Source organism: Clarias gariepinus, chromosome 12 (assembly GCF_024256425.1).
Source record: "Clarias gariepinus isolate MV-2021 ecotype Netherlands chromosome 12, CGAR_prim_01v2, whole genome shotgun sequence".
NCBI classification, from domain to species: Eukaryota; Metazoa; Chordata; class Actinopteri; order Siluriformes; family Clariidae; genus Clarias; species Clarias gariepinus.
Genome location: NC_071111.1, coordinates 20,457,126 through 20,745,483, shown reverse-complemented (window position 1 = coordinate 20,745,483; position 288,358 = coordinate 20,457,126). Strand labels below are relative to the sequence as shown.

At 38.9% G+C, this 288,358-nt stretch overlaps 12 protein-coding genes across 22 annotated transcripts in view; 6 read left to right on the top strand and 6 right to left on the bottom strand.

Moving 5' to 3' along the window:
* Window positions 1-19,657: 19,657 nt before the first annotated feature.
* On the top strand, window positions 19,658-37,156 carry LOC128534180 (protein mono-ADP-ribosyltransferase PARP12-like). 6 transcript variants are annotated; one of them, XM_053508496.1, is made up of 13 exons: window positions 30,780-30,969; window positions 32,595-32,614; window positions 32,756-32,801; window positions 34,131-34,254; window positions 34,347-34,497; window positions 34,598-34,703; window positions 34,829-34,916; window positions 35,027-35,159; window positions 35,307-35,412; window positions 35,497-35,581; window positions 35,734-35,797; window positions 36,425-36,545; window positions 36,724-37,156. In XM_053508496.1, the coding sequence occupies exons 3-13, from the start codon at window positions 32,759-32,761 to the stop codon at window positions 36,777-36,779; spliced, it is 1,077 nt and encodes a 358-aa protein (XP_053364471.1). In that variant the 5' UTR covers window positions 30,780-30,969; window positions 32,595-32,614; window positions 32,756-32,758; the 3' UTR covers window positions 36,780-37,156. The 6 variants fall into 6 exon arrangements, with proteins under 6 accessions (XP_053364474.1, XP_053364470.1, XP_053364475.1 ...); XM_053508497.1 differs by having other exon boundaries at window positions 30,786-30,969; window positions 34,347-34,491; XM_053508498.1 differs by having other exon boundaries at window positions 30,786-30,969; window positions 35,506-35,581.
* A 6,388-nt stretch (window positions 37,157-43,544) lies between these two features.
* Window positions 43,545-67,835, bottom strand: scyl2 (SCY1 like pseudokinase 2). The gene is made up of 18 exons (XM_053508699.1): window positions 67,678-67,835; window positions 63,561-63,756; window positions 60,815-60,972; window positions 59,784-59,928; window positions 59,170-59,319; window positions 58,165-58,386; window positions 57,564-57,680; window positions 57,173-57,298; window positions 56,745-56,921; window positions 54,635-54,757; window positions 53,420-53,533; window positions 53,175-53,307; window positions 52,835-52,953; window positions 52,505-52,605; window positions 49,778-49,853; window positions 49,606-49,695; window positions 48,473-48,598; window positions 43,545-48,017 (listed from the first exon to the last, which is right to left on the bottom strand). Exons 2-18 carry the CDS (start codon window positions 63,735-63,737, stop codon window positions 47,382-47,384), a joined length of 2,790 nt encoding a protein of 929 aa, XP_053364674.1. The 5' UTR covers window positions 63,738-63,756; window positions 67,678-67,835; the 3' UTR covers window positions 43,545-47,381.
* Window positions 67,836-69,388: 1,553 nt separating this feature from the next.
* Window positions 69,389-76,080, bottom strand: depdc4 (DEP domain containing 4). Its single transcript, XM_053508666.1, has 9 exons — window positions 75,999-76,080; window positions 74,061-74,469; window positions 73,832-73,983; window positions 72,921-73,113; window positions 72,412-72,647; window positions 71,776-71,918; window positions 71,233-71,358; window positions 71,012-71,090; window positions 69,389-70,906 (listed from the first exon to the last, which is right to left on the bottom strand). The coding sequence occupies exons 1-9, from the start codon at window positions 76,078-76,080 to the stop codon at window positions 70,707-70,709; spliced, it is 1,620 nt and encodes a 539-aa protein (XP_053364641.1). The 3' UTR covers window positions 69,389-70,706.
* Window positions 76,081-77,094: 1,014 nt separating this feature from the next.
* Window positions 77,095-86,318, top strand: usp44 (ubiquitin specific peptidase 44). The gene is made up of 8 exons (XM_053508665.1): window positions 77,095-77,420; window positions 80,955-81,212; window positions 81,362-82,339; window positions 83,795-84,052; window positions 84,147-84,342; window positions 84,526-84,634; window positions 84,748-84,959; window positions 85,147-86,318. The coding sequence occupies exons 2-8, from the start codon at window positions 81,036-81,038 to the stop codon at window positions 85,275-85,277; spliced, it is 2,061 nt and encodes a 686-aa protein (XP_053364640.1). The 5' UTR covers window positions 77,095-77,420; window positions 80,955-81,035; the 3' UTR covers window positions 85,278-86,318.
* A 6,023-nt stretch (window positions 86,319-92,341) lies between these two features.
* On the bottom strand, window positions 92,342-106,494 carry metap2a (methionyl aminopeptidase 2a). Its single transcript, XM_053508881.1, has 11 exons — window positions 106,356-106,494; window positions 103,605-103,709; window positions 103,366-103,431; window positions 101,128-101,230; window positions 100,582-100,743; window positions 99,338-99,519; window positions 99,115-99,209; window positions 94,936-95,032; window positions 94,739-94,842; window positions 93,280-93,395; window positions 92,342-92,594 (listed from the first exon to the last, which is right to left on the bottom strand). The coding sequence occupies exons 1-11, from the start codon at window positions 106,492-106,494 to the stop codon at window positions 92,342-92,344; spliced, it is 1,422 nt and encodes a 473-aa protein (XP_053364856.1).
* A 9,514-nt stretch (window positions 106,495-116,008) lies between these two features.
* Window positions 116,009-144,213, bottom strand: vezt (vezatin, adherens junctions transmembrane protein). The gene is made up of 12 exons (XM_053508870.1): window positions 144,104-144,213; window positions 134,294-134,419; window positions 128,272-128,361; window positions 126,858-127,042; window positions 126,483-126,767; window positions 122,798-122,935; window positions 122,408-122,555; window positions 122,002-122,330; window positions 121,716-121,909; window positions 118,689-118,786; window positions 117,545-117,749; window positions 116,009-116,880 (listed from the first exon to the last, which is right to left on the bottom strand). Exons 1-12 carry the CDS (start codon window positions 144,137-144,139, stop codon window positions 116,333-116,335), a joined length of 2,382 nt encoding a protein of 793 aa, XP_053364845.1. The 5' UTR covers window positions 144,140-144,213; the 3' UTR covers window positions 116,009-116,332.
* Window positions 139,162-180,123, top strand: fgd6 (FYVE, RhoGEF and PH domain containing 6). Of its 3 annotated transcripts, none has more exons than XM_053508867.1 (21): window positions 139,162-139,406; window positions 151,721-153,617; window positions 160,674-160,788; window positions 163,617-163,684; window positions 163,929-163,959; window positions 166,595-166,746; window positions 167,169-167,325; window positions 169,031-169,118; window positions 170,414-170,464; window positions 172,186-172,244; window positions 172,749-172,820; window positions 172,946-173,014; window positions 173,203-173,286; window positions 173,380-173,459; window positions 173,583-173,682; window positions 176,392-176,535; window positions 176,633-176,741; window positions 176,829-176,923; window positions 177,891-178,019; window positions 178,114-178,262; window positions 178,373-180,123. In XM_053508867.1, exons 2-21 carry the CDS (start codon window positions 151,723-151,725, stop codon window positions 178,407-178,409), a joined length of 3,684 nt encoding a protein of 1,227 aa, XP_053364842.1. In that variant the 5' UTR covers window positions 139,162-139,406; window positions 151,721-151,722; the 3' UTR covers window positions 178,410-180,123. The 3 variants fall into 3 exon arrangements, with proteins under 3 accessions (XP_053364842.1, XP_053364841.1, XP_053364840.1); XM_053508866.1 differs by lacking the exon at window positions 139,162-139,406 and adding an exon at window positions 144,434-144,682; XM_053508865.1 differs by lacking the exon at window positions 139,162-139,406 and adding an exon at window positions 151,521-151,564.
* A 188-nt stretch (window positions 180,124-180,311) lies between these two features.
* Window positions 180,312-193,613, top strand: nr2c1 (nuclear receptor subfamily 2, group C, member 1). 2 transcript variants are annotated; one of them, XM_053508869.1, is made up of 14 exons: window positions 180,312-180,450; window positions 183,010-183,107; window positions 183,200-183,430; window positions 183,647-183,725; window positions 185,181-185,360; window positions 185,588-185,735; window positions 188,517-188,613; window positions 189,306-189,490; window positions 189,600-189,741; window positions 190,041-190,162; window positions 190,735-190,874; window positions 190,973-191,110; window positions 191,610-191,715; window positions 193,035-193,613. In XM_053508869.1, the coding sequence occupies exons 2-14, from the start codon at window positions 183,054-183,056 to the stop codon at window positions 193,225-193,227; spliced, it is 1,815 nt and encodes a 604-aa protein (XP_053364844.1). In that variant the 5' UTR covers window positions 180,312-180,450; window positions 183,010-183,053; the 3' UTR covers window positions 193,228-193,613. The 2 variants fall into 2 exon arrangements, with proteins under 2 accessions (XP_053364844.1, XP_053364843.1); XM_053508868.1 differs by having other exon boundaries at window positions 180,327-180,450; window positions 182,958-183,107.
* Window positions 193,614-194,553: 940 nt separating this feature from the next.
* Window positions 194,554-198,583, top strand: ndufa12 (NADH:ubiquinone oxidoreductase subunit A12). Its single transcript, XM_053508262.1, has 4 exons — window positions 194,554-194,658; window positions 196,509-196,594; window positions 197,860-197,947; window positions 198,305-198,583. The coding sequence occupies exons 1-4, from the start codon at window positions 194,570-194,572 to the stop codon at window positions 198,483-198,485; spliced, it is 444 nt and encodes a 147-aa protein (XP_053364237.1). The 5' UTR covers window positions 194,554-194,569; the 3' UTR covers window positions 198,486-198,583.
* Window positions 198,584-217,598: 19,015 nt separating this feature from the next.
* On the top strand, window positions 217,599-242,569 carry tmcc3 (transmembrane and coiled-coil domain family 3). Of its 3 annotated transcripts, XM_053509093.1 has the most exons (5): window positions 217,599-217,893; window positions 236,748-237,691; window positions 237,951-238,086; window positions 238,635-238,679; window positions 241,050-242,569. In XM_053509093.1, the coding sequence occupies exons 1-5, from the start codon at window positions 217,891-217,893 to the stop codon at window positions 241,350-241,352; spliced, it is 1,431 nt and encodes a 476-aa protein (XP_053365068.1). In that variant the 5' UTR covers window positions 217,599-217,890; the 3' UTR covers window positions 241,353-242,569. The 3 variants fall into 3 exon arrangements, with proteins under 3 accessions (XP_053365068.1, XP_053365069.1, XP_053365070.1); XM_053509094.1 differs by lacking the exon at window positions 238,635-238,679; XM_053509095.1 differs by lacking the exon at window positions 241,050-242,569 and having other exon boundaries at window positions 238,635-238,811.
* Window positions 242,570-246,658: 4,089 nt separating this feature from the next.
* Window positions 246,659-283,889, bottom strand: lamb1b (laminin, beta 1b). Its single transcript, XM_053508460.1, is given in 33 exon segments — window positions 246,659-247,214; window positions 248,531-248,690; window positions 248,900-249,076; window positions 249,977-250,118; window positions 250,211-250,415; window positions 251,904-252,048; window positions 252,147-252,347; window positions 252,467-252,708; window positions 253,900-254,084; window positions 256,499-256,868; window positions 259,219-259,315; window positions 260,077-260,291; window positions 260,463-260,687; window positions 261,790-261,953; window positions 263,762-263,993; window positions 265,420-265,563; window positions 265,810-265,999; window positions 266,894-267,014; window positions 267,472-267,593; window positions 268,033-268,191; window positions 271,458-271,593; window positions 271,727-271,806; window positions 271,888-272,000; window positions 272,149-272,325; window positions 274,183-274,371; window positions 274,481-274,601; window positions 274,697-274,899; window positions 275,289-275,352; window positions 276,996-277,184; window positions 277,354-277,427; window positions 279,240-279,372; window positions 282,174-282,349; window positions 283,765-283,889. Coding segments are annotated over 33 exon segments (5,319 nt in total). The 5' UTR covers window positions 283,796-283,889; the 3' UTR covers window positions 246,659-247,077.
* A 4,028-nt stretch (window positions 283,890-287,917) lies between these two features.
* Window positions 287,918-288,358, bottom strand: part of LOC128534068 (acyl-coenzyme A amino acid N-acyltransferase 1-like) — a 15,095-nt gene continuing 14,654 nt past the window's right edge. Inside the window, exon 11 of the mRNA XM_053508355.1 lies at window positions 287,918-288,358. This exon is cut by the window's right edge and continues 69 nt beyond it. Coding sequence (XP_053364330.1) covers window positions 288,306-288,358 — 53 coding nt within the window. The 3' untranslated portion in view covers window positions 287,918-288,305.

Sequence of the window (288,358 nt, the reverse complement as noted above, 5' to 3'; positions counted from 1 at the left end):
ACAGTAAAAAATAACTTAAACGTCATTCTATTTCTGACAGCCTGGAGGACGGAAAATGCAACACTTTCAAATAAATTCTTTAAGAAATCGAATATAATTTATATATTGGGTCATCCTCGACCAGACATATGTTTGCTGTTGTACAAACATCATCTGGTGGGAATTTTGGATAAAATTCTGACGTCCCTCAGGCATATTGCATATGCTCGTCAGCAGTTAGGAACAGGAGCCAGACATGCAGCACTAAGGATAACATCAGCATGAACTAGAGTGCTGTTAGAAAGTCTTAGGCACATGCAAATAGCTGCTTCCTTGTACAACAAGAAAGTCTTGAAAACTTTATGCATTCAAAAAATACTATAAAAAGCAGTAAACAGTAATTAACATAACAAATTTAATAAATGCGCTGCAAGGTATGTATGCTGTGTGAGAACAATCTTCCCGGATCTGGGTGCTCAGCCAAAATGCGTAACTGAGAACGAAGTGCCTTGGGCAGACAGAAAACCAAGAGCCCAAGTGTCACTATAAATAATGCTTTATCAAAAGACAACCATCACTGAAGACGTTCCTCAATAGCCATATGATAGGCAGCAGGGAGTTTTCCAACAAGTCCCCTTTGTTTAGATGACACAAGGCCTGGACTATTTGGAATTATGAAATCAGGCACTGCTCATCATCCAAGTAAAACCATCCCTACAGTCAAACACAGTGGGCACAGGATCATGCTGTGGAGATGTTTTATTTTCAACTAGGACTAGAGAACTAGTTAGTATAAAGGGGACAATCAATGCAGACAAAATAAAAACCTTTCCTAAGTGAAAACCTTCTCCAAAATGCTCGGGATCTCAGGCTGGGCTGACGGTTTACAGTTCAACAAAACAACAACCCAAAGTATCTCAACAAGAAGAGACAGGAGAGGTTTTAGAACAACTCTATGAAAGTCCTGGCATGCCAGAGTCTGGGCCTGAACACAATAGACCGTGTCTGGAGAGACCTGATAATGACTGTGCACCGTCGCCGCCCATCTAACATGGAAAAGCTTGAGCACTTCTGCCAAGAAAAATGGAATAAACTTTTAAAGAAAAAGCTTGCCTAGTTTGCAGTATCATTCAAAAACAGATTTAAGGCTGTCATTGATGCACAGCAGGTAGTTATGTAAAAACAAAAAGCGAAAGAAGCGATGCGATTGGCTGGTTATAATGTGTATAAATGCGGCTGCCCTGTGCACATGGTTTGTTCAAAATGAAAAGTTTAAATCTTCTCAAATAAGGTTAAATAGTGTTTTTTTTATTAATTAATTGGTAGATAGATTGATTGATTAATTGATTAATTAACTGATTAATTGGTTAATTAATCAGCCTAAATAATATATTAAATGGCAAAATAAGTATATCATATATTATTATTTTATATTATATGTTATATATATATTTTTGCCAAAAAGTATATCATCCCTATATTTTGTTTACTACTGGAAAACAAACCTAAAATGCAAGCCATTGTCTTGTTTTAGTTTTAATTATATTTAATTTAATAATTATTATTAATTATTAAAAGAGATGTACTTTTTTGGCAAAAAAATACAATATAGTATAATGTATTATATATTATTTTGGCATTTAATATATATTTAAATAAAGCATCCAATAACATTAATTATTATATTAAAGCCCTTATTCTCTTAAAGTTTTCTACACTATTTTATTTTGCATTAGAGTATCTATTGTGAAAGCATGGCACCACTGTGTGTAGCATTGGCATCTCACAGCTCCATGACTTCCTGGTCGATCCTGAGCTCGGGTTACTGTCTGTGTTGTGTTTCGGGGCATGTCTCCAAGAATTCGTGTGGGTTTCCTGTTAACATTTTATTTATTCCAAATTAAAAATATGTGGATGCGTTTGGATTCCGGATTTTGAAATGACTCATAAAATCTGGTAAAATTGAGCAGTGGTACATATATTGGTGCATCCCCCCATTTTCCCATGAGACAGCACCGGATATGTGGGAAGGCACCAGTGGGTCACAGAGTGGTCACATTCCTGAAAACCTAACTAGGGTGCTGTACTTAGTGTAAATAAGCTAAAATAAATCAGATAAATCTAATACTTATAATGTGTATTAATTTTAAGGACAAACAAAACATAGTTAAACTACTAAAGTTAAAGTACTACATAAAAATGCATAAGTAAAACATTAACATGAAGGCCACAGTTATGGACTAATGTAAAGTACCATTATAAACTGTATATATGGTTAATGTAAATGGAAGTAAGTAAGGAATGTGCTAGGAATCTTGAAATACCGTTAACCAAATTGTAGTTCAGTTTAAAAAATAGGGGTAAAACGTCAACAGAGTCATAATCTGGTCGACCCAAAGACAATACTGCATTGAGAACAACCATGTCATTCTATATGAAGGCGAGTTATTTCTCTTAAAGCCCCTAAAAAAATCAAGTGTGTTTTAGTAATGAATTACTATCTAATCTTTACTCAAAATTGTGCATATATATATATATATATATATATATATAAAACTGAGTGTTTATTTACTTCTTGGATGTCTATCTATGAGGTTGATTCAAGTCAAACTGGGACGTTTTAGACGGAACACAGTAATAAGGGTAAAAACTGCTTTTGTTTCCACAGACAAATGCATCTCCTGATGATTTTCAAGGATCGGCATTTTACTTTTTGGAAAATCTTAAGGGCTCTCAAAATCACTAAGCAAAGTTTGAGTAAAGAAAACACAAAACAAGTTTACTGAACTGCAGTAGAAAAATGAATCTGAATCAGCAGATATCTGTCTCAAAGAAAGAGGAAGAGCCCCAGTTCCCTTTTCCAGCATCGGTTTATATATCTGAAACCCACTGTGTTGCTCCTCCTCGTTTCTTTGTCTGTCAATCTACTTGTTATTTATTAATTATTATTTATATTACAATTTATCCAGCTATAATATTTGTTATATATAAGTACGCTTTATTTCCCACCCCTCTTCTATTAATTCTATAATTATTTACATGTGGCAAGTTTTGGCACTTTGATTAAGTTTCCATCTTTCCTTACATAGTCAAACCGCATAGGTGAGATAGGGGTATAACAGCAGGAATAACAGAGGGGGGCGGGTTATCGGAGGCGGGGCTTGTAGGACAACTTTCACACACACACACTAACAGATTGGGAATGACTGCTGTCTGGCTCACAGATTACATAAATTGCCTGAATAACGGATTATATTTTTTTAAAAAGTAACTAAATACCGTATGACTAAATAACTGAGTACTAAAATGGCGGACCTAACGCGTTAGATTACTCGTTACATCAAAAACGTAATCTGAGTAGTCTAACGCGTTACACCCAACACTGCTTATTTCTAACAGTAATAGTCCTACTTATTTCTACAGATCCTGATCAGTCCTATCAGACTTAATCGGACCTCATCTGTCATTAAAATAATAATTATGGTGAGTGATTGATTAATTATCTATTGGGGGGGGGGGGGGGGGCATTGGATTTTAGTCCATCTGTGAACCTTTTTCCTGCTTTGCGCTCAGATCAGTTTTTACGACTTTATTCATGAGAAAATTCCTGGTTTGACTTGAACGCTCCTCAGGCAAAAGGTTAAGGTCAGTGAGATCCCGGACAAATAGGCTAAGAAAAAGCTTTTTTCATAAAACTGTGGCCTCCATCTCACCTATCTACAAACAGAACTGACCAACAAACTCATTTAATATGTAAAATTGTTAAGTCAATTGCACATTCTTTAAAAAACACACACAAAAGTCACATTCCTCCTTGTCCATCAGCCTCTGGACAGTATATATGCAAATGCTGCTGTTTATATAATTTCTTTATTTTCTTGTGCAGCTCTTTATTCATGGCCTTGCTTGTACATATATTTGACTCATTTTCTTTTTTTCTTTCTTTTCCTCATTTTTCTCTGAATAAAAGAGAGGCCATGCAAACTTTAACATATCCCAACATATCTGTAAAATGTCTTGTTAATCAATGTGTTTAATATGGGTCTGTCCTCGTTCCAGTATAGATGTATCTGGCTTTTTTATGAATTGTATAACCTTGATTTAGGTGAAAGCACAGCCAAAATGACTAGAGTTTACTAGCAAGACTTCAGAGCTGAGATATGCAGCCACTTCCACATTTCCATGTTGAAAATTTAAAAAGGTGCCATCCACTTATCCGTAACAGAAGCGTAAAATCCCCCCTAATTTGTCAATGTGCTCATTCCAACATAGGAAGAAAGCATGAGGCATAATTTAAACATGGATAAAATACAGAATTTAAGACTGTGTTCTTAACTGCACAATACAAAATAAAGAGTATGCCAATGCATTGTAAGCGCGCTATTAGCTTCCGCTCTTATTTGCCAGTGAAGCCAGATGAGAGACACCAGTTTAATAAAGTTGTGAAACGTGTGAAGGACATTTGATACTGAATCCTTATTAACTTCCAACTTAATGACAAGACATATGCAGACACATGCAGCTAGTAGTGAGCTTTCTGATTACACAGTAACCATGGGTGGCTCTTCTGTTTCATCACATACAGCAGTAAAAGACCTTGGTAAAGACCTTGGGGTGATTATTGATTTCAGTCTTTCATTTGAAACTCATGTAGATAGTATTACTAGGATATCATTCTTTCAGCTTAGAAATATTCCCAAGATAAGAAATATATTGCCACCATATGATGCGGAAAAAACAATTCCTGCTTTTGTCACCTCTAGGTTGAATAACTGTAACACCTTATTAGAACCAGATGATATGAGCACATCACATCTATCTTATCCACACTGCTTCCAGTGAAAATTCACATTGACCTAAATTGACACTAAATGATCTCGCCCCATGATATCTAAGTAAACTGCTACGGATGATTTGACACACTTACTTTGATCAAAGGATGCAGGCTGCTTGTTGGTACCTCGTATTTTAAGAACCACAGCAGGGGGCCGAGCTTTTTTTTACAAAGCTTTTAAAGTTATAGAATAGGCTTCCAATTAATGTTCAGGACATAGTCTTATTTAGTTAGTCATGCACTCTGTTAATAGGATTGTTAAACATGCAGATTACGGATGTAGAGTTCTATGATGAATTGACTAACGGCTTTATTTCCCAGGCAGCCCTCAGGTCTGTGTTTCCTTCTGGCTCTCCCTTTAATTCATGCTGTGTCACAGTTAGTCCTGCCGGAGCCCTTGCTTGCAATCTGCACTAAATATACATTGACCTTATCCTTTATGCGACTGTGAGTATATCTAAGTGCTCTCTCTCTCCCCCCCTTTCTCTTGCTCACTCTCTCCCTCTCTTTCTCATGAGTTGCCAGCGATGCCTGTCTGCTGAGGACGGCCCTGCGTGGTCTGCTTGTGGTCTGGGATGCATGTGGTGACTGTAGATGGATTCACCCAACCATAAAATTGTTGTGGAGTCCATATTAACTGAACCACCTCTCCCGTTATACTGAACTTCCAGCGTCCTAACACACCGTATGACTCCAAATCAATCCCTGCTATTTAATATCACCCAAATGAGTCAGGAAGTTTTTCTTTGCCACTTTCACCTTCAACTTCTTCACCAGGGACATATTGATAATTATAATTTACATATATATTTCCTCACACGTTTCCAACCTAGAGTATTTCCATATTTTTTTAAATCTGGAACATTGCATTGCAACAATAACCATTGTTAAAGATACTATAATTGAGTCAAATTTAATTAAATTGAAATAGGGATGTAGGCCATACTGTCCAGTACAATATATCTACAGTATGATTGCTAGTTGCAAACGCTCGGTATTAGAGGGGTGCCAGAATTACTTTTATTGTGCACATCAGGGTAATTGTTATATTTACTTACTTACAGTAGTACCAGATAAAGAAGTAAAGCCTCTCAGCAAAAGCTTGAAATTTTGCTGCTGTCAGCTGATTAGGTCGTACTGTGACCACCTGGTCAAGCCGCAGTGACCATGCATCTCATCTATTCCACAATGTAAGTTAGTACAAAATGAATTAGTCATGTAGCACCAGCAAGTATAAAATAAAAGTTCTGGAAAGAGATAGCCAGAAATACAACCAGTTGGTTAAAGAACCCTGCAGTTTGGGTTGTCTTTACATCTCAGAGTCATCACCAAAGTGCAGAGATTTCATAAATCTGTACTTTATTTAAGTACTTTTATCACTAGGTTCTTTTTTTTTTACTTTTATTGCTTTTTTGCTTTTACTGTAATATATCCTACAGAGAGGAGAATCTCTTACTTTAAGGTTAAGAGCTACTACAAGCTACTACAAGCTAGTACAAGCTCAGTACACTTCATAATTAAGTAAATTTAAAGGTAAGTACTTTAGGACTTACACTCAAGTACAAATGTAAATGGAGAACTTTTACTTGAATAATATTTTACGTAGTTAATCGCTAAGGCCTTGTTCACACGGGCGTTAAAATCGAGCGTTTTTCTTGCGTTCGTAGCGTCCGCCGATCGCGGCGAGTGTTTTCTACACATAGGAGTCAATGAGAGTGTTCACACGGGCTTTTTTTTGACGTGCGTTTGTCCGGCTGTGCGTTTATACGGCATCAAAAAAATGTTGCATGCAGCTTTTTCTTGGCATTCAAAACCCAACGAACCGCAAGGAAACCGATCCTAGTACGTTTTCTTCACGTTCATTTTACGCTTCGGAGGACCGGATATATCCCATGATCCTACATGCTATACATAGGAAAATGCAGAAAAAGGCTAAATAAAATAAAATAAATTGTTGAAAAACATACGCGGAAATTTTCGCATTTCTTCAAAAACCACCAAAAACCATCCTTTAATCTGACGTTGTGCAGTCAGAGAGAGAACCCAGTAGCAGCGGGCTTTCATATCCAGTTCCCGACACACTGCCCCCACAGGTTAACACAGAAACTCACAAACTAAAATTTGGGCTGCAAGTTGACGTTAGACAGAGACAAATGAACGCCGGTGTAGAAGTCAATCGATCGCCACTACAAAACGCAGCATAAACGTCTAGGACGTTTAGAGCACGTTCGTTTATCCAAAAATTTAACGCCCGTGTGAACAAGGCCTAAAGGTGACATGGTGGCTGTGTCGTTAGCGCTGTCGCCTTGCACCTCCAGGGTCTGGTTTCAATTCCTGCCTCTGTGTGCACGAAGTTTGCATGATCTAAAGTTAAGTTGATTAGGCTTATTGGCGTTACCAAATTGCCTGGAGTGTGTGACTGTTCGTGTGCAATGGATTGGCATCTTGTCCAGGATGTATCCTCCCTCATGCCCAAAGTCTCCTGGGAAAGGCTCCAGGCCCCCTGTGACCTTGTATACAGGATTAAGCAGCATAGACAATAATGACAGATTTTTCATGTCCTAAGTATAGATACAGAACCCTAGCTAACTCAAATACAATGTAGAGAATATCATAATTGCAGCTTATTTCTGATGGTTTACTGATCAGTGTCCTCTGTGCATTTTGTTATCTAAACTTCGTCAACTCAAAAGTTATTGTTATTATTCAGATAGTCTTAGCTTTTTAACTGAAAGACAGATCAGAGAAGTAGATGGCTCAAGTTGCCAGAGAGAGAACTGACAGCCACTGTGAGAACAGAGGGAGGAGCCATGTACACCACAAAGCGAGGTTTAGTAGCAACCTTTTTAGCAGAACAAGGAGGCATGGGAACATACTCAGTGGAGTGGAAAGACAGAGTAAAATTCAAAGAAGAAACAATGTCCTCTATGAAGCAGAGGGACAAAGGGATGCCTTCAGTGCAGCAACAAGGCAGAGTGGCAGGGAGGGGGGTAGATGGGTTCAGCTGATGAGAAGGTCCCCCTGATCCGTCATCCAAAAATTCCACAGGGAGCCATTCCAGTGGGTATAATCTCTCTTTCCCATTCACGCTATTCTTGTTGGCTCTTAAAAACATATCTACTGCATCCATGGTTAGCTTTGGTTTTCCGTCAGATTTAGGTAGAACAAACAGTTACAGGTGATTAATACAGCAACTGCGACTTGGCCATGTGATGTGCTGTGGCTGACATGCTTAGTTTGCAGTCTAAGTGAAGTCAACATCCGTTATCAACATCCAGAATTAATCTTCATGGAAGTCATGTGGCCAAAAAGCTATACCTCCACTGTGGAAACATATAAAAACATAGGAACTGGGGGCAGAAAAATGACACCAGGTGCTCTGGCCAAAACATGAATGATTTGGCTATAGCAAGAGTCAGGTTTGTTTGCCGAAGGGCAAAAATGAGTGTCTGCAGACGACAGTGAAGCATGGTGGAGCTCCCTCTTATGGTTGGTGCAGCATTCCAGCAAATGAAATTGGAGATTTGGTCTGGATTAATAGTGTCCTTAGTGCTGAGAAATACAGGCAGGTACTTGCCGTATGCATTATGCAGTTCCCTTTGGGAGGTGTCTGATTGACCCCGAAGTTATTCTGCGGCAGGACAAAGACCCCAAACATACATGACTATTTTCAGCATAAATAAGCACAAGGAGTCTGTGTGCATGTGTGTATATATGTGTCTGTGTGTGTGTGTGTTTGCATGAGTGTTTTATATACAGCTATAGCAATCTCTCTTCCCCTGCTTATCCAGGAATGAGCAGTAAAAGTTGTCTGAGTTCCTTTTCATCAGGTACTGAATGTACTCTCTCTCTCTCTCTCTCTCTCTCTCTCTCTCTCTCTCTCTCTCTCTGCTGCTGTACCAGAAGAGAAGAAAAACAGTTTGTCCCAGCTTCTATCAGTTACAACCCTTTCTCAAAAAGCCACTGGCCAGCTCAGCCGCAAGTGGCCCCGAGCCAAACTGTGCTGTGTTCACCAAGGGCAGCAGTGAGCCTAAATGCATTCAGCTGTGACCTTCCAAGTGCCGCACTTTGCAGAAATCAATCCACTTTAGTCCATCAGCAAATGGGAGGCTGATATGGCAGTGCTCCAGTGCAAACATAAATCAACCAATTCGTTCTTCTGAATTAACATGAGCTGGGTGAGGGTGAGGAGATGCCAGGTATCTTTAAGAAATATTAAAGCTAAAAAAACTCATCACCTAAAATCTGCAGTCATCGCTTTTGGCAACAAAACGTTGGTTATGGGATATGTCCATTTTTTAAAATAAGAATCCAGACCCATTTCTCCTTTATGGGAAATTATGGGGATATAACACAGACCAAGTAGACCACATGGAACACATCTTGGAAGACGTCACATGGCATTTTCCTTAACAATTTTAGGGTTCATATATACCACAGTGATGTTTTCAAATTTTTTATTTCATATTTCTATTTTTTTATCAATTTGTTCAAGAAACATAGTCTGAGCAGTGTCAGATGTTTTTTTCATTGCCTCCTTCCCAGTGTTTTTCATGGGAAACCTGATACACTGTGGCAGCTGTACATGTGCGCATACACCGATCAGCCATAACATTAAGACCACATAACATTAACACGTTAATATTGATTATCAGTTATGCAATCGCAAAAAAGATTATCAATTATGCAATCACAAAAAAGCACAGAAATGCTAGAACAAATTAACCCACAGAGGTGAAGTATGGTTATTGCTCAGCTATTTCCTTTGAAAGTGCATATAATTAAATAACTACTATTAATTATTTAATTACCACAGTAATATTAATACTATAATACTGTATGTAGGACATGTAATGAATGGTTTGATTGACTCATTGCATAATAGAAATGTAACCGAATATGAATAAATTATTTGTATTGAGCAGATAATGTGTAGAGAGTAGAGTAGAGTAGAGTAGAGTAGAGTAGAGAGAAACTAATAGAGGAAGCACTCTATAGTTATATTTATATACAATCTATATTGAAAAGCTGCCAAGATGCTTTAGACCTCTTGTGATGAGAGGTTTGGACATGAGGACTGGGATATTTTCAAGATATTTGAGGTTTTTCCTTTTATGCAGATATTTCGAGGCATGACGCTTACCAAGCCATTTGCCAGGGCCAACCTCAAACCACACCTCAAAATTGCACAACAATCCTAGCAGAAAAAAATGTGGTCTTTGGATAAAGAAGGCAAGTTTTCTTATTTTTTTGTCATCTTCTTCACAGTCTTTGTCCTTGATGAAGCTCATCCTGACTGTCTGCTCTGCACAGGGCAGCACATCACTGTTGCGATGTTTAAAATATTTATCATTTAAATTATTTTAAAAAAATACTAATGTAATGCATTCAAAATTTTAAACTGGATGTTATTTATGGTTGTTAAAAAGAATTCAGCCATAATAAAAACAATTGCTTTATGATAAGCAGCTCCACTGCATCCCGGCTTTATACTGTAGTACACCCAGACAGTGTGTCTAGCATGTGTCTAGGAATGTATCAAACCCATAATCTGAAACGAACCTGATCCAATATTATTATGGTTGAAGCTTTGTTCTCATATCTTCACCCAACTGTAAAGTGCAATTCAAAATATTTATTCAGGGGATGTTATACAAGCAATTTCTCCATTCACTGTACGCCCTGATGAATAACCCATGCTCTATTAAACTCAAAACATATCATTTACCTGCCTGTGCAACTCTAATAGGCTACAATCCTGCATTAGTGAACATTGTAAATTGAGCAGTTTTACAACCCTTTACTATCTTGGAATGAAAACTTCTGATTTTATTGGTTTTTAATATATATTACCAGTCAAAAACACATTTTTAACCACTGAAAACTGCATGCTGCATCAGTAGCTACTAATAAGCCTTGAATTGCGTATACTGTTATGTACACTACCGTTCAAAAGTTTGGGGCCTCTTGCAAATTTCTTTGTTTTGGTTTTGTTTTGACCAAAACCTACCTCTCCCGGAGACGAGAAGTTCATTTAGAGTTATCAGCCTGAAAAATGACCAATAAACAGCACCTCAGATTAGAGATGTTATGAAGTCTTTACAGAGCAGAAGTAGCAGACACATCTTAGCATTAACTGTTCAAAGGAGATCAATGCATTTTTGGACACCTTCAGCATTCCTTCACAATGTAGAAAGAAATAAAAATCAGGAATGATCATGATCATGAGTTAGAAAGTGACCCCAAACTTTTGAACGGTAGTGTATTTTGACACCATTTTCATACTTATGATTATGAAAATGGTGGTGATGTTGCTTTGCATCTAAAATAAGACAACCAAGACATGATTGGAATATAGACATTTAGATGAAGCTGTTTAACAACAATATTACATTTACTGTGTAGGAATTAAAGCCCTATTTCTCTCCTTTTGGAGTGGGGGGGGGGGGGGGCTTTTCCCCTTTTCTGATAATTTTGGATCATTGGATTTTCAAGTTATAGGCACAGATGTTATGCTGGATATCCTTCCTCCCACAACCCACCCATTTCTCTACTCAGGCTTGGGACTACTACAGTGGCCATGGTTATCTTGCCATATGAAGGGCCTTTCCCAAAATCCCAACAGTGGCAAGACAGCCATGGTGGGGCTCTCAGCCCTGACCCTCCCATTAACAATCCAGAGCCTTAACTGCCTGAACCACAACTGCCACCTTTTCGCGTTTTTCATTATTTAATGACAATCTGTGTAAATAAAAGGTCTGGAGTGTTAAATTCATTTAGAGACAGAGCAGAAAATTAGAAGTAGCCAAACCAACAATTTGGTACATTCTTAAAAGGCCTGGACGACCTGCTTGGTAAAGAAAAACACTATCTAAACATCTGGGAGTTAAGAACATTCTTGAGAAGATAAGTATATTATTTGTAGTCTACACTCAAGAGGAATATTAATGAATGTAAATACAGGTCTACATCAACATGCAAACCACAGATAACACACAAGTGCAGAAAGGCCAGATTAGACCAAAAAAAAGCCTGTCTAGTTCTGGGGAAAAAAAAACTCTTTGGACAAATTGAACCAAGATTAAGTTATACCAAAATGATTAGAAGAGAAAAGTATGGAGAACAAAACGGCTCAAATTTCAAAGCAATGCCATGGCAGTGCTATAGCATGAGCATGTGTGGCGGCCAAAAGAACTGGGTCACCAGTATTTTTCGATGATATGACTTTGGCGGATAGAAGTCGCAGGGTGAATTCTCATGCCTATAGAGTGGTACTTTCTGCTCAGATTCAGTGAAAAGCTGGGAAACAGATAGGACAGCTCTTTACAAATGGCTCAAAAACATGACACAAAAGCAACCCAAGAGTTTCTAAAGGCAAATAAATGGAATAGCCAAGTCAATCACCTGACCTCAACCCCAGTCGAGCTTCTTTTCACGTACTGAAGACAAAAAATGAAGCCAGAATGACCCACAAAGCAGCACAGTGGAGGAGACACAGAGGCATGTGGATGATGTCCATGGGTTCCAGACATCCAAGTATTTCAAAAAATCTTTATATCTATATTTGTGTTAAATTGTTTTCGAACCTGTGAAAATGGAAAATGAAGAGAATTTGTAAAAAATGGTTGTAATTCCTAAACAGTTAATGTAAGAAAATTAAAGGCAAAAGTCTGCACTTCAGTCAGGCCCAGATTAATGCATTTTAAATTCATTGTGGTGGTTCAAAGTGGTGAGAAAAAAAATGGTGTCACTCTCCGGTTTCTATGGACTCCACAGTAATGGTGTGTTAATTAATACAGTGTGTCCGCACGCACGCATGCACACACACACACACAGAAAAACCATCCATACTCATCTCTCCCCCTCTCTCTCTCTCTCTCTTGTGCTCTCTCCCCCTCTTTCTCTTTTCTGTTCTGTCTCCCTCCCTCTGCTCCCCTCCCCCACCATTCCTTTTCTCTCAGGTTCTTGTTCTCTTTTGGCCACAGCTGCTGTGTGGGTGTTCTGTATATAAGGCAGAACATAGCATCTAATAGCATATTTCATTGCACCTGCTACAAAAATATCCAGGCAGCTGACTCTGGGTTGTACAAGATCGAATTGTACTGTACAAACTAGGAGCACAATGACCATTTATTTGCTGCTTAGTTCAGCTGGGGTTTGGGACAGGAAAAGAAGTAATGGTACATATATTTATAGCATAAGGAAACTCGTATTTTAAAACCTGGCGTGTGTTTCCCGGGCAATGTAGAAGAATTCAGCTGCATGTAATAGATAACCAACACAGCGATTATAAGTACAGGATGAGCTGCTGACTGGCAAATCATGTCCGTCATGGTGAGGTTTTACTGATCATTCTGGTTTAAAAGACACGCAATAAAGCCTCGGTATTGACCAGCCAGTGAAGCGGCTTAGTGAATTAAACAAGTCAATTATAGAGATACTTAAAGTGATGGCTGTGTGTTATAGCTGCTACTGACAGACTAACTTAATAAGACATCTCCAGTTGGATCGTTAACTCATTGGGTTCATTCATTTTCAGTAGCAGCTTCCTTTTGCTGTGATTTTTTTCCCTTTTTTTTTTACTTTTTCCTACATTTTTTTTCTTCTACCGAACCTTTGATAACAAAAATGCACTTTCATTAACTCCATGATACACCCAAAGTTTCTGTGGCTGCTTTACCATGTCACATCATGGTGTATTCAGTTTAATTGGATTAAATTAGATTTAGAATGCTGCAGTTCACTTACACAGATTCACTTTATTTAATGCTGTGTCGCTATGCTTGTCGACACAATTTCATATGGATAAAAGAGAAGTCCTAGCTGTATGGGGGGTGGGCGGAGGTTGGGACGGATGGACTGTCATGGTTGGCATGACAACAAGGGTTTCACATATGAAGTGTAAGCAGTGTTGTTTGACTCTGAAAAAGCGACCGTCATCCTGTGTTCTCTATTAAAGCAATATTTCAGAAAAATCATATATATAAAGAATTTAAAGTTTGCAACATTACAGAATAACTGAATGAGGATTGCCCTGCAGCAAGGGCAAAAGCCACTGGTAATTATAGCAATCTATACACTCGACAGATAATCCATAAAGTCAGCTTTTTTGTTCAAATCTAATGTTCTTGTCAGCTACATGAATAATTGAATCCTTTTTTTTGGTCTTTTTGTTTTTGTCAAAGTATAACGCACAGTAAAGCATGAAACATAATACACCATAGGAAGGATATCATAAATGCTGCTGTAAAGCTTGTTTTGCAAAAGATCATCTGTCACCTTGTGTTCTAGCTTTTATGCAGATCCACACATGGAAGGATGTAAGGAAGTCGAATTTATTTTATAAGATGAGCAATTTTAATGGCAATAGACAGAAGGAGTAAGACATCTGATGCATATAATGTTTCAGATTATCCTTATTTGTTTATTTGTTTGAGCACTCATGCAAGCAAGAAAGGATGGTGCATATCATGCACGAAAAACATCTGTCTGAAATTGAGCTGTGGAGTAATACACTTATCACAAATTCAAAGCTTATTGTTTTATGCTAATCACAACGATATTTGCTGAATTTATTTGAAATTACAGGAAATTTCAGGACTTTCTTTCAGTTCTTTCTCAGGAATATTATTAACTGTACTTATGTGTTACTATAAGCTCTGTGATTTAAAATAATTAGAGGAAGAACAACAAAAAACTGAAAACTAAAAACAGACTGCCTGGATTTCAATCAGACACCAATGGTACTTATTCTGTCTATTGCCATTAAATTGTTGACCATCACACCCTTACTTGCATCCAAATCTGTTCTTTTTTTCCTTAGGGCACTGTACAAGCCTATCTATTTCTTCTTCTTCAATCTTGGCAAATGAATGTCACTTTGTGCACAGACACATTGTCATGCTGGAACAGATTTGGACCTCAGCAAAATCCCCAGTGTTTAATTAATACCCAGAGTGTTAGGCTAAGACTCAACTGTACTGTATAGGCCAACTATAGGACACCCTATATAGGTCCAGTTGGAAGATTTTACTATGTGCAGCATTCAGTACAAAGACATTCTATACAAGTGCATGGCAACAGTTTAGAAAAGACCCATACGGATGGTGTCCATGCTGGTAGAGCTGTGGCCAAATACTATATATTGATTTAAGTAAATTGCTGCAAATTTCAATAATTTTCACGGCGAAGTGTATTGATTTCATTACTAAGAGGCTGTACGTATGTGCATCCTGTATGTCATGGAAAATGTAAGTAAACACTTAATAAGAAGCCAAGCAATCACTACCATACTGTAGTTTAAATCCTGTTTCAGGATGCGGCCTGGAAATGGAGCTCCACAGGAAGTAACTTATGGGTCAGACTGCCCTCCAAGGTTACAAACACAAAAACAGGGGCAACACTTTGTATGCAATATTAGGCCAACATAGGTTATAAAAACACACACATATCTACAGAAAGGTCACACACTTATAGATTTCGATAAGCTTTAGCGATGATTGCACACAGTGTGGTGACCAGTTTATATTCTCATACTTCCAGAACCACTCTTTCACTATTTAAGTCTTGGAATAAGCCTGTGCTAGCATTGAAGAAAAATTCCACGAATTTGATGACCTGGTCATTTAGTACATTCAGGTCATCAGCTGACTTCATTTTAATGCCAGTGTCTGAACTCATCAGATCATATGCCTTTTCTCCATTCCTCTAAAATGCTTTGTGCTCTCTAGCAAATTCCAGTCTTATTAATCTCAATAACAAGTGGTTTTCTTATGGTCACACAGCTTTTTAGTCCCAGTGCTGTGAGTTCAAATCACATTGTGTGTGTATGGAAATTGTAATTGTTCATATAATCTATGAACACACACATAAGCAGTGCATGGCTGGGTGTTTATAATGGCCAGTTTGACAAATGCTTTGAATGTTTACGATTTTATTTGTATCTTAATTATTGCCCACATCGTGTCTAAACTTTGGTAACTGAAGGGTTCAGTGGAAAATTCCCCACACTGAATAATTCGCTGGCCTTTGGAAAGCTAATGGTGCTTATGTAAGACTTGTACAGAGCATATCCTGTGTAAACACAACTCACCTCTGTGGCAAAGCGAGCATGGGGGTTGGGGTGGTGGCGGTAGATTCAGAATGGATTTTAGGTTTGCCATCGTCCAAAGCAAATGTGGAGAGCGCTTTAGCTGCTTGTCAGTATTTTCTTCTCCCGGATAATTCAGAAAGTAGAGGAAATTAATTAAATCATGGCCTACACAGACACATCATTTCATTTATTACGTGATTAAACACTAAATTAAATCAAGCCAGAGGCTCAGAGTCAAGGGTTATCTCTAAAACTGCATTGTCAGCAAACATCCACCATATGGAAACATACTTAATACAAAAAGGTGGTCAAATATGTAGAATAGACTAGAATAGAATAGAATAGAATAGAATAGAATAGAATTTGGAAAAGTTCTCGTGTAATTTCAGCTAAAAAGTAACTCAGTGTAAAGACAATCTCTGCCTTTGCGGCTCCCCAGACTCTGTAAACAGAAGAAGAAAGACATGATGTGAACCGTAAATATTGGAACCAGTAAAGACAAGTGGATGCCTTGACCCTCCTTCTAATTAAAAAAAATTCACATTTTTACAACATATTTTTGGAAATTCTTAAAAAAGTTGCATCTGATTGTTTCCTGTAATATGATAACCCGCCAAAACAAAGAAAGCAAAAGCAACTGAGATTTTAAAAATAACCAGAAGACAGAAGTCACAGTTCTAACCAGAGGAGAAAAATATATGGATTTTTTTATTAAATTTTTATTTCATTTGAGAATTTTCAACACAAGATAATATTTCTCTATTACACCTTAAACCTCAAAATTTTCCTATTTATAAGTTTGATACTGAAAAAAATACACCGATGCACACCTACGTTTCCTGACCCTGGCTCTTTATTACTTTAACTGAATGTTACTGCATGTGGGATTTATCCTCAGTTTGAAATGACCGTGTTATTATTCTGCTGAGTTATATCTCAGGTATAAAAAACAATAGACAATAGAGAAGAAAAATCAATTAGAATGATGGTTAAAAGGTGACAGACAGAAACCTTGGAGGAACACTAACAAGGAATGTATCCTTTTTTTGAAATACCCTAATGCTGTTTTGGGGTTAAAAGTTATAATGCATTATATGGCTGAGATTATCATATGTGAGAAATTTGTAGTACCATTTTAGGTCAGGTAAGTAATTTACCCAGGAGTGAGTGGCATAGGTGGAAGTAAGTGCATGAGTGAAAAGTACATATACACATAAACACTAAATGTATAGTGCATAGTCTATATCATAGATAATCACTTGATGTTGATGCCTCATAAAATACCAGATTATTACTCTTCGATTCTTATTAAAGCTTATTATTCAGTAGTTTCCGATGAAACTAATGCGTGTTGGAATGGTCTCATTATGTTTTTGTAGTAAAAGCATCCTTAAAGATATAGAGTGTAAAGTTGGATGCTGGAATTGTCTTTATAATTCTGACTGACAAAGTCTTACTAAAACCTATTCATAAGATAGCAGTCACAACCTCCAAGCAAATTCCTTATTCTCCCTGTAGACGCAGCCCTCTTTATTTTAGACCACATTATTCAACTTAATTTTCGCTGCCATGACTGCTGCATCCCCATTTTCCATGTTCTAAATTTCACTGTTGCTGTAGCTCATAGTATTTGGCCCTGGAAATGCATACAGTACTGTGCAAAAGTCTTTGATCTTTTCATTTCATTATATTAAGGGAAAAAGAGTCCTTTTTGAGGTCTTCTAGCATGCTTTACTTAATTCACACATAATTCTTGATTCAACAAGTCCGGCAGTTATCAGGCCCGGTTGTTACAAGTAAATTTAAACTCGGATTTTTAAAAAATGTTGTTAATCACAATTCATTCTTTTTATTCCTTTTTTTACTATTTACTTTGCTCATTTGCATTATATAAAGGGATAGGTGCATTTGAATTCGAATTTCAATTCATTTGAATTTGTACAGACTGATACCCCAAAAAATAATAATTAAATTCATAAAAATTAAATGTTTGCAAATACTGTCATGTAGAGGTAATAAAGGAAAGAAGTCTGGTGTATTTCTCATCTTTGCTTATGCAAGAGCTTCTCAGTAGTGAAGTGTTGATCTGTTACCCTGGCACACACTCTTATAAACAGAACAGACTCAAGAAACCAAAAGCTCCCAGTAAAATCCCTCCTTCTCCATCTGTTAGTAAGAATCTATGCTGCATCATACCTATCTCTTCTTTATACATCCATAAATATCTTTCCATCTTGCAAAAAACTATCACAAGCTTCTGTGCCACCTTTAAGTGAACTTAAGTGAATCTTCCCTGCTGTGTGTTTGTCATTAGTGTCAGTGTAGACCACAGATGGATGATGATGGGAATTTATTGTCCATAAGGCAAAGCATGACAAATTGCACTTCTAAAAGAATGGTTAATTAAAACAGCACACAGCATGTGTATCGCTCTCTGCTTCATGCAGGCTACAGCAGTTCACACTGCAAGTGCATGTGCTTGGACCATTTATCATTTTAAAATAAAATATTTATAACATCATATTCTTCTGTATAGATTACCTCTGAAATTCTCACCGTACTGATCAGCTATTCAGATTTTATGAAACAATTAATGCTAACTTCTGACTATACATCACCATGGAATTAGTAGCATAGCTCATGGCTAACTAACTGCTAGCACAAAACAACATTGCATCAATTATAAATATAATCTGTAATGCTACTAAATCCCAAACATGTCATGACTACAACAGAAATCATATATCAAGGTATGTTCAAAATAAACTGGGACTTTTGGTTGTTCAGAATTATAGAAAACAGTTATGAGAGTAAAAACTCTATATAATACCCTGCTACACTTATTTTTCCAGCATTTCACTAGTGCTTGGATACCATCAAGGTAAAAGTTTTTTTCCAGAGTCGTGAACGGACTGCCTGCTTCACGTCTAAAACGCTGGCCTCTAAAGAACTCCTTTAATGGCCAAAACATGTGTAAATGGCTTAAAGTGAGGTCAGTGACTTCCAGTCATAGAGTTCCTGTAATGTGCAAGTGGTGTTGGGCATTCGGGATCGTCGTTCACAGATGTACAGCCTTCTTTAAAACATTTGCCCATTTTAGATGTTTTAATGTGACTAAGAGTCTCATCATCATACTTTATAACTAACAATTGGTTTTACGCCCTCATTCGCAAGAAATTTCATCACAAGTCCTGGTTTGACTTGAATGCTCCTCGTATGAACATGTGATTTTTTTTTTATTTTTTATTTTTTGCCTATATGGGAAGAAAACACTACAAAAGGAAATCATTCCAAAAGGGAAAAAGGGGAGTGGTTTGAACCTGGGACCTTGCAACCCATAGTCCAATGACCACTGACCATCTGTAACTTTATGAGAGAAAAAAAATATCCTGGTAGAATTGTATGTTTATGTAGTGAACATTAACAAATGGAGTGATATAACAGCTTCCCACTAATGTGCCACTCAGCTGTTTTGCTAAATATGTAACAGGGCAGTAAAAAAAGAAAAAAAAAAGGATTAATTTTCTTTCTGTAGTTGCATTCCTTGCCCTCAAGATGGCAGCACAGTGTAAGAATTCACAGCATGATACTTTCGCGCCGCACAGTGGCCTGGTTCATGTTACGACGAATAAAACTAATATCCTATTTATTAAAGTTTTATAAATATTTCATATTATATATTATATGTTTTTGTGGAACCTATTATAGTTTTATATTATGCTTGATTTAAAAAAAAAAATGACCTGTAATTATTCCAGACTGGCACTCAGGCTGAGTCACGGTGTTGCTCAACATTTTTTGGGCGAAATGAAATTGAAAGTATTTCTGTTGAGTTATAATTATGGCTTCGAACTACGAGGACGAGTCAGGTACGTTTCGCTAAAAAGAAATATTTCTTAATAATAGTTTTAACGGCATAAGTTGTTGTAATGTTTATGTTAGTTTGCCGCTTCAGTGAGAGTTGTAGTAAATGTTGACACTGTTGCCTTTAATCCGGTTAGAAGCTGAATGTGACTTTATTCACACGAGAGTCAGAGTGCTGGTGTGAACACTGCCTTTCACTGCCTTTCACTGCATTTCGCTTTCTGTAGACAGGAGTGGGTCGGATTTCAGCGACAGTGACACAGATGCAGAGCCTAAATCGGATTCAGGATCGGATTCAGACTCTGCAAGTCCACAGGTGACTTTCACATTCAACCTTTGTTTCACATCACTTCTGTTCACACTTCGCTTTCTGGATCTGTTATTATGATCTCAGATACAGTAACTAAGAAGATTTTTCACTGTTTTAAAAGTTGATGCATATGGCAAGTCCAAATCGACACCGATACAATGTCTCAAATCTGCTCCAAACATTTTCATGACTCAGCATTTTATTCAAGAGTCACTATAAATAAATAAATAAATATGTCCTAACATTAAACACGGCGGCATGGTGGCATAGTGGCTAGCACTGTGGCCTCGCACCCCGCCTCAGGTCTGTGTGCCTTGTTCTTCCCGTGCTTGGTGGGTTTCCTCTGTGTACTCCGGTGTCCTCCCACAGTTCAAAGACATGCAGATTAGCAGCACTAATAGTGCTGTGAATGAGTGTGTGTGTGTGTGCATTGTGATGGACTGGATTGGCTAACATTACACACATACAGTATACACAGCCATGTCTCCTTCATCTTCTATACCGCTTATCCTGTACAGGGTCGCGGGGACAATCCATCACAAGGCGCACGCACGCACACACACACACAGACACACACACACTATGGGCAATGTGCTAAACTGCCTGTCATCTAACACACAGTATAAATGCAGATCAATTTCTACTTTCTGTTTCACCCAAATGAGGACGGGTTCCCTGCTGAGTCTGGTTCCTCTCAAGGTTTCTCCCTTTGACCATTTCAGGGAGTTTTCCTTGCCATTGTCGCCCGCGGCTTGTTCATCTTGATTCATGCACACTTACATTCCATACAGACTTAAATAATTCTTTTGATTGTGTAAAGCTGCTTTGCGACAATGACAATTGTTAAAGCCGCTATACAAATAAAATTAAATTGAATTGAATTGAATTGAATTTGGGAACCTAATCTGCAGTCTTTGGACTGAGGGAGAAAACCAGAGTACAGAGAGAAAACCCACCCTGGAGGTGCAAAGCCACAGTGCTAGCTACTACACCACCGTACCGCCGCCATGTTACATTTGTTGTTCAACGCTGTTGATCTAATCTCATCAGCTTAATAGTTGATTCAGCATTAGGATTGTGCTTTGTAGCTTTTTAACTAATGTACTAATTTGTAATTACTTATGCTGGTAAATAGATCACACATAGAAAGACACCTGAACAGTGTCGCCTCAATCATATCCTGGAGTCTGGACCCAGCATGCAAAGGTCCCAAGGCCTTGAAAGTCCCCAAATCTCCAGTGGCACATGGGGAACCTACACAATATTGGGCTTACTGTTTTGAACTGTAATGTTATGGCTGATCAGTGTATGTTACAGATAATGCATATAAATGGTTTGTAATTGTACATATACTGTACAGTATATTGTACTGTACTATAATATATGATTTGAAATAACTGATATTCTAATAAGAACACTAACTAATCATATATATATTTTGAGCAGGTCTGCACATACTACAACAAAGGCCACTGTCGCAATGGCACTAAATGTCCAGACCTGCACATATGCAAGTACTTTTTGAAAGGCAAGTGTCGCTATGGTGCCAGCTGTCGCCTCAAACATATCCCTGAGTCTAACCCCCCATCTGACCAGAGGAGCCATGGCAGGAAGAATCAAGGTCGCAGAGAACGTCGTCGCAGCTCCTCATCTGGTATGTGTGGTCATGTGTCTTATATTAATCATTTAAAGGTTTTAAGTTGGAACCTTATATTTTCCATTCAATAATATTGTTGTGGTACTCAAACACTCTTAAAAGCTAATTATGTAGTACACCAACATCCAACAAATAAAGTGTCTCTCATCACCTGTCAATACACAAAGCCTTATCTCTTTTCGCTTTCCAGTCTAGCCATGGCATGCATTTTTGCAGATACTGTAGGCACTGAAAAGACTGTTGATAAAAGCGTCTGGGCTTGTTTGCATTGTGAGCTTTAAAGCATTTTCAGCTGGCTTCTACAAAAAATTTATATATTTTATTATTTTTTTTCTAGACAGTGACATAGACAGCAGCAAACCTTTTAAATGGCAGTTGGATTTGGGCAATGGCTGGGAGGACGTGGCGAATGATTATATCCTGGAAGCTCAGTTCTCACGACCTAATACTAAAGGCATTAGGATCTACAACACTCCCTGTGGGTATGTATGCAAATATTTGTTCCTGATCGACATTCCTAGTATAGGAAAAGTATATGAAGAGAAGGGGTGGGGTAGTATTCCAGTGTAAAATTGCATGACAACACTTATTTTGTTATTATAACACTTTTAATAATATCTGTTATGTGGTGAAAGGATGACTATATGTTAACAGAAGCCTTTATTTGCCACATATACATTACTGCACTGTGAAATTATTTCTTCACATATCCCAGTGTAACTGGGGTTATATAGAGCACAGGGGCAGCCATGATACAGTGGCCCTGGAGCAGATAGCATTAAAGGCCTTGCTCAAGAGCCCAATGATGGCAACTTGGTGAAGCTGGGGCTCAAACCGCCAACCTTCCGATCAGTTACTCCGTGCCTTAGCCATCTGAGCTACTATTGCCCTGGGTAATAGTGCTGGGCATTGGTGGCTCACTGCTAGGTTTCTTACTTACATATTTCTATTTCTTCCTCTGTAGAATATTGGCTCAGTTAACTTCTGTTTTCCGGGGTCAAATCCCAAATACTGTTAATTGGAACGCTATTGCACTAGAGTGTATAATCACTTGCTTCACACACAAAGTAGTGCCCTTGTTTAGGGGTTACAGGGGTATTTGAGAATCAGTCTTGTGTTAGTTAGCTTTCTAGCTTGGCTTATGCTTAAATTAAACAATTAAATGACGTTATCAGATGTTTTTCTAGTTTTCAATACGTGCATTTTGTCTGGTAGCTGCTCTCTCCTCAGTATGACAGACCATACAGACCTTCTCGTCCAATCATATTGCTCATTCAAAACTAACTGTTGTTGAATAGTAGCTGTACTTTGGCAGTTTTGTGACTCACTTTATTTAGTTTTAGATCCATATTAGAACAAAAAGCATGGCTTAACTGTTAATCACTGAAGAATAGGCCAAGAGTCTGTTTGAGATACAGAAGCTTTGTTATTTAATATAAATTTTATTAATAATTTACATTTTAAGAAAACACTCTGATGAACCACCACAATTGTTTCATGTGCACATGCAGTGTTCTGTCCATCGACTTTACACGTATGCGCATCTTAAAGAAGAAGAACCTGCGGGTCAGACGCAAAGGCTCCCGACAAAGTAATTGGCTGTGGTATTACCGAGGAAATCACGGATGGCATGTATATGGAAAGAAGGTAAATAATAGAAAATTCAGCTCCACCCGAGTCATAACTTTCTCACCCCTATCCTTTTGTGTGCATATACAGCATACTGTACGTTCTAAAGGTGAAAGACAAATATAGTAAGAATAGGATATGTAAATATTCAGTAGCAAAAGAGCATTTTTTTTTAGCATGGATTCATGGAAAGTACAAAACAATATATACTGCACTTAAATTCAATGATAGCTTGTTTCAAAAGACTTGATCTAAATGAACATGTTGTAAACTAAAAACATTTTATATTCTTTAAAAATTAAGAAATAAACTGGATAAAATAATAAAGCTATTAATTAATTTATTTATTTATTTTTATAAAAAATTTTATGTTTACATCCGTCATTTTAATTTCTGTAAAGCTGCTTTGTGACAACATTGTTAATAGGTTCCCTTTTTAAAATTGTGAATTTCTATCAAATTACATTATATCATAGATAGTTATAGGGTTATATTTGTTGTGTGTGTGTGTGTGTGTGTGTGTGTGTGTGTGTGTGTGTGTGTGTGGAACAGGAATGCTTTTTAAACAGGTTTTGAATTTATTTGCAGGACCCACAGGGAAAAGTTAATCCAGTCGATAACTCCAAGCTGGAAAGCGAGTTCCAGAAGGACCCACATGGCACTGTTCCCTTCACCATGAATGGTACCAACTACGAGATAAAATTTAAAGGTGTGTGGAACAGAAACGAAAGCAAAACAGTAAAAGATGTAGAAGCTGTCCTGTTTTTCAAATGCATTATATCTAGTACACTTTGAGGTGTAATTGGACATAATTTGTGTGTGTGTGTGTGTGTGTGTGTGTGTTTTGTCAGGCATGCGTCAGGAAAACATGTCCACAGGTCACAAGAGGAAGATCAGAAGGCGTCCGAAGTATGTTTCTCCTCAGACTGGCGGGTAAAGTTTGCTGACACAGTCTTGAATACACGGTCTTTCTGTATGTAGCGTCATTGCTTATCATTTCATCTTGAAGTTTTTTAATGGTTTATATCCTGTCACATGTACTGTACTTTACAGCACAGTGAAATTATTTTAACACAAATCCCAGTTAGGAAGCTGAGGTCAGAGAGCAGGATCAGCCAGGATACAGAACCCCTAGAGCAGATAGGGTTAAGGGCCTAGCTGAGGGGCTCAACGGTGGAAACTTGGCCGTCTTGGGGCTTAAACCACCAACCTTCCAATCAGTAACCCGGAGCCCTAACCAGTTGTGTCACCTTTGCCTTAACATATTCTCATGAGAATCATATTAAAAATAAATTTTAACATATTTTTAGTTTGAGTTTATAAGTCTCTCAAATTGTTTTGTTAAAATTTCAGCCCGCTGTTCTTTATAGCATTGCTCCAGTTTATTGATGCATGAGGGCATTTGTTTAGACACAGCTCTCTTAAGATGCTGCCACAGAATTCCATGGAAAATAAGGTCTGGACTTTGACTTGGCCCATTCCAGCACAATTATTTTGTCACCTCTATCTATTCAAATGTTAATTCTCTGGTGTATTTGGGATCATCGTCCTGGTAAATCACCAGGTTTCAGCACGGATGGCCTCATATTTGTCCCAACTTAATTGTGACATTTTTCATCAATGTCCTAATGGATTCCCAGTCCTGTGGCTGCAAACCAAGTCCAAATCATCAGCCTTCCACCACCATGCTTGACAGCTGGTATAAAGTGTTTCCGATGATACATTGTACATGGATTTTATCAAAGAAAATGCATAAATAGTTAATCAGAATAGATTTATGTTTAAGATGTATAAAATGTGGCAGGGCAGCTTTGCTATCAGATCATCTAAGAAGCCTGAGTGTGAAGACGGTGCCTGAGCAACATTGCTCCACATGTGCCGTGATGCTTTGCAATGACAAGATTTTGTCTAAGGATACAGGAAGAGAAAGAAGAATAAACCCAGAGGATCTTCCTATTTAGAGCTATTCTCTGATATAGCTAGGTAGTACGTGATATTCTTAGACCAAACATGTTTGCTAATTTAGATCAATAAGATAAGATATTCCTGCAATAACTCAAACCAATCTCCCTAATCATCTGCCCTCTTTTCACAATAGAGTGAAAACACTGACAAATATGTTGCGGTCCATGAACACATCTATATCTAAGAAGACTACTGTGTGGCAGTTCAGTGGGAGAGGAGGAAACTGGCATAACTTCAAATCTCGAGTAAGCCGTCTATTTACAGAAAATTTGCAGAAATATGCAAAGACTCTAAAAACTCACAGAGTTTTTTTAATGATGTCAACTTTTTAAAACTGCACACAACAACTGTTAAACAGAATCATGAAGGCCATATTTATGAAAAATACAATTAAGCCCTAATACCTCACACAAAGTAGTGTGCAAGTTTTTATTCACACTTTGTGATCCTAAACTTTACTTTTCTCTTAAGTGAAATTATGATTTAAGTGTGCATTTGAGAAATGTGGAAGGCTAGAACTACAGAAAGTACAACTTCTGCTTAAATGCAGACGCTTCCTTTTAGGTTTCTGGTTATAGATAAAAGAAGTATGTTGCGTCCTTTAAAATCCAGTCATATGCACGTAAAATCTTACATGCTTTCAGTGTCTCTCTCTCTCCCTCTTTGATAGATCTGTGAAATCTCTCTCACTCTCTCTCTCTCTCTCTTTTAGGATTCTTGTTCATTATCAAGTGCAAACATTGAGGCAGAGTTTCAGCGTAATCCTCAGGGCACCATGACCTTCACTGTTAAGGAAGATCAGTACAAGCTGGACTTCTCACGTATGACAGCAAACTTATATTTATACTCTTGTCATACAGTACAATACTCTTGTTCTAATCAGTTATTTATAATGAGGCGTTTGATGGAGCAGGAACAAGAGATTCCTAGTTATCTTTAACATTCCTGCTAATTACACTTTTTTGTTCGAAGGTTCGAATTTTTTTTTAACATTAACAGTATACACCAGATTCCTTTCTATTTTTTTCAGTTTTTTTTGCTATTATTATTATTATTATTATTATTATTATTTTATAATAAATGCTAATATTATAATTTCTTAATGAAGAGAGACTTTTAAAAATACAGTAATGTTCACAAAAGTAAGTTTTTTTAACATTAACAGAATGTTACCAGACTTCTCTCTAGAACTTTCTTTTGTTTCTTTATTAATATTATTATTATTATTATTATTATTATCATCATTATTATTATTATATAACATCATTTTTATTTAAAAAAAACTAAAATTTTCAGATTTCTTAATGAAAATAGAGACAATATATTTCAAAATACCAGTGTGGTCAAAAAATTATTATTATTATATTAATTATAAAATAACACTTACCATCAAACAGAAAATGATTAGTTTGTTTTTATTAGTTATCATTTAGGCCTAAATAAACAGTTTAACAGCTTTTAGTGCTGATAGAAAAAGTGATTTAATGATTAGCAGTCATAGTGGCATGCAAACGTTTGGGCACCCCTGGTAAAAGATGGTGGAAGATGAAATATCAGTGAATTGTTTATTTTTTTCTACAATTTTTTAGTAAAAAAGGGTAAGCAGCACCAAGTAAAAAAAAAAAAAAAGGGAACCCCAGGGCCCGTATTCACAAAGCTTTTTAGAATTCTCCCAGAGAGCTCATACAGTATACAGTATTAGCTTAAAAAGTCCTAGCTGGGCGTTCTAGAATAAAAGTGAATTAGGAAACTTCTCAGAGCAACACTGAATAAGGAAAGTACAAAAACCTTTATCTTAGTGAGGAGGTGTGGTTGACCCCATTGCTAGGGATAATGCATGAATCCTTGACCTCTGTAAAGGTCTTAAAAAGCACTCTTTGTAAAAATAGGATATATAATAATAGAATAGACAGTGAAATAATGTTTGTATATGAAGAAATTGTATAATCGTGACATAGACTACTTTATGCAAAGTTTCTGTTGTTGACTAAATATCTCAAAGATAATTCAACAGCCAAATGATGAAAATGTTGAAATACGTTTGAAGAAACCAAATTTCCACACAGTAGTTACTATATTTAAGTTTTTACATTTATTTACCATACTGATTTTTATTACTTGTAATGCATTTTAGATTGATGGGAGCAAAATGGCTCAGCTTTTACTAGTTTACATGATTTCATGACAGTATATTTAGGTTGCACTATTAGATGGTATGTAGCCAACAATCCAAGAGAGATGGAAGGAAGTTAAAGAATAAGTAAACCAAGTTGGACAGAGGAGCAGTGTTTACTTTTACATTTAGTGTTTGGAGAATATTTCTCCTTTCTGCCATTTTGTCTTTTGCTATAGAACCTCTTGAGCCTTTTAAAAGTCCTCTCTCTGCTCTTAACAATGTTTACCTTAGGAGCTGTTTTTAGGGCTAAGATGTTTTGTAAATCATTTTTATCTTTACTAAGATTCAGTCCTAAATTTAAGGTGAAACTATAAGAAAATGTCATAATTCTAAGAACTTTCTATGTTGCAGTTAAACCCCTGTTTGACTGCAGAAGACATTTGGCAGATTCTGAAGTTGTGGTACATAGTTCAGCTGTTTACATGCATTTTTACATTTTCCCAGTGTAGAAACTAGTTCTGCCCACAGATAGGATGGATTAGCAGCTAAAACAAAGAAATGCTTGTCACAATTTCATTGTAGTTGTATAATATTAATGAATCATAATAATGAAGTCATTTAATTACTTTTTTAAGGTTTGTGTTGGATGTTTGCTAACTTGGACTATTTCTGTTTTCTTTTGAACAGAGATGATCCAAACCAACCTGACAACTCAAGCTGTTCGCAAAATCAGACGTGTGAAGCAGTGATGCCTTTCTCAGCAAAGCTCAGACTTTTTCACAAGATAAGGATAGAGAAATTATATTTAAAGCATGTGTGAATAGGTTGTGATGATAAGCATTTATTAGAATTTACACAATTCTTTTATGCTGCCATTTAAAGAGACTTCATATTGTGTAAATGTATGTGAGTATAATACACAAACAAAGCTGTTTACAGGCAAACAGAAAAAAAATATTTTACAAGTGATTATGGTGATTGGTATTACAGATTGAAGTTATTTATAATGCCCAAGATTTTTTGGACAAAAACATTACAAGCCATAAGTCCTCAAGACTTTGAAAGTACTATATTTTAGAGTATTCTTTCTTTTATTGTATCTTCATTTATTTTTAAATATAAAAATGCCATTTGCCAGGAGTGTATAATTAAATAAAGCCAAATAAAATTTGCAATACAGTGCTGTACTATACGTTTTTTTACGCATTTAAGAATTGTTGTAATGGATAAGGAAATAATTTTTTTCAATATTCTGTGTTAATCATATTATGAGTGTAAGGTTTTCTTACAGATTTTGTGCATCTTTCCTGTGTCCATAAAGCAACACCCTCACTGTCGACATTATTATTCCAGCAAAAATTGTTATCTAATCTTACAGGAAGGATCTGTAGGCCAGAAAAGAAAGCAGCATATTACAGTAAATGCGCCTGGGTTTTGCATGCATGAAAAAATAAACAAAAAATAAGCAGATGTCCTTAAAAGGACTGTGGCTGGTTCTGTAGGATGCTTAGCATTTTCTCATAAAACTGCAAAAATTATACCTGAGACTATATTTTTTAACATGGTCGTCACAGATTTTTAGGTTCTTTAATTAATAAACAAAACAAAAGTATTCAGTTATTTTTTATTATTATTTAATAAATATAATTTATAAATTAATAAATTTTTAAAACATGAATTATAGTATTTTTTGAAGGTAGAAACATTTTTCAGAGAAATCTTTTCTCTAAAGCAGTTATTTGCATGTGCCTAAGATTTTTGCACAGTATTGTATATGCAAATACCTGGTGTTCATTGAAACCCTTTGGTCTAACCAGAAATTGCTAATGTGTTTCCTATCGTCCGTCTGTATCTCGGCTCTCCCTATGATGTCAATGATTTTTGTTCTTTTGGTGTGTGGGACAGGGCACCTGGCAAAAGCTTAAATATGTTCTCTTTACTGATAATAAACAGAGAACGTCACACACATCATGCATGTGCGTCTCTCTCTGGGTTCAGGGCCGGCCAGTAAGTGTATTAAGGTGTGGCGGGGCACACACACACATATATACACTGTATATATATATATATATATATATATATATATATGTATGGGCGGCACGGTGGTGTAGTGGTTAGCACTGTCGCCTTGCACCTCCAGGGTCTGGGTTCGATTTCTGTCTCTGTTTGCTTGATCTCCCTGTGCTTGGCGGATTTCCTCCGGGTACTCCGGTTTCCTTTCACAGTCCAAAGGTTAGGCTAATTGGCATTCCCAAATTGCCCGTAGTGTGTGAGTATGGTATAGGCCCCAGGTCCCCGCGACCCTGAATACAGACTAAAGTGGTGTAGAAGATGAGTGGGATATACACTCACCTAAAGGATTATTAGGAACACCTGTTCAATTTCTCGTTAATGCAATTATCTAATCAACCAATCACATGGCAGTTGCTTTAGTGTATTTAGGGGTGTGGTCCTGGTCAAGACAATCTCCTGAACTCTGGTGAAATGGCCACCACTTTGAGCACTTTTTGTAATTGTAGAGGCCAAAAGTATTTGTATTAATCGTATAATGTCTCAATAAATTCAGTATTCAAATATTTATATAAGTTTATTTTTTCCTGAAGTGTGTGTAAATTTTTTGGAGTACTCTATATATAAAACTTTGTTTCAGCTTCTCCCGTCAAGGGGTCACCACAGCGGACCCTCCGAGCCGCACACAACTTGGCACAGGTTTTACGTCGTATGTCCCTTCTTGGCGCAAGCCTCCCATTTTACATTTACGTGGCTGAACCTGTATCTGCAAATAACCTACAACATGCAAATACAGTATGCGCAGGTGTAGGCATAGTTACAATACTTTATACAGGAGGAATGTTGGGTATGTGACTAATGTTCAAGGTATGTGTTTACATGTGTGTATGTATGTGTGTTGCCTTTATTGAGGGCCTTAGCCTGTGGGAGGAAGATGTTCCTCATTCTCTCTGTGCTGATCCTCAGGAGGTGGTGCAGCTTTAATGACAGTAACAGAGAGAAGACTGCATTGCTCACGTCAATGACTGTCAGAGAACTTTCTAGAACTGGTCCAGGAATGCTTGGTATTTACAGTATGTATACAGTATAGAGAGAGTGTGGGTCAGGAAGCTTAGTTTGTATGGTACACTCAAGCACATCACACCACTTATACACACACACATGGTCTGTGCTGGATTTATAATAGTTTTTGGGTTCAAATTATATAAAAATATAAAAGCCAAAGCTCTCTCTCTCTCTCTCTTAGTGCTAATCACGCTAGCTAGTGTCAGACGCAGCACAACGCGCTAGCTTGTCATATTAAAATTACTGAAACAGAAAGGAAACCGAAAGCAAACAAGAAGAGGAAAAAAAACAAGCTCTTCCACGTCTATCTACTGCCTCTTCTTCACCCAGTGTGTTTAGACCTGCACTGCCGCTAAATAATGGTGTTTATGAAGGGTTAAACGTTTTTCTCTTAGTCATCGGTTTCGTTTCTGTTCTTCATCTTTCGTTTCTCAGCGACTCACACGGGGTAAGGTGTCGATGATTTGTCATGAATTTATCCTAAATATCTCTTTATTTTTTAACAAATTGACATTTCAGTCGCTGTTTTCTACTTTTCTGTGGATATGAGTTTTAACTTTTATAATCGGGGAGAGCGGGGCTGGTTATCTCACTCTGTTGTATACAGTAGGATGCATAGTGTTCTTGTTACTGTGTAACTTCCATCTATATAACAACATTAGCAATTTGAGTAGCTCTCCTACTGTCCCCTTATCTGTATAACAGTATGTGGTCTCTTCCTCTGAGTGTATTTTTATGGCTGTCACGTGACATCAAATAGAATTTACATGAAAACAATTTACTTAGAGAGGAATAGAAAAAGTATTTATACTGTGTATGTATATATATTGATTGGTTGATTGATTGATTGATACACAGATCAACCATAACATTATGATCACTTAACTAATATTGCCACCAAAAGACTGATGCGTTATGTGTTCTGCTTCACTTCTACTTAACATTTTAATTTCATTCATGGCACTGGTTTAACGTCAGAAAAATACCTATATACTGCCCAAGTATTATTAAATTCTGTTCAGCCAATTTTGTGTGATGCTGTGACAAAATCTGGCTGGACAGACATATAGAAAGACAAACAGACAAGGCAAGGCAAGTTTATTTGTATAGCACATTTCATACACAATGGTAATTCAAAGTGCTGTACATAAAAGAGAAGAAACTCATAAAATTAAATTTTTTGAAACTTTTTAAATTATTTTAAATTATTAATTTGATTTAAAATAAAAACAGTTTGCAAAATTTAAAATCAAAATGAAATAGGTAAAAATATAAGATAAACATAAAATACAGTGCAGTCCATTCAGACGTAGCAACATGCTAAAGCTAAACAGATAAGTTTTAAGTCTAGATTTAAATGTGAATAATGTTTTAGCACAAAGAGACGAAATGTAAAAATATCTTCGACAGAGCAAGTTCTGACCAATGTACAGACAAACATTTTTTTATTTATATAGATAATATGTTAGATTATTTATTGTTAATATATTAGGTTCAATATTCTAATATGTTAGATTCTTTTTCTAACACAAAATAATGATCTTCACAAAATAGATTCATGTTGGTTAAGATGAGAATGACTTCAGTCAAATCTAATAGTCCAGATATCACAGTACCAAGCAGACCTCTTCTCCTCTACTGTGTTTAATTAAAAAGGAACCAGACTCCCGCCTAAATCATTAAATTATAGAAAACATTTATTTTTATGGATATATTACACCTATTCACCATATATACATGATGTCGTATCCAGGGTGTATTTCCATTTCACACCGTGTCCACATTTACATACAGTATATGACGTTCGTTAGATTTCCATTTCCAAAAGCGAGTTAAATTCTCTTTCAACAATACAATCCTGATACTGGTTTACTCAATCTTCAGATAGTGGACTAAGAATAACTTTTTAAATGTACTTTTCTGTACTTGTTTTGTGCTATTGGGACTTGTTTGTACGATTTTAAGAATGTTTAAGTTAGGCTATTTAATTGTTTAACTCATCTGAAAACTGCAAAGTGGTCTAACCAGTTGTTTGAGATTCATTTCTCTTCTTGTTGGGTGTTTTATTCTCAGACCGTAGTAAGATAGATTTGGTAAGTGAAACTTTATTTATTAGCCTAGAAATAAGTAAAAATATAGCTTTAATACAACTTTAATATAACTTTGAAATAAAAAGTAGAGGCTTCAAAATTTAAACATGTGCCAGATCAATATATCCTCTTTTATTTATACAGGACATGTTTCATGTCCCAGCACTTCCTCAGGAAGCAAATGCTCCAGGTGAGATCACTAAAACACACTATTTATTTTATGCATTGTATATGTTATGCTTATAAAAACAGATATTGTGCTCAGTGTTTTAACTAAAAAAAATAGGTTTGGCAAAATATTATATCTAATGATCAGAGAGCTTCAAAAGTGACAATTTTGTTTTGAGGTCAGCTTTTAGTTTAAAGTGACTGTGAACTTGTACCTTCAGGGTCAAGGGTTTGATTTCTGCCTCCGGTCTTTGTATGTGGATTTTGCCTGTTCTCCCTCTTCTGTGTACTATGTGTATGTTTCCTCTGGGTACTTAGTTTATTTTCCCACAGTTCAAGATTAACATTTTTAAATTGCTCCTAGCGTGTGAGTGTGTATGTTCATGTGCCATGCGTTTTTAAGTTGCCAGTTCATCATGCCAAACACACGACCCAAACCCAACTGCAGAGATTATAAAAATTATGATTTTTGTAGGTTGTGTATTACACAATGCAATTAATGATCAAGACAATACATTTTGAAGAGCACGGTATGTACAGTAAAATGTCTGCAAACCTAAAATCAATTACGGAAGCATTCCACTTATTTATAACAATTGTCAGAAGCGGGTGGCGAGGAAACTCATCAATTAAAAGTTATATTTACCCATAACGTTATTCATATTCACAGGCATGGCCAATTTGAGTGACAGCTATATGAGTGATGCATACAGTGATGCAATAGACAGCTAATGACAGCTAGCTGTCTGTTATGCATTACTCTCAATTACCAGCTAACAGTAATCATTGTAGTTTAACTTAACACAAGAAATGTAGAAGTTGACACAAGATGACATACAGTATATGGTTTGATGATGCTTGAATGAGGGTTTGAAGTTTACTTAAATGCATTCGCATATGAATAAATGTTTAGCTAAGCTAAAGCCAAGATTGGTAAGATAAAGCAAGATTGCTAGTGGTAACTGAGTTACGTACTGTAGGTGGGAACCCATTTGCACATTTATGGAATATCCAAGGTTAAGATGAGTCTAAGTCAACTCAAGGTTTAGAGTCAGCCCCAGCTAAGATGTTGACGACTATAGGTCCAACGTTTGAGCTTCAAAACCATTCATCAAAAAACCTATAGGGGACGTCACGGTGGGTTTGTCCAGTTCTTTATATATAGTCCATTGGTTTTACTCGAAGCCCATCAGTGGCCCTACAGCACACCTCAGATTTGAACTTCACAGAACGCCAACAGCTAAGATGCCACTTAGCGTAGGAAATGATTTGAAAGAAGAGGATACTTACATATATAGCAGGATATTACTAAATGTTGTGGATCAGACTAAATGTATTTACTTTTTTACAGGAAAACACTACGAGTGGCAGCTGTCTGATGGACAGCAATGGCTTATGATAAACAATGATCATATAATTGAGTGTAACTACTGCCAGCCAGGAGCAAAAGGGATCACCATTGATACAGACCATGGGTGATTTTCTATTACTTTTCTATCTGCATCCTTTTGCTGCGCGCATTTAATTAGGTTCTGATAAACATGCTCATTTTAACATTTTTTGACAGGTCTCTTCGTATTGACTTTGACGACATGACAATAAGTGGGCCTTTTGCTAACCTCGCTGTACGGAGACTATCGTTTATGCCTGAAAACCAAACAGAAGATATTGGCTGGTACTACAGAGACAACAGTCACTGGTGTGAATATGGGGTACGGGTGAGAGCAGAGGAATATTTTATGCTCATAGTCTCATAACACTGTCAGTTAAGAACTCATGAAAGTATGCATCACGTTTCGTGGTTGTCATTCCTCACAGGGATCATCGTTAAGCAGTCAGGACATAGAGCAGAGGTATAATGGCAATCCCACAGGATTTTTCCAGTTTACTTTTGGAAGCTATACATACAAACTGGACTTCTCCGGTAATCCTTTAATAAGAGTTTTGTGGTTGTTTACACATACTGTATAAAAAACACATACTGTATAAAAAACACATACTGTATAAAAATGACACTAAAATTTGTTTAAACTTTTTTTTTTTTTACAGGTATGACGCAAACAAACCTATCCACTTACAAACAAAGGAAAATGAGGAGGAGGCCAAAGTTTAACTCCATAGTCTATGTAAACCACAGGTGCTGAGAAGAAGAAGACAAACTGAATATTCCTTAAAGTGAATGTAGAAAGAAAAAACTCATTCTTTTCTTTGTATTTTTTGTGTGTGTGTGTGTGTGTGTGTGTCCAGTCTTAACACTTCTCAACAGTCGACATCTACCATAAATCAGTTTCCATCAGCTACAGCTTCTGCAAATCCATCCACTAGGGTTACCTGGGAGTTTATGGGTGATGAAGGCGTGTGGACAGAGTATCAGAAACCAGTAAGTGATACACCTTCTAGACAGAGACACAGTCTTCACATGCGCTTGTCTTTAGAGAGTAATGTATCTTTAATAAAGGATGTATCAGAGTTGTTTATAGAACTGTATGTGTGTGTGTGTGTGTGTGTGTGTGTGTGTGTTTTTAAGGATTCCTCTCTGGACAGTATAGATATAGAAAGGCAGTATCTGAGAAATCCTCAGGGCCAGCTTGCTTTCAGAGCTGGACGGTACAGCTACTGTCTTTATTTTAATGGTAAGTCTTACTGTATATCAGCTTTAACCAATAACTCACTCGCAGTTTATTGGTGTTTAACATGGCACATTTCCCCTCCCACAGCGGGAGCAGATATGTACCAGATCAATAACACTTATAAGACTAAAAGAGCAATCCGGAGAATCGAGGCAAATGAAAGCAATAGCAGGTAGGGCTCCACAATGATGTCTAAAACACTGTTTAAAGTCACAGATTTGTAGATATGTGACATTAAAAATGATCCAAACTTAATTATTTAGTCTGAATTCATAAATTTGTGTGCTGTTTGTTGCCAATCTCACTGCGCTGTTCCCTCCACAGTTCGCTGTGCCAAGCTTGCTGGCAGTTTAAAGATATGGACGGCCACTGGAAAGACTTTGTTAAAGTAAGAGAAATTCTAATTCATAACTCCACAGGATGAAAAAATGCAACAAAAAATGTTTGTTGCAAGATCAAAGTTAAAACACTGGACTGGACCTAAGGCAATAATTACTTTCTCACTCCTCTGTCAATCAAAACACCACTATCTGTGATCTAGCTCATGCATGCAACTGTGATAGCCTGATTGGTGACTGATGCATGATGGGAGAGGTGACTCCTGGGTGGGAATTGGCAGGTGACCAAATTGAGGAGAAATGAGATGAGAGAAAACACTCTCACGAAAAATGATTCTTCAAAAAATGTAATTATAACAAAGAAACTCTCACACTTTACAATTCGTCCTGTGTAAGTATGCGTTGTGGAAATGCCCTCATTACTGTAAACTGATATGTTACATGCATTTTTACAATGGAACTTTAGCCTCTCTTATCTTTTATGACACAGTAAAAGTAACTGCCTGCTACGACTACAAATCATTTGACTAGGTTGTGTATTTAAAATTAATTCCCCTAAAACTAGTTCAAAATATATTAAAGAACAAAAATTTTGGTTACAAGTTAAAGAAGGGATAAAAACAGAACAATTGAATAATGTTACCGTAAAATTGGTGTGTGTTTGTGTGTGTGTGTAGGGCAGTGGGAGAGGGAGATGTACCATCTCAAGTCAGGAAATTGAGGCGCTATACCAGCAGAACACATCAGGGGTTGTGCCTTACAGCTCAGGGAGGTTTAACTATCAACTTGACCTTACAGGTACACACATATAAACAGACACACACACACACACACAAACACAGTATTCAGAAAACACTAATTAAATAAATAATAAAACACTAAATACAATTTATTGTTTTTTTTAATTTTCATTTATTTATTTGTTATTTATAGTATTATTATTAATAAATTGATTAATTCTTTTTTATTGTTGCAGCAATGACTCAGACAAACTTGTCTACTGGCACAAAGCGGCAGGTTCGTCGTGTCTAGCATTTCTCAGGATATTCTTTTATATAAGAAACTTTTATTTTTATATGTGCAATCCCAACTGTTTTTTCTGTCTATCTATCTATATATATATATATATATATATATATCAGCAATTCTGGTAATATAACTTCCTGAAAAAACCTCTCTAGATTACAAAAAGGTTTAACTGGTATGCAAAAGTAGGGAAGCCAGAATTGTGCATTTCTGATCTAAAGGTACAAGGTTTATTACTCCTTGATAGTTTAGTCTTCTTACATTCCCATTAAGAAGAAGATCACTGCCGTTTTATTGGTTATGAACCAATTTTTGATTAAAACTGTCTTTAATAGCCAAATGCCAATGTTTATCATGCACTCGAATAAAGCTTGAAATAAACAGGAAAGCTAAAAGCTTGGGACTCTGTTCTGATTTTTTTGTGTATGTTTTATTTTCACCTTGTTTAAAACATGGACAATGACACAGAAAATAAAGTAAAATTTATGATAAATAGGGAGGTTTGATGCTTAACTTTTAATAGTTCTCTGGTTCTATAGAAATGCTTTTTACATCTCACAAGAAGAATGTCATATAATTAACTGTACTGTATATAACCAACGACTAATATGGACATTGTAGGTCCCAAAGAAGCCACATTAACTCAACTAACAGCCACCTAGCTCACATTGATATGTACTATGTGTACAGTTTAACCTTACATTGTGAGCAACTGTTGCATTTTGCAAGATTTTTTTTTATTTATTCTAACTTGATAAACGCATGTGTGTGAAAGTCATCCTACACAGTAGCCTTCTTTCTCTACTCCTCTTTCGTCTTACTCCACGCACGATTCTTTTCAAAAGTTATATTAGAAAAACAATACATAAAATAGATGCTTAGGAAAAATTCTAGAAATACCTTTCAGTTTTATTTTTCCCGGACACAGAACACAGATGACCAGACTTCCCTTTTTTAAAGATAAGAATCATAGGGATCAATAATCAATAATTAAATTCGTTATTGAAACTATTTACCACCTTTTTCAGTTGGCGAATATGAGCAGCCAATTCTCTAATCAGATGAAAATTGTACCGATTTGGATGGGGTAGGGTGTGGGCACCAGCTCTTAGGAGAATCCTCGGGCTAAATAAGCTAAGAACATTTAATACTAACTTAATATTGATATTAAAATGAGCCTTTACTACTACAGCTAACACCATTACTCTATATTACACTAGTTAATTAATAATGGTTGTGTTTATAAATACTGATTATATACTAATATATAGTATATAAAGTATATACTATATATTGTCAAATGTCAGTGGTTAAATTTAAATCATAGAGATTAATAATTAAATTTAAGATTTAAGATAGAATTATATTATCAATCAAAAGTTTAATGATCAGTCTTTTAAATAAATTAATGAAGAAAAAAAAAAGATAATAATCATTCAAATTATGTAATCTAATGTAAACAAGGTTTGACAAAATTAATCATATTAATCATAACCGTATTTAAGTTCAATTATTAATCATTATATGCCATGTAATCTTGAGATTATAAAAGTAAAAAAACTATAATTAAAATAAAAATGAATAAATAAATTATTTCAATAACTTTATGCATACTAAGGACAGTTGAGGCATGACAAAAGCAAGTATCATTAGAGGGGTTCCTTGTTAAAGTAGTTTGCTGACAGAGCAGTGATTACATTAGGGTGTGTGTTTTACACACGCATGTGTGTGAAAGTCATCCTACACAGTAGCCTTCTTTCTCTACTCCTCTCTCGTCTTACTCCACGCACGATTCTTTTCAAAAGTTATATTAGAAAAACAATATACAAAATAGATGCTTAGGAAAAACTATAGAAATAACTGTCAGTTCCATTTTTCCCAGACACAGAACACAGATGACCAGACTTCCCTTTTTTAAAGCTAAGAATCATAGGGATCAATAATCAATAATTAAATTCATTATTGAAACTATGTACCATCTTTTTCAGTTGGCGAATATGAGCAGCCAATTCTCTAACTAGATGAAAATTGTACCGATTTGGATGGGATAGGGTGTGGGCACCAGCTCTTGAGCGCTCTTGGGCTAAACGAGTGCAGCCCATAACCTAGATTAAACAAGAGGAAAAGTGCTTTAAGATATAATAAAGGATCCAGCCTAAGACAAAATTACTAGACCAATTCAAGCTCAAAATTAAGCAACGGCAAGAACCTATTCTTCAGTATATTAAATTAGGGAAAATACAAGAGCGCTTAAACAAAAAAAGTAAGAAAATTGAATACTAACTTAATATTAATATTAAAATGAGCCCTTAATACTACAGTACAGCTAACACCATTACTCTATATTACACTATATGACCAAAGTTCATCAATAATGGTTGTGTTCATAAATACTAATTATATACTAACCAATATTTAGTATATATACAATATATATTGTTAAATGTCAATTATATAGATTCATGATTAAATTAGGATTTAAAATAGAATTATTTTATGAATCAAAATATTGAATTAAAAATAAAATTTTATGATCAGTCTTTTAAAATATAATTAATAAATAATAATAATAATAATTATTATTATTATAATTATAATAATAATAAAATCTAATGTAATCAAGGTTTGACCACATTAATCTTATTGATCCTAACCATAATTAAGTTCAATAATTAATCATTTCATGAAATGTAATCTAGAGATCATAAAATTAAAAAAAGGATAATTAAAATTAAAATAAATAAATAAATTATTTCAATAACTTTAACTATACTAAGGACAGTTGAGACATGACTATTAGGATAATAATAATATAATAGGAAAATAAGTAATGTGAAAATAAGAATAAGATTATTACGTGTCTTGAAAAAATCAAAAAAAAAATTCTGATGGAAAAAAAATCGAAAGGAGAGTTAAATTTTTGAAGGGCCAATAAAACCAACCAGACGTGACTTAATAATAAATAAAAGATGAGATAAGGGGGAAAAGTACGGAATTGGGAGTCACCACAACACCAGACCGAACAAAAACATATACTGTATCTATTGAATATTAAATAAAAATGTCTGTCTGACCGATTCAGAGTTGCCTGTCTACGTTTGTATTTAATGAACTTGATTTGCTTTTTCTTTACTCACAGTTGTCGGGTTTTTGTTTGGTGGAATCCTCAATCCTTTCCCACAGCTACACCAGGCCCAACCCTGATACTGTCAAACCACATCCCGCCACGCTCCTTTGCTGAATCAGATGTGACGTCTGTATTCAGTTCCCTTTGCTTTTATTACCTTTATTGCCTTAAAGTAACTAAAAATAACATCACTCATACTGTAGATTCAGCTTGTAGTTGAATCATCAGCTTTAAAATTGCCCATGATAAAGAAAGCGGTCCAGCGTGAAATGTTACATTGAGCTCTTCAGGTTACTGTACGAACATTTTCACTATAATGAAAACTATTCGCTTCACTTAATATTAAAAAACAGCCACCAACAGAGCTTGTTTTTCTATTTCATACTGTATATGTCTACATGCACAATATGTCTACTAAATATGATGACTCCTGGAGGGAGCGCTAGGCCCTGAGCTGGAGAAGGGTCTTTAACAAATGACCACTTTGTTTTTGCCTGACAATGTCATGAACCCCCTTGTGTAACCAAAGCATTTTTAAAAAGCAGGAAAATGCAGATATTTAAATAAGGAGAAAATTAAGGGCACGAGTTTTTCTTAGATTTTTTTGCTTGTGTCCATCATACAAGAATAGAAACCCATGAAAGGTGGCACAGTGGCTTAGTGTTTAACACTCTCGCCTTGTACCTCCAGAGCCCGGGTTCGATTCCCAGCCAGATTCGAGTCCCGCCTCTGTGTTGCATGAAGTTTGCATGTTCTCCCCGTGATTGGTGGGTTTCCTCCGGGTACTCTGGTTTCCTCCCACTGTCCAAAGACTTGGTGTTCCCGAAATTGCCCATAGTCTGTTAGCCCAGCTACAGATTGGCAGCCCACCCAGGGTATACCCTGCCTCATGCCCTAAGTTGCTTGGGATAGGCTTCAAGCCCTCCGTGACACTGTATATAGGAAAAAGTGGTATAGACGATGAGAGAGAAACTTATGATTTAATAGTGAATTCTGCATAATCTAGAAGCTTGAAATTACTTTATAGATTTATACAGTTTATACATTCGTTGCATGGTTGAAAATCAACACTAAAATCACTAAACGCTTCTATATCTCGTTATATCTGGAATAATCAAAATCTTGGTCTCTCTAAACTCTGTAAACCAAGAGATTTAGGGGGTCTCTCGCTGCCCAATTTTCAGCTTTACTATTGGGCTGCTCAACTCAAAATTATAACAAGCTGGATTATGAATAGGCAGGACGCTTTATGGATTGACTTTGAATCCTTGTTTTGTTATTTCAGAAGATTAGAATCCCTTTGGTTTATTAATAATATCGATCAGATAAAACGTCTCACTGATAATATAATTATTTATAATACATTACTGGTTTGGAAAGATGTGAAAAAATATTTGGGCATTCCTCACATTATTTCTGTCCGTTCTTCCTTGGCATTTAATCCTGATTATCCAATTCAGATTAGGAGTATTGGGCTGTCGGAATGGGGTTCTAAGGGCGTGTCGGATTTTTCAGACCTTTTGGCTTGTGATACCCTGAAGTCATTTGAAAAAATTAGAGCAGAGTTTAATATCCTCTCTGTAGATTTCTTTACAGGTCCGGCATTTCTTTGAATCCCTATTAAGGCAGAACAAATTTCATACTATTTTATCAGAAATGAAAGAAACCATCATTTCAACTAAAGCTCTTAAAGGTCCACCTCTAAGTACTATGCTTTATTAGCCTATGACTCTCTAAAATCACTGTGGGAACAGGATCTGGGGGTATCATTTAATCCAGCAGTTTGGACCACAATTTGTGAAGGCATTTTCCCAAAAAGCACTTCAGTATCTTTACACAAACAAACAAACAGTATCTTTTCACATTTTCTTATAGAATTTACTTTACACCTGTCCGTCTTCACAAAATGTATCCAGGCAGTTCCAATCTTTGCTTTAAATGTAAAGCACATAGGGGTACATATTTTCATGTATTCTGGTCCTGTGACAATATCCAATCATTCTGGAAGGGGGTTCACCCTGTAACTCAAGAGATAACTGGAAAACATTTTATTCTGTCTCCTGCACTGTATTTGTTAAATCATATTCCTGAAGGCCTTTTTGACTTGCACTCCAAGCTCTTGTTTACAACCCTTTCATTTTTAACAAAAAAATGCATTTTGCTGAAGTGGTCCACTCCCCAGGTTCCTACTAATACTATGTGGATATCCCAGCTGTCATCTTTTCTTCCCTCGAAGAAACTAACTCATGATCTTAATCATAGGTCGGACAAATTTTGGAAACCTCTCCACTGTTTTTTGCAAAAAATTTTAATGTTTATTTTAATAGAGGTTTCTATTTTCCCATCATGTTTTGTTTTGCTTTGCTTAACTTCAGCAGGCAGAGATTTATATTTTCTTGTACATTGCATATTGTTATTTTTTCAGCGCTGTGGGTGGGTGGGTGGGGGTGTTTGATTGTGTCTGTATTATTTGAAAATCCTTAATAATAATAAAAAAAAAAATCAACACTAAAAAAAATACCTATGTTTGATAGTGAAAGTGAGATCATTGCCGTACACACACACACACACACAGAATGTGATGAGACCTCCTGAGAAAACCTGCTGGCTTGCAGTCAGCACTGCTAGTATTGAAAACAAGCCAAGACCTTTTAACCAAAGGATTTAGGATGATCCAAAAATATAACACCTCCACCACCTAGTGGCAGACTGATAAAAATAGCAGCTCGAGTCAGTTTCTTGCTCAGAACATGATTTGGTGTCTGCATATAGAAAGGGGTGTTCAGGTCAAACCGGGACTTTTTATCGCACAGTATGATAGAATACCGTATAACTAGCTTTATATACTGTATAATACTGTATAGTGCTTGGATACCATTGGATACCTGAGTCACATTTGAAACGCCGGCCTCCCAGGAACTCCTTTAGCATGTGGAAATGGCTTGGAGATAGGTCAAGACTGTATGAGGTGTTAATAATTAATTGTGTGCACAGTTCTCACAGACAGATGCGTCTCTTCTGCCCCATTCGAATGTTTAACTGTGGGTAAGAGTCTCATCACCGTAATGTGCTTAAAGTCATCTGGAAATGTCGATCACTTTTATACTTTTTTTTTTCCCATCACAAGTCCCGGTTTGACATGAACGCTAAGTGTTATCACAATGCCAACAGAGTTAGATTTTTTTTTTTTTTTAGATAAGGAGTCATTCTGATATTTATATTTTTAATGACACATCATGAAACAATATTTAAAAGAAAGCTAAACTAATAGCGGTGGGTCGAGGGTTCAATTCCTACCTCGGGTCTGTGTACATAGAGTTTGCATGTTCTTCCCTTGAATGGTGGGTTTCCACAGGTTACTCCGGTGTCCTCCGACAGTCATGCAGATTAGGTTAACTGCCGTTCCCAAATTGCCCATTGTGTGTGTGCATTGCAATGGATTGCCACCCTGCCCTGGGTGTACCCTGCCTTTTGCTATAAGTTTCCTGAGATCCCCAACGACCCTGCACTAAGGATAAAGCAGTATAGAAGATGAATGAATGCTTAATTTCTGGTTTATTTTAACCTTTGTGAGAGTAGGATTTCTGAGAAGCTACTGTACATATCAGGAGCACGCTTTAGCTTGAACACAAAATCACTTCACCATTTCTCTTTGTTTGAAGATCTTTATTTTTAACCTTCTGATTATTCTTCAAATCTATTTTCTGTCCAAAACTATACACTGCAATTAAGAATCTACACGATCAAATCTGTTCGACAAAATGACCGAAAAAGCTTAGAAGAGAACACCGGCGTGTGCATTTTAAGAAATATTTACATGACTTTCATGAAATTGTCAACTTCAGACAGTACAATCTGGTAACACGATACAAAGTTCACAAAAGTGCCACACTGTACACATATTACACTGGTATAATATAAAGACAGAAGAATAGGCTTTGTTTATTTCTTTTTTAAATATATTTAGAGGTCGAATTAATTATTGGCAACTGAAACCAGATCACATAAATAAAAAGGAAAAGTTCAAAAGGAAATGGATAAAATGAAATATCGTCTCAAATTCTGTCCTCAAGACTTATTTCTAGCCTAAATCTAAAATGACAGGAAATGCTGCTTTAAGAAAATATAAGTGTAATCATTGATTTGGTGCTGTCCGTATATGAAAACCGCACGCGATAAAACACACTGATTTCAAGACATTTTCACAAAACCCTTCCAAGACCTATTATTGCACACCTCTCATCATAAGGCTTCTATCTTTTGTACATTTGTACTCAGAGGTCCCCTTTATGAAAGTGATCCCAAGGTAATATATATATATATATATATATATATATATATAAAAAAAAAAAACTCATTGTGAAATAAATCTCTATACTATACATTTCATTCATATGATATGTAAATATAATACACAGTTATGATATCTATTTGGTCATGGTTAAAAAAAATAAAAGGTTAGGTTGGTATATATATATATATATATATATCTTTTTTTTATTCATTTGAATCAGTTCAGTGTCAATGCTACGGTCACATTGGCTCCGGTGAGAACAATCAGTAACGAGAAATGCCAACATATTAAACAGAATCACTCATCAGCTGGACAAACACTAAGCCAGACACAAACTGAACCTACACATACGCTACATTTCACTGAAGGCTTACACAGCTTTGTACGTGGTCAGATTCCCATTTTATACCCATAGAGAAGTCTTTCCTGATCTTCAGGCCTAAGACTTTCTCTAACTACTACATGGACATGGACTGCTCCTGTTACAATCAAAAAAGCTTAAAGCTCGAACCATAGCCCACTGTTCGTTCATAATAACTCCAGCATATGTGAAAAAAACAATCGCAAACATTTTCACTCATTCACATATAAACACATTCATATAAATCCTCCTTATCCTTTTCTCAGGACCCAATTTACAGTACACAGCATGGTACAAGCAGCCCATCAGCACCAGCGTATGTATGTGCACGTGGGTGTGAATGTGGACATTTCCTGAAATACTACATGATTCAAATCACGCTGGTCTGTGTGGGTAAATAAATCAACCAGACTTGATTTATTTACTTCTCTAAATGTTGCGGTGAAAGTGTGGTGGGAAGTGATGCACTGAGCTCACATTGAACATCAGATCTCGCATCTCGCTCTGATGCTAACCCGAAACTGTAGCTTGGTATTAGTCGAAACCGAAAGCTAGAGCTTGTTTGTTTTATAGAGATTCTGCAACTGGGAAAAGTCAATTTTAAATCTGTGTTAAGTAGACATCGATGCATTTTACGAGGGGCGTTCAAGTCTAACCGGGACAGGTGGCTCGGAGGCCACAGAAATTTGTTCTCATGAACTCCAGCTCCTTTAAAATCAAAGCATTTGTACAAAATGTATGGAAAAATCGATGGAACTTGTCACCAATCTGCATAAGAGATGTCACTTGCAAATTACAGGAACAGGGCTAGGAACCATTTCCACATCCCTGTACCCATTTCCAGGGAGGGCATTAAAGTTGTTCCTGGGAGGCCATGGCTCTAGAGGACTGAAAAAACTTTTTTACTTTGATGGTACCCAAGCACTAGTGAAATGCTGGGATAAGTGTATTAGTGGAGCATGGGATTATATAAAGAAATAAAGTTTTTACTCTCATAATGTATCAAAAATTTTGTCATCAAAAGTCCTGGTTTTACTTAAACACACCTCATGTACGCAGATTTAATGTCAATATTGTATTGAACATCTAGATCAATTAAAGGAACCTCCTTAATGCACTAATTAGTATTGGTCCAGATGCAGCAACATCCATATTAAAAAAAAGAAATAAAAACAGAATAGAATCAAATGCATCGGTTAAAATTTAAACGGAACAAATCAAGTAATTTGGGATTGATTATATAATACCCATCAGTAACAGTAATATGACAGGTATGCCATGGGAGATAATTTTTTATTCATAATCCTCCTGCTAATCCACTTGCTGCTTAGAGCACTCAATTTAATTGAATTCACTTTAATTGCTCTTACACAAAATGACTTGAAAGGCAATGAATCGTCAATTCAGACAGACGTTTAGGCATCAGATGCTGATTAATTCATCCTGTCAGAGTCAGGCAGCTCAGTGAGTGTTACTAAGGACCATTAAGATAGGTGCAATATTGGAGGAATGTATGATCCTAAACCTTGCAATAAAAAAATCCATCTTGAGGGAACTAGATATTCTATTTTTAGCAGAATTTACAGCAGTGATTTTCTTTGCATTGTCCTTTACCACAATAGATCTGCACTGCCTGACCAAAAATAAAAAAATAAGAATGAATTTTAAAAAACTATAAAAAAAGAAAAGAAAAAAAGTCACATTTGAGAAGGGTCAAATTCATATTTGCCTAAATCGTGGAAAGAAAACAGGGACATTTTAACACATCAACATTAGTGCATTATTAAGAAGAAAATACAAATCTGTGATAGAGATCACTTAAACACTGGGGAAAGTTGCATGTTAAAAAAATCTACAGTAGAAAACAGCGCGATGTTTAGTAGGGAAAGTCGCACACTAACACACTGTGATGAGAGACTAAAGAGCTGTAAGGCCATAAGAAAACCACTTGTTCGTAAGATTAATAAACAAAAAGCTTCAATTTGCTAGAGAGCATAAAGATTGGACTCTGTAGGAATGTAAAAAGGTCACATGGTCTGATGAGTCCAGACTGACTCTATTCCAGAGCGATCTGGGTGAGAAGCGATGCACTCATCATGCATCAATGACCTGAATGTACTAATTAGTTCTGTGGAATCATTTTCACACATGGACTGGCCATCACAGTGTGTGCTGTAATCAAGGCTAAAGATGAGTGAATGAAATCATAAGAGTCTGGAGACTTTTTTTTGGCCAGGCAGAGTCTATTTAGATCATTCAAAAAGTCCTGATGTGGTGTTACTTTCTAAGGAACAAACTATGAACAGTGACTAGCAAGCAACTGTGAGCAGCATCATGAAAGTAATGAAAGGCTACAAAATAATTAAAAGGCCCTTTACGTAAAGTAAAAAGAGACCATAGTCCACTTATTTTTTTTCTCCATTTACTTACTCTTCTGGTATAAAGTTAGTAAAAAGCAAATTTCTGCACATTTCTGCGTTCAAGTAAATTGGATTCTTTACCAGCTGAAGCGCCACCGTTGCTTCATTCATGACTTACCCTTGTTTAGGAAAGAATTCTGCCTTCATGTGAGAAAGTATGTGTGAGATTTGAAGGACAAACCAAAAGGAACACATTTGAGCCTAGTGGGCAGGATTCAGACAGGGATAACAGTAAAACAAGTGTAACTTATAAGACTAGTGTGACACGTGACCCTGCGTTGTTAAGGCTGGTGGTCATCCTCCGATTGACTGCAAGGTCCAGCACAATAAAAAATAAAACAATCGTCCATTTCGACTCATCTCCTTTAACCTTTCCATCACTGGGCAGATAGAAACAAGCGGCCTTTTAACCGAAGAGGTCTTTCAGATCGTTATTGACTGACATACTCTGTTTTAGCATGCCTGTATTCATGGTGGGAGCGGCAGCAGCAGCAGGCTGGGAGAAGTTCTGGGGGTTGAAGAAGGGGTTAGCCTGCATTCCAAACCCTCCTTGCACTCCTGCCATTCCCATCGGTACTGCCTGCATGGGTGCAGTCTGAGGTGCCTGGCCTGCACCAAACTGGTTGATCCAGGGGGACGGTGCGGTGCCTGCAGCTGGTTTGGGAGCCATTTGGTTGAGGCTGACTTTGGGCTTGTTAGCGGAGAACAGCGAGTCCAGGGAGGACATGTCAGGCGGCTTGCCGGACTGGTTCTGATTCTGTGAGAGCGCACTGAAGTTTGGTGTACTGCTGGTGCCAGCCATGCCCCCGTAGAGGCTGGGCGTGGTGGGGCGCATGCCCATGCCTCCTGATTGAAAGCCCATAGGAGAGTTAAACCCATTGCTGATGGGGGCCATGGTGCCCATTCCAGCCATAGTGGGTGTAGAGGAGAAGCCAGATGAGAGTGCGCCTGTCTGCATTGGAGCTGTTCGAGAGCCAGAGCTCAACGAGAGACTGTTTAGCGATGTCATGTTGCTCATGAGACTGCTGGTCAGGTCTTTTGCCTGGAAAATAGAAGAAAAAAAGCATTGTTTACACAGTGTATACTTTGGATGATATATGACCTAAGGTTTTCCAGCAATATACAGTAAGTCCCCTGCATTCAAACAGTCGAGTTAAGGCATTGGACTACGGTTCGGAAGATCCCAGGGTTAAATCACCAACCACCAAGTTGCCACTGTTGGGTCCTTGAGCAAGGCCCTCAACTGCTCAGATGTAGAATGAGATTTAAAAAAAAATAAAAATAAGAAAATGTAAGTCGACGTGATAAGAGCGTCTGCCAAATGCCTAAATGTAAATGTTCGTATGTAGGGGACTTACTGTATACCTTTGTAGTCAGAGGGCTACAAATTATGTTGTATATATAGCTTAAGTGAAAATGTCCCTGCGTAATCTATAATGCACTATAATTTGGACTACTTTCTTAAAGCACAACAGTTCTACAAACTAATTGTTTGACCTGTGCAGTTGTGGATGTTGTAACAGGTTTGATGCTCTTTGGGGCCAGAGGCTGCTGGTTCCTCAGTTTGGCTGCTTGCTCTTGCTCCTTAGCCAAGCGCTGCTTTTCCTCCAGAGTCAGAGACACCTAACACACCAAAGAGTAGGAAATAAAACATGACATGAATAAAACTATCATCAACAGTGCTACAGTGTCTGATACAACCTGACAAGGAAGCAACAAGGAACACTGTGGAACATTCACAAAAAATACAAGCTCCTTTATCACTTACGCTACAGCAATGAACGGTCACTACCACTTTTTAATTAGTCACAAATAAATTAACTTGAGTGAAAGTCATGGCTGGTGGTGTTACATAGGAACCAGAAAACACAAAGTCGCCTCTCCTGAAAATCCACTCCCCTAATGAAAGGAAGGGTTGACATCCAGAACAATTTTTTTAGAAATTCATCAGAATGAATTTAATTTGCTTTACATCTTGCACTTCTGCCCGTTATAGAACAGCTTCGGACCAATCACTATCAGGAATTAGGAGCTGTTGTACGAAAGCATTTATAAGCTGAAACTATTGCAAAATCACAAAACCAGGATTACACTTTTCAACTTAAGCTTGTTTTCATACATTTTTATTTCTATATAATTTTTTTAATTAATTTTAGTTAGTTCAGTGCAGATTTATTAGCCACAAATAACAGTATCTGATTTATCCTGGCCATATCAACAGTACCACTACAAACCTCTACTTTTTTTTAATATTGCTGTGTATTTACTGTCCTGCTCTTATCTCACACTTAATGCAGTCTTGTGTTCTCTGTTATGTCTTTCACCAATGTCCTGGAGAAAGAAGTATAGAGAGGAACGACAATAAAACCGACCTGACATGATCTGGGCTTTATTCCATTGACACCTGTTTTAAATCTTCTTCACACACTTTCTCACATTTAGCTATTTCCTCTGATGTGTCTCATCTGCTGCCATGCAGCACAGCTTATCGCTTTCTCTACTTACTGCATTTACTGCACAGTTTGAAACACTGCCATCTATGCTACTTAGACACTATTAGACATATTCTCAGAATATTTAACAGTTCTCATATCCATTTCCGTTCGGTGTCTGTGGTGTATCGGACTCACTCTCGAGGGCTGAGAAGGGGCGGTGGAGGAGCCGTTCTCTTTGCCGTTAATGCCTGTGTTCGCAGAGTTTCCGCCGAAGATGTCATCAATCTGAGAGAAACAAATTGGCAAATTTGAGTGAACAGGGCAACAATTCAGCTATATAACTAAGAAAAGCTAGAACAGCACTCACATCTCGAACTTGGCTGGGTGGACTGGGGTTGCTCTTTGTCTCTTCTGATGGATTGATTTGGTTGAGGTTAAGGCTCCTATAAATAAAATGGTTACAGTAATACATATTAAAACAGGATCTGATTTATTATTATTAGAAACTCCCATAGTACATGTTTCTGTATATAAGTGCATTTGTGCTATTTCTGACTAAGAGATGAGTCAGCATGGCGTCTGCCTCGTTCTCTCTCTCTCTCTCTCTCTCTCTCTCTCAAGAGGCATGTATAAATGCTGACTTGGCACTGATGGATGCCAAGAAAGACCTAAATATCTCTTCATGACTCACTTCCTGGTATAGATCCAGAAATTCATTTCATTAATTGAATCCCTTTGGACTCATACTGTCTACTCGACATCGACCTTGTAAGAGTACACCCATCATTTTTCTAGTTTTCAAATCAGTTACACACAGACCTGCACAAATTAACAACGATGTGACACCACATAACTTGCAGAATTTCCATATTGTTTTTAAAAACATTGACAATGTGCAGACACAAGAAGACCAGTTTGCAAAGCAACGTATAAATCTCTCCCCTACAAACATTCTCTCTCGTCTCCCTGTAACTTCACTCGCAGCTCTGGGAGCACTAATCTTAGCCTCAAACCACTCATACAGTACATACAAGTCATACAGAATATATGTCACTATAAGATGTCACTTAAGAAAGCGCAATGAAATTTTTCCCACAGATTTTTCCCAGCTTATCCCAGTTAGGAAGCTGGGGTCAGAGCGCAGGCTCAGTCAGGATACCTTGACTGGGCAACTTGGCCCCGCCTTCCGATCAGAAACCCAGTAACCTTAAATTTAAAAGCCTTAACCGCTTGAGCCACCACTGCCCTTTTCAATTACAAAATATAAGTAGGTATTTGGGTCCGCCAATGAGTGAATTTCTTCTGCAAGTTACTTAAATTTTTTAAATACATTTGTAAAGAGATAAATACATTTGGATTCAGAGAAAAACATAATTTTACAAAAGTTTAATCTGGATTATTAAGTCATTTTATTTCATAAGCAAATCAACCTGTTAATTTCAAATTTCATTTACTCTTTTATCAAGTTTTTTTTTAATGAGGCAGTTTTTGAGAAAACCTGTGAAGCATTTGAACTTTATTCAAAAGCACTAATGTTTAATGTCTGATTTGTCTCAAGCAGCCTAATTTAATATATAATATATTTTTTTAAATGTACTATATGGGAGAAAAAAAAATCATAATATGCATTGAAATGTTGTGTAACTTGCCTTGATTTTTTTTAATGTCAAAGCATTTTTTTTCCCTGCCAACCTTCTGTACCACTCCAAGTCCAGTAGGTGACAGTATTGCACCAAATACACAAACTTAAAAGTGTAAGAAGAATCAATACTCTTGCAAACTGTGTAAACTAGAAGCAGTTTAAATTCTTTGCAGATATTTTAACATTAATATCTAACATTTTACATTAAAATATTTACCTGAATAGTTTAAAAAGTGTAAATTATTCTGAATCAAAAACTGACTCACTGTTTCAATTAATTTAATCGAACCAAAGCGCAATTAAATAGCATAACTGATTAAACTGCACAGCTCTAATAGAATCAGTAGGGAAAAAAAACACGAGGGCCGTTCAAAGTCAAATCTGGACTTTCGATTGTGCGGAATAACAGGACACAGTAATGAAAGTAAAAACTTTTTAAATTTCCCTACACAATCTCCTGCTACATTGACCCTCTTATCCCAGCATTTCACTATTGCTTAGATAAAACCAGACATTATTTATATAATAAGGTCAAATTAAATAAAAAAATATCCACAATGGCTAACATAGCAGTGAAATCATAGCACGAGCAATATGCATTGTTGCGTGTGTACACATCCTTCTCAACAAGACAAAGTAATCTATTGAGCAGCTTCTGTCTTGAAATGAAAAATTTCTTTGAGAGCATCCTGAGCGGCTGCGTCACTGTCTGGTTTTGGGAATTGTGCCATATCGGACCACAAGACCCTACAGCGGATAGTGAGGACAGCAGAGAAGATCATCGGGGTTTCTCTCCCCTCTATTAAAGACATCTACACAACACGCTGCATCCGCAAAGCCACCAGCAAAACATTGAGACTGGACTGACTAATCAACACAAGCGCAAACACACTGACCTACACCACCAAACTATCGTACACACCAACCTGTAAATGCTCTTTTGCACATCATTATTACTGGATTACTTTTTGCACTAACTTCTTAATTCTTGCTGCTACGTTAAGGAACGTGTACTGTTTTTCCACTACCTCAACTCATCACCTCAACACCACAGGGTATTATGTTATGTCGTGTTTGTCGCACTGTCACTTTGTTGCTTTTGTTTGCACATTTGCACGTGCACTTTATGTTGTCTGTAAAAATGTTTTTTAAAAAACGTAGATAGTCTTCCTCTCTGAGTAAGCCTAGTTAGTTTTTGTTAATTTATGTTGTCAGGTCAATCTGTCTTGTCTCCGCTAGCCTGCTAACTAGGCCTCTTAGTTAGCTAGTTTAGTTTTTCTGTTAATTTATGTTGTAAATTTATGTTGCATGTAGCACCTTGGTCCTGGAGGAACGTTCTTTCGTTCTGTGTACCAACTGTATAGGGTTGAAGTGACAAAGCCTACTTGAACTTAAACTTTGTTTTAATCAAAGCCAACAGAGCTGACTTTTAAAATGTTCTCTAGGTGGCACCTTTGCTGTTCCTGCATGCTGTGGAGCTGCTCCAGCTTGGTCTTGTGTTCCGTCTCCATCCGAGTCAGCATATCTCTGATCACGGCCATGAAAGAGTTAAACTGAAACACACAGTGAACTGAATAGATCAAAGGGCTTAAACCAGGTGTGCTGTAAGTGTGTGTGTGTGTGTGTCTGTGTGTGTACAGAACGCAGTACGCAGGCATGTTATCGTATTGTACACCAACTAATATTTACCTTTCCATAATCTCAGCACTAGCCTACAGAGTTTATTTATGTATAGAGTATTTGTTTGTTTGTGTGTGTGTGTGTGTGTGTGTGTGTGTTTACCTGGTTGAGATTAAGGTTGTTGTCAATACTAAGGGAGACCAGATGGGGCAGACTCTTTGATGCGAGGTGCTCTTTTGGGATGCCAAGCTTCTTATGAGTAAATGTGCACTTATAGATGCCTGTAGTTTAAAAAAAAAAGAAGAAAAAAAACACAAACTTGTTCTCACAACTTGCAAATAGATAGAACTATAAATAATTTCTTCAAGCAGTCATGGAAGAGAAACTCTTCAGTATTTGTATTTTTTTTTTTGGCCTTTATTAACATCTGCCCTCAAAGCAGTTAAATAGTCACACAAACACATTGTGATATTTAATAAACCATTATGGTAAGACCGATTACCCAGAATGCCCATGAGAACAGCCGGCTCACGGGAGGGTATCTGCTGTAAGAATGGCAGGATCTCGTCGATGACGAACCACTTATCTAGATACTCCAGGATCTTGCCGAGGCACACCAGAGAGTTCACCCTCACCTGCGACGAGACATTCGTTAGCAAGTAAGAAAGAAAGAAGGAGGGATAAAAATGCTCCAAAAGTTCCAGACCAGGCGAAACGACTTTAACAGATATTAGGATCAGAACTCACAGCCAGAGAGGAAGTCTGTAAACAAGCCATCCTGATACGAGGGATGAGCGAGTTCTTCATGGACGGATAGTCAATCAGGTTAGCAAAAGTGGGAATAATATTCAGGCACAACTCCTGTGGAGATAAAATCACTTTAAAGCATGGTTTTCTGAACGTATCGCAAATAATGACAAGATTATTTAGAGCATGTATGGAGTTTGGACACGCCTTCTCAATCAGTGTTTTTGTTTCTCTTGTGTGGTTTAGTAATTTATTTTCTACATTCTAGAACAATACTGAAGATTTCAAAACTTGTTATTTTATGGCTGGTAGTTTAAGTCATGAAGCTGAGCTGTTCTGAAATAGTTCTTGCAAGTGCATTTGCAAAACTGATAAAACTGGCATTGGCTCGGATTAGAGCCGTTATGATCTTAAGATCTTAAGCAGGAGACACATCTCAATATCAACTGTTCAGAGAGTGCAAATAACTTGGATTGTGAGTAACGTTTACAAGCAAAATTTTACCTTAATAAACAAGCAAGGTCTTGATTTACGAGTGGTACGTATGCGCTTCGTCTGTTGAGCGTCATGTGATCACAACTAAGCCAATGGTTCGTCTCTCTCTTTTTTTTCTTAAAAGATTCAGTTTTTCTCTCTTTCGGTCAGAAAGCAAAGATTTCATTAGTCTGTTCGCGCGAATGTCATTAGAGAGTTTCCACTATGACTCTCTGTTTTACCATGGCACACACACACACCTTTGATAAGAATCATGACAGAGAAGTGTTTCCATTAGTGTGCGTGTGTTTAAAAGTCGTCCTACACGGTAGCACCCTCCCTCCTCTTCTACTCCTGCCTTCACACTCTGTCTGTCTGTCTGTCTGTCTGTCTGTGTGTGTGTGCGCGTGTGTGTTGTCCCACCCAGTAGCCCACTATTTATATGCATATTTTTGGGTTCTGTAACAGAGAATCGGAGTTTTCATTATTTCTTATGGGGGATAATTTACTCTGATATACGAGTGTTCTAATATACAATCACACCTCAGAAATGAATTATGCTTGCAGTCCAAGGTTCCACTGTATTTTGGATGCTTTCAGTATTGTTTTACGTAGAAAAGAAATAACAATCAGGAAACACCATGGAGTTAGAAGGTGTGTCTTTTGACTGGTACTGTAGGTATAATAAAGTCAATAGAATGTTATTTTATTTTCTAGTACGGGTGTACAATGCATGGGTACCTGGATTTGAATAGAGGGAGCCTCTAGCGCTCTGTACACCATGGGGAGCACACTGTTTTTGATGTCCTCAGGCGGAGTCTTGGTCAGAAGCAGGTCCATCTTTTGTAAGAATATTAGCAGAATCTGAGAAAATAAAAGAGGGCAAGAACAAAGAGGGAATGAGCGATAGCTTCTATAACGCTTTATCCTGTACTCAGGGTCGCTGGGACCAGAAGCCTATCAGGCGGGGTAGACCCTGGACAGGGTGCCAATCCATCACAGGGCACACACACACTCAATCCCACACTACGGAAAATTTGAAAACGCCAATTTGTCTAACCTGCATATCTATGGACTGTCAGAGGAAACCCACCAAGCACGGGGAGAACATGAAAACTTCATGCACACAGAGACGGGAATCGAGTTCTTTAGCGATCATGGTATAAAATAAAAATAACCAGCTATAAAGTCATCAAAAAGAGAGTATTGCTACAACATATTTATCAAAGTGCTAACGTCTTAAAAAATAAATGTATTCTACATTCTATTGAAAGATGTAACTACTGGAAACTATCGGACAAAACTCGGATGATGATGGGACTAATGTATGAACAATCACAACACGCTGAACGGCAGGTTGTAAAGACCACTCACCATGTTGCTGGCCTGAGAGCATGAAGGAAAAACAGAACAAATAATGAGTAGACATTAATTAATGACGGGATAGTCCAGCTCCGAGGATGTGTGTAAATGTGTGTGCGCACATGCCAGTGAATACCCAAGGATCCATCACTAATCTGGAAGCAAGACATTACCTCCACAAATTAGCACACGTGCGTGCGTGCGTGTGTGTGTGTAAACTCACTGACAGTTATTTAATTTTCAAGTGCTATGAAATCAATGTTGCTAAAATACTAAATAAATATTGTTTAAAGGTGTGTATAATGATTTTTATTTAATCCTCGTGATATAAAGTGGGAGATATTTTTATTGTTAAAATTTTTTGAAGCTTCTTCTGATGTTGCAAACTTTGAGACTGGGACAGACATTAAAAAAAAGTTTACACACCATCCTGAACATTCTCAGATAAGAGTCTTTTGAGCATTAACAGATTTCTACATTGATTTTTCTTGTATTTTTGATCAAACGGCTGATTTTGGCAAGATTAATCATAAGTGTTTAAAATTTACATTATAATGAATGAGGAAAAAAAGTACAAGTTTACAATTCCATTAAATTTTTAAGAATTCTGTTAAAGTTGCGGGCTGGGGCCTCCCTGAATCGAACTTGCTCGTCCGTCACGCCCCAAGCGATGCTGAATTGGATTGAGATCTGGGGAATTTGGAGGCTGGAGCAACACCCTCAACCTCTTTGCCTGCTAAACCCTACACGTAGCAGCCTGGTATTCTGGTGCCCTTCTGTAATGACCAACAATGACTGTTTTTTGGTGATTTCTGCTACATTGGCTTTTCTGTGGAGTTTTCATACGTGCTGGTCTTTTATCCTTGTGGGCACTGGGTGAGCCTTGGGTGTCCAGTTTACTGATGTATAGTTGGTGGTCAGTGTTATTTACATATTTACATTTACATTTGGGCATTTAGCAGACGCTCTTATCCAGAGCGACTTACATTTTTATCTCATTACACATCTGAGCAGTTGAGGGTTAAGGGCCTTGCTCAAGCGCCCAACAGTGGCAACTTGGTGGTTGTGGGGTTTGAACCTGGGATCTTCCGAACCGTAGTCCAATGCCTTAAACACTGAGCTACCCCTGGCCCTGTGTTATTCACGTCACCTGACAGTGGTTATAAAGTTATGGCTGATCAATCTATGGTAAGTCATTCATTGCTTTAATATGGCTTGATAAAAAAGTAATTAATAATAAAAGAAAAAAAATAACTTAAACTTATTTCTCTCCACCATCAACCTTTTTTGCCCTTAACATATCCAACACACACACTCGACTGGTCCTTTTTAAAACCTGGAAAGCCTTTTTCAAACGACGTAGAATATGGGAACAGATTGTGCTCATAAACACCCTCCTGAATGCTGAACTGAGAAGTTGAGACAGAAGCTCTAAGGAGGGAAAACCATAGAAACTTAATTACTGTGTGTTCTTGGATACACTGTGTACCTGAATGGGTTCCTGCTGTTTGAACACTGGGGTGAGGTCAGGTAGGATCAGACGCACATACTCTTCCTTAGTGCATTCTTCCGCTATGAGGAGCACGTTGGGCAACACGAACGGTACCATGTCTGGATTCACGAACTCAGAGGTGAGGGCTGGAAGGATCCGGTACACGATCACTCTCTGTAGAAGAGAACAACGACACTCAAACACAAACTGCTGCATAAAAATTGTAATGTAGGAGACATGCACTGGTCACATGGCTCAAATACATTCCTTTGTATAATGAGCTTGTGTAATCCTGTATGCCTTAAAACTATCAGGTAAGTGTATAAAATCAAAAGCTATACTCAAGTTGTGAGTAATCAGGGTTGCGATCTTCCGAGTCATATGGAAAATTCAGATAGACAGACCACATGGTCACTATTACTTGCCTTGGGCAGCTTGGGAAGGATTTTGGGAAGGCCTTTGTAAAACTGCGACTTCTGTAAATTGTCTCTCTGGAACAATGTGTCGAAATACTGCAGCGTCACCGCTCCCACATCGTCAAAGAACGGGATCTAAAAAAAAAATAAAGAGAAAAGCAAACACAGCCCAATTACATCTGACTGGCGGTATTATGACACCATACTTTAAAACTGTATTGCGTAACTCATGACTAAATTAAGCGAGGGGTGTGTCGGATTTCAGCTGTAATGGAGATTTTTTTTTCCTTCGCACAATACACCTGGGTCGACTGCGAGCTTCATCGAGCTGATAATGAGCCGGGTTAGACACGCTGCGGCGGAGCAAACGGGTTTGACGGCTCCGAAAACAGGATCTCACCTTCGTCATCTGGTCTGCGTCTGGTCTCACGTTGGCGGTGACGCTTAGCAGCATCTTCACGTGCTCTCGCACTTCCTCTGGGATCTTATTTAGCACTCCTGGACTGAGACGACTCAGCTGAACAGGAGAGGAAGAAGAGAGCTTGGATTCAGTCCAAAGTAAAAAAAATAATTATTATATATATATATATATATATATATATATACACACATATACATATATATATATATCTCTCAAGATATTCGACATGTTTTTTACTAAACTGTGGAGAACAATTTTGGAAATCAGGGCAAGGCAAGCAGGAATTAAAAGAAAGGAACAAAAATGCACAGACAGACACAAATTTGTCTGCGTAGACACTCGTGATACTGAGCGAGTTTGACTTGTCTTCTCAGTAGTGCTTTATTAGCTCTCGGTTTGTCTATTTTTTTTTTTAGAGGACAGTGCATTACGAGGAGACGAGTGCGAGGATCTAACCATAGTGTGCAAAACATAAGGCTTGAGAAATAACATATCTTGACTAAATATATTTATGAAAGAGGGACAAAAAAAAAAAAAAATAAAAACATGCCTTGTTTTGCACCAAACACTTTAGTCTCACCTGGTCTAGTTGTCTGCTGAAACTCTTGAAAATATCCTGCTTATTGACCTGGAACACAGGTTTCCCCTCATTGAAGACTGCGTGCATGACCACACCCAGTGAGTACATGTCAGAGGCGGAGTCACAGCTGACGGACAGGATGTACTCCGGAGCCAGGTATTCAGGATTAGGCAGGCAGAGAGAGGGCAGGTTAGGATCCCACTCTTTGGATACGTACTTGGGCTATGGCACAAAGACACATACAAACACCAACACTTAAGATCCACATTATTTAACATTGAAGGGCGTTCAAGTCAAACCGGGACATTAATACCTAACTCCAAAGACTCCATAAAACCTATAGATAATTTTTTTATTTCTTATTTGCAGTGAAACTTTTGGATGGTGCAACATTTTAAAGAAGACCGTATGTCTGTGGATATTGAACACCTTATCCTTGAAAAACGACAGATAACTTGTCGTCAACTTGTTGAAACGACCAACTAGTGTGAACTGTACACACAATCGTCCTGACCTCGCTCCAAGCCATTTCCACATGTTTGGGCCCTTAAAGGTGTTCCTGGGAGGCCAGAGTTTCAGACATGAAGCAAGCAGTCTGATCATGGCTCCATCATGGCATACTAAGAAAACAATCTACCTTTATGGTATCCAAGCGCTAGTCAAACACTGGAATAAGTGCAATAGTGCGGCAGTGGATTATATGGAGAAATAAGGGGAGTTTTTTTTTTCTCTCATCGCAGTGTTTTGTCATTCTACGCAATCAAAAGTCCCGGGTTGACCTTTTATATAGCACGACAGATACAAGATGGCAGTGGCAACCTTCAAATGTAAAAGTCTGTTGTAAAATGGGTTGGTCTGTGATTTGTAATGCATTTTATTTGTATAGCGCTTTTAACGATTGGAATTTCCCCAAAGCAGGATTTTAAAATCATTTGACCGCACACACGTTTTTATCACCACTCAGGTTGTGAATGATCCACCAATATAACATGCTGTGTTTCTGACCTCTGCGTCTGACGGGTTGCTGGAGGAGATGCTGAAGTCAAAGCCCATTATTTTCCAAGCTCCACTCTTATTCAGGATGATGTTCTCTGGACACAGGTTACCATGTACCATCTTTACCCCACTGTGCAGGAACGACAAGCCTTCGGATATCTGGGGAGAAGAGAGATACAAGACAGTGAGGGATTGAAGGCTGAGGACACTGAAAAGACATCCAAGGACAAAGTATGTCTACAAAATGCAGTATATACTGTATATCACACCTTGTTACAAGAAATGACACAGAGCCTTGTTATACACAGCAAGACGTTAATGTAATTCATGCATCCAGTATAATAAAGTAGGTCTAATATGTATATTTTTAATTAAGTTACAGTGATGAAAATCACAACTTGAATTCTTTTTATTTGGGTTATAATAGTTACACTTATAATAGTTATAATAGTTACACTTATAATAGTTAGACAGTTTGACTGGCAACTTGAATTAAACATGGTTTAATCCGTGGTATGGTTTAATACAAATGTGTAAAAGTGAAGAGAGATAACTTCAACCATTGAGCCTTTAAATACATAAGGAATTAAAAAGCATGGATTTGTCCTTCGTTGTTGTCTCACCTGTAGTAAGCCGTACTTTGTCTCTATGTCGAAAAGTTTGTGCTCTTTGATATCTGTCGGAACAGGACTGGGCAGATTGTCCCACTGACCCAGGACATTAGCCAAGCTAGCAAACACCGGCTCCGTGCAGAACGCGAGGCAGTCCCTAAAGAAAAAGTACAAAAAATTTAAAGTAAAGCCTGAAAGTGGGGGAGCGTTTTTCAGCTTCGGTTCATGCACAGCAGGAGAGATGATTACCCACAATTCCGCAGCACAAGAGAGAAAAACCATTGGGTCAGTTGTGATCACGTGATGCTCGGCACCAAAACAAGAAACGCATGATTGATACATAATACTCGGAACTCGTAAGCCAGGACTTATTCATTTTCCAAGTCAAAATTTATTAAAAATCTTTGCTCGTCTTGCAGAACACTCGCAAACCGAGTTACCCCCAATCCGAGGTTCCACTGTAGAGGCATTATTATTATTATTATTATTATTATTATTATTATGCTTCCATCTTACTGACAGATGTCAGATCTGGGTTCAAAAATCCACTGAGCTTCACAGAAGATGGATCTGAATTTTCTGCCGGTTTCTCACTGCTTGCAGCAAATAGTCTCAGATGGATTGGTGCTGTGAGAATATAATACGAGCCCCAAAAAACTAATTGTCGAACTAAAAAAGCGTGTAGTGTGCACCAGGATTACGCAGATATGCTCTGAACTGGGTGAATATGAGGAGATGAAAAACCTTTGTTCCCTGTTCTCTCTTTCATACATGTATTACTCATGGTCCCTTCCCCTAGGCTGAGACGAGCCTTTTGATGAAGCTTTACACAGAAGAGACGCTATTTCAGCTGAGAACTGCTGGAAAAACAAAAAAAGCAGAGCGGTGTACACTTTACATGTACGTTTCCCTTTCCTCTCTTACATCACCAGTCTGTCAAAGTGCCACTAAATTAGATAAGTTACCTTTCACAATGGAGCTGAACTATAAACGTGTATGTTGTAAAACCTGTCTGTGTGTTGAAGTGTGTGAGAGTGGCTCACCTCGACTCCTCTAAAGGATGCTGAACTGTGAGAAGGCGTGGGTGTCGTAATCGTGTTAGCTGCTGAACGCCTCGCTTGAGCGAATCTATGATCAGGTCCTTCTCGAACTTCTGATATCTGTCAATGATCTTCTTATCAAATACGAAGACTGCTACTTCCTGTTAAGACAAAAACAGGAGATTGCATGATAGAGCTTTTTTCATGTTTCATGTTTCTAAAAAACTCTGTTAACGTGTTTCAGCAGAGCCCTTAGACTTGCATGTGAGAGCTTAAAATATTCAAATATGGATCTTTTACTTTTAATTATGGAAATGCTTACTTTCTCACTTACTCTCTCTCTCTCACTCACCTTCGATACCGCTTTATTCTGTATTCAGGGTCGCGGGGAACTGGAACCTATCCCAGGAGACTTAGGGCACGAGGCAGGGTACACCCTGGTCAGGATGCCAATCCATCCACCATGGGCAATTTGGGAACTCCAATTAGCCTAACCTGCATATCTCTGAACTGTGGGAGGAAACCGGAGTACCCGGAGGAAACCCATCAAGTACAGGGAGAATCCGAGGACCCTGGAGGTGCAGGGCGACAGTGCTAACCACTACACCACCGTAGTCCTTTATTTACAGAGCAAAAGTACAAAATTACTCACCTTGAAATTTACTTAGATATCAAAAGTATGGTGCTTGTATTAGTTTACAGGAGCCTTAAACGTATAATAAAAGAGTCTCTCTCCCTCTCTCTTTCTGTGCTACCTGAATTTCTCGTTTCTATCTTCAAATGTCTCCACTTTTGATTAAAAAAAAACACTGTGATTAGGAAGGGCAAAACATGCAATTAAGCATAACAGACAGCAGGTGGTGATATTACTGCTTCAAGTACTACTGTATGCACTGCTCTGGTTATGTAACACAGCGCCATTCAGAAATGTAATCAGGTATTTTTTTATTTTTCCGATTTTCCAGTCCCATCTTCTTTTAAAAAAAAATTAATAAATAAATGTCTAATGCCTCCCACAATGAACTTGTCTTAAACACTTCGACTGCTTTATCCGGCACTTTCACACACTTTTTTTTTTTTTTTTTACTTTAACTCCACTATGTCCTAGTACGGATATTTGTTGTAGGATCTTGAGGAGTAAAAGTAGAAAGTAGGGCTGCACGATGTGCGCATGTGCGATAGTCACATTGCAGGAGGTCCGATGCAGAGAAATGTTTCCCCACACATAGAATAAACTTGGGTCCGCCCAAGTATGTTTGCACACAAGAAAAAAAAAAGAGAAGAGCTGAAAACCGCTATCAGTCTGATCGCCTCAATGCCACGGCGCTTTTCTGAAGTAATTCCTGCAAACAAAGCCCTGAATGCTTTGCATGTTTACACTTTTCAGTAGTCCAACATTTCTGTGTTCAAAATCTTTTTTTTTTTAATTGGTCTTGAGTTTTATTAAAATTTTCTGAGATATTGAACATTGGGTGTTCATTAGCTACAAGCCATAATATTCAAAATTAAAATAAAGAAAAACTTTCAAATCTATCTGTCTGTGTATAATTAATCTATATGTGTTTTACTTACTTATTGAATTATAAAAAAAAATTCAACTTTTCAATTTTATTCTAATTTATTGAGATGCAATAGGCGGCACTGTCGCTTTGCATCTTTAGGGTCCGGGTTCGATTCCCGGCCAGGCTTGATTCCCATCTCTGTATGCATGAAGTTTGCATGTCCCCCCCGCGCTTGGTGGGGGTACTCTGGTTCCCTCCCACAGTCGAAAGACATGTAGGTCAGGCTAATTGGCGTTCTCAAATTGCCCTTAGTGTATGTGTGAGTGTGTGCCTTGCAATGAATTGGCACCCTGTCTTAGGCACCCTCAAGGCATGTCTCAAGTCTCCTGGAATAGGCTCCAGGTCTCCGCGACCCTGAATACAGAATAAAGCGGTATAGAAGAGGAGTGAGTGTGTGCAATAGCAGAAAAAAAAGGATATTGCACTGTTTTTTCCCAATGTCATACAGACCTGGCAAAAAGTATCCACTAATAGACTTATTCTGGTAGTAAGTAAATGTACTTAGTCATCTTCCTCCTCTGATGCTATATGAAAAAGCAATGTCATAAGCAGTTGCATCACTTGAACCGCTACTGCAACCATAAACCATAAAAAAAAAAGAAAAAGGAAGAAGAAAAACCCACACCAACACTGCAGCTGAAGCCGTACAAACAGTTCGAGAAAAATGATTGTTTCAGTCACTGTTACAACAGATGTACAATAAAATGGCAAGGTAGGAACATTCCATGAAATAAACCAGGCCTCACTGATCCAGGATAAATGGATTACATGTGGTGTAACAAAGAAGGTGCTGGAGCCGTTAGGAAGCATCACGACTTTTACACTTATTACTATATAACAAAATAGACCAAAAAGTTATATTTGTTTGGATTCATCACTTTACAGAATCATTAAAATGTTTAGAATTTAAAATCTCAACTCGTGTATTATTAGTTGCTTTGTCGGTCGTTGCTGTAACTGAAATCACGTCTCGGCGTCACCTGGCACAAGCCTGTGTGACACGGGGTCAGTCTATTGATGGTCATGTGAACATGACAATGTGCTTCTGATCAGGTCACCAAACTAATCACCAACACACCCCTAATGTCGACGATTCTTGGTTAAGGCGGAGGTAAAAAAAATGTCCTTTTTATAAACACGGGACCTGTTGACATTGTCGTCGTCGTGTGTGTGCTTGAACGGCTCACCTGTTTGGTTGATTTCTTTGTGCCGTTGTAGATCCTCCAGCTCATCCCCGGTCCTCCGCTGGCGATGTGTCGGCCAACTTCAAACTCCCGCGTCACAGGGTTTCCCATCACTGCGCTGGTGACGTCAGCAGTCACCTTGGTAACGGTGCTCTTTAACTTATTGAGCATGGACTCCATGGTTTATTCGGCTGTCGACCTGCGAGGATCGGAGACGGAAAAAAGTTCATCACAGTGCACCAGGTCCAAACACACGCACTCACTGAAGAGACCAAAAAAAAGTGTAGTACAAGAGACAAGGTTGATAACCGATGTCCTCTGAGGGGAGCAGCAGTGTCTGGGCACAGAGTCATCCTGAGGTGCTAAGCAACACACTGCTATGTGCTGTTCTCTCACTCACACACAAACACCTCTTCACAGCCAAAAATCTCACCCTTACTTACTTGTGGTCTCTTTCACACTAGCTCACACACACCCATCTGCTTTTTCTCTCTCGCCTTTCTCTCAGCGAATGAAAAAACAAAGGCGTTATAAATCACTGAATGTTAAAACACCGACTTGATGTCACTGCAGCGAAGCTTTTGTGATGGAAAAGATGGAAATGACGACAGCTTCAGAGAGTCTTTGAACTCATCCTCTTTCTGTGTAACGTCACTGCTGTTCATTTATTAAAGAACAATGACATCGTCTTTTATATTTAATGCCGCGAAACATCAATGAAACAAGAGATTCCATGTCGTTAACCTTTGCTCTTCCACACGAGCTCTCAGGATTTGAGGAAAGGAATTTTTGTTATCCCAAACCGTACTCAGTGGTTATTTTATTTATCGGTAAACAGCGCAAGTGCAACATACAGTAGTTTTTCCAAACACACTTTCACTCTCTCTCTCTCTCAGTAACAGCCTGTCTGAATACACCTCTGGGGGAAATGATGTAAACATGGCAGCACACTCTTTCCTGTCATGCTTACTGTTATTAGTGTTACGGAGTGTCACGCTTGTAAGCTGAAACTTCACTCTGTTGTAATTTGAGCAGGTTATTCACATACATTCTGATCTCCTTCAATTTGTAAAGCAAAAAAACATATAGGTCTCTGGAGATCCAAACGACTGCAAACCAAAAGTTCGGAAATTAGTTTGACTACTGTTTCTTAACTTCAAGGCAAAAGTCTTAACAATAACCAAGGCACAAGACTGACCAGAACCTCTGATAGCTCTCTCACAGTGAGGACACATTTACGATCTGGTAAAAATAAAAAAGCTGCAGACTGTCAAACAGTCATCGCGTCGACACCTTGTTAAACTGCGCCAAATATTTACCAATCTGGCAGCTGATAGAAACAAGACATGGCAAAGCTGATACGTTATGTTCGTTGACAGGTTACTTTATAGATCGGATTGGAGATTAATCGAGTTGTTCCTGTCACACATCATAATGAATCAATGGTCCAACATTTAATCTGGATTTTTTTCAACTAATGGACGAGGTGAAACAGAAACAGCTTGGAAACAAGCTTTTTTGCCTGACAAAAAAAAAGCCACAAAAAAGTACAAGGTTTCATTAACCGCCTTTAGCTTTGATTACGGTGCACAGTTTGGTGGCAAATTCATGTGTGAAAATGATTCATCATGTTCCTAAGAACCTAATTTGAGTCCTTGAATATACCTGTGCAATAAGGGAACAAAAAATAATAATCTGGTCATTTAGTACATTCTTTTTATTGCCACATAACGTTGCTTAGCTTAAGCCTGACCAACTGAAGCATTTGCAGATCAACACACAAAACACTGTCTCCAGAGGCTTGTACAATAAGGACTATACAGGATGGGTGTATCGCTTCATGTGCTTTCCTTCTAACCCTGACGCACCAATCGCTATGGAATAGGTTCAAATTGAACATGACCTTTTGTTCATTGATCCAAAGTCCAAGCTTTATGCTCCCTAGCAAACTGTTTTGTCCCTGTGAGTTCTTATCACATTGTGTGTATTAAAATGCTTTTATTTTCACTATTAAACATAGCTATGTTTTCTAGTGGCAATTATTTTTACCATGAATCTTTACTAACATGTGTTTAAGCCATCTCATTAAATTTTTTTTGTCTAGTCACATTTACACATGTCGATGTTACCGGTTTTAATAATGTATCGGACAGTTCTTAACCCAACTTAAGTACTTGTTTTCGAAACAAAAGCGTTTTTTCGGCATTTTGGACATTCGCTGAGATTCAGCAGAAATTGGAAAGTGCTTTAAGAAAAAAAAGTGTATGAGGAAATAAGAGAAGAACTAATAGTCGCAGGCTTCACACGAACAACCAACCAAATAGTGTATAAGCTAAAAAAAAAAACGAAGAAAGACTTTCAGCGATTATAACACGTCGAATAAACTGCTTTTGCATACTGAAATACATTTTCATACTAGTTTGGAGAATAACCAGTAAACTGACTTCGGCCATGGTCGTTTCTGTTTAGTGGGCGTGGCCTGTGACGTATTATCATGCAGCTCCCGCTGAGCTCCTGTCTAGTGTAAATGCGGGCTGGTTCTCGGTGGTTCCCAGTCCAGCACCGGCCAAGCACCAGTACCGGCACCTGGCACCAGCACCAGTGTAGTGAAAATGAGGTAAGACAGGAATCAGAGCATGCCTTTCCCGTCCCTGAGGGCCTTTTTAATACGCGAGCTGATGATGAATGGTTTTTCGTTGCGCAACTCAGAAACCAGCAACCACTGTATCCTGGTCAGGGTTCTGGTGGAGTTAAGGGGCTATCTGGGGAGGACTGGTTGTGAAGTAGGAATACACTGTAGACTGGATATCAGTCTGTCCAATCAACCTACTGGAACGTTTCTGGAACTTGGGAAGAAACCTGGAGACACGGTGAGACATCCAGAATTAATGTCTAGTAGAGACTGGTTCAATTCAGTTAAGAAGTGTCGAGATAAACTGGTTGATCAGCCAGTGAGCCGAATTGGCAGTTTTTCAGTTTTATTGGCTGTAATCGGTGATCAGCCTCCAATAAAAAAAACTATTTTGTTCTGAGAGCATGACCTTCCGAGTGGCACAACAAAAACACATTTTTATGACGTAACATCGTTGTGCATTTTAATAGCGTCCGATGTGCCTTTTTCTCCAAACTCTTTTTTCCAGCCTCAAAACACAGCGATCAATTAGTCGAAAATGGTATGCGTTAGAAGGTGCACGCACCTGTGTGCACTTATAGCCACTCAGCCCACACTCTTACTGTCAACTTGAGTCCTAGGACATCTGAGGAGGTAAAACATCACCGTTTCTTTATAATCCTACAGGTGGTGCACTCTGTACTATTAACACATTTTCATCCGGCGTAATAGGAGTAAATTATTCGCTTAGTTTGCGTAGTTTTAATTGAATCCGCTCCAAGATATCTTGATAATATCGTATCAAATGGTGACTGGTTTAATCACCCGTCCCTAATGTTCAGTCCAAAAACTTCTGCTGACCTGAAAATTAACAGAACAGTGACGCGAAGCCACGCCCTTTATACATTCCAGCAATCTGATTGGTTTAAGCGCGTCAGCACTTTAAAACAGTGAGGTGCAATCACGTGGTCTGTGGTTGCGTCACAGGTGAGACATTCATTAAGGGTGCCATTACTAAACTGTAGATAATCACTCACTGTTTCATGTCTGATAAATCTAACTATCGATTTGTGGATTAGAAAACGATTACAGTTTATTCCCAGGAGTTGTATAAAAAAATGTACTACTCCTGGTAATTAAATCATAGTACACAATATACAGAAATAATCAAACAGTTAGCTAACGTTATCTTGAGTAACATAAGGAGACACCTGTGAGGGTTAGCCATGTTTTCTACTTGCTAAAAAATGTTAGAATATTAGATTAAACAATTTATTAACGAGCCGACTAATGAATTTAACCCAATAATAATAACAATTATTTTTATTATTTCAGTGTTGTTTCTTCATGGACCAGGTTCATCAAACTGTTCCAGTTAGCCTAGCTTAGCTTAGCCGCCACTGTACCGATGCGGAAAAAGCTAAGCTAACTCGTCTAGCTCGTCAGACAAGAACACACACACGGATGAAGTGAAGTATTTTACACGGGGTAGCAGGAAATCATTCTTACCCTTTATCCCGTATCAGGTGACAGCGAAATTATTCCCGCTTTCGATAAATAATAAAAAAAAAATTATACAGAAAAACCAACTGCGCCTGAAACCCCAGCGCTGGTCAGTTACACCAAAACAAGCCGTGAATAGTCATCCTGTGAAGCCGGAGACACTCGGGTTGTGTCCCAAACCGCGCTCTGTGACTCAGTGCACTGCGAAGGGGAGGAGCTATCGGCGCTTATACATTATGTGGGGCACTAGACAGGAAACAGGGTGCTGTTTGAGATTCGCCCAATAACAGCAGGTCACACTTCATTTCCGCATTTAAATTTAAAATAACTGTCATAATATTAATAATAATTATTATAATCACAATTAGAATACTAATACTTGTTACTGCATAACTACCACATTTTTTTTTTTTTAATGTTTTCAACATGTTTACTTTGGTCAGTATACCCAAGGTTGGCGTAGGTTGGCACCTCCAGGGTACAGGGTTCAAATTCCTGTCCTGGGTCTTTGTATGTGTATTTGTGTGTGGAGTTTTTTATATTCTCTTCCCATGCTTGGTGGGTTTCCTCTGGGTACTCTGGTTTCCTCTACAGTGATTAATTTCTCGCCTACCATATGGAAGGCCGGGTTCGATTCCCAAACAATGCCCAACACCCAGCCACATACATATTAGGTTATTTGGTGTTTCCAAACTGCCTGTGGTTAGTGTGTGTGTATTTGTATGTATGTGTGTGTGTGCACTGCAATGCATTGGCACCCTGTCCATGGTGCCACCATCCGATACCCAAAGTCTCCTGGGATAGGCTCCAGGCCCCATGTGAATAAAAGTACATCATCAATAATTCCCATCAGATCAATACCTACAAATTTATTTTTATTTTAGCTATATTTATTCAAATTCATGTACAGACACTGTTTCAACAACACACAGGTAAACTGACAAACTGAATCGTGCCTGTGACATTGTATGGGCAAAACTTTGTGGACACCTGATCATCAGACCAACAGTACAACAATACAAAATAATTAATATAATAATGAACCTACACGCGCCTTTAAACACAAAATAAAATATGTCTTACACGCACACACGTGGTCACAGTGTTATAGTAAACAGTACACACGTGCACGGATGTTGATTATACCAGTAAGAGGCACTAAGACCCAGCAGGGGAGACGATTACCCACAATTCCATTAGCTCAGTTGTGATCACAAGGAGCGCATGCGTGCTACATGATACTCAGTACTCGTAAACCAAGACTTGCTCAATCAAGTCAAAATTTCTTAAAAATTATTGCTCGTCTTGCGAAACACTCGCAAACCGTGTTACTTGCAATCCGCGGTTTCACTGTATAAAAGAATCCTATGCAACCTGAACATTTTTTTATCCTGTAGAATGCATTTCACTGGAACTAAGCGAACTAAACCTGTTCCTGCATGACCAAGCATGCTCCATGATGCAAAACATTATGTGTTACAGTAAGGGGGACAAAAACTCGAGTTTCCTGCACAGAAACCTGACCTTGATCCCACCAAACACCTTTGGGATGAACTAAAACATTGACTGCACCCCAGACCTCCTCACCTAACATCATTACCTGTTCTCACGCTCTTGTAGCTAAATGATTAGCCACTCTTCAACATCTAGTGCAAATCCTTCTTAGAAGAAGGCGGAGGTTACTATAAAAGTGAATGGTAAATAAATCTAGAATGAGTAATGATCAGGTATGCACATACTTTTGGCCATATAGTGTTTATCAGCCAAGTTAAAATGCACTTTATTTCCGCATATAACCATTAAAATATCCACAAAAACTACAACCCGGGTTAATCCAAAATGATGTACAGTATAGTATTCAAATTCAATAATTTTCAAACAGAAAATTAAATTATTGTTGCAATGTAATGTGTAGTATTTGCAATGCATTAGTGTCATAAAATTTACAGAAAATTAAGTACTATATTTCACAATAGAGATTATTTCTATTCCTACACTGAAAAATATTTGCCCCGAACCTGCACAAATCATTAGGTTTAAAACACAAAAATAAAATTTCTACGTTTACTATCCAGCAGATTTACAACTACAACTCAACTACATTTGTTAAAATAATTTCTCTGTTTAACTGAGTACATCCCTGACTATTTGTACGCAAGTACAGTACTGTGCAAAGGTGTTGACATATTTTAAACGGAAACAAACGTTTCGATGTGACAGGCTGCAAAGTGTCTAAAGATACAATTCAAAAGTTGTTTGTCGATGTAACAACCTCATTTTCCTTCTCATTTGTTCCAACTACTCAGCATTCAGCATCACCAGTATACTAATCACCATCCTGATCATCTGTAATCATCTGCATTATCTCACTGCATCATCTCTTAGGTTAGAGGTCCAATGATAGATAGATCAGGAAGCCTGGAGAACTATTCTTTAAAACTACATTAAAAAATACAACAAAGTCTGGCTCTTTGGAAGCAAAATATGAAGAAATCAGGGGTGGCTCAACACTTTTGCACAGTACTCTATAACCATTCAAGTAATTCTTAGCTGTGGCATTCCAGCAAAAAGCCTGTACAGAAACAATAACAAGGGCAACAAATAATCATGGTCTGCTTGTGAGAAACATCTTGAACCAACGTGAACAACTGAAATTATATTTTTTGTGAGATGAAAACAACTGTGTACTTACTGTAAAAAAGTACAACAGACATAAAAATGTTGCTGCAATACTGATGACCATACATTCTCGTGACATAAGATACAATTAAAAATAAGAAATATGTGCAACTGATGAGTGCATCTGGGGCAGATTACCATGTACCTCTGCAATATCTATTTCCTGTCTGATCTGAATGTGTGCATTGCAGCCACATGACAAGCAATAACAAACAATTTATCAATATTCCAGTGTTCTTCTACAAATTTAATAAATCTGTTTATCCATTTAAAGTATAAACATCTTACGGCTATGTTTCAACCAAGTAAATAAAAATAAAAAAGAGGCCTTCCTTGGAGAAACTCTGCAGCGAGCTCTAGAAGCTGGAGGAGAAATGGTGGAGAAACACTGCAGGATGGTGCTTCTGAAACTCCTTGATCAAACGCCTCCTCTGTTTGATCGACAGATCATTACTAAGTGTGATATGCTCGAAAAGCTTTTTCAGGCTCTCAAAGGTGTTCTTCTCTCGTTGCTCCTCAAACTGCTGTGACGACATCTGCTGACAGAACGCGAACACTACACAGCAACAAAGACAAGCGTACGCACAGAACACGCTTTAGTGCACGCGTTTAATCCAGAGAGCAAGATTATGCATGCAACGTGGCAGTTGTGAAAACTCACGTGCTACGTTATCCGGATCCCGTCCTTGCTGCAGGGTTTGCAGTGCCATCGTCACCGCTTTGATCAGAGACACCGGTGTCTAGTTTCATTGCGTCGAATCCAAATGTAAAGAAAAAGATCAGGCGAACTGTAAGCTTTGCTTAGATAGTCATGTATATGAAAGCTAATAATGCAAGCCTGTCTTGTTCATTGATATGTGGAAGTGAGTGCAGTGACGTTACCTTGAATAGGTGTAAATGGTGGTCCATGAGAAACAGGAGGAGTTGCTCACACTGGGCCCGACTGACATCTTTACTTTGAAGCACAGCCTTCATGAACGTTTTACTGATCATTGATTTGTTCTCCATCTGCTTTTCAACAAACATGACACATTTTTATTGCTTGATTCTGCAACAGATTTTTTAAATATCATTACATTATACAGCTTACACAACTTCGGTGTTTGAAGTTTCAAGACTGCTCAAGACTGTTACACAGTACTGTGTACATATAATAAAAAAAGTGTTCATGTACAGATATTATAAATATAGAAACACACCAATCATTGCTACTTTTGGAGTAGGAGGATTCTCAGTGTGTACTTTAATTTAGCAAAAGTATTTCTGTAAACTTAACTGAAAAAAAAATGTAAAAGGCTAAATTTAGAGAAATGGCATTAAAAAAAAAAAAAGACACAGCCGTCTAAAAACCCCCTTAAATAAGTAATAAATTCTGTTCTACTAAAATGATCATAAAATTAGTATAAATCTGATTGGGCACTGCACCGTTTTGTGCAGCTGGATGGCCTTGGAATCTGCAGCTTCATTCATGAAGGTCAGGAGTCGGCGCAGCTCATTTCTAGAGCTGGCGTCCAGAAGACGAAGACACAGCTGAGACGCCCTTAGAGCATCCTCAGTCCGACCTGAGTCTGAAACACACAGACATAAAAACATCAAACTAAAATGCATTCTCTGTCTCTCTCTCTCAATTAACAGATTATATCTCTATAGGGACAATATATCTATTTTGGGGGGATTTTATTTCATCTTAAACATGCATAGAAACAGAGACTAACACTTATAAGGTGTGTAAAGCTAAAATAAGTGAAATGATGGAGCTGAAATCATTCGTCAAGGACCAATTGTAACGCGATCAGAGTATGACACCACTCTCAATAATGTCAATAACTTTTGTGTGTGCGAGAGAGAGAGAATGCATTTTAGTTTGATGTTTTTATGCCTGTGTGTATGCATCACCTCACAGTGACTAATGGAGCAAAGGTACAGACTCAATATACAAGCACCAGTCTCTACTATGATGTAACAGTATAAGGTCTGTGTATAAAAACCTGCCTGTAAGAGACTGCGGTCAGTATCATGTGAGACAGATATGAGAGTGTTTGTTCTCTGCATCAGTTTTACCCAGTAGCTTAAGGATGCCTGCATGAATGTCCATGTAACATCCAGCCAGCAGGGGAACTCTCTCCTGACTGTTGTAGTACTTGGCTATGGCGTCGAATAGTAGTTTCTTGTAGACGCCCGACTTCTCGTCACCCTCTGCGGTCTGGACCTGAATCAGCTGTTCCCCTGTCGCTACTATCACCTCGTCTGGAAACAGCTCTAGACAGTCTGCAGCCGCCAACAGCCACGAGTCCAGCCTTCCAAACACAAAGACAGAAGGTGGATGAACAACACTAATCCACCATCATAGGCGAATTAAACATGACGGTAAAGCTATAAATCCATAAGAGAAATTCAGAAAATATTTTTGTTTAAAAGTAAGAATTGATGATGAACTGTTGACTTCCCAAAACCTGGCTACTTCATTAGTTATTTGTTATCTAACATCCATAAAATAACTAATATAACAGTTATTTCGACATTAACTGAACTTTTGCTTGATTTACAGGAACATCGTTTTAGACACTGACTCCGGCAGGTTGAGGATCTCGGACACTTCCCGGTCCACGCAGGTGTTGGAGATGACCAGGTCACTGTTCCTCAGCAAACGCATGCGAAGAGGACCAGATTTCGAGGGTGACTTCAGCACACAGTCCAACACCGGCACCTCCACTAACTGCAACAGCTGGAGAAGTGTTTGTTGTTTCCACACTTCCTGTACCACTGCAAAAACAAGATGGTATCATCAAAACTGTACAGACAGCAGAATATCTGCTCATTCATACATAAATTTTTCATCCTGCTGATCCTGTGTAGGGCTTCCGGGGTTCTGAAGGCTAGGAATTATTCCTTTTACTGATTGGTGCCAGTAATATATATTCTTTCATAATCAAACACACATGATCTCATTGTTTGAATTGTTACATGAATTTCAGAGTTACTTAGCGTTTGCTTCTTTTTTCTTTATGACATATGATCTGCACTCAAGCTGACATGGACTGCACAGGTTTGTGCAAAACTTTTTTACCTATAGTAACGCTCAGTCTATATAAACGTACTACTTAACAATCGTCTTAGTCACTAGCGATTGCATTTGCGCCATTGTTGAACCCACTGCGCTACATAACTCACAGAGATTACACTATTGACAGATTGGTTTAAACACCAATAAACCAGCATGGAAGACAAACGACAAATGGTTGGTCCAAGAAAGATAAAAAAAATGGGTGGATGATGGTGTAAATGCATGGCTTGTGACTACGGAGAAAGAGTTAATTTACCAACATGTGCAATTTGAACAACCTCTGAAGAATTTAAAATTGTAAAACGTTCTGTTTACTTCTAATTTTTTATGTATATTTTTTTTTGCTGTTGTTAATGAGATGATTCAATATATATTAAAACACCAGCACGGACCCACCTTTACAGAAACCGGTCTCACCTTGTTTTGAAAGGAAGGTAGTAGACAAACCAACACGATTCAAACCAGAAGGCATTGACGGCTGAAGGTTTATAGTTTTTAGTATTCTCTCCACCCTTCTGTCTGACGACCCAAGTGCCAAGGGGTTAGAGATGGTCCTTACATCATCAAACCTTTAAACACAAATTAATTTGCTCATAATAAATGTATTATATTTAGGTTAATGCAATATCATTAAATATTTCCTGACCTGGACCCCTTCTTCTTCTTTCCATTTTCTTTCACAGGTGTTTCATTCTCCACATCACTGTTGTGTTTGGCTGATCCAGGAAGGCCGTCTGAATCCAGAAACCGGTAGAGACTGCAGCCAGAGTCCTCGAAGGCCAACTCTTTTTCCCTACGGAAGAGCTTCATGCCGACTGGTTCAAACACTCTAGCATCCATTAGAGCCTGGCAAAGCCTGACAGCTTTGAGGCGGGTCACATCACTAGCGCAAAAATAGATGTTCTGCATGAGGTGGCTGAGAACCACGTCGACAGCATCAGAGCCAATGAAGCAGTCACGGTGTACACGCAAGTGCTGCCGTCGACGCCTGACCTCCACCTGCGTCTGTAAGGCCTCGATGATGTTACGCCACAGCTGTGTTGCTTTAAACGGTCCTGTCATAGTACAGAGAAATAGAGAGAGAGAGATTTGGGTTTGTGTCTCAATTCAACCATGGAGTTTTTGTTAACACTTTACTTAAAGTAACACTTTTTAAAATGCAACACTGCTGTATTGGGTGCAGGTTCTGAGCAAACTGTGATAGTGTGATACATATGATATATTGTACAGATGTTGCTGACCTCTATTCTAGATCCATCTATCTATCTATCTATCTCTCTCTCTCTCTCTCTCTCTCTATACACACACATGCTTATTATATATATATATATATATATATATATATATGTACTGTACATACACATTTATTATTTATTTATTTTTTACAATTCTAAACAAACAGCAAGTAATCTGTACCGTCTGCTAGCATGCGAATGGTTTAAAGGTCGACTTACAAGACTTAGGTGCTGCCTTTGTGAAAAACTTTTCATACTCAAATGATTCACTGTGCATTGTTCTTAAGTGTCAAATAAGATTTCCAGACTGCCGATGGCTTGTTGATGTGGGTGTTGACTCACGTATTTTGCGTAATCACAATAGTATCAGTTTATATGATCGGCCGGTTGAGAGAAGACAACCGATCTGTAAAAAATTAAGTGATTACCTGCCGAATTCGGTCAGCAGACAATCAATCTAAGCATGACAAATGTGGGCAAAAGTATTAAGATAAGATTTGAAATGTATTATAGTTCTCCCTGTGCACCAAAAAGGTGGTTTCACTAATTAGTTTGAGTCTATCTGACTGAAGAGCTGTGCTAATTAAGTGAAAAACTAGTGATGACTTCTGGTGCCATGGCTTGGGTCATCTCCAGACCTAAACCTAAACTGTTGGACAACGGTGAAGAAGGCAGTAGCAGTCAAGATCTGAACATGATTTTCAGGAAGCCATCAGGCAGGCGTGGATTATGAATGTAGAGTACTGCAGATGTCTTTTTGGCTCTATACAGAGCAGAGACTTTACACTAACTACTGATGGTTGTACAGCAATTTCATTGAATAAAATAAATTATTCTCACCATCTTGGTGGATATCATATTAAAGAAATCTCAGTATGTTATTAAAACATTGAATTTCACTTTCTTCTCAATATTTTTCCTGTGACTGAACTAGTATATATTAAATATAGAGTAGTAAAACTGAAGTTGTTAGTTAGTTTAAGTTAATAAATGCCTCACCTGTTCTTAATGTAAAGCATTGCCTTGTTGTTTTTTCTTACTTTGTTAGGATCTCTAAGGTGAGTTATATTATGACTAGTAAAGGACAGAAAGCTCTTGTTATGCTGACACAAACACAATAATGTTATTTTGAAGAAGAGAGACATCTGTCTCAGCGAGTAAACGTTACAGCAAACTCCCCACCAACTGACAGGTTAATGAATTACTAACTAACGGCTTATAGCAGGTTAGCTACAGCGCCTCATAGCCGATGTTTATGACGCTGGAATTACAAAGCACGAATTATACACAGAACTAACATTAATTCACTTTAACATGTCTGTATATTTATGTTGTTTAAAGAGAGAGACCTGTTGGAAGTTTCTTTCCGGTAAAACACCTCGTTTGGCTGTTGAGCCTCCTGAACCTCGGCGTCAAATCAACCGCCATCATTACTGAACCGGAAATGACGTATGCGTGTGCGGAAACTGGGCAAAAGACAAGAAGGTTATTTTTCCCTGCTATTTTTTTATTTACTTTTTTTCTTTCTTTTTTTATTCATTTAGTTGTCTGTTTATTTCTTGGTTTTCTCTCTGTAAATCTTGCACTTTTATACTTTTTGTGCAGTAATTGTCATGTTTTGTGATTTAATAAAAAATAAGTTTTTCCTGAAGAATGTCTTTCTAAAAAAAAGACAAGAAGCAGTGAAATGCTGTTCTGAGACCAGTTTCCGTATATGTAATATAATGCTATTACTACTACTACTACTACTATTACTACTACTATTATTATTACTACTATTAATAATAATATTAATTATATTTTTTTTTCTTTACTTAATTTATAACACAGAATATCAGTCTAAAGTTTTAATACACCTTCTAATTCAATGTTTTTTTTCAATATTGAAGATTTCAAAACTATGAAATAACATATTCCATAAGATAATTAAGCAACAATAACAGTCAATTGTTACTTTAAGACATGAAGGTCAGCTGTTCAGGAATAGTTCTTGCAAGAACAATGTTGGCAAGTGCATTTGCAAAACCTATAAAAACCATAATAAAACTGGCTAAGTATAATATAACTGTTCATATCACAGCAACATTTGTGGGATAAATAAAAACTTCCCAGTGCAGCTTTAATGTGAACTGTAGTGTGATAACCTTTAAATATATGCGTGTTTTTTATGACTTTGTTCAGACAAGTAAAACGTTGTTAACCATGCAGCAGTTTGATCTCTTCAGGCACCATGATTGGAGTAAATCTGAATTAATGTTTGTTCTGGAAATATCCTTGCTATGTCACATTATCTACCTTAATATTCATAACACAACTAAATTATCTGAAAATCTGCTCAGGTATTCTCATAATGTTAAAATGCGCGGGGGGAACATGAAATAAATGAGGAGGAACTGACGTATGCTGGGCGGGCTTTTGATGTTTGTTTACTAACATGAAAGGAGCCGTAGCACAGTTGCCAGGGAAACGCTCGACCTTGCTGCTAATAGCCAGCTCGACTCGTCTGATATCCAATGCAGAATTTCTCAGATAGTCGTTTGCATGTATGTAGGAGTTAAAGATGCGGAATTGTAAACTAATAAAACTTCCCTGAAGCGTTACAGGGGAGAAAAACGCCGCCTTTGTCATCGCGAGCCTTCCGCGCGACATTACGTCAGTGGCCCTCGACGTCATGTCGCACACCACGCGACAACCTGGAGACAAGATGGCGACTGCGGCGCTACCCGATGTGTGTGTGAGTTAAAATACCGCGGGTGGAAAAAAAAGAACAGGTATGTACAGAAAAAAATTCTTTAAATGATAAAGTGGCAAACGTCATCTGTTGTTGGGAAGAAATAGTGAAATAAAGCGGAGATTTCATCCTTTAGTCAAATGCTAGGGCATGAAAGTTAGCTAAAGCTAATTTAAAGCAATAGCCGAGTAGCTCGCTAGCCGTGATTGTTGTGAGCTAGCTACTCGCTGCTAAGTTTATTCCCTTTCAACCTGGCAGTTTTATGAATGCACTTTAGCTTAGCATATTTTAGCCTAGCTATCCAACAAAACTAGGATTATTCAAGTATTAATCAAAGGTAACTTCATAATCACGCGCTCACCTCCAGCTGATCTGACTAGAGTTTATTATAATAATATTAATAATTATGAATGATGATCTTTTAAATTGATAAGCCGGATGGGTCACTAAATCACGTCCATGCTGCACTCTGGAATGGGCGGACCCTGTCCAATAACACCGACAGGGTCACTCAGCTACTCTTTAAGGGGAATAAAACACATCCGTGGTCAGGAAGTGTTAGTAATAACCATATAATAGTGCCTTATTTTTAGCATTAAATATTTTAATATTAAATGCAAAAACAAGTCGGTGTCAGTGAATCTTAGTTCCAAACCTGGATCACTTTCAAAGCTGTCTATTTTAAGCCGCCAGTGTGTTTCCTAATCCTCTGCTGTAGGAAAACTCCAGTGTGCTTCATGCAAGCTAATGACCTTCATTTATACCAAGTTTTGCTTCAACTCGAAAGTGTGTGTACACTATCAACTCATCATGATGAGCACGCTTGTAGTGTACTGGATTCTCACCACATGGTTTCTCATGCTTTCTGTGTACAAGCCAGCACAGCGCTTGTCGCACCAGTTCTCATTTAACAGCCCCGCTGGACCTGAGATTAAATGGCGCTAAATTGCTGAACCCGGTCGTTTTGTTCGAGCTTTACCCTGACAGAGCCCGCCTCCGCCGCGCTGTGATTGGCGAAACCGCGGGTGCTTAGAGCATCCTGGCCAATCACAGAGCAGGAAGGAGGAACCGTGTAGCCAATGTGAGTGCAGAACGGAGATTAAAAAATCTCAGTACACACATTTACTGATTTTTTTTTTTTTTTTATATCAACGGTCTTGCCATTTTCTGAATGTATGGCGGTTTGTATTAGCTGATAATACTATTAGTGTGTACACATAAAGGAAAACATTTATTATTAGGTATCCTGGTAACCGATTAACTGTCTATTGAGATAATTATTTTTCATTCTTTCATCTTATCCTGTCCCAGGAAACTTTCGGCACAAGGTGGGGGTGCGCACTAGATAGGGTGGCAATCAAACACACACACACACACTACGGGCAATTAGGGAACACCAATTAGCCTAATCTGTACGTCTTTGGACTGTGGGAGGAAACCCGAGCAAACTCCATGCACAAAGAGAGAGGAATTGAACCTGGCTTGGAATCGAACCCGGACCCTTGAGGTTCAGGGCGACAGTGCTAACCACTACACCACCATGCCGCCTTTATACCTCAGTACTTTTTATTTATAATCTTTACCTTTTATGCTGTGGCCTGGAGCCTATCTCGGTAGACTTTGGGCACAAGGTGGGGTACACCCTGGACAGGGTGCCAGTCCATTACAGAACGCACACACTACAGGCAATTGGGGAATGCCAGATAGCCTAATCTGCATGTCTTTGGACTGTGGGAGGAAACCCACCAAGCATGGGGAGAACAAGCAAAGACCATGCACAAGACCCTAAACGGGAACCAAACCTGGAACCTGAAGGTGCGAGGCAACAGTGCCCACCACTAAGCCACTGTGCCGCCCCCTTTTATTATATCTGACCTTTTTAGATTGGCAATACTTTACAGGTTACTGTCTGCATTTCCAAGAGTGTAAACATTTACAGCATTATTACAGAGACACAATCTGCATGTCTTTGGACTGTGGGAGGAAACCCACCAAGCACTGGGAGAACATCCAAACTCACACACACACACACACACACACACAGATCCAACGTGGGAATTAAACCCCCACCCTGGTGGAGTGAGGCCACGTGGTAACCACTATGCTGCCGCCACTTAGTGCAGTTTGCTTAACTTATACCTGGCACTCAAAGTTTTCTTTTATCTTTTGCCCTGGCATTTTTAATCCTCTAGGCTTGTTGTAGACAGATCTCGCGTTTTTGCACTTAGATGTGTTTAAATAAAAGCAGAAAGTCAGAACCACAGCCACCGATGTGAACAAACGGGACAGAGACCACAGTAAAGGGTGTGTTCACACTTGACGTGTTTGGTTTGATTAAAACAAATCCTGTTGCGTCTGTTCTGTAAATGTGGTTTACCTGTACAAGTACGAACCCTGCCTAAGGTTGTTTTCACATTAGGGATTGTTTCCAAGAACACTTGACCACAATGATTTTGATCAGTGAGAAAATAATCGTTCTTCTGGATAAAGGGGTCTCTAGAACGGTACAGCATACTCGGGCATGGATCAATCAGATATGGAAGTTAATTGTACTCAAGAGTGGAGGTACATCACTGTTTAGATGTAAGATTATCGGTTTTCTCTTAGAATTAACCCAACTCATTCACTACCAACTGTGCATTAATTTTTTTTACAATTCTTACAAAAAAGCTTAATGAAAATGCTTTGATAAGCCGGATGGGACACTAAAAAGTGTCCCATCCGGATTGTGGCACTGAAAGCCATCAGAAGCCTACTAATATGGAAGCAAAAATCAATACTTTAATAGACTTGCATAGCATGGAAACTCCAATGTAACCCTCTTTTTCTTCTTATTGTCTAAGCAAAAACAACATGAACTCTGACCGCAATAAGTTTTAGGCACATCTACAAATCAGTTGTGCCTAATGTGAAAACAGTCTAGAAGTGAAGTTTTTTTTTTTTTTGTGTTCACATTGAGTTTATTTGAGAGAGGACTCGGTTCACTTTCAGCTTTTAAACTTTTATGCACACCTAGCAAGTAAATCGAGACCCTTCAAAAGGTGAGTCCACTTCCAAGCGAACTCTCGGGCAGGTTGATTGAAATGTGAATACATAACAGACCAAAGATACAGTATGTAAAAAAAAATAAATAAAATAAGCAGAGAGCAAATGTGGACCAAAGAGAGGTAAAATAATAAAAAGATAAAAACAATACCACCATATAAAGAAATCCAATGCACGCACAAACACTTATCTGTCAGGATTTATTTTTACTTTATTTTAAACATTAAGTGCAGGTTAGTTTTTTTTTATTTTTACTTTATATTTTGTGTTAATTATTTGTATGTATTTATTTTTTGGGGCTGTGGAACGAATAATTTGAATTTTGATAATTTCTTATGGGAAAATTCGGTTTTCAATTCAGGATTTGGTTTACGAGTGTTTTGGAATACGAGCCCACTTCCGGAACGAATTATGCCTGTAATCCAAAGTTCCACTATATATATATATATATATATATATATATAACAGACGTGGTTTGTACTGGTCAGGTCTGACCTTCACCATCCCATGTTTCCCTTCACCCCATCAGATGCAGCATGCCTTGGCAGGAGGTAGTTGTACGGCTGGCCGCCTTTGCCACGGTCATGTGAAGCGTGTTTGAGTAACTGTGATGGACAAGTGTAAGCACGTGGGTCGACTGAGGCTCGCACAGGACCACTCTATCCTGAACCCGCAGAAATGGCACTGCGTGGACTGCAACACCACGGAGTCGGTGTGGGCGTGTCTCAGCTGCTCACACGTGGCCTGCGGACGCTACATAGAGGAGCACGCACTGCAGCACTTCAAGGTAGGAAAGAAATAACACTTTCTCTGTTTATTAATGTGATGACTAAAAAAAAAAGGAACTTATCTACATAGGTGTTAATTAATGACGTGAGTCTTAATGAATAGGTTGTTCATATATTTTTTTTAATGCTTGTTTTTTTCTCCCTGCAGGAGCAGCGCCACCCTCTGGCTCTGGAGGTGAACGAACTGTACGTCTTCTGCTACCTGTGTGACGACTATGTGTTGAACGACAACGCCACGGGAGACCTGAAGCTGCTGCGCGGCACACTGGGCGCCATCAAGAGTCAACGCTATGAGGTGACGACACGCAGCGGGCGCACGCTGCGCTCCGGCGCAGCCCAGCTAGAGCACGGGAACGCGCAGGAGTTGCAGCTGCGCGCAGAGGACCGCATGTTCACGGCACTGTGGCACCGGCGTCGAGCACTCATGAGCCGCGTGTTCCGCACCTGGTTCGGCCACACGGAGCGCGGCAGGAGTTTCCTGGAGGAGGAGCGAAAGCGTGAGGAAGAGGAGGAGCGCAGGAGGGAGGCGCGGGAGAGGAGACGGACACTTAAACGGCAGCTCCGGGAAGAGCTGGAAAGCGCGCCGCCGCGAAAAAGCAGCCGGATCCGCAAGCAGAGCCAGAAAGCGACAGAGGCGTCGTTAACAGAAAAGAAACAAATCCAACACAAGCCAGCTCCACCGTCTAATGTTCGGACTCGAAAAGATAAGACGCCTCAGAGGAGGCCAAGCACCTCGGCCAAGAGCAAACAGACTCGGGGTCCGCCTACCAAACCAGGCGACTCCCCCATTAAGAGGCGGCCCACGGTTACACCAGGAGTGACTGGTTTAAGAAATCTTGGCAACACATGCTACATGAACTCCATACTGCAGGTTCTGAGTCACCTGCACGTGTTTCGAGAGTGTTTTTTGAGACTGGACCTGAACCAGGCGCTGGAGCTGCTAGCGTCCGCCGTTAGTCAAAAGCTGGGGCTCTCGGTTCAGCACGGCGCCCAGCCCAAAGCCAGTGGTCAGGGATCAGGGCTTAGCGGGGGCGCCTCACGCTCACGCAGCATGGAGCTCATTCAGCCCAAAGAGCCGAGCTCCAAACACATCTCACTCTGCCATGAGCTGCACACACTGTTCCAGGTACACGCTCGATGTATAACAAACAGTACAGTCACTGATATTATACATGAGATATACCCAAAAGAGCCCATGCCGACTCCAAAATAAAAAAAAAATTATAAAGAATTTTTATGGTAATAATAGCAGCCCCACGTGCCCGTGTTAGAAGCTGCATGCACCTGTATGCTGGCAGCCACTCAGTCCGCATGCTCAAAAAACAGAAAAACTTTAAAATTTTTGGCAAAAGAGCACCTAAAGAACCATTTTGTTAAGTCTTGTTCTTCTGGCCATGTTATAATGTGATTGTGATTGTGATTAGTATTATTATTTTTATTGACCTTTTCCACAACTCTTTAAATCTCTTACATTATAACATATTATATTGGTTCGAATAAATCAGTTTAATGTTTAATATGTACAGGTATCTGCCATAAAATAGCCCGAGAAGCTGGTATGGCAATAAATCCTAATACAAACAAACGAAAGCCTGCATGCTCACTGTAGAAATGAGTTTTGAGACTTGAAATTGCAGTTTCTTTATAATCCTGACCTGCATACATATTTTCATCTTGTGTGGTAGGAGTGAATTACTTGCCAAGTTTGTTTAGAAATAATAACTATGGCTCATGACAGAGGTATGTGCTGCTCAGTAAAAATGTGGAAGTTAATAAACGTTAAACTCTAAATTAGTTTGTATTGTTTAAATGCTGCGCTTGGTTTTTAGGTGAGAGAACGTGCTACCATTAATTAATAATTAAAGTTTATATATATATATATATATATATATATATACCTGTGTGTGTGTATACACAATTTTAATCTAATCAGCACATGGGTACTGTGAGATCATATCAGGTGGTGAATGGTGATTTCCATCCCTACTTGCCATCATTTGCTGTTGCGTGAACACATTGGTGAAGAACCTTCAAAAACACACGCAGTCATGAAGAAACTGAAATGCATCAATATTGTGACATCATTAATAAACCCATCCATCAACCCATCATTATTGTCTGCACTTAAAGAGCACCAAAAATGCTTCTAGTATGGAATGAAAAATAAGGGAATTTATTTTGTCACCATGACAACAACCCGAGCAACTCAAGTTCATTCACTGCCATTAATCCCCCCATAAAAAAAAAGTGATCCAAAACATCCAGTTTTGACCCAGTCATTCTGGATGTAGTATTTTTTTGACAATTTACTTCTGCTGCGTTTTGCTGTCTGAGTGTTTCTGAAACCAGCCATAAATCTCTACAGATGTTTATTTATTTATGCTTTGCATTAACAAATCAGGTCACTTAATGATTTGGTGCTGATAACCCAAATTGTGCTTAATCATTATACAAATTCGTGTTGATTTTACTCTAACAGATTTAAAATTAGTTTAAAAACACATAGCTTAGAATCTATTCATAGTGATGTAATGTACTGTATATGGCAAGTGTTCTCCTAATAATATCTGTGTGTTTTTAGGTGATGTGGTCAGGAAAGTGGGCTCTGGTGTCTCCGTTTGCGATGCTGCACTCGGTATGGCAGTTGATCCCGGCGTTCCGAGGTTACGCGCAGCAGGACGCGCAGGAGTTCCTCTGCGAGCTCCTGGACAAAGTCCAACGCGAGCTGGAGCGAACCGGAACGCTCACGCCTGCCTCCGTGCCGGCCAATCAGAGACGCCTGATCAAACAGGTGCTCAGCGTGGTCAATACCATCTTTCATGGCCAGCTACTCAGCCAGGTGAGGAGGAAGAGTACACTCTCGCGAGATACACGCGAACATCCGCACCATACGTTGTACTGTATACCTGACCGCCTCGCCTTTATGTCCTCAGGTCAGGTGTCTGGCGTGCGATCATCGTTCGGACACGGTGGAGCCGTTCTGGGATCTGTCGTTAGAGTTTCCCGAGCGTTACCACAGCAACAGTAAGGACGCCACACAGGTGCCGTGTAGGCTGACGGAGATGCTGGCCAAGTTTACAGAGACGGAGGCTTTAGAAGGAGCCATTTATGCCTGCGATCACTGCAACAGTGAGTCGAACATGATGCATAATAGAAACTTTTTGTGAAAAACCATACATTATAGTAATTTACTTACTGTTGGTATTAATTTTGTACACACACGTACTACTAATTGTTAAAATCATTAAAAGGACGACTTGTCGCTGCGTTTTTGTCGTGTAAGTCAGTCGGATCTGTGTTACCGTGTCTCAGATAAACGCCGTCGCTTCTGCTCCAAGCAAGTGGTCCTGACAGAAGCTCAGAAGCAGCTGGTGGTCTACAAACTGCCTCACGTCCTACGACTACACCTTAAGCGCTTTAGGTACTTGCACACACACACTCACATACAAAAAAAACACATGCGTTTATTATAGGAGTGCTCGAGATGCGCCGTCTGTTGACGTGTTTTGCTTGCGTGTGTGTTTGTGTGGTCAGATGGTCAGGTCGTAACCACAGAGAGAAGATCGGCGTCCACGTCAAGTTCGAGCAGGAACTGAACATGGAGCCCTACTGCTGCAAAGACTCCGCTTCCAACACGTCACTCCGCCACCAACACTTCCTCTACCAGCTCTCCGCCGTCGTCATGCACCACGGGAAGGGCTTCGGCTCGGGCCATTACACCGCCTTCTGTTACAACACAGAGGGAGGTAGGAGACGCAGGGATCTGCTTTTCTTCTATATTAATAATATTGTTATTTTAAAGTTCTGACCTATTGATTGAAATAGGATTTTGTTACCCGTTTTTTTTTTTTTTTGCAGAGATGAAAATATTCAGTGTCTGTATTGATCTCTCTCTCTCTCTCTCTCTCTCTTTTTATCTGTCTGTCTCTCCAGGATTTTGGGTGCACTGTAATGACTCCAAGCTAAGTGTGTGTGCAGTCGAGGAGGTGTGTAAGGCTCAGGCCTACATTCTGTTCTACACACAGACCAACTCTCAGGACAAAGGCAAAGCCAGCGACCTCTGACCCCACACCCCCCCACTTAGCAGCCTGTCAGCCAGAGACTTTGTATTGTACAATTCATGTTGATATGGGTTAAAGCCAGTCTGTGTGTCTGTATCTGTCTGTCTGTGTATGTGTGTGTGTGAGAGCGAAAGAGAGAGAGAGAGAGAGACTGCACAAGTCTAACCGGCATCATGCCTTCCACAGATTCTTGGCAGTGGGCACTCTTGCAGTGATTGTGTGTGTGTTTGTAAGAGATATCAGTCATGGCCAGAAGCATTAGTGCAGATTGGTTCGATCGTTTTGTTTCTCCTGTGTGCAAAAATGTACTTGCTCACAAACCAAAGTAGAAAAAAAAAAAAAAAACCAAGCTAAATGTTGCCTGTTCCCAGATTTACACTCCTATGGGACAGATGACATGACTCTGATGTCACGATTATAGTGTGTATGTGAATGCGGGCGTGCGTGTGTGTGAGAGAGAGAGAGGTTTCTTTACATCCACTTAAAGTGCCCTGCCATTTTCTGATCAGTTGATTTAATTAAGGCTCTTCTAGTGTTACCAGCTCCTTTACGAACGTGGTTCGAGCAATTCAGGATTTCGCGTTCCGTCTTTTCAGATTTTCCCTGAATGTACTTTTATACGCCAAGTATTTGGTTAAATAAGATTTCTTTTTTTATTTTTGTAAAAAAAAAGAAAGAAAATGATTTAGAGGGGGTTTGGGGGGGTTCTTACCAGCGAACACATCACATATGCTGGATGTACAGTAATCCACCTGTGAGAGAGAGTGTCTGTGCCTGTGTGTGTGGTAGTGTCTGACTCATTCCGCGACTGTCTTGTGGTTAGCACGTTCTCTGCGTAGGTGGATGTCTGTCAGAGAACCCGCGGTTATATCTTGTCCACCAGTTCACACGCTCTTGAGTCTGCCTCTTTTCCGGTTGGTTCCTGTTTTGAGTTGCTCCGCTGTTCAGCAGGTATAGATGTAAAACTATGCAAATTGTTACCTCAATTTATAGAGAAATTTACCTCAATAAAATGAGACTATTTTTGCATTTTTCTAAATATCAGTTGCATTGTGTCTTTATTCAGGCCTTTTTTTTTTTTTTTTGTCCTTTATTCATTTTCAGTAGCTACATTATGATGGACCAGGAGGCTGTTCCAGAAATACCAGGCGTGAAGCAGGAAAACACTGTTACCAGTCAATTGCAGAAAATCACACACGCACTTATGTTTACATCCATTGTCAGTTTAGTGAAGCCTTTTTTTTGTCTGTGTGTTTTTGTGATGTAGAGAACATGCACCGAGACTCAAAACCGGATCATTACCCACTGTATCATCTGGTGACTTTCTAGATGTCTATAAACAACCAGCCATATAACAGTTAAAGTGCCTTATGAAAGTATTCACCCCTTGGTGTTTATCCTGTTTTGCTGCATTGTAACCTGGTGTTAAAATGCATTTATGGCAATTTGTACCCAACTCAGGTCTGTGTGCATGGAGTGTTTCCACATGCACAGTATTCTAATGTACGTTCTCAAATTGCCCATAGTGTGTGATGGACTAGCACCTTGTCCAGCGTGTACCCTGCCTCTTGCCTGATGTCTTTTGGGATAGTCTTCAGCCCTGCTGTGACCCTGTTCATTATAGAAAATGAATGCATGCGACATAAACAAACAGGAATCTGTGAGAGTGCGCATAAAGTATTCATGAAACCCTAAATAAGATGTTTTTCAGTCAATTAACTTCAGAAGTCCCATAATTAGTTGGTCTAAAAGGCTATGGAGTCTACAGTACTACTATTATACTATGCAACATAAAGACTCAAACAGTCTCTCTAACCAGATCCGACATAAAGTAGTGAAGAAGTATAGATCATGGTATGGTTATAAATATGTATTCCAGATTCTTTTAGTTTGGTGGATTGTGCAATATTCATATTATTGCACACATTCTTAACTCTATTGATCAATGCCCTTCTTGAGTGTTTAGGTGGAAGGCCTTTTTTTTTTAAAAAACTACACTTAGCATTATCAGTTTACTACTATTACATTTCTGAGGCAACTAAAAGAAAATGAAAAGCAGAGCCAATGCTGACTTTTTGTCTGTACATATTTATATTTATTATATTTTACAACAAATGTACTGTATATGGAGAAAAATGTCCCAAATCAAAATGCACAGTTTCCAGTTTCTTAAGTTAAATGCGAATGTAGGAATTTGAGTTTGAGTTTTAATCTTGAAGACGCAGGAAACCACCTGAACCTTTTGAACCACTTATTAAAAGAGGAGTAAAGGAGTGCCTCTATGTATGTGGAACTGTAACATCTTCACTATGTAGCCAAAGGTAGATGGACACCTGACTTCTTGTTAGTCATCCGGCTGAGCTCATCAGGGGGTCACTACAGCAGGCTGTTCGATCAACCCACCCATTTTCATCCAGGATTGGGACCGGCACTGCATCCATTGGCTGGGGTTCAAACCCAGATTTCCAAAAGCATAGGTTATAATATGGAGTTCCTGCCACTCCAGCCTTTGCAGTTACAGGAATCTCCACTCTTCTGGCTAGGCTCTCCACATCATTCAGATATAAGAGCAGTAGTGAGATAGGGCACTGAAGTGAGGGTGGGAGATCTGGGATGTACTCGGTTTTCCAGTGGAGGACACTGGTTGGTTTCTTCCACTCCAACGTTAAAACACAACGTCTTCATGGAGCCTGCTTTATGAAAGGGGCGCTGTCATGCTTAAACAGGTCTGAATTGTATAATTCAACAAAAACAAATTCATTCTAGACAATTAGATGCCTTCAAAGTTTAGGAAAGGTTTTATGGTTCCAAGAGGCGTCCACATACGTAATTTTGGCCATGCGCTGATCAGCCATATCATAGAGCCCAATGACGCATTAAGACCTGTCGGTGTGTGCTACAGTATCTGGCACCAGGACGTTGGCAGAGGATCATTTGGGTGATGTGGTTTGTGGGGCAGTGCCTCTGTGGCACAGACTTGTTTGTCCGGTGCATTCCACGGATGCTTGATCAGATAAAGATCTAGGAAATTCTGAGGCCTGGTTAACAACCTTGAGCTCTTTGCCTGCTAAGGCGGATATGCAGCAAGTTGTGATGTAAAGAGTGTTCTGATACCTTTCTTTCGATGCTAGTTTTGCCTTTTTATAACAGTATCCGCTTCTTTGGCTTTTCTGTGGATCCAGGATTGGTCCCGACTGGCATTAATGAGCCTTGGGTGCCCATTGATCCTGTCACCGGTTTACTCTAATACAATTGATGATCAGTGTTGTGGCTGATCGGTGTATACTGTAATGTATCGGTGTATACTATAATCTATGGTACACTTATATTGTAGCATGCCAGTATGGAAAAGAAAAATGATAAAAACATGCACAGATCTAGGGAAATAAAAGAGGTATTTAATTGACTTTCAAAAAAACAATTTTATGGAAATGAAACTGCGTCGGAAATACAGTACTATACAAATAGCACAGCATCTCATATTAAAGTAGCAGAGTGCACCGCTTACCTTTTTGTTATTTTATTTGATTTGATTATTATTTTGAGATCAACATGCCATGTGAAGCTGAGCAGCCGTAATCTTTTCTTACATCCTTAATTCTTATTCTTTCTTTTTTTGTAGAAACAGATAAAAGCAGCAGTTCTTTTTGTGCCTGACACACTGCATCCAGCAAGCCCTTTATCAAGTAGATAAAATTACTTTGGATAAGAAAACAAAAACCTTTTTTACACAATTTGCCAGGACCTGAACTGAGAGCTGTTTACTGTCAGTATCTATTTCCTTTCACCTTTGTTATGTTTAAAAAAAAAAAACGTGGGCCTTGTTTTTCCAAAGCGCTGCAACTTTAACGAGTACCGTATATGCAAAGTGATTCTTGCATAGAGACAAGACAGCAGTTTGTGCACCCTGATACATGCTAAAAGTATTTTTAAGTGATTTACGTGACAGGACAGTCCACACACACACTGTAGCTATGATAAATGAACAAAACGCTTTCAGTCCCTAGCTCAGAATATTAACTACTACACAAAATAAATATTTACCTTCGATTTCTCTCTCATCTATCTCTATTTACAGAATCTTAGGTAGACAAATCGACACTGTGGAACATACAGTTTGAGGGAAATAGTCAAGGATATTGAGGTGTGATACATCTAACCCAGATGTTAGTTTGTATTAAGTTGTGTTAACTTTAATTACTTCAGCTGCATCGTGGCCCCTCACCTCTGGAGGGTTCGATTCCTGCCTTGGGTCTGTGTGCATGGAGTTTGCATGTTTTTCTCCGGATGCCCGGGATTCCTCACACAGTCCAAAGACATGCAGCTTTGGCTAATCATTGGCATGCTTGTGCCCTGTGATGGATTAGCTACCCGTTCTGGGTGTCCCCCATCTAGTGCCAGGCATCCCATGACCCAGTACAGGATAAGTGCCATAGACAATAAGAGAGTAAGTGAATTCGAAACAATGTGACTGGATGATGATGCGATAATTTAGACCGAATTTGGACCGAAGTCCATAACACAAGGTTGCAAAAAACGAATTTAGAACAATATAAATACCAAATTGACGACATGAGCAGGACTCAACATCCACTCACTGTAGTGAGAGCACTGTGTGCTTTACATCCGGACCACTAGGGAACATTAAACAAAATGCTGAGATCTGTTCTGTGAAACCAGGCACAATGCAGTTTGGATGCTGTGCAAACCCCCATAGAACAGTACAGTAATTTGGATAATATTTTTGGAGAAAATAAACAAATGCACATGCTGCATGCAGGAAGCTGTTGTGTCGGTCCAAATTCTAAACTCTGTTAGAAACTTAAGGCAGAGGTTTGGACGTTAATCAGCATAATTGTTCCAAATAAAGGTTAAACAGCAATGCAGTGTTAGGTGGTTCATTCAAAGGTAACTTTTAAACGATGTCGTCCTGACATCATCCCAAACCATGATGTGATTGTAATTACAAATGCATCACATACAACAGTCAAACAACGTAAGGGTCCTATTGAGTAAATACATCCATTCAAGGGTATACTGTAATATTTAACCTTGGGAAATGTTGTTTCATGAGATCTTTCTACAAAAACAATAATGTATTTGAATGTTTATTATATAACGCTTAATTTGTGTCCACTGAATTGATGGGACGAGTGTGTTAATGCTTGGTATAGCATCAATCTTTCTCGTGATATTGCTTCAACAAAAACTATCTGCACGATGTGTTACAGTAAATTAATCCAAAACTGCTGTCCAATCAGAACGCAGAATTCAAAAGCGCTGTCATTTAAAGGCAGTTCTGTCAATATCAGTATTTTTTAGCCTTAAAACAATGTTTCATTTAAATCAAAACTATGTTTTCGGGTTTACAGAAACGGACCAGAAAAAAAAAAACAATTTTTTAGAAATTTTCTATTTTTGCCTTGGTACATCACCACAATGGATTTATAATACAGCAATCGAGGGATTTAACAAAAATGTTGCTTTGAACCTTTAAAAAAATTTTTTTTTACCCTTTTAGAAATTACAATGCAGTCATTTTACTGTCCTTCCATTTTTACAGGCTCAAAAGTATATTGACAACTGAGTCATAAGCTGTTTGATGGCCAGGTGTAGTTCCTTACTACATCATTACAAATTAATGGGATAAAAGGTCTGGCATTGATTCCCAGGATTAAATTTCGATGATCCAAATCAACAACTTGGTACATTCTTGAAAAAAAAAATTTTTTCTTTTGGCAAGTTTAGCAAAACCAAAACGCCTGGATGAAAATGAAAGCTGACTAAAGTGGATAACTATGATCACAATTTTTTTTTCCCTCTTGACGAAAAAAACCCTTCACAATCTGTCCAAGTCAAGAACATTGTCGAGGAGGTAAGCATATCATTTCCAAAGCCTAAAATCAAGCGTCGTCTTCATGAATGTACATAAAGACACTTCACCTGAAGATCCAAATCACTGTTAATCAAGGATCAAAAAAATGATTAGACTCTAAAACAAGCCAGCCCAGTTCTTCAACTATATTTTTGGACAGATGAAACCAACTTGTACCAAAATGATAGGAAGAGAAGAGTATGGAGAAGGAAGAGAAGGGCACATGTTCCAACATATACCACACCATCTGTCAAACATGGGCGAGGCAGTAGCATGTGGGTATGTGTGGCCGCCAACAGATCTGGGTCACTGGTGTTTATTGATAGCGTGACTGCTGATAGGAGAAGCAGAATGAACCATAGCGCTCTACTGTGTGCTCAGATTCAGTCAAATGTGTCAAGCCTGACAGGACTGCATTTCCAAGTACAGATGGATAATCACACAAAACACACAGTGAAAGCAAACCAAGAGCTTCTAAAGGCAAAGATTTTTCTTAAGTCAGTCTCTAGCAGTTAAGCTACACAAGAGGATTTGCATCAAAGTATAAAAAATATATTTATAATTATATTAACTTGTCCAATTGCTTTTGAGCCTGTGAAAAATGGCGTATTTCCTAAACAGTTCGAGTCTACACTGAAATTCACATCTTGTTTTCTGAATTTCAAATCCGTCGTGGTGGTTTAAAGAGACAAAATGAATGTCCAAAAACCAATGACCTGACTATATATATGGAACTGCGGTCAAATTATTTTATGATGCCTATCGTGCTGTATAAGTCATACACACCTATGATGGTTAAGCCCAAAAGAAGCTGATTTGTCTCTAATGTCGTCTCTGAATGACAAAATATCAGTAATACACGTAATGCATGGAAGATTAGCTTGTACCGATACAGAGATGCCTAAATCTCTTCCCCTTTTCCTGATGCATAGAGATTCGTCCCTGTCTCAAAAAGCTTTTAAAGTGTTCGGAAAAACAAGGCCCGGCACAGTATCTACAGACGCCTGGCTGTCCTCCTGCATAGTTTAGAATCCATAGTTCATGTAGCTTTTCATGCAAAATGTTGCAGTGTCCACTGCTCCAGCCACTTAGTTAAAACGTACTAATTAGTAATGTGCGTATCAGTGTGTGTCCCATTTGGACATTGTTCTGTATTTTCTATAGTTTAGAGTGATCTATGCATGGGTGCATGTCAGTAGTCGTCTCCTCGGCTCACCACCTCCTTGCACGTGGGCCTGAGCAGGATGGTGTGTTCATACTGAGCCGTGTAAGAACCCTTGGCATCACAGAGCGGTGGGTAGGGGTCGATGATGCCCAGGTCAGAGAGGTTCTTCAGTGCCATCAGGTACTTGCTCTCACCAAGCCGGTCCAGCCAGCGGCGACAGAACGCCAGAGTGCCGAAGTTCTCGTTCACTACGTTCAGTAAGTGTTTGGCTCTTGGTAGCCTGGAAAAGAAGAAAAAAATGCATAAAATGCAAATTATTTTTTTATAATGCCCATATGAAGACCTATTTATGGGGGGGGAATGCAGTATTATTATTAATAGGTACAGTGGCATAGAAAGGCTCAAACACATGATGTGCAAAGAGCAGTTATCTTCTCAACTTTTCCTCTCATCATCTCTTTGTCAAAAAGGATTTGACTGATTTTTGAGAACATTCTGATCAGGCTTTAGTGAGGGGTGTTCAAGTCAATTCGGGACTTTTGTTGCACCGTTTACTTCTCTATATAATCCCCTGACTAGACTAATGCATTTATCATGGTGTTTCACTAGTGCTTGGATAAAATCAACATAGAAAGTTTTCTCAGTATGTCAGATACTCCTGCTTCACGTGTGAAACACTAGCCTTGCATTAAACAACTTTAATGGCCCAAACTTATCAAAATGGCTTGGATCGAGGTTAGGACTGTATGGGAGATGTGGCAATACCTTCCAGCTGAGTTCCTTTAACGTGCAAGTGGCGTTGGTGAAAGATTGTGTGTACAGTTCCCAGGGACTTTTCAGCACGTTGGTAAAAAGTTATCTGTCGATTTTTAAGGATCAGGTATTTGACTGCATGACTGCAGTGGGCACTGAGCCACCTTGGTCAAAATAGACAAACCAAAAGCCAGTGGCTCTCATACTCCTACCTGATGGGAACGTGGCCTACATCAAAGTTCTTCATGTAGTGGGAACAGTCCATGTCATCATGCACAGCTCCTTTCCCCGTACTGCCAAACGTCTCAATAGCATACACCTCGCCTTCCTGCATGCCCACACACATACACACATCTTTAATACAAGTATAATCCAATGACACTCATATAACCATGCTTCTCTTAATCCTATTATTGATCAAAGCATCCCGGCCAGGTTTTAACTATAGTGTACAGAGGAAAACATATTCAACTTTTTATATGGAACATGAATTAGGTCAATACAGCAGTGCGAAAATAAACACACTCTTCTAAACAGTGGCCCACTCATATTCATTCACATTCACTGTAAAGGACTCGGCCTTGAAGGAGTTCCCCAAGGGAAAATTCTCTCCCTCTGCCACTCTCTCTCTCTCTCTCTCTTTTGAGTTATACGTCTGTCTTAATTCAATTTGAACCCCATAAAGCTCTGAGGTTAACCTATTTATCAAGAGCATTAAAGGCTTCATGAGCATTAGGGTTGTCAGAACACATTACTCTCGCCAAACACTATTCAACTTTTTAAGTGATTTATATTCAGATGTAAAAAAATCCACATTAGAACGTTTATGACGACACGTTCGAATAAATTCAATTGTATTTGTATAGCTCATTGTCCTAAAGCAGCTTTACAGAAATATACAGATTCTGTATATACACAACTTCCATTTATAAATTCATCCCTCTAGGTTCCTATGTCCTCTTTAATATCCCCCCCATTATGTTGTACTTTTTTCACTCTCAAAATACAAGTTTCCTAAATATGTTGATCAAGTAATATAGATAATGAAATAAGGTACACTTGTTGATACTATTATTTTTACCAATTGTTTTGTAAATGTATTAATATATTAATATAATTAAAATGTATTATATAATTATAAACTATAAGAAAAAGCATGCACTGCCAAGCTTCTGCAATGCAATGCTGTTATACTATTTGTAATAACAGGATATTGTTTATTGCTGTACAACCTTTCTTGTCATAATACATATGCATATGTATGCATCTGTATCCTAGCTTAATGGCACCACAGAGCCACAAAAAAAAGCCCAAGAAAAGTTATTTATTTTTAACCCTCTAGACACTAAAGATTATTATAAAATCAGGCTGCCATAATTCTTTTTTTCATTTTTACATTATTATAAATAAAATACTTTCAACTTTAAAATTTAACTAGGAACTCTTTCCTATGGGACACCGGATGCTTTGATTGACAGGTTCAGGTTAATGGCCATCCTTACATCCTAGCAAGAACCATCATTATTTTCTCTCTTGAATTTCTAGCCATTGATGAAGATGTCACATTGTGATTTCCTGAAAATATTGCAAATGCATTTACTAATTTTGGTCCAATATTTATAACAAAGACTGCAGTTATATTTGTAAATTTTAAGACATAAGTGAACACACCTCCATTTTGGTGGCTTCACCGCCCTTTACAATAGGAACTGTTTTGCCAGCATGAATCCGGTACTGACCAATGGAATGACCATTCAGGTTGCGGACTGGCTTAACTGAAAAATATATATATATTTTTTAAGTTTACATTTATGCATCATAAGTTGATTAATTTTGTTCCAAAAATCAAGAGAAGATTCAGCCCATACCTTGGTATGTTTTCCCATCTAACTCCACCTCATATGATTCCATCACTTCCTGTATGGACTCTCCAACATCACAGAGACGCACATCAATGCCTGCACACTGACAGAACACATACCAGCTATGTGTATGATCAAGCCTTACAAACAGTTAAGTCAGCTTTATAGTCAAATCTTTGTCCCGCTGAGCGACATGAACTGATGAGGACAGCACACAAGGCCTAGCTAAGGTACTAGGGATGTCCCGATACCAATATTAGGTATCGACCCCGTACTTGTATCAATTACTTGTATTTTTACTCGTAAATTTGTTCCGATACTATTGCACCAGTACCACTTTACTGCAGAGCTGGACACTCTCTAAGCAGCCCCTATGGCCTGTAGCCAGTCTGCCCCACATATACTGTATATATATATACACTACCGTTCAAAAGTTTTAGATCACTTGCAAATTTCTTTGTTTTTGTTTAATGATTTATTTTCTACATTCTACAACAATACTCGGGATTTCAACTATAAAATAACACATATGGAATTAGGTAATTACGTAACAACAACAAAAACAACAGTTAGTTGTTATTTTAAGACACAGAGGTCAGCCTTTCTGTAATAGTTCTTGCAAGAACAGTATTGTCAAGTGCATTTGCAAAATCCGTCAAGCACCATAATGAAACTGGCTCTCATGAAGGCCATCCCAGGAGGGCGAGACCAAGACCTACCTCTGCCGCAGACGAGAAGTTCATTTAGAGTTATCAGCCTGAAAAATGACCAATTAACAGCACCTCAGATTAGAGGCAGTTATGAAGTCTTTACAGAGCATAAGTAGCAGACGCATCTCACCATTAACTGTTCAAATGGACGCTTTCAGCATTCCTTTACAATGTAGAAAGAAATAAAAATCAGGAACGATCATGGAGTTAGAAAGTGATCTAAAACTTTTGAATGGTAGTGTGTATGTATATATATATATATATATATATATATATATATATATATATATATAGAGAGAGAGAGAGAGAGAGAGAGACAAAAAGGAAACACCATAAGAATAAACTGTGCCAAGAGCAATCGTGACAGTTTGTGTTTTCTCCCGTCTAAGTTTAATGTCAGCAAATAAAAGTAAGGTTAAGTTTCATGTGCTAAGCTTAGCATTGCAACTCTCCAGTGGGTCAGTCATGCTGATCGAGCTTAGCACCGCATTTTTTGGTCTTTCAGTGTCTCATTTGTTTGCCAGACAATGTTCTGAGTAAACTTCCAGAGTCATGTTCTGTAACTATATTTTGCAAAAGTGGGAGATAAGTAAACTTAAACTGAGAATGGCATTATTATTATTATTGTTATTATTATTATTATTATTATTATTATTATATGAGCACATGACCATGTCGTGCCACTCACAACATGATAAACAATGATGTTAGAATTATTATTTTTTTTTTTTTATTTGTCCTCGCCATGCTATTGACAGAGGAGGCAAATGGATGTCGTTCTTTATAGATGTCCACAACTCAACTTATATATAAAGGCCTCAAAAAGCACATCAATGTAAAAAAAGTAATTTTCTGCCCAACAGAATGCATTTATTGTTAATTGTCAAAATCAGATTTTTAAATGTGGGGGCACGGTGGTGGACCACCAGGGTCCGGGTTCGATTCCTGGCCAGGTTCAATTCCCGTCTCTGTGTGCATGGAGTTTGCATGTTCTCCCCATGCTCGGTGGTTTCCTCTGGGTACTCCGGTTTCCTCCCACAGGCCAAAGATATTCAGGTTAGGCTAATTGGCGTTCCCAAAACTGATCATAGTGTGAGTGTGTATATGTGTGTGCCCTGCGATGGGTTGGCACCCTGTCCAGGGTGTACCCTGCCTCGTGCCCTAAGCCTCCTGCGATAGGCTTCAGGTCCCTGCGACCCCCGCGATGAATACAGGGTAAAGCGGTATAGAATATGAGTGAGTGAGTGAGTGAGTGAGATATGTAAATGTATTGAGCTTTTCCAGTAAGCACAGCTGCATGTAATAATATATTCTTTACCTTACCCTAAAAACAAATCAGAAAACAAGTAGATTCAGTGAAAAAAAAGCCTTTTACCCCACAGAGAGGTGCTCTACATTTTCAGAGTTCACAGATTAGTAAAGCAAAAGCGATGTGTTAGATGATATGCTTTAGACATGGGGCATTCCAGAAGGTTCTGTTTACAGGACAGTGCCAGGTTGGTACACAAATGGAAGAACTTGTAATTGTAGGCCTACCTGGTTAATAAAAAGTATCCCTATAAGGGACCCCATCATTACCATAGCACTTATAAGATGTCACCTCTTTTACCCTAACATTTTACAAATTTAAACCTTTTTAGCTGGCTAACGCTGATTTAGCTGGTTTAAAATTGTGATTAGCCAAGCATTGTTGATAAGCCTGGTTGCTAGTTTAGCTTGTGGCAAAAACATACATTATGCTAGTCTTGCTAATAAGCTACAGGTCTGAGGTAACTTTGCAAGAGCAAAGAAATTAAATCATTTTATAGTTAATGACAAAATGGACATATCTGCAGGCAGGCTGTGTGTGTGTGTGTGTGTGTGTGTCCTAAATGGTAATCTACTTCCCATTCTCTATAAACAGCAGAGTGACTTTGTTTGCATTGCTAATCACATTGCTCTTGAGGGCAGTACTGCGTATCATCCACAAGGCTTTCACAGACAACTACGATATGTTTAAATTGGAAAGTAATTAGTATTTTAAATCTTAAACGGGACTTGAACACATTACATAAAATAAATATAGACACTGAATAAATATTTTATTCTCTACTACATTTTGACCCTGAACATGGGGATGTAGGGTGGAAAACCATACACTAGATGGCGGTGTGCACCTAAAACACAAGGCGGTCTGGGACAGTGTACATAGACTGCTGCTGCATACATACTGTAACACCTGAACCAAGTCAGAGAACATTTTTACACATCACTAGTCCCAGATCATCATCTATTCTATTCTACTATGTTCAGTTGTTTAATTCAAACCAGTTACTTAAAAAAAACTTGAAATGCCTGCAGTGAAAATATCTGCACTTTTGTTTTTCTTAAAAGCATCACACCAGCAGCATGCAAGGTCTGATATTGTTTGATATGTTAGAAATAAAACTGGATGGTGTAATATGTACATAGTGTGATAATTATTTATACAATAGCAAATTTGCAATGGCTAACATTTTTTATTTATTAAAGTAAGATACAGTTCAATTAAAACTACACCCATTTACTACTATACTATAACCATTATAACTATAACCATTCATTCCGGCACATTGATTTTTTTTTTTAAATAATGTGTCTCGTCGCGTTGACTGCACAACAAACAGCAAAGGCTCTCCCGTAAAGCGACTACTACTTCCTGCGTGTCATAAGATACACACTCTGTTAGGGAAGCAGTTGCGTCCCTCTCAATCTCTGATCGAAATTCAAACCCCTGTTACATATTTATAGTCGATCGTCATGCGAATGGATGCTAATTGATGAAAATCTATTTTTTTTTAAAAAGATTATTATATTGAATCGGAATATTTATAAAATCATGATACTAACAGAATCCCAATACAAATCATATCGGCACCTAGGTATTGTCATAATATTGTATCGTCTGGTCCTGGTGATTCCCAATCCCTAACGTGCAATATTGTGTCTCAATGTCAGTCAATTTGGGAACGCCAATTAGCCTAATCTGCATGTCTTTGGACTGTGGGAGGAAACCCACAAAGCACAGGGAAAACATGCAAACACAATGCACACAGACCCTGAGGCGGTAATTAAAAATTCGACACTGTGCTGCACTCAACGTCATTCTAACTTTCAAATACAATGTTGTTCTGATGGTGGAACCATCCCAACAAAATTACAATGGCTGTCCGACGTTAGGGTTCCTGCTAGGTTGCTCCTTCTATAAATGTTACATGTTTTTACTTTCTCCTCAGAGAACATTGCATCACATCAGTAATTTTTTATTTGTTTATATGGAGCATCAGTGGCTAGTCTTATTGGCTATGTGTCTGTAATTTATAGAATCCATTGTACCCAGATTACCCAAAATAACATATTATTTACAGAGACAGAATATTTTTTGTTCTATGTGCTTAACAGAAAAGAAGAAATGAACTGATTTTGATCCTGCATACGTGTCGACACATTAACACACCTTGATTCCGGTGTCAGTGGCATCTTTTACAGCCTCGAGGAGACGATCATACTTTGGATTAAAGGTGACAGTAAAGGCACAGTCAATAATCCTTCCTAAAAACAGACAAAAATCTCCATCAGTAACACAGACAAGTGTTGTAATAAGCACAAATTCGTACTGTCGGCAACATTTTTACGCATTGAACTTCCTTCAAGCGCCTAGAGAATGTGTGTATGTATACCGTTGACGTGGGTGCCAAAGTCGATCTTGCACACGTCGTCATACTTCAGCACAGTGGGGTCTCCAGTGTTGGGTGTGTAATGAGCAGCGCAGTTGTTTAGTGAGCAGCCGGTAGGAAACGCCAACCCTGCTTTCAGTCCATCCTCCTTAATCAGCTTCCTACTGCACTCCTCCAGACGCTCACTGACAGCGAAAAATAGACAGATAGAGAGAGAGAGACTGGGAATGAGAATGATTTGAAGTCTTAAGTCTAATTGATCACTAGGTGTTAATGAATTTTCTATTGCAGTGGACTACAAGGCTTGGATACATGGATAATAATGATTTATACTTGGATGATTAAAAAACGATCCACACTCTGGCTGCAGAATTGATTAACTTATTGGAAAATTTAAATACATATTTTTTAGATATAATCTTCTTGCTTTTCAATACATTGTGTCCTTTAGTGAAGAAGCTTTTTACTTCCCTCATTAAAAATGAGGTTTAGTTTTAGGCTGAGATGTGAGCCATAAATTCAACGCTGTCTTCACTACTTCACCAGAAGTGAATCTTTATCCTCGTTGGGATCCTCTTAGGGGACCCGAACGGGTAAGAGTCCGATGGAGCAAGATCGGGACTATGGTGAGGATGCTTTAACACCTCAAAACAAAGTTTTTGCAGAGGGTCAACAGTGTGAGCAGAAGTGTCCCTTGGATAGATGTCCTCTGCGTTTAATCAGAACTTCAGACTTCAACTCTTCAATGAGCATCTCACTGTAACGAGCACTGTTAATTGTTGAACCTTTTTCCTGATAATGTTCCAACACTGGCCCTTGAGAATCCTAAAAAAAACTGTAAGCGTCAATTTTCTAGCTGATGGTTGACTTTTGAACTTTTTCTTGCTCCGCGATTGAGAATGTTTACGCTCCGTACTTGTTAACTCTCAGATTCGTAGTGATGAATCCATGTCTCGTTACCAGTAATAACCATCTATAAGAAACTTTCACCTTCCAAGTGGTTTGTAGTGATTTATCATAATTAACTAACAAAAAAAATCATTATTCAGCAATGAAATGATTTGTAATGAACCAGATGTTGAACTAATCAATTGATTTTGTAATTAGATACCAGCTGTTAAAATATCCCTAATGCTCCTGCACTGATTATCATCATCAAGAGCAAGAAGAATGCTTACAGGCAAAAACAGACAAAATAAGTTTTACAACATTTAAGCAAAGTATGAAGGATGATTATTTGTCCTCACCAGATGTCTATCATGGTCAGGCCTGGTTTGATCCAGCTCTTGACGTACTGTCGTACCTGCCGATGCGCCTCAGCGGCCTGCCGGAAATCGTTCCACATGTCCTCCCCGGCTTCGTCTAGAACGCGCTTCTCCTCGCAGCTCATCCGCCATGCAGCGCTCCGCCTGGACAGCCAGTCCAACATGCATACATTTCTCAGTTTCAGGGAGACAAGAGTTGAGCAGAAATGAAGCAGCACAGAAGCAGAAAGCCCTTAAAAGCTGTTCAAGGATCTGAATGTCACAATCGGTACAGAGAAGTGGTTTCGTCAGGACTCGAGCAAGAAACCAAGACTTGGTTTGGAGCAGGACTACCTTAAATAGTACAAGAACCTGTGAGTGACCTCTGTCAGGTGCCTCAGCAATATATTACAAGATAATATTACACATTACACAGGGTAATCTGAGGTAGAGCAAATTTCAGGTAGGACAAGGTGATCTAGCGGAGAAGAGCAGAGGAGAGGAGAGGAAAGCAAACACGGACTTTAATAAAACACACAAGTCTCTTACCCATCCTGTGACGAAGGATATTCGCACTCCTCTCCGAGAGGAAACACGCCATTTGGGTAAAGCTCACATATCGGCACAGAAGGAGGATCAGTCTGTGCTTTAGCTGGAGACAGACATGGAATTAAGGTATATACATATACACACAGCAAGATACATGATGTGTTTATTGTGATTCTTCAGTGTGATTCGCATTGCAGTGTTCATTGTACAAACATACTGATATTTCTTTTTTTTTTTTTTTTTTACTCTATGATAACAAAATGTATTGAAACCACACAGAATAATTATTTGCAATGTGAACCCTAAATAAAAATGCGCTAAATCTAGTTATCACAATGTACTATATGCAGGACACAGACTGAAAGAGAGGCAGACAGACTAGATGACCAAAAGTATGTGGACACCTTACCCTCATGCCCATACTGTATGTGGGTTAAATTCAAATTGTATTTGTCACATACACAGTACGATATGCAGTAAAGTGCTTAATTCTTCGCATATCCCAGCTTCTTGTGGGTAGGCAGGGGTCAGAGCGCAGGGTCAGCCATTTTTACGGCACCCCTGGAGCAGACAGGGTTAAGGGCCTTGTTCAAGGTCCCACAGCGGCAACCTGGCGGAGCTGGGGCTCGAACCGCTGATCTTCCGATCCGTAACTCAGAGCCTTAACACACTGAGCCACCAAAACAACAACATGTGGGCAATCCTTCCACAGGATTTAAGAGGGTAAGTTGCAGCCAGGTATGGCTAATTATCAGCCCTCGATTAATTCATCATCAGCAGGTGTGCAGACATTTTGGCAGATTGCTGGTTTGGAGCTTTCAGGAGTGTGTTTTTACAATGTGAAAAGGAAAAAAAAAATAAGAGATGGTTGTAGGGACCTGTTGCTGCACATTAATCTTGAAAGGGTTAAGGACCGCTTTCTATATAATTTTGTGTTCAGTGTGCTGCAGTGAGAAAGTGAAAAGCGAGACACAAGACGTCCCAGCACATTCACCTCAAGGTCAAACCGTGTAATGATCAGAGAAATACAAAAAAAAAAAGAGCAGAAGGGGTATCAGGAAAAAAGTCTCTTATGTCTAAAAAAACATGGATGTACGACTGAGGTTTATAAAACTGCATCTGGACAAACCACAAGGCTTCAGGAGCAATGTCCTATAGACAGACAGATGAGACCAAAATGGGCCCTAATGCCAACCACTAGGCTTGTGGAACACCAAACAGCATTTTAACAGAAACTCTTTCCATACACACTGACAGACATACAGGAAAGGATTACTTCCAGGTGGATCTACAAGCTATTGAATAATGGGAGTCATTTTTTACATGACTGTAAATACATATCAAATCACTTTTAACTAGCAATTTCCAATCATTAAATGCCATTAATTAAAATCAGTTATGGGGAACTGTCGAAGGCAATTAAAGATATGGAAGACCAAAAATTACTCTTAGGTTGATAAGCAGATACAGACTACAATAAAACCCAATACCAAACCCCCATATAATAGTAAAAACTGCCGAAAGGTTTGGTGTCGGTCCAACTGTACAGTGCTGTCTGCTTGAACTGCATGGAAGAATGATCAGAAAAGTTATCTAGACAAGCCCGAGGTATTTTTAAAACTAAATTGGATTGATGAAATACAATGGAATTCTTCGGCATCACTCAACAAAATCTGCCTGCAGAAAAAGAACGAAAAGAACACCATGTCAGCTGTTAAGCATAAGAATGGATCTATTATGCTTTGGGGTTTTGTGGCAGGCATTGGCACAGAAATAATGGCAGTAGAAGGTGGAGGGATTTTTTTTTCAGTAAATATCAGCAAATTCACAAAAATGAAACCTTTAAGAATTGTCCTCCAGAGAGACTAACTTTCCTATTTTCAGCAACAGTAGAATACTGACACTGAAATATCTCAATACTACAATTATCTGAATGACTAATTGCTCGGCCTGCATCTTCTCTCAGATGTAATTCACTGAGGATCCAAAGCATCTGTCAATAGACTTACGTAGATTATAAAAGGCCGTATTGATGAGCGTGTGATAAAAGAGAGCAGCAGAGCGGAGTTTACACTGCAGGATTTTCCCAGTAGTACAGCATGCCTGGCCCAGCGCCAGTTCACTGTACTGCTCGGCCAGGCATGAACTCACCCACTTGCCCAGGAATAAGTGCAAAATCTTACTGTAGTGTCCAAGAAAGACAGCGAGGAAAGGAAAAAAACAACAACAAAGACTCACGGCCACTCTTTTTCTTCGTCTTCCTTTTCTTTTTTTTCCCTGCAGAACTGTCTTCATCTTCTCCATCTGTACAATATTATACAGTATCACACACGCTTTCGATATGAATGTGAATGTTAAGCTAGTGTTCTATAAGGGAATAATTATGCTCATGATTTACCAAGATAGATTTGGCTGGAGTGAACTAAGTGAACATCTATGTGTGTGTGTGTGTGTGTGTGTGTGTGTGTGTGCTACACCTTCTTCTCCATCCTCGTCTCTCTGTCTTTCCTCCAAGCTCTGCTGCTGTAGTGACTTCCTCGTGTCCTCAACAACGCCATCCTCCCCTAGTTCAGCTTGTCCTGCTGCAAAGTCACACACACACACATATACACGTAAATGAGCCCAAAAGCAAAGGAAGTGCTAACGGCACACATTCATCAAGAGCTGCATTCCTCCTCCTCTACACCTATGGATTATAGAGTGGCGTAAATGGGTGGCAGTTTGAAAGAGGGACAGTTGCATTTCACATAAGGCACAAATGAGATGGAGAACTTGGCAGAGAGCACATCATCGTATGTATAACCTTGAGAACTCTGGTGAACCTTACACATATACATACTTCTGTATACTTAATCCCCATGTACTGCCCAAACGCATTCGTGTATAGGATTAAACTGTATTTAATGCACATAAATTACATATGTATTATGCACAAATGAACCAAACTTTATGATATGACATGCAATCAAACTCAGCAAAACAAAGTATATATAGAAGTATATTTATGCAGTTACTGTATCCTACCAGCAAATTATATGATAGCAGCACAAAGGACAATATACTAGCTTTAAATAAATTTCTCATCAAATGTCAGAATGGGGCAAAATATGATCTGGATAGTTGTTGGTGCCAAGAACAGACACCCGATACTAGGCACAGCTGAAGATCAGACTAGTAAATTTTTTCCTGATTTTCCACCACTAAACTCATGAATGAAATAAAACTGTGCAGAAAACTAATATGAATTACGCATCCATGCATAAATATAACCTGATACGGGATTGGAAATGCTCAACAGCAACACAAAACTGCCTGAGAAAATCGACAGCTCAGCTTTATTGTCGCACTGGCTAAATCCCAGCTGGCTCGCTCCCTATTGGACATACAGTATAATGCACTGTAAGTGTATAGGAGCCATTATGCTATGTATTTATTTATTTATGAATGTCCAGTATGTTGACTTAGAATGGGCTTCTTATTTCCAGTTTAGCCCTGTAACAACAACATTTAACAAAGCGGAATATAGTTAGAAAAAATGTGCAAACATAAAAAAGTTAAAAAAAATAATAATAAAAAAACATACATGAATCCAACCCAGTGACAGTGCATAAAGTCTACTTTGCATAAAGTGTACTTAAATATTTTTCCTTTACTATATCCATCATAGCACATTTTCGAACAATACAGCAAGCATTCATTGTGAGGTACAGTTACAGCACTATGGTTTCAGCCATGCTTTGAGCTCTGTATGTGGGGTTTGAAATTCTTTAGTTGTTGTTTTTATTTTTTTTATAAGTAAACTTTCAATTTTAAGAATTGAAATAAATGGAAAAAATCCCATAATAGGACACTGTACATCCACATATGTATTTTAATCGCATCTGCACCCTTGGCTGAGAATCTTTGGTTTGTTAGTAGTGCTTTCAGGTTTCCCAGTATCTCCTAGTGCACTTTTATAGGCATTTTTAAGGTTTGACTTGTTCAAAAATTTAGGAGAAAAACTTACCACAGTCACTGAACCAAAATTCTACTAACTAAGAAAGAGAAAACAGCCGCATATGTAACACTTTGGCAAAACTTACTTTTGGCTTTCAAACATTATTCTTAAAAAATGTAAAGTTTCACTTGGATCCTTTAAGGTTTTTATTAAAATTAGAGTTCTTAGGAATTTTAAGGCTAGTAAGGCTATTTTACTGACCAAAAACCCTAAAAGATCATATACTGATTTATCCTGTATACAAGGTCACAGGGGGCCTGGAGCCTATCCCAGGACACTTTGGGCACGAGGCGGGTCACACCCTGGATCCATCGCAAGACAAACATACACACACTTATTCACACATTATGGGCAATTTTGGGAAAACCAATTAGCCTAATTTGGATATCTTTGGACAAAGTGTACTTAAATATTTTTCCTGTACTAAATCGCTCATACTACATTTTTAAGTGGTACAGTAAGCATTTATTGTGTGGTACAGTGACAGCACTATGGTTTCAGCCATGCTTTTAAGCACCATACTGAGATTTAAGATTCTTCAGTTTTAAAAAAGTACAACTAAACTTTTCATTTTAGGAATTGAAATAAATGGACAAAATCACATATTTGGATACTGTATATATCCATGTATGTATTTTAATCAAATACGCACCCATGGCTGGGAATCTTTGGTTCTCCCACCAAAGCATGGGGAAATCATGCAAACTCTATACACATAGACCTTAAAGCGGGGGAAACGAACCCGGACCCTGGAGGAGCAAGGTGACAGTACTAACCATTAAGCCAAAGGAGTCAATATTATCCGAAATATTCCCAGTTAACGGGACAGAGAGTTGGTTTGTGAGTGGTGGTCTTGTATAGACACACTTGTCAAGCTGATCACTGATACTGATTATTCTGCTGTGTGTTTGTCTGTGATCAATTAGGCTTTGCTCAAAAATTGCATCAACTACACACCTGATGTCCACTGCTCAGGGCTGCCTGAGGTGATGTACTGTATGGACAGAAGGTCAGTACTGCACCCTATGGACCCTGTGTGCACTACACTTTTATAAGGAGTGCATACAGCTGTTAGGGGCTGAGTCACGTGCAGCGCGCGAGCTGGAGCAGCGCGCGAGCGGGTTATCACGAGTACACAAGCCAAAGCTTAAGGTTCCTCCTTCCATCACTGCCCCGTTTTACTACCTTACTCTCCCTCACTCGCCAAAACCCCCCGACCTTTCAGTCTTACCCCAAGCCGCAGCTTTCTGCTTCTTTCTCTTTTTTTTCTTCTTTTTCTTAGCAGGGTCGCACTCCGCGTGCTCTGTCGCATCCCCGTTCACGAGCGCTTCATCCGCTGGGAACATCAGCTCCATTCCTGAGTGCTGCATGATGGAGAGAGAGAGAGAGAGAGGAGGAAGGAGAGGGAGGGATGCACCCGGAGCCAGCTCCAAAAAGAAACAGTGGGATATACCACGAATGGGCGGAGCTAAAACTCATAGGGGCGGGGCTTTTCCAAATATGGTTTGAGCCTGGCAGGTGTCCCAAACTTACTGTACAAGCAAAGGATGTACTAAGGAGGGCCTGAGCACCTCACTCACTTTCTATTCCACTCTGTCCTGTATACAGGGTCGCAAGGGGCCTGGAGCCTATCCCAGGGCACGAGGTGTAGTGGTTAGCTCTGTCGCCTTGCACCGCCAGGCTCCAGGTTCGATTGCACCGCTAGGCCTCAGGTTCGATTCCCATGTCGGGTCTTTGTGCATGGAGTTTGTAATTTTTTTTCCTGTGCTTGGTGGGTTTCCGCCGGATACTCCGGTTTCCTCCCACAGTCCAAAGACATGCAGTTTAGGCTAATTGGCCCAAATTGCCCGGAGTGTGTGTGTGTTTGTGTGTGCCCTATGATGAAGGTCTAAGTCTCCTGGGATAGGCTCCAGACACACGCAACCCTGTAAATTAGATAAAGGGGTATAGATTATGAGTGAGTAAGTGCAAGTCTTTAATCTGAATTACCTGGAGGAAACCCACCAAGCATGGGGAGAACATGGAAACTTCATGTACACAAACTCAAGGCAGGAATCGAACCCTGACCCTAGAGATGCAGGGTGACAGTGCTAGCCACTCTGACACCTATAGGATCACATCTCTAGTTAAGAATCATATGAATAATTTTTTTTTTTATGTTTTACACATCTAATTCTCCCATTTGTGGTTTTCCCACAGACCTTTTCAGCATGATTAATTGCACAGGATGTCTTTGGTATACTGCAGCATTATTATTTCTATTCATTGGAACTACCCTGCCCAGATCTTTTCCAGCATGACTTTGGGCACATAGCAAGCTCCATGAAGACATGATTTGGTTTAGTTAGTGCATAAGAACTGTAAGTGAGAACTGAACAGCAAAGAGTACTGCAAAGAACGTCAACGTCACTGAGGACCTTTGGAATTAACTGGAACACTGACTGCACCAATGCCTTCTCATTCAACATCAGTACCTGACCTCACTAATGCTTTTGTAGGTAAATGATCCCAAATCCCTACAGATTGTGCTTAAACATTTTAGTGGAAAGCCTTCCCAGATGAGTGGAAGCTGTTTTAGAAACAAACAAGTGATGTTATTCTGTTAAATCTGGAGTGGGATGTTCAGCGAGGACATAGGCCTATATGAGTGTGATGGTTAGGTGTTCATTAATGTTTGTCGCTTTGATGCCAAAACTGAGAAACAATGAATACACTTCAACTTAAGGGTTTGAAACAGGATAGATCAGTTAAGCCCTTACTACTGAATGTGACCACTATTCTGTAATATCAATTTCAAGGACTCAAATATCAAAGTAATCAGATACAAGTGTAATTATACTGGAAGTAGTGTTCTTTACAAATAAAAAATTGTAATTTCTTAATGTTTGTAAAAGATTGCTGAGATAGTAGAATCTAAAACCACAAGAGAAACAGAAATATGAAGTATTTAAAAAGATATTGACACTCATTCACTCATCGTCTATACCGCCTGGTGTCTATCCCAGAAGACTTAAAGAACGAGTTGAGGTAAACCCTGGACGGGGTGCCAATACATCTAATACACAGTGATATAAATATTTTATAGAATCATACACGATACAGCCAAATGTGATCACATTCATATGCTTGTTGAAGCACACAATGATATAGAGTGTCTCTGGCCACGTATGTAGTACCACAACTTCCCTTCACTGGAGATACGGGGCCTGAATATGTTCCAGCATGATGATGCACCTGTACACAAAGCGAGATCAATGAAGGAGTGTGCAAAGGACTGTTAGGCAAAAAGATATCTTCTGTCTCTTCTAAGTGGTTAATTAATTACTTACACTTATTTTGTCTATACCTTCTCATATGTAGCTTACATAGGAAGATTCTTCCTCTCACAGTAGCACTGATGTGGCCACGTGTCAGTCAAGTATATTAAGAGTGTCTACTGTACAGTGTAAATAAAATGTAAAATGTTTGTCATGCAGTTCCTTAAAGTGTCCACCAGATAGGACTATTGCTTTGTGTTTCTCTTAAATTTGTCCACCAGTCTTGTACCCACCTTTTGAACATACTGTATTACAATATCAAACAGATATTCAAGGTTTAAACCAAAGAACATTTTATAAGCCTCGAACACAATAGAAATATCCACGGATGCAAACTACCATGAGACATTACCTTTACCAACAAGGACACTATTTTAATAAGGACACGAGCACTGTTGATTGTTAAACCTTTTTCCTGATAATGTTCCAATCCTGGCCCTCGAGAATCCCAGAAAACTGTAAGCATCTATTTTCTAGCTGATGTTTGAACTTTTTCTCGGTCAGCGATTGAGGATGTTTCCCTTCTGTACTCTGCCTTTTACTCTCAGTCTCAAAAAGATGTCTCCGTGTCTCGTCACCAGTAACGATTCTCTTTAAGAAACTTTCACCTTCCTTGGAGTATCAGTCCAAATTTTGTTTTTAGATGTCCAAATACTTCTGTTTATGCTCTACAGTGAGTTGTTTCGCACCAGGTGCACCTTCCGTAGGTCCATAAATGAAAATACCGGCTAATGTGGCCTGGAGCCCACTGCAGTCATTCTTGTAAACATTCAGCAAGTGGAACACCTAATCCTTTAAAATCGACGGATAACTTGACTTCAATTTGCAGCAGAGATGCATCTGTCTGTGGGAACGCTACACATACCGTCTGTACCGTTTGCATATTATTGTCACATCCCCCTTACAGTCCTGACGCACTCCAAGCCATTAAAGGAGTTCCTGGGAGGCCAGCATTTCAGACATGCAGACGGCACTGGAGTGAAACACTGGGATAAGTGCATTAGTGTAGCAGAAGATTACATAGAGAATAAAGAGGTCCATCCTTGTGTAGAGCTAGTACGTTAATTAGCATATAAACAACTACACTGTCACTCAAACTTAAGTAGATCATACAGTGCACCATAGTCCTGCTATTATTAATTTGAGTTGGTTTAACGTTTAAAACAACCGTCGCTTTCCATCCCAATGGCCCGGATTGTGTAAAGTAAATTCAACAGAAAAGTGCAAAAGGGGTTCATGAAGATATTTTAAAAGTAACCATGAAAGACATACTGTATGTCTTAGAACCTGTAAGTGTACTGTACCTGCTGACGTTTGGATTAATTTTAATTAATTCTGGACGTATTTTTACATTCTACAACAATAGTGATTTAAAAATAAAAATAAAAAAAAAATAACACACATGGCATTAGGTAATTAAGTAACAACAGTCTTTGTTATTTTAAGACCTTAAGGCCAGGTGTTCTGGAACAGTTCTTGCAAGAACAGTATTGTCAAGTGCATTTGCAAAACCCATCAAGATGAAACTGGCTCTCATGAAGATCATCCCAGGAAAGCAAGACCAAAACTTACCTTTGCTGTGGAGGAGAAGTTTATTTAGAGATACCAGTTACCTTAGAAATCACCAGTTAACAACCAGCACCTTAGATTAGAGCCGTTATGAAGGCTTTACAGAGCATGCGTAGCAGATACATAACAATATCAACTATTCAAAGGAGAATATTGAGATTATTTTATATTTTGGATGCATTCAGTATTGATTTATAATGTAGGAATAAAAATCAGTAAAGACCATGAAATGAGGCATGTCCAAACTTTTGACTGGTACTGTACATCATGTGAAATATATTTTTTTAAATAAAAAATATCCTATAAAATATAAAAAAATAAAATATATATTTTTTAATATCTTTGTCTTGGTTTTCTTAATCAAACACAAAAAACTGAGCTCTGTTTAAAGCCTTATTTATTATTCCACAAACGATAAGGCAAAGACTCTAAGTGAAAAAAAAAAATGTAACCACCTTTTGAAGACACACACACATCCACTGAGCCACTCACTCACATATAGTGTATCTGTCATAGTCATAACTGTTTGGGGGAAGTTCAGGCTTACGCATGGAAAAAAACAAAATTACAGAAATCACCAAGCACAAGACCGAGACATGAACATACTCACATCAGAGTGCACAGACAGAGTTCATTCAGTCATTACAGATATATGATGGAAAATGACGGGTAAATAAACTGGAAAACTGGTGAGGGAATCATGAAACACTTGATTAAGTAAAAAAAAAAAAAATTATGATGTGTTACAAATAAAAAGAATAGTGTTGGATAAGGGAACCGTAAAGGGATAGATCTGCCCCCCCTCCAAGTCAATTACCATGGATGGTGGTCATTATACATTTTCCTGCTTTGCAAACCAACTGTGAACTTTGTCGACCAGAATGCAAGTACAATTTAAGTACAACCCTCGTTCCGTGCAAAAAGGTATTCCAAAGTTCAGCAGAGACTCGTATGAAGCTTCAACAGTCCCACTGGGGTTAAACAAGTTGGTATCCTTGTACAGTGTGTTTAGTAAAAATGTAATTCTTGAAAAGAATTTAACAACCAAGATCTACGATAATGTAGTTATATGCATATTAGTTTTGATAAAACAAACCCAAATGGTTGGAAAACTATCCCTTTAATCCCTTAACTAACATTATTTACAGTACACATGAACATCAACAAACCATCATCTAAATAAAATGTGATGTTAACAAATGATCAACACTCATCTTGTGCGTTGACACCAGCATTAAATAATGTTTATTTAAATTCCTGAATAAAAGCAATTCCAAAGAGTTCTTACTAAAAATTGATGAACTCTGGTTACTGGGTATAAACTTTGCAGCTTAACACGGATTGGGATAAAATATGGGACAAAACACCTTAACTCTGATCAGCTCTGATCCTGATGATTCCAGTAACAATGCATTATGACTTTTAAGTAATATTTCATCCCTAAACATTATATTAAGCTTTTTCTATAAGCAGTGTGAGATGCTTGGTTATTGAATGGTGCCCTTTAAGAATTAACATGCCCTTTAAGATGCCCTTAAACTAAAGACACATGACATTGTGCATTTATTGCACCATCATGGAGCTCTAGTCCTACACATCGCTTATGATTCATATTACGAGGGAATATTGCTTCATGATAGTGTAATAAATGTAAATTGTTCTATATCTTTAGTTTATAGGTGTCAAAATAATTTACAATGTTGGCATAAACCTTTCGTAAACCTATAAGCCTTATATATAAGTTTATATTATAGACTTATACAAGCCTTTCAGAAAGCATCTAGAACCATTTTAAAAGCTTAACGCTATGGTTATAAATGTGCTACGAAGCCTGTATGTATTTTTGGTACCTTAAAAAAAATGAAGTGCTAGAAAGTTTCGAAAACACTGAAACATGAAGCATGTACTTTAATCAGAAAAGTCCTGAAAATTGTCCGGAAGTTAACAGTATTGTGTAAGAATTTTTTCTCTGACTACAGTACTGTGTTAAAGAGCCACGTCTCATTTCTTCATTGAAAGATGTAGTTTAGATTTAAGAAATGGGAACAAATAGTTGACTGCGACAGGCTGCAAAGTGCCTAAAGATACAATTTCATAACTGGTTGTTTACATAACAACCAGAGCAGCAACCTCGTTTTCCCTCTCGTCTGTTCCAACCACTCATCACCAGCATACTAATCATACTAATCACCAGCCTGATCATCTGCACCTGTTTATATTTAAACATTTGGCAGACGCCATCATCCAGAGCATCTTACTTTTTTTTTTTTTTTTTTTTTACATCTAAGCAGTTGAGGGTTACAACTGGTGCTGGGGTTTGACCTTGAAACCTTCTGATCACTAGTCCAATGCCTTAACTACTGAGTTACCCCTGATCCCTGTTTCTTTCTGGTTCATGCCTTAAGTCATACTTTTTTTAATGCCTGAATGATTCATAGGTGCAGGCACTGGACTGAAAATGAGCGCTGAAAACTTGCCAAAAGTGAGAGCCAATATAGACATATGATATAGACAAATATGTAACACAAGAACATCTGTCTCTTTGGAAGGAACATATGAAGAAGTGAGGAGTGGCATAAGATTTCTGCATAGTACTGTACATGAATGCAATTGTTATTTCTTCATACAAAAATGAGTAATAGTTAATATGGTGAGGAATCTCAAGTCTTTTACACATTAGAATTTTCAGGACAGTCATCATTACGGTGCTTCGCTGTTTCTCAGTAACAAGACAAGCTTCCTTTTTTTTATTATTAGCTTTTAAAAAAGGTGGCAAAAAAAACATTTATAAGTGAGAAGTGAGAACAGAAAATAACATTTCTCCTGAACCTTCGATTATACCTCACCTTCGATATAACTATAATGGATCAAAATCACAACATGTTCAGTAATACGTTAAAATCTTGAAAATTGCTGGAGGCTGAAAGGAACAACATCCTCCTTGTGATCGATTTATTTCCAGTAAAAGCACGTCCGGTGATGTTTTATTCCCCTCCACGCAATACTACAGTCCTGGCTGAACTCCGGTTCAGTCTCCCCTACACAATCATCCAAATGAACCCATCAGTGCCATACTGGTGATAATGCATTAAGATTTAAACATCAGTTAATACAATGTGACAGTATTAACATTACACTAAGGTCTACAAGGCGTAGTATGATTAATACAGTATAAACCTAAACCAATATTATAACCGTAACCAAGGCTGTTCATTATTTGACCTGTTTTTTTGCTCTATCATTATCTAAACTATGGCAGTTCAGAAAGATGTGTGGCCGATGCACAGACAGAGACGGCCTGTATTACGGAGAGGTAGTGATGTGGACGCTGCTGAAGCCCAGTCTTCATACTCCCTCATACCCAGGCTGCTATTACAATCCTATTATACACTAAAATGAGTGCACACCCACTGCACCATCATGTTGCATGCTGTAGACGAGTCTATAATGGAGTGAGCTGCTTCTTTGTACTGGAAAACAGAGCTATGAAAAACAGATCCACTCAGCACAGATTTATTCCATGAACTATTCAAATATTACACGTTATAGAAGTGTTCTACAGGGTGATTCACTCGAAGGAGGTCCCGAATATTAAGGATGAAGCAATCTGAACGAAACAATGTAGACATGCTCCTCAGTATACAGAGCTTCCAACGCACCAGGATGACCCCGAGTCAGGCCGAGATCACTTCCAGCATCCCATGTAATGCAATTGAATTACACATGCATCAAGGTACGTATTCTTTGGCATCAGTTTGCTTCATTACATAGAGAGTTATTACACAATATTTGGGGCCTCTTTCAAATGAATCGCCCTGTATGATATTTTGCCTATATATAAAAGCCGTAAAAAAGCTTTATTATAATTGAATACTATAACTGTGATTAGATTGAAGTTGACATTATTTATCAGCCTATTTGTTTTTAGGTTACTCAGGTTGGATTCATGTGGTGGTGCAAACAGACTGTTAACTGACTCTACTATAGATTTTCACCCACAACGGTCTCAAGTGTTGCATCCAGGGAGCATCAATTCCGCAGGTCCGGTTGTTTACAGAGATCCGAGGACAATGAAAGGAGTGCTTACCGCCAAAACACAGTTTTAGTGCTGATTTTATACAGTATATATATTTGTGTGTTATACATATAAAACAGAAAATGTGTGCCAAAGAAGCTACTTCTGAAGTTAATGAAACATGGAAGTGACCAATCTTGCTTCCCTTAAAATTACAAGTTGCTGACTTCAGACGTTTTTGAAGAGATGATTTTTTCAGAGTTATGCTGTCTCGCTTTTATCAGTAATCATTTAAAATGCATATTATTTCTATTTCTATTGTATTTAGTAATAATACAAAAAGCTTTAAAAGCAATAGGCAGTGGTAGAGGTTAGCACTGTCAGCTTGCACCTCTAGGGTCTGGGTTTGATTCCCGTGTCTGTGTGCATGGAGTTTGCATGTTCTCCCTGTGCTTGTTGGGTTTCCTCTGGTTTTCTCCATAGTCCAAAAACATTCAGATTAGGTTAATTGATCTAAGTGTTCCCAAATTGCCGGTAGTGTATGTATGTGCCCTGCGATGGAATGGCACCCTGTCCAGGGTGTACCCCACTCTCTCAAGTCTCCTGGTATAGGCTCCAGCCCCCCCCCCATGACCCTAAATACGAGATAAAGGGGTATACCCATAAGTGAGTGAGTAAAAAATCTGTAGTGTCTGTAACCATGTCAAATTTAAATGTTATTAAATCTAAAAAATGTTCTATTTTCCAATAACAAAAATTTTCCAGTTTATGTCTTTTTATGTGAAGTCAAGTTTAATCTAAATAACAATTAAGATTAATAAAAGATTTAAATAAATAAAAAAAGTTACGGACGCTACATAAAAGGGCATGAAATTATATTTAGAAAATGTGTTTCTTTTTATCTGATACAAATATAAATGTGTATGCAAGTTTATAAAAAATAAGAGATAAGAAGCATTATTAAGTAAATGGTGTTATATCAACCTATCTGAATTTAAATAACCACCGTTTAGAACTGTGGTGAGCAGAGACGTCTCTTACCGAACCTTGAAAAGCACAGCAGATGATTACATGTCAATCAGGAACAGTGAGGCGATAAACTCGACAAGACATATAATAACTTCTGTTTTTTTTTTAAATACTGTGAGGCAGCCACGGCATGCTGCCTAATGCTAACCGGAGTTTATTTCATTACATCTAGTCGATCAGACGTCAATCATGTCTTGGCTGATCGTCAACTAATTTCTCAAAGCTAGCAGCTGGCTTCTTTCGTTTTAAAGAGATGATTTTATACGTGCCCCAAAAATGGCCATTTTTCAATGTCTCGTTTAAAAAAATTATCATTTAAAATGCATATTATTTTTATTTCTATTAATACTAAAAGCTTTAAAAGCAATAGGCGGCATGGTGGTGTAGTGGTTAGCACTGTCAGCGTGCACCACTAGGGTCTGGGTTCGATTCCCGTCTCTGTGCGCATGGAGTTTGCATGTTCTCCCTGTTCTCTTCTTTCTGTATCATCTTGCTTTAAATAGAAATCAGTACATAGGGACTATTAAAAAAAAAACTCTCTCACTCACTCACAAACACACACACACACACACACACACACACACTGATGCACAGCACACCAGCTGGAAAGGATAATCAATAGTAAATAAGTAATGTAAATGTTCACTGTGTGTGTGGGTGTGTGTGTGTGTGTGTGGGTGTGTGTGTGAACACTCTTATTAAGTAGTGCTCCCCCTAGTGAAGTATGAAAAGCATAGCCAGGGGACTGTTTGTTTAATTTTTTTGATCAAAGTTTATTCTATTTCTTTATCGAGTGCTTATTTTATTAGCGTTTTCGACTCGTCATTTGAATCGACTTAAACACGTATACTGCAGACTTCAGTAACACAACAACAAGCAGGCCTCTGATGAATAATGTCGGTTTGAATCGGTTTTCTCTGAATGTCATGTTCTAGAATAAAAACCTATCTACGGTTCTGTAAGAAGGCAACATTTTACTGTACACATTCAGTATTAAGCCTCAATTTTTTTTCGATGTACTGTAGACTTGCGTGTCTGTATTTGCCTGTACCTGAGGGATAATGCGAGAAAACACGGACAGACGGACGGATGGACTAAGTGAATGTCGGCAGACAGGAGAGTGTAAACAGGAACACACACGGAGGCACGTAAAGGACGGACATATAAAACTCATTCGCGCGCCGGTGCTGCCGTCCTGACCTCGAGCTCAATAAATAAATCTAGAGCAGATGGGAATAAATAACCTGTATAAGCTAAAAGAGTTCAGGTGGTTGTCCTTCATTTCTCCGGCTGCGATGTCACCTCCTTTACCCTTTCCTCCTCCTCTTCCTCCTCTTCCTCATCCGAGTCCCCGTAGGTGCACTCCTGCAGTTGTGTGAAGGTGTGGGAGCGAGCGGCCACCTGGGCGGCCAGGGCCGAGCCGATGCTGAGCACTTCAGAGCCATGCAGTTCTGTAAGTCTGTCGATCACCGAGAGGGTGGGAACCCTGGGAGTGAGCGGGTGGGATCCATCCGGGTCCGCCTCCTCGTCCACCAGCCCGTCCGACTGGAAGAGCCGCGTCCCTTCCTCCTCGGCTCTCTCGTCTTGTATTTCTGGAACACTTTGGGACTCGCCGCAACAGAACTCAGTCACGACCTCTTCCGTGTCCTCTATACTGTCTCTCGTCGTCTCTTCTCCTCCTCCTCCTCCTCCGTCCTTTAGATCCTCTCCTTCTTCTACTGAAGGCTGCTGGGAGATGTGGTTGCTTGCAGATCCAGAGCAATCTGGACTCGCAGAGGATTCTGGAGAAGGATCTAATGCGTCAGGGGGAATCTGACCCAACGCAGCTGGAACACAAACGGAAAGACAGAACATGATTTAGTTACTGTGTGATTAAATCTATATATTATAGATTTCGGATGAGTATGCCGTCATGGATTTCTTTATGATAAAGCACAGAAAAGACTCAAATGGAAAGATTTTAGGTTGGTGAATAGTATGATTACAATATAATACAGTATAAAGATGACATTTAGAACACAAAGGGAAAAAAGTAACTATCACCATTATTTTTTAGTTCTCTCTCTCTCAGAACAGTTAAAAATCTTTACCTAGGAAAAAAATAATAAAGTTTTTCGCTCTATATAATTCTATTTCTTAAACTGGTTCAAAGCCCTGATTATAAATAGTATGCATTCTAAAAATAAAAAAACAAGGAAGCATTTAAGGCTGAATTGCATTTGCAATAGTTTCCTCATTTTCACCAGGATAGTGCAAAAACGCTGAGTCATGGCTGTACACTTCTTAAATCTCCTGCCTTGTTTTTATGCTTTTTTTTTTTTGTTGCAAATTTCTATTGTGACCATACAGCATGGAGAAGGAGGAACAGCACTGAGCCCAAACAGATCTTTATGTCCACACATGACATTAGAGCAGGTCTCTAATCTGTACATTGTTTTTGATTGTGTGTGTGTGTGTGTGTGTGTGTGGACGAGTGTCAGAGACGGCTACCTTTGTCGCTGAACAGCAGCAGCTTGCGTTTGTCTCTCTCGCCCTCTGATGTTCGGATCCCCAGGACGGATTTAAGCTCGAGTAGAACTCTGCGTGACTCCTCCCTCTCGCGCCTTTGCCGCTCCCGTTCCCATGGCGACAGCATGTCCGCAGCCGCACGCCACTCCGAATCCGAGTCTGAGTCCGAAACGTAGGCCTCAAGTTCCTGTTTACACAAACACACACTCTTAGATCACATGCCCCTAGAGTACACACTATTCTTTATTTATCTAGAACTCATTAAAAGCTTTTCTGATGATATTAAGATCACAGAGTTACATCTGTAAAAATGCATGTTTTTTTTTTTCTTTGACAAAACTCTAACGTGCGGATGGCTATGAATCAACGCAGAATGTGTGCTAGCAGACTCATGACACACGGTCAAGAGATCAGGTTTCATTTATGACGCATCATACAGAACTGCACATACTGAACATCACGATATGTTGAATAATCTGAGTCTTAGGAGAACTCCTCTTGGTTAGAAAACTAACCCTGGTCCAGGATGATTACAATACAATTACGAAAGGTTTTCAGGTCAAACTGGGACTTTCGACTAAGCAGAATAACAGAACTGAAGCGCTGGCCTCCCAGGAACTCCTTTAATGACCCAAACATGTGGAAATGGCAGTGAGGTCAGGACTGCATGGCAAATGTGGTAATAGCTACCAGCCGAGTTCCTGTAATGTGCAAGTGGTGCGGTGTGCAGAATGAGGAAATGCATAGAAAAGAAGTGAGAGAAAAAAAAAAAAAAAAAGGGGAACACCTTTGGCAATCAAACCAGGCTGTTTATTTCCTAAGACATCAGGTTTATTCCTTCATTCACTGGAAATGTCATCACAAGTCCCGGTTTAATTTAAACACCCATAGATTAGTTCCCTGAGCTACAATCAGACGTTTGATTATATTTTAATATTTTTGCATGTTGCAGTTTCCAAAAAAAACTTTATTGTTTTTCATTTGATTGATTCATTTTATTGTAATTCATTTGATCTTTTGTATACAAGTAAACTCAGCAGAAATTACAGTACGTGTATAGATCAAAGCCCATTTTCATCCAGTTTCTCTGCGTTTCCCCCAGTTGCAGCTCACATACATACTGTACCTGTTCCTCTGGGACGGGGTCTTTATCATCTATATGTGAGACAGGGGCAGGAGGAGGTGGGGCAGGACCAGCTGCTTCCTCTGGACTATCTGCACTTCCTTTCGAACAGACACAAAAACACTGTCACATGCACTGAAACTGCACGACAGCAAGTTTCTGTATAAAGACTTCGCAGTTTATTATAAGAACCATGATAAAAGACCGCAACTGTATATCCTATATATATATATATAAATAAATAATGGATATACGTAAGGGAGAACATGGAAAAAACCCTGGAAAGTGTATTCGGGTTCACTGCAGTGTATGTGCTATATCTTTTTCATTGGTCTCCATGATGCTGTTTGTTTAGATATGTACTTTAACAAACTCCAGGAACAGATGGATTTCTTTTAGTGATGTTACATAATGTATGACTTTTTAAAGCAGCTGAATGCATGAGAACTGTAATACGAGTTTCCAACAATGAGGGGGGAAAACTTTCGCAATTACGTTTCACATATTTTTCTTTGAAAGCAATTATGCATGCTATATACTGTAGATTTCTCCAGCTGAACATTACAGGATGTTACATTTTATATTACGGGGCAATACACACATAAATATATAACAAGGAATCCCAAGTGCGTCAGTGTCGGTGTGTTCGAGATTCTAAGGGCTTTAATATTAAACATGTGGAAGCTGGTTCTGGTTAGCCGACAGCTGCATTCAGTTAATGTCGAAAATACACTGTATTCATGATTTTATATTACAGCTGTATGAAAAAATTTCAATCGACTAACAAATCTTAAAGGTTTCATAGTTCACCTCCTCTTTAACAAATTAACCCAGGTCTCAGAATGCATGTGTTAATGCTCCAGCTGAAAATTCCCCCAAATAATGCATGTTTTCATACTTCAAACTCCATAAACAGTGTTTATGTAAATGAGCCAGTGTTGAGATTCACCGCTCCACAGAACAACAAAGCGGAGAACAAAGCAGGGAGGGGGTCTTCTTATATGAGGTCACAATAGGGGAACAATCGAATGTTTCGCCACACAGAGAGAATACTTAGGCAGGCTGGCCAATGAATCTGTGCTATTTTTTTTTACCTATGTGACGCTGTAAATTTTTTGCTCAATCATGTTCGTATAGTTCGGTAAAATGACATAAAATTCAGTTTATTGCCTAGGTTGTGCTGATACGTCACGCTATATTGCAAAGTCCTGACCCCATATAAAATCTCCCCTCAAGTGATCCCCACAGTGGACCATCAGTTCCGCACACAACTTGGCAAAGGTTTTATGCAGGATGCCCTTACTGTAGCAACCTTCCCATTTTATCTGGGAATTGCTGATTAGTGTGGGGTGTGGCAACCCAGTGACAGCGGGGCACAAACCCAGATCGTCTCCAAATCAACAACCTAGAGCTTCCTGAGCCACCACTTCCTAACAATCCAGACCCCATATTTATTTATTAATTATACAAAAAATAAAAAAAAATATATATATATATATATATATATATATTTTTTTTTTTTTTTTTTTTTTGTATAATTAATAAATAACGCCGGCCCGTTCCGCTGGCCACCAGATAGATTTCAGACCAGTGGGAAACACTGTCCAGGAAATCCAGGAAATATTCAATCTTTACATATTTGACCATGTGATTAAACGATTAAACCCGGAGCAGTCACTGGGTTCAATTAGCATCAAGTCATCCAACACTAACAATGTCTCCTAGCATCAGCACCTGGGTGTACTAATGATCAGGTCAGGCTTGTTAGAGCAGGAAAAAAAAGAAGCACACTGCATTGTCCAGCTAAATGGAAAGTATTTGGCAGAATCTCTGTGTGTACTTACTCAACTGTCCTTCATTGACCTGTGAGCTGCTGAATACTGAATCAAATTCACTTGAATCATTACAGATTGCTGGGCCATAATAAAACTGGTGTTCCCCCTGTTGCACTTACTGTATAACTGGTAAACTATTCAGAGTTTTTATTTTTTTATCTTTCGCTGCTCCCGGCAAGAAGTTGCCACAACGCACATACAAGCTTGGCACAAGTTTTACGCCGGATGCCCTTCCTGACGCAACCCTCCTATTTAATCCAGGCTTGGCACTGGCACTGCATCCAGTAGCTGGGGTTTGGGCACTGGCTGGGAATCGAACCCAGGCCCTCCGCATGGCAGGCGGAATACCTACCACTGAGCCACCCGTGCCCTAGTTAAGACAACAGCATGCAATGAGGATTTAATTGTGAAATTGTGCACACTGGCATTTAGACCTCCGGATTAATTACAGACTTGAGAGCTATTCAGAAGATTACGCAAAGTGATGCACACAGGAATGCAATCGGTTGCGTAAAATAGACGGCCCGTCTCAGTTGTGCGAGGATCCAGACGTGACCTTAGGCACATTACTGTTGCACGGGCCCAAGATTTCATCTGGGGGAGAGAGTCTGACTACACGGACTACAAATCTCATTTCATAGAAAAGATTAAAAGAAGGACCTGAGAGACTCCTTCATCAGGGATATTGCTTATTTTAAAAGTAGACATTTAAAAGATAAAAGTCATTAATTACCTCAAAGTGAACTGTAGGTGTAGCGGGCGAGTGACAAGTCTTTTTCTGACAAGTCAACAACTCAAAATTGGAAATTTTAATCTACAACAGAAGAGATTCCATTCAAAACACATTATAGTGTAGAGGAGCACAAACGGTTAGGTCGGAAGGTCGAGGGTTCGAGCCCCACCATCGCCAGGCTGCCACTGTTGCGCTCTTGAGCAGGCTGACCCTGCACTTTGACCCCTAAACAAAATCATTTCACTGTACATAATGAGAATGATTTAAGAGCATAACCTATTTCCCTACTTAAATATAACTTTTGGACCTCCATCTCTTAATACGGTCCTTGGCGCATAAAGGTAAATATCATATCATATCATAAATGACAAAAGATAAGAAAGTTAAAATATCCAGAACCACTGTTTTGAGACTGGTGTTGTCCTAGCAGAGAGCTGTGTTTCTAAGAGTTTGACCTCTGACCTGGGCAGTGTGTGACCCTGCGCAGCATGCGCTCCACCTGAGCAGTCATGTCTTCCCAGCAGCAGGAGCTAGCCTGCATGTGAGGCTGCAGGAGGTGCAGGCGCTCACGGAGCTCCTGGTATCCAGCACACGTCACCTCCTCGGACTCCTTGTCGACCATCAGCTTCTCCAGCTCGTCCTCCAGAATGATCACCCTGGAGCGGGAAAGAGAGCGAGCGATCAAATCAACTCTGAACAAACCTCAGTTACCACAGGGTTATAAAATAGCTTGTGGTTTTGCTCGTACTCGCTGAGCAAGGCTTTGAGGTGGAGCTGGAGGCTGCGGATGGACGTGTGCAGCGAGTTGAGCTCTCTGCACTTCTGTCCTGCCCGATTGGCTCGACCCGAGTTCTGCGGCTGCTGCTGCATCTCAAAGTACCGATGGAACTCGTAGCTGCGCTGGAGATCGCCAAGGCAACAGGCCAGGGCGGGATGAAGCGAGGCAGTGACGGTGGCCACGCTGTTGTACCCCAGAACGCGGGGCTTGGACTCTAGTTCCGCCCTACCGGAGGACAGCATCAGAGCCAGCCGGCGGAAAAACTCTGAGCTCTGACCCACCCATAATTGAAAAAGCAACTGTAAAAGAGGCGAAATTAATGTTAGCCAGGATAACAAATCACAAGAGAACGTGCAAAGCAATCTGTATTACTTACCTTCAGGGCAGGTAAGCTGTAGTCATTGGTCAGCTCCTGCGCCTGCTCATCAGAGAGATGCTCAGCCCCCAGGCCCAGGCCCAGCTCTCTGATCGGCACAGTCGAGACGTAGTTGGTGACGTTGTCGATCTCGGAGTTGAGCGGAAATGTAAAACAATGTTAAGGATCTAAAAGTTACAGTATGTGATATATAAAGTCACATTAAATGTCAAGTGGTGGCTTAATCAGTTAAGACTGTGGGTTACTGATTAGAAAATCGGGGGTTCGATCCCCAGCACCGCCAAGTTCCCACTGTTGAGCCCTTAAGTACGGCACCAGGCCCGACCCTGCGCTCTGAACCCAGCTTCCTACCTGGGATCTGCAGATGCAGACGTGCTGTAAGAAGGATATGATTTAAGCATGATGCAGGTGGCGATGCGGGAGGCACGGAACGCGCTGCGGAGACTCTGGTAGGCTGCTTTCCTCAAACCAATCAACTGCTGGCTGCGCAGATGCCCCGCCCTGTTGAAGGGACAGGCCGCACTCACCCTGTCGAGTAAACTTGACAAGTGAAACGTGATCCAACTGTGCAGACGTCCGAGAACCATCAGGGCAGACATACATTTACATAACCATTACATTTACATCTCATCGTTCTAGTGCAGAGGTTCTCAAACCGTGCAGCCGAAAAACTGCGTGAACTGCAAATGAAATTCCACAGACCCCCTTAATCCAAATGTATTTTACATAACATAATATCGTTTTTAAGATAGCGGGATGGTTAACATTATATTTTGGTTATTTATTGAAGCCACAGAGTGTTAGAAATCCGAGTCGATACTACAGGGGCAAGTCAAAAATTATCCGCACACTGGATATATTAAAAGTTCTGTTAAAGCATTGTCTCATTAGCGCTTCCTGTTCAAGGCTACTGTCTCCCCAGACACTGCTGTGCAGGTGTGAAAGTCTTACGGTAGTTAATTTGTAACTGCGATGCAAACAAAAATGGATGGCCCACTTATAAATTGGATGAAAGAAGAGCACCACACAGTGATTCGCCTTTTGTGGTCTGAGGTGAATGAAAGAGAATGAACAGAAGGGTTTGGATATCCGAAAACAAAATTTGGACTGATACTCTCTTCTCTAAAGAAGGTGAAAGTTTCCTAAAGAGAATCATTACTGGTGACGAGACTTGGATTCATCACTACGAGCCTGAGAGTAAACAGAAGCGTTCGGAACGGAAACATCGCAGGACGAAGATTCACTTCTGATGAAGAAGTGACGACAGCGGTGCATTCGTGGCTCGCAGCTCAGCCTAAAACGTTTTAGTTAAAAAGGGAACACTAAAAGCTTGTTGACAGAAGGCATGGAGTGTATTTAAAAGCAAGGAGATTATTTCGAAAAATTATGTATGTCTTTTCTAAGTTCACTAAAACAAATTCTACAGCCAGAGTGCGGATAATTTTTGACTCACCCTCGTATTTTTAGCCCTATCATTTTTTTTTTTCAGGTTTCAGCTTAAACAAAACTATACAACTACCCATCCAAGCAACTACATAATGGACAATAACTAATATTTAAATAGTAAATATAATAACCTTATGGTTAGATAACTGACAAAATATTAGGAACCATGAAGCCCCTGAGGAACCTGAACCGGACTTTGAGAACCACTGGCCTTGTTTATTCATTTAATGTAGCATCATAGAGGCTTTTGTTTTCCCTCCATATACATTCATAACAAAAATCACATCAAAGACACATTTAGACAGACCAGCACACACACACACACACACACACACACATATATATAATTAAATTGGAATGACAAAATGGACAGTAAATTACAGCAGCATCCATCCCACACACAACATAAATAGACAACACAGAGACAAAACAGTCGTCTCAGGGCCTCGGGGACATGCGACAAAACACAAACAGATACCAGGCGACAACGATTAATGAACTACACAAAGAGGGAAAATAAGGGTAATAATGGATGCAAACAATAGTGTTAGGATTTTCCTCCAATCAGAATCGATAAATTTAAATAAATAAATAAATAAATAAATAAAAAACGATTAGATTAGATTAGATTAGATTAGAGGTGGTCTGGATTCAATTAATCCCGAGACGTGCCTGGGAAACGTGTGACTGCACACAGAACTACCTGTTATACGTATGAATAAAAAAACCTGCTGACCGATTTAACACAACCCAGTGGCTCTACTAATAGTCACTTATTATTAGGAATTATAATATACCTGGTATGGCTACTGCTGACTTTTTACAGACAAAAGACTGTCATTTATCCTGCCAAGTATAAACATCAGTCCGTGGCATCATGCTGGTAAGTTTATGCAATGTCCCAACATTTATTTCCGTCCACAGTCGCATTCATTCCTGTCTAATATATTGAATTGATGATGGGAGAGCTGGACCACCGAGTATAGTCTTCTCCAGCACATTCCAAAGATTAATCTTAATGGGGTCAAGGTCTGGACTCTGTGGTGTCCAATCTGTGTTTGAAAATAATGTTTCATGCTCCCTGAACCACTCTTGAACAATTTGAGCCAGTTGAATCCTGGCTTTATCACCTTAGAATATACCCGTGCCATCAGAGACGAAAAAATGCATTAATGGGGAAACTTGGCCATTTAATACATTCATGTAGTCAGGTGACCTCATTTTTTGGGCACAACGTTGCTGAACTGAAGCGACCACAGATCATAACACTGCCCCCACAGACTTGTATGGAAGGCACTAGGCATGAAGGTGCATCACTCCATTTGCCTCTCTTCTTAACCTGATGGACCCATCGCTCTTGAACAGGGTAAATCTAAACTCACCAGACTAGATGACCTTTTTCCAATGCTACAAAGCCCATTCTTTATGCGCCATAGCAAATCGAAACCTTTTCTTCTGATAAGTCTCACTGATAATTGGTTTCCTTAAGGCTACACAGCTGTTTAGTCCCAATCCCCTGAGAATCCCTATTCACATTGTGTGTTTGGAAATGCTGTTACCTTCACTGTTACACACAGCACAGAGTTCTACCAGGTTTTTTCGACTGTCACCAAACTTTTAAGTGATTTCTGGGCACGACTATTAATTATTTTTTTTTCGACCACATTTCTTCCTTAAAGATGATGGTTCACCACTGTCCTTCCAGGTTTTAATAATCGCATTTTACAATTTATTACACAATTATAGTAGTTTCAACCGTCTCCTTCGATGATTTCTTTTCTTCATACAGGACAATATCTCGACCCCTCTGAAACAGAGTAACATCTTGGCCACGACCGGAGGATATGCCTTTTGATATGGATGTTTAAGAAATGAGACGCTACTCACTGCTTCAGGTAGGGTTAATTAGCTTGTTGCCAAGGGAAGGCTTAACTTTTTGCTTAACTAAATCCAAGTGGTGACTTTTTTTGCCAGACATTCTCTATATGATCAAAAGTATGTGGACACTTGATCCTCACACCCATGCGTGCTGCCTCTGCAAACTGCTGCCACAAAGTTTAAAGAAGACAACGGGCATGTCAGGGTAAGAAGGGAAGCGCATAAAGCAATGACCCGTCATGCATAGTGGTCACTGTACAAGCCTCTGGAGTTGCCTCAGCTGGTCAAGTCTAAGCTCGACAACGTTATGTGGCGATAAAATGAAGTCAGCTGATGACCTGAATGAACTGAATAGCCAGATTGACATCTGCAGATTTTTTTCATCCCTGATGGCATATAAAATAATGCACATAAAATAATGCCAAATACAGTACATAAATCATATAGCTAGCATAAGACCAATGCTCTCAAAGCTTAGATAATAGAAAGACATATGAACAGTAACAGGACATAAGATGACACTCTATAAATTAATAAACGTAAATTATTGTTATTTAAACAATAAACATGTAGTATATACTACACTTATTATTTTTTTAATGGAAAAGGTAAACTCATTGATTTGTGTCTCCTGATGATAAGGTTTGAGTTGGATTTAGGGTGATGTATAGAAACATCTTCCTGCAACTGTATAATCCAATGTCCTGTTATGTTGCAAAAAACTGGTGTGTGAGTGTGGGGGGACACCTACAGGGTGAATCCCCGCGAGATGACTTCTGTCTCCTGAATGAGCCGAAGCGATTTGCGTGCCAGGCTGGTGAGAGCTCGACTGTTGATCACTAAACTCTCCAGCTGGACGGCTTGAGCCTGAACCTGCTGCTGCATTGTCGCCTTGTGCCACAGATGAACGCCATGACGCAGACACAAGACACACACTGCACACACACACAGCCAGAACAGGCCCCGCCCCTCCTCATGACAAGAACACCAAACCGTGAGCAGGATGGCAAACAGTCCCACCAGTACAGAGACAGCCCTGTGAGAAAAGACAGACAAGTTAGTAAAGCTTACAGAATTTCTCCAGAAACATTTTATGGTGTGTGTGTGTGTGTGTGTGTGTGTGTACCATATTGATGGTGTGGAGAGGTAGCGGGGTGCAGGCAGGGCGGAGGTGGCACTGGGGCAGGCAGTACTTGTGGAGCCAAGAGAGAGGGCACTGGGGTCTAACAGCTCAATGAGCTCCACATCCTCCTGCAGCAGCACGTCCTGAGACAACACACAGCGCAGGGAGTACTGTCGGAACGCAGCATCCTGTCAGGACAAAACACACGCACACGCAGTGTCAGCAGGTCCCAATGTCCTCAGAAGCAAAGGCTGTACAGCAACAGATGAAATATCTGTTGCAACAGATGATATATCTGTTGCAACAGATGATATGCTATACCCTAACCGGGTTTTGTTTCAGTGCAATGTGGTTTTCAGGAAAGTGTAATGAATATGTTCTTTCAAATTATCAAATAACAGCCTGGAAACAAAGATACACAAGCAGAAATGTGTAGAATCTTCCTCTTCCTAGAGATTATAGTTTCAAAGGCTGTTGTTTATTAAGGGCCCTTTCACGCATTTCTGAATCTTTTCTTTTGTTTCAAACTTAAATTCTTGACAGTTCTTGGTCATTGGACTCTGTGATGTCAACCTGATCATCTTTGAATTGACTTAAGACATTAGCTATGAATTGTTAAACTGTACTTATGAATTACCTAGAACTATGCTACAAACCATAACAAACTCATGCTGAACTGTCAAGAACTGTCTAAGAACGGTCAAAAATGGTTTAGGAACAGTCTGAGAATTGTCTAAAAACAGTCTAGGAATGTTTTAAAAACTGGCCAAGAACAGTCTAAAAACTTTTCAAGAACGGTCCAAGAACGGTCAAAGAACTGTCCAAAAACTGTCCAAGAACTGACCAAGAACTGACCAAGAACTGACCAAGAACTGACCAAGAACTGACAGTCTAAGAACGGTCTAAAAACTGTCTAAGAACGGTCTAAAAACTGTTCAAGAACGGTCTAAGAACGGTTTAAGAGCAGTCTGAGAACTGTCTAAAAACTGTCTAAGAACTGACCAAGAACTATCTGAGAACTGACTAAGAACAAAGTCCTAACTACACCTAACAATTTGTTATGAATAATCCAGAACTGCTACAGTATAATTTCTCACCTGTTAAGAGAGAGTTTTGGATACCTGTTACTACAGAAGCTGTGAACCTGCCATGTGCTTCCACAATAAACATCACCATAGTATAGAGCATTTTACAAGCACTCCATCAGTGACAGCTCTAAGCAACACTACTACAAGGTGAGTTTTTATTATACAGTGACAAGAACCACTTACACAGTGATCTCACAAATCTGACAAAGCCCCAGACGATATAAGACTCATAATAGCTGCTCAGAACGACATATTTTTTTAAACTGTATAATAATACAAGTGTGTGACAAAGTTTGACAAAAATCAAAACACCAGATATGTCATCTTACCAGCTGCTGCTCCAGCTGCTGGGGGGCACTGCGTTGATGAAATGGGCTGAGAGAGTGCAGGATCTCAGCCAGCCTCCAAAGACCACCTGCCTGTGAACACATCATCTCATTATTTACCCATGTGTTTAGCTTAGAATCAGGTTCATAATGAAAAGTCACACACGGAAAAGCTATAAAACTTACCTTACATTTCCATATGACTTTTCTTTTAACCTCACACAATAAGTCACGAAGGTACGAAAGTACACAATTCCTTATAAACATAAAAAGGCGATTACATTACGTGTAATTCGATCAGGAGACAAAAAGCCTTTACTGAATTACGTGTGAGTAACAGGATATGACATCACTTTTTCACACGCACAGCAAAGGCCAGGTCCATGTGAATAAATCAGACTGAACCTTAATGGATGTTACACACACTAGTCGCTGACCTGGACACTGATCAGTCGAGGCCTGGACACAGCTAATGAAAAGATGGTGCTAATGTACTTCTTTAGATTCTGACTCATTCGCATATTTAAGCCTAGTAGTTATCGTTTGAAAAATGTTGAAATGTCACATTAATGCCATTGAGCTCTCACTCTTTAGCTGTTTTATATACTGCAAGGCATCGTATCACATATCACCATGTGTAGCAGTTCAACTGCAAAGTGCTTTTCTTGACCATAATAAGTACTAAACTCACTTTTGTGACACTTTCTGTCCTGATCTGTGTGTGTATGTGCGTATCTGAGAGGGTTCACTGTTCTTCAGTGTGAATGCGAAGGCTGAATAAAAGCAATGAATGCTTTTTATTTAGAGGTATTTGTCTGTGCGTTCAGTATTCTGCTGGCGTTGCTGTGGGACATTCTCCCTGCTTTGTGTGTTTAAGACAGCGAGTAAAGAAAGAAAAACTGTGTGTTTGCATAGTGGACGCTATGAACACTTGCTGGCTAAGTAGTAAGTTGTGTAATTTAATGTTATATGTAATGATCTGACTAATAGGTATTGCATAGCACAAATAGCAAGCTTACACACGAGTATTATGAAGTTATCATATACTGTAAAGGAATATGAATTGAAACACTGAAGATCAAGAGCTTTAATTCAAGGGGTTAGACAAAAGTGTGGCATTAACCATTCAGCAATCACTGCAATTTTTAATACCATTACCCTGCAATTTGGGGGGCTCATAAATAATGGGACAAGTGCTTGACAAGCAGTTGCATGGTCTGTTACTTATTTACTCTGTGACTAACAGATAAAAGGCCTGGAGATGATTCTGAGCATTATGTTTGCATAATGGGTTTATGCAAATGAAGGAGGCTATCATTAGGCTAAAAAATAAAGGAATTATTAAACTAGCAAGCTCAGCCACAGCAAAAGACCAGGGAAAACCACAGAAAACAACTAAAGTAGAATTTTGTCCGTGGTGAAAACGAACCAGCGGCACGAATGCTTAGTGGTTAGCACTGTCGCCTTGCACCTCCAGGGACCAGGTTCGATTCTCACCTAGGGTCAGGGTGCATGGAGATTGCATGCTCTTCCCTTGTTTGTTGGGTTTCCTCCAGGTTATCCTGTTTCCCTCCACAGTCTAAAGACATGCAGATTAGGTTAACTAGCGGATGTGAATATATGTGTGTGTGTGTGTGCCCTGCAATAGATTGGCACCCCATTCAGGGTGTACTCCACCTTGTGCCCTAAATATACAGGATAAAGTGGTATAGACGATGAGTAAGTGCATGAAAACAAACAATTTCACACCAACTAGCCACGTCAAATGAAACAAATGAAATGAAAAAAAAAAATAATAGCACCAGAAAAGTATGAAAAAGTAAGGAAGAGCTCATGAAAAAGTATACCGCCAAAATATACAGTACCACATCATCTGTCAAACATGTTGGAGGAAGTGTTATGGCAAAAGCGTGTATGCCAATATGCCAATGGAACCAAGTCACTGGTGTTTATTGATGACCTGCCTGCTGATAAAAGTAGCAGGATTCATTCTAAAGTGTATAGGGCTATATTATTTGCTTATATTTAGCCAAATGTTACAAAATGCTGCACACGATGCTGCATTACAGTACAGATGGTTGATGAGCCAAAACATACAGCGAAAGCTACCCAAGGCAAAGAAATGAGATATTCTTCACTTGCCGAATCAGTCACCTGCTTTCAACCAAAAGGGCATGCTTTCCAGTTACTGAAGACAAGATTGACGGCAGAAAGACCCACAAAGTATCAACAGCTGAAGGCAGCTACAGTAAAAACCCTGCAGAGCATCTGGGTTACAGCTGGGTTACAGCTACAGTAGGCTACAGGCAGTCGCTGACTGCAACGGATTTTCATCAAAGTATTAATCGTTATGTTTGAAGTTATTTTAGCTTGTTCCATTATTTATGAGTGTGTGCATGAAAATGGCGGTAATTCCCGAATGGTTAATGCAAATGCCAACACACTCATCTATGGTCCAAAATGTATGAATCTGACCGAGTACATACTGTACACACACACAGTAAACATCTATGAAACTACACTGTACTCAGTAGGAATCTACCCAACACTAATCAGATCTTCCGATTCGCACATTGATATTTGCAGTTACAGACCAGCCCGAAGATTTTACTACATTTACTTCCAAGTATTGACACCTGGCATACACGTTTCCATCTACACGCTTGCCATAGTACAGTACATAAGCACACAAAACAGTTTATTACCTCCTGTTTTGGAAGTCAAGCTGATCATGAGTCTGACTTTCATTCCCACACACACTATATTTGGTAACATTCAATGAAACTAGCTAGACTTAGATCTTATTAACGCAACAAGGGTCATTTAACGAGAGCTGTACCATTGCAAGTCTAGAATAAGAGCTTTAAATCTGTTTAGTCTGAATAGACTGAATTCCTTAGTTAAGCAGCTTTGGAAAACCTCAGTCCTGCCTTGTTGTGGTCTGTTACATTTGTCCTTGATTGTAAATCCGAATTCCTGCATTGCAACACTGCCTGCGTAACTGACCAGATTACAAACAGGACGTGGTCACATGGCTGCTGGTGCGAAAAATAGTACCTTAAATGTTTAGCGGTCCGGGAAAACTCATCACATTGTGGACTTGGGACATTTTATACTATATATAGGTCTATATTTACTGTACAACATAAAGTAAGTACACTCCTGTGTAATATTACTTAAACGTCAAATTATTCGAAATTGCATCAGCTAACAGTGATTGCGTTACTTATAATCTGAACAGAAAAATGAATACAATAGTTTAGATTCATTTCATCAATTAAAGGCCGTGTACAGTGTAAAGTTCTGTTTACTGTTTACCACTGAAATTCAGATCTTTTTTTTTTTGTTTTCCAATACTTCATATGTCTATGTTCATTTTTGAGGAGAGGTCTGCCACAGTAGATTCCAGAGCTGAATCACTGAAGATGCTCTGCCCTAAAGGAGTATTGCCGTGCTACCATGTCTTAAAAATACCCCAAAGGTGTTCTACTGGATTCAACATTTACTAAGACCAGATCATAGTTTTCCATTTTCTTTCCTGAGAAATTCCTTCGTGATTTTCACAGTGTGCTTTGGATCGTGCTTGGACCCCTTTTTCCATGATCCTGGAGACTGGGAGTCATTTCGTCAGCTAGTATTTTGGTACAGGCATTCCTGGTGCCATCCAATATAAAAATGGCAACACCCTTTGCACTCATGTAACCCCATATCATCACACTCACACCAGTGGGCTTCACTGTCAGGGTCTATTGATTCACTGGGGTGTACCTGGCCAGGTTTCCACCACCTGAGCTGAACAAGATCTTGGTCTCATCTAACCAAAGAATGTGCTCCTGATACTAATCAAGCTTCTTTTGTGCTTTAGTACAGATTAAACTTACAGATTTGTGCCAAAGATCGAGCTAGAGGTTTTTTTGGGGCGCTATCATAGGGGTTGTCGTTATGCCATGTCCTTCACACTGCCAAAGCTCACACATGAAATTATGATTTCCATTGATAACCGCTGTGCCAAGTCTGTGCCAACCGTACAAAGAACTCTAGATCATAGATTGTGGGGTCACTTTTGGAGGACAGCCACTGCGACATGGAACGTTGGCACTGTTCAATTTAGTTTTATTTAAATAGTCGGAAAAGTAGCTTTACAGAATCAAAATTTATGGACATGAGTTTAAAAGGTGCGATGATAAATTATAATTATTACATTGTCCCTAATTAGCAAGCCGAGGGTGACTGTGGCAAGGAAAAACTCCCTGAGACGACAAAAGGAAGAAACCTAAAGAAAAACCAAACTCGGGTTATTATGAACAATAAGTTACTATGACTGGACATAAACAGTACGTTCGTATTACTGCTTTAGCTTAATTTTCATTTTTAACATTGATCTTCCTTGGTTCTGTTCCATCTTTAGTCATGTAGTTAGACACAACCTACAGGACCACTACTGAGAAAGTTCTCAGGTCATGTTATAACCATCATCATGCATAGATGTACTCTACGTTGTTTCAGTAATAAACAAGTGTTTTTACTGGATTGCGTTTCTACTTTAGAGCTTGTATTTAGCTTCTATTTAGATTTTCTAAAGTATTTTCATTTCAAGTATCGTTCATATTCCACTCATACATAATTCTGGTACATTTTTGAATAAATTGGCACTGAACTAATATTGCACAAAAATGAACTTGCTTATTTTGTATACTGTATACAGTGTTTCTCTTTCAGCCCATTAAAATATTTCTCATTAACGTCATCCCATTTAAATTCTCAAGCATGAAACATTCCACTTCCTTCACTCAACCAAGTTACCAAAAAAATCTTCATGCATCTCATTTATATCTGGCTTTAATCTCATTATGGTCTTACATATGGCTCATTTGCTTCTCCTTCAAGTGCAGTTCTGTTTTTCATATACATCTCAGATTTCTCAAATGTTTCTCAAGTATGTCTTAGGTTGTGTCTCAGTTATGTCTCTTTGTTAAAGTCAGCTTTAGAAGAAGGAGAAAAGACAAAGCAGAGCTTGTAATGAGACAGCTCAATTCAGTCTCGGATGACGAGAAAAAGCTCATTCTGAACAACAAACTTTTTCGATGGGTGTCTTTGTGAAGGACTTGTTTGTCTCCGAGTTTCATTCCAGTTCTGTATCGGACAAGTTACAGAGAAATGCTTTAGTTTGTTAAGCCACACAGTGACCTATGAATTATTCAAGCTTAATTCATAACCCAGTGAGAAACCGGTGCAGATGATGACAGATGATCAGGACAGTGATTATTATACTGGTGATGCTGAAGGCTGAGTGGTTGGAACAGACGAGAGGGGAAATGAGGTTGCTGCTGAGGTTGTTACATAAACAACAATGTTTTTAAATTGTGTCTTTAGGCACTTTGCAACCCATAACTGTAAAACATCTGCTTCCATTTTTTCAATTGGTTCTATATGATTTCATTAAATCAAATTTTAAAGGGAGAAATGAGGGATGACTCAAAAAATTTTGAACTGTTTTGCTTATTGCTCAAGAGATGATGTGGTACTGATATGAAAAGAATTAGACTTTTAGGACATTAGAGTTGTGCCATGTCATCAATTGTGCAATCTTATAGTTAGTTTTTGATTCAGAAGACATTCAGACCTTTAATGTTATTTAGGTCAATGTACAGTACAAACATTAAATGGGATGAAATTGACTTAAAAAAAAAAAAATAGAAACCACTTCCATCTTTCATAAATACTCGCATTTTGTGAGATTATTACTCCATCTTTGGAGCTTTTGGGTGGCCTTTTGGGTCCAGTCTACTGGACTGCAGTGTGGAGCAGAAATTTATTGGCAGAAAAAGAAAAAAAAAAAGATTGTTTTGTTCGAGACGTGAACAATCAGCAACACAAGTTACACAGCATTTCAAGGTTGATTAGATACGCACAATAAACTTTAGTACTCCTGAATAAAGTCTAATGAAGAATTTTAACGCCCAAAAATCTAATTCATTCAACAGTCTACTTCTGATTCACAGCTCTAGTGGATATAGGCACTTACTTTGGGCGGAGACAGGATGTCCTGGGCACCAGCACTCAGTTCCTCCTCCCGCTCCTGAGAAATAGGTGAACATGCCTCAAAATCAGTGTGTCCTAGATCCTGTAAATACTGGAACAGAGGAGAATTCTACATACAAACACAGAAAAAGAGAGAAAAAAAGGGAGAGAGAGAGAGAGAGGGGGGTCATGAATCAGATGTTCGTCACAGGAAATCACAGTGTAAAAGGAAAAGCTCCAGCCACAGCATCCCTTCCTGTCCGCCACCCTCACCTTAACATCATCCCTCACTTCTCTTCCAGCCCTTCCCCAGCTCGCCATCGTTTCACACAGGATGTCCTATTCCAACGTCCTATTCATCCACCAGAGATCTACAAATCACCCCGAACATGCTCGGAAAGCTCCGGTCCACATTTCCCCGAGTAGCAAAAAGCGTCTTATCGCTTCTGATTAAATCAATCAGACTAATCCTAAACGGTAAAAGCCTCTTTGCTGAGGCCACAAAGCATCGATGTTTGGACAGTGAACCTTCCATAACGTAAAAAGGAGGAGGGAGAGAAAATCCATGAGCAGTGGTATCTGGATGAGGACGAGTAGCTGAACTAGCCTCGGGCGAAGACCTAATTTTGCGCGCATGGTTTATTATAATGACAGCAGATAGAATTTGAGGAATTTGACAGAGTTACAGAGCAGGCTTGTGTTGAAAGGACACCAAACACACACACACACACACACACACACACTAGACAAATAGGGCACTCACACTCACAGTCATCACTACCGATTACCGTTCCTCAGACTTGCATCAAATATGACACAGACGATTTCCTCATTTATTACCGTTCCATCTTTTGTGTGATCAAACGTATGTCTGTTTAATGCATTTTAAAAATCTCTAAAAGAAAAAGAAAACCTCCCTTTACTTCTCTATATAATCTCCTGCTACACTAATGCAGTTAGTCCGGAGCCATGATCAGACTGCCTGCTCTACGTCTGAAACGCTGGCCTCCCAGGAACTCCTTTAATGCTTGTGGAAATGGCTTGGCGTGAGGTCAGGACTGTATGTGGGATGTGGCAATAACTCCCAGCAGAGTCCCTGTAATGTGCAAGTGGTGTTGGTGAATAATTGTGTGTACAGTTCCCACTGACAGACCCGTCTCTTCTGCAAGTTTGCTGGAATCAGACATTCCACTTGCTGAATGTTTATGGGAATGAATCCGAACCAACTCGACTTCTTTAAAATGTTTGAGCTATTCAAATGTTTTACTGCATTGAAGAGTAAAAAAACAGAAACCAGGTAAAATTTTAGTCATCTTGGTTTGAAAATTCGTTTATCATCATTTTCCATCTGATTTTATCCGAACCTGATTCATTAGTGCAGTGCTTCTCCACCCTTCTATTCACTTAAGGTAGTTAACAAGCTGATTAGTTAAATTAGGTGTACTGGGAGCTGAGAAAACACTAAAGTGTGCAGAGCAGTGGGGTCAGGAAGCTTGTTTCCACAAAGCCGATTCAATATTTGCATACGTCATACAACAAATGCAAATCAGATCAGATGCAAATTTCTTCATACCTCGTTCCATAAGTGCAAATGTTCCATGTTTTTACACAATCAAGGGTTTGGACTTTAGGGAAACGACTGGGATCCGAGTGAAGGGTTTGAAGCTCCAGTTTTCAAACACTGAAGTCACTAAGGTTCGGGTATTAGTTTCTTAAATAAAGAATACAAATCATAATCTGTTTATGATATATTGCTTTTATACAACAGTTCTACAAACACTAACACTTTACAGGTCGTGCTGTATTTCTGGATATAGAACGGCTTGATTGACTAAATCACGATCATGCCATATCCAGCAGTACAACTCTCCCTCCAATGTGATATCGCTTTATTCTAACAACTAGCATGGCTCTAAAACAAATCCCATAAGAAAACTGACTTACATGGAGCCCCTAAACAGCCAGAAATCAATAAATGTAAAAAAAAAAAAAAATATGTGAAAGAAAAACAGAAATAGTTTCTTTATTGCTAGATTTCACGAAACCTTGTGCTTAGACTTAAAACTGTGCTTAAAAACACAATCTCCTTAACCCTCTAGGTTTCTAACCAATAAAAGACAAGAGTGAAATCTTTGGTTCAAAATAAGAAAAATAAAAAGTGTTGAGAAATTCTGATGACCTCCTGCTACACTTCATTTTGATAATTGTGTCAAAATTAGGTCCCGGACCATCCAGAACTCAGCGGTTTCGAAGACCCGGTAGCACTGCTGTATTAAACATCCACCATTCAACAATAGTCTTTTACGCGATATTAAAAGAACATTTAGCTCAAAATCCTCCTACTTGTTTATAATTAGAGCTTCCTGTTAAATCACAGATCTTCCTGTTCAGCTTTGCTTACAGTTCATCATATCCTCCTGGTTTTAGTGACTAAGACTTTTTCTGAGATAAAGCCAAAACTTTGGAGCTTCCAACTTCGTGCATTATTAAATACAAACTTAAGGGGATTTGAACCTGGTCTTAGAACACCACACTGTAAATGCAGATAACTTGTTTACGCCACCCAAAAAAATATATATATATAGAATCAAAACATTTCATTTAGAAAAGACATGTAAATGAAGTAAAAAATGGAATAAATAGACATTAAACCTCACTTAACCGTAATTTATTCCTCTTAGCAGTGGCTGCTTTAAAATGAAACTGAAAGTGGCTCCATTTTAACCTTGCTGACGTGCTTCATAACATCTTCGGGACCGGTGGTGGGATTTTGTTGTTTCCTGATTTTTTCATTAGGTGCAAAAACCAGAGAAATAATAATAATAATAATAATAATAATAGTAATAAAATAGTGCCTAATAACTACAACCAAATAAAACTCACATGCAGCTTATGTTTTATAAGCATTATGGTGATACATCACTCTTCAAGTTTCAATACACATATATGAGAGGCGTTCAAGTTAAACCGGGACTGAAAAACTGAATCGTTTTTTTTGCGCAATCTGTATGTGGAAATTGTACACACAATTAATCACCAACACCGCTTACATGATACGGGAACTCGTCTGGGAATTCTTGGCACATCCCCATACAGTCCTGACATTTCCACATGTTTGGGCCTTTAAAGGAGTTCCTGGGAGGCCAGAGTTTCACGTCGTGAGGCAGATCGTCTGATCACGGACCTGGCACACTGATTGGACTTTTTTTTACCTTGACGGCATTTAAATTTTAGTTAACGCTGGGATACGTGAATAAGTGTAACAGGAGATTATATCGAGAAATAAAGGAGGTTTTTGCTCTAATAACGGTGCTGTTATTCTGCACAGCCAAAAGTCCCGGTTTGAATCGAACGATCCTTGTATATAGCCCTTTGTATACCCTTCGTATATAAATACCGAAGGCATCTGACAGCTAAAAAGTTTCTTGCTATGAGTTTCTGCGATACATAAGAAACTTTGTTTATCTGAAATAAGCAACTACACACTTTACACTAGTCAGTTAGACTGGGCTACACTTTTATCTGCGTCAGTGAACATTTATGCAGGGCAAGTCGAAAGCATGTATACATAAAGCTGAGACATGACGTATTTGTGGTTAAAAGGTACCACTCTAGTTATGTGGATGGATGCCGCAAATCCTTCAGGAAAGTATAATTACACTTTATTGCTGAAAGTGTGCCGTGAATTACACTTTATTGCTCCAGCGATGAAATCAGAACTGTTCTGGTAAAACATTCTCTCGTGTCTGTCTTATCACTAAGACCCTGATGTGTCTCGATGTGCCGTAACAGACCCGTTAAATTGGTTGTAAGTGAGATTTATGTAAACAGATTTTGAGTTCTGTTCTCAGTGTAGAGAAAATTTACAAATCTTTTTCCATTCCTTGTGTTACGTAGCTCTTTTTCGTGAATTATATTAATGTAATCATTTTAATGCTGACTTTAATGTGTATTATATATATACAGGTCATACAGGCCATTCAAGCGCAAAATCATCATAAATTAATTAGCATGGAACCGGACTTACCGTACTATGCAAAATCCTTGAGCCACCTGTCATTTCTTCCTACTAAATTTCATAAAATTAAAGAAATTGGAACAAATGTTTTACTTTGACAGGCTGCAAAGTGCCCAAGGATTCAATTAAAAACTGGTTGTTTATGTAACGGCCTCGGCAGCGACCTCATTTCCCCTCTCGTCTGTTCCAGTGACTCAGCATTCAGCATCACTAGTATACTAATCACTGGCCTGATCACCAGTTTCTCACTGGTTTATGCCATAAATTATTATTTTTTTAATGTTTGAATGATTCATAGATCACTGTGTAGCTTTAACAAACAAAAAATATGATGCGTTTCTTGTGTAGGAAATAAAATACATAATTTTAATCCATTCTTATTGATTTAAACCCATCCACCTCTCTAAGTACATGTGTATTTTGTTACTACAGTAAAGAAATGTTTTAGAACGAACACTTTAATAGAAACGTGTGCTTTTTTTCTCTCAGCTGGAACTGCAGTCCGTCCTGTGCACCAATCAGAAACGAGCTCTAAAACTATAAAGGTTATTACAGATAATATATTTTTTCGACTACCCACCCACAAGTCAAACAAGTTCTCCTAAAAGTCTTACTGTACTTATGATGAACTTTGCATTTCATATAAATCATATGATGATGAACGTTTGCTTCAGCTTTCAAGTTAATATTCCACTAGCCCTGCACAAGGTGCTATATTTGGATTATGATGACGTCAGCTCTCCATGTGATAAATTTAAAAACTCGCACGAGTTAACGTTGCACAATTCTGTTCGAAGTGATTACGTCTGTGGGATCTTGGAAATGCTGTGATTCATCGAACAACCCGCAGAAACGCAGGAAGAGTGTCCGCGATGATCACAGTGCGCAGTTATACGCTAAGGCTTCGTTTCTGCTTGAGGACAATTTCTACAAGAAGAACAATTACCACCTGACGATTGCTTTGTGGATTATGTTTCTCCACCAGAAAGAAAGCTGTACAAGAGTTTGCGGGAGTTTGTGGAGGAGCCTGATGTTTGGATGACGGCAGCAGTTTGTGCGAGACAACACGGCATCATTTAAACCGCATCCAGTAAGGCTGGTGAGTCTTAAATGTTGACTAAATTATTTTATGTAAATAAGCAGTTAAAAACACATCTTTACCAAAGTGTAGTTGGATTTTAACTACTTGGAGTGTTACATGTAGATATTTTTTAAAAGTAGTTATTTTTGTCCCAAGTCTTACCACGAAGAAAAAAGAGAAAAAGTTATGCCTACTTGAACTGACCAATGATGTTGGGTGGTGTGGCTTTTGAAGGTTTGTTTTTTTTCCTTTCAATAGTTATATTAGTTATAATAAAGTAAAAAGTATGCATGTTAATTCTTACCTACTGGATTACATTCAACAAAATTTCTTTTCTTTTTTTTAAATTAACCATTTACATTGTGAGTTATGGATATCTACCAAACGGTTGAGATACCTGTTTACAGTAAAAGTAGAAGCGCAAGAAGCATTACTATAATTAGAATTTTAATGGTAAAATGCTTAGCTATGAAATTACCGATGATTTTAAGCAAATAGGTACACACGACTGTCATTTTCTATTCTTAAAAAATAAATAATAATAATAATAATAAAACCACTAAATAAAACACGTTACATACATCTTACATACTGTATCTAGAAATCTAGCTTCTTGAGACAGTTTTTGGTATATCACTTTCTGTACCAAAGTGAAGTTGGATTTTAATTACTTTGGTGGGTTAAACGTGTAATTATTAAATCTGGTCCAAAAAATAGAAAGAAAAAAAAGGAGAAAAAATTATGCCTACTTGGCAGACTGACGATGTTTTTTTTTCTTTTTTCTTTCAATAGTTCTATTAGTTCTAACCAGGTAAAAATATACAAGTTAATTCTTCCTCACTGAATCACATTTAACAGAATTACTTTCCTTTATTTTATTTTTATTAACCATTTATATTAGGAGTTACGGATATCTACCAAACGGTTGAGATACCTGTTTACAGTAAAAGTAGAAGCACAAGAAGCATTAGTATAATTAGAATTTTGATTGAAGTGCTTAGCAATGAAATTGCTAACGATTTTAAGCAATTAGTTACACACACGCACACACACAGGATGACCGTCATTTTCTATTCTATTTAAAAAATAATAATAATAAAAAATTATAATAATAAAACAACAAAATAAAACATGTTACATATCTTACACTTTTAAGCTTTATTTTTTTCCGGCGAGAAATCTAGCTGCTTGAGACAGTTTTTGGAATTTTTCTCTGTCTGTTAGTTTGCTTATTTGTGCATGCATTACATAAAAACTACGGAATGAATTTTGATGGTGTATTTTTCCGAACTTGAGGAAACATATAGGCTTTGCTTTATCGCAATCGGCCCACGGGAAGAGAAGATATCACCATTATATCATAATCTTATATCATAATCATTATATCATTACGTCTTTAAAATCGTCTGACTACGAGTCGCAGCTATACCGGTCAAGACATATTCAACATTAAAATCCATGAATGCTGGGATTTATTCTAGGAAAAATCCTCCAAGAATAACTTGTATTAGAATGTCTATACTCAATATGACATCTTTAGTGATGCGAAAGATTTTGTTTATGGCTCAATTCCTAGTTGACTTTTGGGTTTAAACGCCTTTCATTGACGTTTTTCCTACATTATTCACAGTGCTGTTCGATGGCACGCTGACAGTAAAGCCTGTGCTTCATTCCTCTTTTGGCACTTTAGTCGTTAGCCTGAACAGCTGTCTCACCATCTCATCTGTATACTCAGTGGATAAACCTTCGACTTTAAGCTTAATCTCAGCTTCAACAACAACGTGCTCATCATTCTCATCCAGCTGCATGATAAAAGCATGAAATGAAAAACTTTGAAAAACTCTTTTTTTCCCCCCCAAGATAATTTCTACAGCATTCAGGGTGCCAACATTTTCTTATCTTAATCTTGTGCAGTCGGAATGTTTTCTGATGTGTTTAAATCTTTCGGATAGGGTACAGAGCTATTTATCATGCTCAGTTACACAGCAAGCTGCATTTAAAAAAATCTTATTAACTTAAGAAAGAGAAAAAAAGTGACTGTTTTATCTGTCATAAGTGAGTAATAACGTTTGAGTGCCTCAAGGACAATCTACCACATCACATGTAACTACACATGGTTACCACGCACAACGTGACCATCATGAATGAATAAAAATTGCTAAATCAATGGCAAACCACTGGGGTATAAGAGATATAAATCATATTAGAGAAAACATAAAATCTCCTCTTCCAAATTTCACCAGTCAGTCATAAATTATTTTCCTTTAACAGCTGACCATGAAGTGTTTTATTCCTTATGTACTGCTTAAAACTTAAGATTTTTACGATTTTAAGATGCACATAAAATGCCTTTTGATATTCCAAAAGGTACAAAATAAAAATAATACGAATAAATAATCATAAAAATTATATATGCATGACTGGTAGCATTGCACAAATAATCAGATTAACGTATATAAACTTATGCACCTTATAATGACCATCTTTGAAACTGCTCTCCTACTGCATGTGAACACGTCGTTAATTAAACAGTATTCGGTGCCGCTGTACATCTGTTCGTTCCTGTTGTGTTTCTTTTTTTAGCTCCGTGTCAGCTGTGTTTCTACCCCCTAGTCATGTGACGGAAATGCTGATGAAAAAATTTGCATGCAAAAAGTAAATAAAAGATTTTTCTTTTAATGCATTTACTTTGATGCCATGTTATAAAACTGTTTTAAGCAGGGATGGGAATTTGTTTTTACGAATATTAGAGATGCAGCAGTCGATCAGCCAGTGATCAGAAATGGCTGGTTTTCAGCTTGATCAGCCCCGCACACACTTCTGCATGCTCACAATCGCTTAACACTCATACTCAAGACTTTGAAGGCATTTGAAGCAATAAAACAACGCTGTTTCTGTATAATCCTACAGGTGGTGCACTCTAAACTATTCACACACTGGCTTATCATGTGGTAGGAGTGAATTATTTGTGAAGTTTGTTTTATGCTTATGACATAACAGAGATACTTACTGCTCAGTAACAATGTACCTTTTTTGTTTCATTTAATGTTAAGTGTTAAACTCCTGTATTCAAAGTAAGTTTGTATTGTTTAAATGTTGTGCTCAGTTTTTAAGTGAGAAAACTACTCTTATAAGAACTTTTATTTAACAGATGACGTTCAATTCAGTTGTAAAGCTGATGAATAAAGCAAAGGAATAAAACTTTTGAGTTATGACAACTTTTTTTTTTTAAAGGTTCAAGGTTTTAAAATGGCAGCATGGTGGCTTAGTGGTTAGCACTGTTGCCTTGCACCTCTAGGGTCAGGGTTCGATTTTGCACCGCCTCGGGTCTGCGTGCATGGAGTTTACTTGTTCTTCCTGTGCTTGGTGGGTTTAATCCAGGGTCTCCGGTTTCCTCCCACAGTTCAAAGACTAAGTGGCTTGCCCGAATGGCTTCTAGCGTGTAAATGAGCGTGTGAGTGTGTGTGTGTGTGTGTATGCATATACAGCTGTACCTCGGCAAAGGAATTTTAATTCATTCCGGAGGCGAGTTCTTAAGGTGAATAATTGTTTACGAGATGCATTTTTCCGTAGAAAACAATGCAGATAATTCATTCCAGCCACTCAAACATATTACCAATATTTCCGATTTCTAACACTATAATCATATTTTTGAATATAAAAACAATCGAAATATTTAGAAAAGACAGGTAAATGAGGTAGAAAAATGAATTAAATAGACATTAAACCTCACGTAACCTTAAGTTATGATTCCTCCTGGCACCAGCTGCTTTAAAAATGAAACTGAAAGTGCCTTTCTTTTGTCCTTGCTAACCTTCTTGGGACCCGTGGTGCTATGTCTTTACTAAATCTTGCACGAAATGCCAAAAAAAAAAAAAAAATCACAATAAAATATGTAAACTCGTTTCACATGGCTTTCCACTGACACTAACAAGTTTTGCACGGCTCCCGGATGTCATTTCAGTTCTTAAGGTGAATTTATTTTAAGGCGGGGCGTTCATATGCCGAAGTACCACTGTGTGTGCGTGCGCCCTGTGATGGACTGGCGCCCGCCTCGTTCCCTAAGTCTCCCGGGATCGGCTCCAGGCCCTCTGTGACCCTGTATACAGGATAAACCCTCAGTGAGGAAGTGAGTCTTAAAATTGGAAAAAGATCAGGAAAATATTTTCACATAGAATCGGGATATTTATAAAATCGGTAGCTAGGTATCGTGATAATATTGTATCGGGTTCTCCCTGAAATTATCAGGATACAACAGTTGGTTACCTGATGATGTAATGGCTGGAGGTAGTGGAAGTGGTGCTTATCTAAATGGGGGTTATTTCCGGTTCTGGGCCACGTGACCTCACGCATGTCATCTGCTGATTAATGAGACTTTAATGAGATTAAAATGTGTGTGAGAGAGTAAGAAAGAGAAAAAGTGTGATGACGGAAGCACTAAAACGTGTAATGCACGTGCAGAATTTGAGGAAACTCAGAGTGATCGACAGATGATCCGTTTCCATGGAGACCACCAGTAATCACTAATAAATTTCTATCAATCTCCTCTGAGATCGGATTCCGCCCATCCATCCCGGTCTGATCTGTGTGTGTGTATCATCAGACAGAACACCGCCCCACTTACACACACACACACACACACAGACTGGCCGCCTTTTAAAACACCGAATCACCAAAACACGACACACAACACGCTCCAGTGTTTATAATCTCACCTCGAACACGACCTCTTCGTCCAAATCCTCAGTCATAGCTCTCTCGCTCGCTCTCCGCCATAAGTCCCCGACAACGAGCGCGCATGCTGGGATTGTAGTCGATACGAAGTAACGGCCCGACTTGACTTATAGAAGGACTGCGCAAAGCCGACCGCGGCGCGCGCACTACGTTTCCCGTGATGCTTCACGCGTTACGATGGGACGAGGAAAAACATCCGCGCGCACTCACACAGCTCAAGCGCGCCCCTAGAGGCGGATTAAAAATCTGCACGCGTTCAAAATGTGTCGTGGTGTGTGTGTGAGTGTGTGAGTGAGTAAGTGGGGGCTGGAGAGACTCAATGGAGACGGAGTGGTTTTTCCCAAAAGAAAAAAAAGTTACATTGTTACCGGTTACATTGCGTGCTGCTTGAAGGCAACTTGTTTTGTTAGTTTTTCGTCTTTTTAACTTGGTTATGGAGTTACAATGGAATATCGCAGGGATAAAGAGCGAGATTTAAAGGAGTTTTCTTAAAAAAGAGAGAGCGAGAGAGCAAAGGAACTCATTCATGGAGCTGAAGGAGTGAAGGATCATGAGTACAGGTCAGTTTCCGTCCTGAGAAAGTAAAAAAAACAAACCAAAAACTAGACAATTTAGTTTGATAATTTTTGTTTCTTTGAACATTTTGTTTGTTTGATCTTTTTTTTTTTTGTTTGAACATTGTTTGTTTGTTTGTTTTCAGCTCCTCAGTCTGTTTTTACCTTAAACTCTGAGCATGATCTTTAGGAAATAACACACACCAGACTTCTTGCTTATCTTCTCCAAGTTTCTAATGCATGAGAATGATCAGAAAAGAACAAAATGTGGACGGTGGGACTTTGAAGTCCTTATACTTTCTTAAAACAGGAATAACTTGTGACGGACTGACCCTTTGTTTAAAATTCTTTCATTTTCTTTCTCAACAATAAAACCCAAGGTGTGTTCAATCTACTAGCTCTTTTGAGTTTTGTGCATTTACGTTATGCATGATGTGAAGCAGCAGGAGTAAGAAGGAGTCTTATGATAATTTTCCATAGCCAGCAGATTTGCCCATCTCAGCATATCCGCCTGATGACTATACACACACACACTAGCACACACTCATACTGTAACACACTTGTACTCGTAAGTTTGGGACCTCACACCATTTGTGTCCTGTTTTAACAATTTCAACTTTTTTAATCCAGCAAGTTTTGCACCCATGTTTCATCTATAACAGGATTTTCGTCCCTCAAAATGACAGAAAAATCTCCTCTCTTCCTCTCTCTCTCTCTCTCTCCCCCTTCCCTCAAGTTGTTCTTCCTTACATTTGTCCTGGATTGCTTCCCATCCTCAACGGAGCACAAACAAGCACAGCCGAGTAAACTCCGGAAATCAAGCCAGTTTCAGTTACTGTCCTTACTCAGCACAGAAAAGAAAGAATGTGCACACTAAATAATCCAGGACTTCAGGACACTTGTGAAGATTTTTTTGTTATTTTTGTTTAACATCCCTTGTTCGCTTTACAAACTATGAGGCTAATATAACTAACCATGAATGAGTCTTTTCCGTAACCTCACGCACGGCTTCATCTACATTGTCAAGTGACTTCCTTACGCTCATATTTAGAAGTACTAGATAAGGTACTTTCTTAAAAATTGAGAAAAAAAGTATTACAAATTCAATTTCAAATAGATGTGCCCTAGTGGTTATCACTGACGTCTTTTGCACCTCCAGGGTCGAGGGTTCGAGTCCCACCTCTGGTCTGTGTGCATGGAGTTTGCATGTTCTCCCCGTGTTGGTGGGTTTCCTACGGGTACTCCGGTTTCCTCCCACAGTCTAAAGACATGCAGTTATTGGTGTTCCTACATTGCCTGTAGTGTGTAAATGAGCATGTGAGTGTGTGTGTGTGTGTATGTATGTGTGTATGCCCTGGTATGGATTGGCACCCTGCCTCGTTTCCTAAGTCTCCTGGGATAGAATACAGGCCCCCGCGACCCGACTACAGGATAAAGCGGTATAAACAAATAAAAACAAAAAGTGGGTTAGGGCTTTCAAGATGGCTGCCTCCATGACATTACAGTGCTCAGGTATATGCTTATGTTTCTTTTATCATTTACAATTAGTGTTTTTTATGGGACAATGCTTGAGGCACATACAGTACTGTGCAAAAGTTTTTAGCCACACCTCATTTTGTTTTCAAAGAGCAATCTGTTTGGATGAGAGGCATTTCACGAGTGGTGATAATAAACACTAACAACACGCTAACTGTTTTTATGTATCACGCCACATCGAAACTGTTCTAACAATTGCTAATTACACTAACTTGCATGCGGTCGCATAAAGCTGATATACTGAAGCGTAATAACTATACATGTAAAGAGAAACTTTACAAGACTCACAGGACTGTCTACCTCCTCCAGTGTTTTGTTCTTACCTGTAAGAATTTAAAACTACTTTCACCCGTTATTACACTAACTGTCAGTAACTAGCTCCACCCGTCGCAGTTAGTTAGTTCCGCCAGTCGCTGATTGGTTATTAGTGGTAATAACTGGTTAAATAACAAACAAATCATAATCTGTTTACGTTTGTGAAACGGTTGTATAAAAGCAATATCACACATCTCCTCTCATGTGATCTTGCTTAATTTAAGCATAAAGATTAGATTGGATTGCAACAAAAGAAGATATATAACCATAATCCAATAATGTGCACATATAAAAGGAGTTATGTACAATAAGTGGGCCATTTGTTATGGAGAGTGAAATGAGGAAGGTTATTTTGTGAAACGAGATCTAACTTGAGAAACAGGTGCAGATGATGACAGATGATCAGGTGATTAGTATACTGATGGTCCTGAATGCTGAGTGGTTAGATCGGACGAGAGGGGAATAATATAAACAGCTAATTTTGATATTAATTCTTTAGGCACTTTGCAGCCTGTCACAAAAACAAATTTGTTCTTGTTTATTTAATTTATTATCCATCATTTAATTAAATTAAATGTGAAGAAATGAGGGGTGGCTCACTTTGAGCATGATTGGAGTTACAGAAAACACTTGAGATGAGATAGTCCTCCATTACTTAATAGTTACAAGAGCTAAAATGTCCTGGCTATGTTCTCGGTTCCCTTTTGCGATTGACTCCAGATGTAAATGGACTCCGAGACTATAAGCTATAAGAACTGATGTATGAGAGTTGTGTGGTATGTCTGGAATTTGGTTATTTCCCATCCTGCTAAGTCTCTGTGGAATCTGATGATTAACAGTTGAATCAGGTGAGTTAGAGCAGGAAAGTCCCCAACCTGTGTCCACAGCTGAGCTTTTCATTACTGTAGAATAATAAAAAGTCATTTGCCATGGGAAAAGTCATTGTTACCTGACAGACCTAGCAGACTGCGTGATTTGATAAAAAAAATAAAAATAAACTCGCATTGCGATGAAATTCGAGTCACGAAATTCTGCAGATATGAATGAGCCGCGGTTCTATGAACAAAACAAAAACATTCTATGTAGATGCAAACAAATCGCACAAGTAGTTCATGTGTAATGTACAAAAAAAAAATCGCACTAGATACCAATATTTACAATTCTATACAACATTATTAGTGTGTACGTGAATGTATAAAATGTCTAAAGTCCGGTATATTGTGTGTGTGAGGTTGGGGGGGGGTAATGAATCGGCCTCACCGATTTTAATGAATCAGTCCGGAAGCATGACGATAGAAAATGTCTGTCCTGTAAAGCTGTTTTAATGGAGAATAATCCTAATTTCGGAAAATCCTCAACAAAACGGAGCTCACAGTCCAATACTGTGGAAAACAGCTGACAGAATGGCATTTGAGATTCCTCTCATGATTTAAAGGCGCAGAGACAACACAGTTACATTTCGCATGATTTTCACTTGATATCAGAAAAAAATGTTGCATTGAGAGTAGAGATCGACCGATATGGGTTTTTTTATAACCGATGCCGATGCCGATGTTTAGAGGTCAGGGTTAGCCGATGGCCGATATGTGCTGCCGATTTTTTTGGCCGATTTTTAGGGCCGATATCTTGAAGTTTTCCCTTTCATTTGCATGCTAAAAGGTCACACTAATAACGAGTGGATGCAAATTTAAATAACAGTAACATCTTTACATTATTGAATTAAATTACATTAAATTAACTTTTAAATTAAATTAGAAAGTCAAAAGTACAGATAAATAAAACAAATACCTATTTAAAAAATATATTTTTACATTTTGTCCCAAAACAGGGACATTTAAGGAGGATCTAACATACTTTATTGGTATTCTTATTAAATCACTCACCATTTTTAATCTAATGATGAAAAAGAGATTAAAGAAAAGAAAAGTGTCCTTTAAACATATTAATTTTAGAGTCATGCTAATAATCATGAAAATAATTTAAATGAGACATTTCTAGTGTTCTTTGTGACACAGATTTCTACACTGTATTTCCATTTATTCTTAAATAAATCTGTTAATAGCTGTCCTCTCTAACGTACAGTTAAGTAGCTTTAAATATGAAAAGATTAAATTAATTTAACTTACCGATGGCCAAATGAAGTCTATACCCGAAGCACTGTAACCTAGTCCAGTGATTAACCCCCCCCGCTTTGGCGATGTTCGTGCTGTTGTCTGTTGCGACTGCGACCAAACCATCCTTACAGAGGTCCCATACAGCCAGTGCCTCTCTTAAACCGCGGCTACAGTGTGTTCTCTCCGGTGTAATCGCCAGGGAAATACGATGTTTACAGGCAACGGCTTTCCAGTTCAAACTCATTGTGCGCGGTTAGGCTAATATATGTCCCGGTCGTCCTGCTTGACCAAAGGTCCGTAGGAGTTAAAAAGAATTTCACTGCAGTTATTTCAAGTTGAACGTCGCTACGTCACTTACTGAGACTTACAAACACATCTGTAATAATGTGTTGTTTTCTTTTGCTCACACTGTTGTGCTTTGTTTGGTCTTTTTACTACTCTTGGCTTTTACCGCCATGCATTTATCATACTTTTCTGTGTTGCTTCAGGTGCTGATATAAATGTGTCGTGTTGCCACCTGATGTAGCGACTTTAGTTTTGCCAATTTTGCGCAGTACCTCTTTCTGCTTAGTGTCTGATATCCTGAAACCAAAATATCGCCAAATAACAGAGCTTGCATTTTTTCTGGGCACAAGTTCAGCGTCGGTCACTTCTGTATCCATTTTCTTCCGTCTCCACACTGCGCTGCGGAAAGTCACGTGACCACCAGCATGCGCGCTACACAAGACTGACTGGTTATTTTTTATTTTTGACATAAGAAATGGCCATGCAGCTCTTAGAATGAATGTCTTGTTACGTCCGCGAACGCATTTGTTTATTTAATATAATCGCAACATTTGCTGTAATGTAATCGCATAGGCTGACATTGCGATATGATTAATCGTGCAGCACTACTAGCAACCAGCAACATTTGTGTTTGGTATAAATGACACACAACATCTGAAGTGCATTCTAGTGCATTGAAGTTTTGGCTTGGGGTCCTTCACACGCGGCAGCAGCACATTCCACCGCATCAATAACATGGGACTGCCCGCGGATGTGCCTGACTTTAAATCGGCGCTACTAAACAAGGATATCGGCCGATGCCGATATATTAAAAAATGACAAATATCGGCGCGATATATCGGCCGACCGATATATCGGTCGACCTCTAATTGAGAGTAACTTAGTTTGCACACACATTGTCAGGATGAGTAATTGCTCAACCTGATGCTTTAGGATTAAGTTGGTACTAAGAATGCCGGAGCTGTGATGCAGCAATGTTACTCGCGATACCGTAGGATTAGTGCTCACCTTTATCCAAACCTCCTCTTTATTGTTAATACTGCTTTTTAAAAAGCTCTTTATACCTACATATAATGTATTTTCATTTTTTGGGGGGGCAATTTAACCATTTTAATTTTAAACGCAGATCCAACAAAAACATTATGATTACTAAAATATAGTTCAGTTTAGAGTGCAATAATGACTGTATTCTTCACACCACTATAACCTCCTGGATTCCAGATACACTTTATACATTTTATACTCTTTCCGTATCACATGCACCATTGGATCTGGTTGTGTGCCCAACTGTGTCTAATGGTACAATAGGGAAAAAGACAGCTAATTCCGTAACAGGAGATAGTGACGATATCTGAAACTGGCACAGACCTCAAACAGTTCTTGTGATATGATACTTTTACATGCTTGTACTGAATACAGTGTTGTGTTAGAGACTTTTAGTACGTGGATTGCAGTAGATTACTCAATATTCAGTACAGACCTAAACTGGAAATGCCGGAATGGTACTGCATACATATCTTTAGATACAATCTGCTGATGTTATGACTGAAAAGCATATGATGTTTTTAAGCGATGTCATACCTTGCACGTGAGCATAAAAATAACGTAAGAACTATCTTAAGGTAACAGAGAATGTTGTGCTAAATATTATGCCTGGTATTCACCAGGGATCAAACAATACAATATTATCACGATATCTAAGCACTGATTGATTTATATTGTGATTTTGAAAGTATCATGATATTGTAAACACCTAAAATTTTGAAGGGGTTTAAAAAAAATTAAGGGAACACTTAGTCCTGGTTTGACTTTATATATAAATCTGGGATGTTTACAAAATCATGATACTTTCAAAATCAGAATTTAAATCGAATCAGCACTTAGATATCATGATAATATTGTATTGTATCAAAATATATAATGATATATATTGTATGTTTTGTCACACAAAAGAAGTATGGTACTTAATTGTATTGATCCCCCCCCCCCTCCCCCCACAACAATTGCCAAAGTTGTATGGCAATTTTTGTTCACTGTGCGATTCCTAGATTAGTCTAGGGGGGCAGATTTCCTGGCCTCTGTCAGGGGGAAGGACAGGCATAACGGCACTGTTGCATTAATCAAGCTGACACTAGTCAATCTTGGGCATCTGTGATCTCATGCAAGTGGACGAGGTAGATAGTGTTTTCTCAGGGTTTGTTCTGCGGTCACCTGTTTTGTTTGAACAGCAGTTCAAAAACATACGGTCAGCTGGCATCATGTGCCTTGGAGAAAGCATGTGGTTGGTATATATATATATATATATATATATATATATATATATATATATATATATATATATATGTATATAGCCAAAAGCTAGGGCAGCCAGGTGTGTGTATGTATGTCTGTGTGTATATATATATATATATATATATATATTATATAAATTCTTACCAACAGACCTCATCCTTGCCTCTTTTTTTTGCATATAAAAGGGTAACGATTTACGAACAAATTACAGCGACTTGTGTTTAAACACGTATAAATAAATCTACTTGTTTGTCCTAGGCTAGAGATTTGTCCATCCATATGATTGACAGCTCTGTGTAAAAGCTTTGCAGTATGCCACACCATTCAAGTAGAACTGAACGTGATGGTACGCCCAATGTACTTTTTTATTATAATTTTTTTTTTATTTCATTCATTTATTTATTTTTACACAACCATGGGATTGTTACATTGCCATCAAAGCTGTCTTTCCTGCCATGTTCCTGAAATGTACTAATTCTATCCCATGTGTGTGCATGTACAGGTATGAAGAAGCCGCCGGTTGCCCCCAAACCCAGGCTTTTGGCTTCTCAGAAGCCAGCCCCTCCGCCAATTGCACCCAAACCCGAGATCCTTCTTCACTCTTCTTCTCCTTCTGTGCCAAAGCGGGGGAAACCTGCCCTAGCGCCTAAACCATGCCTGGACAAAATCAGCCCCAAAGCCGTCCAGTCATCTTTCTCTGTCAGCACCGGCAAATCTGAGGGCGTCCCCACATCCAAAAACGGGGGCCTCTCGCATTACATCATACCACCCAAGAGTCACCATATGGGCAACTGTAAAACGAGGGGATCTGAAGAGACGAACGAAACAACAGAACATGATGTAGGAAGAAAGCAAAGCAGCCCAATAGAGGAGCTCGGGTGCAACAGTGCAAAGGAACAAGTGACTTTACTCAGACAAGATGTGCAAAACCACATTCACACACACACCCCTAACATGCTTCCAGATGCAAAGGAAGATCCACACACAGATGTGCTTGTCAAGGATCACATACACACACAACCAGAGTTACAACCTCCAGCAGAAGAATCCTTCCAGAAACAAGAACAATTTGCTGGGAAGACATCACAGACACAGTATTTAACTTCTGATGACACACACACCATTGTTTCTGTGCCTTCACCCCCTAGTAAGCCACTTCCTGTGCCTCAGCCACGGCGTCCACGAAGAAATCTGCTTCTTCGGCAAAATGTGGTGGTGGAGTATCCAGCCGAAACAGAGACACAACCCCAAACTCAGGTGACACACTCAGAAGACCAACTTTCTTTATCAGAAGTTCCAGAAGTTGCGTTATCATCTAGCAATTCTCTTGCAAACATGTCCCCAGACTCCACCCACAACAGGGACTCGAATGGTGATGCACACAATAATGGCAATGTGACCACCTCAGAGACTGTCTGCTATTCAGTTCCCACCTTTAGTGATGGTTTATCATCTGTTCCTATAGAGGAGGAGGAGCAACAGGCACCAGCCCCGCCTCCTCGACAGAAGTCCCTTCTACAGACAGACAGTTGCAACTATAAAACTTCCTCTTCCTTGGATAATCTACTTCTCGCGGAGCATGCAGAATTGGACAGATTTGATGAGAATCTTAACAATGAAGAGGAGGAGGACGATGAAGATGAAAATGGCACATATGGCGATTTTGCTCGTTGTCCATTCACCAGGAGTTTACCCAAACAAATCCGACTCAACCGCAGCCCTCAGGTGGCGACAGTAACCAAGGCATCTTTGGCGGACGAGAGCTCACCGAAGATCGCTCCCAAGAAGCCGCAGAGACACAGTCTACCAGCATCTGCACACTCGAGAAAACAAATCACTCCACCGCAAACACCAGTTCCAGCTCCCCTTCCTGTATTTGGAGCCCTTCCACCCCCACCCAATGAGAAAAACTCAACATGGCGCATCACTTTTCCAGGAATCCCACTATTTGGTAAGCAGCTATCTCAAAGTACTAGCCAGTCTCAAAGCAGCGAAAGAAAGCGACCAGGAACAAGACTAGTTAAGCAGAGGGCGAGGTCGTTCTCCTCGGCTGATCTCCTGCGCGTGGACTCAGGTGTCGGTATGCAGAAACATCGCAGCTTGAAGAAACTTTTCGAAGCGCGTGTAAAGCTGTTTCCCAAGCTGTTGCGTGGTGGGACCTCACTGGACTGCACTAGCACGGATACGGAATATGACGCACACACTGCAGCCAATGCTGAGGTCACACCATGTAGTGAGGAGGTCACTGGGAATGATGGAGAAGGGGATTGTGGAGTAGAATATGAAAATGTTCCCCTCTATGAGGAGATTCCCGAGTACATGAACCTACCCTGGGTCTATTCCAGTCAGAGCACGGATAATGAAGTGTATGAAGTGCAGGAACCGTATGAAATGAGCAGGTAAGAGGCTTTAGATGGTGTGTGTAAAAGATCAACTACTTCTTCTGGGGTGTCTGTTAAGTCTTTCTTTTTCCAAAACTCTTATTCATACATGCAACATATGTTTCCATGGAACCTGTAATTTCCATACTTTGTACTTTCTGTACCTTCCAATTAAAAAAAACATTTTACATTACACTATGTAGATGTGTGAGACATGAGAGTCACTACATTTATAGCATTATGGCAGACACAGAAATGTTAGGATCTAAAAATCCTTTAGATTTTTCTAAAAATTTGTAAGTTGAATGTCCCTTTAATATTTCGAAGCTGTACGATGTGCAGCCCAGAGTTGTCATCTATCCCCTGGGGATAAAATGGGTCCCCTGGGTCAATATATCTGTCCGAAGTTAATTTAATTCCACTTTGCGTAGACAAAGAAAGCAGGACCGATGGAAAACTGCCAGAGACAGCATTAGTCAGTAATCCTGATAGGAACCAGACTGTTCGCAAAACAACCAGACTTGCAACTTCATCTTAGAGAAAAGCTGATTGCAACACTGTTTGACATCATCAAACAAGCCCCCTAAGTACTAACTGTAAGATCCTTAGCTGGAAGACTCATTATTCTAGATACTCATAAATAGCCTGCATCTTATGACCTGCCATAATAAACCAAAAGTTTGCTTAGGTACCGTAAGGATCCGGGACACTTGTGCGGTGAGCCTAGTTATTGAAGATAAATAAATGATTAACAATTGAGTGTATGGAAATGGTGACTTTGATTTCCAGGCATCGCTGTGCTATAAAACTGATTTTAAATAGTTTAAAATCTAAATGGCTTGTTTAAGCCCTGGCTAATACAAAAATGGAAAAAGGGCAAAAAAAAAAAAAAACAACAGGGAATGTTTTATGGTTGTACACATGAACTAGAGACCTGTTTGAATGACTTTAGAAAAGTAAAATGTGAATTTTGTATAATAGGTCCCATTTAAAATCTTGAACCCAACAGTAAGTTAATAACAGATCTATCTTGTACACAATGTTTCAGTGTTTGTTAGAATAGTACAATGCTTTGTCCAAGCAACGTGTGAAACAATGTCATGTTTTTCTTGGAATAATGATCATTTCAATTCAATTCAATTTTATTTTATTTGTATAGTACATTAAACAGAGGACATTGTCGCAAATAAAAAAAAAAATTAATTAAAAAATAATAATAATTGTGCCTAATGAGCAAGCCAGAGGTGAGATGACCTGAGAAAGAAACATTAAGAGAAACATTTTCATTGTTAACTGGAATTATCCTCAGTTATCACATGAATCTATAAGCAGACCATATGGAGCCATCCTTAGCAAGTGTTAATGGTCTCCATGTGAGCAGAACTTCAACCAGAACTGGGGCACCAGGATGTACCAGACAGGTCCAGAGGGCAGAAGGTGTTGGGATTATTGCTATCTCATGGGTGCCATGTGTAGCTTGTTAGAGAGAACAGTTATGGACAGGTATGCTCACTGTAATGTAGTGTATAAGGTCAATGTATAGTGGCTCCAGAGTCGAGTGTTCGATTCCCGCCTATAGTCTGTGTACATGGAGTTTGCATGTTCTCCCTGTATTTGGTGGGTTTCTTCCGGGTATTCTGGTTTCCTCCCACAGTCCAATGACATGCAGATAAGGTTTTTTACCATTCCCAAATGGCCTGTGTGTGTCTGTTTGCCCTGCAATGGATGGGCACCCTGTCCAGGGTGTCTCCTGAGATAGGGAAAACAAGAAGGAAGCACAGATATGAGGGCTGTCTGGAAAGTAAGACAACCAGCAGTGGGCCTAAAACAGAACCCTGATGAGTACAGTATGAAACAAAGCTTCTCTAAATTTTGCAGTACATGCAGTGCCAAATAAATCCTGACACATAGTGCAGTGACTCAGATTTGGGTAATTCAGGAGATGATTAGGAATATTATCATGAAAAATCGAGATCTTGAAGCCTTTTGTTTGATTAATAATTAATAGAAAACACTATCAGTACTGTATTTAACGTTGCAGAAATGAACTGGTCATACTCTGAGTGGGTGTAAAAATTTACCTTCCGAAGGAGGACTAAGGTGAATTCGTATGCTCATATGAATTCTATGCAAGTGCAATGTGAAATACACACATGTTTGATCCAGTATTTTTGAGATAATTAGCCCCAATTTGAAAACTTCAATGAAACTGCATAGATCTAATAAATGGTATCTGACATTGTGCAAAGCAAGCAGCTTTAACCTCAGTAACCCGCAGAGCCAAAACCACTACATAAGTAAAACGATCGTCAATTTGTTTAACACAGAAGGCCGAGAGCTGAAACAGTCACTATAATAGTCCGCACTTGGAGTTCAGACTGACTCGCTTTCCTGTGGGTTATTTTCAGTGGCCAGAGCAGGAAATATCTGGAGAGAAGAGAGGGCAGAGCCTCTGGAAAAAAAGCTCTCTCTCGTTCTCTCTCTCACATCTCATTGAGCCATGTTTTCTTTTGTTTCCCTTATCAATACAGCAGTCATATCATGACATGACTGTTTTCCTGCAGCTGCATCACCATTCTCTATACTTAACTCGTCTGGTTTGTTTGTTTCATTGTGATGTGGTTTGTCACATGACTCAGATTTTGATTTAAATGTCAAAGTTTTTTTATTTTTTATTTTCTATACTATTGCACCTCCAGCTCCTCCTGTGCTTGATGCGTTTCCTTCAGGTTCCCCGGTTTCCTTCCACAGTCCAAAAACATGCAGATTAGGCTAATTGGCATTTCCAAATTGCCCATAGATGATCCTCTGGAGAAGGAAATGGCAACCTACTCCAGTATCCTTGCCAAAAAAAAAAACAAAGACATCATGTAAGAAGGCCTGATGTGTTGTTGATCCATGAGGTCACGAAGAGTCGGACACGACTGAACGACTAAACAAACAAAAAAAACCTACTGCATGCCCAGCTAGTTAGTGTTGCAGAGTTGCACAGCCTGTATTTGCATACTGAAACATGTTCGGTTTTATGATGCGACAACATATCCATTATGTTAATAAACTTCTACTCAGATTTTTTTTAAGCTTTACTTGTTTTCGCTGAAAAAAAAAAAAAGCTGATGTGACCATTATCAACCCCTCCTTTCCTTAACAGGACTTCTTAGGGTTCTAAAGGTGCCCCCACATGGATGTCATGATGAGATTTTTATTTAAATTCATCATTTTACTAATTTTTTAAACTAGGTTTATCATTTTCAACGTCATTGCATTGAGTTTGTGCTTTTAAAATCTCACGCTTTTTCAGGTCTGATATTAACAAACAAAAAACACCTCAAATTAGGATGATTTAAGTGGCCAGGTTTAGTTAATGCAAGTAAGGTGTCATTGTGTGATCTTATTTGTGCATTTTTTTTTACACACTCAAAAGCTTAATCTGAATGAAATATTCATTTCAATGAGTTGACACTTGTTAAATATGTTAGCAACTTTATTGGCATTGTGATTATACAACGCAATAAGTTAAATGTATGTACGGCAGTTAAAATATTCTAGATTTATTTGAACTGTGTGCGGTGTGTGTGTGTGTGTTGTCTCTCTAGGGTCTCTTTACAGGCTGAGTTTATATAAGACTGCCTGTGGCAGTAAACAAGAGGAGCTCTGTCCGCCTGCAGCGGGAGACAGAATGAGAGAAAGAGAGGGAGACTGAGCGAAAGAAAAGGGGAGAGGGAGAAAAGGGGTAGAGAGGTGTAAAAGGAGAATGAGAGCGACCGAGTGTGCGTGTGTGTGTGTGAGTGTGAGAAATTAGTTCTTCACACTTTAAAAATGGCCTACTTATTCAAGTACGATAAGACCCACAGCAGCGTTTCTCACAAAAATTCCCGACACGGCCGTGTGAGTTTGAAATTGGAATATATTCTTACATACAGCATCCACACTGATGAGTTTCCAACCAGGGTTTGTATTCTGGATGTGTGTTTCTAACACCGTGCTAATACTGGATTCAGTTATAATAAGAGAGAGTTTATTTCTTTTCGGCAGTGCAGTATGTGTTTGTGTGTTGGCATTAGGAGTGTATTGTATCACATAGAATTTTCACAATATGAAATATGCATTATGATCAATTTTAAAAAGTGTTGTACTAAAACGTATTCACTTATTAGTATTGTTCTTGCTTTTGTTCGAATGAAATTTAGAGTTCATGGACACTTAATAGTTCTGTAGCAGCTTGGCATTAGTTTAGCCAGGAGTGTTTGTAGGTTTTTCTTCTTTTTTTTTGGTTTCAAATATGGTTAACTTACAGTAATATTACTAATTCTTTTAACTGGATTCATCATATTTATGCCTTTGTAATTCTGATCATTCACTGTTGCTGAATAACACTGAACAGTAATGCTTGATCTAGTGTTTGGATTTGTGCATTGGTATCATATATTTAAGGACACAGTGTTTATCTGGTTCATGCCGTGTATGCATCAAATGTAGGTATTTATTGGGTCATGTTTGGAGGTGGCTGGAACACGTTACGTGAGTTAGTTTGTCCTGGTGAGCTCCTGAGAGCATCCTGAATCGAGCTCCTTTTTAAATCAGTGACAGCTAATCTATTAGTATTATTAATATTACAAATCTTCATTAAGTCCTCTTTCATGACGTTAAATAAACACTATCTACCATTTTGGGTGAAGAACAATTTAAAAAATAAATCTCATGGATAAATATACACTGATATTCCAGTTGTTTTGCTTGTATTTCTACATGTGGTGCAGTAGTGGGGCAGGGCGTCTGCTGCCTCAACTCTTTTACTGCACCTAGTCATAAAACATTACTAATAGACATCCATTTGCAGTAGTTGATAGGACAGTTAATTAATTGAGAAAGTTTACTCTATAGTCAACAAGTTCTTGTTTTCTCGCAAATACTGAGAATGAAATATAATAACCTAACTAAAAAGCAAAGTTTTAGAAAGCTGTCCCATATTCCTAAAGTGCAACAAATTGTCTCAAATTAAAATTCATGATTTCACGGTTGATCGCGACCTGTGACTACATGAGCTATGAATTTTCTACTTTCTTCTATAATCGATGTCACCATACACGGTGTGATGGTATTACAGTGCACTACAAGGGGCGTTCAAGTCAAACTGGGACTTGACGGGACAAATTTCTCGTGAATAAAGATGTGAAATCTTTTAAAGACATTTACAGAGAATGTCAAGCTCAGTATGGTGATAAGACACTTAGGCAAAATAAAATATTTAAAACCTTTTAAAAAAGGTTGTGCGTCCATGAATGACGATCCTGACAGAGGTGACTCAGAGCCCAATGCGGTTGTTCCTGTGAACATTTAGAGAGTGGGATGTCTGATCATTGAAAATCTATGGATAACGTGTCGGCAATTTGCGTATAAGAGACACATCTGTCTGTGGGAACTGTACACACTATCATTCACAAACAGAACTTGCATATTACAAGAACTTGGCTGGGAGTTATTTCATACAGTCTTGACCTCGCTCCAAGGCATTTCCACGAAGGAGTTCCTGGGAGGCCAGCGTTTCAGACTTGAAGCAAGCAGTCCAATCATAGCTAAAGGCTACTGAGAGACCTTGATGGTATTCAAGCACTGGTGAAACACTAGGATAAGTGCGTTAGTGTAGCAGGGGATTATATAGAGTTTTTTTTCTTTCACAACTTTGTTCTGTTATTCTGTACAATCAAAAGTCCCAGTTTGACTTGAACGCCCTTTGTAACTAGTTGTAAAGTGTCAGGGTTAGCTTTAGTAATTTTAGCTGCACCACAAGTATGAAGGGCTTTTACAGTACATACAAGCACTCCAGTAGTCATATCCCAAAGCACTCATGTCAACACTAAACTAGGAACTCTGCATTTTTTGGAATGTTGTTAACAAGCATGAGTCACATACAAATTCTATGAACCACCTACAAACTGCTGCAATACACTTTTGAATAATTTTAAAAACATCTTTAAAAGTTCTAAAGAAGTCTGAGACTACATTTCAAATATTCAAGCATGGTCAAAAATGTTTTTTTATGGGTACGATTTCTCCCGAACCCGCAGCAAACTCCCACAAAGTTCCTAAACATATCCTTACCATATTCTATGGTTTTGAGATTGTGTCATTTAGAAAGCCCCCTAAGTGGAGACAGTGTGTCTCAAACATTGAACCTTTTTTTTTTTTTTTTTTAGTTTTTTTTTTTTGCTAACGTTGGAGGATGGAAAGGAAGTTTGTACATTAACCGATCCACATACTGAGAATTGAGAGTCTAAGAAAGGCTCCCTTTTCTAGAACCCATTTATTGTGTTGGTGATCTCTAGTTTCAGGTCTTTTGTGTGGTTTTTGAGACATAGTTGGGCTGGAAACTTTGCTGCAACCTGGCAATTATCTCAGGTGAACAAATGTATATCTAAATCCATTCAGTCTGTTATGTTGTATTAATTACATCTCCATGTGCAAACATTGTATTACTATATTATTATATTTTGTAAATATCAGCGTGTAAGAAGAATAATCTGGCTAAATATAACGGCATTGTTTGAGTTTGTGTATGGAACTGGTTAGTATTTTGGGGAACGACTTGGAAGTGTTACTTGTTTTCTGTAGATTTGGAAGCCGTTACTAGCAAAAGCATCAGGCGTTCACTGAAGCAATAGGTTCTTTTCAGAGTTACATCACACCAGGGCCTCTCAAGGAACACAGCAGGACGGAGGGAGATTACATGTTTGAATGCAGATGAGTTACGGTGGCTAGTGACATTCTCTCTCTCTCCTGTCAATCCCTGGATAATCATGGTGTCTATAAGTTTCAAGCATGTGGAAGAGGGCGAATAGCGCTTTTCCTCCAAATGTGTTGCAATCACCTTCTCAAAAACAAACAAAAAATTATCCCACTAGGACTGTCTGTTGCATTCTAGTGAGACGGATGTAATTTAAAATAAAATAAAATACCAAAACCCTTCAGATAATTTCCGACATGAATAACATAGTGACCCTGAGTAAGAGAATAAGGTTTCAGGGATGATGTACGTGTGTGATTTTAATTAATATGGTTTTACATCAATTGCAGGCCTCATTTGAGAGGTGACTTGTCAGAGGAAGAGGAGGGGCTGAGCTCAAATGAGGAAGATGACAACAGCTCCACATCCAGCAAGGATGAAATGGAGCAATCGAGAGACAAAGAGGTGAGACTGGGTTCACCCACAAATCCTGTGGTTACACAATGATGAAGTGTGAAGCAGGGTTTATTCTGGACTGCGGCCAAACAACCTCAATACGATCCAGTAATGTACTTTTAGATGTGTGTTAAACTTACACTACACTCACATTCTTTAAGGTTAAAAAAGCCATGACTATCATTTCGGTCCTAAAATGGTCTCCTTCCTGAGCGTGTAATAAACTAACACCTAACAATTCAGTGCTTCTTCAACCGAACAAAAGTATATCATTTTCTAAGATTTCAGGTTTTTTTCTCCACTGACACACCTGGATAATTGTTGGTTTTTGAAATCTTTCTGAATCTTATGTCGAAATTACTGTGTGTGCGCGCAACACACTACAGGCTGTATTCAATGCTCAGTTAGTGTAGTTTTATATCAAGCTTAGCACTCTGGGTATTCTCCCTACTCAGAATAAAGTTAAACTCCCTATTTTATTTTGAAGGAATTCTGGTGAATACCTTCAAAATAGCATTTACATACGACAGCTATAAGCCCAAAGCTATTGTTTTAGCTCAATGTGATTAAAATAGCCCCATGGTGGCGAATCCTACTTATTATCGATGGGTGATGCCACTCACTCTTTTTTTTTTATTTATTTATTTTTATCCAAACCAAAGTAATGCTAAGGCTAGTATGCCAATGAATATGCTTATAAATGTAATGCATATTGAACGAAATCCATGGAAATCCGATCATCTGGTAAATATGGATATTAAAATATTAAAATAAAACTTTAGTTTTTGGATTCTTTAAAAAAAAAAAACATTTTTAAATTTAAAAAACATTGTTTAATCAAACTGTTGTAGGTTAATTAAATTCATTGAACCGCTGAGCCAGTTCAAAATTAATTCACACTTTTAAAATTATTTAGATGACTTACTAATGTTAAATGGTCTTCAAATTATAAAACATTTACAGTTACTACAAAATATTCTGTTTGGTTGAGAGGTATTCCACGAGTGGTGATAATAGATAGTAACAGCACTGAGATGTTTATAACTATACAGTATGTATCACTCTGTGTTATGTATGTTCTAATAACAGTTAATTATACAGTCAATCACAGCATGGGGGGAAAGTAGTTCGCTATGTTCTGCCCTACTGGACAGACGAGAGAGCAGCCGCTCTGGGGCGAAACCCACATTCATAACCAGTTACTGAAGGACTTTCAGCAAGAAAACGCATCTGATAATGTTATGTTGTCTGAAGCAACATTTTGTCTCCGTAATAATTGCTTTTAAGTCTTTCCGAATTTCCCGTGTTGTTTTGTTCATGGCTAAAGCGAGCTACAAAGCTAACTAGCTTCTACCACAAGGAAATTAGAATCCCAAATCCCTCTCTAACCTCTGATCAAGGGAATTACGTGGTGTGTGGAACAAGGGATTCTATTTTGCACCCTACATAGCATACCAACTTTCAATTTAATGCCATTTGGGATTTCACCCCGGGATCCGGAAGTTAGCGGATATTCTAAAGTGGAAATATAAAGAGAAACATATGAGACTACCATGGTAGTCTACCATGTCTACCATGCTTAATTCTCCTCACATTTTGGCTACGTAAACACCGTTAAGAGTGTAAAACTAATTTCACCTCTGAGCATTTTCACACTAAGGGGAGTGGTGGCTCAGGTGGCTATGGCTGTTGGGATTTAAGGATCCAGGTTCGAGCTCCGCTGCTGGTGGGTTGCCACAGTGGGGCATGCAGTGCCGTTCTCAAGCCAAGGGTTATGCCAGAAAGGGCTTTAGACTTTTTAGACTTTAGAGTTTTAGACTGTCGCGGTTAGTAAGTTCCACCTGTCTGGAAAGGATATGTGTTCAAATTATAATCTGTTCATAATAAATGATGTTCGCGGAACTGTTGTGTAAAAGCAATAACTCACTCGAGGTTGTGCACACCACAACTTTTGTAGGAAATAAAACTGCTTGTGCTGTTGGTAAATTACTTGCAAAACACTCTCGTTTTGAAAGATGATGGCTGCTGCTTCTTCTTTTGATTTTATGGGCAGTAAGAGCAACACTGCCACCTACTGGACTGGAGCAAGGAGCAGACGAGTGCCTTGTATTAGGGATGACCATTAAACAGCCTAGAACATAAGTTACACAGCAGTTCATTGTTCAATAGATATTTTTTGAAGACTTTAATACAGTACTTGAAAATCATAAATCATACGCTAAACATTTAACTGAATCAAACTGAAACTCTTAAAACTGATTCAAATTGAAAGTCTGCCTCTGATTCACAGCTCTGCTGATTAACACAGGCCAGTGTTTCATTATCCATGTGTCAAATCCCAAACATTGAACCCAGAAAAACAGGAAATTAACCTTCTCGCTCTGTTCAAACTGGTGTGAAAATTGTTACATGTTGGTACACGGTTATATTTAACCATCAAAACATTAACATTTTTTAGCATGTCTAGTCATTTGAACAAGCCTCCTTTCATTGTGCTTGCTCTCTGTCGACTGCTCTATGGTATACACACACACACACACACACACACTGTGAGAAACAGGAGGTCTCCTCCATCAAACTATTCTTATGTTCAGACAGACCCTGGATCCAAATAAAGACCCACAGCTTCAAACCCTCCCCAAGCCTGCACCAGACACACATACACACACTCACACCAGTGAAGTCTGCATTGATATGAAGTGGTGTGTTTTTATTAACCTGAGATGGTTGGATGCAATGGGAGTGTAAGTGTTAAAAGTATTGTGATGCTGTAACTCGATATGGCTGTTGTGATTTTGATTTTGTGTGTGTGTGTGTGTGTGTGTGTGTGCTGTTAGGAAGTCGAGAAAGCAAAACGGAATAAAGTGGTTCACATTGCCATGGAGATCATGAGCTCAGAGAAAGTGTGAGTAAAAATCATAATATATGTGGATTTTTCATTTTAATGTGTGTGTAATAAGTAGCTGATAGTTTCACATAATTTGCCGCTAAGTCCAAATGTAGTCCATCAGCCGAGTGGCATAGTCCGTAAATTTTATTTAGTTATAGAAACTGTTGCGTTATGAAACGTTTGCCGTGTTGTCCATCCTGTCTTAATGTTATACTTCATATATTTTTATACTGAATATCATTTTATGACGCTGTTACAGGTTCGTGGATGTCCTGAAGTTGCTGCACATTGTAAGTAAATATAAATCATTGCTAAAAAATGGAAAGATTTGGAGACAGACAGGACAAATGTTTGTGTACATATTTCACAAACCTCTGATTTATAATACTTTTAGTTCCTGCTGCATCACAGGAAGTCCTGGAGCACAGTATAAACACTGATACACACTAATGCACACACCTGTGGCTTTATTTATAGCCTGCGCTTTCCGGAATAACTGTGTGGATTCGCGCACCAAGTTTGAACAAGTCTGATCAAAAACCAAATGACGTGAAGTAATAAATTAAAAACCCCAAAAAAGACACAAAGCGAAAGAAGGCATGTAGAGTAGCAAGAGATCGGCAACAAAAATAGAGAGGGAAGGAACAGAAGGCAAGAGACGTGGCGAGACAAAGGAGGGAGAGACGGAGAGATTTTTAGGAAAGAGGTCACACCCACCCCCTCTGGTGCCCACGCAGTTGGCCGTGATCCCTAACAGCTGCCTTTAAGAGGGTCATGCGTGTGTGAGCGAGGGAACCGGAGAGGGAGTAAGCCAGAGATTATCTTCATACCAAAACTCCCAGGGTTCTATCCTGCGCAAAATGATCCTGGAAAATGAAGAGGCTATTTTTTGTTTTTCAATGCGCAAAATATTGAATCTGTTTTTAACTGCCCATCAATCCTGCACCAAGAATTTAAGTTTTGTGGGTGTTCCGTCAAATTATGCTACCATAGTGTGAATTAATAAACTAAAAAAAAACTAGATCCTTAAAAGGTAAATGCATTATATTGAGCGTGTTTTAATACTTTACTGTAACATACATTTATTGGGGAATTTCAAGGTAGCATATTCTGGTAGACAAAAATCCCCATCAAATAATGCTCCCAGTATATAAACAACATAATAAATAAAAACGGTTCCCAAGCTTGTCAGCCTTTCCATGCAAAGAATCGTTAAGTAGCAAAAAAAAAAAAAAGTTTGGCAAAACACCAGCTCAAGACTGGCACTAAGACTGGAACTAGAGGCGGGGCTTGTATCACCGCTCCCTGCTGATTGGTTGATACTGTATTATACAACATGCATGCTCAGACTGTCAAAACTGGCCTGGTTTAAACACACGATTTTAAAGACGAAAGCAATTCCGAAGAGTAATCAACAGATAAAGGCAGGGGTGAAACACCAGACTACTAGTGACCATTAGAGGGAAAAAAAGGCACGGCTGAAACAGAAAGAGAAACTTGCGAGGCTTCGCATCATGTGCAGTGATGTGGCGTCAGGGCTCCTCTGCTGGCCTGGAGGTGAATAGCCTCTGCAGGATTCCCCTCACCACCGAACCAAAAGTGTAGGGGGTGGAGTCGGGCCTGATTCCGTTCGTCTTATCTGGGCGGAGTCGAACCAGAAGTCTAGGGCGCGTCGCTGTGTTTGTTGTTTCCCGTTTCGTTGGTTGAGGTTTGACATTAGGGATAGAGTCACAGTATTAAAGGAAGAATTGCATCAGATCCAGCCCCACCTCTTGGACTTTTGGTTCTGCAGCAAGTGCTGCTTTACACAAAACAGATCTTTATTGCATGAATGCAGAAGTTCTGTTTTGTTTTAATGTTATAGGGTGTGACTTCACTGACTGCGGTAACATCTTTACAATCGTATGCCATGGTGTTGGTTTGTCAACAGTTAATTGAAATTAGGAAATCTGTGATTTCATCCTCTTCTGAATAATAGTGTTGAAGAAATGTTTGCCTCCCCAGCAAATATAAAGCTGGTTACGCCTTAATGTCCTACTATATTAACAACTAGACTAAAACTAATATAAAATTTGGGTAGTAAGGAGGGTTTAAAGTGTTAACCAAGCACCTAATCTGATCAGTATTCATTTAAGCATTATTAATTTTTTTTATTAATAGAAAAACGTAGTTTCTTTTCCTGTCAGAACTACAGTTCCAGTTGTTAGACATGTGGTGTAAAATGAGCCACAGTCCCATGTTTTGTCTTTGAGCAGCTGTTGTTTTTGAATATGCAGCGGAAAAAACACTCTAAGAGTCAAAACATATGGTATTTTTTCTTTTTGGCTTGTTTACTTTAAAGTGGTGCGGGTTTGAGTCGTGTGTTTCACTCATTCATCGTCTATACCGCTTTATCCCGTATTCAGGGTCGCGGGGACCAGGAGCCTATCCCAGGAGGCTTAGGGCACGAGGCAGGCTACACCCTGGATTCCCTGCCAGGCTCGATTCTCGTCTCTGTGTGCATGGAGTTTGTATGTTCTCCCCTTGCTTGGTGGGTTTCTTCAGGGTACTCCGGTTTCCTCCCACAGGCCAAAGACATGTAGGTCAAGCTAATTGGCATTCCCAAAAATGGGAAGTATTGCCGTAGTGTGTAAGTGGGTGTGTGAGTGTGTGTATGTGTGTGTGCCCTGTGATGGATTGCCACCCTGTCTTTGTCTACATGTCTTTGGCCTGTCAGAGGAAACTGGAGTACCCAGAGGAAACCCACCAAGCACGGGGAGAACATGCAAACTCCATGCACACAGAGACGGGAATCGAGCCTGGCAGGGAGAATATTGATATTGTATAGTGTATAGATGTTACACCTTGTGGTGATCTGTTGGATGCATTTGCAGTTGCATGATGATGAACTTGTTTAATGCATCTCTTTTTTTTTTTTTTCGATAGGATTTCCGGGATGCGGTCGCCAAGGCGACCCGTGCCAGTGGGAAGCCTGTGGTGGAGGAGCGGGTGCTGAATCAGATCCTTTACTACCTGCCTCAGCTCTACGAGCTCAACAAGGACCTACTGAGAGAGCTGGAGGAGAGAGTCGCACACTGGTACACACACACTCACATAGAATGAGTCTCATAGTATAGAGTTTATGAATAGGTAGTCAATATAACATCACCATTGTAATTGTACATGGATGGAAATGCATCCTGGAACACAACTATACCACGGCCACTTTCACCATCTCCTCTGATTACAACCACACTGGCGATTACGCTGATTAAAATGAAATCCAGGGAATTCCTTTCCGGTTTTGACACGGAGGTAGTGTTATATCCTTGAAAAAAGCAAGATTGATTGGTTGTTGATTGTTTGTCCTGAAACAAGATCAAGCCACTATACATGAGGACAATGTAATGAATGCTTTGCTTTTCATTGTAACTCATTATAACTTGTGTCAGCGAGAAGACTCTAGTGTTCAGTAATTTTAGTTCGTTTTAATTGTTTCTCCATGTTCCCAATCACGCAGGTCAGATCACCAGAGGCTGGCTGACATCTTTGTGCAGAAGGGGCCGTATCTGAAGATGTACTCCACATACATCCGAGAGTTCGATCGGAACGTGGCTCTGCTGGACGAACAGTGCCGCAAGAACCCCTCTTTCGCCACAGTCGTGCGTCAGTTTGAGGTAAGTGGAGGTGATTGTGTTAAAAGACCGTGATATTCACTTTTTAAAAATATATTATTGTAACCGTTGCATGATAAAATAAAGAAGGCAACGGATTTTTGTTAATATGAAAGCGACATCTTATTGGGTTTCACGGATATTTATTCATTCATCTTAGGTCACTGCTTTGTCCTGGTCATGGTTGCAGTGGGTTTGGAGTCTAACACCTACAAACCCTGGGTGTGAGGTGGTTTCTTAAATAGAATTCAGATTCAAAAACTAAACAGTACCGTGATTATTCAAGGTTCAAACCTTTTTATGCGCAGCAAAGAAACAAGTTTCCTCGTACAATAAAATTCTTCCTTTGCCTTTCACTGTAAATGGCGTTAAATGGTGGCGTTTACTAGTTTCCTTGATGATTTCTACTAGCAAACCCATCACCTCATGACCATGACCTCAGATGAGTTACCCATAAAAGGTCCCTTCCGCGTCATGTTTATTGTCATCCTGAGCAACCCGGGTGTCCTGATGGTCTCCTACTGTTACATGAGTAACCTTCTGTTCTACTTCCTTTCATCTTGGACTCGGGCGGGTCCCACTGTCCTGATATTGCATCCGGCCAGACGATATCACACAGCATTTATAAACTGTGCTAATATCATACTTTTACATGGAGAATACAAATTTCTTCAATCTGATTAAAAGCATTCCGGTTAGAGATTCCAACTTAACCGTTGGACGCTGATCTGATGTGCGTTTACATTCTAAAAGCATTTAATCAGAATATAACTAAACATGATATGGGCAAAGTGGTTAGATCTGCACGAAATATAACTATATATAAATATATATAAATAAGTAAATATTTTCTCCAACTTCTTAGTCAGATTAGGATTCCCATCTTTTTAGCTAAATCCTGTGTTATGATTGATTATAAGAGTTCAGTTGCATATATGACTGGTTAGATGCTTTACTGTGAGTGAAATGGTGAGACACTCAGTGTCTTTTTTTTGTAGACAGATGAAATTAAACACAGAAGGGACAGAGTTGTGTTAAAGGAAGCTAAATTTTCTCCCTGTAAACTAAAAGTCAATCAATGTTACTCTCACCTGGGATAAATAATAATAATAATAATAACGCATTTAATTTATGAAGCACTTTACATTTGTGGACAAATCTCAAAGTGTTACACAAGCAATTAAAAGCAAGCATAAGATTGTAATAATAAATATTACTGAATCAAGTGTTTACATAACTAATGTAGCTAATTTAGCTGTTAAACAGATTAACAAAGGTTAACATCACCCCTTTCATCCCCATTAAAAAATTATTCCAATTGGGTCGGATTAGACTGTTAACATGATGCCTCTTTTTTCTCTGACTGGGGTATTATTCCAATTATTACTGCAATTATTATTATTATGGAATCTATCGGGATTGAAGAATACTCCATGTTGATAGCGCCCCCTATTGAGGAGGGGAATTACACCATTTTCATTTGATTGAATTGCAGTTGGTATATTGCAGTGTTTCTCAATTAGTTATTAACTTTAAATGCAGCTGCACTTCAAAATCAGACCTGTTAGAGCAGGAACACAAACTATGCAAGGCATGTATGCTAGAACTGGAATCTGACACTAATCTACTGTAAGATTGATATCAGTGTAGAATTTAAAAAGCCTGGAATGCTTTATGGTTTTTCTCTCTTCTTTTTTCATGACTGTAGACGAGTCCTCGTTGTGCCAGTCTGGCTTTAAAGCATTACCTACTGAAACCAGTGCAGCGGATTCCACAGTACCGCCTTCTACTGACAGGTACATGACACGATGCTGCATTATATCTTAAACATGGCCATGTAAAGTTATTCTTAACTTTATAAATATTTCCACAATTTTGGTATGTTAAGTATAGGTCTGTCAATATTAACGCATGTGATTTAATCTAGAAACTTTAAAGCGTTGCTTTTTTTTTTTCATATGATCAAATTAGACCCTAGTGGCTTTCCATAATCACAGTGCAGATACCTGGCTATGAATGATAATGGCATGTTTTGCCGCGGATAATAAGATGACTGAGGAAGCATCCCCAGGTGTGCTGAGCAGCAAGTTTTATTATTAAAAAGCTTCTAGAGGGAAGTTTGGATAAAACCAAAGTGTGCTTGAGCTACCTTTAAGAAGAACTATTTTTTTAGCTACTTTTATTGCACTTACTGGTGGACCATTGAACTTCATTAAATAACTATACCCACCTCGTTGTAACAGCACATCTAATCAGTGACAAATTGCAACTACAGCCATTTACTCTACATGTGTTAAAAACAGAAGAAAGACATTTTGCCAACCACTATAGTAGCAGACAGGGTTCACGATACGATTGCTGCTGCAAGAGTTTACTATTCAAGAGGTTTTAATTTAACATTTGTAAAGGGTTAATATTTGAAATATTATAAAACTTTATGATCTTTTACCTCTAACCAGTTTGTCTTGGATTTCTTTATTCCAACATTGCACACTTATAATACAAGTAAATATCAAAATATTGTATTTTAAAATTGTGATTAATCACAGCCTATGACGGTGATTAACTGGATAAAAGTTTTAAAACGATTGACAGCACTAGTTAGGAATTAAGTAGTTAGATCATAAACTTTATTCAGTCATTTTTTATGTACCAGGTTTAAATAAAATTCGTAATGCTCTTACTCTGACTATTAAAGACTAACAACAGTTTTTTTACCATGCAAACTCACCAAGTGTTTAAGTGATCTCTAGTCATGATTTTTTTTCTCTGACCACATTTCTTCCGCAAAGTTGATGGTTCAGCACTATTCTTCCAGGTTTTCATAAATTTATCGAAAGTTTCTTAACCCAGTTCCAGTTATTTAAAATCTCCTTAGCTGTTTTCTTTGCTTGATGCAGACCATTTTGTTATAAAGACTTTATTTATTTTTTGTCCATGCAGTGTGTGTGTATATATATATATATATATATATATATACATATATATGATATACTGTATATATACATGATATGTCAAGATAGGATAAAATGAGGTATGATGGCATGTTAAAAAATAAAAAACATTCTAATATTATTCTTCTGCCTTTCAGATTATTTAAAAAATCTTCCTGAAGACTCATCTGACTACAAGGACACACAAAGTAATGACCAGAATACACAACATGTACAACTCCTAAAACTTATATATGTGTGACCAACACTGCAGAATTTAAATAATTAATTAAGCGTCTAATATTTTCAGTGAAATTTGTAGCTTATGTAAGGAATACAACTTGACAGGGCATGCTTGTTTAGGAAAATAATCCATGTTGAAGTGCCTGATACTACTGGAGGTGAAGTAAAAAGCCATTATCACTCTAAACTAAAGTATTTTTTTCCTATAACAAGATGCGAGTGATGCTTTACCAAACTATACCACACCTAAACCGTAGCATTTTGACAAAACTAAACATTTTTAATTATTAATGAGATTGTGGTGATTTTTTTTTTATGACTGAGGATTAGGGCCAATATGGGACATAAAAAAAAAAAAGAGTTGGAAGGGGAGGGGCAGGAAATTGCAGAGTTTAAAACTCGAACTTTTCAAGCTGCAAGTCGAAATTTTTAGAGAAAACTCAAACAATTACGAGAAAAAAAAACTCCGTCAACTTAAGCTCTGGTGATTCTTGGGTAAAATAAAAAGTATTTCCTTGTTACTCAATCAAAGGAAAAAAGAAAGTTTAATTAGAACACATTAGAACAGAACATTTTATCATGACCTGCCATTATAAGCGCAGATTCACAGTTTATAGAGTGAATAGTAAGTGAGGGCGGGGGAGAGATTTCAGACACTGACTCCTTAGTCTGTTCTCCTGTAACAGTCCTCCTTTATATACAGTACTGTGCAAAAGTTCTTGAGCCACACGCATTTATTCATTTTAAAATAAAGATTGATTCAGAGTATACAAGTACACAATAAATATGAAGAATATTCATACGAATGTGATACGGATTTGTCGAGTGACAAAAAAATGAGTGACAGCCATTGTCTTGGCTTTGCACATCTATCTATAAAATGTTTTTATGGAAAACAGTTTTGTGCAGCCTGTACTTTTATATGCTAATTAGGCCCAACCCCCATTCCGTGGTTGTGAGATCACGTGACCTGAGACCTCAAAAATTAATAAAATAAAATAAATTAAATTAATTAAATTAAATAATTTCCCTCAAAACAACCATCATGGCGTACACAGAGCCAACTTGTACGAATAGATGCAAGCCTTTTATGGAATCTGCGAGAAAAAACATCTGGTTTGTTTGGTCACGTGACCGTTGTATTTGCATACTCATTAATATTCATCAGCGTATTTTTCCTCTTCGTTTTAATATACATTCTTCAACTTGTAATATAAATTTTGAGAAGCATATTTGATGTCAATCTTTAAATTAAATGCTGTAGATTAAATTAATTAAACCGGAACAGATGTTTTACTGCAACAGGCTGTAAAGTGGCTAAAGATACAGTTTAAAAATGGTTTGTTTATGTAACAACCTCAGCAGCGACCTCATTTCCCTTCTCGTCAGTTCCAATCACTCAGCATCAGCAGTCCCCGGCCTTATCATCTGTCATCATGTTTTTTTACTGGTTCATGCCTCAAGTTAGATGCTTTTTTCATGCTTGAATGATTCATAGATCACTGTGTGGCTTAACAAGCAAAGTATCATCCCTCAGGGACAGGACTGAAAATCAGAACCAAAAACTTACCAAAAATGAAGGAAAAATATGAAGAAATGAGGGGTGGCTCAAGACTTAAGTAGTGCAAGTGTAAAATAAACCCCAATAACTTTAATCTAAGAAGTTTTCTTTCTTTTTTTAACGTAGCTGCCCTTGAGGTGGTGAAGGAAGTTGCAAATCATGCCAATGACATCATGAAACAAGGGGTAAGACGATACACACGTACACTCTGTAAGTGATCCAGTTGAATCTAATGGTTAATGGGTTCCACTGAATGCTGTGCACTAAAATAAAAATGTAAAATATTTACTTGTATCATGTTAATGATGCCACCCAGTTGGTATAATCAAGAGAATGTAAGAAGGCTATTTGGCAAACTGAAGGACATCTTGACCAACATGATTTAAAAAGCATGGGGTGTTGGTGAGAAAGCTCCAAAGCTCAAAAGCTGCTTAAATCCCATCCGCAGTGTTTTCGTAATATTTCGACATACTGTAGTGTAACATGACTTCACATAAGCATTTCCTGGTTTCAAGTGTACGAGTGTAATTGGAGCTGACAAATCTGGCCCTAGTGTTTTGAAAGATTAGTAATCCACCTTGATGCTGTTGTTGTTGATGATGATGGTGAGGATTGTGATGATACTGATGAGTAAGTGGCAGCTTCTCTGTCTTTGTTCCTTACTTAGAATTTTTTTTTTTCTTTTTAAGGACAACTTCCAGAAATTAATGCAGGTCCAGTGCAGTTTGAACGGCCATCATGAAATTGTGCAGCCTGGAAGGGTACATGTTAAACTTGTCTGATGATTCATTATCCATAAACCTCTCTCTCTCGCTCTGTTCTTGTGCACTGATTATTGTGAGTGTATGAATGAATGTCTGATGGTTCTCCTTGTGTTCTCATGCAGGTGTTTCTTAAGGAGGGTACACTGATGAAACTGTCCAGGAAAGTCATGCAGCCCAGAATGTTCTTCCTGGTGAGAGACTTTACTTCACTTTTACTTATATCAATGCAAATTATTTATTTCATTGCTTTGAAACTATATTATGTTTGATGAATAAAATGATGAACGTGACATCACCTGTTGCTTATAATTGTACATTTAAGAAGTGAATCGAGTAAATCTCTGCCTCTCTCTGTCTTTTTCTCTCTGTCTCTCGGCAGTTTAATGATATCCTGCTGTACACCACTCCTGTACAGTCTGGCCAGTATAAAGTAAACAGCATGCTGTCTCTGGCTGGTATGAAGGTCGGCTATTCTGCATTTTTCACCCTACCCCAACGCACTCACTAATACCCTCCTACATACACACAAGATTATTAATGAGTGTGTTTGCTGCAGGTTAGTAAGCCGAGTCAGGAGGCTTATCAGAATGAACTGAACATCGAGAGCGTGGAACGTTCCTTCATCCTGTCAGCCAGGTAAAAATCATACGCGCACACACACACATACGCACACACCTACGCACAATGGAATTTACTTTATACATGTGGCCAGGCTGGTTTTGATGTGTCTCGTGTGTGTGTGTGTGTGTGTGTGTATAGCTCAGCCACAGAGAGAGACGAGTGGCTAGAAGCCATCGCCACAGCGATAGACGACTACACAAGAAAGAAGATTTCATTTATTTCAAGTCGAAGCCAAGAGGTAAGGGTTTTTGTGTGTGCGTGCCCCTGGTATATTATATATGAGTGCTATATGATCAGATTTTTTCATAATTACAAATGAAGGAAGCTAGGAAAGGAAAAAAGAAAAACAAAAAGTGCAAATTGTCGAATATTCACAATGTATCCGATCAACCGAGGCATGCCTGCTCTCTGACACTTCCCTGAAGCTACAAGGTTAAGCCCTGTATAGCCAAAACACCTAGTCACCGCACCCGTTGTTCCCACAGTATGTTTTAAAAGCACACACTTGTCTTTGTATATGGTATTACGCACCAATACATGGCCGCATACAATGCAAGTCCCATAAAACCATGTTGTGTTCAGGTTGGAACCTCATTGAACACACTTGGGATGCTTTTTCATGCTCCAAAACTTAGTGGAAAGCCTTCTGAGAAGAGTGGTGGGTATAACGGCTGGAGGGGGGTGGGGGGATCATTAAAGGTAGGTGATGGGTAGGTGTCCGCATACTTTTGCACGCATACAGCGTTATTTTAATATGCGAGTTCATTCATTTATCTTTCATATCGCTTATCATGCACAGGGTTCTCGGTGGCCTGGAGCCTGACAGGGAGTCAAAAGTAAAGCTAGACTATTTGTGGCTCCCTCTAGTGGCTGATTGTAGAACACCCCTTCTTTATGTTAAATTCAAACACTTTAAGGACATTATTAAGGTTGGCAAGTGGCTTCTTTGTATGCGAAGAAGAATTTCATTATTTAAACATTGCTCATGTCAAAACTAGCTGAAAATAATGAAAAACAGCAGTTTGAGTCTAAATGTTGAGTGAAATGTTTTCAACTTGTACTCTACATTAGCTACGCATACTTGCATTACTTTGATTTAAAAGATCAATTATGTTTAGCCAATTGATACAGTAGCTAATGCTACAGCAGTTACAGTATGACCCAAGGATTTTTTAGCATTTAGCATACCACAGAGGAGGCGGCATGGAAGCAAAGTGATGAGTCATCTTGCACCTCCACGGTACGGTCCAGGTTCTCGGGGTCTGTGTGCTTTGAGTTTGCATGTTTTCCCACAGTCCAAAGACATGCAGGTCAGGCTAATTAACTAAACTTTCTTTTGGCTGCTATCGTCAAGGGGTCGCCACAGTGGACCAGCCAATCTGCACACAACTTAGCACAGGTTTTTACACCGGATTACTTTCCTAATCATCGATGGCAGGACTCAAACCTGGATCCTTAGATCCCTAAATCCTAGAACTTTAGCCCCCTGAGCCACCACTCCCTAGGTTCTCATCAAGGTCCCCAGGTTAGTGTGTGAATGACAATCGAGCTGGTAAATAACTGCCATGGAAATGATGGATATACCTCCAGGGTTGGGAGTATCCGTCACTCGATGTGCCAGATGGCACATGGGTGGACCAAAATACCAAAAACATAAAACATTGCCATGTTGAGTCACTGCATGCACAACCACATCATGTGATATGTACAGGTGTGAGAGTGAGAGAGAGAGAGAGAGAGAGATGGTTTTATATATAGAATGCAAAAAAATGTTGACTAACTGGACTAGAGGATTTTCTTAAGTGTTAGAATTGATATTTGGTGTGTGTACACTGTATGTAGTTCTTTTCTCCTATAGATTGTATATACATCACTAATCATTTAGACAGCACAGAATTCCTAGCTAGAGGCCTGACTGTAAATGAAAAATACACACACATCCATGTACTTGTATCACTGTTGTAAATCACACATGCATGCACATATTTTGTATGTGAAAGCCAGAGACCGACCATGCTGTGTGCTCACCGTGATAAACTCCCACTCGGTATTAGACAGCCTAAACGTGAAATATGCACATATCTTCTGCACTTTCCAGATTTACCACCGTTATTGTTTATGTACTCTTTTGAGTTTAGCTGGTTTCCCCCTTAGAGATACGATGAGAAACTCAGTTATCCTTAAGAACCTCAAATTAGAACCTCTGCTCCTTTGCGTGGGAAGGAGTCAGTTGAGATGGTTTGGGCATCTGTTAAGGATGCCACTAGGACGGCTTCCACAGGGCAGACCGAGTATTAGGTGGAAAGATTAGATCGCCACATTGGCCTGGAAATGCCTCAGGGATCCCACAGTCAGAGTTGGTTGATGTGGCTCGGGAACGAGAAGTTTGGGGTTCTCTGCTGGAACTGCTACCTGCTACGACTTCGGATTGGGGTTGAAGATGAATATTGTTTATGTACTGTACGTGTCACCTTTATGATGTAGAGTTTCTTTTCAAGCATAAAGCAAACCTCATCATCACAGATTTACACACACTCAGGGATTACTCCTGGCCTTACTGTATGAACCTGGATTAATTAAAAAACAAGGTTGATTGAAAACAGCGGTTGCATTTGTCAGGTTTTGTTAAGCTGGAACTTAGAACTCCAGGCTGTGGTCAACCAGCTTAGCATTTAGTCCCGGACTAAATGCTTTATTCCAGGATTTAGGTATGCTTTTCCAGCTCAGACATTGGCTCCGCCTCATCTCCCCATGAGTTAAAAGAGATTTAGTTCAATCTATAAGAGCCAGAAATGATGTAAATCTTAGTACAGTTGTTTTTCTTTTCAGTGCAAATTAATTTGAACTCCGACACTGTATAGACGGGTAAAAAAAAAAAAGACAAATGACTCGTTGACATCACGTCATAATTTACACTAATGAAATTATGTTTTCCTGTTGAATCCAGTCTGAAGAAGTCTCAGCTGATGATTCTCCCCTGGGTTCTAAAGCTCCTATCTGGATCCCAGACCTCCGCACCACCATGTGTATGATCTGTACCTGCGAGTTCACCCTCACCTGGAGACGCCACCACTGCAGGGCCTGCGGCAAGGTCTGGAACACATACATGGGGGAAAAATTCTGTTTAGAAAAATAAAGTAAAAAAAACTGTATGTGGGTTACAAATTGTTTCCTTTTTTTATTTGCAGGTTGTGTGCCAGGCGTGTTCGTCTAACAAATACTACCTGGAGTACCTGAAGAATCAGCTAGCGCGCGTGTGTGATCAGTGTTACGTCAAACTACAGCAGAAAGATAAAGGTTTCAGCTTTCTCTTCCGACTTCGAGGATTGCAATGCTGAAATTCGTGTCTTGCCTGACTGATCTCTGTGTCTGATTCTGTCTCAGGTGAGCAGTCGGAGGTGGCCGTTTCACCCACCGGCCGCAGCTCAGCGTTCTCCTTCTCTAGGAAACAAAAGAAGATTCCCTCAGCACTGAAAGAGGTCACATTTATAATGATCCTAATTATTGTACATGAACTATGTGTACTAGCAGATTGTTCTTGCAGATATACGCCACATGAATGCAAAGATCTTGTGCTGGCCAACATGTGGTCCAAATACGTGGACCGGTCGTATGGTTGGCATCGGGTTTTACAGTATATTTGATGAATTGCCAGAACACTTCTGCACAACTTTTTAAGACTTGTGTATGAACCAAAACAAGAGTGGAAATGCTCTTATGGGAGTAAGAGAGTGGGAGTGGAAATGCTCATATTTTCGCTATTACTATTGGGGATTTTTACCATGCAACTTCAAGTGTTTAAGTGCTCTCCATTTAGGATTTGTTTTTGTTTTTGTTCCTGGTTTTCTCCCTAATTTAGTTGTATCTAATACCTCCATCACTAGGGCGTTCCCAGATTAAGGCTACTACTACCAGTCAGTCAGGGAGGGCCGAAGACAATCACAGCCTACCACATTTTTTCAAACAGCTCACTCATGCACCGTTGGGGACGGCGTAACACACACGGAGGACAGCGTTATCCGCTCCTGCCACTTGCGTGAGTTTACAGATGCCCCTGACTGGCCGTAGAGCTGTGATTGATGTGAGAGTGTTAACTGCCTCCCATCCAACCCCGCTGAGAGAGCTCAGCCAATCAGCTCTCTCCAGGCCCCCTGCTGAGAGAGGCTACAGAATGGAACTGGCGATCTCCGGATGATAGGGCTCCACTTGTGCCACTCGGGAGCCCACAAATTGTTTCTGCTTTTTTTTTTTTGGCCATGCACTGTACAGTAGAAGCTAATTTTTTTTTTTTTTTTTTTTTTTTTAAAGGAAAACCTTTTTCCTTAAAAGTGTAAAAGTATTCTGTGTATGGAGACTTTATCATCAAAAATATTTGTTAGCAGGTTTAGGAAATATCATTAGGTTCCCAATACATCTGCGGCACCTTGACACCATTTTCTCTGACAGGTTTCCGCTAACACTGAGAATTCCTCGATGAGTGGATATCTACAGAGATCGAAAGGCTACAAAAAACCGTGGAAACGCCTGTGGTTCGTCATCAAGAATAAAGTCCTTTACACCTACGCCGCTAGTGAGGTACATATTTCGGCAGGATTTGCTAATCAGGCTGTGTTTTGCATACGAGCCTGAGTTGTCTGGTGCTGATGTCTGTCCGTGTGTCTCTGGTCAGGATGTTGCAGCACTGGAGAGCCAGCCGCTACTGGGCTTCTTCCTGAGGGAGGAAAAGTCTGGACCAGCTAAGAAGCTGCAGTTTAAACTCTATCACAAGAACATACTGTATTATATCTTCAGAGCGGAAGATATCGCTACAGCTCAGAGGTCTGCGCACATACAGTACTGTACATACACACTGTCTGCACTTATGATGACCATATGAGAGTAAAATATATCTTACAGGGTTAAACTTTTATCTTTTTTTTTCACTTCAGGTGGATTGAGGCATTTCAGGAGGCTATGATTCTTTGACCAATGTGGATCCAAATAATTTATTAGGAGTCTTTTCTTTCCTGCTAGTAAAGTGAGGAGCAGTGCCTGAGCACACAAATCACCTATTCAAGTTCAGAACAAAGACGCGTGATTAGAAGCAATCTAGCAAAGGAGTGTCTTCCAGCTGTCTTCCATTGATCTGGTTCTCTGAAGCGAAATCAAGCAGGTGTTTGTGATCATTGATGCCAAGAATGCCAAGACCTTTAACCTCTTCTTAGCTTGAGCTGGATTCTGCCACATGTTGCATTCATTCTGGACGTGTGTGCCATTAGATGTGTAATTCAAGGGATTAAATGAGATTATACATTACCAGAAATTAGTCAGATCCTGTGACACTGTCCAGATACCCTGGACATATCAAGAACCTCACGTCCTGGGAACCTGAGGAAGGCTGTAAGTGTGAAGAGGGTGTCAGGAATGATTTTATTTAAAAAATTTTTTACATTTGATCATGGGTCAAATGCAGGCACGCACAAGCAGGTCTAAATATTGAGAGCCTTTAGTTTTGCGTAAAAAGACAAGGCAGCAAGGTTTGTGTCTGCAATGGTGCATTATGGGAGATGTAGGATACCACTGTAAAAGCCAGTAGTTTTTTTGTATTATTATTCTTAGTATTTTTTAGAAACCCTAAACAAAAGTAAGAGAATTTTTATTGTATAATTATTGTGTTAAGCTTTTTAAAAAAAATGTTTTTATCTGTTTTTGTATAGGACTGACCGTTAAAAAAAAAAAAAAAAACATTAAATGTGATCCTGGGCATAACTGGATGTACATGTAAATATACTGTATATGATAATATAATGCAGGATTAATGCAGGTCTATTTATAACAATTTAAGTTAGTTTATTAGTCTCCTTGATTAAATTTAATGATTGTGTAAATTAACATGTCAGGTTTTAAGCGAGCCAAGAACTGTGTAATACATATCGCTGTGTGAGGTGATCCCCGAGAGTGACTTAGAGAAAAACGTTGTGCACCTTGTGCCGTTTTGTCATTATGATGAAATCATGTCAGTCATGTAATTCCATTCACTCACTCACTCATCGTCTGGACCGCTTTATCATGTATATAGGGGAATGGGGGGCCTGGAGCCTATCCCAGGAGACTTAGGGCACGAGGCAGTGTACACCTTGGACGGGGTGCCAATCCCTCGCCGAGCCCACACACTTATTCACACACTACAGGCAATTTGGAAACTCCAATGAGTCTAATCTGCATGTCTTTGGACTGTGTGGGGAAGCACAGGAGAACATGCAAACTCCACGCGCACAGACCAGAGATGGGAATCGAAACCAGACCCTGGAGGTGCAAGGCTCTATATTATTACCCGGTTTATTTGAAAAGAAAACAGTGACCTGAATAAAATCAGGTTGATTTTTTTTGTGGCGTCTTAAGTTGTTTCTTCTGATGTTATGATGTTTGCAGAGGAAAGATTTTTCATTTGACTGAACAAAATGCACAAGCTTAGGGCACGATGAATTTCTATGATTAAACCTGCTGTTTTAGTCACTCGTCCCTGTGCTTACTGATCAGGATTGTTTTGTGCGTGTGCTTTTTTTCGTTCCTTCAAAACTGACATTTGATTATAACACTCACAACAACAAAAAAAGGCATGTAAAACACTCCAGTGAAGTAATGTGCTGAGTGTGTCAGATGTAAATGACCAGAGGTAATAAATCATTTTAAGCAGCAATTTTTTTAATTGTCTCTGTGTTTTGTGTGTTGACCAAGTAAAACTTGATTTAAAAGCACAAGATGAGGAAATAAAACTTGATCAGTCCAAACACGAACCTAGTGCGTAATCAAGTTATTACAGTATAATCCTAATAAGGAAAATGTAGAATAATTCCTCAGTACACTTCCTTGATGCACACTTTATTCCGTTACATGAGTTCTGCGCATGCGCAGTTGCATCCGTCGCGCAGAAGGGTCGCGAACTCTGACCTCCCAGAGGCGAGGCGATTTCGGAAAAATTCAACAAAACATCGGATTTCTGGTGAATAAGACATCCAGCCCTACGGTAAGCGCAGAATTCCTTTAAAATGAGACGCATGTGAGTCTAGAGTTCTTGCATAATCGTTTTTTTCCCCCCGTGCGGTTATAGAAGTGCGCCGTGGCTAGCTTGGCCTGCTGTAAGCTAGCAGATTAGCATGTCAACAACATGAATTGACAGTTCTATTATTATTTATATCATTTAAAATATTTTATTAGCTCCTTCAACATATTAAATTTAGTGCTTTGTTTGATCTCGTTGATGGTACGAGCTTGTATTTGTTTCAGTATAACGTTTTACGTGTATACAGCTAGCGCGGTTTTAGCCTCTGAATGATAGCTAGCTTACCAAAGCTAACCAAACCAGCTCCTAGCGCGCGCGCTTCCGGTGTTGAGCGTTAGTTCATTTCGTTCAAAAAAAATGCGTTATAAAATCCAATTTAATCTAATTATCTCCTACTCTCGGTCAAGAGTTTTTATGCGTAGTGAGGAAGTCTCTCGGTGCGTGTTTGCTAATCCCAGAGGAAGGAAGGAAGCAGCGCTGGGAATCGATATCAGAGTCCTTTAACCCTTCAATGTTGACCTTTCACCCAACAGGAAAAACAATTTCTTTATCTTCCGTCTCACGTTTCTGCTCAGATCTTGCTGTAGTCTCCTGTAGACCCGGGTTGAGGCACCTACAGGGACTGGAACTAAATAGAGTTATTAAATTAAACGTCAACTCAATGCTATGCTAACTAGCCAGCATGCTAATTAAGCTAACTTGGGAGTCCAGAAAAGAGCAAAGAAAAAAAAAAACGTAACACTGTTTATGCACAACAGCAAAACATTTACTTTTGGGTGATTTATGTATAATTGAACACTGTTATGTGATATATTACTAGTGTATATGTATATACACTATATGGACAAAAGTACTTGGCCAAACCTGCAATGACATAGTATTCAAATACATGTACTTCAGTATCAAATTGTTGCCACAAAGTTGGAAGCTTGCATTGTCTGTACATTTAAGTGGTCCAGTCATCTAATTTTTGGCACACAACGTTGTTGAACTAGAACCTGACCAACAGAAGCAATCCCAGATTATAACACTGTTCCTGCACGCTTGTAAGGTGGGCACTAAGCATGATGGGTGCATCACTTCATCTGCATCTCTTTTGACACTGATGCATTACTCTGGAAGAGACTTTCTTCTGGAACAAACTTAATTCTTAATGCGCCTTATTTTTTTTTTCCGCCTTTTAGCCTCACTGATAAATGGTTTTCTTAAGGCCACACAGCTGTTTAGTCCCAATCAATCGCGTTCTATTCGTGTTGTGTGGGTGGAAATGCTTTTACTTTTATCTCCAAATAACATCCGAAATCTCTATGAACGTAGCACGCGCCAATCTCATCCTCTGACCTACACAGCCTGATAAAGTAGGGAGGTATGCGAGAGCATGAATAGCACTGTGGCAACATTGGAGTCATCCCGGTTCCTATGCATCGCCATCTCTCAGGACCTAAAGTAGGATGATAACATTTGTTTGATCGCTATTGTTTAAAAGGCCCAGCAGAGGTTGTATTTCCTTCTCTAGCTGAGCAGGTTCATCTTGCATCAGGAGCTGCTCACACAGTACTTGACTGTCATTTAATCTGTCTTGTGCATTTCAATAACTGTCTGGGTTGGCTCAGATATAAAATCAGAAATCACAAGAATATAAAGGACGGTTCAGAGTGCTGAAAGGATTATTGGTGCTCCCTTTTCAATAACTGTATTTATCCAGATTGAAGAAAAGGTCTCAGAAAATCACTTTGGACCACTCACATCCAAGCCATCTTCTCTTTTGATCTTTGGACTTCAGTTCAATGCTACAGAATACCAAACAAGCAAGGCACACAAACAGTTTCTTTCTGTTAGGCATTCTACCATGTTTTCACCACTGTGCAATAGAAATATGTGCAATACCACTGGTATTTATTTTATGATGCCCCACATCCTTTTTCTTTTTTTTTTTTTTTATTAATTCATTATTATTTTTTGTATGTTGTATGTTTATGGTTTTGTGTCTCGAAGTTTCTGTCACCAAAACAAATTCCTTGTATGTGCAAACATACTTGGCAATAAACTTTACTCTTTTTTTGACTCTTTAATAAAAGCGTTCAATATGAAATGACTCTTTAATACCAATTGTTTTTGTAGATGGAACTACACAAGCCATGAAACCTGGTCCATCTATAAAGGTGGATGTGATCAGAAATATTTTTTGCATTCTGATTAAATGCTTTAATTTAAGAATCAAACAAAGAATAAATATTTTTTGTGTAAACATAGCTTTTGACTACTGTGAGGCAAAACTGGAAGTATCTTCTGTTCTGTAACTAAAATTAGAAAGTGTAACAGATTTAACTCCTCAGTTTTTTTTAATAAGGTGATCTAATTATCTTTTAACTTCCATTAAAATTGTATAAAACTTGATTTAGCGTATAGATGATAAATCGGCCAGGATGTTACATTGTTTAAGTTAGCTCAAATCTTGTGTCTTTGTATAGGTTGTGCATCTAAGGGCTGTGTGTGTGTGTGTGTGTGTGTCTGTGGTGTAAGTGATGGGGAGGTGCATTTAAGCCAAAGCAGTGTGTGGGATCATCATGGCAGGAGAAAATCCCAGAATTCAGCTGGTGTCTGCAGATGGAGGTCTGCAGGTAATAAACCGTATATAAGAATTATTCTGTATTTTCTGTTCCAGTCTTGGCTGTCTTAAACTCAACTGTGTGTGTGTCTGTGTTTGGCTCAGATCGTGGCAGATCAGCAGCTAGGCCAAAAGCTCCAGATAGTAACAGCGTATGATCAGACAGGAGCCGGCAAACAGCAGTTCATTTTAGCCAATGTCGACTATCCTAATCAGGATAAGCTACTTCTAAAGCACGAGAGCTCACCAGGAAAAGTAATCCTGACCTCAGCTGATGGCTCAGCTGTCAATCAACTGCTCTTCACATCCCCTGAGCTGGCAGGTCAGCAGATACAGGTAAGAGGCAGATAAACCCATGTGAACACGAACTGATGTGGTAGGGAATACAAACCTTTGCACATACCACAATTAGTGGTTATATATTTTTTCCTTCTTCTTTAATTAAATAGAAAATGTAATGTTTGTGTTTGCATCTTTGAACTTTCATTATGGGGTGCACAAACTTTTGCATACATGCTATATCTGTTTCCGTATGTGTCGTTCTTTTTACAGTTTGTCACAGAGGGAACAGAACAAAGCTCTGTTAAGCCTGTGGTGGAGTATTGTGTGGTGTGCGGAGACAAAGCGTCAGGTAAGTGACAACACTCACACGCCCTCTGTGCGTCCATTAGATTACTGAAAGTAATCGTAGAAAAAAATTATTTCAGGAGAAATGTTTGGGAATAATGTTTTAAATAATAATATTATATACAACAGTGCGGTGAAAATGGGATCCAGCACAATGTGTGCATGATGTTTGAGCAACAGCAGCTCTAACAATTCCGGCTATAACGTAACGCGATTGTTTATTCAATTCAGTTCAAATCAGTTTTATTTACATAGCATTTTTAAAAATGGTCATTGTTGGTAAACAGCTTAACAGAATAAAAAGAAATATGGTGGGGGGGGGGGGGGGGTGCAACAAAATTTTCTTGTTCAAAAAGTGTGAGGAAATATGTATCAATCATATTTATCAGATTTTTTTCTGATGAGCAAGCAAAGGGTGATTGTGGCAAGGAAAACCTCCCTAAGATGGCAATAGGAAAAAACCTTTAGCTGCATGAGACGAGAGAAAGTCTCTGATGACTTGTGACTGCACTCGATCAATAGCTCAGGACTCAAATCCTCAGAAGCAGTTTTCTGGCAATGACTGTTTACCAGATGTATGGCAAGTAATAACAGGTTTAACATGTAGCTGGTAAACAGTCACTGCCTCAATGAGTCTGTAAGGTTTTTATTTTTGTTGGTGATTCAGCGTTTTTGTTGAAAAAAAATAATTCAGCTAGGTTTTCACAGACAGGGACAGGGACCATTTTATACGCTGTTAAAATGGTCAACATGTCAATTATTAGTGTTGAAGTAAGTGAGCGTGTGTGTGAGAGAGAGAACAGGACAGCAATGTACATGAACTGTGGGTGTATGCATAATAACCGTGTTGTGTATCATATATGATTTTTTTGATTGTTTACACAGTACAAGTGTAGTGCAAATAACAGTTATGTGTGTCACATATAGGTACAAAGTAATGACTGACTGTTCATCCCATACAGTATTTGTAGACGTTAAGTAGGGTGTGAGAGGTTTGTAAAAAGCCTGTTTGTACAGCAGATTGCATGTGATCAGTGTCAACTGTTTATAATGGTGATTGAAAGAAAGTGTTCCTGTGTTTGGCAGTTTTGTTGTACAGGGTTCTTCACATCTGCTCTATAGCATGCTGTTATAGAAAAAGATTTTGTAAGAAATAAAAAGAAAAGTAAACAGAAACAAGAGGATTTAAAATCAAAATACCAATTAGAAAATTTATTTTAAAATGAAATAAGAAATTAATAAGACATTAAAAGAGTGTATAGTGGGGTTAGGATTTTAGACAATAAGTTTTGTATTTCGATGTTACAGAGATTTGGAATGTTTATAAAAATGACAAAAAGTTCTGAAGAAGCGTAAAATCTCACAGCAGTGTCTCAGAGCTACTCATGGTCATTATGACCGAAACAGGGTACAATTACATTATATAATTAATTAATATGCTTCTGTGTTCGTCCTGAAGGTCGTCACTACGGAGCCGTGAGCTGCGAAGGCTGCAAAGGCTTTTTCAAGCGAAGCATCCGCAAGAACCTCGTGTACACGTGCCGTGGCTCAGGGGAGTGTGTGATCAATAAGCATCACCGCAACCGCTGCCAGTACTGCAGACTGCAACGCTGCATGGCCCTCGGCATGAAACAGGATTGTGAGTGTCTTTCTGTTTGTCTCTTGTGCACACGCACACACAACCATCACACATCTAATTCCTTACATCCCAGATACATGTGCACAGTGTTACAGCTCTATTCTTAATTCAAATTACATATTAAAAAAAGGTCACAAATGAACAGTATTTCACAAGACTTTATTGCTTCAAGTTATTGGAACACACTGTACATTCTTATTAAAGTTTGTCACTCATGCATCTCTCAGCCGTGCAGTGCGAGAGAAAGCCAGTGGAGGCAACGAGGGAAAAGCCGGCCAACTGCGCCCCTTCCATCGAGAAGATCTACATCCGCAAGAATCTCTGCAGCCCCCTAGCCGCCATGCCCACCTTCGTCAACGAGAAGGAGACAGCCAGGTTTGTGTCTCTGAGGGCATGTGCAGGTCGTAAAAAAGGATGAAAAAAGTAAATGAAGAAAATAGTTAATAAACTACAGGGTGTGATGAAGGGGATCTACATTGTACATGTTAATTTGTGCCAACATTTAACTGACTTTACTTACCAAAATGTTACTAAAATGATATAAGGAATAGTAAGGAAAAAACATTAATAAATACGCAAAGGTCCTGAGTCACCCCTCATTAAAATGTTTTTTTTTTTTTTATTATGTTGATCAAAGAATTATGAACAAATGTTTCACTGCCACAGTTTGCTAAAGATCCATCCATCCATCCATATTTAACCGTTAATCCAAATTTGGGTCGCGGGGGTAGCAGTTTCAGCAGGGAAACCTAAACTTTCCTTTCCCCAGCCACCTCAGCTAACTCTGACTGGGGAATCCCGAGGCACATATAATCTCTTCGTCTAGTCCTTGGTCTGCCCCGTGGTCTCTTCCCGCTGGATGTGCCAAGAACACCTCCCTAGGAAGGCGTCCTGGTGACATCCTTACTAGACTCCTTTCCACACAAAGGAGTAGCGGCTCTACCTTGAGTCTCCAACGAATGAAACGAACTTTCTTTTCGTAATAACAGTGCGGTAAAGCGACTGCAATACCACCACTGCAGCCAACTTCAGATTCTAATGTTTTATCACTCGTAAACAAGACCCCGAGATACTTGATACTTCACTTGGGGTAACGACTCGCTCCCTACCTGAAGTTGACAATCCATCAGTTTCCTGCTGAGAACCATGGCCACAGATTTCGAGGTGCTGATTCTCATTCCTGCCGTTTCACACTCAGCTGCAAACCGATCCAGCAAGCGCTGCAGGACACAGACTGATGATGACATCAGGACCACATCTGCAAAAAGCAGCGATGCAATCCTTAGCATACCAAACTGGATCCCCTCTTCTCCACAGCTGCGCCTTGATATTCTGTCCATGAGAATTACAAACAGGGTTGGTGACAGGGCACAGCCCTGACGGAGGCCAACACCCACTAAAACCAGTCTGACTTACTGCCGAGTATCCAAACACAGCTCTCACTTTGGATGTAAAGGGATTGGATGGCCCTGAGAAGTGATCTCCTCAGCCATACTCCCGCAATACCTCCCACAGAAAATCCCGAGGGATCCGATCATATGCCTTCTTCAAAACACATGTAGACTGGATGGGCATATTCCCAAGCCCCCTCCAGGATTCCTGCAAGAGTAAAAAGCTGGTCCGCTGTTCCCCGACCAGGACGGAATCCACATTGTTTCTCTTCAATCTGTGGTTCGACAATCAGTCGAACTTTCCTTTGCAGCAACTTGGAGTACACTTTCCCCGGGATGCTGAGTAGTGTAATGCCCCTATAGTTGGCACACACCCTCATGGCACTATCCTGGACTTCCACACAATGTTAAAGAGGCGTGTCAACCAAGACAGTCCCTCAACACTCAGAGCCTTCAACATTTCCGGACAGATCTCGTCAATTCCTGGGGCTTTGCCACTGTGGAGTTTACCTACCTCAGTGACCTCGCCCAGGGAGACCAAAGCTGACCCCCAGTCATCCCCCAGCTCTGCAACAGAGGGTAAATTAGTTGGGTTCATGAGCTCCTCAAAGTGCTCTTTTCCCCGCCCGATTACCTCGAGGTCGAGGTCAGCTTGGGTGGTTCCCCGTTTCCCCCTCCTGAGGTGCTGGATGGTTTTCCAGAAGCACCATGGTGCTGCCCGAAAATGCTTCTCTATGGAGTCCCCAAGCTCCTCCCACATCTGACGCTTTGGCACTGCTACCGCTGCGGCTGCTGTCCTTCGAGCCCGCCGGTACCTTGCAACTGCTTCTACCGTCCCTCGGGATAACATATTCCTGAAGGACTCCTTTTTCAGTCGGACAGCTTCCCTAACCACAGGTGTTCACTATGCTGTTCGAGGGTTACCGCCCCTTGAGGCACCCAGAACCTTAAAACCACAGTTTACAGCTGCAGCTTAAGCAATAGAAGCATTGAACATTGAACATTGACCACTCAATGATTTCATTTAATTTTTGGATTCAATGTCCCCAGCTCCTACAGGGATGCTGCAAAAGACGATCAAAGAATTATAAACAAATGTTTCACTGCAACAGTTTGCTAAAGATACAATTTAAAATTTGATTGTTTATGTATCATCCTCATTTCCTCTTTCTTCTGTATCAATCACATCATATTCAGCATCACCAGTATACTAATCACCGGCCTGATCATCTGTCATCATCTGCACCAGTTTCTTACTGCTTCATGCCTTAAGTTAGATGGTTTTTATGTTTAAATGATTCATAGGTCACTGTGGCTTGAGACACATAAAACATTCTTCTGAAACTAGCCAGGTACAGGGACTGGACTAAAAATACAAATAGACAAAACAAAAAAAAAAACAATAAGGGGCCCAAAAAGTTATTCAGGAAGCCTGGAGAACTATTCCTCAAGACTGCATTAAAAATACAAGGAAGAAGAATATTAAAAAATGATGGGTGGCTAATGATTTTTGCACAATACTCTAGGGGGATTTTCTGTCATGCTATCATCATTAAAATGAAAAAAAAAAAAAAAACAGTGGATGAATGGCATTTTATGTGTATAATATTCGGTTTGATTAACAGGACTTGTACACACTTTAGGTCCCCACATTAACCGTTTTAGATGCTACCCACCCATTATTTTTTGACAACTATAAGTTTGTTTAGAAGATCAGCTTTTCCAGATGTTTTTTTTAACACATATGCATATTTACTCTGCACAGATCTGCCAATGTGTTAAACTCCAACATGCTTCTAAACATCCAGCAATCTCTGTCCAAGTTAGACAACACAATCCTCATCCCCTCCTCACCAGACCAGGTAACACACACAGACACACTCATGTGCAGTAGCCCCGACTTGTGTGATTAAGCCATGCTTTTTATCTTTATGACAAGGTTGCAAAATAAAAGACTGCATTCCTCCTAAAACAGCCAACTTCTTTTGCGTTGCTGGTTTGAAACTTTGGGGTCGTGTTTGTTTGGGGTTAATAATCCATGGAGAAAAAAAAAAAAAAAAAAAACGCCTCAGACCCTGACTGGTTAAACAGATTATTAGTGATGGGAATCACCAGTCACCTCCTAATATATCACCATACATAATTAGATTTTTACTGTGATTCTGTACGTATTACGAACTTCATAAATATCCTGATACAATATGAATAATTTTGGGGGGAATTTCGTTAGAATTATAAAAACAAACAAACTTGGCAAACAATTCACTCCTACCACAGATCCTGTTCTACCTGCCACTGTGTGAATAGTTTAGCGCACAAACAAATCAAAAAGGGTGTTTGTTTCATTGATATGCTCTTAAGCTTACAGTAGATTTTTGAATAGAGAAAATTGTGGTGATCCTCTTTAGTTTCTGGTTCTGCTATTAGTTTTCTGTTATTCTGCTATTTACGTGAGAAAATCTCACCGTACTTCATCATCCCGAGCGATGAAAGTGTGTTTATATTTAGCGAAATTAATGTATGAGCTGATGTGCCTCTTTGTGTTTTCCTGTAGAATGATGATTCTCAGGGTGATCTTAGCACGCTGGCTAACGTGGTCACGTCTCTGGCCCACATGAGCAAGAGCCGCGAGTTGATGGACAACAGCGCCGACCAATCAGGGCTGGAGAGCATGAGCACAGAGGAAGTCTCTGTGACCGATGTCCAAGCAGACGAACAGAATTCCAGCGTCGTCCATCAGTAAGAGCACAAACAAGATCTCTATAATGGAAGGACAGAAAACCAGAAGAACAGAGTAGCGCTGTTTGTTGCATTAGTAAAGTGTGTGTGTGCGTGTGTGTCTGTACAGAGCCTTTGATTCGTTGGCCAAAGTTCTGCAGCCAGAGGATGGGAACAGTTACGCTGTAGAGGGGAGCGTTCCTGAGGAGCAGAGTGCCACCATATTGGAGCTGGAAGGACCACTCCTTTCTGACATGCACGTGCCTTTTAAGGTCAGATGTCACACACTGTCTTTAACATAACCAACAACAAAGCTGGAATTGGAACTGGATAAGAGAGTTTGTTGTACAGGTGCTTGGAAAAGTCAACCTATAACTTCTCGTTCACCTCCTGTTTTTATTATTCAAAGTAAATGGATTAAACTGTCTTAGAATTATGATGAATTAGAATGATGTTAATCTAAAAGTGTAGAGAGTAAATTCATAAGCAAGACACTATACTGATGTAGAATTTTTAAAGCCTGTGTCATTATTCGTTACTGATTGAAGTATGTGTGTTTGTGTGTAAATAGCTGATGATGCCCTTGCCTGTGCCAGAGTTTCTTAATTTGAACTATATCTGTGAGTCGGCTTCACGTCTGCTATTCCTTTCCATGCACTGGGCACGCTCCATTCCTGCTTTCCAGGCTCTCGGGTGAGTATTGGAGTTAGAAAACGTGTGAGTGTGTAAGAATCTACTTTTTGTCTTATTTTTTTTTATGTTCTTTGAAATCTATACTGATAAGCCATAATATTAAAACCATCACCATTAGAACCACCTAGAGTTTGGCTTCTCTGGCAGTTCGTTGTAGTGTCTGTCATCGTGAGTGCTCTGGAGCCTTTCTGTTCTTGGCAATTTGTGCCACATTGGGTTTTCTGAGGGATCGTATCTGATGGGCTTGGCTTTGGTCCGTGCGGGCTTTAAATGCCCGTCCTGTCACCAATTATATAGTTGGTTATCAATGTTAATGTGTTAATGTTGTTTGGTGTTAATGTCATGGCTGGTTGGTGAATGTGTGTGTATATATAATTTTTTTTATTGTTACATATTTATGGGTAAATATTTACATTTAAAAAGCAGTCAGGACGGTTGTTTTTCTTTTTTTAGTATTATGGGGTAATAAAGGTAAAATTTAGGCACTAAAGCCATTAACTTCTATTGTTCATCTGTTTGTGATCACTCTTTCTTCCCCTATCATCTCTCTCTCTTTGTGTGTGTTTGTGTAGGCCAGAGAACGGGATCGCTTTGATAAAGGCATGTTGGAATGAGCTGTTTGCTTTGGGCTTGGCTCAGTGTGCTGACATCATGAATGTGGAGATGATCCTCAGTGCAATCGTCACTCATCTGCAGAGCAGTCTGGAAGAAGGTAAGAGCTCTAGGTCGGCAGGGCTCGTAGTTTACCTATCTATGATCTCCATGAAATCTATAATGGACTTAAATGTTTGTTTATGTGTGTGTGTTTAGAGAAACTCTCAGCAGAGAGAGTAAAGCAAGTGATGGAGCACATCTGGAGAATGCAGGAGTTTTGTAACAGCATGAATCGTGTGAACCCTGATGCCTATGAGTACGCCTACCTCAAAGCCACCGTCCTTTTCAGCCCGGGTAATAGAGCTCTTTAGACTACTGTAACAATAAAGTATATCTAATTATCTAAGTGCCATAGGTAAAATATTACTGAAGTAAAAGCAGAAGACTTCTATTTTTAACGGAGTATCAGGGCCAATATGAGATTAAACTTGGAAATTCCCTACCCCTTCCAACTTTTTTTTTTTTTTTTAAATCTCATATTGGCCCTAATAGTCCATCGTACTATTTAGATTTTTGCTGGAGCAAAAGTACTCAAGTAAAGTATCATAGGTATGGCATGTATTAGCTCAGTGTAACCTTTAATTCTTAGTAAAAGCATCTCTCTCTCTTTTTTTAAAACAAATATATAATTTTTCAGATTTTAAACAAAATTGACACACAACTGAGTATTAAACTCTCAGACTCAAATGAAGTACAGATTGGAAAAAACACAAAAAGTACAGTAACAAAGTGGAGAGAAAACTAAGCGAGAATGAGATGAAGAGCTAATGGATTGTGTTTTTGTGTGTGCTAGATTATGCCGGAGTGGACAGCACTCTTCAGATTGAGCGTTTTCAGGAGAAAGCTTACATGGAGCTGCAGGACTACGTCAGCAGGCTGTACCCAGAGGACACTTATCGGTAACTTATAGATTTTGTGTCTGTACAAGGCCTTGTACTGATTTCCAGCCAGTCCTGAACATCGCCACGTTTTGTAGTCTTACAACCTGGAACTAAAGTGGAACCGTATGTCTTGAATAGATACATTAGCTATTAGTAGAAAAAATCAATATACGAATATAAATAAAATTACGAGAGTGAGTCAAAAATTATCCACACTCTGGCTAAAGAATGTATTTTTAATGACTTTAAAAAAAAAAAGACAAATCTTGCTTTTCAGTACACTTTGTCCATCTTTCAACAAGCGTTGGTATTCTCTTATTAAAATAAATAAATTCAGGTTGAGCTGCGAGCCACAAATGCACTGCTGTCTTAATTTCTTCATCAGGAGTGAATGCGCATCCTCATAGAGAGGCTTTTAGGTGACCAAACAGGGGAAGGTCTGATGAAGCAAGATGAGGACTATAGGGATGATGCTTTAACACCGCAAAACAAAGTTTTGACAGTGTGAGCAGAAGTGTGCATCGTCATGCAACATCACAATACCCTGGGATATTAGTCCTTTGCATTCAATTTGTAGTTTAGGCATCAGCCTTTCAATGAGCATCTCACTCATGAAACTCATGAAACTTTCACCTTCCTATTGGTCCACATTTTGTTTGCAGATATCCAAACGATTCTGTTTATGCTCTTCCATGAGCTGTTTCGGCACCAAGTACACCCTTAGACCACCAAAAAATCACTGCACACTGCTCTTCTTTCGTATAAAAGTGGGGCATTTTTTTTGCCGCTCCGCAGTTACAAATAAACTAATGTAACATTTTCACACCAGGAAAACGCTAATAAGACAGTGAGGCCATCAAAAGTTTTATTATAACCAGAGTGTGGATAATTTTAGGATATTTAGGATAAACACACACAGCATAAACTCACACTTCAGCTCCTTGCCTGTGATGCAAAGATGCAAATTATATACACCCTGACACAACAAAAACCATTGCTTGCTGCTCTTCTTTCGTGCAAATCAAAAGTAGGGCATCCATTTTAGTTTGCACTGCTTTATCACATTCACACATTCACAGCAGTGACTGTGAGGAGACCGCAGTCTTGAGCAGAAAGCACTGGTAAGACGGGCAACAGAATTTTAATATAACCGGAGTCCAGATTATTTTTTAAACCCTCGTATTTACAAATAATAAATGTATAGGATTTATGTAGATCATTTCTAGTGCAAGTCAGAAGTCACACAATTAATTGAACAATTGACTTTCGGGTGTTGTTCCAGACACACAGTAATTTGAATCTCCTGCCCCCTGTCTGTCTCTTTCTCTTTTTCCCAGTCTGTCGAAGTTGCTGCTACGGTTGCCCGCTCTGCGTCTCATGAGTGCGGCCGTGACCGAGGAGCTCTTCTTCGCCGGCCTCATCGGGAATGTCCAAATCGACAGCATCATCCCCTACATCCTCAAAATGGATTCCACCGACTACAACAGCCAATCAGCCGCCGCCGCCGCCGCCACCACCACCACAGAGTAATTCAAGCCCCACCCACAAACACTCCAATCAGCCCGAGCTGCTGACTGACTGACTGCGCCCCATCTCGCTGCCCTAAAAGTGACCTTTTTATTGATGAAAAAAGAAGCAGAAAGTAAGACGTGGCCTTTAGACCGTGCATGAGTGTAGAAGGTCAACGTTTTTCAAGCTGGTGCATGATGAAGATTGAGGGTGTTGTCATTTGTAAGACCGCACTTTTTTGTTTCATATATAAAGGATGTGGATAACCGGAGTACTTGATTTGGGCAGGATCGGTTAAAGGAAGTGGCTTGAACTGTGAAAAGACTTAACTAAAGCTTTATCTATCCGTTTGTACATGAATTGTGTATATAAGTGTAATAAATATCACTCTTATACGAAGATATTAACAGACTTCCTGTCATTACTGTGTAATCATACTAAAATATGAAACACTTCTCACACACATGTACACACAAAATATCAAAGATTTTATGCCTAAAGTATTGGTGCTGGTATTAATTGACTGCATGCCTTCCTGATTTATTCATTTATTCTTTCATTGTCTATACTGCTTATCCTGTACAAGGTCCAGGGGGTGGGACTGGGCATAAAGTAGAATAAACCCTGGACAGGGTGCCAATCCACTGCAGGACACACTCTCACTGTGGGCAATTGGGAATGCATGTCTTTGGGAGAAAACCAGAGTAACTGGAAGAAACCCAGCAAAAAGAGGGGAGAACACGCAAACTCCATGCACACAGACCGGAGGCTGGAGTTTGCACCCTTGCCCATTCCGGTTTGAGGTGACGGTGTTAACCACTAAGACATGTTTTAATTATGTATCTGGTAAAAGATTTAAATAAAGAATTAAGCATCATGTGGTTTTAAACTCAATAATTAACAGCAACGTTTACAAAAATTTTTTTCCGAACCAAACGCATCCAAAGGTTGAGCACCTAAAACTGTTTTATAAGTAATAATAATAAAAATTAAAAAAAAGCGGAACTGAAAACAACACTCGTGTTGCATGCGGAACGATATTTGTGAAGGACAGGGTCCCGCTTCCTGTAACATGATTATCCGTTCAGTTAAAAAGTCGTTTATATTAGAGTACCACAACATACAGCGGAATTTAACACGTATCACAAATGTTTTAACGTGCGCATAAAATATATATATATATATATATATATATATATATATATATATATATAATACACTACTGTACACTTTAGATTGATGTCGAAGACAACCAATTTAAGCACAGGAGAAAGGCTTGTATTAACCAATCCTAGTACAGTTAGAGTCATATATTAACCAATCAGAGGACAGTAGGCGGGGTTTACCTCTGTAGCCCGTCACTATGGCGCAGTATGTTCAGATAGTCCGCAGGGCCGTGGGCCAAATCACGGGTCACGGAGGCGTCAAGGGGCTTCTAGTGCAATTCTTCAGGTGGGTATGGTTACAGGAGAGTGCTGTAAGTATGTGAAGACTGTAATAAAGGTTTAAAGAAGAAAAATATGGAAGATAAAATGATTAGACAGTGATGACCTCTGCGTATCAGTGTATCAGTTGCTAATTGGCTACAAGCTAAATGGAAGGAGTGTGTCTTGACTCCTGCTCAATGTGTGTGTTTACATACTTATTGAATAATTAGGAAAAGCACCTAAAGAAGGTTAAAACATATATGTATCGCGATTAAGAGATGGATAAACTTGGCAGTCAGTGAGAACTGATCATAAGGTAAACAATGCAGTTAAAGAAGAACTGGTTGTCTTGGTAACAGTCCAGTTCTTATTTCTATTGATCACGTGACGATCACACCTCTATGAGCTTGTTGGACATCCCTTCCAAAAATCAAGGGTATTAATATAGAGTCTCTAGAATCACTTGTCTGTAAAGGCTTTCTACAAGATGTTAGATGCGCGTTGGTATCAAAAAGTTAAGAGACTAGTTTTGTAACACGCCAACTGATGGCACCACAGGGCTGCACCAAGTCCCAGGGAGCACCGACCTTCATAAGTCATTGTGCAAAAGACATTGTTTTGTGTACATCACGAGCTGTGCAATTGGTGCTCTTCTGACCATGTGCGTTACCACGTCTGTGATTTCATCATGGAGTTAGAACAAAGTGTGAAAGTGAAATTCTGCATGAAATTGCAGAACTGCATTCTTTGGGATGCGTCTGATGTCTGGGGACGGTTTCACTCAGATGGTTCGGGCCTCGACTAGTGTTGACAGCTTTTTGTCTGAGGACTTGACAGTTCAAATAGTTCAGGACTGGAATTTCCTACAAGTCTACCTAAGTCTCCAATAACTACCTGGACTCCAGATTAGCATCAATTAACATCAACTTGTATAGCTGAACTGGCTAACACACCTAACAAACAGTATGAATGCAGATCAATTCCTGCTTTCTGTTTCACCCAGATGAGGATGGGTTCCCTGTTGAGTCTGGTTCCTCTCAAGGTTTCTTCCTATTACCATCTCAGGGAGTTTTTCCTTGCCACTGTCGCCCTCGTCTTGCTCACCAGGGACAAACTGACCATTTTGATTCATACACATTCACATTCCATACAAACTTAAATAATTCTTTTAATTGTGTAAAGCTGCTTTGCGACAATGACAATTGTTAAAAGCGCTATGCAAATAAAATTGAATTTAACTGGACAAATATGCCACAGAGACGTTTCACACAATTATGATTCGATGCGTTTTAAGTGGCACATGCATTCAAGAGGGGATGGAAGACGATGAGAGACCTTCCACACCCTCAACCTCTGTCCACGATGTTTTGTTGGAGAACAATTCACAACACTGCCGCCATTGTCAGTGTGTCATACAGAACAGTCCAGGCACGTGTGATTTGGGCATGCTCCATGTCTCTGTCAAGTTCAACCCCAGGCTGCTGACCCAGGAGCAGAGGGAACATTACCTTGAAATCTGCCAAGACCTTCGTCAGCGTGCCTTAACATCTGAAATGCACAGTGCAAACAGTATGAAAGTTGGAGGAGGGATCGTCATTAGACTTTGGGCTTCCCTGTTCCATTCAAGGAGAATGTCAAAGCAAAGCAAAAGGTTTTAGATGCCTGTGCGCTTCAACAGAATTGGCAGTGTGTGCGCCTGAAACAACCTAACCAGATATGGGGAAGGGTGTCCACATAGTTTTGGTGAAATAGTCTATTAGTTATGTTGTGTGTTGCTAAAGTAAGCTCCTGCTGTTGTACTCTCACTAAAAGCTCATACAGCCTAGTTACAGATTTGTATTTTGTGTTTGTTTTTTATTTATTTATTTTTAACAGGGCGAATGATGTGAAGACCGGCGCGCTGGTCGGTATCGACAAATATGGCAACAAGTACTATGAGGACAAGCAACATTATTTTTTCGGTAAGACTCTTTATAAGGGATGTGTGTAAGTATTCACCCCTGTATTTTTTTAGTAGTGATGAAACCTGGAATTAAAGTGACGTGAATCAACGCAAAATGGTCTAAAATTTTGATTATTGCAGAAAATAGGATATTATTGTGGTAGTGTGATGTGGACATGTCGCATAAGACCTGCAGCTGTAATTGGTTCTGTAGACTAGGCTGTTTAGTGTTTTACTAATGCTTGGATACCATAGCAGATACCATAACATTGTCTTAGTACACCAGAGTGATCAGACTTCCTGCTTCATGTCTGAAACAATGGCCTGGAAATTGTTTAATGTCTTAAACATATGGAGTGAGGTCAGGTTATGTCGATTTTCATGGATCAGGCGTTCCACTAGCTGAATGTTCATGGGAACGACTGCAGTGGACCCCGAGCCACCTCGTCCGGGATCATCAAGCACGGATGTACAGCCGTCTTCCAAACATTTCCACCACTGAAATGCTTTACTGCGACTAAGAGTCTCATCACCGTACTGTGCTTTCATTTTTCTGTAAATGTCAGTCGGTTTAACATTGTTATTCAGGAGACATTATCTTAATTCCTGGTTTGACTTGAACACCCCTCAAACATAAAAAATATTTCAGGGGAAAAAAGTAGCAGCTAAAAACCATGTGAAAGGCAAATACTATTTTAAGTACCTTCGTTGCTTTCGTCCAGTCGTTCATGTATTTAAGTAGACAGTGTAGGTAAATTTAATTTTGTACTTCTATATGTTTTTAGTACTTTCAACATGCTTGAATACATGATGTTGATTCCGTGTTCAAGTGTGGTGGACTTTCATATTTGAATCAAACCATGCCCGAGTATGCCATGCAATGCTCAACACCACCTTTTAATTTAGAGTGTTCATGTTATGCAGATGTACCAAATTTGAGGTCAAGTGCGCTGTATCTACGACTTGGCTTGTAGTGTGAAAGCACTCTTAATGTTTAAACTTGATCACCATCTGCCACTTTAATGCTTTAAGTAACTTAAGTTAAGTAACTATATTTTACTGCTGCTACTTTCCTCATGCTTTGTGTTTTTATTTATCTTTTGTATCAACAGAAAAATCCATTAAGACATTTATCACTTGCTTAAAATGGACTTAAAGTTTAAGAAATAGTGCAATTCACATTGCTAATTGTCGTATCAATCGTTACTCTATTTGACTAGAATAGTGCTTCGTTGCAGCTCCACTGTGTATTAACCGGAGCTTTGTTGGGCGTGTGTCTTGCAGGCCGTCACCGGTGGGTCATTTACACCACGGAGATGAACGGCAAGAGAACGCTGTGGGATGTTGACGGCAGCATGGTGCCTGCGGAATGGTAACATGTGACTGATCTCATCTGCAACATCAACACTTTTAGTTCTCGAGAATGTACATTTCATTACTTAATTACATCACATGCTGTATTGCTCTTTGTATTTATCTTTAAATGTATGGAATCTTAATATATAAATTGTAACTTAATTATTTTGCTTATGATGCGTCAATTATAGTTTTGGATATTAAACATAACATGTAGTTCTACAGATAAAGATCTGCTTGAGAATTTATATTACTGCGCCTCTGATGGTCAATGGTTTAATAAACAGCATAGTACAAAAACACCTCCTCACTCAAGGTATTGTGGATCAGTACTCTTTCAGCTAAAGAGATGTCATGTGGATGTGTTTTTCAGGCACCGGTGGCTTCACTGCATGACTGAAGATCCTCCCACCACACATCCTCCAGAGCCCAAGAAGTTTCTGGCGGAAGTCCATCAGATTAACGTGAGCGGATCGTCCGCGTGTTACGTCCCGTACTCCACCACTTCTAAGAAAATCCACGAGTGGGTACCGCCTAAAGCTGGACAGCACTGACACCAAGAGCAACAAAGACATTTGTTGATGTGTCTGAGCTTGTGTAAATTATAACTGGGATTTCTAACTGTAAATGATTAAATCTACAAAAAAACTCATTTCTCTCTGTGTGCACATTTTTTTGCGCTAAAATATTTGTAATTAATGCATTTAAACTAAATCTAAATCCAGTAATACCTAACAAGGTTGGAGAGAGCTGTTAAAGATCTCAGTCCTCTCCGCTACACAGAAAACTGTAAATACGTTTATATTACATTTATCTAAGCTGCATAAAAAAAAAAAAAATTATACCCTGGCTGTTGAATAGGTTTTAAATCCAGAGAAAAAGTTTTTTTTTTTTTGGCTAAAAAAAAAAAAAAAAAAAAAATTCTTGCATTGACTTTTGCAGTATATTTGGCACATCTTATTAAAAGCTCTTATTTATGGTCAGGTCTGAACTTTTGTTAGCGGTATTGGTACCCAGGTTTGGGGCAGAGATTTTTTCTCCACACTTTGAAAGGCAAACTGTGACTTCTGATGAAATTTCTTGTGAATGAAAGCATAAAACTGATTGATGTTTATAAAAGGCCCAGTATGCACAATATGCTGATTAGGCTCTTAATAAGGGAGTGTATGTGTGTGCTTTGTGATATATTGGCACCCTGTCCAAGAGAGAGCTGCAGACTGCTAAAAAGATCAGGTGATTGTTTTATCTATCTGGTTTTAGTGACTCTGTACACGTGACAGCATGTGTTGTACGTGCTGATATGCTTTTCTGCTTATCGCCGTTGTAAATAGTGATTTTTTTCAGTTACTTTAATTTCTTATGTTATTTCATAACTGCACTGCTGGCACATAATTAAATGATTAGACATACCATGAACGTTCAGGTATTCCTAATTAAAGTGGACAGTGAGTGTATGTAACTCATGTTAGAGCACTAAAACAGAAGGTGTGCGATTTCGCAAGATTTAGTGAATTGGAAAGGAAGTGTTCTTCCTCTAGAGGGTAGTGTCTCTCCAGTTTTGGCATTTGCTCTGACTTGGTTTGTCAATTTGCTGAATGGTGCTCATACTTCGGCAGAATGTTGGCATAGTGTTTAATACTGTAGCCTCGCACCTCTAGGGGTGAGGGTTTGATTCTCGCCTTGGGTCATGTTCTTCCTGTGTTCTTGGTGGGTTTCTTCCCGAAGACATGCAAAGTATGCTAATTGGCGCTGCCAAAATGTCTGTTGTATGTGTGGCCAGCAATGGGTTGGAACATATAGTGTTCCCTGCCTAGTGTCCTACGTCCCCCTGGGATAATATCCATCCTTCCTGTATGGGATAAATGGTATAGAAAATGAATGAATGGTCATACTGACAATGTGCAAAACTGAAACATTCTGGACACCAACTTAAGGTTAAAGGGAACACTTAGAGAGAATTGGATAGAATAAAAAAAATAAATAAAAAAAAGCTTATTTAATTCCCTAAATGGGATTTTGGCTTCATTTTCCGATTAGAAAGTATATGTCTGTTTTAGTGTCTTCCTCTCACACTGAGTTGAATGACTGTCTAAGCTTATTAATTATGTATACACACACACACACACACCACAGCATGGTACAGTGGCCCACTGAGAGCCAAGGTTTAACTTTTTAAGCCCCTTTGACAGGGGCATAATATCCTCACACTGTTTTATTATACAGGAAGTGTTGTTTTTATCGTAGTAATAAGCTAGCTAATAGCATACGGGTGCTAACGAGGTCATCTGCCCTCATTTCCAGACACCACTTGGAGTAAATATAGCATATGTTCTAATTAGGTCTCTCTCACTTTCACTCTTACACACATTTACTCATTCCATTATAAAAAAATTTAGTTTCCAGGATACACCACATGGACACAAAGCGATTGAACGTAAATCACTTAAACTAGCTTTTAAGCTAGTAGCTAACTCTTCATCATCAAATCATCATTAAACTTTTCCTAATACCCATTTGCTTCATTTTAGCCACCCACATGATCTTATTTTCTTTTGCACAGTGTACATCACAGGGTAATTCACTATACCTGTACCATGCTTTATTTAGATTTTAATTGTTTAGATTTTATCTCCACTTTATGTAAAGTTAAATTAAAGTCTTAACGCACCGTTAAATGTGCACTTGCATGTTACAGGAACTTACCTGGGAGTTATTGCCATATACTCCATGTTTGGCTCATTAAAGGAGTTCCTGGGAGGCCAGTGTTCCATCATGTCTCCGGATCATGTCTCCGGTGTACCGAGAAAACTTTCTACCTTAAAGGTATCCAAGTACTAGAGATACACTGGGATAAGTGCATTAGTTTAGTAGGGGAGTATATAAAGAGTTTTAACTTTCATAATAGTTATGTTAGTCTGCACATTATTGAATGTCTCGTAGTTTTCCCCACATCATTCTTATTCCACTTTCGATACTTTGTGACACTGCATTAATCAGCCCTTATCATTTCTCTGCCAATAGTGATAGCGTGATAGATATTACATTCAAAACTCCTATTTTACTCCATGCAATGACCTCTGATGACAGATCCAGTAGTCATCATGTTAAATATAAGAATGTTTAAATCTTTTATCTCATTCGCTCATGCTTTGCTGAATTTTCTTCTAGTTCATTACATCATTCATTGTACTGCTTGAGAATATAAACTGCTTAAAGCTGTGTGAAGCTCAAATATGTCAGCTTGTGACACAATGAGAAAACTTGCAAATTTAATAATGAAGTAAAAATATATTAATAGATCATTTTCCTTTTAAATGTATTGCATAACTCTCCGAAGATTACGTGCACTGTGGATGGCACAGTGGCGTTGTCGCTTTGCACCTCTATGGTCTGATTTCGATTCCCACCTTGGGGTCTGTGTGTGTGGAGTTTGCATGTGCTTGGTGGGTTTCCTCCCACAGTCCAAAAACATACAGATTAGGCTGATTGGCATTCTCAAATTGTCCGTAGTGTGTGTGTGCGCGCCCTGCGATGGATTGGATTTCAATCCTTCTCTCTTTTAACCATAATGGAAAATGTGTTTGAATAAATGTGGTTTCTTTAATTTAACTGGGAGATGGTTAATCTACTGTATACAACCTGAATTCTGGAAATGTTGGGACATTTTTAAATTTAAATAGTGATTCTTTTTGTGATTTGTATTTACATTGAAGCATAGAGAGCATGAATGTTTAAACAGAGAACTTTAACGCTTTTATTCACTAAATGACCTTATTTTAAATTTGATGCCTGCTACAGGTCTCATTTGCACGGGGGCTGACAAGGGGCTGAAAAGCAGGACATTTTTTTAAAGATTAATTAATCGACATCAGGTCTGTAACATGAATAGCTATAAAAGCTATTTTGCCGTAAGAGAGAGGCTCTTAGAAGTAAAGGTGGGCAGAGAATCTCCAATCTGTGAAAGCGTGAGTAAAAAGATTGTGAAATACTTTAAAAACAATGTTTCTCAATTTCATGTACAGGGCATGACATCAAGATCTTTGTTGGGTGTCTGTGGTCTTCAGGCCCTCAGACAGCACTACATCACTTATCGCCATGATTGTGTCATGGGCGTTACTGAATGAGCCCAGGAATACGTCCAGAAACCAGTGTAAGTAAACACAATCTGCTGTGCCATCTGCAGATGCCAACTAAAGCTCTATCAAGCAAAAAGCAAGCCATATGTGAACATAGACCAGAAGCATGTCCTGCGGGCCAAGGCTCATTTAAAATGGACTGTTTTAAAGTGGAAAAGTGTTCTATGGTTAGACGAGTCTAAATCACGGACGCCGTGTCCCCCGGGAGGAAGAGAGGGACCTTTTCAGCGTGTTATTAGCATTCAGTTCTAAAGCCAGCATTTCTGATGCTTGCATGTTTTGGAAGGCACTATGAATGCTGAAATGTATATAAAGGTTTTAGAACAACATATGCTCCTCTCCAGACGCCGTTGATTTTAGGGAAGGCCTTGTGTATTTCAGCGGGACAGTGCAAAACCACATACTGCAGCTATAACAGCAGCGAGGCTTCGAAGTAGAAGAGTCAGGGGCTGAATTGGCCTGTGTAAAGTCCAGATCTTTCATGTGTAGAGAACGTTTGGCACATCATTAAATGTAAAATACGTCAAAGACGAGCACAATCTCTTCAGCAGCTGGAAAACTATATCAGGCAAGAATGGGAGCGAATTCCACCAAACACCAAATCTCCAGAAACTCATAACCTCAATGCCCAAACTGATTAAAAATGAAGAGGAGATGCTACACCATGGTAAACATGCACCTGTCCCAACTATTTTGAGACCTGTAGCGGTCTTTAAATTTGAAAGGAGCTCATTTTGTGCATAAAATTGTAAGGTTTCTCAGTTTTTCGCCAGTTTTTTTTCATCAGTTTTAAATGTTTCGTCAATTACCATCAACTGTTATAGCTGACTTTGGGTTACATTCATTTTTTTTGTTGAACTGTTCCTTAAACTACGTTCAAGAACTTCCCTTTTTAAAAGTGTAAATGTTTCAAATTCCACAGAGAAGATCCCCTGTGTTTGTGTGTGTCCGTGTGCGCGTGTGTGTGTTTGTGTGAGACGACATGTCGGAGCAGCCTTTCCGTGAGCCTTTAGACTGTAGCATGCACACAGTGTGATTCTGAGCATGAGGTTCTGTTTGTTCTAGCATCGTAGAGAATTTCCTGTTTTGCCCTGGGCGTTGTCAATGATGTCACTAGTGTAGATAAGATCCATGCTATTTATCAAAAAACAATGACTGGAATGCTTGTTGAACGTTTTTAATATTTTCGGACTTTTCAGGCTGGTTTTTACCCCCACCAACACACACACACACACACACACACACACACACACATGCAGTTTTCTTCATCTATAATTCAAGTGTGTCGGAGACAGGAACCTGAATCATTCATAAAGCGACAGCATGAGCAAAACTAGTGTGTGTGTGTGTGTGTGTGTGTGTGTCAGAGAGTATTATACCATCAGTCAAGAAAAACAGTATCAGTATTTATTCGTTGCATGTTTGTGTGTACGCACTCATACACGTACACACACACATATTTCAGCTCTTTTTATCTCCTCCATCAGAGGAGCTAAAGTTCTGAATGGTGATGTCACACACACTGCAGGAGGGCTCAGTGGGCTGATGGGCCAGAGGTCACTCTCTGGGTCACACTACTTCAATGCTCCTTTTATCGTCTCTCTGTCTTTCTTGCTCTCTCACACACTCACATGCTTTCTTCTTGCTGTCTTTTGCTCCATAAATGAATGGATCGTCCGTACCAGGGTGGCTCGTAACACAATAAATTAAATCCTTTTGTTAATAAAAAAGGAAACATACAGAAAATTCAAGGATTCGGTTTAACATTCAGTACACGGAAACAACTAATAATAAATAATGAAGATGACATGATGTGCATGAAATGGATGTGCATTAGTAAGGAGTGCAGCTTCATCAGGTGGATGTGTGAATCCAGCGAAAGCACAGAAGCCAGCAGGAGTAGTGTGGAGCGGTAATGACTCATATGAATGCCATCAGAATGAGCAGAGCATATTTAGCACAGTGATAAAGTATCGAGGAGAATTTGTGCGAACATGTGAAAGACCCAGGGGCATCGCAGTTTGAGTTTTGTCATGACAGAAGGAAATAACGTGTTTCTCTGTGCTGTGTAAAGAAAAATGGATGCCCCACCTTTTTTAAAAAAAAATGCACAAAAGAAGTGATTAATCTTCTTGTGGTCTGAGGGTGTATCTGGTGGTGGAACATCTCACTGAAGAAGCGTTTGGACCGATACTTTAAGGAAGGTGAGAGTTTCTTAAATACAGTAGATGAGACATGGTTTCATCATAATAAGCCTGAGAGTAAACGGCAGAGTGTGGAACGTAAAAACATCCTCTGAGAAAACGTTCAAAACTCAACCATCAGCTGGATGTATAATGTATTTGTCCTTTTCTTGATTAAGTTACTTAAAATAAATTCTATAGCCATACTGTATTACGCAGATCATTTTTGACACAGCCTTACTGTATATTGATCAGCTGTCCAAAAACTTTCTATCCAATAAAACTGTTTAATGTTGCATATACTTTTTTCCTGTAAAACTATAAAGTTTTTATAAATGCCACTTGCATCGTATATATATTGGCCTGTGACTGAGCAAAGGCCAGTCTGTCTGGTTTGATCCCACAGAAAAGCTAATGCAGCATAAATTTCTGAAAAAAGTCTATGAAAGAAGAGCAACAGAATGTCCAGTGCATCCCAGCTTGCTGCGTACGGGGCTTGGCAGTTGCAGAGGTTTAGGCTGTCGATCTAGTCTCCAAATTCCCAGATCTCAATCTGACCGAGCATTCATGGAATGCACCAGACAAACAAGTCTGATTAATGAAGGCTCCACTTTGCGACCCACAACACCCAAAGAATCCTCTACCAACGCCCTGGTTCCAGACACCACAGCACACACTCAGGGGCCAGAGCCTGCCAGGTGGCTCAAGGGCGGCACCTACACAATATCGGGCATGATGTTAGGGCTGTTCGGGGTCTGTATAGTATGCTGTAATGTCCTGTTCTTTTGCCTTTTTATCATGGCCAGCATTTTCTTGTCTTTTCTGTGGGATAAGACCACATGGCCAATGTTGAACAAGAAAAATTACCTTATGTGTTTTATAGCTACAGAGTAATTCCACTTCGTCACACGCCCCTTTATCACACACACAAAAGGCTGTACTGGGTTAGGCCTGGCCTCTGGCTGCCGACGTGCTCCTGTTAAACCCCCCCTAACTTCGGATTTTAATGGATATGGATCGTTGATGTCGAAGCTTTCAGCACAGCAACAGCAGTGGAATAGAAATATAAAGGAAAAAGCGCATCAGGAATGTGAATGAAGTGCCTGATATAACCTGGTCAGTCTGTAGACACTCAACTGTTAATGGAATTCCATATGGGCTTTATATAACACCACCATCTCTCGAATTCCCCCCACACACACCATCTGATGTATTTTGTACACGTATCTGGCCATATGAATCAAAATGTTCTCTGTTGCTATCCTCCATTCAATGTGCAACCATAAATTAGATTTTTTTAAATCAGATTTCCCCCTCGATATTTTGAAACCTGTGCCGGTCTGTTAAACAGAAAGAGCTGCATACAGCTTGATACAGTTTTACAAACTTTATATATTGAAGTTTAGACATAAACTTAATATGTGTCTGATTAGTCACATGATTAAGATTTTTTTTCACAGAAGTCATTTATACTCATGTGGCTTTTTCTTTTTTTCTTTTATCATATGCTTCATTTATTTTCACATGACTTTACATTAATCAAATGCACCTCATGTGATGTTTATGTTATAATCACACGCAAAGTGTATATAGAAGTAAAATAAAATTTTTCATTGAACATATCACTGTGTTACTGTCTACTAAAAATTTAAATAAAGTAGAGCTTTTACACATAGAGTTCAAAATTGGGAAGAAGGAAGGTGTGCAGGTGTTTCACATAGGTGTTTTTCTATAATCATGATTTCTTAATAATTCTGCTTAAGTGAAGTGACATGAAGCAGTACGCAGATTTGCAATGCAAGTTGCTTCTTGTAGTGTATTCTGCTATCCTTCACAATAACAATAACTCCATTTATTTCTTTATATAATCCCCTCCTACACTAATGCACTTATCCCAGCATTTCACTAGTGCTTAGATACCATCAAGGTAGAACGTTTTCTCATTATGCTGGAGCCATGATAGGATTTCCTGCTTTACGTCTGAAACGCTGGCCTCCCAGGAACTCCATTAGTGGCCCAACATGTGGAAATGACTTGAAACGAGGTTAGGACTATACGGGGGATGTGGCAGTAACTCCCAGCTGAGTTCCTGTAATGTTTAATTGGTGACTGTGAATGATAGTGTGTACCGTGAGTCCGCGGTTAATTTTCAAGGATGGGCTACGAAGGGGCTTTGAGCCACCTCGGCTTGAATTCCTGAACGCAAAGCCTCTTTTAAATGGTTTGCACCATGCAGATGTTTAATTGCGAGTTAAAGTCTCATCATCATACTGTGCTTGAAGTCTTTTAAAAAAGCTTTCGCCACAAGCCCCGGTTTAACTTGACGACCCCTCATAATTTAACAGACTTCATGCCTTCTAGTTAGCAAAAGGTGATGTCTTATTTTATACAAACATTGCATCTCACTGCATCAAGTCTTGAGGTAGAGCTGGGGAGCGCATCCTCCAGTTAAAACTGCAGTCAATTGGCTTATCCATCTTCATGAGCACATGAATAGCTATTTCATTAAATAGTTTGTTTAGCATCAGAAAGTCACAGCAGATGAATCGGTACTTGTTTGAAAGCTAATGACTAGATGTTAAGCTGAGCCCATTAAATTGATGAGCCCATTAGCATCAATTCATATGGCACAGAGGAACTTTGTGGTTTGTAATGAGTGCTGTGGCCTATTTTTTATTTATTTATTTTTTATTCAATTTTTTAATAGAACTCATGTAGAGAATAAATACCCACAAATAATACGTCAGTGTACTCTTGGATTACAGTTACTCCAGTATTTTCTACCCTTGTTTTTTTTCTACCCAATTGTGCCACTATTTTTTTTTAACTAATGATTTTTTTTTTCTGTAAAACGTTGATCAATCAAAGTCATTATTCAGTATTAAAAAAGAAAAGCCAGCCATCAGTACAAAAAAATGCACCAAAAAATAAAGCACTCAAACATCAATAAAGTTAATGCTCTCTAACACGTTAGAGATTTTGTGTTATTCGGCATGAATGAGTCTGTTAAATGTTTTTAGACGAGTAGTGTTAAATCGAATCTAAATGGCAGCAAAATGTCATTGCTTTTTGTTAGACTCAGTTTTGCATTAATTAGTAAAAGTAATTGAATGTAGCCCAGGAGAGCACACTGACCTGTATCTGACTATGTGAAAGTGGGGTTAGAAATAATATTTAGCGCAGGTTATTCTTTGAAAAACCAAACAGCAGAGACAGGAAGTTTTTCAGGAAATCTGGGGGAACAAACAGGGATATTCAGTTACGAAGAATATTTGTGTGTATGAGATATAATAATAAAATATGGACATAAAAGCTTTATAACAAGCTTGCTACCACAACTATCTATTTTTAAAATGTATATATAAGACATTATCCAATCAGTCAATCATGTAACAGTAGCACGATGCATAATATTGTGCAAATACAGGTTAAATGCTAGAGTTAAAGTTTATATTATATATCAGAATGGGGGGAAATGTGATCTCTGTGAATCTGACCACGGCATGGTCATTGGTGCCAAAAAGTCCATTCTGAGTTGCACTCATTGCAGCCAAGAAAAGGAATCTCGGATTACTGCGAGCACAGGATCACCTTAACTAGACAGCTGTATCTCCCTTGATCTGATTAATAATTCCTTTGAATTTCGTTATGTGGAGATGATTTGGACAAAATTTTAGAAGGGTTAAAAACTGTTTTCAGAGTGCTATATCAAAGTGTATTCCTGGAAAGTTGACTGAAAGGAAAAGAGTGTGGAAGGAAAAGGTGCACAAACAACAGGGATGACCACAGCCTTATAAAAGATGAAGCAAGTGAAACAAAGCCAATTTAAGAACTTGGGAGAATTTCCCAATGTGAAATGGAGTTAGGCTGGAGTCAGTGCATCAGGAGCCACCATGCACAGGTGTCTTCAGGAAATTAGCTACAATTGTTGCTTGAAAAGGAAATCAGCATTATCACAGTGCCAAAACTACAACTAACTATTTTGTTGACCATGATATTACTGTGCATGACCGGTCAGCAAACTCACCAAACCTGAACCCCATAAAGAATGTATGGGCTATTTTCAAGATAACCAGGAGAAACACCAGACCCAACAATACAGATGAGCTGAAGGCTGCTATCAAAGCAACCTGGTCTTCAGTAACGCCTCAGCAGCGCCACAGACTGATCGGCTTCTTGCCATGCCACATTGATGCAGCACTTCATGCCTACAAAGAGCTTACAACCAAAAAAAGGCTTGAAAATGTTTACTTTACATGTAATAAATCTAGAATATATGAGGGTTTTACTCACTCACTCACACATCGTCCATACTGCTTTGTCCAGTATACAGGATGGTCTGGAGCCTATCCCAGGAGACTTAGGGCATAAAGCAGGGTACGTGCTGGACCCATCTTTGGCCCGTGGGTGGCAACCGGAGTACCCGGAGGAAACTCACCAAGCACAGGGACCTATGGCAGGAATCGAACCTGGACCCTGGAGGTGCAAGGCAACAGTGCAACCACTAAGCCACTTTGCCGCTCTATGAGTGTTTCACAGTTAAATTACATTTTAAAAGGAAATTACCTTTTCCATAATATCTGATTTTTTTAAAATGCACTGTAGATAAATAAAAACAAAGCTGTACATAAAATCAGGCATATAAAAACTGAGCATCATATGTCATAGGAAATGAAATATACACTATATTTCCGAATGTATTCACTCACACATTAACATCAGAGAGCACAGTTTGGATCCGGGTTTGCACGATGGTTAACACGTACTGTAGCTATACAGTATGTCTCCTTTAATTACTATCCACTGTAGTGATAAAGAGTAAAAGGTTAAGCAGTAATACATAACATGTCACTCAACCTGGCTGCTGGACTTGGGGTGGTGCCTCTCCAAGAGACAAACAGAAGTTTTGTCAGAATAGTCATGTTATTAAGCTTGAAAAAGATTAGAAAGAAAATGTAGCGTAGGCTAGTTTAGGCGTGTTGAACAAACTCTTTAGACATCTCGCATTTTCATCAGTTTAGGTTTTTTTGGTCTTTCTTCCTCCACAGGTTTATCTGCTTTATCTGTAGCGCAACAAAGTCTGCTTTCGTCTTTGTTTGTGAGTGTGTGTACATGCGTGCTATTGTGCTTTGTTTATTGTGCTTCATTTGTCAAGCTTTAGTGATGCATGCTATGCAAGATGATCTATGTGCCAAAATTTTTTTTTTTTTTTTAGGTTCACTCGACTCATCCTTTCATCGTCACTACATTACACAGCACTACAATGCGTCATCTATGAAATGACTATTAAAAATATATTGGGGCAGTCACAGTGATGGGGCCAGGGGGCTAAAACTAGCCTTCTAAACATTCGGCACACAGCATTCGCTGAAATTGAAAATGGGTTTTCAAGGCAAAATATGTCCTCTTTCTCAGACTAATTGTGTTCTAGATCTCATACGTCTCTGTATTTAACTGCTCTGGTGATTAGCATTAGCACTAGCATCATCTGAGAGTTCATTATCTACACTGTGCCAAGTGTAACCCAATGATTCATGACAGGAAAAAGGATTTCGACTCATGAGAAGGCAATAAACAATAATTTAGGCATGAATGGGTCCGGTTAGAAGGCTGTTGCTGTGATGGTGTAATAAACCTGAAGGGTAAAAAGGTCAAATGTTGACAAGTTTATTGAGAGGAGGGAAGAGGGGCATAAAATACTTTTAGCATATAATTTAAAGAAACTGTAAAACCAGTTCATAGTTTAGAAAGTTTATATTCAGTATTGTTTATGTGGTTTGTTTTGTTTTAAGCACTTCATGTTCATTATTATTCCATTCAGGTGAATTTACAGAATATTTCTGCACAAAAATGTAAAGTGTGTGTGGGGTCCCATGATGGATTGGCACCCTGTCCAGGGTGTACCCTGCCCCATGTCCTAAGTCTCCTGGGGCTCAGGCTCTCGGTAACTCTGTATACAGAAAAAAGCAGTATAGACGATGAGTGAGTTAATGAGAGAGTTTTAACTTTTGTTATAAAGACAGTATTCATAAAGCCTTAAAACTAAACTGTAGTTTTTAACGGTAGCAGATAGTAAATGGGACACTTGCACAGGAACTGAAACTGTATTAAAGGTTCAGTGGCTCTCGAATAGTTGTTAAAAGTAGCACGTAGCGGGAGTAGCTCAGAGGTTAAATGGTTAAGTGGATCATGGGAAACGCACAGGTTCAAAGCACCATTAAACTACCATTGTTGGCTTTTTGACCAAGGAGTTAAACCTTCAACAGCTCAGATGTATAATAAGATAGATGTAAGTCGCTCTGGGTAAAGGCGACTGCCATATGTCATAAATGTATTTATTAATAATTTTTTGTATTTAAATCCCCAGTAGATATGTTGCCAAAACATAAAAAGAAGCAATTCATGGAGACACAAATACTCCAACCGTGGCATTCCTAAGCTACTTCCTATAATATCCCATAATAGAACCTGACAGCCAGAACTGCTTGATTTGTGTCTGGGTGGAAATTTGGACCCCTGCATATCATACATCATCAAGCCCCAACCTTAGGCAGAAAGAAGGTCTGGCCAGCATCATTGTGTTGGGAAGTAAGGAGCATAATTAGATGAGGAGGATATCCATTTCAATACATGTGCACTAATATTCTGATCGGGGAAGAGGACATAACCATAAGATGTAGTGGTGTTGCACAGCTTAATGTGCGACTTGATGGGAAAAAGGATTTTTGATCTGCTGTCATACACCAGATTAATCCTTCCACCTGTCTGCACAACGACGCTTCACTTTAATCTTCCAATTTTTCTTTTTAAAGATTTGACCTTTTTAACTTGCTTTCATGTCTTTTTTATTCTGAAATTTCCCTTCAGCCAAAATGCACCCTTTTCACCAACCTTTTAAATCAACATTTATTAGATTTAATTTAATGCATCCCTTGATTTGTGTGCAATTTTATTTCCTGCCCACTAACAGTTATTTTTATTTTTAGCTTGATGGTATTTCCTAAACTAGCAATCTGGTATGAGGAGATATTTTTAATAGCCTACAGAGCACTTTTGTTTAAGGGTGTCTGTTAAATCAAATTTTATATCCAGTTTATCCACCAAGAAATGTGAGGTCTGATCTAATTCGGGACAATTTAGGATAATTTAGCTCAGAGGCAAGGAAAGCTTAAAGCCTCCACCCTTGTGCAGACTGCCTGTCAAATCTTTACACAGGTTCTTTGGTCTTTTAATGTTGTAGGTTCTGACACTGTATGACACACTGGACGGAAGGCAAAACTTATAAAGATGCTGAAAATGTGTGTGAGAGTGTACTATGGTAAGAACATATTATTATATACCACAAGAATACCATGGTAAATAGGACTTTATAGAGTATAGGGTACCAGGGTAGGTACCTTGACACTTCAGTGGGTACCATGGAAGTTCTATGTTATGTGCCACCATATTTTGGCATGCATGTATCTAATATGGTACATTTTTACATACTGTACAATATTAAATATCTTAGTACATACTACTGGTATATGAGGACTTTTATGCTAGGCTGGACAGTAAGGAGGGAGAGGTGGATCTGGATGTGCAGCAGGTTAGAGTGATTTAATAGAGATAGAAATGTACTAACAGATGCCAGGAGGGTGATGAGAAGATGTAAGGAGTACTTAAAATGAATGAGGAAAATTAAAAAGAACAAAGAGTAGAAGAGGTGACTGTTGTGGAGCAGCAAATATTAGTACAAGTGAGGTGAGAAGGACATTGAAGAGGATGAAGAGTGTAAAGGCTGTTGGTTCTGATGACATACCTGTGGAGGTATGGAAGAGCTTAGGAGAGGTGGCAGTAGAGTTTCCAACTAGTTTGTTTAACAAGATCTTGGAGAGTGAGAGGATTCCAGAAGAATGAAAGAGAAGTGTATTGGTGCTGATTTTTATGAACAAGGGAGATGTGCAGAGCTGTGGCAATTTCAGAGGCATAAAGCTAATGAGCCATACAGTGAAGCTGTGGAAAAGAGTAGTGGAAGCTAGGTTAAGGGCAGAGGTGAGCATTTGTGAACAGCAATATGGTTTCATTCCTAGAAAAAGTACATCAGATGCAGTATTTGCTTTAAGGATGCTGATGGAGAAGTGCAGACAAGGTACTAAAGAGTTGCATTGTGTCTTTGTAGATTTAGAGAAAGCGTATGACAGGGTGCCGAGAGAGGAGCTGTGGTGTTGTATGAGGAAGTCTGGAGTGGCAGAGAAGTATGTTAGAGTGGTGCATGACATGTATGAGAGCGCTAAGACAGTGGTGAGATGTGCTGTAGGTGTGACAGAAGAGTTCAAGGTGGAGGTGGGTCTGCATCAAGGATCGGCTCTAAGCCCCTTTTTGTTTGCTCTGGTGATAGACAGGATGACAGATGAGGTTAGACAGGAGTCTCCATGGACTATGATGTTTGCTGATGATGTTGTGCTTTGTAGCAAAAGCAGGGAACAGGTGAAGGAAAATTTTAAGAGGTGATTTTAAGACGGAATACATGTGTGTAAATGAGAGGGACCCAAGTGGAACGGTGATGCTACAGGGAGCAGAGGTAAAGAAGGTGCAGGACTTTAAGTACTTAGGGTCAACGGTCAAGAGCAACGGTGAGTGTGGAAAAGAGGTAAAGAGAAAAGTGTCAGGTGTGTTGTGCGATAAAAGAGTATCTGCGAGAATAAAAGAAAAGGTGTACAGGACAGTGGTGAGACCAGCAATGCTCTACAGCTTAAAGACAGTGGCACGAAGAAAAGACAGGAGGTTGGAGGTAGCAGAGCTGAAGATGTTGAGGTTCTCTTTGGGAGTGACAAGGATGGACAGAATCAAGAATGAGTTCATCAGAGGGACAACCCATATTAGATGTTTTGAAGATAAAGTCAGAGAGGCCAGATTGAGGTGGTTTGGACATGTTCAGAGGAGAGATTGTGAAAATACCGGTAGAAGGATGCTGAGGTTGGAACTGCCAGGCAGGAGGTCTAGAGGAAGACCAAAGAGGAGATTTATGGATGCAGTGAGAGAGGACATAAAGTTAGTTGGTGTGAGAGAAGAGGATGCAGAGGATAGGGTTAGATGAAGGCAAATGATTTGCTGTGGCGACCCCTAAAAGGGAACAACATACTACTAGGTATAGTACAGTCAGTTCCAAATTATTATATATAATGTTTAAAAATTGATTACCAATTAATTGTTACATACATACAGTGGTAGATTATGGTACATAAACAGGTGCAGATGTAATGATTTATAGTACTATGCAAAAGTCTTGAGCCTCTCTTTTCTGCATATTTTGCTTCCAAAGAGGCAGACTTTCTTGTATTTTTGAAAGTAGTCTTTAGGAATAGTTCACCTTAAAATACTTTTTTACCTCTCATTTTTCAAAACCTTTCAAGGTTTTGGCTCTCATTTTCAGTCCGGTCGCTGTACCTGAACAGTTTCAAAGAAATAGTTTTGTTGCTTAAGCTATACAGTGACCTATGAATCATTCAAACATAAAAACACATTTTACTTAAGGCATGAACTTGGTGCAGATGATGACAGATGATCAGACCAGTGCTTAGAATAAGGGTGAATGCTAAATGTTGGTTGGTTGAAACAAATGAGGGGCTAAATGAGGTTGCTGCTGAGGGTGTTACATAAACCTTTTACATACCTTTTTTTGTTGAATCCTCAGGCAGTTTGCAGCCTGTCACAGTAAAAGAAACGGTTTCATTTCTTTCATTTAATCTACATAAACCATCAGCAATTAAATACCAATGAACTGTCAAAAATCCGACTATAGGACTAACATGGTAAGATTTCTGATGGGACAGTATCTTATAGGTGGTGGTTTGAGTCACAGTCTACATCTGCATCAGACATTTGACAAGAGTGTGTGATGATTCAGACATGCAGCTTGCATGAGACTGAACTGGAGGCTTTAAGCATCCCTCACTTACAGTATATTAGTTTCTGGGCGTGTGTGGTAATTTATAGCCCCTTAGTATAATACAATAAATATATACATATATATATACTGTTTAGATATACAAAATATATAATATATACTGTATATACAGTATACATAGCTCAGCTCTTTAGTTCCAGTGAAAGGAACTCTTAATGCTTGAGCATACCAAGACATTTTAGACAATTTCATGTCCCCAACTTTGTGGGGACATTTTGGAAAAGGCTCCATCATGTTTCAACATGATTTTGCATCAGTGCACAAAGCAAGATCCATGAAGACATGGATGAGCGAGTTTGGTGTGGAAGAACTTGACTGGCCTGCACAGAGTGCTGACCTCAACCCGATATAAAACCATTTGGGATTAATTAGAGTGGAGACTGCAAGCCAGGCCTTCTCATTCAACATTAGTATCTGACCTTACAAAGGTGCTCCTGGAATGGTCAAAATGTCCTATAAACAAACTCCTTTTATCCGAAACCTTGTGGAAAAACCTTCCTAGCAGAGTTGAAGCTGTTATAGCTGTAAAGGGTGTGCCAACATCATATTAAACCCTGTGGGTTAAGAATTGGATGTTACTCACGTTCATATGCATGTCGAGGCAGGTGAGTGGATACTAATATATTAGCAATATTGTATATAAAACACTGTAAGTCAGATCAAGAGATGTCTTGTACTTGTTTTTTTTCCACTCTTCTCATCTAAGAGACTTGTAAGCTCATGGGGTTATTAGTGCAGCAATTCAGATCAAAGGATTTGTGCTGTGAGATTAGATTGCTCTGTCGATGTACCACTCTACACACCCAAGAACCAAATGTTCACTTGATGCCCAAAAAAAATTAATTATTATCTGTTTTCCAGGCTCCATCTGCTTGGGACATTTCAGATTTGGTCTAATTTCATCCATGCCAAGCCATCCTATATCTGATTTGATACATGAGTTTATTACGCTGTCCCTGTTGATGAGAACATGTCCCACTGAAGAGACCGAGAAACTGGTAGATAAAAGCAGCTAAATTCAGTATGAAAGATGAGTTTTGGCTGTAGATAGATTTTTTAATCTCTTTGTGCTTTAAAAATTCACTAAAGCCTTGAAAGTGTTTCTCCACTGAAACATTAATGTCCTTGGAAACCATTGTGTCTATCTGTTGTGTGAAGCTATCAGATTCCATGATTGTTCTCTATTTTCCTAGTGAGGCACAGTGACACTGTATATATAGCACTGTTTCAGTCAGACTGATACAAGTGATATAAAACATATGTAGAGTGATAAAACCTGGGATGCATGAGATGTTTTCGGTGTGGAGATTTTTATAGTCTTTAGGATGTTCTTGCATATATGACCTGTGGATTTGCAGTGCTTCTGAACATCACGCAAAGAATCAGACTTGATACAGATTGAGATTGCTACAGTAGAGGAGAAAAAGGCTGACATTATGCTAGTCTGGATGGAGAAGTTACTGAATTTACCTGCAACCTTGCATCATTTACAGGAAAGTTGACTCATTTCACCTGAACTTACAGGTAAGTGCTTACTAATTCGCTGTGGTGAGTCTTAAGTTATTATGCACATTTTAGGGTGCTTTCTGCCCTAACACATCCATTTAACCCTCAGGGTAAAAGGTTCCGGAAGAACTCATCCCATGAGTTGGATTTGTTAGAGACAGAAAACCACTAAGCTGTCTAGTGCCAGTGATCATTTGGTCTGCTGGATAAATATTTGATGCTGTTAAAGAATGCCATGAGTTTCTCACATCAACATCTCATATGTAAAACTCTGCAAAGTAAGCACATGGTCGAAACCTTTTCCAGCGAGATAAAAAAATGTTCTTGTAGGGCATATAGAAATTTAATTACAGCCTTTTCACAGTTTTTCAGTTGAATGTTGTTTCAAGTTGCTTTTTTTCCATAATTTTAAAAAAGGAAGACATCCACACAGCCTGAGAAATTTACAATGTAAAAAAAACTGACAAAAGGTTGTCAAGATGTCATCAGATTTTTTTTATTTTTTATTTTTACAATTTTGACACAAAACTGGAGGTAGTTGCTGGTTTTGTGTTATTACCCATCATGTACTCATTCATTCTATAAACCAGTTATAAACTATTCTCAAGTTTCCATCAATGACACAATAAACATTTCAGAGCAAGATATAATTCCTGGGTCAAATAAAGTTCATGATATTATATATTTTATATATTTAATAATAATTTATACGGCTCTGGTTCTCTGCTTGATTGTCTGCAATTGCAATTTCATTTAAATGTGTTCCCCCTTGTAAATGTAAGTTTCTTGACAAAATATACCAGACTGTTTAATGTAATCTTCAAGTCGGTCTTGTGTTGTATCTTACATTCGTTTAAGTGATTTAAGAAATACAAATTAGGAAAGACCATTAAATTAGAAAGTGTGTCAAACTTTTGCCTGGTAGTGTCGGTACAGTGTCGGTATGTTTGCATTTGAATTAGTAAAGTGTTGCAGTTCTGCAGGTGGTGGGATCTAAACCAATCACACAGTACAACATCCCTGTGTGGTTGGAGACTAATTGGGATACAGTGGTACCTCGGCGGTAACAAATGCACTGCTTCACGAAATTTTACCTTAAAAACTGAAATTTTGCAAGGGATTTGTCTTGGGATACGAAGCATCTTCGTCACACGTGCAAATGAACCGAGCCGGACCAAATGCGGGCTAAGTTGTGCAGAAGTCTGGAAGCCGTTTAAAACTTGTTTACGTCAGTGGATAGCCAAACAAAGCATGTTTAAAATTTTTTTTTTTTTTTTGCTTTTTGTGCATTATTTATTGAAGACATTGCACCATGTTAGCGGGGACGATAGCAAGAAGAAAAGGGAGCTATTTTAAATTTTGTTTTTAAAGCAGCTGGTGCCAAAAGGAATAATAAATTAAGTGAGGTTTAATGTTTATTTATTTCATATTCAATTTATTTACATGTCTTTTTTATGTTTTAATTGTTTTTATATGCAAAAATATGATTATAGTGTTGGTAATATTAGTAATATTTTGCATTTACATTAATTCCTACAGGAAAAGGCTTTTCGCAATTTCGGAACAGATTAAATTCGTCTGCAGGAATACCAAAATTGTCATACTAATAGAATCACAATATAAATAGAATTGGCACCGAGGTATCGCGACAATATCGTATCGGGAGATCTCTGGTGATTCCCACCCCTACTGGCTAATATTCCTATTTACACAACAGAACTGAATGAACTGTAAATAAACCTTACACGTGATGTTGAAACGATTCAGATTCAGGAGTCTTGAAGGAGAATCGATTCACCCGGGATCCAAACCCTAAGCAGACAGAAGGAGGGGTGGGGTGCGCGCGCTGGCGCGCGGGCGCAGGGCGCGTGAATAGTGATAATAATGCGCGTGCCGGCTGCGTCGGGGGGCAGGCTAGTGTACAGCCTCAGCGCGAGCGAAGCCGGATTATTGTCACGAGGGGCAGAGAGAGAGAGAAAGAGAGAAGGAAAGACGGAAAGGAACAAAGAAAGAGGGCGAGAGCGCGCGCTCCGTGGTTCATTCTGTTCACATAATGTGGACGAGTCCATGCAGAGAGAGAGAGAGAGAGAGAGAGAGAGTGAGTGTTTTTAACCGCGGAAAGCATGTTCACACTGCAGCTGGGAAAAGTTCATCTGATCCTCCTGCACAAGACTGAACGGAGAAAATGGTAAAAACAATACCGTCCGTTACGTTCCCAACTTTTTCTCTATCTCTCTGTGAATGTGTGCCTATCTATGTATGTATGTGTATGTATGTGTGTGTGTATAAGGGTGTGTTTCGTTTGTTCCATCATATCTTATCGCTCTGTGATTGAGGTTCTGCTCAAACACTCTGCACTGTCATTGAAAAAAGACTCAGCCTGAAGGGGATGTTTACTTTTTCACACCGGACACAAAGAGAGAGGTTGGATCTAATTTAAGCTTTCTTTCTTTTTTAAGATGGAGTTAATGTGAATTGGACACCGTGGGACCAGCCCATAAGGTGCTGGAGCAAAAACAAACAAACAAACAAACAAACAAACAAAAATTTTATAACCAACCATGGTGTCATGTACAAAGCAGTCAGGGTTCATACAACAAAGCTCAGCATACTGAGCATACTGGAGAGAAGAACAGGTCGCAAACAGTTGTGTGTGTGTGTGTGTGTGTGTGAGAACTCGTGAATCAAGTGTGAAATGAAACATCACCCAAACCTCAAAACTTTGCATCTCTTCTTCACAGATCTAATCTCCTTTATCTAAAACCCCCTTTCCCCTGCTGCTGACTTGCTCTCATTATAAAGTAAACTTTGGGGTTGTGTGTGTTTATATATATATATATATATATATATATATATATATGTATGTGTATATATGTATATATATATATATATATATATATATATATATCAGTCATGCACTACGCTGTAATTAGTTGAAGGTGACTGTGTATGGTTTGACACTCCTGATTAGGACTGTGTAATTTCCCTCATCTTAATCAGTGCTCTCCGATCTTTATCATTATCATTTTCTCTATGGTGAAAAGTACATTTCACACCTGCCCATGACAGCTATGTGTTCCTTCCTCAAATTGTTGCCAAGTTAAAGGAACACAGTTTTCTAGAATGTCTTTGTTTGCGGTAGAATTGAGTTTTCTCTTCACTGGAAATAGAGTAACGTGTGCAAAGCGAGCTCCAAGAAGAACAGAAGGAGTATTAAGGTTGGTGTAGAAGAACTTGACACAACCTCTCTCTCTCTCTGTCTCTCTCTCTCTGTCTCTCTCAATCGAATTACTGTATTAGATCATTTGAGTGCCTGCCATATTTTTCCCCATATATAAGCTGTTACTGTAGAAACAATAATAGTATCAGAAGAGTAATAGAATAAACGTAATGTTCTGCAGCTGTTGTACAGTATATCAGTCTGTAGTACTTTTTAAAAATATATCCTACATATATTTGTAAATGGTGGAAGCACGGCAAAAATATATATATGTTACAGTTTTTATCAGAGGTAACATTTTCCTGACGTACTGGAAGTACTTTGTGACATGTTGTTTTTAATGCTGTCAGAATATAATCTGCATTTCTTTAACACTGGTAGCACTTTCTGACAAATTGACTGTTAAATTAACCATGCATATAAAGTGTACAATAAAACGTAAAATGATAAAAAAAAAAAAATCCTTTTAATATTAAACACAAATTCACAAGTCACTGGGAGTAGTAGATTTATGGGTGCGGCTCTAAAGCAGCGAAACATGATGTCTTTTGGTATGCGCATTCGTGATAAGCGTAGGTAGGAGAGACTGATGAGTGGGACAGATTTATAGAACACCAGAATTACTGTCTGAGCCGTGCTGTTAAGGAGAAATAATGTACACCTCCTGACCAATCAGATTCAAGCACTGAACTGCACTATAGAATAGACTTACTCTATTTAGAAGAGGGATTGAACAGCACTCAAAATCTGGTATCAGTATTAAAACTGGTTAGCAACTATTTAGTTTAACTCATCACATCATTAGTTATATAAGCAGCATTCCTTTATTCTGGGGGAATCGCTGGTTTGGCATAGTTACATAATCCGCTACAGTGCCAATGTACTGTATGCAGAAAATGGGAGCGTGTGAATATTCAGGAGCCCCTTGTAAAGAATTTACCCTGAACTTGGATAAGTCGACTAATAATGGAGCAATTTGACCTGTCCTCGAGTTATTAGCTAGCCGCAAAATGCATAGTTATTACATCTGAATAATAATTGGGAAAGCAGAAAGTTTTACTACATTCTCATTGCCTCTGATTTGCTTCCAGACAAATGTGGCACATCTGTGGGTTTAACTTGTGTCAAACTTAGGGATCAGATGACTCTCACTGTTAACTCGTACCTACTCATAGTCAAGTATCCTGTTACAGTACTTTGAGGATACTTTATCTCGCCTATAAGGTTGTAAATGCTTCTTACTTATCTCTCAGGCATATTTCATCTACACGGACCTGCTTGCTCTTTAGACTCTAGGTTTGTTACTATTTGCAGTGTTAATTGATGACCATCCTAGCGTTGGTGAAATATATTTGATCAGAAAGGTAGACAGTCAGTGGTCAGTGTTTGGGCTTTTGGTTGTTGGTTGATTAGTGCAGTGACTAATGACTAATGACTACACTTCATGTATATATGAAATACATATACAGTATATATATGTTATTCCTTTTATTTGGTATTGTTAAGTAGGCCTGAGTGTTATACAGTAGTGTTTTTGTGTAATAATACACTGTAATGTTGAAATTCTGCGCTGAACTTGATCTGAGTGAGTGTATGTTGCACAAGTTTTTAAAGCGATAGTCTCTTACAGTGATGGTCATACATGACTTGTAAATAAATAAATCTCATGATTACCAGAAAGCCACAAGACAAGTCACATATGATCACTACTGTATATATAAACGAAGCTGGGATAGTGGTACTTAAAGGCTTTCACATTTTAAGGCTGTCAAGTGATTCCTAGAAAAAGAAAACTACTATAGTGCCACTTATAAAAGGTAACTTGGTTTTAAAATTATCCGATCAAACACCCATGGGATGCACTAGACAAACACGCACACACTCACACACACAACCCACATACACAGTACCCAGAGGATGTCCCTGCGCCAGACAGCATAGCACACACCCAGAGATTTTTTGTGTGGTCATGCTCTGAGGGGGCTCCAGAGCTGCCCCAGTGGCACAAAGGGAACCTAATGTTTTTTTGCATTTTAATGTTCTGTCTGTTTGGTGTTTTATGTGCTAAAAAAAAGATAAATAAATACTTGATCCATACTGTATCCTAACACTGCAGTATGTTAGATTTCCTGCGATGTAGACGACTTTAATCTTGGTAGAATCTTAAATAGTTGTTGAGGTCATGCACATTTTAGACACTCCCTTACTTTAGCTAGTGAAATGTGTTTCTGAGAGATTATATTCAGTGGCCCTAAACAGGGAAAGTGAAGCAAAGTATACTCAATTATAGTTGGCTCTCTGTCCAGGTTGGCTCTTACTGTTTTTAAAAGTAAGAAAATAAACATTTTGTCCTTTTTTAGTTAAAAAATATCAAAAAAGAATCCCGAATGTACACTCCAAAACCAATTTTAAAACAGCATGCGCACAACCGAGGTGTTGCATTTATGCCCTCATATTTCATATTTCACTTCAACCTGCCTCTTTGGCCATCACTGCAATGCAAGTTTCTAAACAAAATAAAAGTACTTTTTACTTTTTTTCACACACGTCATTGCTGACAGTGTTGTGTTTAAAGAGACAGCTGGTACATTAGAAACTAATAAATTTTATTTTTTTAACCTAAGTTATTTGTTACATCTACATTAGTGCACTGTGGAAGTCTTTTCTTCGGGTCAGCCATTATATAGCACCCCTGCAGCAGGCAGGGTTAAGGGCCCACCAGGGGCAATTTGGTGAAGGCTTTTGGATCGTCGACCTTTTGATCAGTACTTCAGAGCCTTCAGAACCTGCTGAGCCACCATTGCTCATGGAGCAAAATTAAAGAGAAGAAATTATCTTATGTTTCCTACTTGTTCTTATTTACTACAGAAACAAAAATGACAAAAAGCAAGAAACTCAGAAATCTAAGAAGTCTTAACTACAACCTAAAGTGTATTGAAATATTAAAGAGTCTTAAAGCAGTGTGTGACAATAACTCTTGTAAAATGTTGTGAAATTATATTCGTACTTTAAATTTCAGTTTAGGAAGTAATATACAACTGTAGCCGTCTAGAGCAGAGAATTCCTAACGGGATACTAAACCTGTAGCTTGGACATGAGCAAACGACTTGAGAGCATTGACCTTCACCTCCACCCAGGCAGATGGACTTTCCAGCTGAGAATGATGATGAAAGTCAGGACTTGGGGAATCAAAAAGGTTACAGGTGTTGATACAGGAACAAGAGCACAATCAAGTCTTAGTCATGACATGATCTTTGCGTGCTATCAATTTTAGGGGGACAAAAAGCAGAACCTGGTGTTTTAAATGTCCAGGTCCAGTTAGTGATTTTTACTTCTCTAACACTCCTCATCATAAAAACTGGCCTCAGACATACAGAGCCATACAGTAATACAGCCATGTAAAGTGTCATACAGTAGTCTGCTGTGAATATGATGGATCTTTAATAAAGCTACAGTATATTGAGTGACATGGACTGAGCTCTTTGGTAAAATAGCTGTGAATTTATGCATAAAGTCTATAATCTTGTCAGAAGGTGTCTTACTCATGTGTGTGAGTGTGTGTGTATGTGGTTCATCAAGTTAGGGAGTAATGAAGTGAAAGCTCAGAGCCCATCTTATTAGGTGCTTTGTAATTGAATTGCTTGATCCTCACAGTTTGATGTAATGACTTATGAAATTCTGGAGAGGAACCGGCTTGGAACGGACAAGGGTTATGGATGTTCTGGTCAAAACAAATTACCAATAGTATATTACACTGCTGCTATGCCATTCTAATAGTAACATTGTGTCTGCAAGTTGTTCTGAAACCGTATATTAAACTAATGCTTGATGACCTGTCTGCTTCTCATAACTGTTCCAATGTGAAGAACATTTTCACTCGTTTTTATTTGGCAGCTGACCTTTTATCAAAATGAATTATAGGTGAGCCGAGTGATTGAGAAAGAATAGGACTGTGTTATCGCTGAACGATAACATTTTAACAGTTTCTCACTGCTCGGCAGCCCAAAGCCTGAAACGCTCAACCAGCAGTGCCAAGTTCCTATTGCACCACCGCTTTAGAACTAGATGGTTTTATATGGAACTATTAGCATCAAAGCTTCCATCAATATGTGGACATTTGACCATCATACTCAGGTTCCTATCCTATCCAAATGATGCCATGGTGTTAGAAACACACAATTGTGCAGAGGCTCTTCATTTTCTTTTACTGGAGCTAAGAGACCCAAACTTGTTCCAGCATCACAATTTATTTATTTTATAATTATTATAACAGCTTAAGGAACAACATTAGTTTTTAAATAAAGGGTTGGAAATGAATGCTCCTCTTGGGTTTTATCCGATTAATCGATTAATCGATTAATCGACAATTAAAATAATCGTTAGTTGCAGCCCTTCCTTAAACACAAAGACATGTCCGAGCCCTCTGACTGTTCTGGAGCAACAGTTAAAGAGTTTTAGAACCATCGTCAGTCATACCACTGGCTCGGATTCAGTCAATTCAATTCAATTTTATTTTGTATAGCGCTTTTAACTATTGTCATTGTCGCAAAGCAGCTTTACACAATCAATAGAATTAATTAAGTTTAACGTCATACCACTTGGCTTGGTTTTGCTGACAATCCCGGTAGCTCTGGCCTTTAAATTATTATTTTTTTTATTATACCACGTAGTTCACAGCAAGTATAAACAAGTTTTTAGACATGTACAAGATGACTCCCCTACACGCATAGAGCTTGTGTAGTCACATGATCCAGATTTAAAACATTCACTATTTATGTTGGGCAGTAATTCTAACTAAAATGAATACCAGCAATCGCTAGTAAAAGTTACCCCATGGATTTTATTGAACATGTGACGAGAGACAATTTTCCCATGTATGTTAAGAAACTATAGACATTGGTTGTTTCCAACTTCTTTAGTTATTTTTTAAGCGGTAGGATTAAATTTTTTTTATCAAGAGTAAGTCCCAGACTTATGATCGAGGTCTGTTCTGGGAGCACGTTTGTAAGTCGAAATTGTTTGTAAGTCTGACAAACTAAGTCTTATACACCTTTGATGCAAATTTACAATGACAATGCTACATGGTGTTTACTGCGCGCTTGAACAGATGTCAATTTGTCTCAGAGCTGTATTGGACCGTGAACTCTGACACCGATGAGACCGACTCATTTCTTCCACACCTCCACACAACATTTAATATACTGGACTTTAGACATACATTCATTTCCACACTAAAGATATTGTATATAATTGTGAATATTGGTATCTAGTGCACTGTAGTGTCTATTCTTTTGTTCAATACATGCGATTTGTTTGCATCTACAAATGTTCATCCATGGTCTGTTCGTATTTGTGCTGTTCGCATGGTCACACCAATGCAGCTGTTTAGCACGTATGATAAATACGATGCAATTGAAAAAAATTGTGACAGGGGGACTTTAATGAGAAAGGATTTCAGCACCCAGTGAATTCAACAGCTGCTTTTCAGCGAAGGATTTCAATGCACACCCGGGATGTTTCGACGGAAGAAAAATTTCTGATTCTCTGAGAAATTATATTAATAACGAACTACAGGTGGAAAGCATTACGTGATACCTGCAGGCTATGCGATTTAACATATGAATATAAGTCAAATAGAGCTAGTGAAAACATAACAGCCCCAGCTCAATTTAACTTCTGCATCTACTGTACAGAAGTACATCATGTACATTGGATATTTATTGTGTTAAATATACCAAACCAAACCTCTAATTTCATGAATATGTTGCCTGAGACAAAAATGGATAAAATGGTTGGGTTGGCTCCCCGCTGGATGGCTGACAACCTTTTTTCTTGTTGTCAGTGGGGGAACTAATAAAACTGTCTTTCAGGCTTTTGACTTCATATTTTGTGGCATTCCCATACAGTCCAGCATTGTAAAACCGCAGGCAGGACACCAGACTAAAGGCGGCTGGGTTAATTTTACATTTTACAATGTTACAAGAGTTAGTCTTGGGGTCTTAAACCTACCTGGTACCACTACTCTGGTTTTTGGAGCGTTTTAAGAGAAAAGTTGAGTTTGTTTAATCTGTTTAACGTCCCTGGAGGGCAGTGACTGTTCAGTTGTCCCATGATGTCTCATAAGCAGCAGTTCTCTAAAGGCAGGTGTACATAGCCACTCCAGCCACGAGTTCCCATCAGGAGAACGTGCGCCCTCACACACTTCATAGGCCTGTTCACGAATCTTAAAGTACTTGGGAGGAGAAGCCGTGAGTACAGATCGATTTCAGTGGCATTCTCATTTTGCTACTCTCAAGTTAGCCAGATTACGTGATAAGCAAGATGATCTACTTTCATTCATCTCCTGTGCCGCTTATCCTGTATAGGGGTTTACCCTGGACAGGGTGCCAAGCCCTTCCCTCAAACGAGCACTTTGTATTTCTGATCTACAGTAGCTCATATAGCGAGCACCTCATAAGCAGCAAATGAGCTAAAATTTTAGACCAAATGATTTTGTAAAACGAGTCAGGAGCTTGTAAGTCAGGCAGATATCACAAAGAAAGGAAGCATGTGTTCGCCCTCGCCCTCAGAGATTTCTAACTGATGGGTATTGTGCGACAGGGGAAATTAGCTAGTGGGTGGTGTAGGAAATAAAAAATAAGCAGCATTACGATCCCTTATCGTTGGAACTTGGTAAGTTTTTTAGATATAAAAAAAATGCATTCATGAATGTGACAAAGAAAGTATGTTTGTCTTTAGTGAAGCGGCAGTGAGGCAGTGAAATGGACATGCACACACACAGTATTGATTGGCTACAGAACCGCTCAGAAGAAGCATGGTGTGTGTGTGTGTGTGTGTGTGTGTCTCTCTCTCTCTCTCTCTCCCTCCCACTGAATTGTTCTCATTTATGTCCTTGTCGGAACACTGTGTTGTTCTGCAGCACACGTTACTTACTTACACCTCACCCATATTTCATCTCTGACAGGCGTTTGTTGCTGCCAACTGAAGCACTGCTCCAGCCAGTACCCCTGTGTCCTCTCCAGGGTCTGATTTGTGGGTGTTTGGACCGGGGCTGCGTGCTGACAGCCCTTTTATATTCTCCTAATTTTCTTTAGCTTTAATTTATTACTCCGTGCCCACTATGGCGAGTAGATCTCTTTTTACAACTCCGTGCGCCGAAACCCCCGAACGCTCACGGAAAAGTTTTTGCAGAGTTACAGAAGGATAGATAGTGTGTACTGTATTTGAGGACATCATGGTGGAACTGGTTGAGTCGGATTTGTGAGAAAAACCAACTCAAAACACAGTGTTTACTAGAATACAAAGCGCAAGCATCGGTAACGTGTGTGTTTGTTAAAGAGACGGAAAAAAGGTTTGACAGTAGCGGATAGACCTGTGTGAGGTTAAATTCCCCAGTCGAAAGACATAAGGTTTATATTAATGCGCTCGTTTTAAGACGCCGTTGTTTCTATAGTAACGGCTCATTCACAGGGACTCGTACAGCAGACGTTCAAATCTAATCTAATCTGTGCTGAATGATAAATAGATTTTTTCAAAAAAACATGTTTTAGCTTAACTAAGGGAGAATATAGAGTAGTGTTGATAGTCTGAAGCTTTCTGTTAGGATACAGACGGCGCCTCGGGCGTCAGCACTCTGTAACGTCACTTACTGTAGTTCTGCAGTCTACAGGACAGAGGAGGTTTTGTGCTTAACTTATTGCTGTTTTTATCCTTATTAACTTTAAAGGCAGAAAATGGAAAATGAGCTGCCAATGGAATATATGTTTATAGTTAATACATAATAACTTACGGAATAACAGGAACTACTTGTCTCGGGCGTTCCATAACATTTAGTGTTCAGTATAAACTGTGAAAAAGTCAAGCGTGTAAATGTTTAAAAGTAATTTATTAATATGTGTTGCATCAGAGTGTATCAAATGTGTGTGTGTGAGTGACTGGAGGGCAGCTTTCACATTTTCTTCAAAACTCATGTGAATCGTTTAACCTCAGCTGTGTGTGTGTGAGAAATGGGTTTGCTTGCGGCGCTGTATTGCCTGAGGACATCTCCTTTAAAGCAAATGGAAAAGTCCCATTATTTTAAGCCTAATGGTCCAATAATTCACCGTTGTATTCGCCTTGGGGAAATTTACCCTAAACTGCAAACCTTAGAAATTTATTTCAATGTTAATTCTTTTCAGGGAAATTCATTTGTGAGCACAGTGTGAGCACAGAGGCTTTGCCTTAGAACGAGTGTACGAGCTGAGACTCTCAACCAGGAAAATTTATGTAAATTATAACTACCTATTATATTCTAGCATGCAAATCCAGGTTAGGGGTCTCTTTATCACTAAAGTCTGATATTACACAAACGAAAACACACAGAATGAAACTGCACTGTCTGTTTATCTTATTTTTTTTAAGTTATAGAGATAAAGGGCGAGCCATGCTGCAGTCCACACACATACAGACACACGCACACAGACAAGAATACAAAGGCACAGCTGGATTTCTGCAAAGAATGGGATTTGTTGTTAAAAAGAACAATAAACTTACGCTTATCAGCCATAACATTAAAACCACCTAGGATTGGGCATGTGATGTGGTGTCTGGCACCAGGACGTTGGCAGCTGATCCTTTGGGTGCTGTGGGCTGCAGGGTGTGGCCTCCATGAATCTGACTTGCTGGATCGGATTGGGATCCGCAGAGTATCGAGGCCGGTTGTCCAAATTTTGTTCAGCAATTTGTGCTTCATTGGCTTTTCTCTGGAATCGGACCAGACAGGCTGGCCTTTGGTCCTTTGAGTGAGCCTTGGGTGCATTTGTTCAGCACCCAAGGACATAAAGTCGCTGTGTAAACATCACCACTTTGCTGGTGTGTATTTGGTTATCAGTGTTGTTCAGCTCTCCACATGGTGGTGGTGTTGATGCTAAGGATGATCCAAGTGAAGCCCCTACCATGCTCTTTCATCCCTCACCTCATCCATAAACCCTGGCTAACTCACAGCTCCATCCTTCTAGCAGTCTACTTCCGATACTTATGTCTGCACATCCAAACCATCGCTATCTTGCCTCTCTTATTTATTTTACAAACCATTCTACCTATGAATTCACCATTGATTTTCACCTTTGGTAAAGTGCAAACCTAACAGGCTTAGTCGTTAGCTCTGTCGCACTTGCACCTTCAGGGTCCGGGTTTGATTCCTGGCTGAGTTCGATTTCCTTCTGCGTGGAGTTTGCATGTTCTCCCTGTGCCTGGTGGGTCCAAAGAAATGCACATTAGGTTAATCTGGCCTTCGATGGATTGGCACCCTGTTCAGGGTGTACTCCGCCTCGTACCCTAAGTCTCCTGGGATAAATTCCAGGCCTCGGTATAAACGATAAGTGATTGCAAATCTTAGAAATGTATTTTAATGTGAATTCTCCTTACAGGTCCATCCATCATATCAATCTTACTTCTCTTACTTAATTCTCCAAAGCATTATACCTGTGCATTCCCACTTATTACTGGAGATGAACGAGCACCTTAATAAACTGCATGTCCTTTGAGTTGTAAATGCACTGAATGGCACCACAGCTGTTTTTGTTATTAATCAAGCTTTCTTGTGCATGGGTTAATTATGGGCAATTTTGCAATTTTATTTATGTTCAAAGGCTTGTCCAGAAATTTCTTAAAGTAGATGCTAAAGTGCTAAGAATTTAAGTAAGTTTACAATGTGATACAACTGTTATAATTTTACTCTCACTAACTTACATAGTGACTGTATGAGAAACCAATTGTTGCACCATAATAATTTAGACCAAAATATGGATACACAAGGGTCAGAGCTTGGAGTTGGTCAGTTTTAGGATTGATCTGCATGGAAGCCCATGTAGTGACGTCTAAATCCAGCAATAGCCCGAGGTTGAAACATCTGCTGCTTCATGCATAAACACATAAACTTGTCTTGCGGTGTGCGTCATCATGCTCTGACCCATTTGAATTTTAATGCTTCTTTTTTTTTTTTTTTAATGATGACTAAGATTAAAATTTAAGCCTAGTGAATCTCTAAGGATTAGTTAATGATCAGTCAGTGTTTCAGTGATAAAGCCTTTTCTAAGGCACAACTTGAGGTGCTGGCAGAACTCTTTAACTGTGCGTTAAAGTCGCTGTGTAAACTTTACGCATATCACATTAAGCCTAAAGTAGTGCTTCTCTGTTTATTACACACACCAATACCTCTTCTTAAAACCTCCCCTGCTCTTTGCAACTGTTTAATCTTTGCCTGAGAAGAGGTTTAAAGAAGGGATTAAAGCTGAGAAATGAAGAAAGATGGGTCTTTTTAGGTATTTGGTAACGCAACACATGGAGAATTACTAATACCTCATTTTTATGCACACAGGGACAGAGTTCCCCTGCCCACCACTCTGCTTTACTGGCAGGCCTTTTTAGTAGGATGCAAATTTTACCCAGCGGTTTGTATTTGTATTTCCTTTTTGTAGGCCAACACATCAAAGTATTTGCTTGTGCTGAGTAACTTTATGTAAATTAGAGATTAAGATTACATCATTCTATACACATTCAGGTAAAGCCACTGTTAAGCTTACTGGTCCGCCCAGAAATACACTGTTTTTCTTTTGTGTGTGTGTGGCAAAACATTTCTCATGTAAGCACATTTAGGACCATAAGTAATTAGACAAGAAGAGACGTAGTGATGTGTACTTTTCCTCTGTCCACCACCACAATGGAATTGAAATGAAGCAATTAAGATGTGCTCATGGGTGGCTTTCGAGATTTTTTTTTTCTCCATCTGTTTTTGAAATAGTGCAGCATTTGTCTCAATCCGAGCAAAAAGTATACACTATACATACTCTACATAGCTCTATACACTCCAGAATTCATCCTGCTACCACAATGAGCCATCACATCAGCCATCAATAAACACCAGTGACCAGGTTCCACTGACTTTACAACACGAGCCGTTTCTTGCCTCCTGCATGTTTTTCTCTTTTAATCATTCTGGTACGAATTAATATCCTAAATATCAGACCTGAGCAGGCTTTATTTTTATAGATTTGTAGCAAACTTTCATCTGGGCGTTTGGTTCTTGTGAGTGTTAACAGTAATTTGCATCTTTAATAATTTGCAATTCTCTGAATTTGCATTCCTGGTGGTGTGTTTTGATTGTGGTCTTTAACAATGGCATGCCTACCTCCTGCAGAGTAAAATAAATAAATAAATAATAATAAATAAAATAAATCTGTGGTCATTTACATTGCCTTCCTTCATCTTTCAGACGTTTTGATGTTGCTGAGCTCACTAGAAGGAATTCTTTTAAAGAATGCACCAAGTAATAAGCTTGACGTGGCATTTCTTTCAAGTAGACATCCATGTTTTTTTTTTTTTTACCTACCACTTTGCATATTGAATATGCAGAGGTGGAAAATGTCACTGCAGCCTTCACGTTAGCACTTACAGGACACCAGGACTACAGCATTAGCGCTGGAGCAGATGTGTGTGCATGCATTTAAATGCCCCCATAGTCTCAGATACTGTTTCCATTATTTATCAATGCTTTTGTAAATCTAGCTGGATTAAGTGCGTCAGTGCGTTAATGTTTGTGTGTATATTTACTCTGACTCTCCAACAGGTGAAGCTTTTAATTTTTTTAAACTTCGGTTTGACACCCAGTGTAATAGGAGAACAAGTTCATGCATTTGTGCAGACATGCACAAAATCCTATACAAGTAATTAATTGTCCTATACAATAAAAAATGATTTTTTTTTTAGGGTTTAATTAAATAATATGTAGTTTCCTGATACCCCAGATTTTTCTCTGGCAGATCTTTTATGACTTCAATGTTTCTTTCTGTACTGAGTGAGATTTTATGCACTTCAGTTTACCATAATGAGAAGTGCATTCCTGAATCATCACATACTTCTCTCAAACAACCTTTAACCCTTTACTCATTACTAAACTATTGAACTCAACTCAATAAAATTTGCACATAAACTTTTTTTTCTTTCTTTTTTTTAGCACCTCTTGAGATTTTTCCACCTTTTGCAATGTTATAACCTTAAGCTGTAATTAGCTTAATTAGGATTATGCCAAATCTCCATAAAATAGTCAGTAAAAGTTATATGTTTTTAACGAAAAACTGTATAAAGATAGCATAAATATACACCCTCTTATTTCAGCAAACATTTTAATGTATCTCCTTAAAGGACAATATTATAGAAATGAAACTTGGATATATTTTAGTAGTCAGTGTGCAACTTGTATGGCAGTATAGTTATTACAGAAAATAACTCAACATACAGCCATTGTCAAAATAGCAAAAGTAAGTGCACCCTAAGTGATAACAGCTGTATATCTTTAACCATGCAAAGTCACATGTCCTATTCATCATGTTCATGAGTTTGTCAGTGGACAAATATGTCTCCAGACCTAAACCCTATTGAACACCTGTGGGGCGTCCTCAAGCGGAAGATGGCGAAGTTCCAGGTTTCTTACATTTAGCAGAGCTTTGAAATGATTAAGGAGGAGTGGGAGAGGATCCCAGCAACAACATGTGCAGCTCTGGTGAATTCCATGCCCAGGAGGATTAAGGCCGTGGTGCTCACACAAAATATTGACGCTTTGGACAGAGTTTTGACATTTTTACTTAGGGTGTACTTATTTTCGTTGCCAGTTATTTAGACAATAATGTCTGCATGTTGAGTTATTGTTAGAAGACATTAATCTGTACTCACATTGACTACTCGGACTTATATTCAATTTTCATTTCTATAGTATCCGTCCCTTAAGAACATATATAAAAGTAGTTACTGAAATGTGAGGGGTGTACTCACTTTTGTGAGATACTGTATATGAATTAAATAGCCAGGTTTTGTGCAGGCAGTTGTCCCCAGAAATGGAGTTAGTGACATGTCATCATGACATAAAGTCCTGGAAGGCATCATGTTTTGTTAGCAAGCATAACTAAATAAACCATGTAATATAGCCCAAAGAGCGTATGGAGGAATATCTATAAGGGTTCGGCTGGGGTTATGTTCTATAAAATATATATTTTTTTAATGTCCCAAAGTGGACTGTTATAATTCCAGAAGTCAAACCAAAAAGGGTTCTTGCCAAAGGTCAGTGATCCAGTAATGATAGAATTATTTCAAGAAGGAATCAAGAGGCCAAGGTGAACTGGCGAGATCCCTGGTTTAGATAAGAAGCTTTTTTACACGGCAACATAGCATTGGACATTTTAAAATGCTAGGATTTATGAATCGCATGACATTTTATGTTTGCATTTTTAGACATGTTACGACACTAACCAAAAGCATCTCTCATCTTGACTCAAAGCTCTACATTTGGCAGAAACCCAACATTGTTCATCTCAGAATGCAACACCCTTCCCAATAAAAATGGCGTGGTAGTGATCACATCATGTAAAGTGGTACTGTGAACTAATGTGGGTTTTATCTGGGTTTCTCAGCTTCCTCTGCAAATCTGCCAGGATGTGAATTGGCTGCCGCTGTGTGAATCATTATCTGCATACAGAACTCAAGTAGAAGGTTGTTTGCTAAAAAAGGTCAGCGGGATCAGGAAGGACAGCTGCAGAATCTGACCAGATGCTGATGATGATGAGACAGATGTGCAGTCATGCCAGCTGTACTAATACAAACCATATGGCAGCAAGGGCATGCAGTTTAGTTGTGACTGACAGTTGTGTTAGACTGTTTTAGTCTTTGATGCTTTGAGAAAAAGGAAAGCAATTTCATGTATGTGGAGGAACTACTCAGCTGTGGAGTACGTTAAAAAAGTATACATTTTTCGCCCATAGCTGACTTTTATATGTAGATTTTCCTCCATGATAATCTTTTTTCTCGAGGAACTGAGAATGTCACCCATTCAGCTGCACTCGTACCGCTTCCTATTTGAAAGAGAGAACAATGCGATTCATTCAATTCCGCTTCAATATGCAGAGATGAAAATGAGGTCATTGTTTCTGTTTGACCCGAGAGATATTGCAGTCCGGTTTGAAGAAATCGATCCAAAAAGGTTTTTTAAACAAAAACGTCATATTGAATTTTAGTTCAGCGCAACTCAAAAAACGCAAAGCTCAATCAAATCAATATAATAAAGTTTAAACATTACAAATAAAGTTTAAACATTACAAATAAAGTTTAAACATTACAAATAAAGTTTTAAAGCTTATGATGCTCTTTAAATTTAAACATTTCCTTCTTAATCTAGTCCCATTCTTTAATGCATTTAAACTTGATGATATATTTTTGGCTTATGTCATATGTCATGTAGACATTATGTAATGTTGTGAATTATGCAATCCACGCACGGATCAGATGTTTCATGTCAGTCACATGCTGCGGTTGTGTGACTGTGAGCTGAGAATGTTCGCATGGTTTTAAAGGTCGCTATCTTGATAAAATTTGTGCCATGGTAAAATCAGGTGCATTGTTCCTTTATTATTATTTTTATTATTATGATGATTATTATTATGATGATGATGATAATGATTATTATTAATCACACATTTTCTTTGTCTTTTTTTGCCGGGCATGTAGTGTTTAAATATTCCAGCTGTATTATGTAGAGATGGAGGGAAAAAAAAATCTGTTTATTTTCTTTATCTTTTTATTTGCGGTGATAAAATATTGCAGTTCCTTTATTATCCTATAGGTGGTGCACTCTACAGTAAGTTAGCTAGTCACACATTGGCATAAGGTTGTTTAGAATTCTAACAAAATTTAAAAAACAAAAAAAAAACAATCAGGATTATTTATAAAATTCAGATAGTAACGTAAGCGCAGTACAAATTAAAACGGCACCTAGGTATCATGATATCATAACGTCTGGTCCCTGGTGATCCCCATCCCCAGTATTACGGTCTCTTTTTCCGACTCAGACACGCACACACAGGTGCGCCTACACCATGTTTGTTTCTAATGGAGTAGGAGTCGTTTTCTGGGGATTTGCACACATTGAGCTGGAAACTTTTTGTCTTTGCGTGACCTTTTTAGTCCTCGTCTCATGTTCCTGTGTGCGGTCGCGTAAACAGTGAGTCAGATTGTTACGTGAACAGCTGTTTATGTTCCACAGTATGGAGCCCTCGTGGTGTTAGCGTTGTAATCATTTCAAAACGCTGTTTAATTTAGTGACTAGCATTATGTGGGAAGGATTTCTGCTTTGATGGTCATGTAAAGAAGCCACTATAATGACTGTTAGTTTTATTTTTTTCAGTTTCAGTTCCATTTCAAGACATTATGGTTGATGGCAGGTGGATAGGGACGAGATGAGGTTTTATTATGTAAAAGTTGATTAATTTCTGATTTATTTCAGATAATCTTTGGTGCATGTCGTATTTCTTTATGATCATGTATTAAATATATTTACTTTCTGAGAATTAACTCTTAATTCTCATTTATTACTGTTCCGCCTCTCTCTTCTCCAGACTGCTCGGAAACACAGTCTATACCTGTTTCTCTTGCATTTAACCTCTTGCTCTCTCTTTTTTTCCCAAAAGAGACATAAATGTGGCATAAGTGAGACCCTTGTAAGTCGTCTGTGGTGTAATGCGAAGGTAGTGACCTACTTTTCGAAGAAGCAAGCTTTCACCACGTCAGCAAAGCAATCATGTCTGTAAAATGGTTTCTGGACACATTTTTTTTTTAGTAATAAAAGGCTGCGTCCTTGTTCCCTAGGGTAAGATCGGGGTGTTTTGGTGCTGGCTGCCATGGCAACTATTAAATTTGAATTAATATACTTCTATCATGAGAGAGAAGTGAACTGTGCACACTGAGAATCGATGAGCACTTCCTGGTCAGAGAGTTGTGTGTGTGTGTGTGTGTGTATGTCTGTCTGTGTGTGAGGGTGTGTGGTGGGTGATGGAAGTGTTTATAAATGTATTATGACTTTAATGAAACACAGACCCTGGTTCTTAATCGAATCAGCTTCAGATAAATGTCCCCCTAGATATATCACTGCTTGTTTATTTAAGACCTCAAGCTCAAGCTGACGTCACACACACCCAGAAACAGTCTGGACGCGGGATAAAAGCCCACTCTTTTTAATCTATTTGATTATGACGTATATAAAGTCTAATCAGTAATATAACCCAGAGAACTGTGTATACTCAAGCACAGAGTCAGTGTTTTGACAATGGGTTGGTTTTATGAAGAGTCAGGATGTGCTCTGGCATTCACCGCTAATTTATATAGCAGTGTCGGACACACTCTGGTTCAGGACAGACCCTCGGGCCAGCTCCTCAACCTGTCTTTTCTGGCTTGTGTAAGTATTAAGACTGCAAATATGTTGAATAATTGACATGGGGAAAATGGTTTAAGTTGCATAGGGATTTGTGACACTGAGTCAAAAATAGATAAAAAAAAAAAATGAATGTAAAATTTAAGCGACATGGTGTTGTAGTGGTTAGCACTGTTGCCTTGCACCTCCAGGGTCCAGGTTGAGTCCCGGCCAGGCTCGATTCCCGTCTCTGTGTGCATGGAGTTTGCATGTTCTCCCAGTGCTTGGTGGGTTTCCCCCCCACAGTCCCAAGATATGCAGGTTATGCTTATTGGCGTTCCCAAATTGCCCGTAGTGTGAGTGTGTGTGTGTGTGTGCCCTGCGATGGATTGGCAACCTGTCCAGGGTGTACCTTGCCTCATGCCCTAAGTCTCCTGGGACAGGCTCTAGGCCCCCCGCGATCCTGAATATAGGATAAAGCGGTATATAATATTAGTGAGTGAGTAAATGTAAAATTTATTTGTTTGCATTTGAGCTGGTAAAATCTTTTTGTTCCGTAGTAATCTAAGCTATTGACACAGCACGGCACCCTGTTTGGCTGGAGTAAATTATTTGCGTAACTTTGTTTAGAATTGTAACTTGGGATATTTATAAAATTGTGATAACTAACAGGATCATAATACAAATTGAATCTGCACCTACGGTAGGTTTCGGGATAATATCCTATCGATTCCCATCTCTATTCAATACCAACATCTAGGACTTTTAGTTAGAGTTAGGACCTTTAGAAGTCTTAGGCACCATATTATATGCTGTACCTATTTTGTTATATATGTTTATCATGTCTGCATAATTATGAACAAAATCATTCAGTATTTCTATATATAACTTAAAATTTATAAATAAATAACATTACAGGAGAATATATGCATGGCTGTAAAGAAAAAAAAAATATATAGTACAAGACAGACAAGTTTTCAGATGAAAAAAAACAACAACTAATGTACGCTCCTGGGATTTGCATAAAAATAGAAAGGAGCGAGTGTGACAAAGTTACCAGAAGAACTCATATTCTCCAGCAAACTCACTAAAACCTAACAACTGTTTTTTTTTATTTTTTATAAAACTGCACAAATCAGTGTCTAAAACTTCAGATTTTAAGCGATTTTAAGTTTTCACTCCATATATTAACTGTTTATTTTATTACTTTATTGCTCTTTATTGCTCTATATAGAAGTTTCTTTTATGCAGAAATGTTTTCAAAAGCATCCTTTGCTAATGCCATATTTTTGTATTTGCCCCAAAAAATATATATTTTTGTTTTTTCTCTAGTAATACCAATTATTTCACCAATAAGCATGACCAACGGCTGCCTGCCTTGACAAAAGTAGGCATTATAACTGACATGACCGACGACCAATCAAAGCCCTTTTATTTTAGGCCATTGATAAACAGGCAGTATGGTCACATAAAAGCTACTAGAGTTGTGTAGCGAGTAAGCCCAGTGACCATATAGTGTAGTGTACAAAAGATATCAGAGGTTCTGTGTCCTTTGGGAGGAGCCTCTGAGGTTGAGACTAATCATTTTCTTTCTGTCCATCTCTACCTGCAGTCGGAGCGAGCAGCTGAGGGGATCATTCTCCCAGGCATAATGCAGCGTGGTGGTTCAGACTTGTGTCTGGAGCTTGAGAGCGACACGGCCGTTCGGGATGGAGCACGTCCTCGGCTGGGTCTCGACAGCCTGCAGCAGAAGATGCTGAAGGTGACTGAGCAGCTGCGTATCGAGCAGGCCTTGAGGGATGAGAATGTAGCCGAGTACCTGAAGCTCATCGATACTGCAGACAAGCAGCAAAGCAGTCGCATCAAGCATGTGTTTGAGAAGAAGAACCAGAAGTCTGCGCAGTCCATCGCGCAGCTGCAGCGCAAACTGGAGCAGTACCACCGGAAGATCAAGGAGTGTGACACAGCCGCGTCAGCCAACGGCACCAAACAGGCACAGACGCCTGGCAAAGAAGTTAAAGAAGCAAAAGAAGCATCCAGGGATAGCCTAAAGGACTGTGTCAAGGAGACGGGGGCCAAAGCAATCGGCCGAAACCAGCATTTGGACAAGGTGAAGACTGTCGGCCCAGGAGTCTCGCTCTCGCCACCGTTCTTCTTCAACAAGTCGCGAGGTTTCGCCAGCCTCATTCGCAACAAATTCGGCAGCGCCGACAACATTGCACACTTAAAGAGCACAATGGAGACGGGGGGCGGGCTGAGAGCAGAGGGTGCAGGGCGGGCGCTGAGTGGCAGTGCAACGCTAACAAGCAAACCCAAGTATCCCAGCGACGACGAATGCTCAACAGGCACATCAGCATCCGCGGAGAGCAGTGGGCACGGCGTGCAACCCGAGGTGGTGCAGGTGGAGAGCGGGAGCAGATTGAGCGAAGCTCTGGAGGAGGTGAGGGAGCTCAAAGAGTCACAAGGGCACCTCACCGAGGACATCGAGAGCCTAAGGAGCCAGGCCAAACGTAATTACGGCTTCATTTCACAGATGCTGCAGGAAGAGCGGTACAGGTACGCAAACCTGGTATTTTAAAAAACAAACAAACAAAAATTTGATGCTTAAACTGCTTTGTTGTCATTAAGTTTTTTTTTGTTTGTTTATCTGCCGAAACACACATTTTCAGTTAGATTAGCTTGGAAAAGGTGTTTACTAAATGTATTTATACACCAGTTTAATTAAAGCAAGCCAGGCAATATATTTAAACTTTTTATTAGGGTAAGTTGTTTATCACACATGCCATGTGTACAGTATGCTTGTCTGCTCGTGTAGGTGTGAGCGGTTAGAGGATCAGCTGAACGACCTAACCGAGCTGCATCAGAACGAGACCACTAACCTGAAGCAGGAGCTGGCCAGCATCGAGGAGAAAGTAGCGTACCAGGCCTACGAGCGAGCCCGTGACATGCAGGTATACACACACCACGCACAAACACACAGCGGTCTGTCTAAATATTGAGCCTGGCCAAGTGTCTGAAGTCTGCTGATTGAAACCTAGAAAGATCCTGAAAGAGCTTCCAGCTTTTGTTCCAACCACCAATCGAGAAAACCATGAACATTATGTGATTGTTTGTTGATTCAGCAAAAAAAAAAAAAAAGGTTTCCTTTGTTGTGTTCTTATGATGTTAAAATTCCAGTGTAGCTTTCTAACTAACAGCAAACAGAAACTAGGAGCGAACCATACTTCAGTGGTTCCACATGCTTAAAGCTATTCTTTGTTGTATTTGTGATCTGTGACTAGAGGAATATGTGGTGTTCATTACCAGTCAAAAGTTCGAATACACCTTTTTTCCTGATTTTTATTTCTTTCTACACTGTAAAGCAATGCTGAAAGCATCCAATATATACAAGAATCTCCTGTCCGAAACAGTTGATAATGGCTCTAATCTGAGGTGCTGTTTGTTTAATTGGTGATTTCTGCGGCTGGTAACTCTAAATGAACTTCTCTTCTGTTTTTAGTCTTGCTTTCCTGCGATGGTCTTCATGAGAGCCAGTTTCATCATGGTGCTTGATAAGTTTTGCAAATACACTTGACAATACTGTTCTTGCAAGAACTATTCCAGAACAGCTTATCTTCATGCCTTACTGTTACTCAACGCCATGTGTGTTATTTCATAGTTTAGAAAAAAATTCTAGAATGTAGAGAATGAAATCATGGTGGTGTAGTGGTTAGCACTGTCGCCTTGCACCTCCATGGTCCGGGTTCGGTTCCCGGCCAGGCTCGATGCATCATCCAGGATAAACAGAGGGTTAGGGTCAGCATAGGTCTGTGTGGACATTTACAACCATCAGATAAGGTTATATTGTACAATAAAGAACTTCAAAATGAAAAGTTAACATGTAATATCCACTTTAGGATCTGACAAGAGAGAACACCACTCCACTCCACGTCTATACTGGTTTATTCTGTACTGTATACGAGGTTGCGGGGCAGGGGGGCCTGGAGCCTACCCAGGAAACTTGGGGCACAAGGCGCGGTACAGAGGCAGGAATCGAACCCCGGCCCTGGAGGTTCAAGGCGACAGTGCTAACCACTAAGCCTTGAGAGAAAACGGTTCTAGAGAAACACATTTAATGAAACAAAACATAAAATGCAAATCTGATGAGTGTGGACTTATGTGTAAAAAGTAATTTCCTTTTTCTGTTGAGTTTATTACAAAAACAAACAGTCATTAATAACCTGCATTTATCTAATATTTGAAAATGTCTTTTCTACTTGTTATACTTTGGAGAATGTTAATCTAAATTTCTAAGTTTTTCTAGCTGGAATGACAAATATTTGACGTCCTCTATCTCAGGGCTGCTCTTCACAACGAGCGGACCTTTACACTACAGTTACGCCTTGTTTTAAGAATTTAGCATGTAAAGCTCCATCTCATTTGTTCCTGATCCACAGGAATGTACGTACCTTTGAACAGAAGCTAAAGTTTCCTAAAACTACAGCCCAAAAATGAAAACCAGCTCAGGTTTGCTAATAAAATATGTCACTGCTCTTTGACAGTTTCTGAAATGTTCTTTTGGAAACGTGCCTGGATTTAGATTGAGCTGCAGCTCAGCAGCCCAGCGGCAGAAGGAGATACGCCTTGGTGTTATGTTTACCAACTGATTGCTCATCATTTATTTTTCTTCTTTGCGCTTCCTGTATAATATATTGTCTCACTGAATCAACATGCCTCACTTTCTCATTCACATTCATTTGATGCAAACATACTGTCAATTGTCTGAACACACTTTCTAATTTCATGGTCTTTCCTGATTTATTTTCTTTTTACATTGTAAAACAATATACTAAAGGCTTTGAAAATGTGAAATAATCACATTTAAACAGTTGATATTGAGATGTGTCTGCTACGTAGTTACGCACTGTAAAGCCTATATAAAGGCTTAGTTTATGTTTTGGTCTTACTTTCCTGAGATGATCTTCATAAGAGCCAGTTTCATCATGATCATGATACTGTTGTTGTTTAAATTCAAATTAAAATCTTATTTGTCACATACACAGATACGCAGTGAAATGCTTATACGACTTCTCGTGACCTTTAAAATCTAAATTATCAATAGAAATAGAAATAAATTAGGGAATGGAAATAAAGAATAAAATATAGAGAAAACCAGAATATAAAATATAAAATATGGGATATATATATATATATATATATATATATATATATATATATAAAACCTAGCTGTACAAAATATACACAGTAATGACTGTACAAATATGCAAAATATGGAAAACTGATATAAATGTCCAGAAAGTATGCATAAATGAAATGACAAGCAGTGTGCAAAATGAAATGAAGTGTAAATGTCTATAAATGTCCAGAAATGTCCAGGGTTGATGTTGTCGTCCACCAGTTGTTGATGTTAATGACCTATAGCAATATGTGTTCTTTTATGGTTTTGAAATTTCTAGTATTGTTCTAGAATGTAAAATAAAAAACCCTACAAAACAAAAACCATTAAATTAAAAGGCATGCGTAAACTTTTGACTAGTACTTTAATCATTGACATTTGTATGCGGAAGACAGAGCCGACAATGTTCCTGCCTGCATAGTTTCTAAGTGAAGTGGTAACGCACAGCAACGTTAAACAACGTTTGTCTCTAAAATTCATACCAAAAGCTCTTGATATCCAAATTTTTTTGTAAGCTTATAGATGCTTGTGTAACATAAAAAGCATCAGTGCCACTACTCAATAACAGTTTAGAGTAGTGAATAAGTATGCGATTTGAGACGCAGTGTTTGTTTGTTGTTGTCACATTATCATATTGTGTTATTCTGCCTCTTTGGATTTGTCTTATTCTTAAACCTCTGACATTTTCTCTACTCTGTGTCTCTGCCCGTCTCTCTCTCTGGTCTCTGGTCTCTGTAGGAGGCACTGGAGGCATGTCAGACACGTCTCAGTAAGCTGGAGTTGCAGCAACAGCAGCAGCAGTTGGTGCAACTGGAGAGCGCAGATGCCAAGGTGCTCCTGGGAAAGTGCATCAATATCATGTTGGCCATCGCCACGGTGATCCTGGTGTGCGTGTCCACTGCGGCCAAGTTCACAGCACCGCTCCTGCGCAGCCGGCTGCATGTGCTTGCGACTCTGGCGTGCGTGTGTTTGCTTGCACTTGGCTGGAGCCACTGGGACCAGGTTCAATATGTGGTGGAGCAAATCCTACTGACCAGATGAAGATTACCTGTGTGTGTGTGTGTTTGTGTGTGTCTGTGCGTGTTTTTAGACTGTGACTTGGGACATTTTAACTGTTCAGATATTAACTCTAAATCTTGTCTTTTATGTGTTGCGTGCATTTATGTTTATGTGCAACAGATCTGTGTAGGAGGTGTTTCCATCTCAGTAACTGTACTGTATTGTGTGCTCCGGTTCACGCGCCCCGGTCTCTCATGCAAATTTGCAAGGGAACCTGAGACCACCAACCTCATGAGTCTAATGAGGTTAATAATTTCTTTGTGGTCACATTATGCATTCCAAAGTAGAAATCATTGGTTAATTTCTAATGTTTACTTGGTGGGTTTGAGCTCGCCTTAGGTTAACTCTAACCACAAGCAGCTGAGTCAGCGAATAAAGCAAATGTAGCAAGCGATATCTACTGTGTTAAATGTGTACCTGTAACTAGGATCCAAGTGGATTGGTGTACACGTTTTAAACTAAGAAATGTTAATTAAGCGTTATTTAAAAAAGGATGCAGAATAAGGCCATACACGGTCTGATAATTCCTTTGATCAACTGATCAGTGAAGTAATTAATCTGGTGTTTGAGCAGCATTTACATTTGTAAACTTTGAAGCAGTAATACAACACCCAAGTTTGGCATCATGCAAATATGAATAGCTTTAATTAATGTTTTTCTCACTTAATTCCCTTTGAAGTTTGTCTATGGAGTTTTAAATAAAAAAAAAAACAGGAATTTTTATTAATTTTAATTAAATCATTTCTGCATGATCGAATGCCTCAAGCGCTAGCAATGATCAGGCTGGCTACTACACTCAGTTGGTGTACATACATTAAATTCACCGGGACATTGTGTACCAGCAGTGATTGTCTCCTTCTGGACCACTTTTCCTTTAGAGCAGGAAAAAAAAAAAAAATCAAAGCTCAGCACATACCAGCTGTCTGAAATGCATTATAAGTGATGCTCAATTTCACCTGTGCACAGAAAGCAAACACTTTTGTGTATGTGTGTGTGTGTGTGTGTGTGTGTGTATGTGTGTGTGTGTGTGCGCCTGTTTGAGTGTTTTAGCCTGGGATTCACCATTGGAAAGTTGAGCTGTACAGAATAATAGAATGAAATATAGGACTTTATAAATGAAGGTTTTAAGGACTATTTTTATACCTCCGTTATCCAGAAACTGTTTTGATGAGTCTGTGAATACAATGATTACTATCGTACATGGTGTTTGTGTTCATTTTCTAGCTATAAAAAGGTCTTGCTGTCACTGCTTAAAAAGATGTTAAGCATGCCTTCTTTCAGGTTGTATGACAAAAAATATCTCCCACCATACATTTCTTTCATTGGTGAGCAGACGTCTTGTTTTGGGGGGTTGAAATCAAAATAAGCAATAATACAGAAAAAAAAAATTAAATGAAACACAATTTTTCTTCCCAGATGAAGTAGATCAGCCAAGTAGGTCATCCAAGAGATGTTTGGTGTCCAGTTTTACACTGGAGCTACTAGGCAAGCTGACAAGTAGTTGAGCAAGTAATAATTTTGCCACATTTACAATGACTCAGCAAAATTCACCAATTCCAAAAATCCCAATTATTGGTCTACATTAAAAAATGACCTAGAGTGATTTGAACTTTTTTAACCTTATTAATATCTGGAAAGATAGTGTTAATAGAAATGTGGTTGAAAAAATTAGTTGAACTATAAAATAGCTATAATAATTGTTGCTGTCAAACAGCTATTTTCCCCTACAAACCTCATTGAATTCTCATTTCCCTGGAAATGATCAAGTGTTATCAGAACCTCAGTTACATAAATAACTAGAAATCTGTTTTACCCCTAATCTACCCACACAGGCAGTATCACTAGACACACCTCAGAGCCGACTGGAAAAGTGTTCAAAGGCTTTTATCCTCATGCCACTGGATAAGGACAGGTCTTGCCACATGGCCCAGTTTAGCACTTATATTATTGAAAAGGAGGCTTGGCGGAGAACAGCATGTGGTATAATGAGGGGAAGACTATTCAACCACACTAGCGACACATAGCCAGACACTTGTTACTCAGCCAAATGGTGATGAATGTGAAATATTCTAAGCATACAATGCAGATTTTGAACTTGACCTGGAGAAAAAATGGATGAATAAATGCAAAACAAGATTCCAGCACCAGCTTTGCAAGAGTTGGTTTAACAGACTCTGTAGTAACTGGTGCATGGTGTAATGAAGGAAACAGTGCAGTAAATGAAAGCTAATAACACTAGGAAGGCTAAGAGTAGTGACTGCTGTGCAGTTCTGTAATGCTTCATAAGCTGGTACACCTTGATCAGAGTCACATGTGGAAATGCAGTTTAATCTAAATAAGAGCAGTGAACGGGTGGATTTATTTTAACTGCGGTATTTATTACCACGTTGCATCGTTGCATGATTCTCACAGTGCAGATGAAAGCTGGAACATCACTGGGATAGACGAATTGCTAAACATGGCCGAATTTTTTCTACATATTTTGCTATAATTTGGTCCATATAAAGCCCACTATCACAAAGTCTGTAATTAATAAATTCCACTGCTATTGTAAATAGTTTTATTTATCATCTATACTGCTATATCCTGTGTAGGGTGGCGGGGGCCTGGAGCCTAGGGCACAAGGCGGGAGTACACCCGCCATGGACATACAGTAGATGGAGTACATGGATAACGGCCCATGCCAATCCATCACAGGGATCACACTCTATAGGCAATTTAGGAATGCTAATTAACGTAATCTGTTTGTTTTGGGACTGTGTGAGGAAACCCTGTACCTTGGGGAAACCCACCAAGCATGGGTAAAACACACTCAGACTCAAGGTGAGAATCGAACCCTCTACCACAGAGGCGCGAGACCACAGTGCTAACCACTACACCACTGTACCAGCACTATTGTAAAAGAATAAGATCCCAGTATGGTACAACTCAAAGAATCCTAGCAGTAATGGATGTTAGTAGACCAACAGACCTGAATTTGAGTTTCATCCTGAGACAGGGGTACTTGAACAACTTGAGAAGCATTCTGCTGCCCCCTTGTGGTCATTGAGTAAAAGTGGATAAAAAGTAGATAAATAGTAGATAGGTAAAATCTTACTCAAGTAAAATAGTAGTCCTCCATGTAAAAAGTACGTTACCTTCAGTTGCCCAAAATTTTTGAGCTTGTATTAGTTCTCTCTCTCTCTCTCTCTCTCTCTCTCTCCAGAAAGTAATGTTTCTGCAACTATTTCCACTTTTAATTTGAAACACCTGCTACATGAATGCCACATTTCCCAGAATGAAGGAAAATCGCACATTTATGTATGATAGTCAGCAGGTGGTAATAATACTAGCTCCAAATACTACACACCACTGTGGTTGTGTAATGCAATGCTATGCACAAATGTAATTAAATACAATGTATATGTAAATTAAACACAATCATATATATATATATATATATATATATATATATATATAGCTGCAAAGAAACAATGATCAGGCCCAAGTACCTGCACTGCCGCTCGGGGGTGTTCCTGTTACAGCCCATAACATAAAAAAAGCAGAAGTTGTTCAGCTCATTGTGATGTATATGTGTAAATATAAATATAAGCTATGCAGCAAAATCTTGTGTAAAGGTGCTGTGCCATGCCCTGCTTTTTGAGCATATTGAGATCCCCAAAATGGCTTGGATGCTGGGAAGAAAATCCTTAGAAGAACAAGAGGACCCTTCACACACTATGATGTCATGGTGCTTGGGCCGTAATTGATTAGAAAGCTTTAATTACTTTCATTTTGTAACAAATTGCTTTCCTTGTATTCACCATGTTGAATAAACCAGTTGATAATGTGAATTTGGTAAAATACACTATATATAAACCACAAACTACTTGTTAATTTGTCTGGTGCGTCAAACTGGTTTTTTAGAGAACTGCAAACAGATACTAGAAAGCAAGGTGCCTTATTAATAGTTAGGGTGAACATTTGAACATAAAAAACACCAATACAAGCAATAACCATAATTAAACTAAACATAGTCCGATTATTATTAATAATCACTATCTGATATCACCCAAATGAGGATGGGTTCCCTGTTGAGTCTTGTTCCTCTTAAGGTTTCTTCCTCTTGTCGTCTCAGGGAGTTTTTTCCTTGTTACCATCATCCTCGGCTTTCTCTTCAGAGATAATCTGATAGTTATAATTCATATTTTTTTTCCTTATAGTTTTCTAATTTATACCCATATTTTTATTTTTGTAAAGCTGCTTTGTGACAAATCTTATTTTAAAAAACACAATACAAACTAAATAAAACTGAATTAAATTACACTACCGTTCAAAAGTTTGGAGTCACTTTCTAACTCCATGATCGTTCCTGATTTTTATTTCTTTCTACATTGTAAAGGAATGCTGAAGGCGTCTAAAAAATGCATTAATCTCCTTTGAACAGTTAATGGTGAGATGTTTCTGCTACTTATGCTCTGTAAAGACTTCATAACGCCTCTAATCTGAGGTGCTGTTAATTGGTCATTTTTCAGGCTGATAACTCTAAATGAACTTCTCGGCTACAACAGAGGTAGGTTTTGGTCTCGCCCTCCTGGGATGGCCTTCATGAGAGCCAGTTTCATTATGGTGCTTGATTTTGCAAATGCACTTGTTAATACTGTTCTTGCAAGAACTATTACAGAAAGGCTGACATCTGTGTCTTAACATAACAACTAACTGTTGTTTTTCTTGTTGTTACGTAATTACCTAATCCCATATGTGTTATTTTATAGTTTTGAAATCCCCAGTATTGTTGTAGAATGTAGAAAATAAATCACTAAACAAAAACAAAGAAATTTGCAAGTGACCCCAAACTTTTGAACGGTAGTGTACAGTAAGTGTAACAACATTTTGCTTATTAAAAATGCATAAATGTATCGGTGCATCTCAGGTACACCATGCGATGTTCAGCTGTTAAGCTTTTCTCATTTAAGCAGTTAGGAGAACACTGCAATCAGGATGTTGGCAGAGGATCCTTTGGGTGCTATGGGGTGCATGGTGGGGACTCGGTCGATCGTGCATGTTTGTTCAGTGCATCTCATGGGGTTTGGAGGCTAGTTCTGTGGCCTTGGGCTGTTTTGCCTACTACTACAAAATTTTTACTGTGATTTTTTCTGCAATGGCTTTTCCATGGGATTGGGGTTAAGGGTGAGCCTTGGATGACCATAATCCGATCACCAGTTAAACTTAGTTATCAGTATTTTAAAACAAAACATCACAGAACTCAAATGAGTGTATTTTGATGAACTCAACCATATTTTTTTTTTACCCAGGCTGTCTTTATTAATTTTTATTTGTTACCTTCTTCATCATATGAGTACATTTCTCTCAGCTCAGTTCATGTGCAGTGCAGTGCGACATCAGGGACAGGAATTTAAGAAATGCTGGTGTAGCAGATGGTGAAGAGTGCTTTATTACTGTAAGTGGATGTGTACAGTACATGTGTGTGTGTGTGTGTGTGTGTGTTTCTGGATCACTGTAGATGTTTCTCTTTAGATTCTCAGTCCCTTCATGCAGAAAGCTGCAATGCTTGTCAATAGAGTCGGAGTCCCTGACTCAGGTTAACGTTAATGTCAAAACATAATATAATTGGTATAAACTCTTTAAGGGGTTTGTTTAACGTAATTCAGTGTTAGAAAGTATGGATAATATGGTGCTTATAAATGAAGTACTTTGGAGGTAGCTTTCACTGACAGATGCTGTATACTGTGACCTTCTGGCTGAGCTCCTGTAGCACGGCCTGTGCTTCTTTCTCCAGCTCCTCCACCTCTTGTGCTCTCTGTGCCAGAGTCTCTTGATTCGCTAAAAACGTCTGCTCCAGCTCTATGAGCGGAAAGAGACAGGATAAATACACTACCAGTGTGAATCTATGGTTTGATAGTGAAACAACTTGATTCATAATCACTTCGTTTTCCATTCGATTCAAAAGCATTTTAGTACAATATGAAGGATTTGCTTCAACACGCTGAGCAACAATATAATTAAGCTTCTTAATAAATATGTTATACTGTATATATAGACTGTTGTTAGATAAATTAAACATGTTTATTCTGTACTATCTGCCCATTATAAGGATTTTTAGCATTAGATCGTACAGGCTGACCACATGGACTCATTTCTGCTTCATCGTCCTTAAACTAATTTAAATAGCTGAAACCACTGTAAGATTATCTTCTATTGGCTAGCACAGGCATGTACGCTCTGTCAATCCATAAAGCCTTTTTTTTTTAGAAAAAAAAGCCATATTGTTTGATTTAATTAGATCCAATCATAACATACCTCGAACAATTTGTAATATCTGATATAAGGGCAAAAAAGCCCTAATATGAGGGGCACTCAATAATCCAGGACTTTTATTTTAATAGAATTTCCCATGAATGAAGGAGTAAAACCCACTGGCATTTACAGAAGACTTCAAGCACAGAACGATGCCGGGGACTTTGCCGCAGTAAAACATTTATTTACCGAGGTGGTAAGGGAGCCTATTCCATTTGTCCCTGTAAAAATACTTGATCTTTGAAAATCGATGGATATCTTATCAGACGAAGATCTGGCTTTGGGAACTGTACACACATTGATTTGCCTACACCACTTTTACATTACAGAACAGCAGCCACATCTCTGTACAGTCCTGACCTACAGCCATTACCACATGTTTGGACCATTAAAGGAGTTCCTGGGAGACCAGCGTTTTGAGACGTAGACAATCTGATAATGGCTCCAGGCATACTAGGAAAACTTTATACCTTGAAGGTACCGAAGCACTAGTGAAACACTGGAATAAGTGCTTTAGTGTAGCAGGAGATTATAGAGAGAAATAAAGGGAGTTTTTACTCGCATAACTGTGTTCTGTTACAATCAAAAGTCTCAGTTTAACTTGAATGCCAATGTTATTGGGGGGGGGGGGGAATGTTGCAATGTTTTGAGAATAACAATTGTGTGTAAAACACAGGACATTGAGCATTTCTTATATTCAATATAATATTTTTTTAAAAGAAACTCTTCTGGCATATCCATACCAGATTGTTCTTAGTATTAGATTATGTATATATAAGAGTGGGATACTAAACACAATGATATAATTAATTAATTGATACACAAAGGATATACACCTTACTTTATACACCATGTGTGATTACCGTTTAGATTCTCTAATTTGCTCCTGGCATCAGTCATTAAATCCTTTGCCTCCTGTTGCAGCTGTTCTGCTCTCTGGCGTGCATCAGATACACCAGTTGCTTTCTCACCCATCAGGCCAAGGGCAGACTGGAACTTAGGCTGCACCTCTAAATTCAGTTTCTGACATACACACACACACACACACACACACACACACACACACACACACACACATTCATGGAGTTATGCATGGATGGATGCCGTTATTTGGTTATTTTCAACATACTTAAATATTACACAATGTTATCCTAGCTCAGTTTATCTTCTTCCTTCCTCTTTACTTAAGGCAGCCCTTTTATCCACTTCTCTTTAAAAGGGGATCAGGTTACCCGTTTGGTTTTTTCCGAGTCCTCAGAGACATATGCTGCCAGGTTTTGAGCAGATTCGGCATTGTTGGAAGTTTCCTGAGTTGTCCCTTTCACAGCGCCCATGTTCGTCTCCAGTTCCAGCATGCGCTGTGTGGCGTTACTCAGCATGAACTCAGATTCAACCGTCTCTGCGTCCACCTGCAACACGCATACATTACACAGAATGGCATAAACGATGCTATGCTTAGTGTTCTACAGTGTACTACATTGCCAAATATATGGAATTATAGATTGTTTTGGAACTCAATATGCTTTCAGATGGGCGGCCTGAATTCTTAGCTGGCACATAAACCTATCCTTAAATTGTCTTCAAGTGTTACAGAACAAAAGCTTTCAAATCTGTCAACCTGAGATCACAAGTTTGAATCCTGATGATTTCACTGAAACTGTCAATGCGAGTCGGGAGCCGTAGGAGCAAAACTGGCTGAAGGATGGCATGCACTTTCTCGCCACTCACTCACAGTGACATGCATCTTCCAAGTGTGTGAGGCAGCTCATAGCCTGGTTTCTAGCTTATGTAATATAGAAGAGAGCTAGTAGCTCGCTCACTCACTCATCGTCTATACCGCTTTATCCTGTATTCAGGGTCGCGGGGGCCTGGAGCCTATCCCAGGAGACTTTTTGGATCTGGACACACACATACACCCACACACTACGGGCAGTTTGGGTACGCCAATTAGCCTAACCTGCAGGTCTTTGGCCTGTGGGAGGTAACCGGAGTACCTGGAGAAAACCCACCAAACATGGGGAGAACATAACCACTTTACCAAGTGCCGCCAAGCTGCAATGGTGAAAATTGCCTGGAGAATCTCAAGAAAAATGACTGTTAATGTGCAGTAAATTAGCTAAAATCTGTTGAATTTAAACACACTGTTTTGTAAAAGTGTTAGCCAGCTCGCTAACGTCAGCAGCATGTAAAAGCTAGAAATTTAAATCATTCCTTGAGATGACATGAACATGGGTAAGAATCGCTCGTCAAGAACCCGACTCAATAGAGAATCTTACATACAGTACACACATACAAGATTGTTTACCCACAGCGGTTATTTGTTGTTGTGAGTAGTTAACGTCAGTCTTCGCTGCTTTTAAGCTGTCCTCTGTTGCAGAATGAAATTGCTCGGTTTCACCTAGCGTCGCCTTCACCTTGTCCACTTCCTCCTTCAGTTGTGTAGCTTCCTCGCTGCAGCGTGAACATCATAAATGTGTTTATCTCACGTGTCTGTGATGTGTGTGTTTACATGTATGGTATGTTTTAAACCTGTGTGTGTGTACCTGATGACGCGTGCCTGTTGCAGCAGTCTCTCAGCTGTTTGTGCCTGATCAGCACTATCAGTCAAGACGGTGTCCACGGTGGTCAGATTGGCCACGTGCTGCCGGATCTCCATGGTCACGTTTTTCAGCTCGCCTGCCACGAGTGGCATTTCCAACTTCAAAACTTCATCAGAAAGTGCTTCAATACGCTCCAGATCTGCACCACCTACACACATCCACACGTCCACACTAGTGTTAATTAAACCAAGGTAATGCATTTATTTTGAAAATACAGCTTGAAAATATTTTGATGTATTTATTTCTTATGTATCTTGTGATGTATCGGCAATAAAATTACAGAGATACTCTCCACCTTGCCATGTAGAATAGATCTTATCAAAATATGGCTTTAAACTTTCTTGATTCATTACAGACATGCACAGGGGGCATTCAAGTCAAACCCGGACTTTTGATTTTGCAAAAAAAAAACACAGTTACTGTATGATAACATAAACTATTTTTTTGTTTTAAATATGCGCACTTGTTACAGCGTTTCACTAGTGCTTAAACACCATCAATATGAAACGCTGGCCTCACATAAACTCCTTCAATAGTCAAAATAGCATCAAATGCATGAGTATTAAATGCATCAATGCATGTGAAAATAGCCTAAAGTGAGGTCAGGACTGTATGGCGGATGTGCCAATAACTCCCAGTCGAGGTTCTGTAATGCACAAGTGGTGTTGGTCAGTGGTTGTGTGTACGGTTCCCACAGACAGACGCGTCTCGTCCACAAGTTGGGGACAAGTTGTCAATAGATTTTCAAGGATCAGGCGTTCTACTTGCTGAATGTTCACGAGAAGGATTGCAGTAGGTTCCAATCCACCTTGGCCAGGATCATCGTTCACAGATGTACGGCTTTTTTTAAACCTTTTGCACCATTCAGATGTTCTACTGCTGCTAAAAGTCTCATCATCGTACAGTGCTTGAAGTCTTCTGTAAATGTCAATCACTTTTTTCTCTTCATTCATAAGAAATTCCATCACAAGTCCCTATTTGACTTGAACGTCCCTCGTATTTAAAAAAAAAAAGCATCTAATAGTACAGTACAATAAAAAAAATCGAAAAGCTTTTTAAAAGCTAAATGTAGCTAGTAATGGAGTAATGAGAAGATTTTTTTTGCATTTGTTCCCAATATTTACAAAATATTTAGAACATAAGTTACACTAAATACTTTAAGGTCCTAACATTATCTCTAGGAATTTCTTTCCATCCTTTGGCAGTTCCTCTGGGTCTGTGTTTATTCCACTCCTATGATTTTAATTATTGTTGGTAATTATTCTTGTTTCTACGCCTTGTCTCTATGCCACTGATTGTGCAGAGTAAACTGCTTAAGATTGGAGTAACTTTAGGTTTTAACCTTTACTTAAAAGTGCTGAATATTAGTCATTACACACATCACTGTGGCACATTCACATTGATTAATTTGCGAGTGTGCTAATATGATGTAATGTTCGCTTATCAAAAATTTCCCCTTAGGACCAATAAAGTGTTTTTCTACGGTTTACAGGTGTGTTATAACCCATAATCCCACAAGGGAAAACATCAGTGAATGAACGTCGAACTCTTCCACACCCAGGAATATACACACTTTGGACTTTAATCTGTCTGAACATAAATAAAAATGAATGTGTGTGTTAAAGTGTGCGCTTACTTCTAAGAAAATCTCGTATTTGCTGAATGAGCTCTCGTAGCTCCTGATTGGTCTGCTCCACTCTTGCCTTGCTCTGATTGGCCTTCAACAGGATATCCTGCGCACTGACTTTACTCTCATCCGCGCGGCCTTGAGCAGCAGAAACCTACATCGCACAAACATGTGTACAGATTATAAAACAGGTATTTACTGTAGTCCATCATCTTTAGATTTGCCCTGTAGTTAACACACACACACACACACCATCCTTTGGAGCTTTTCCACTTCTTTTAGCGAGTCCATAATGTCCTTGTCTAGATCTTTAGTTTTTTTCCATGCATTGTTGGTTTGCGTCATCACACCGTCGCAGTCTTGTCCTCCGCACTGAGGTTGTCCATCCTCACTCACACACCCCAAGCCTCCACATTCTCCACAGCTATCTCCGGTCTTCTCCCCACCACACACCTTTACAAAAAACAGAGAGAGAGAGAGAAAGAGGGATCTCAGTCGGACAGTTCATGAATCCGTTCGGCATGCTTAGTAATATGTGCACTTTGATTATACTTATTTTTAGATTGGTTTACCTGCTGGCTGAGTTTGAAAACATCTTCTTGGTCTATCTCCCGGTTCAATGTTTTTAGCACCTCAGAGTCCTCTAGTTGTCTTCGCTCGAACTGCCCCCTTACAGCATCCCGTTTGGCCTCCGTGGCTTGCCGTAGACCAGCTGACTGCTCCACAGGGCTGCGCGGACCTGTCGTGGCCTGATTCGCTTGCCTCTCTGCCTCCAGTGACTGCTGATGATATTCACTAATGCTGTCCACTGCACCTGTGAAGCAGCAAGACACAATTTAATACCACGGCCATGGTGAAACATAATGGCTTATTATATATTTGCCACTACCACTTTACTTCCACACTAAAAATCTGATACAGTATATGAAGACATTACATACTGTATTTTACAGACTTTACATGTTTTGTGGTGATGTGTTTAATTCAATTCAATTCAATTCAATTTTATTTATATAGCGCTTTTAACAATGGTCATTGTCTCAAAGCAGCTTCACAAAGATGAAAGAAATTCATTTAAAAAAATAATAATAATAAATAATAATAATAATAATAATAAAATAATAATAATAATAATAATAATAATAATAATAATAATGTGTTTATAGCTAGTGCGCCCCATAGGAGAATACCTTCTGGCTCGTTAACGAGCTGGAGCACACAACATGCAACCAGCACCAAGGACAGCTCTACCACATCCCAAAAAGAGTTGGGGTGCCATGACTCACCAAGCCTGGCAGTGACTAATCAGCTACCATTTATCTCTTATCCGCTTCATGAAGACGTACAGTACATCAGTGAGTAGGATGTTTGAGGCGTACCACAGACTCGGACACTGCTAAGTGTCTCACCACTTTCAGCACTCTAGCAAGACGAAGCCAGTGCTCTGGCTCAACCGTCTGCCTGGTAAAGGTATCTCGCTTGCCATCTGACTCTGCCAGACTCTCCCGCTCACAAATCACCCTGAAAGGCTGCGTCTTCTGCACCCAACACTCGCCAACCTCACTGAGCACTTCTGCCACTGACTGCACATGTGTCTATGAGTGAGTGCAGGAAAAAACACCTAAAAAGAGAAGCATCTGTGCCTCCCAGTGTGACTGTGTTTTCCGTGTCCACTGAAGGCTTTACAATCTTTCATTACATTTCACAGCAAAATATCCTACTTTAATTCAAAACTTAATCTCTTTATTACTCAAAATATCTAAACATGACACACTAAAGCCATTCACAATACAGCTTTAAGAGCCCAGATGTTGTAGATTGGCTTGGCTATCATCCTTACCTAATTCCTTAATTGGTATAATTCTGCTGGTAAGTGTGACGTTCATGCATTTTGGGTGGATGTCAAACAATCGCGAAGGGCTTACATTTTATATTATACATTACATAGATCAGGATCTAGAATACTGAGAGGTAGCAGAAAAGGAAAGAGAAAGCTTGTTGATACCTGCTGGGTCGGAGTGTTTGATGTGCAGAACATGTTGCTGTGTTTTATTAACACTTTCTTGCTCCTTCTGTGTTTCCAGACTGAGTGATTTGAGCTCCTCTGCAACCCTGCTGTGTTCATCTGAGGTCTGCTGTATATTCTCCTCTGTGTGGTTCAGAGAGCTGTCCAGATCAGACATCATCCTCCTGAGATGAGAAACACAAAGAGTACCATTTTAAAAGACAGAAATTAGGAAAGAAGTGGTGTGAAGGAGAGGGCTAAGGCAGAAGATATAGAGCATATAGAGACTTAGAACTGACCATCTAGATCACACACAGGGGAAATTCACAAGTCTTCAAAAACATTTAGACTTTATTGAGATTGTCCTGTCTGGGTTTTGGCAGTTCCAAAGTGATAACTGTGCTTGGAGTCATTACTGTGGGGTTGCCAATACGACAACAATATAATCTTAGAATACATAACACATGACATTTAGTTTTACTGATACAAAAGTTACAGGAGATGCAGAGCATACGAGTACAAAAAGTCTACAAAATATTATAGTATTTTTTCTGTGGATTAAAAAAAAAACTTTTTGGGAACTCCTATAAGAACAAACATTGTGTTTGACATCAAAACACCATGCACTCTGTTAAAATAGTATTTCAAAAAAGTAAACCTGTTGAAGGTGTAGATCGGCCCTGATATACTTCATGTTGCAGCCAGGTGATTCACACTTTTTCATCCTTAACGGTTAGGATTATATTGTCTCTGCTGGTTTTGCATGCTTTGACAGTGTGTTTTTGCATTTTCATGTAGATCAAGATTTTTTTAAGAACCATTTTTTTGTGAATACCAAGTACATGGTGATGACCCTTTATGTTAAGTGCAGTGCATGCAAAAAAAAAAGTTCAGCTCATGCACTAATAAATTCATTTATTTTAGCATTATGTTTTATTAAATGTATGTTTTATACCGCGTATCCTGTATACAGGGTCGCAGGAAGCCTGGAGCTTATTCCGGAGACTTTGGGCATCAGGCAGGGTACACCCTGGACAGCGTGCCAAATCTCCACATCATTATGGGAGGAAACCAGAGTACCCAGAGTAACCCCACCAAAGAACAGGGAAAACACATACATACCCGCGGTGGGAATTGAACCCTTTACCATGGAGATGCAAGGCCTCAGTGCTAACCACTACATCAGCTAACCACTGTGCAGCATAAATTAATGATAAAACAACAAAATCATATACGTCAGGACCGTTTTATGTATACTCTGGTAGACTGTTTCAGATTTTTTTCTTTCTTTATTTTGCTAAGTAATAATATGCATTTAGTATGATTTTGACTTTAGCTTTTCTTTCATTCATCCAATAGGCAATAACAACATTTGGACCTAAAAATATCTGATACATTTTTTATTCATTACACATTTTATATAGAATAATAGAAGGCAATTCGAACCCATAACAAAAGAAGATAGCCTTAAACTTTTACCAGAAACAAAACATAATGTAATGAACAAAAGTTTATTATTCGCTAAAATTTAAGTGTTTAGCTACATCTGTTTGCTTCTGGAATTGATGCTAGCCTACACTGCCATTAGCAAAGAGAATAGGTAAACTTAGTCAAATATAAACAGTTAATGTTAGCAAGTTATCTTTTTCTAATTACATGGAGTCCATTCCTCCCACTTCATTTTCTTTGTTTAATCCAGCATATTGAAATGGCCTACTGAGGCAGTGCCAGGGGCGCTAATCATTAAACATAACGTTACAGACGGCAGAGGATTATACATTTGACACACGGGTAGATAAAGTATCACACTGAGTAGCATGACAAGATTTCAGAAGATGACAAATGATCAAAATTCTTAGTTGTTGTTTTTTTTCTATATTGTTAAACCTGACTGGATGGTGTAAACTAAAATGATGAGCTTTAAACTAAGTTCATTTGATTGATATATAGAACAGTTCACGGTCTTTGGCTTAATTAGAAAAGAAGCGTTTTTAGAGATCTGAAACGAGTAACTTTAAGTTCTTAATGAAATGGTAAAGAGTACAGTATAAGTATGTTTTTTTCTTGGGGATGTACAATATGTAATACCCCTATCTCACCTATGCGGTTTGACTGTTAGGCACTGTGAGCTGCCGCGATTGTCGTCGTCGTTCCGCGAAGTTCTGAAAAGTCTGCAAGCTTCCGCGAGGACCGCGGAACTTTTTTATAATACAGTAAAGCCTTATCAATCTGAAATAAGCGTATTACGGTGGCTTAGTGGTTAGCACTGTCACCTTGCATCTCCAGGGTCTAAGTTCGATTCCCCATCTCGGGATCTGTGTGCATAGAGTTTGCATGCTCTCTCTGTGCTTGATGGGTTTCCTCCCCCAGTCCAAAGAAATGAAGATTTGGCGTTCCCAAATTGCCTGTAGTATGTGAATGTTAAACGGAGGTCCTACAGGGTTGTGAAAATAGGAATAAATACATTTTGGTGTCCCTGTTTGGACTATAGAGGTTCCTAGATTCAGGGAAATAGCTTATGATATCACTGACTGCTTAATAATATCGTAGTTTATCTGTGTGTGTGTTTTCCCATGTGTATGTTCACACACACACATACTTGGCCTGCTGCAGAAGTTCTTGAGAGTATCTCAGAGTCTGCTGTGCCTTGTCATCCTCTAATATCTGAGTGAGCTGCTTGGTTCCGCCTTCTAGACTGTCTATCGTGTCCTGATAGGCCGCTGTAGCACCCGTCACTTTCAGGTTCTCCACAGTCTCCACCATCTGCTGCGTCTGATTGGTCAGCTCGCCCACAGTGACATCCCATTCACGGAAGCACTGATGACACGGCTGGCAGTCTGGGAAAGTTCCCATGTAGCCCCGCCCACAGGAGTCACACCGCTGACCGGACACGCCCTCCACACACACACATGCTCCTGTCGTCTTGTTACACTGTGGTGTAGCAATTCCCAGGGGGTCACAGTCACATGCTGTAACACACACACACACACACACACACACACAAACAATTTAGTAGATTGGCCACATACAGACTTGTTTTTTTTTTTTTTTAAGATACAAGTCTGTATGTGTGTATGTGTGTGTGTGTGTGTGTGTGTGTGTGTGTGCAGCATCTTTGAGGTCCACAGCTGACTCAGTTTGCTGGAATGTACAACTTCTGCCTATTACCATTTGTACCACATGTACAGGGGAACAGATGAGTGTGTGTGTGTGTGTGTGTGTGTGTGTGTGTGTGTGTGAGCGTATGTTCATGTGCGCTCTCACAGCTGTTTATAGGAGTTGTGGTGGGAAAATGTGGTGGGAAAATGGCTGGAATCCCTGACTTGTATTCTTCTTGTTAAGCGTGATCAGACCATGTGTATTCTTCTGCCCTGGAATGTCTTTGGTCAGTGTGTGCGTGTGTGTGAGTTAGAAATTAAGAGGTCTTAAGAGTAGGAATATAAGTCTACTGGCTAAAACATGCACATGTAAACTAAATATAACCTGCATTTAGCTTTAAATCTCTGACGCTTTCAATGTGGAACATTTCTCATGGGAATAAATGCAGCACAACAACAAAAAGCTGTTCTGGAGAGTGATCCAGATTTGTTTCTAATCATGAATTACTAATGATTTTATAGACATTTCTGATTTTAAGGTGCATTTGTCAAACTTTGTCATGATTAGGTGAAGTAGCATTGAATACCATTTTATTGATTATTTTATTGATAATATAATAACTGTTTTTTGCGGTAGGTGTTATAATTAGCCTTACTAATATATATAATTTTAAAGCCCTGGGTGATTTTCTGTATGTTTATATTCTTATTTAAAGTCTGAGCTGTCCACACAGACATCCCTCTCTTTATAGGGTATTTAGTCCATTCCAACCAGAGATTGCTGCGTAGTATTGGGTACTACACTGCCCGCCAGCGCGTCTGCAGGAGCCAAGCAGAGCTGATACCCAACCGCGGTCATGTTAACCATACCCTCTAGGGTTTTATTCAGTCGCCTTTAATTTTGATCACGGCACACAATCTGTTGGTTCCCCATGCTCCCAGAAACATCCCTTCGTAATTTGTAATATGCCTGTGTCCTCAGGGAAGAAAAGCTCCACAGATGTGGACACCTGGTCATTTAGTACACTCAGGTCATCAGCTGCCACATACAGTAATGTTGCTGAGCCTAGACCTGAGAAACTAAAGCAACCCCAGATCATAACACTCCAGAGGCTTGTACAGTGGGCACTATGGATGATGGGTGCATCACTTCATGCGCTTCGCTGATGCATCCATTGCTTTAGAATAGGGTCAGTCTGGACTCATCAGACCACATGACCTTTATCCATGGCTCCATAGCAAATTGAAACCTTTTTTCGATTAGTCTCACTAACATGTGGTTTTCTTATGGCCACACAGCTGTTCACAGTGTGTATCTCTGTGTGTGTGTGTGTGTGTGTGTGTGTGTGTGAAAATGTTCTTTAAAATTTAGTTTATTTAATTATTAAACATAGCTGTACTTGGTTTTTACTGTACATTTTTTTTTTACCATGCTACTGCACTTCACCAAGTGTTTAAGTGATCTCCAATTAAAAACATTTTTCCGACCACATTTCTTCCACAAAGTTCAGCAGTTCAGAACCTCCAGGTCTTAATAATGTGCTGAAGAGTTCTTTATCCAGTTCCGATAATTTAAATCTCCTTTTTTCGGTCAGGCAGTGTATATCCAGACAAATAATGGCTCCATAAAATCTTACTCATTCATACTTCTCTGCTTAATTCATTATGCAATGCAATAAACCTGCCAACAACAAAACATTTATTCTTTCCTGCCAGTGTTTATTTTGGTATAAATGTGTCTCTTGTCCTTGATTTTTTTTCGCATTTAAACACAAGGTTTCATGTTTATTTGTAAAAACTAAGAAATGCAAAAATTTTATAACAGTAATTAAGTTTTTTGCTCATCGTCATTGAGATTATTCATTGGGTGGATTGCACTGAATGCAACATGCCCACTGTAAAATGAATGTTTGTAATGATTATTGTATACTATTATATACATTGTATTTGTATTAATAGTTAATAAAGACGATTTACACAAAACCGAATACATGAATAATATAACTAGGTCTAACTGTCCAGTTTTGGGAAGCCTGTGCCTGTTGTAGTAACCAATACAGAAAAAAAAAAACAGTTTGCCAGACGGACAGCCTGTCAGAAAGCCAAACACACAGACAGAAAGACATTTATACAGAAAGACAAGTAGTCTAGTCCGCTAGAAAGACTTACAGACAGTTAGACAGACAGTTAGACAGACAAGCAGGCCGACTTTGAAACTAACCATGACACTTGACTTCTGGATCACCCCAGAACAGGGCTCTACACTCCTGACAGGTCCTGCCACCAAAACCTGGCATACAGGAACACTGACCAGACTTCTGAAAAACACATTTCAGTAGATTAGTACTGTGCACGTCAACTGGCTAAGGGGAAGCAGCAAACAAACGCAGTCTGGATAAACACGAAGGCTGGAGTATGACTTTGTACTCAACGCAATTTTAAGTTAAAAGCAAGAGAGGAATTATACCCAGGGAGAAAACAACCAGTCGTGTCCCGAATTTTAATGAAGGACTGTTTTTCTGAGGTTGTGTAATCAAAGCCTGACACCGAGCCACAGCTGGACACCAAAATAAGATCACTAGTCCTAAAAAGGTCGCATGGGTTGAGCTCTTCCTTGTCCCTAAGTTGCCTTGATTTAAATAATCAGCCAAATTATTACCTTTACATTTACTAGCTGTGTAGATATGTACTGTACAGTATGTGCTCAAATCAAACATCAAACGTGTGTAACACAATAATTCTCTCTGCACCTGCATTTGATTTTAATCATGCAGTAGACGTTGCCTAAAGTGAAAGTTTTTTTTAAACAACAGAAATGTCAGCATGATTTTGTATCATGCGTCTGACACTTCCTTAACCTAAGCTAAATCACTCAAGTCCATAAAAGATCTCGAGTATTATTTACTTGATAAAAAATAATAATATTTTACTTAATTAATCGTACTTACTTACTTTAATTATAATTCAAATTCATTTGAATGCCAGATGAATAAACAGGAAAACTGAATGAACGCTGTCTTTCTTTATTGTGTGTCCTTTATATCTGCCCACTTTTTTAGATGTGTGTGTATACACTCACCCAATCGCAGGACGGGCTGGAAGAGTGTGTAGGATGACACTGGCATGGCTGGCAACCTTCTCCACTCTGGAAGTTCCAGGTGTTTGGGGCACAGCGGTCACAGTGCTGACCCTCTACTCTGGGTAGACACGGGCACTGACCACTCACCTGGTCACATTCACACTCACCATCTGCACACCTGTGATGGTCCGTGCCTAGAAGCTGGCACACACACCCTATCGCACACACATAAAAAAAAAACATTGAATTGTATATGAAATTTATTTAAACTGTCTATTGAACACAACACAAACCCAAAAAAATTACAGAAAACCGAATTTGACAAATTTTAGGGAGGTTTTAGGGGATGCCTCCTCCCCAAACACACATACTGTACACACACTTACTCTGGCATCTCTGTCTGCTAGCGTCTCCGTAGTAACCACGGCGACAGTGCTGACATGCCTGGCCATCAGTGTTGTGCAGACATCTGAGACAGGTGCCTGTGCGGGCATCACAGGACATCGGGTCGTGCATGTCAATGTTGCCGTTACACCGGCATGGGTGGCACCGTCCTCCTGACACCTTCGGGTTGCCGTAGTAACCAGACGCACATTCCTCACATCTTGGTCCTGGGAGAGAACGCGCATTATCGTGATTATAATATCAAGGTCTGACCTAATTGGTCATGAAACACTTTAATAGGAACGCCTGTATATGCAGTTAATCAGTCTGCCAGTCATATTCCAGCAGCTCCATGAAGCTCTGAATCTCTTAATCTATATACACTTATCTGTCGGGATTTATTTTTAGTTTATCTTTTTTAAAGGTAAAGTGCAAAAGTTAATTTGTTTTATTTTTACTTTATATTTTGTATGAATTATTTTTAAGTATTTATTTTTTTGGGCTGTGGAACAAATAATTTGAGTTTTAATTATTTCTTATGGGAAAATTAAATTTGGTTTACGTGTGTTTTGGAATACGAGCCCACTTCCGGAACGAACTATACTCGTAATCCAAGGTTCCACAGTATCCTGATTTATGCATTGTACTACAGACACATGACTGCCTGTTTGCATGAATTGTGTGAGCGCACAGGTTTCCATGTGTTTCTAATAAAGTGGATGGCGAATGTTGATGCCTAGCAGGCTGGTTTGCGCCGTCCTGAAACCGCTGATCACAGATTTCCACTCTTTCTTCCACCCAGTTTACAAAGAGTGTAGGAATAGCAAGGTGTAGCAATAGTTATTTTTGGCCCATATTTATTCAGCCCTAGATTAAAACTGCTCATCTCATATTCACTCATAAACTGATGTGATAAGACATTTAACCTGGACACAATCCATATCTGTGGGTGTTTAAATTAGTAGAGTGTGTGTTTATGTTTCGGGATTGTGTGTGGACTAAGGCAAAGTTTGAACCTAAATCTGGTTTTTATTGTTTTCACTTTAAGTGGGAAAGTCACTGCTTTGCACAGAGCTCTGGAAACCATTAGCACATGGCATGTCTCCAACCCAAAGGCATTTCACTTACTTTAAGGCTTGACTGTCCAGCTAGATTTCTGAGAGAGATGTTTTGATTAGGAATGTTTAGCTAGATCTTCCTTATGAACTAAAATATTTCAATCACTGCAGTAATTATCCAATTAAAACCTTTTAATTTATGTATTTGATTCTTTAAATACAAACAGTGACTATACTGTACTGTAGGTTTGTGCCCTGGATGTTTTTTTACCTTTGTATCCTTGGCTGCAAACACAGAAGAGCTGGTTTGAGTTGAGATTTTGGTAGCAGGTGTCTGCAAACTGTCTTCCACTTCCGGGGCCGTCCGGACACATACAGGGCCGACAGCGGTCACTGCTGCCTAGTAATGCATTGCCATGGTAACCTCTCTCGCATCTATGGACATATTTTTAAGGTGGTTGTTAAAAGTATACCATGATGCTCGCTATAATATGGTTTTGATAACAATGCGTAAATATTCATCTTTAATTTAGTGTAGCAGGATGAAGTAGTAAATAAATAAAAAAACTATTTTGCACTATTCTGACAATCCAAGACCCTGTTAGAAGTTGGCTCTATCATGTGAGAACTGAATGAAAGTAAAAGCAGGTTTTGAGCAAATAAAGGAGCTGAGTTCAGGAAAACTATGAGGCTGTATGTTGGTAAAGTTTCACATGATAACTTTTGGGGATCATTTGTAGCCTGTATTGAGAAGAATTCTATTGAGTCTTCGATCCTTTGGATCATATTCAAGATTTAAGCTTAATACAGTCCCATTGCAATTAGGTGAAGTGAAATACAGTACACTACCTGGGCAAAAAGATTTTATTTAATCACCTTTATATTTGATTACAGTACACAATGTGGTGCTTTAAATGTGGAAATGATTCCTCATGCTCCCAGAGCCACCTTTTCACAACTTGAGACCTGGAATATTCGGTCCTGTGCCATCAGGGCAGAAAATCACCATAGATGTGATACCCTGGTCATTTAGTACATTCAGGTCGTCAGCTGACTTCATTTTATTGCCACATAACGTTGCTGAGTCTAGATGTGACCAACTGAAGAAACCCCAGATCATAACACTGCCTCCAAACGCGTGTACAGTGGGCACAATGCATGATGGGTGCATCGCCTCTTACATTTCAGTTCTTACTCTGATGCACCTATCGTTCTAGGCTAGGATCAATCTGGAGGCATCAGACCACATGACCTTTTTCCATTACTCCCTAGCAAATTCTAGCCTGATTAGTCTCACTAACAAGTGGTTTTCTTATGACCACACTGCTGTTTAGTCCAAATTGCGTGAGTTCTCATCATACTGTGTGTACATGGAAATGCTCTTACTTTCACTATCACATACTGTATAGCTAGAGTTTTTACTGTTCATTTTTTACCATGCAACTTCAAGTGTATAAGTGTTTAAGTGATCTCCATTTATTTCTTTCACAAAGTTGACGGTTTAGCACTATCCCTCCAGGTTTTTAAAACGTTATGTTGAATGGTTCTTAACCAGTTCCAAACCTCCATAGCTGTTTTCTTAGCTTGCTGTTTACTTTTGGCTAGACTGTGTATATCCAGAGTATATATATATATATATATATATATATATATAAAATGCAGTGCCGGTCCCAAGCCCGGATAAATTGGGAGGGTTGCGTCAGGAAGGGCATCCGGCGTAAAACCTGTGCAATTTGGAAACGGCAGTTAGACCAATCTGCATATCCTTGGACTGTGGGAGGAAACCGGAGTACCCGGAGGAAACCCACCACGCATGGGGATAGCCAGGGAATCAAACCCAGACCCTGGAGGTGCAAGGCAACAATGCTAACCACTAAGGTAGAAATATAAAATCTCACTACCTGAATTAAACAAAAAAAATAAATTAACATAAAACTCAACCTAGATCTCTAAGTAAAGCTCTGGCTGAAACTGGATGCTTTATCCTCTTTACAAGACACTTTAATTTAAATGCTATTTATTGCAATAAATGTACAAAGCGTAATACATTACTCTAAATGCATAGCATAGTTTTAGGACTGGTATAGTTCTGTACAGTATATTATAAACATGTTCGGGTGCACATTTATAGGGATGTTAATGACAGTAATTTCCATGTCTATTTAATAATTATGTCTAATAACATGGCAAACTTTGATATCGTACAAAGCTGTTTATTTTGTAACGATGGACTCTTGGTGTACCTCTCACACTGATCTCCTGTGGTGTGGTCTCGGCACTCCACGCACTGGCCTGTATGCGGGTGACATTGCTCTCCGTGGCCATTACAGAAACAGGGTTGGCACTGTGGGAAGCCCCAGTGGTTGGGCAGACAGTGGGCACACTGACGTCCGTAAACCCCAGGTAAACACAAGCACTGGCCGGTAGTTGAATTGCAGAAAGCGTTCTTTGAGCCCAGAGGGTCACAATCACATGCTGGGAACAATGAGAGTGACATAATAAGTGACACAGAAGGACTGATTTTACAATAATACAAATGACACAAAAAGACTGATTAAAGCATGAGAGCTTTTAGTATTTAGTATGACAGTGTACTTAAAGTGATCTGTAAGCATAGCTGGTGAGTTCAGCTAAGGAGTCTAATCAGCAACATCCTGTCATTTCCTAGATGGTAAAACACCTCTGATCAGAATTTCGGCAACCTCAGAGGCATGAATTAGCCTCGAAAAGTAATTTTAATCAGTGATGCTTTAATCGGTTTATGAATATGTGCAGCGTCACTGAGAAGATAGACTTTGCTTGTGTAAAATATTGATTTGCTGAGTCAACTTAAAGCATCTTAAGGGACACGGGAGAGGAAAATACATATCAGTTAAAATACATATACAGTAAATGGTGTTCATGTCAAACCAGAACTTTTGATTGTGTAGAATAACAAAGCGCAATTATGAGAGTAAAAAGATTACCCTTATTTCTCTATATAATCCCCGTGTTACAGTAATGCACTTATCCCAGCATGATCAGACTACCTGCTTCATGTCTGACACTTAGAATAGCTTAGAATGAAGTCAGGACTGTATGGGAATGTGGCAGTAACTCCCAGCTGAGTTCCTGTAATGTGCAAGCGGTGCTTGGGAATGACTGTGTGTACAGTTCCCACAGACATGTGGAAGAGATGTGCTACTCGCTGAATCTTCATAGCCACATAAAGGAGTTTGTGGGAGGCCAGGGTGTCAGACATGAAGCAGGTAGTCTGATCATGCTGCAGTAGGCTCAGAGCCACCTCAGCTGAGATTGTTATTTACGAGAGTGTATGGCCTTCTTTAAAGTGTTTTTGCTGTTTAAATATTTTACCGTGGCTGAGTCTCATCACTCTATTGTGCTTTAAGTCAAGAAATGTCATTACAAGTCCCAGTTTGACTTGAACGCCCCTTATAATTATTTTTTTTAATTAAAAAAATAATTGCACAGAGGGTAAAAGTATATCTGGATCGGCGTAAGAAGAGACACGAGTACTCTTTATTTTTATTTCTCTCTTTGTAAAATTACAAAATAATTAAAACAAAACACTCAAGTTAAGAAATCCCGCCTTGATTACAAGAATTCAGTGTTAAGTATTATTGAAGGTGGGAATTGAACCATGATTTTCAGTGACCCAGAAGTATATGAGTCACTTTAGGTTTTGCAAGATCTGACAACACTTTTGCAAGAGCAATAAAATATTTTTTTTTTGCTGTTGTAATATTTTTAAGGAGTACACAAAATTTCCAAATACAGAATGTTTCAGACTAGTTTTGCAATCAGTTTAATACCGACAGATTATTACATTAATTATTACAGATTTAATCATTACTGTATACCCGTCCTCATTAGTGTTTGCATGAGATGTGTATAAACTTACGCCTGCAGCCAGAAGGTCCGAGCTGGAGGGTACCCGGGGCGCACCTGTCACACTTCCTGCCGATCACATTTGGACGACACGAGCACTGGCCACCAATTGAATCACACACGGTACTAAAAGAGCCTCGTGGGTCACACTCGCATTCTGTGTATGCATAAAAAAAAAAAAAAAAAAAAGCATATCGAAGCTTTGTCAAAATAACTGCTCCTCTGGATTACTTTTATGTTGTGTACTTGAGCAGGATTTAAGGATTTGTGCTCTCTTTATATATTGGACTAATAAATCTGTGGTCAACTCCATAACCTTTAACCATGTCAAGCATACAGTATATAGCTTTTTCTGTGTGTGTGTGTGTGTGTGTTTGTGTGTTGTGTGTGTGTTTGCTCAGACCCATAGCTCCCTGGTGCAGTAGGGCTGACGCGCTGAAGATGTATTCTTTGCAGATGTTGGTCATGGGTAATTTCTGAACACTCCTACTGTTCTCGAGACAGCGGTATCTCTGAAACATTTCCCACGCTGCCTCTCTGTCAGCTTCTCCCGAGAACAGCTTGAGATCTCGCACCACGGGCAACAGCACAATCTAGAAATAAAAAATCAGAATCAGAAGACAAACATCAGTCTAGCTTCAAGACTATTTTTAAAGTTTGATGCAGTTGTGTGTACAGGTATGTTGGAATGTAAAGTAACTGCTAGAGTTATGGTAACGAAATACTAAGTATGTAAGGGTTCCAATAATTATGGACCAATTAGTTTAGTTGCCAAATATCTGTACGCTGGTCTTAGTGAAGGCGACACGTGGATGTTCTCCCTGTGCTTGGTGGGTTTCCTCCAGGTACTCAAGTTTCCTCCCACAGTCCAAAGATATGCAGATTAGGTTACCTGGTGTTCCCAAATGGACCGTAGTATGTGTGTGTGCCGTGCGATAGAGTGGCACCCTGTTCCTTGGCCTTACGCGACCCTGAATACAGGATAAAGCGGTATAGACAATGAAAGTGAGTGAGTGAGTGGTCTTAGTGATGCCACCTCACAGATGTAGGATTACCAGTAACTCGGGTTGCTATCTGTCCAAAGTTTGTGTGTTCTCCCTTGGCCATGTGGATTTCATACAGGTTCATCATGCTCATTTCTAATTTTTTAAGCATGGATTTAAAAAGGGTGCCATTAGTGCCTTTCATAATATACCAGTTGAATATGAATATCTGAATATCTTGCCATATTTTGTAACAGGAATCCTGTCTATTGAAGAAAATTATGCCATGATGGTAGAAAATATGACTTTTTTTCACACAAAAAAGAAGACCATATTGTATGCTATTGCGCAATATGAGTACCTTAATATCGTGTACTGTAATAACAGGTGCATGGCAGGTATAGTGAGGTTGATATGCCTTAGATTAGGAATATTGGGTCAGACAGTGTGATTAATTAGGAAAATGTTTAAAAAGACTGTTGTAATCCAAAAAGAGACACTCACGGAGTCAATCAGTATGTGCGGCTGATGATGAAGGTCATTCGAGGAAAAAAGCGCTAGAATCATTTGCACTGTGTATTTCTGCCCTTTTTCCAAACACAGTGGTGTGGGCAGTTGCACATACCTGAAAAAACACAGACATGCATATGTTTAAAGCCAAGTTGTTGGACCTACCATACATACCATGAATTAACAGCTTTATTCATTGATTAACATGCAGTATTGGAGAAAAGACCATTTTAACTCTTTCAGATCAGAGTAATTTTTAAGACTATAACAGAGAAGCGGGTGGCATGGGTATTTAAAAAAAAAAGGCTGAATCAGACTTCATCATAGCAGTGTTGGCTCGGTAATTAATATTCATCAAGTAATACTGTGATGAAAGTACAGGTTGAATGTGTGAATTCCTTTTTGCTTTGTTATAAACATACTGTACCTTTAATGATCTTATTTCAATGTTTAAAATACAAAGAATCATTTATTTAGGTTGAACAAAGTAAAAAAAACTAAAAAGGACCAAAGACAACATGGAAGTACTGCATTACATATAATTCTTCTTAACACACATACACACAATCTACCTGGAGCCTGGTGGAAGTGATACAGTCTGTTGGTCAGCATAAGTAGCTGAACAATGTGCAGACGGAGAAGGATGGCCAGGACGTATCACCTTTATCTCCACCTGCTCCCACACATCTGGCAACTACACACACACACACACACCCTTAGGAATACAGATGTACTGAATTTATATTAGTAGATTATTTCATGCGTATGTGATGTGTAAGTGTGTGTGTGTGTGTGAGTGTGTGTGTGTGTGTGTGTTTGTATGTGTGAGTGAGTCTCAGTGTGTGTGTGCGCACGCACTAGGCTGCAGCTAAGAGAAAATACTGGAAGTGCCTTTTGTCACCTTAATTATTGGTTGTGTTTTAGTGGATAATGTAATGACATCTAAATCTCAAATAAATAACATGATTTAGCAAAAATCAATTGTTTATTATTATTTAACAGAGTTGTCTTTGATATGCTGCTAAAAATCATTAGTGGCTAAATTTTACAAAACCCTCGACCACTGTAAAATGTAGATACAGCTAGAATTTGTGTGTGTGTGTGTGTGTGTGTGTGTGTGTGTGTGTGATTGCCTGAGGTTCGTAGCGGATCAACAAGTCATATTTCATAGAGTGTGGAATGTTGTCAATAGTAAACTGCAGTGTTTCTTCTTCAGGCACGCTGGCAAATCCAGTGCCGGTCCAAGTCGGGGGCCGATCTGCTGGCAGAGGCCTCGCCACTACAGTCACTGCCTGAATAGAGTATTACATAACAATAATAATAATAATAATAATAATAATAACATACTGTACATCTCATGCCTGCATACTCAACCAAATGATAATTGTTCACATAAGTCAAAAAAGTGTTAAACCAGCTACCAGAGCAGGAGTAGCTCAATGATAAGGTGTTGGACTACTGATTGGATTGTCACAGGTTCAAACCTCACCACTACCAAGTATTGATGGGAAGTTTGGATTATTTTATTGACTCGGTTCTTGATCAAAAAATCAAAATGAACGAATCTTATTTTAAGTCATTTAGTTCGTTTAATTCCTTTCATAAAAAAATTAATAATTTTTTTTGGCTATAGTTCTAGTAATGAAAATATTACAATGCAGCTAAGGACATATTATGATAAACAGAATGAGCAGCTCACCTCTCATATCTTCTGGTCCGAATCGTTCGTTCTTTTATGCTATTAGTGTTGACGAGAGTCATGTGACAAAAGAACAAACGATTCGGACCAGAAGATTTATGAGAAGAACCGCTCAATTCTGTTTCCTAAGTGATACACTGCATAGCGTCTATGGAAGTCATGTGACAAAAGAACGAACAAGTCGGACCAAGACTCAAGAGGTAGCTACTCATTTCTGTTTCCTGTACATAACTCACTCTCTGAGACTACTCGTTATTCTGAGTCACGTTAAAGACACGGCCAAAAGGAACGATTCATTCATGAACGATCCATTACCACCACCAAGGCCTTTAACCCTCAAGTTCTCAGATTTAAAATGAGGCAAAATGTAATTTGCTCTGTATAAGGGCATCTGCCAAATACCATAAATGCACAGTTTTTTTTTTTTTTACTACTGTGCTTCTACATACCTGATTAAGCTTAATCAATTCATTTTCTACACCAGAACTTCTGACAGCGCTGCTACAATAACCGTGTATGACCAGTCTCTGTATGTGTGCAGTAAGAATTGTGTCCTTAAGTTTAAATCATTATGATGTCAGAATTCTCAAACCGTGTGTCTTTTTTTTACTGCTGTTTGCGATTTTCAGGGACAGGATAACAAGATAGCCAAGGTTAAAGACGCGTCTAGTATAAGGGCCAGAGCTGTTAATCTCTGTTTTTATTGACAGATAATGAAACGGATACCATGAGTTGTCATGACACCTCCACAACAACAGAGGCCCCCCTCCCCTGAGCGATAGCATACACATTCACACTCATTCCCAAATACGGGCAATTTAGTGTAAAAAGAGCTTTCGAGATACTGTAGCAGTATGTGGATAGGATAAGACTGAATTGCCTGTACTTGGGAATGAGTGTGAATGTGTGTTTAAAGCGTTCCTGGAACAGACTTCAGATCTACTGTGACAATATTATGTCATGTCATGGCACCTCCACATCAATGAGCAATAGCAAACACAATCTGGTAGTACTGTAATTCTGTGTTCACAGACCATAAAAGGACTCACTCCAGCACTAAGGTTACGTTTACACTGCAGGTCTCGAGGCCCAATTCTGATTAGTTGCCTATATCTGATTTTTTTGACCGTCTGTTTAAACGTTCTCTTAACTATGACTCATATCCGATACACGTGTTTACACTTGCCATGCCATCTAAAACATAGCGCTTAAAGGGAGGTTTTTGCGCTATGCACTAGCCAAGATAGACGAAGGTGAAATATGCTCGACGCTCTGCGATGTATGCAAAGTTTGCGAGACGTCACCATGGTTTTAAAATGGAGGAGGAGAAAAAACGGCATAATTGCAGACTGCGCATATGCTTCATTCACCAAATACTGATTTCTTAATGTTATTTAGCCCAAATAGGCATTAAAAAAGGGTTGGAGGCCGGGTGCTTTTCCTTTTCCATGTCACCTGCGATGTTATAATTCCACATGCGCTTCAGCCTGAGGAATAACATTACGTCATTAAACCGCAAAAAAGTTACAGTTTTAATGATGTACAGAACACAATGACTCGGGAAATCTGTCTGTTTAAACGACATTAGCACATATCTGATTTATATCTGATTTATTTCCACCTAAACCGATCTCGAAATATCGGAATGCATGCGTTCCTGTTTACACAGACATAGAACATATCGGATACTGTATGTGTCACATATAAACAAAAAATCGGAATTGGGTCACATTTACCTGACAGTGTAATCGTAGATTTAAGGTAAGCTCAGAGTCGCATGCCTGAATTTCATGCTGAACCAGGACAATCCCGAGACTGATAATCAGGCGTTACATCGTTAAGAGTCTCATCGACTCATAGACTGAAGTCTAAATTCCTGTGACTTTCGTATATTTGACTATGCACCTTTGCAAAGTCTCATCACTGTAACTCATAATTAGTCAAAAATAGCGGGTAGCAAGTCCTGCTATAACTTTAGTTTATAAATAGTTTATGATGGTTCACCTTGAGTTTAGCGGAGTTTGTAGCAAAGTTGAATGCACACTATAAGTGATTTATGAGCACACTGTAACTTTTTATGACTAAAGTCACATCATTGAGCGAACAAGAGTCATCATGAACACCGGTTTGTCGTGCTTTTACAAACAGTTTGAGGATGTGGAAAAGGCCTCCTACTTAATTTGTTACTTCCACGCTCTATGTTTGGGTTTGTAGTGCTTAGACGTCCTGTCTGCTTTACAATGTTTAGAATTTGTTACTATGGAGTTACTAAACCGCCAGTACACTGAGGCTAACCCTTCTCCTGAGTCAAACTTGTGACACAGTGATAAAGAAGATAAAGCAGCTATGGAAAACAAAGATTATATTTTGAGAAGCTGTACTTAATTAAATCAGTACCAGATATTTAAAAGAAACAAGTAATTGAACTCAATACTTAATTAGTTTAAGGATATCTGCTGACTCTCAGGTGTATTAATAATCTATTGATAGTATCTAAAATTTTGTGTTTCGCCTGCCATGCGGAAGGCCCGGGTTCGATTCCCAGCCAGTGCCCAAACCCCCCAGCCACTGGATGCAGTGCCGGTCCCAAGCCGGATAAATTGAGAGGGTTGCGTCAGGAAGGGCATCCGGCGTAAAACCTGTGCCAAGTTGTAGTGCGGACTGGATATTCCGCTGTGGGGACCCCTTTGCCGGGAGCAGCTATTAATAACAAAATTAATAGTATCTAAAATTTTATGATAGCACATAATTCAGAGTTTCTTTTATATATATATATATATATATATATATATATATATATATATATATATATAAAAGGTCTAATACATAAACTTCCATAATACCCTGGTGGTGACTAACCGGTTTAAATTCTGCTTCTTCTGCCTCATAAGTGTAGTGGTCAAGGGCGGTGAAATAATAACCAGGCTTCATGTTATCACAGCGCCTGCCAGACATGTGTTCTCTGCACAGACACTGCCCTGTCTCTGGAGAACAACTACAGAGAGAAAAAGAGAGAGAGAGAGAGAGATGGTATTGACAGTTTAAGACTATGTTGTATGAAACCCAGAGAAAAATGCAATAAATAAATCTTTTGCTCTTATCATGTGGGTAAGGCTGCGTGCTCTTACTCGTTGTTCAGAGCTCCTCCGAGATCGCAGTCACATGGCCGACAGCCATCCTTATCTGTGCTCAGGCCCCAGTGCTGAGGCTGAAATGAAAAAGCTAACATTTAGACTTAAGCACACATCAACCGCTTTGGATCGTCATACAGGAACAGACCTTGTCTCACCTGACACTGGTCACAGTTTCGTCCGGTAACGAGACGTTTGCAATAACACATTCCTGTTTCTGTGTCACAAGGACTTCCTCCAGGAGTTGTACCCAGAGGATTACAGCTGCATGCTGGGTTTACAAGAACACACACACACACACACACACACAGAAATAAACAGGAAGTATTCCATAGTTCAAGTCTGATATAACACAAAGATTAGAACCAGCTGTGTTTGTGTACATATGTGTAAGTGTGTATGGGTATGTGTTTCCTCACGGCGGCATCCTAGCAAGTCTTGGCCAAGCCCGTAGTGTCCTTGCTTGCAGTGATCACAGCGTTCTCCTTCCACATTCTGCTTACAGCGACACTGACCAGCGATAAGTCCCCTCATCACGTCTGTCACGCTGTCACACAAACCACCCTTCAGCGAGCCCCATATGTCACAGTCACATGCTGCAAATGCACAATTATAGGAACATTTTTTTATTAATACTGTACATAGTTGCCTAAGACAGATCAGATGACTTTCATCAGAGTCATAAAAGTGGCTGTGACAACTCTGATATTTAACACAGATGTGTTTTCGGTCGACATGCCCCATGTCTCCTTCCTGTGTTTGCATCTTTTCCTTGCCAAAATGCTATATGCTTAAAACAGCAACTTTACACCACTAGTTGAAGAGTAGTGGCGATGAGAAGTCATGCAAAATTTAATCATGAGACAAAGGAAAACAGAGAAGGCAAGCACTTCGGTCATGCATCTCTGTCTCCTGGGCAATTGAGTGAAGGCTAAGAAGTCAGATGTGGAACGGATTTAACACTTAAAATGATCTGTTAATGACTGTCGACTGTCAACATACGCAGAAATCGCAAACATGTTGAGTTAGTATTGGGTAGGCTTGCGACAGCTATCACACTCTGGAGCTTTTATTAGTTCCAATGATGGTAATTTGTAACAGAACATTACTTGAAAAGTAACAGAAAAAATTGGATAAAACAGAAACCTGTTTTATATATGATCTGTATCGAATGTGAAAGAATTAGATTCAAGGTTTTTAGACACATCTGTCACATCTGGTTTTGTTTTCTGAAGGCTGGAGGTACTGTAATTCATTTCCTCCATACAACCAAGTGGTTGCATCAGTGCACTAATAGGCCACCGCAACTAACTTTATATATACTATAAATATTTTTGCATGGTACTGTACAGTACATTATATATATATATATATATATATATATATATATATATATATATATATATATATATAAACTGTAAGTAATAAACTGTTATTATTTGGATAGTGCAAAGATATATCTGATTGTCAAACATCAGTATTCCATACAAAATTAAGTTACAAAAAAAGTTTTATGCCAGAAAAGAAAGTGTAATAATAATAATAATAATAATAATAAAGAAGCAGCTGCTTAGTTTTGCATGCAAAAAAGCAGAGAAGAACTGTGGGTGGTTCTGCAGGATACTCAGTAAAACTTAGTAGCTAATTTGCTCATAAAACTGCACAAATTGTACATGAGGCTAAAGTGCTATCAAACCAAATATTGACTTAGTTTCATTAACTATGGTTTATTGGACTCTATAGGTTTGAAGACATTCATGCAGTACAACAGTATTTATTTATTACAGTATGCATGTGCCTAGGACTTTTGCACACTACTGTATATACCACCCTTGCATGCCGACTTTGAAGGTTCTTGAGTGCTTACTACCACCAACTGGGCTCACTTCAGACTATTCAAAAAAAGGTAAACTATTTAAAAAAATGCTTCATAACATTCTTTTCCATGCGCCATTCATCTGCAGAACATTTGGAACAGCTGATTCAATAGAGTTCAAAAAAGAGTATAGGAAGGAAGTTCACACAGGCATCTACTATATGTAGGTCACACAAACAATAGAGACACTAACAATACACAGAGTTGCCTAAGTTCTAACGAAAATTTTGTGCATATGCATATTTCTATCGATAGAATGTGATTTAAATTATTAAATTATTTTCGTGTGTGAGGATGCATGTAAATGTAAAGCTACTCTTGAACATACAAACATGGAATATCAGAGAAACCGTTTATGTCAAGCTTTCGTTCCACTTAGGTCAGCTTAATTATAACTTTAAATGGTGACATAGATCATAATTATAAATGGTTACATAGATCATACCCAATGTTCACCCATGACAATGTGGACCAAAGGCCAGCCCAACTGGTCTGATCCCACAGAAAAGTCAATGCCCGTCATAATAGAAAGGTACCACAACACCCAGTGCTGCAGTAGGTACACTAACATACTCACGTTCACATATGTTAGGATCCCTTTTGTCTCTGTTGGGATGCTGGAAGTAGAAAGGCTTGCAACCATCACAGTGCTGCCCCTGTGTGTTGTGTTGACAATCATCACACACTCCTCCACTCACGTTCCCCGACAACACATACATTGTCATGTTGAAGTGACACTTGTGTGAGTGATGGTTACACTCACATCCTGCAACACATACATATGGAGCCTTAACACAAATGCAGATAACACAAGCGTATATGTGTGTATATACTGTACAGTATGTGTGTGTGTGTGTGTGTGTGTGTGCGCTTACGCTTGCACTCATTGGCGTTTCGGCCCTCTGCAGGTCTCCACGGTGCGTCTTGGTAAAAGTCTTGACATTTCTCACAGTTTAAACCAGCCGTGTGATGATTACACATACAGTGACCATGGACCTGTGTGATCACAAGCCCTGTAAGTTTAGGTCGTTTTCAATACTGACAAGAGTTTTGGATTTGGTTTAAGGATATTTCGGACGTCTCAGCCTTACCATCCCTTCCGGGCCCCTCTCACTGTCGTCCGCTGGTGCACACTCGGAGGCGTGGCCATAGCAGAAACAGTTGCCGCGGACGACCATGTCATAGAGAGCATAGTAGTACTTTTGCTTCACTTCTTCTCGGCCATCCAGAAGGTCATCACCTAGAGTGTGTAACTTTATCATCCGCACCCGCAGGTTAGTTATTCTCAGGAGGTCTACGCAAGGATAAAACACAGAGATATAAACCATTACCATGGATTACATTACTTACACACACATTAAACTGAATTAGAGCTGCACGATATAATAAAAAAAAATCACACTGCAATTATTTTACACATATTGTGATTTTGATCACCTCAAAGTTATTTTAAAAAGAAATGCTTAAATTATTAAAAAACACTATATAAATTCCTAACTATGTGTTTATTATGTGCAATAAAGTGAATAATTACAATAAATTTGTATATAAAAAAAAAATGCACAGGTCCAGTTTTGATAAAGGTGTGATTACAAATTTGATCAGAAATAGATGCATGATGCAAATAAAGATATAACCAAATATTGAGAAATGTAAACACTATCTAGTATTTTATTATCTTACTCTGAATCCGTTGACTGTAAGGATCAGAAATCTTAAATGCAGGATCGAGTGCTCGGAAGATCACCTAAAAAACACACACATGCAAACACACACACACACACACACACACATTAAAACAAAGAGATAATGAAACAAACAAACAAACAATTCCTCAATTCACCAAAATGTATTATGTAAAAATGTATTGTCCTGCAAAGTCAACATAGATTATTTTATTCAAGTTTTCTTTTTTTTATTCTAAAATAAACCTTGGGCTGGTCCTGTCAAGGGGTCGACGCAGCGGCTTGGCACAGGTTTTACACCAGATGAAAACCCTCCCGTTCCAATCCATTTCATTCTCCATGCAGTGCCTATTGTCTATTGTCTATTGTTTTTGTCTATATGTCTATTGTTTATTCCAAAATACTGTAGTTAAACTAATTAATTTTAACATTATAATATGAATTTTATTTTCACATGTTATACTTTGATGTTTTTGCAACATTATTTTGCCAGATGCTGCAGCAGTGCAATGGACGTGTATTATTACATCCAAGTCTGTTACTTTAAAACTAACTCTGGCAGGCACAAATATTTGGACGCCCTTTCAGTTGTAAAGCCTCAGAATTTTATAAACCTTGTGCAAAAACTCAACAACTTTGTGCTGCTCTAGGCAACTGACTGAGGATGTGAAAATGAACGTATCTGATGCTTCTGTTGCACAGAAGTGTTGGAAATGTACATCAAAGTGCTTTTAGCTGACAGTTTCCACCATCCAAAATGTTATTAAGAAACAGCATGAAGGTTTAGCTGACCCAAGAACAGCAGTTTTATGTATTATGGTCCAGAACCGCTTGCACAAACATGGTCAGTCTGGTAGAGTCATTAGAAAGAAATCTTACAAGTTACAACTGATCAGTGTTGGTGGACGTTACTTTTTAAAGTAACTAATTATATTACAAAATTACTGTCTTTAAAAAGTAATCAGTTACATTACAGCATTAGTTTCTGATAAAAGTAACTAGTTTAAATACTTTTCCATTGCAAAAAAAAGAAAACTCCTTTGTGATTCCTCATGCATGTTATACCCCTATCTCATCTACACGGCCGTAAGTACGGTTCATCATGATTCACTGCGAGTTTTGGCGCTGTAACTAGGTTTCCAACTGTCTACGCATGGGTCCTCGCAAAGTCAAACCGCATAGGTGAGATAGGGGTATAACAGCAGGTATAACAGAGGGGGGCGGGGCTTGTAGGACGACTTTGACATACACACACTACATGTCTGGCTCACGGATTATATAAATTGTGTGAATAATGCTTTACATTAAAAAAAAAAAAAACTTAACTGAGTACTTAAATGGCGGACCTAACGGGTTAGATTACACGTTACACCAAAAAGTAATGACGCGTTACCCCCAACACTGCAACTGATGTATGCAAAGCTATACCTATCTAGAAAGGTTAGATGAACCAAGTGCTCAAGACTGATGAAGTAAAAATGGAACTCTAATCACTAAATGAGAAAATTTTTGACATTTGATAAATAAAAACAGCTTGCCAACTTTTAATCATGAGGTTGGATCTATTATGGTTTAAGGATGTGTACCAGCTACACCAAGGGGTGTGCGTAACCCTAGATCTGTTTTTGTTTTAGATCCTTAGTCCATTGTATGACTCTTTGTGTGTTTGTGTGTGTGTATATGTGTGTGTGTGTGAGACACAGACCTCTCCCTCTGTTGAAGGCTCAATGTTAGAGTACCGGGAATCACAGATGACCTCATCGACACTCTTGATTGGTCCTTGGGAAACATGTGGAAAAGCAGCGGAGCAGTTCAAGGCAAAGTAACATTACACCTGCCAGCTCTTCTCATAATCTGAGGAACGCTCGATCACCATTGCTGCGGGACGGAATGTCTGCATGCAGGACATATCACAAAGACACACACACAAAACAATATATACACACAAAACTGACACTGCTTCAAAAGATGAAACACACTGGCATGTATATTCTACATTCCTCAGAAGCAGGAGATTTCTGAGGGAAGGTGTGGTATATGTAGACATAGTGTGTATGTGTCACCTTAAAGGTCATGATGATATGTGTGAAGTGGAATTCAGCTTCTAAGTTCAGTTGAATGGTCACATTCTCCACTCCTGGGACAGAAACAAAGAGTTGAGTGTGTGTCTGAGAGATCTTCTGGTTTCTGATCTAGGTGAGTTCTTGTCACTACCTTGCAAAGGACATCCAAGTACCAGGAAAAATACAAATGTTTCAGATAACATTTCTTCTGTGAAGTTGATGAAACAGCACTATCCACACTCACTCTGCGTCTATACCACCATATCCTGTATACAAGATCGCAGAGGGCCTGGAGCCTATCCCAGGAGACTTAGGGCACGAGGCGGGGTACACCCTGGACGGGGTGCCAATCCATCACAGGGCACTCACATACAATCACAATCACACACTCATTCACAGACTACGGGCAATTAGGGAACAGCCTATGTCTTTGGAGCATGGGAGGAAACCAGAGGACCTGGAGGAAACCCACCAAGCACAGGGGGAACATGCAAAATCAATGCACACAGACCCGAGATAAGAATCGACCCTGGACCCTGGAGGTGCAAGGCTACACTAACCACTAAGCCACTGTACCGCCTAGCACTATCCTTTAAGGTTTTAATAATGTGTTAAACAGTTCTTAACCAAATTCCAGTTATTTTAAGGTTTTCTTTGCTTGACGCAGGACAATATCTTGACTTTCTAAAAATTATTAACTATTATTATAATTATTAGTAGTATTATTACCTTTTAATACAAAAGGACAACTTCACCTATAAATTTACTTATGTAGTTACATATAGACTCAGTGGCCACTTTAATAGGAACACATTCACCTCTGGTTATTTATGCAATTATGAAATTAAACAGTCATGTGGCAGCAGGGGAAAGCATAATACGATGTAAATAAAGATAAAGAAAAGGAGCTTCAGTTAAAACTCACATCATAGATCAAAATGGAGAAAAATAGGATAGAAGTGACATGGTTGCTGTGGGTTCATTTTCTGAAATCACTGACCTTATGAACACTTTTCTACATACAGTACAAGAATGTCCAAAGTTTACACAAATGACAAAAGTGAAAAACGTCCAGTGAGCAGCGGTGAGATGAGATCAGAAGAGAATAGGTACATGGTTAAAGCTGACAGGAAGCTTATGGTAACTCTGTTAACCCCTTCAACTATGGTGAGCAGAGAAGTGTCTCAGAATGCACAACAGCAAAATGTTAAACCTTGATGTGGATCGTCTACAACATCAGAAGTTCCACTCCTGTCAGCCAAGAACAATACTCTGAGTTTGTAGTAGGCACAGGCTGACCCAAACCGGATGGCTGAAGGAAGTCAAAAGTTCAGTTTTAAGTAGTTTTAGTATGCTTTCGGCAATGGTCTGCTTTATAGTGAGAATCTATAATAGGTCATTTAAGCTCTAAAACAACATGAGTGTTATGGCTTTTCGTATGACTCATGAGAAGTGAATTCTCTCTAAAAGCCTGAACTACAATTCCAACAACTCCACACCCAGCACTCAATAATCAATCCCGAATTAGTGATGGAGTAAATCTGATTATGAATCCCATCATTCAGCACTGTGGAAAGTGCTCACTAGAGACTTGGTGGGAACGAGACTGAAATGTTCCCACACCCAGCTGCACCATTCAGCCTTTCTCTTTTCCTTTTTTTTCATTCCCACCCCTTTCCTCTTTTTTTCATCTTGGCTAAACTCCTTTGCCCTTCCAGTTTCCCTGCTCAGGGGTCCCACCCCAAGGGACACTGGGTAATTCCACAGGAAGTTACATTGAAAAGCCTCAGCATTGAGCTAGGAGCTATCTTATTAATGTGCGTTTTTATGGTACTGCATACACTACACATTGAGCTCTTAGTCACTTACACAGACAGAACACTCACCACTCTCAGACTGCCACCAGGTAACGAGACGGTTGGGAGTAAAAGTTGTGACCACGTTGTCGATGGTGTGGCTATCGGGGTACGTGTCCACGTTGTAAAAGTCTCGAGAGTCACAGTCGAAACAATTGTCAGTCTGAAGATGGAGTGAGAGAAGCATTTAAGAATCAGGGCAGAAGAATCTGTACGCCAGATGTTTTGGACTTGCACCTGTTACTGTCTCTGTTACGTACTGTATATCTTCGCACACTCATTCACACATTCTTTATACCACATTTGCAAATGTGTATCAAATTACATTAGATACGGTGTGTAGTGTAGTATCATTTAAAAAAAAAAAGTACAATAATTAAAATAAATATAAAAGCAACATATTTAGCAATAAAATTTAATTTATACAGTATATATACAGCTATTATAGCTACAGCTACTTGTGGCACATTTTATGTTTAAAAATGTACACTGTTTATTGTATACAGCATGGTGGCTTAGTGGTTAACACTGCCGCCTTGCACCTCCAGGGTCCGGGTTCGATTCCTGACTCAGGTCTATATGCATAAAGTATGCATATACTGTATGCGTGTGCCCTGGGAAGTCTTCGGGATAGGCTCCAGGCCCCCACAAACCCTGTATAAAGCGGTATACACAATGAGTGAGTGGTGTTAATAATATTAGCTTTTGCATTCTAGAACATCGATGTAAGAATTATTAGCCAAGTTGGGCAATTATTTTGTTTTACTTTCTAGATCCAAAGAAAACAGATTAGATTATGGGAAAAAAATCTTTAAAGAAAACATTTCCAGATTCTGGAGCTTCTCCCAACCTCCTGAGACCTAAAACCTACTGTACTTACCATACAGTATCTTGTAATTTCTTCTCAAGTTTTTTTTTTAGCACTTAATAACTATTAACTTAACCAATGTTAAGGTTCTATTTCAGGAAATAGAAAAAAATAAAAGAAATCGTAAAAATAAAAAAAAATAAAAAATCATAATTTTAAATAATTAATGTTAAGATAAATAATTTAGGTTAACAGTTATGGTTAATAATGTTAATTTCTTGAAGAGTAAGCTAAACCTAAACACTCACTCACCTATCTCGCTTTATCCTATATTTAGGGTTGCGGGAGGCCTGGAGCCTATCCCAGGAGGCAGGGTACACCCTGGACAGGGTGCCAATCCATCGCAGGGCACACACACACATACACACACTCACACTACGGGCAATTGGGAATGCCAATTAGCCTAACCTACATATCTTTGGACTGTGGGAGGAAACCGGAGTACCAGGAGGAAACCCACCAAGCATGGGGAGAACATACAAACTCCATGCACACAAAGACGGGAATCAAGCCTGGACCCTGGAGGTGCAAGGCGACAGTGCTAACCACTACACCACCGTGCCGCCCTAAACCTAAACAATAGGTCTAAGAGAATATACAGTAATATTAGATAGCTACTATGCCCTGAACTGGCATTCCCAAATTGCCCGTAGTGTAGCCTATGAATTAGTGTGTGAGAGTATACTGTATATGTGTGTGTGCCCTGCGATGAATTGGCACCCTGTCCATGGTGTACCCTGCCTCGTGCCCTGAGTCTCCTGGGATAGACTCCGGGCCTCCAGCGACCCTGAATACAGGATAAAGCAGTGTGGATATAGCCTGGATTTAAGTGCTATAGCCTGGATTTCAAAGCTCAGACAACTGCAGAAACATCTTGCAACAAAGTAGTCACTGCAAAGTGTTTTTTTTTTTATATTAAATGCTTCATATAAATTGAGTAGGATATCATATGTAAAGAACAAATGTTTAATTCTTTCTAACTTTCCAAAGAAGGAGGAACAGATGTGCAACAGGATGACATTTGTACAGAACAACTGAAATTATGAATGTCTCCCTGACCACTACATAAAGTGGAAAAGGTCATATTGTCAGTACATGAAGAGTTTTCCTAGGCCAGAACACATTACAATATCCTCTATGTGCCTCTCCAATATATATTTATTGATAATGACTGTGAATGAACTCGTGTGAATACATCTACATACACACATTACAAGATATAAACCATATAAAAATCACTGACATACTGGAGTTAATAGCATTCATTTTAAAACTCTTCCTTTTTATTCTCTCTGAATACACAGAACATTCTCAGTGCTGTCTACAGTGGCGTGTGTCAAAGAGCTTGGAAAGATGCCTGAGGGCGGTTTGGACATTCTGACAGAGAGAAATCATCCTCTGCACATCACAAACCTGACAAAGGGAGCAATTGTTGAAAGTAGATTTTTTTTTTTTTTTTTTTTACAGTGGATTGATGTGTAGTATTGATGTCTATGCATGCAAATAGAGACATATAGACACACAATGGAGACATGTATAAATGTAGAGCACTGAAATTGAAATTAAGAGTAATAATTTCAATAAATTGCAGAGTTATGGTCTCTATATGGTCTCATGCAAATGTATATATATATATATGTACAGATGTACAGTAGGTATGCAAAAATGTCATGTCTCTATACGAGGACATTCCGGTCCCAGGAGGTTTAAAGCTTGTGTGTAATTCTTGATCTTATTATCTAATTCAGATGTTCAGCAAAGCAACTCATAGCTAGGGTCCAAATAATGCAGAATTATACATAAATTAAAGAACAAAATTTGCCTACTTAGCTTGAATGTACTGATTATTTTACTGATCATAATTACTAATTATTTGTTATCTCATTTATTTATTGTCTATACTGCTTTATCCTGTGTACATGGTCGCACATGCTCATTCACACATTGGCCTAAGAACCTGCAAACCCCATGCAATCCCTGGCGGTGCAAGGCAACAGTGCTAACCACTAAGCCACCATGCTGCCTGTTATAATCCATGTAATATTTAGGAAGGTATAATGTTGATCTTACGTAAGTAGTGTGTTTAGTTTTGTTACCTCTAGACTGCTGATAATGCAGTAGGGCTCAGGAGAGTAGAGCCCGCAGGTGGACGAGGCTGTAAGGAGGTGGGCTCTGCCGATCAGCAGGTCACCCGTGGCAGGGTAACAGCTTCCCTCTGAGCACATATTGTTGGCTTCGGGAACAAGCTGAGCCGAAACAGCCAAACCCAAAGCTTAAAAGGAACAAAAATAAACCTTAGCTCGAGGAAGGATTGCATCACAAATGGAAACCAGAGTGGGCAAAGGAAACCCATGGAGACAGGAAGAAAGTGTGAAAATACACCAAGATACACTAATGGCCATCACACTCATATATGCCTTGAACATATCATTCCAGAGTTATTAACAATACCCATTTGCTTTGTTCACAGATGCTTTGCCATATATATACAGTATGTACATTTATGGGTCTTTCAGTTTAGTTAAAGTACACAATAAAGCTACAGTACACAACAACATCCTATGCAATTGTGTGATTTAAGCTGTGTAGCAACAGTACGGGGAAGAAGCACATATGGATGGGATGATTAAGGGACAAAATCTTGGTCTTCTAGTTTAATAATAAACTCAAGCTCAAGATTGAAGGACATTGAAGCTGTGAGGCACCAGTGCTATCTAACAGGCCATCATAGCACACTGAGTTCGTCCTGAAGGTCTCTACTGATTTAATTGTTCGGCTTCTTCGTTTCAAGTATATTACTGTATGTACAGGGACGAAAAGTAGTACAGTTTGTCACACAGTTCCATTTGCAGATCTCAGATTTTCCAGTGCAAGCATAGACTAATTATAACCATTGTCCACGCTACGCCTGGAAAAGTAAACGCTGTGGTGTAAATGCTTTTAAACACCTCAGAAGATTGTAGTCTGATTCCCAGAGAAGGCACAGGTATCATGTTCAGGAGTCTAAGAAAGCAAATCTGGCTCTTCTCTCTCTCTCTCTCTCTCTCAGTGAGAATGATGGAATAAATTAGAGTGATATTTGCCAGTTATGAGCTCATGTGTGTCAAAAAGGAAGATTTAGAATTGGATCTAAGCACTAGGAGCGTTTTGGGCTTTTTCTCAGACTATAATTAGATTTTTAGATTAGATTACATTAGTTATATAAACTATAGATAAAACACTTGCTAATTGCTTCCTGTATGTGTTTAAAGACAGAACAAGATCTATGCTTTTTTTCCTTCTTTTTTTTTTTAAGTGGAAATTGATTACAGATTGCAGATCAAACCTACTGTATATGTAGCCTATAGTGGATCATCAAATATCAGTACATGCATGCAGGTACATGCATACATGTGAGAATAAAATATCGATTGCAAAGTCAGTACTGTATTTTGGTTTTTAATGTTTTCACTTAAAAACAACATACAGGTGTTTTTTTTTTTGTATATTAAATAAAATGCATAAGATAAAGTAAATGCACAAATCACTGGCTACTGGGTTCAATCCTAAATCATAAACATGCGCGCGCACACACGCACGCTCACAGACACACCAGATGTGATCGGTTGAAGATCGGGCTCTTTAATTAGTTTCACTCCATGATTATAATAAATTTGTTTTTTTCAACAGAAAGTTATTCAAACTTACCCACGATCAGGGCAGACTGTAAACTCCACATTGTCGCATTCGGCTTGTTTTGCGTTTCTCGTTAAAGCGCGCGCAGAAAGAGCTCAGTGCGGATGCGCTCGCAGTCAAACCGCTGTGCGTGAGAACGAGCGCGAGTCCCGGGTGGAGTAGGGTTGCCAGATATATCTGAATGACGCGTAGTTATTTTTTTTGTTTTGTTATTGTTTATTACAAACAGCTGTTTCAACTTTCCTTGCATAAATAAAAACCTCGCAAATGACCATCGAGGAGATAGAGATCAAACATGTCCTTTGTACCATAGAAGGGAAAATTTAAACATGTTTATAATGAAATTAAATTTTGGTCAGCACTGGTCTGTGTGCAGAGTTTGCATGCTTGGTGGGTTTCCTCAGGGTACACTGGTTTTCTCCTATCATCTAAATAAATGAGCTGCATACTGACCCCTCAGAGCCTTTTTGATCATACACAGAATAAGGGTTACAGACAGTGGATATTGAAATTAAAATGATTATTGGTTTAATACTGAACCCAGGTTAGGTTACAGTTCTCCCATGTGTCTGTCTTTCTCACAGCTCCCACGGGAGTACAGTAGGTGGATAGGATAAAATAAAATCCCCTAAAGTTTGCAAATATGTTTGTGCATGTATGTTCCTCAATGGCATCCTCTACGAAACTGCTCATAATGAACCACTTACTGAAGATACTGAAGAATCAATCAATTAAGTTATAACCCTTTATGGCTACACTATTATTCACTAAATATTTGATCAGCAGGTTCGAGTCTCGACGGGACCAGGCTGCCATCATTGGACCCTTGAGCAAAGTTGGTTCAAAATAAATAAATAATAATAATAAATTAGTATTATTTTCATAGAACGCCCATTCCAACATCTCTGGGAAATGGCAGTATGTTTCATCATTGGCGAACTGCAAGGTTTATTAACAAGTGGAATGTTGTGCAAACAAAAGCAAGTTTATCTAGATACAGTATTACAGAAACTTATCCCTGACCCAGTGGACCACAATGAACTAACTGGTAAGGAAACAAGGGTCAAACATTTGTAGTTTAATAACAGTCATTATTTGGGGAAATAGCATTGGGTTCCTTCAGTTCATATAAGCAACCATTATCTAATGATATTAAATCTAAAACACTAGCATACTTTATAAGATGTAGTCTAGTATTAGGTTAGCTATGATTTTTTTTTAGTTACTAGCTTACTGACAAATAGTTGCTTAGGTATGTGCTATTACTTAATGAAAGATAGGAACTCTAATCATTTTCTCTGGATCAGATTAATAATTTCCACACTCTCGTGTGCCACCCCAAAAAAGGTAATTGGGTTCAACTTGGCTATCCCATTGCAAAAGATCTGGATATGCTGCAGCAAAGATGATTAGTAAAACTTCCTACAAGCTAAAGAAGATGAGTATCACTCACTCTGGCAACACACTAAGCAAATCCCACGCCCAACTAAAAGAGCATATTCTGCCAAAAACAGACTTAACACTATCAGCTACAAGTGAGGCAAACTTAAGGGAATTCCTCTAGGAAATGATTTTGCATGAAGTTTGCATTTGCTTTATGCAGTACATCACAAAAAACTTGTTTTATCTTCCTGGGAAAAAAAAAAAACAGTATCAGAAGCCTCTTTTTTTATACATGTGGAATGGCAGCCTACTCAGTCAGCTGTAGCTTCTGTACACTTTGTGTTGCTGTAACTTACATCATAGTAAATATATTGAAAAGTGTTTAACATGATATATTTTTCTTTTATTGTATGTTGAATTATTAATACAAGTTAGGTTATTAAAAGGCAAACGTTTAAGTAATACAACACAACTCAGTCCCTTATGCTATGGTATACCTTATGCATAGTGATGGGATTTCCTTTATCTTCATCATGACTGCTCCTTGTTGCATAAAATCTTACATCATTCTCAACCAATAGTTGGTAACGTCTTAGGTGTCATTTTGCCATCGTAATATTTTTTACATCATTTATATGTAGAGCTTGCTGTATTTTTCTTATGGAACATTTACGTATCGTTTCTTTAATGCAGTATTTTCTCTAGCTTTTACCTATATTCATTTTTTCTTTTACAGAATATTTGCTTATGTGTCTTCAAAAGACATGCATTTAAATTCAAAGTGTTTATAAACTTTTATTTTCTAAAATGGATTTCTGTAAAATATATACTGTATATATATTTTTTTTTTACAGAATTCTCTTTAAAAAAAAAAGTTAAATAAAGCATAATGAAACTCAGCTGCATAGCTGAGATATTGCTTTAAAAAGTCCAAAAATGTTTTCTTATGCATACACATGCTGCCTGGCTTGTTCACCCCAAAGCATGATTCTTGTAAAAACACATACACACTGAGTATATAAAAACCAATCAGCCATAACAACAAATTAACTTGCCTAATATTATGTTGGTTCCATCAAAACTCTGAACCATAAAGCAGTGAACTCCACAGGACCTCTGAATTGTTCTGTAGTATCTGGCACTAAGGTGTTAGCAGCAGATACTTTAAGTCCTGTAAGTTGCAAGGTGGTTCATTCATGTATCTGAATGGTAAATCACTTTAAGGACAGATGAGTATGCAGTCATAGATGGTTTAATAGAACCACAGAATAAAAGAGAAAAAGCCAATCTGTCTCTTTGTGTCATGGGTTGGTCCTGCATGACTTGAAATGTCGCACACAAATAAAACGGGAACATCATTCTGAGCTCAATGATGTAATAAAACCAAAATATTTACAGCTGCAGAAAAGATCCATGTGATCCATGTAATTACCCTAGGACTGCTACTGTAATCATCCAGACTGCTCTGTGCTCATGCCAGGACTATTATTTACCAGGACTATTATAGAAATCACTTTTGGACTAGCCTGATGTTTGCAATGAGACTGCTGTGGATGTACCACACAGATACTGTACAGATGACTGTGGGTATGAATATAATGCATATAGACTTATTAGGATCTAATTTAAAACATTAATGGAACTAAAATGAGCCTGCAGCTCATACAGAGGATGCTCGAATAGATGTACTATATGTGCAAAACATAAAATAAAATCTTGGGTTGAACTACAGTGCTTCCAAATACAGTGGAACCTTCAATTACGAGCATAACTCGTCTAGAAGCAGGCTCGTATTCCACTCGTATTCCACTCGTAAACCAAATCAATGGCATTACGCTACGCATTACGATGCGTTACTCGCCATCTGAGGTTTAACTGTAGGTGATAATGCCTTTTCTCTCTTCTGGACCAAGATACTCTAGAGCAAAAGTAATAATGTCATGTGACGCCAGGAAATGGGCCAGGCAGGACCTGAATAAACAGAAAGAGTGCTAAGTGTATGGATGTTCTTAATGAGTTTGCATGGGTTTGCTATGGGTCTCAGGCTTTATCTTTACCCCACATTGCTGATGCTTCTATCCAAAGTGACTTACATTTGAGACATAATAAATCTAAGCAGTATAGGGTTAATGGTCTTGCTAGTGGCTGATGCTGTAAGTTGAACTCTAAGAGTGTACCAGTGTACCAGGAAAAATGTCCTGCAGCAGAGCTAAGTTTTTTTAATTACTTATTTTTCTTGTTGTGTGCCTTGTCGTCTCTGGAAGCTCTGTCACAAAAAAAATTCCCTTTACATGCAAACTGATAAGATTGACCATGTGTTTAACATTACAGCAATGACTCCTAGATATAGTGTCTCCTGCTGGAAAAAACGTACCATTAATATAAGACAAAATTTAATCATAAATCATAAATTTTATTGTAAATTGTTGTTTCCAAATTACATTTAATCAACAAATTGTTCTTTAAATAAGCAAACAACCACTATACTATATCTACAGTTTAGAAATGGAGTCATGTTTGTATTATTATCCCGTCTGACTAATCTTACATTTACAGAGAAATAATTACGGATTTATTACTGACTGTGCTGCCATGTGTGGACAGTGCTGGACTGGGCACAATCATGTCAAACTGTAATGTAGTTTTGAGCTTGATGTGTAAAAAATACATAGTTTTTCCTTTGCAAACCAAGTCAGAAAAAAAAAAAAAAAGATATTACAACGAAACACTGAGCTCCAGATAAAATGTTTTTTTTATTTTAATCTTGTGCATTAAAAAGGTGTAGAACAGCTTGCGAATCTGAAGGGTAAAAGTTTGTGCACCACCATTGATATGAAGTTTTCTATATGCAATCTTCTCTGTTTTAATGATGTGGTAAAAAATAAGCACAAACCTTTTTTTTAAATTATTTTGTGTGCTTTTTTCAATTGGGAATTGGTGGATCAGTAATAGGTTTCTCTCCTGTCATGCGGAAGGCATGGGGTTAATTCCCAGCCACTGGATGCAGTGCCAAGTGGCCCAAGCCTAGATAAAATGGGTGGGTTGCGTCTGGAAGGGCATGTGGCATAAAACTTGCGGTGACCAGTTCAACTGAAGCAGCTGAAAGACAAACAACAATGTTTTGTCTTTTTCTTTAATCAGACAAAGCACAGCTAAATAACTTGATGCCACTATAGTCTGCTCTGTGGAGCTACACAATAGAGATGTTGCTTTAGGAAAGTCA

Excerpts from the sequence above, each read along its gene's own strand:
- LOC128534180 (XM_053508495.1), top strand. The coding sequence starts at position 19,747 with ATGGCTTCGAACTACGAGGACGAGTCAG. Across the intron at positions 24,075-24,216 it reads CTACGAGATAAAATTTAAAG|GCATGCGTCAGGAAAACATG; the intron begins GTGTGTGGAACA and ends GTGTTTTGTCAG. Across the intron at positions 24,299-25,463 it reads GTTTCTCCTCAGACTGGCGG|AGTGAAAACACTGACAAATA; the intron begins GTAAAGTTTGCT and ends TTTTCACAATAG.
- scyl2 (XM_053508699.1), bottom strand. The coding sequence starts at position 63,737 with ATGGAGTCCATGCTCAATAAGTTAAAGAGCACCGTTACCAAGGTGACT. Across the intron at positions 54,758-56,744 it reads AACAGCAGGAACCCATTCAG|ATTCTGCTAATATTCTTACA; the intron begins GTACACAGTGTA and ends TTATTTTCTCAG. Across the intron at positions 52,606-52,834 it reads ACAACCTTAATCTCAACCAG|TTTAACTCTTTCATGGCCGT; the intron begins GTAAACACACAC and ends TGTGTGTTTCAG.
- depdc4 (XM_053508666.1), bottom strand. The coding sequence starts at position 76,080 with ATGATGGCGGTTGATTTGACGCCGAGGTTCAGGAGGCTCAACAGCCAA. Across the intron at positions 73,984-74,060 it reads AAGAAGAAGAAGGGGTCCAG|GTTTGATGATGTAAGGACCA; the intron begins GTCAGGAAATAT and ends TTGTGTTTAAAG. Across the intron at positions 71,919-72,411 it reads AGGCATCCTTAAGCTACTGG|ACTCAGGTCGGACTGAGGAT; the intron begins GTAAAACTGATG and ends TGTGTGTTTCAG.
- usp44 (XM_053508665.1), top strand. The coding sequence starts at position 81,036 with ATGGACAAGTGTAAGCACGTGGGTCGACTGAGGCTCGCACAGGACCAC. Across the intron at positions 82,340-83,794 it reads AGCTGCACACACTGTTCCAG|GTGATGTGGTCAGGAAAGTG; the intron begins GTACACGCTCGA and ends GTGTGTTTTTAG. Across the intron at positions 84,960-85,146 it reads CTGTTACAACACAGAGGGAG|GATTTTGGGTGCACTGTAAT; the intron begins GTAGGAGACGCA and ends CTGTCTCTCCAG.
- metap2a (XM_053508881.1), bottom strand. The coding sequence starts at position 106,494 with ATGCAGCACTCAGGAATGGAGCTGATGTTCCCAGCGGATGAAGCGCTC. Across the intron at positions 103,432-103,604 it reads AGACGAGGATGGAGAAGAAG|ATGGAGAAGATGAAGACAGT; the intron begins GTGTAGCACACA and ends AATATTGTACAG. Across the intron at positions 93,396-94,738 it reads GTGAAGCCACCAAAATGGAG|GAAGGCGAGGTGTATGCTAT; the intron begins GTGTGTTCACTT and ends GTGGGCATGCAG.
- vezt (XM_053508870.1), bottom strand. The coding sequence starts at position 144,139 with ATGACTGAGGATTTGGACGAAGAGGTCGTGTTCGAG. Across the intron at positions 126,768-126,857 it reads CTCTCCACACCATCAATATG|GGCTGTCTCTGTACTGGTGG; the intron begins GTACACACACAC and ends CTTTTCTCACAG. Across the intron at positions 122,556-122,797 it reads ACCTGCATCATGCTTAAATC|ATTTCCGCTCAACTCCGAGA; the intron begins ATATCCTTCTTA and ends ACATTGTTTTAC.
- fgd6 (XM_053508865.1), top strand. The coding sequence starts at position 151,531 with ATGCCACACCATTCAAGTAGAACTGAACGTGATG. Across the intron at positions 151,565-151,720 it reads AAGTAGAACTGAACGTGATG|GTATGAAGAAGCCGCCGGTT; the intron begins GTACGCCCAATG and ends GTGCATGTACAG. Across the intron at positions 172,821-172,945 it reads AAATTGTGCAGCCTGGAAGG|GTGTTTCTTAAGGAGGGTAC; the intron begins GTACATGTTAAA and ends GTTCTCATGCAG.
- nr2c1 (XM_053508869.1), top strand. The coding sequence starts at position 183,054 with ATGGCAGGAGAAAATCCCAGAATTCAGCTGGTGTCTGCAGATGGAGGT. Across the intron at positions 185,361-185,587 it reads CCTCGGCATGAAACAGGATT|CCGTGCAGTGCGAGAGAAAG; the intron begins GTGAGTGTCTTT and ends TGCATCTCTCAG. Across the intron at positions 191,716-193,034 it reads TACCCAGAGGACACTTATCG|TCTGTCGAAGTTGCTGCTAC; the intron begins GTAACTTATAGA and ends TCTTTTTCCCAG.
- ndufa12 (XM_053508262.1), top strand. The coding sequence starts at position 194,570 with ATGGCGCAGTATGTTCAGATAGTCCGCAGGGCCGTGGGCCAAATCACG. Across the intron at positions 194,659-196,508 it reads CTTCTAGTGCAATTCTTCAG|GGCGAATGATGTGAAGACCG; the intron begins GTGGGTATGGTT and ends TATTTTTAACAG. Across the intron at positions 197,948-198,304 it reads AGCATGGTGCCTGCGGAATG|GCACCGGTGGCTTCACTGCA; the intron begins GTAACATGTGAC and ends TGTGTTTTTCAG.
- tmcc3 (XM_053509093.1), top strand. Across the intron at positions 238,087-238,634 it reads AGCGAGCCCGTGACATGCAG|TCTTGCTTTCCTGCGATGGT; the intron begins GTATACACACAC and ends TTCTGTTTTTAG. Across the intron at positions 238,680-241,049 it reads TGAGAGCCAGTTTCATCATG|GAGGCACTGGAGGCATGTCA; the intron begins GTGCTTGATAAG and ends TGGTCTCTGTAG.